This window comes from Apteryx mantelli, chromosome 1 (assembly GCF_036417845.1).
Source record: "Apteryx mantelli isolate bAptMan1 chromosome 1, bAptMan1.hap1, whole genome shotgun sequence".
In the NCBI taxonomy this organism is placed as follows: domain Eukaryota; kingdom Metazoa; phylum Chordata; class Aves; order Apterygiformes; family Apterygidae; genus Apteryx; species Apteryx mantelli.
Genome location: NC_089978.1, coordinates 139,312,657 through 139,550,631, shown reverse-complemented (window position 1 = coordinate 139,550,631; position 237,975 = coordinate 139,312,657). Strand labels below are relative to the sequence as shown.

Genomic DNA, 237,975 nt, shown 5'->3' with positions numbered 1-237,975 from the left:
GAACGCTAACGTCATACGTTTAGATGGGTCAAAACACCCCCCCACACACATGTGCAAATGGCTCTCCTTAGGAGCTCTAGGGGAGTAAAGCAAAATTTCCTCTGCGCTTTTAACCAAAATATAAACTGTACTCCTTTTAGAGAGGAACCAGAGAGATCCTTTTTCCCCCTTTCCCACCCAGCTGTGGATTTAATACATGTACCATGTATATCCTTTCTTCCTTCATTATTCATTAAAGATATCCTCTATTGCTGAATAGTGCTAGGACAATCACAGGCCTTTTATGTGCCTCTGTTTCTTCTGCCATGGGAGCAAAATGTGCATCAAGCACATCAACCACAAAAATCTTTGGGAGAGAAACCAAGTTTTGATTAGTACCAGTCCCACTTACTGCAGTAGGTCTCTGCCGCTGGTTTTCCTCTATCTCACACTAGATCCTTGTTGCACCTGCCTCAGATATTAAGCTTCCTGTGGAGGTAGATTTGGGTCATGCAGGTAATCAGCTGCACAGCAACCCAGCTGAAGCTGCAAATAAGCAACTCCTGGAAAACAGCCTTTAACATACCAGAGAGGACCAGAGAGCAGGAGTAGATACAGAATAAAAAGCAGTGTCTTCCTCTTCCTGTTATTATACCGGGACTGCCTCTTGTTTTCCATTTGCATCCTTGCTCAGACAGCATTTTTGGCTTGTGAAATCTGGCAGGATTTCAGCCTAAGGTTTCATAGCTGCAGACAGGCCTTCTAATCAGATAATTGCAAGGGTCAGGCACCAGCTTATCAGCCTGGGAAGGACACACAGGGACATTCATAGGGCAGAGACACAAGCAGATGTGCGCAACTAGGATTTTTGACCAGCAGCAAAGTAGATGAACAGCATTGAATTAAAGATCTGTCTGACAAACGAGCAGACATTCCTTCTTTCATTACTTCTATCTCAATTAACAAGAAAAGTCTGGCGGATCTATGTGTTTCAAGACAGAAACAGACTATACTAAAGATTTTGGGCTTCAAACTAGAACAATTAGTATTTTTTCCTAAGGAGCTTCACATTATTCAATAGGAGACTGCTTGGTTTTAGGATCAAACTCACAGCAGATGTAATTCAATGTAAGTAGATAAACAGATCTGTATTAAGAGTTTACACCAGTTCAAGAATATGCCCCATACTATGGGGCTGTTCTTCATCTTCCTTGGTTGCAGTTCTGTTTTCAAGCATCTGTGCCAATACAACAGAACAGTGCAGTAAGTCAGACTCATCAATTAACTTTCAGCAGCAGAATCTAGGCTTTGAGGACATAGTTTTTAATTTGTGCATATTGTTTGCAAGTCTTACATGTTTTAAGCTATGCCAGTTTTTGCCTTTCAGCAACTCGTTTAGAACACATCTCACCACTTCAGAAGACCAGAGTTGGATTGGTGAGTGTGTTACAAGATAGATTTACAGGAACATTAAATGGATTTGGGGAAGACTCTTATATAACTTCTTAATTATTAAAAGCATGTAAACTCTCTGCTAACTTTTACAGACTTCCAAGCACCAGTCCTCTTCCACAGGTGAAACACTATCTGCTGTATTAGCATTATTTGTCACAGCTCAACATTATCAATTAACACTTTTGCTAGGTATTTCAGGAAACACACTGATGCTCAGATATGATTTTCTCTATAGGAATGTGTCATGAAAAAAAGACAGAACATCTCCATTTTACTCAGCTGCATATTGCTTACTATCATATTGCATCCTGTGTATATTATTTATTACCTGTGCTAGCTGTATTACCTGTAATAGACCCATCCTTATGGCTTACAGGAGCCAGTAATTTGAACCAGTGAAGGTAGATTTTTGTGCCCACAGAGATCACTGCAGCACCTGGCTCTACATCCCTATACACCCTCAGAATTAATGGACATGCCTTTCTGTCTTAGCATTTAGTTGGTGCGAGATATAATATGGATATTAAATAGCATATTTCCAACAAGTTTTCATCCCCCTCTCCCAGAGATAAGCGTATACAAGCAAAGCTGTAGATTTGATATCAATTAGTGTAGACTAATCGCTTATAAAACATCAAGGAAATAAACATTTCAACATTTGCTCTCCTTGAAGTATTCTCTGGCCCTACTTTGCTACCTGGTAGTTGGCAGGAGCTCTACATGATTGCACCATTGCTCCTGTACAAAGTATGACATGCATTCAGATCTGTGCAGATGTGGACATTTGAGCAAATCAATCAAGCAAAGAATGATTCATTTGTTCAAATGAATGGGATGGTTATGTAATTAAAAAATTACAGGCATTCCATCTCAAAAAATGTATGCATCAGCTACTGTGCCAACACAAACCTGTACAAATTAGCATCCCCCATGCAAGAGAGTTTACACATAGCAATGGGAGCATCCTTTTCTTTATTTCTGGGATCTAATAGCTTTTACACAGTCAAACCAGAAGCTGTGGCCCTCAGATTGTTCCCTGTTTCATAACTGAAGGGAATTTTTAAACGAAGTTTTGAAACAAGTATAAGACACTAGGAGGGTAAGAAGGAATAGTATTTGATACCTGATGAGAGATCCTGTAGAATTCAGGAAATGCCATTCCAAAGGAGGGATGAAGAAGAGTGAGGTGATTTAACTTTTCATATCTGAAGACATTACTTTTTTAACATTTGCTTCCGCATTCAGATATAATGTTCTGCAACGTTTAATGTATTAATCTTCCCTGCATGCATGGAGGGAGAACCTAATCATCACTTTTTCCCTATTGTCAGTGGTAAACAGCAGTGTAGAAAAGTTTCAGTGACCTGTGCAAAGCTGTTTGAGGTGGAGTCAGTAGTCCTCACACCTCTCCCTTTCAAGTAAAATCAGAAACATAACATTAGCGTAAGTTATACGTAAAATTCTTCCTGTAGTACTTCAATTTAGCCAAAGTAAACAAATGAACACCATCTAATTTAATCTCATTCTTTTCAGTCTGCCTATAACTAGTTCGTTAAAAGTGTAATCATCCAATGAAAAATTGTTCAGAGTTTAAACATTTCTTAGCCTTGCTGGGAAAATTTTTAATGCACCTGTCACAAGCTTTGAGCTATGTCAGCCACCTTGCTCCCCACATGAACTCACTAGCATTGATAGTTTAGTTTAGTTAGTACATTTGTGTGACCTCCAGTCACTCTTCTCTGTGATGTAGACACCTGCTCTTCTTGCAGGTCATGATATAGTATCTGATACTAACTCACAAGCTTAATAACTCATTTAGTTCACACAGTAAAAATACTGTACTTCATTCAGTTATGGAGCATATCTGTTCCCTCCTCCCACACTAAAGCATGTGTTGTAGTGTTTAGTGTATAAGCTAAAAAAAGAAAAAAAGATTTGAACTCCAAGGAATTACCCTTCCCTCCAATTATCATTATCAAATAAAAATCCTCCTTCAGAAGATATTAGTCAATGGCAATTTTTCCCAATACATTGCCTAAATCTTAAGATTGAAGGCTAGGCAGGATCCACCAGCTGGTCTGATTATACAGTTGATTACAAGATAATCCCATGAATAGTTCACGCAAGAGTGACTGTGCAGCATCCAGGCAGTCACGTAACTTGAGTAGTTGACATGCAGCCTTATAAAGAGGTTTCCACACTTACCTCCTATCTGGAAGTACTGCACAGCTTTACAGAGATACTCCTTCCCATGGAAACCATCACCAGGACAGCCTAATCCTTGAAGCAATGATTTTCTGGACAGAGCTGGCTCTACTGTAGAGTCCTGGTTTTGCATTTGCTTTCCTTTTTCCCCTTTTCCTTCACAAACTTTATGGGGAGTTAGGAGAAAATATGTCTACGGTTATATTGTTTGCTGAGGCATTGTGAAACACAAAGACAAGATGCTGAGGTTCCAGCAGAGAGTTACCCCAGCCTCTCAGCTCATGGGTGTTTTGCCTTTTTTCTCCCTTCCCCTCTGTGACTGTAATTACTGAAACAGAAGGTCTGGCTAATTAGCTTCAGTTGTGGTTTGCTTAAAGCAGGATCAGTCTGGGATGGAAATAGCTGCTAGTGCTGCTCACAACTTAAGCCAGTGCAGAAGCAGCTTGTGCATGCAATCAGCATAGTCATATCCTATTAGCACTGTCGCAGTATTCAGCCAAACCTCCAGACAACATGGAAGCACATGCACCTGGTAAGTTTATTCTTTGCTTCATTGTTAATTGTTGTCTATGAAGCTGAATAGGTGCAGACAGAGTGGGGAGTGAAAGGACTGCTTAGACAGGACTTTAGTGTTTTCTTTCAGGGCATTTTCACATTTTTCAAATGAACAGCCCTTCCCCCCCCCCCCCCCCCCCAATCCTCAGGGTTGGGAGGAAACACCCCAGAAACAAAACCAAAATCAAACTGTAGGACTGTGGTCCAGGTTGCATGCTAGTAGCTCAAAGAAAAAGCATGCAGCATGAATGTCTTCTGAAGAACAGCTATGGGGCAGCATTGTGATACATGTAGAAAAGATAATTACTAGGTAAATGCTTTGTGCTGGACTTCTGCTGTCTTCCTCTGAATTTTCATTATTGCAATACAATTGTGGGAGAGAGAGGGACAGCAACATCCTTTTTCAAAAGACAGAGCTCTGCTCGGTGTGTAAAGCATTTTGAATTTGAGTCCCCAGAGTACAAGTTTAGAATCATGTTTAGTGCTAATGTTGTGGCACTACTACTTTACCGGTACAGTTGAGAGCTCTGCAGTTCTTTCCAGCTCATCATTTCTGGGGCTTGTAGCTCTGCTGTGAGGTCCAAGCTGTCATGAAGCTCACTGAGTCCTGCTATTTCTGGGATCTTCCATCCAGCCCCCTTCATAACATTAATAGCATAGCAGACTACAGTGTGCAAAAGCCATTGCATGAGGCCTAATTCTGATCTCCATAGCTTTATTCCTTTTTCTACCCCTGGTCCTTTGCTGTTGGAGTTATTCCCAATTTACACTGAATGCAGGAAAATCAGGTTCTTTCTGTAAGCTGTAGATTTAGAGAAGGGTAAAAAAGGAAGATAAGAGGAGCCTGTGAAGTTATACACACAGATATATTATACAGATGTAGAGCCATTAAGTCTTTAGTTAATGTGACCATGCATAATAAGGCTCAGGTTTTTGTTTTGATAGACATGTGGTTCCCATGTCCATCTCCACAGGTCTACTCTGCCTTTTTGGGGGATAGAGGGGGAAATACTGTGTTGCATGCATCTAGGATACACGTGTTCTGTGAAACTATGAACCAGCTTTGCTTGGTGCGCACTTCCTTCCCTATGGTTTCTTAATCAGTTTTGTGTAAGTAGGGTGACAAGTTTCTCTTCAGTTTAGCTGTATGCTACTCTGAAACAAGTCAGTGTTTGTGAGGGGCTGCCTTTCCTCCACACCATGCTGATATCCCTTTATGCATGCACACTGCGTCTATCATAGTCTACTACATAATATAGTCACCCTGTGTTAAGGGGGAGAAGTTTCTGATGCCAAATAATGCCTGGACAAGATGTCAAAGGCAGCAACAGTAACAAAACACAAACCCCTGAACTGTTCACTGCAATAGCCTTAAATTTTTTTCTTTAAATGCATCTGGAAGAAGTTTATTAACTAAGCACTCTGTTAATGTTACATCCCCAAGGCAAGCAGATTGTACAGACATCACTGCATATTTTGTAGTGCAAAACCTAGCTGTAACATAAGCAAAAGTCCTGCGGGAGAAGGATACAAGGCTATGGTAGTTTTATCTGCTATTCATTTATCTGCTCTCTACCTGCTTCAGAGAGGTTTCCCATTTTATGCTCTCCATCTTCCATCAGATTTTACTTCCTTCGTTCCTGACTTTTCATGTTGATAGCCTTCCATCCTTTAGGAGACCCTCTGGCCTGTGCCATGTGCCAGAGGTGAGTGAGCATCCCTGGTAACTCAGGTGCATTCTTCCTGTGCCCATTCTTCCTGTGTCCAGTGTCAGGGGTGAGGGCTCTTGTGTGCGAGGACCCATCAAAGGAGCACAACAAACCAGACTTGTACAGTGGTGGTGTTGACCACTGCCGCCAAACCAGTCAAAGCCAGCCTTGCTCTCACTTGCCTTCCCTTCTCTGATGAGGCACTGCAGTGTTGTTGAAAGTGAGTTTCTGGCAGTAGTTCAGGCATAGGCCTCCTTTCCCCTAGGATGCCTCTATGAGGATTGTTATTAACCCTTGAGGCAGTCACTACCATAAAGACTTCTTAAATATGCATTTGTGCAAAGGTTCATAGGGTTATGGATAAATCACTCTTACTGTGTAGATGATCTGCATGTTAACAGTCTCCTGAAACATAATCTCAATGGGTAGCCTGATGAAGGCAGAAACTCACTTTGTGCCAGAATTACTCTTTGCGTGCAACCCCACCAAACTCAACAGAGCTACAACAGAGTGTGATTTACTCCATTGTGCTTCCAAAACTACCATCAGTGCATTTCAAGAATTACAGGAATTCAAGATAGGCAAATCTGGTTGAATCTTCTGGTGCTCTCACCTATAGCCAGAAGGGAATCTCTTCAGCATAATGCAAAATACAGCAAATCTCAGATTGGAGGTTATGAAGTCTACCACGGAGATGAGGCATTTAGAGGGAGCTTCTGTGAAGTGGAAGTATAGAAGTGGCCTGGAGGATGTACTGGGGCTAAGAAAAGATCAGAGGTGGAGCAGTGCTGTTAAGGTTAAAGTAGGTAGTACAGCCTCACACAGTTCCCTGTCTAGTTTCCACCCTCGTTAGTCTCCCAGCTATATCCCTTGGGCAGGGAGACTTCCTGGGTAACAAAGCTGCGGATGCAGCCAAGGAAGAGACTGGAGAAGGGATAGGATTAAGGATGAGGTAGAGCTAGGAACATTGTCCTTCAGGTTAGCCACTTCCTACCTGTTCCCCCACAGCTGAATTGCCACTAAGAAGCAAGAGATCCAGACTTGCAGCCTACAATTTGACGAGTGCTCCTGCAAAGCTTCTTAAACTGCAGATGGCAAGGGCAAAAATCACCTCTGAGAAGTTCTGTCTAATGCCCTTTCCAGTCTGGGTACATCTCCTTATCTGGACACTGCTCTAACATTCAGTTCCAAATACCACATCCCGACCCTCCAGGACACTCAGCAACGAGAACCTGTTGGGTAAGAATCACTGTCTCAGTTGTGTCCCTTTAGCTTTGACCATACCCTGCATTGTTTCTCCCCTTCCTTCCCAGCCTCCAGAATATGTTCAGAGAAGAAATACTGTTTACAGAGAGAAATCTCTGTTACTGAGATTAGTTGTTACTGGACTGATTTTAGAAGCAGGTAAGCACTAGGGGACCAGACATCTAAATAGTTCTTAAACCAACCCTATGAAAGAAACACCATATTTCTGAAACTTAATGGTAAAATTCTACTTTTTCCTTCTTTTATTAAAATACAAGGAATTTGAAAATGCCACACTAATCCAAATTACCTTTAATGAAACATACTGGACCTTTTCCTTTGTGTAATATTGAATAATAGAATGGATTTACTACATTTTAAAAAAGAAGAGTATTTCTAGATGTTTCCTCTGATGGCCTGTTTCCTGTAAGCTTGATCAAGGCTTAATTAATTAACATGCATTCTATTGTGTCTGAGACTCTTTAATTAAAATACTAAATAATAATACGTATATTGAAGTGGCAAGGGTGGCAGTTTAACAAAAGGAAACTGTAGTGCAATGAAAATATTTGCTTATTTTTACAGGTATGAGTGGCTGTATTGAAACTGGTAGGTCTAGATAAGTTTAAGAACTGAGAAGTCATTAGCTCTGTGGAGCCCCGAAAAACACAGGTATAATCATGTTATATTGTTATAAAAATCCTTTAAAGAAGATGTCTTTAACTCAAGCTACATACAAACAGTAAATTCAACTAAATTCTTTTTCATATCTAATTGAAGGGTGGAAGAAACAAATTTACTAAATAATGCTCCTAAATTGCAGATGTTTTGAATCAGCTTGCAGAGCAGACTGTGTGAGCACAAGCACACTAATTGCTGTGGTGTCTTTCAGAAATGCATCCTATTTCTGATACTTTGCTGGGAAGAGAGGGAGATGAATCAAAGCAAGCTAGTTTCTGTTCCTTGAGCAGCCAAATCATTTAAAATGTGTTCTGCAAGTGGTTGTGCCTATGACAGTCTGACCATCTGGACCGTTCGGACAAGATAACTGGCTGTTATTCAAGACATAATACAGAACTCCTAATTAGGTGGGGTACTTATTGCACATTTCCCAAGCAGTGTGGTTCTTTCAGAGACACTCTCAGTCTTTCCATTTTTGGCAGTATGTGCAGCTTTTTCATTATTGCACTCTAGACAGGGAATTGGAAAATTGGATGGTGAGGTCAGCTGGTGTGCATGTGGCCAACTCTTACCTTTACAAAAAGCCTAAGCAAAGGAGTGCAGAGAGACTGAGTGAGCAAGTAAATGATTCCCATCCTGGCTATGATGTGACATTGGAACTAGTGCTGGTCCAAGAGCTGGTTGCCTTCTCAACGTCTTCTGTGAGTTTTGTTTTGGAGGTACTTTGGTCTTGGAAGCCATTTACAATGTGAAGTAGTTTGACTGGAGAGAAGGGTCACTGGTGATGTTTCTACAATGAGCATAGTTCTGAACACTAGTTTTACAGGTTGAATTCAAGATTCACTCTGTTGCTGTTCTCTGGGGATTTATGCAAATGTACACATACATGTATATGTGTGTGTACATGTATATATGTACACACAAGCTTGTTTCTGTTGACATTAATTCCTCTAGAATATTTACAGAATGAATACACATAGAGGTAGATGTCCTAAAGGCTGACAGGGTAGAATGAGGTCAGGCAGCATCTGAAGTACTGCAGCAACACAGGCAAGGACTGTCACATGCGGAACAGATTCAGAACAAAAATTTTTGGTTCAGTTGATTTGATTTGGCAAGATGAAAAGCTTTTTGGCTGAACAGGCTTCTTCCAACTTTGACATGGAAAATGCATTTCCATCCAAAACCTTATTCTGAAAGGAAATCCCCAGCTGCTTCACCTGCTTACCAGGGTTAACCTAAGGCTCATGATATGGTTCATGAAGGCTGGGAAGTATAATGGAAATGAAATAATTCTATTATAAATGTACTGCAGAATTTTACCTAGGCCCAGCTAAAAGGACTGGGAAGAAAAGTCTTTGACTGTGTAAAGGTTTAGTGAATTATCCTAGGCTTAGCCTGAAAAAACTGGAGAAAGACTGTGTGTAGCCTCTGGGAATAAAACCTTCACTTATTAATTATGTGCCTTGAAATTTCCCTCATGATGTCATTATGTGCTTCATTAAAGTAAACCAAGTGTGGATATCCCTGACTAACCAATCCTACTTTTCTGCTCTCTCAACCTATGACACAGTTTAAGGGCTTCAGGGCTCTAATCAATTTTGGCTAGGAAACGTAAGAATAACCTTAACTTTTATGGTGTACTTCTATTTCCACCCCCCCCCCCCACACACACACACACTTCCTTCTTCAGCATTCTCTTAGGACAAGATTACAAGCAAGTAGATTCAGCCTTTGTAGAAGGGCATAGAAGATTAGCAATACAACTTTTGTTTTGTCTTTGTTTTGGTTTGTCTTTGCTTCCTGAAAAAATGAAGGGGATTCAGAGAGGAAGGGGAAAAGCTGACTTCCCAGCCTTATTTTAGGAATTCCACCCCCCCCCCCCCCCCGGCCAAAGGAGACCAAACCTTGCTATCACCATCTGTAAGGAAGGACCCTTTTAACTTTCTCTTGAATTATCTGGAAAAGCTGATGATCACTGCACAAATTATAGGCTTCCTGCATACAGCTCTCTCCTTCAATATTCGTTTTTTTGAGATGCTATTTGAAATATTTCTGCCACTAGTGTTTCAGCAATGCAGGAAAAATGCTCTTCAGTCACATGAACACTGAGCAAGAGACACAGCTGTTCCTACCTTCCCTCTTCCGTGGTCTTCCTCACCAAGAGGAAGGTGCAGAGGAAACAGCTGGCATTTCCCAGTATGTTCTCCTGGTAGGGAAGGGCAAAGTCGCTTTCTCCTAATATAGTGCAGCAAACCCCCTTGGGCAGCTCTGCAGCTCCTGTCAGGTTGAAAGCGGCTATACTATGCTGTTGAAGCTTCTTGTCCCCTTATAGAAAAGGGGAAGGTGAATGGGGGAAAAGAGCTGCAGCATTACTGGTATTAGCAACAGGGAAGAAGAGATACTATAGATGGACTGCCTCCCTGGATATATGGGAGCTGAAGAATGTTCCAATTATTCTTTCTTCCTGGAAAAGGTAAAAACCCTTACTTACTGGAGAAGCATGCTGGTTTGTCTGTTTAGGAGCAGAAGGGATAACTGTGTGGGCAGATGGGTCTGCTACACCTGGCACATCTGGCCAGCAGAAAAGCCCAATGCTTGAAGGACCACGTCATAGTTTGTGACTCCAACAAGCTTCTCAAATAAACTACCAGTAAAGGTCAAATCAGCTCCCGTGTGCAGTCATGCCACCACTAGAGGGGGAAAGAGCATGAAAAATATTGGTATGTGTTATGCAGGTTTCTGTTCCCACTACTTTTTTATCAACATTCTTTCACTGAGTTATTGCCTTCGTGGGACTGACTTTGTGCATTTCCTACCTGTGACCAAGCACTCTTCTAATATTCTGTTGTTGCTGTACACACCTTTACAACAGAAGTTACCAGTGTTGGTGGTGATGGGCAGAGGGTGGCATGTAACCATCCCCACCCCCCTTATGCTGCATTGTGGTCATGTAATTTGTCGATACAACAGATGGGGAACACATCTAAAATTAAAAGGTTCAGGGCATCCGGAGAAGCAGGGCTGCACATGTACATTCATTTAAGACAGCTAGCTCACGAGCTACACGAGCAATCTACAAAGCATAGACTTTCTAGCTTCTAATCTCCTGACTGAGGTACAGGAGTACAAATGCATTCAAACAGCCAGGGTACTGCTGAATTATGTGCAGTGTTGTATTATGGTTCCCCCTTCCCTAACAGTTCATGCACGAGTAGCTGCTATTCCTCTGCAGCTATATATACCCCTCTCCTTTCACTAGAGGTGCATCATCTGAAGTTGTGAAGTGTCCATTAACTGCAGTATTTCCTATACTCTTGGGAAACTACCTGCACAAATATCTGCTTACTTATCTCTTATTTTCAGACTTTCCTTTAGCCTCCTCACACCCTATTCTGAACAGACAGAAGACAGCAAAATTGGCCAGAGACACTTTATCAGCATATGACAACAAATACCTCACAGTTCCTCAAAACCAACCTTCCTTGCACATTAGCAGAATCAATGGAGCTTTTGAACCATCTGGCTGTATGGAGTCCTACAGCAGCAGTTCTGTAAGTAGGATTTTAATGTTCACTGAGTTACCTCTAATGTCCTTGAGATGAGGAAGAGAAGCCTGGAGAGGGAGAGCAGAGCATGACACGTTCCTCTTGTGCGTTAGGCAAATCACAGCTATATTAGGAAAAAGGACTTCACAAGTAAATTGATGCAACAGCCCTAGCTGTGTAGACTTTCTTGGTCTACACTGAACACTAATTGCTACCCTAGTGGTCTCACTAAGCTTTTACTAATTATTTACTTGAGTCAAAATCCCTCTGAGCAGGAGTAGGGAGTTGCTCCTGGAATAGGAAAAGTAGTGTTGATTGATGTCTGAGTTGGTGACTCCTGTGCAAACACCTTGGTGATCATCTTGGCCAGCATGTGCACAGATGTTGGCATGAGCTAGATTGGAAGATGGAAGCACAGTGTGACTGCAGCCTGCAGAGCAGAGATCTTCTTAGACAAGAGAGCTCCTAGGGTATGTTTGTGGTGATGCATTCTCTATTAGAGGACTAGAACAAAATTGGCATGACATGCAGCTCTTACTTTCCCATTTTCTTATTGCCTAGTGTGCTGGCTATTTGCCTTGGAAACATCAAGAGGTCACAAATGTGGGGCTGAAGATGGTAATTTAAATTACCGACATTGACTTTTACAATGGTTGTTAGAGAAGATGAGACAAATCTTGATAGTCCTTTAATTAACGTTTTACAAATTGCAAGTTAATTTGTGTTCCTGTCTAATAAGGTCTTCTTGTGCCAGAATGTCACATGGTGAGGAAAGCATTGCAAATTATGGGCCAGGACCTCCTCTCATTGAAGTCTGTGGAAATTTTGACTTGTCTTCTGTGCAACAGAAATCAGTCATAATGGGGCCAACATTTTGCAACCTATGGAGGGAGAATAAAAAGCAAGAGTCAACAAGAGAGGGAGCGAGAGAGACACCATTGTATCTGCTCACTCTTTTCCTCTGTGTAGCTCCAGCAACATCTCATGTTGCTATGGTGATCTCTCTGGTGACTGGGATAGGGCAGCTGGCTGTGAACATGTAATAAACAGGAAAAACATCTCAGCACTTTTTAATCTTCTCCAACCTCCTTGTTCCCTCTTCTCTGCATTTTATTTGTGCTTTTCATTTCTGCCCACACTCACCAATAAGGAAGGAGAGGATGCTTAGAGATCATCTTCTCTAGAGTCAGCTAATGCATTGCCCTGTGCCAGCAACCAGGCAATGGTGACATCATTACTTCTGCACTGTATTGTGTGAAACTTGCTGGAAGGGAGACTGCAAATCTGGACCTTGGTGGTTTTTTTCACTGTGGCAGGGATGGATCCAGGAGGTCTTCAGAGACTGCCTGTGAGTATTATGTGAAAATGGCTCAAACTAGGAAATGGGGAATAGCTGTAAAATGCTGTCTCCAAAGTAGTTTTATATTCTGCCAGACTATTATGCTGAGTGTAAGTTTAGATGTGCTTAAAGGAACTGTATATATGCTATAGACAAAGTGTGTGATAACTGTAATGCTCAGAGCAGATTTTTTTGGTGGTAATTTCATGACACGAAGAATAGAGTATGAATATATATATATATATAAAAAAATTTATATATGGATACAGAGATTGAAAGCTACTTTGAGAAGCTGAGACATGAAGTGCAGTGATTAAAAATGAGAATGTGTGAGATGTTGGGGTATATACCAATATGCACATTTATATTTACATGACTTAAAAAGTTCATGTTGTGTTAACAAATGGGAAAACTGCCGTACAGTATGCATGGTTAACTTTGAATTCAGGAATACCAGTGCATGTAATAGAAGGGGATGTAGGGAGAGAAAGAAATCTTTAACTGGTACAGTGCTCTGTCAAGATTTTACTACTACTTATTCTTGTATGGCCACCTATGTGAACCATAAATAGCTCATTATGAGTTAGGTTATGAGTTGACTGCTTTAGCTCAGGATGACCCTATTCATTGGCTTGTATGCAGTTCCACAGTTACTGGAGGGCTGGTATTGCTTTAATGAACAACACTGTAGAGAGTTCTGTGTAGGGAATTAACATTTAGTGTTAAGCTGGAAATGGTGGTTGTTAACAGCTTTGGAAAAGGTATAGCCTCTCTTAGTGAAAGAGATGTTGTCAAATGCCTTAAATTTCGTATCAGTGTTCCATGTAGGTTCTACAGAATTGCTATCCACAATGGGGCGTGATGGTTACTAGAACAGAGGCAGTTTTGTTCCAGAAGAATTTGGATGGTGGAAAAGATGTGACAGAGGTGGTCTAAATGGCAACTGAGTGGAACATTAATGACTAAAATAATTCAGATCATCTATTTCCTTTTACAGTATTATTGGTCAGTCATATAGTCTTTCATAGTATATTAAATTACACATGAACTAGCATTGTTAGCCATCCATTGGTTATATTCTCTCTAATACCTGTTATTTGCCAGATTGTCTTTGTTCAGCCCTACCATTCCTCCCCTTGTAATACTTTGAGGAACTACTTTCCTTTTTCTTCTTTGAGCTCAGATCTTTCTACCATTTCTTGCTGTACATAGTTCTGTGCTTCCCTTCCCTGCCCAGCTTTGCTCCACAACATGTCCTATATTATACCCCAAACTGTAACGTGATGCCTATTTCCTTTCCTCAATCACATCTTAAAATGTTGATGTGTTCTTCTGCATAGTGTGTGTATGCACAGCCCAAAGAGACATTGTGTATGTGTGTGTACCCGCACATCAGATATGTAGATATCCCATGTTTTGCACAGTACATGTTGGAAGCTGTTATTTTTAGTCACAGTCACTTGTTTACAGTTGGAGGAGCTCAGCATGGCTTAATTTGATCTACAATGTACAGATTTATAGATCATACCCCCAGTTATTCAGTCATGTCCCCAGTTAATCTCAAGGTTTTTACTTTGTGCAGCTAGTGCTTTCATGCACTTATGTAAAGTTTTGCCCTTTGCTTCTTTTTGACTTGCTGGATTTCTGCCTGTTAGACTTGCCTGCTTCTCTCACAGATTATAAACAACTACCTGGACAGGACTCAGGAAGGGACTGCAGACAGGACATCCCCAAGTGGCATGCATTTCAGGGACAGCAAGAGAAAGGTGGACTATGTTCTAGCCTACCACTACCGAAAACGTGTTCCTCAGCACCAGCCTGGCTCTGCCTCACAGGAGCCCATGCACAGATCGGCCTCCTTGGCGGTAGTTTCAAATGGAGAGACTGGGAAAAGCCGCCTTGAACAGCAGCAGCAGAGCTGTGGACAGCGTGTGCCGCCAGAGCAGCCAGGGCTACTGGGGGCTCAGGTGGTGGAACTCGGCCCGCTGGATGCCTTGGAGGAAGAAAAACGAGTTCAGAGGGAGGAATACGAACACAATCTGATGGAAGCTGGGCTGGAGATAGAAAAAGATGTTGAGGTAAGAGTGTGGGGGGTGCATGGTCGAGGCTGTCCTGCTGCATAAAGATTGTTTTGGTTCAGGGATGGGCAGTGCTGGAGGAAGAGCTCCTCTGCCAAAGTGCCAAGCTGCCCAGGTGGCTTGTGGGTGCCCCTGAATGAGGCCACCTGCCCAGAGCTGTCTCCTCTCCCTGCCCACAAGACTTCCTTTCTGGAAATGGAAATATCCACCATTGTTTGCTTCAGATAATCTTGCTATGCATTATAGGCCTAATGTGTAGCCCATTTTTATTTGCAGATGTCCTGCCGTTGGTTTCAAAACATCATCTTTGCCATTGTTATTGCATTACATTAGTGTTAACTGAGAAGAAAATCAGGCCTATGTTGTCTCTTAAAAATAAAAATGCATGTAGCTTTCCGACTGGTTCAGCCTCACTTATTCCCTTACCCTTGCTTCTGTGCATGTAGTATATGTAGTTTCTCCTTGAGCCATGTGTTATGGTCATTTTTAGCAGCTACTCCTGAAGATGCCATGTTACTACTGGGTTTGGATTTCAGTGCTGAACATCCCTAGACCAAATGCTGCACCTGCAACCCAGAATTAGGAATCTTCAGCAATATATTATACAAAATATTTCATACATGCTTAAAATATGTAGTGTGGACAAAAAGATGGAGAGGACATGTTTGTACTGGTTGGTTCTTATTGCCCGAGAAATGTTTAGTTGTTATTGCTGTTTAATGTGTTATTGAGCAGAAACTTCACTCTTACTTCAGTTGAAAATGTATTTGGTGGTCTAAAGCTTCTTATTGCTTGCAGTAAATGATGTCTTTCATAAGAAAATTTGTGTTCACTTTTTAATATTCTTAAAATGGAAAAAAAGGCTATCTGAAATTATTCCCTGGTATTCCTGGAAGTTATTAAGACATTTTGTATTTGATCAGAAAACTTCAAAGATTTTTCAGTATGACTTTCAACTTCCTTTTCAGCTATATATAAATTTATATCTAAAAATTTCATTCGTAATTGTCACTTTCTGCAATTCATCCATAAAATGAGCAGCACTTATACTGAAACAGGAGAACCTCCCAGATCTTAACATATTTATCCTTGCTACATGTTTGATGTTGGAAAGTACTATGGTTATATTAGTTGGGAGCTTTGATTTAGTTACTTGCCTGTCACTACACAAAAAAATCTACCAACAATTCGGGGAGCTGAGCATGAGTCTTCCAAATCCCTTGCTGATGCATTGAATACTGCAGTAACCCTTTAGACACCTTCGAAAACCACAGATATCTATATTTCTTGAAGGAAAATCCCTGCTGGGTTCTAGTTCTAGGTGTTCTGTTGTTTTTGACACTGAATTTAAGAAACTTAAGGGCTTCATTTCAGAGGTGCTGAGAACTTACAGCTTGTATTTCTTTCAGTGCAACCAGTCAAGACTTCCAAAATGTGGACCCAGTTGCAGATTGTATCCAAAAATTTGAGTCTAGATGACTTGGCATAGCGCACACATTAAATCACTGGCAGGGATAGAAAGAAATAGAAAGACCTTTTAACTCTTAATTTTCTTTGATCTGTTTGCTGTGTTGCAGGTGGCCATGGGTTATATTTCACTGCATAGCCTGGCTGAGCCATCCTTGCACTGAACTGTTTTTTTAATAACCAAATTGCATGAACCCCGTGGGATCAACTGTTTTTGGAGAGTTGTTTTAGTTCTGAATTTGATCAGAACCTGAAAACTCTAGCAGGATATTTGGATTTGATTATTCAACTTATTACTTATCCAAAGTTCAGTTGGATTCAAATTCTAGTCTGGACTCCTGAGTGATGATGTGTGCTCTTGAATAACGTACAAAGTAATAAATGATGTCACAGAGCTCTGATCAAGAAAAATCTTTTTGTCAGAGTTTTCATTCTGAAGTGAAATGTCTTCCCCCCCCCCCCCAAATGAATTGGAATGTTCTAGGAAAATTATTTGGCAATCAATTCTCTTACAGGATATATTTATTTATTTCAAAAATTACAAAAATGCAATCCCATCTCTTCTCTATATGTGTATGTACATAGACACACACCGTACTTAGTGGCAAAGCCAGGTAAAGAATTTGCAGAGGAATCTGTATAATTTCCTGAGAATCTGAAAGGGACTACGTATTGTCCTTTTTTCTTCCTCGCCCAAGAAATGTTGTTTACATCCTTTTACTTTTTTCTCGGTTTGCTGCGTGTTCTCTTCCCTCCCCCACTTTTGTAACTCCTCTTAAAGCATGCTGAAGCTGCTGTCTGTGTTATCTTACTGTGAATTTCATAGAACAGGCTGATCGGGCAACATGATGCAGGTGAAGAGTATAGTTGACTTAGTGTTGATCAAAATTGTGCATTGAGCAGATATGAGAACATTTCTTTTTTTTTTTTTTTTTTTTAAAGTTCTAGGCATGAATATGTGTCTGTAGAAACATTAAAGGCAGAAGAGTCCTAATGACTGCATGCTGTATGTCTTGTGAATAATACAGAGGATGTTCCAATAGTATGTTTCTGGTGGCTTGTACAGCACGTGCGTATGGGGTTTATTTTTGTTCTCTCTCTCTCTCTCTCTCTCTCTCTCCCTCCCCCACCCCTTGTTTCAGTGCTGGTATAACTAGCACTGAAACTATTTCATATAGCATTATTGGAAGTTGAGACATATTCTGCAGTATAGATCTCCCTATTTGCTGAGGCATGTGTTCTGGGCCAGGTCCTAAGATGAGGCCAATCTGCTGCTCAGAGTGCTAACTGCAAAGATAACTCAAAACAATTTTCCATGCTGCAGTTCCTGTTCACTAGAACTTCCACTCTTGCACCCTTGGGTTAGAACGGAACTTTGCTTCTCCAGCTTATTTTTTGTAAGAACATATAAAGGTAACATAATCAGTTAAGAGCAATGGGACATCCTGGACACAATCTCTTTCCTGGAACAGCATCAGCTTTTGCTTGAAGCAGTAGCAACAGGAAGGGAAATGACATAAAGAAATCTGTGCTAGGTCTGTGGTCTTCAATGTTCATCCTTACACAGTCCTTTCAAGGTAGCCTATAGCAGCTTTACAGCCAAAAACCATCTTCAGTAGGGCTTCTGTGGATCTCATTCTTTTTAACCCAGTTGTTTGGACAAAAAAATAAAAGGGGTCAGGACATTGTCCTTTTTCACTGATATTGTAGGAGTTATGAAGGATGCATTTACTGAGCAATACAGCATGTAGTGACTTCTAATGGCATCTGGTCTTCTTGTGGCTGAAAAGTAGCTTAATCTGTGATCTCAGTTAACCCTAATTTATAAAGACTGTAAGCTTGATTAACCTAAATGAGCTAAGCACAGCATCTTTTGCATTTAGTCTGCTAACCTCACAGGAAACTAGAGTCCCTCCATGGCTGCTTTGGGGGGCTAAAACTCTTCAGATGTCAGGAATTTCACCTCTAGGAACACAGGACAGCATAATGACAATTTTAAAATCTGTATTTTATTTCTACAACTCTTTTTCTACAAACAGGAATTTCCATATGTGTATGTGTGTGTTTGGGGGTGTATGTTTGTCTATGTGTGCATACACACAGTCATGTGAAGATGAATATGTATTTTTGTCTATTTCAAATAACTTTGCTTCTTTTAAGCCCAGCTGTTAATACGGTTGTTAGATGCTGAATAACCGAGGACAAATACTAGTTTCATTTGTATTGTTAACTCATTGGGTAAAAGCATAGAGACAAGTGAATAAAGGAAGATATATAATTTGCATGTGAAGAGGGGAGTATTACTTTTTATGTGAATATGTAGAGAATAGGCAGGACTATGGCACATCTCCATATCCACCCAGTTATTATTTGTCAATTAAGGAATTTTTGACTAGTTCTCAACTTTCTTATAGCTTCCTATCATTCATTATTGCTGTTCTCCAGAGAAACCTTGTTCATTCTCTCTCTCTCTCTCTCTCTCTCTCTCTCTCTCTCTCTCTCATTTATTTCTCTAACTTAAATATTACCTTGGGTGTACAAGGCAGGGTGCACAATGACAGTAATGTACATGAAGTTGTGTTACAACTTCTTCCCCTCTAATGTGACACTGAGTACACGTAACGATGGACAGTAGTAACTAGATGTGATGACTTTCTTACCATCATTCCTGATCTATAGCATTTATTAATGTGTTATAGCAGTTACTGGCACAACCTGCTTTCAATCTTGATGTTCTTTGTGTCATCGGAGACCACAGGTGGCAGATCCAGTTGAAGGAACACTTTGTTTGATTATCCTGTCTTCAAAACATAACATTTGGGTGGTCCGGTTTAGCCTGTGCCCACAAAAGCAATTGAATTTAGGGTTATGTGCAAGTAATTGTTGGTGGAAAGGGTAGCACAGGAGAGGAAACTCTTTATTCAGATATGCTGGCAGCAGCAGAGCAGCAAAGAACTACTGTTTTGCATAGTTTACAATGGATAAAAAGAGTGTATCTGTGACTGGTCTGTTTGATGTTATGAAAGTAGATAAAATAAGCATGGTATTAACTCTTGCGTGTGTCTGTAGAACTAATTAGCTTATATTTTACAGTGTTACATAGATAGGCCCAACCAATATAGGTCTGGTAAACGCTTATGATAATTTGCATAGTGTTAAGCATTGGCAGGCTTTGCTTCCCCTCCTTCAAAAGTAACACGCAGTTGAAACTACAGTCAAATTGTTTTTCCAAGATGTCTGTGCCAGAATCCCTGTTCTTTGGCATGTTTTTGCAAACTGCAAAGGAAGGTCAGCTGGTCACATTTATCTTTGTGAGTTAGCTGGCAAAGCCATGACTGTCATCTCCCAATAAGCTCTATTTAACATCCATTAAAACAGGTCAAATTCTGCATTAGATATGCAGGGAATTGGGTTTGCACAGAATAGGATGAGTCTCAGAAAAGGCTGAGATATGCCTGAAAAATACCCTCAAGTATTCCATCTTGTTTCCTAGGAAGGGCAATAAATGCAGTTATCAGTGCAGGCAGTACTTGAGGTTGGTTCTTCTTTTTCCATTTCTGGGGAAAGTCATCCTTGTGCTTCACCTAATGTGGAGCACTAGTAGTTCACTTAAATTTGAATTTAAAATTGAATATTCCAAGGCATGTTTTTGAAGTTTTGTAAATAGAGAGTAAGTTATACCACAACTTCTAACAAACAGACAAACAAAACCAAACAATCATACAGCTGGATGCTATACAAAGGATTAAATTGCCCTATTCTGTCACGCTAAGGTGCTCCCTCTTTGCAAATGGGAGAAGGCTATATCTTTTGCCTTCTGTCAACTCTGAAGAGCAAGAGTAGCTGAAATAGGGTCCTGGTAAATTATTCACAGCAGAGAGACTTTTTCTTTCTCTGCTACTCCTATCCCTGCTTCTTGCTGAAGACCCATCTGTTAAGCAGTTCAATCACTGTTCTTACTATGGGAGTTGTTTTCTTGGGTCTTGAGAGTGTATGCAGAGTAACGTAGTACTGGAAGCAGACTTGGGTCTTTGGTGCTCTAGGTCTTTGAACTAGGAACTATATTTCACTCTCTGACTCTCTGTTAGTATACTCCCTAATATCACATTTGTGTCAAAGAACTTATTGTAGCCTATTATTATTTTTTAAATGCAATAGCTACAACGATACAACAAACATGTCTTGTTTTGAAGACTGCTCAACTTAAAAATATATTGGTATTCATTAATCATTGGAAACCCAGTTTTTCCCACTGAAAAGTATTAACATTTTCAGGCAAGAGATTAATTCCTTTGCGCAGAATGTTGTTTTCCTTGACATTTTTTTTTTAATAAAATATTTTAACTTTTAAATAAAAGGCTAAGGATATTGTTTAATGGAGTAGTAATTAAGATCCTGAAAAAAACTCTCTCTGTCCCCCCAAATCTATTGATGTGACTTGCAGATGATTCCAAGAAAAGCATTTTGATGCCCTTAGTAAATGTGAGACATCTTGCAGGTACTCAGTATTAATGTTATAGTTGTCTCAATATGTACTCTGATCTAACATGCAGAGGAAAGCTAAACAGTAGCTTACATTAATTTTAAAAGCATAAAGAAATCTAATACAGGTCTAAGACTGTTATCCATGTTAATGAATGCTTCCCAAAGCCAATGAGAGTGTATGCAGAGTAATGTAGTGTTGTAAGCAGACCTGGGTCTTTTGTGCTCTGGGTCTTTGAACTAGGGACTGTAGTTCACTCTCTCTCCCCCTCTCTGTTCACACAGCACTCAAAACAAGGAAATGACAGTGCTGTTTAGGGCCTCTTGGTGTCCCTGCTATATAAATATTTGATGGCTATATATATATATATATATATTTTTCAACTTCTCTAGTTGCAGAAGTATTAATTAGCTAAAACATGTTCTGCCTCTGTATGTTACTTATACGGGACTGAAATGTAATACAGAGCTATTATAAAATTAAATTTGAGCAGGTATGGAAGGGATTTCAGACACAGTGAAATGGGCATGAGGAAAATATTGACAAGGTGATTAACTATTTAAGGGAAAACTACTTCTCCATTTTTAGAGTGGAGATTGGAGTAGCCCCATGGGAGTTGGGTGTGGTTCAGTCAATATTAAAACAGTGATCCATGATAACAGGTGGCTAAGTAGGATGGTTGTGCTGTCAACATTGAGATACTTGTATTCTGAGTCCTGTTTTTAATGACTAGGTATTGACTTGAATAGACTTACTCTATCTGCCTATTTTTCTATGTATTTTAAACATCATCCAGAAATGTAATGCTCATTTGTTAGGTACCTAGATCAAGACAGCTTCCAAAGGTTTTAGAAACAATTGGGGGGTTGTATACAAATGGACTTATACACTATCACTAACACTTCTAGAGCTCTTGTGCCAGCAGTGCTAAATCTTGTCCTTCATCTGCAGGTTGAGGAACAGAGGGATTAATATCTTGAGTTTTAAATGGTGGTAGATTTGGGGTGTGCATTATGGTGGTACCGGATGAGGAGAAATCCTTTTTTACGCTTTCTTATTTTTACAGAATATTAATTCTACCACGCTTGCCAGACTGGCCTCCCAAAATTGCATCCCCTTTTCACTAAGTGTTCTAGTTTGAGTTCTGTCACCTGTGGGGGGAGCTTCTTCCATTCATACAAACTGCTAAATTGATGAGAAGCTCACAGAAATGGCTCTGCTAGGGCATAGTGGGGAGAGAACTTTGCACATACTTGTAGGAGAGGGGAGGAAAGGTAACAAAAACAGCTGCTTGTCTTGTTCACAGATCAATCCTTGCAAATATTTTTAAATGATTAGTGGTCTTGTTTGCAGCACAAATTTTAATCTGCTCTTCTAATCATCTCTGTGGATTTAATTTACAATAGAGGAGGCCCTGAGGGATGCTGAACCACACTGATGATGCTGCAGTAACTAGAGAGCTGCCAGAGGAGGCTTGGAGGCTCAACAAGTGATAATTTCTCTAAGCTGTCTAGACCAGTTCAGCCTGAAGAGTAGTTCCACAAAACTAAAGTAGTAAAATATGGGATAGATCTGGGATTTTGGTCTTCAGATTTGTTGCTTTCTCATCTTTTAAGGGTGTGTTGCTGTTGACTGAGGTGGGGAAGCAGCTTCCACAGGTGCTGGAGGAGGACCACCTCAGTAGTGGTACCTGCTGCCCTATGTATCTCTGCCCCTTCTTTGGTGGGAACAGAAATTCTGACTTTCTGACATGCTTTTGTAGGGGAAGTGGGACTGTCCTTTGCTGTCTTCAGGAAACAGCCTACTTTGTCCATGTCAGCAAACAGCCCTATAGGTATCTCTGAGACCAAGTGAGTTATCACTCCTGCATTTCCTACTGATTGATAACTGCCATAAGATTTGTTAGTGTTTGGAGGCATGGCTTTTTAATCATGATTTCACTGTTTTCACATCTCATGTAAAAGAAATTTAGGGAGGCTTGTCTGGAACTCCTTTGCATAAGTGAGGGAAACTGAGAATTTCACTTGGGAGTGGATACAACCCTGTAGGTAATTGCTCCCTGCTTTTAATATGTTGCATATATGTGTGTGTGTGTGTGTGTGTATATATATATATATATAGAGAGAGAGAGAGAGATATTCTGCACTAATTTAAGTTATTAAAAGGTTTGTTGTTTGTAACAATATGAATAGACAGGCAAGCAGCTTATTTTTTCAGGAAGACAGTCCCTATGGAGGAGGAATTATTCCCTCCCAGATGTGCAAATAGATCTTTTTACGGTATGTACATTTTAAATTATTGTATGATATATGAAAGGGAGACACTTCAGAATGAAAACTGGATTCATTTTAAAGCTGTTAAGAATGGATAGTGGAAGTATCTCTCAAAGAAACAGAAAGTCCCTTTCCTTATCAAAGGGTGAAAAATATACACCCAGTGGCAAGAACTTTTGCTTTGGGTTGGAAAGGAGCACATGGGTTTTTAAGTTTGTTCTGCTAGCTGTGTTGTACTTAATGAACTAGCTTTATTCCCCAGACAGTGTCACATTGTCTAATGATGTTAACACAAACAAGAGTGTTTTGTCAGGCTTAGGTGCAGCTAAAACCAAAGTGATTGCTGTGTAAAGACAGTGGAGAACATTAGAAGAAAAACAATTTTTAGAAATAGGAACATCTGCTTCAACACAAACTGTTTTTTAAATCCTTTCTAGAGCTAAGTTTTAACTAAGTGCTGAACTCCCCCAACTTGAAAGTAGTTTGTGTGGTCTATCACAGACTTGATGGGGGAGGCTGTCATAGAAACAAAGATTAGTTAACTGTCCTTTTTTTTTTTTTTCGTTGCTGTTCATCACAAGTTTTCCTAAAGCATAGGACAGGCAAATTATGCAAAACTGTATCACGTATTTGCTTCTGTTGTCCCAGATTAGCAACTGTTTTTATCTGAACAGAGCAGCTAGGGATGCTCTATTTGGGCAAAAGGATGCTCTACAGTGTCCAGGAATCAGATTGTGCAATTCCTATTAATATTAATGGGAGTTAGGTGACTAAATCCCTATGCACATCATGGGAAACTTACCCTTCAGCAGCGAATTCTCATCTTTATACACATGGCTGATAACTGTGCACACTAGTAACTCTTTTTTAGGTGTATAGGTGTTTGCTTATGGTGATTGGCCAAAGAAAAAATTTAAGTAAGAACTAGGTATTGATTTCTGTGCAGTTATTACAGGTTAACATTAATGTAATTGAGATTTCATCACCTGAAACAAAGTTCTTTAGTTTGAACAGGGATATGGTTTTTCATTTGTTGTTTTTGTGAGGTTGAATGATTTATGAAGATGGTGGGTATGTTTGCTCTAGCTCCATACTCATGCTCTATCATTTAGGAATTAATTTATCAAACACTGCCTGCTTCTCCCTTCTATTCCTAGATGTCTGTAATCATTTTAGAGGATGATTGAACTGACTGAAAGGACTGAGACCTATTTATTTACTTTTAAGGAAATTCTTCATGTAGAACTAGGTGGATGACCTTGGAATTTTATAAGAGGTCTAGTGGTAAAGCAACTGAAGAAAGTGTATTTGAGAGAGAATGAATTACGAGTAGTTAGGGAAAAATGAAAGTGTATAGACTGATATTCCTTCTTATCTTTGGAAACCACAACATTTCTAGGGAGAACATGGAGATACATGAGTCAGAAGCATTCTTCTGACAGTGTTGAGGTGGCCATTACTTTCTGTAGGTTAGTGTCAAGATTGAGTACACTGGAAGAATATCAATGCCTTTCTCTTCTAGAGGAGCACTGTGCGGTTTTCTCAGATATGGCATCTGCTTATGAGCTGCAAGACAACGAGTACTTGGCATTGTCAACATGTTAACCAAACTCAGTTGTGGACTCCCTGGAGTAATTTAGTGATACAAAGAAAATTTAGAATCTCAGAGATACAGAATAAATTTAAGGCCTTGCAAATGCCTAAGCAGAACTCCAAGCTAGCACCTAGTGCTAGTTCTAGCTAATGTTATTCTTTCCTAATTTAAAAAGTGGAACAGGAAATCCCTGACCATCCTGTATGTAGATTTTTCCAAATCACTGAGTTCTAACTCTGCTCACATTGAAATGGACCATCCATAAGATATGAAGGATTACTGTCACAATTCTTTGCAACAAAGTTTCAACTCTCATGTAGGTTATCTTTGTTTTTTCTGGATTTATATGTGTGGGTGTTTTTTTTTCGTTGTTTTCTCTCACGTTTCCTCTCACTGCCCTTCTCATCTCCCCTAGTCTCCACTCACCTGTAAACTGTAATCCTCTGTTGCCTGTCTTGTAAATCACTGGTGTCCCCCCCTCGTCCCCCCCTTGTCCCCCCCTCTTCCCATATTCCAAATGTCTTTTTATGGGCTTTGAATAGTCATTCTTTGCTTGCTTGTTTAGGTACGCTCGCCTGACACAAAACCCTTTCAGGAAATCGAGGCAAAGCAGCATCCTAAAGATCACATACCTATGGAAGGCCATTGGGAGGTTATTGCTTCACTTCATTGTCCACACACCGGATAGTGGGCTGTGGGAAATTTTTATATGCTATTCTTTGATTTATAGGTGTGCTGTCAGGCTTTTGTATGGCAGGTCAATGTATTATGGTCTCCTGTACCTCTGGCAAGCCTATTTGCTTGTCACTGGTGTTTGAGAGTTCACTGGATAGTGTTTACTCTGTATCTGCAGTAGCACTGCTCAGCTTTCACAGGTCAACACATGGTAACTGCTTCATGTCACCAGTGTTTGACCTACTCACCTATCTCTGGCCTCTGTGTATTCATTGCTACATCAGCTTCCCATAGGACTGTTTACCTATCTACCACAGGTCTCTAATCTGTCCAGGACTCTGTTTCTGTCCGTGTATCACAGGATGCATTCATATGCTACATCTGTATCAATCCTGTCTTTTCTTGATATGACTGCATATCTCTATCTGGTCTATGTGAAGTCAATCCTTCATCCTTTCCCGCTATTCATGAAATATGTCCAGTCGCAGGCCTATCTGAAGTCATAGTGTCAGAGAGATCTGCTCATCTATGAAAGTATTTTTTGGGGGACTGCTACATACAGGAGGACTTCATACTTCAAGACTGCTTATGTTTCAAAGACTTCTGTACAATTTTTTGTTTCTCCCTTATTCTCTCCTGCTCTAAAATGATGCTGCTCTTAAGAAATGCTCACCCTTGCCCCCGAGTTGGCAAAGCTCTGTTTTCATTAAACATCAAAGTTTGCTCATTAGAGGACTAATCAAACATTACTTTTAAAGTGATCTGTTGCACAAGGCATTTGAGAGCATCACAGTAACAGTGTAAATCACAGCTTGCACCACAAGGGATTTCAATTTGTTTTTTACCTGTGTTCCACAGCTCATCAGTGACTCTCTTGAAAAGTCTTTATCAGTTTAGGGGTGTTGCATTAGATCTTTACAGACTTGCAAATCTCTTCAAAGAAAACTCAGCACAAAACATGCTTTTAAATGCTCTAAGATCCATTGTAACTTATTGTTAATGTCCACATCCTCCTTTGAATACTCTGTTAGAATTACCAACTCAGTCCCTGGCAGGACAGAAACTCTGCATATCAAAAGGCTTGCTGGATTATGTTTAAAAAAGACAGCTGTTCTTAGGTTTATAAATTAGCTGTAGTTTATGATACAGTGATTGGTAATGCTCCTGATATCAGTATAGCTATTCTGTAATAATGTATTGTGATCCTTGTAATTAATACTCAATTCCCATTATTTCATAAATAATGTAACTGTAATTATAACATAAAACTAATTTTGTTAATGATGCAGAACTCTAAGTACCAAAAAAGACTAACCAGTAGTTCTAAAATGTATTCCTTCAGTTGTATGTGTCTGTGGTAATTACCAAAGAGTAGTTAGCATATAATTACAGAATATTTCAGTATAATTAAAACCACATTAATAAGTGTAGTCAAAGAACTATACACTTAAATTGTAAGCCAAATTGATGAAGTGAGACAGTGGGCATCTTCCCACCATGTGGATCCGTAAAAACAGATGTGAAGATGGAAGATATGCAAGACCAAGGCCATTTCCTTAGTACAAATCAAAGTGCTCTTTCAAGTGGAAACAGGACAGGGTAAACTTACATTCATGTAAGGGGAACAAGAATGAAAAATTGACAACTGTCTGTTAGCAGCATTCTTGTATTAATTCTCTATCTTTGTAGTTCTCTCAGTTTTTACAAATGAAAAACCTCTGAGCAGGTGTACTTTCTGCTGCTTTTGTTCTTCACCCAATGTTTTTCTTTTGCCAGCACATGTCCTTTGTACTTCTTCAGCTTTTCTTCCTGCTCAGAGAATTTGTGTCTTTATTCTGCCACCTGCCTGTAATAGTAATAAGTAAAAATCATAAATTTCCAGTTATTAATAACAAAATAAGTACAAATTAAACCATTTATAAATTATAGTTATTAAATACTGCTTTTCAATCTTTTGTTCAGTTGACAGCAGAAGGTGCCCTACTTATTACTTTTTTCTAACAAACTGAGTTTTGCAACTATATTATGATTAGACATTGATGAATGGCTGTCCACTATGGTGTTTTGGAATGATATTTTTAATGGAAAATACATTTATGACTGATCTAAAGTTTTTAGTCATTCATACCAATGCAATGATTAATTTGTGGGGGTGGGGAAACAAAGACGTAGAAACTTTTCATAATTGCAAGAATCTTCAAGGTACAGCTTCATGGCAGTGTAGGCTGATCTAAGTTAGGGCTTCTGTGGGTCTGGCCCCTTCTTCCCTATCTCTGTTGACGAGGTGCTAGCCCTTGTCTTGCAGATCTGCTGGGAGTCAATCACTCAAAGTGCTGATCCAGTTGAGAACTAATCACTTTCTTAAAAATAAGATTTGGTGGTGAACTGGGTGAACAAATTCATTATCCAGTTATATGAACTCCTGCAGTCAATTGCCTGCCTTAGAGAAGACCAAAGTGTGATCGAGGGATGCTCCTACTCATTCATTCTTACTTATTCTCCATGCTACTATATTGCATACTATATCTCCATGCTAAATATTTGGCAGGGGGAAGGTTTGAACGCAAAGGCAGTTTTCCTGGAGGGGCATAATTCAAGCAGAGGACTCAGTTTTGGGCATGTGTGTACAATGTGTGTGTATATTTAAAAATATATATATTTATTTTTTTAACATGAGGTGACTTTTTAGAGGATACTTTTTAGACTTTCAGAGTTATTAAGCTGTTGTGTATGTGTACTTTTGGTCAAAATGAAGCATTGCAATTACTTGTATTTTCTTTTTTTTTTCTTTTTTTTTCTTTGTAAACCAACTCTATAAATATTTGAAAAGAGTTAACACATGTTGCAGATATTTAGTTAACACTCTTTATTGACATGAAATTTAAGAAAGATTTAAAAACATAATATCCAACCAGTATTAAGAGATCATTTTGTGTATTTGTGAATGTTCCAGCTGAAGCTTGTTTCAGCTGAAACATCTGTTCAATTATCTGTGATAGATGTGTGAAGGTTTTTGGAAAAAGCTCTGCTCAATATTTTTAATAGTTAATGCTAAACTTGAAATCATATTTTCAATGTTTTAACATTATGTGTAAAAGTGTTATACCCAGGTCTGGAATCAATGTGATTACTGCTGTTTACAGTTGTTGGGATATCCAATAGATGAGAACCCAGTGCGTCCTGAATAAGCACAGAACAAAAAGATAGAGGCTGTTGCACTCAAATGATAATCTTGGTTAAAGGAATTGGAACAGGGTAGCCGAAACAAATTGCAGCGGGAGTACAAAGAAACAGTGGTATATACTATCCTCTCAAACTCATGTAAATGAGATCTCAGTCTGACCAAAGAATTTTATGGTTAAAGATATTACAATGCATTTAAACTATCCTTGACAGCAAATACAAGATTCATGTAATATAAATTGCCAGTCAGAATGTGTAGTAATGGAAGGCAAAGGCACAATTTTCTGTACTGTTTCTCATATAAGCCAAAATATGCAGTTAATTTTTTGCTGTCTGTTCATTTCTTATTGGTTGCCAGTTACTACTCAAATCTGCTAAATATTTTTGCTCGCTTGCTTTTTCTTACTGCCACTTTTGCAGTATAACTCAGTCTCTGCTATCAGACTAGTGTCACTATTGCATGCTGTGAACAAAAAACATCTTCTGATGAGTATTAATTAAACAGATTTAGTGATGCCTCCTTAAAATAAATTGCAGTTTTGCTTGAAACACATGTATTTACTGAAGAGTCCCAAAAGGAGTTAAAAAAAAAAAATTCTTCTGGATTTTAATCCTGATGTATCCCTTCTGATAAATTTAGAGTTAACGATACTGCTTGATGCATGATCGCCTCTGAACTGTTCCTATATGTTAACATGTACCATACAGCAATGCCAGGGATCTGAGAACATGGAATGCTGTAGCAGTTTCTCAGATTTTCTCAGGCAGGTAGTCACTGAAGTCCTTAGGAACACACTTCAGCAAGGAACTCCAAACTTGGCATAATAGAGCTTTTACTGGAGGAAGGTTGTTTGTGAATGCTGTTAAGATGCAGACTTAAGTGTGTGGCTCTATCAGAGCTTAAAAAGTGATGGTTAGATTCTGCAGCCCTTAATAACACTAATATGAAGGGAATTCTTTGCTTCAGAAAGCACTTATGAATAGCTACCCTGATGTACAGAGGGAAATGCATATAAGGATGCAGGATGTGACTACAGGTTGTAATACCTGACCTACAGAAAAGATTTGGCTCAAGCATCCTTGGCCTCTGAGCAACATAAAAAGCAGATAGAATTCTCTCCCGCTCATGGCTGTTTTTTGCTACGTATGCTTTGGCTGTTTTGTTCTGAACATATCTGCCAATTATGAAGACACAGCCTAGCAGAGCACGTGGAGTTTTGTTACGTAGCCCCCTTTTCTGACCTTTTAATATTTATCAGAAAATAATAATACTTTCTAGTAATATTCAGTATGGCAGAAACATGCTGAAGCAAAGCTACAAAAAATGTTCAATGTAATGTAATATTAAAAAAAAAAAAAAAAAAAGCTGTCTAGACAGAGGTACCACACCATTTTCTTTGAGTGAGCTGATGTAGAGCAAGCAAAAAGATTTATGAATATGGGAAAATAGGAATACTTCTAATGAGGCATTAAAGGGATTTAAGATGTGGATGAAGGTACTTACTACTATCAGTGAATAGCACCATATTTATTACAAAAATCTCATTCTGATTTCCTGCAAATTTCAAATTCTGTGATACCACCAGGGTTGGAATGAGAAGTCTTACATTTTTGCTTTGCTATTTCATTTCTCTTAAGGCACAAAACTTTGGCATTGTATGAGGGTAATATTCATATTCTTCATTCTATCTGCTAAGTATCTTTTTGCATAGTTGCAAGTTAATGACCCACCTGAACCTTATGTCTCTAGAAGCAATTTGTTCAGCATTCTACATAAATTGTCATAGCTCAACAGCAACCCCAAAATAAAATTTTGTCAAAATACAATTTTATCGAATGCTGTTGTGAAATTTTACTTTACAACTTTATAACATGTCAAGCTTTACCAAACATTATTATGGTAATAACATTGATGACAATTTGTTCTGAGAATAATAACAGCAATTGAAGCTCACGTATCAGTTACAACTGTTTAGCAACTGTTTTATTATTACTATTATTATTTTATTTTTTATTTTTTAGACCTGACAGGTGACTGACCAAACAACCAAAATAGCTGATGGTTAATCCCATTTAAGTTTATTTTATTTTATTTTTGTTACAAAAGAGTAAACTATAAATCCAGAGAGGCTGCCTTGTTTTCAATAGAACAACTTCAGACTTTTGCTGATGGAGATGAGAGCTGAATCTGGCCAGCATGGGTTATGCAATATACAAAGCAATATTGCTAGGATGGATGAATGCAATGTAGTATTATAACTTAAAATGTCATGTTGCGGCTAAGCATGTGTTGTAAGAGGTGTTCTACTGATATCTACTAAGTGATTGTATTTTGGGGCAGTCGAGACTAGCGGTAGAGATGGGAGAGAGACCCAGTGGGATAGGGTGTACTGGGGACTGAGTCTCAAAACTTTTGAAAAACCAGCATGTTCTACAGAGATCACTGGGAAGTGCTGGCTAATTAACATTTCTGAGAAATCTAATACTGTCCATTTACTGGCTGGTTTTAATAGTGTTTGTTATGCCCCCTATGGGGAAAATATTATTTCCAGCCTAGGTACCACATTAGACAGAGAGGAGGGTTTCTTAGAGCTCCAAAAATGGTGTAATACTACTCTTTCCATCCATGAAAGAGGTATTTCTTGGACACTGATTCCCCCAGCCTTTTTGCCAAACTTCTCTCTTAGGCTTAGCTGCAATGATTCAAGGAATTATTTTTCCTTGCTTGATGATTTGTTCAGATTGAGATGCTGCTGCTGCTGCCCTCTAATCATCTGCAGAGCCTGCGAGTGTCCAACAGAACTTATCAGCTTGAGCTTTGCGCTTCATCTGTAACATGCTTGTGCCTCACTGGTTTGGACCTGCTTCTTTAGGATGTCCTAGGATGCAGAGAACTAGTCCCTGAGGCAGAGTGGCTCTATTACACCTGGGATGATTGCTGAGCTGTTGGAAATGCAGTCTTGTCCCTTGCACTGTGTGTGCTTAGGACAAAGAAAAAAAGAGATTACTGTATTTAGTTGTCTCACTTGCTGCAGAAATGCAAGAAATGGCACTATTCTTCTGCAGTCTGTCTTTGCTCTTCCCCACACATTGTTGTAAAACCTAAAATGAATAGCACCAGGACTGTAAGTACAATTTAATAATAATCAAAATGATATTGCTGGTGAAACTCACTGCAATCAGAGACTGCAGTCTGAGATGGAGTGGACTCCTCAAACAATACATGCTTAGAGGAAGTTTAAATTTAAACGTTTTGATCATGGTGAAAAGTCTTGTCTCCCCCCACCGCTGTGATTTTTGACTATGAAAATGTACTAAAGAGAGATATATTGGTGACCTCTTCTAGCATCCACTTTCCCCATCTAACTAATGTTTTCATATCCAGTCCTAGTAGAAAATGGCTCATTATTCTTTGTAACCTTCAAAACAATTTTTGAGCATTGTTGTATGCTGAGTCACCCAAACTGCGATCTTTTGGCCCAAAAGAGAAATGGCTTTCAGAAGCAGGCATGGAGTATGCTCTGCTTCAAATGTGCTCCTATTTACTCCTGTTGACAGCTACAAAAAATAAAACAATTTCCCTCATACTGTGCAAGAAGAGAAGTGTATTTTCTCAAGTAACCAGAGTGTTTGGACACATGCCAAAACAGCACCATTAGCTTTTGGTTGGCTGGTTGGTGAAGACAAAATTATTTTAGGCCCTTAATTCTCAAAAATAAAATATATTAAAAATCTTTTCTTAGTGCTGACTTTAACCTGGATTTTTCTTCCCTTTAATCAGTGCTTGCAATTTCCAAATTAATTTTCATCTTTTCCCCTTGCCAATAAACCTCTGTGAGCCAGACTTGAGTGTGCTCTGTTGTCAGGTCATAACCTTTAATTGTGCCTATCTGAACAGCTCTGTTAATGTAGTGAAGCTGTGCCAAATTGCATCATCTGATAGCCTAACCTGATATTCTCATTAAAACATCAGAGGGAAGGCAATTGTCTCATAATCTGTATTATTTGTTATAATATAACCACCAGGTGATAACAAAACCTGAAGACAGAGAATCTGTAGTGGTCAGATTATAAACTAATGACTGCTCTTGAGTCCCCTTTACTCTCTAGATGCAAGGTGGGGTATGGCAGAAATCAGGTGTGGTGTGAGCACCCGCACGGTCACCATAGCCTGGCATTCAGCAGTAAGGATCCTCTCCACCACTAAGCGAACAAGCTGCTAGCCAATTGTGGGTCAACTTGTCATTCAGGTGCCTCCTCTGATTAAGGTGTGTCAGAGGCCTGTACTCTATCCAAGGATGAGTACAGTGAGTATATTGCTTACTGTGCCTTTTTTGTCTATGCAGTTAATTGAAGGAGAGCTGACAGCAAGAAATAGGAGGTCAGGTGCTGGGAAGAAAGAAGGGCCTAAAACTCCTCCTGTTAGTTTTGTCAGCTATAATGGCCATAAGAATGACCATATTGTTTGAGACTGAGTCCATCTAAAGCAGCATGCTGTATCTAACAGTAGCAACATGAAAATTTTTAGGAAAGAATAAGAACAGGACAGGCATTTATGATACTTTTACTCTAATATTCTCCCAGACTCCAGCTATTTTCAGGTGATTTTCCCTGCTTGATATAGTTTGTCTTTCTAGTAACCTTCAGTGAAGCTCTCTTCCAATTCTTGTCCATTTTTTTTCTTTAACACTTGTAAAATTCTTGCATACACAAAGTTTTTTGTGAAGACAGAGGCATTAGCTACTGCATGAAGATCTGTGTCCTATTGTTGGCTTTGAACCTGCCTCCCATTAACTTCACCTGATGTCCTTTACCATTCCACTGTTTTTCAGTTTGGTATCCTAACCCCTCTTTTCATTAGGTTCATTTTTCCATCTTGTTTTCCTTGAGATTGAATTTGCTGGAACGGGGGCTCAATCTCCATTTCATTAATTCCTCTACTGGTAACATGCCTGTTATCCAGTCTAAAGATTGACTTCCATGCTCTTGCTGCTTCATCTGGAAAACTGGTTAGAGCATAAATCTCTGTGAAGATTAGTGTTTCATTCCCTCAAGAGGAATTACATTCTGCCCTTTTAAATATTAACTCTTTGGCCTCAAGAACTTTGTTGATTTTATTATTAATAATCAAGTTTGATTATGATGTATTTTACAGAAGATTGGCTTATATTGCTAGCTAATTTGGCACTAAATGTAATGAGGCCAGCTGATTATGTGTTTTTCCATTGACCTTGCCAAAATACAAGAGGTGGTAGAGTAGACACACTCCTCCTTCTTTTTCTGGGAAGTCTGATTTGGGTGTTTTTTTTCTTTTTTTCCTTTTGCATTTTATTATTATTTTTTTGATATCCTTCAGTCTCAGAAGATGTATTTAAAGTGTGATTTGCTCTGGTAGCAAGAAATTTGAGTCATTGACATAGGAGAGACTTGCTGATGAAGTTAGTCTAAACAAATAGGGAAGATTTTGCTCTGCTGTTTGAAAGTCGCACTTTTTATACCGTAGTAATGAATCACCATAGATAAATACATAGAAAATAACCAGGAAAATACACTAATTTTAAAATTCAAAATATATATTTAGATGTTTTCAGAAAAAATTTACAAATATGTCATGACTGCCATTCATTTTTGTCTACCTCTATATTGGTTCTGCAGTGAATACTGCAATAATGCTGAGTTCTGTGCCTTTTCTGTATTTGGCAGACTTAACAACCTATTCTACATTTGCGCTTGAGTGCAACAGCTCATTTTCATTCTGTAGCATGTTGTTAAAAGTTCCCATCATGTTCAAGGAAAGCATGCCTGTATTTGTAGGCTTCCTGTATCATCTTCCGTTCAGAGACACTTTCTGTCTATATGTGAGTTGGGAGAATTTGGTTGGAAAGGTAGGCATGCTGTGAAGAAACACTTGCAAAGGATTTGCAAAGTCAACTGTTTCATTCCACAATGCTTTATCTAAGGAATTAAGGTTAGATAGTTTCTTTTAAAGCATTTTGACCAGAGCTTTCATTCCAAGTTGTTCTGTTCTTTGCTTATGTACACTAGCATATTCTTTAACTGTTTATGTTTGGAGGTGGGAGTAAGAAAATAAAATAAACAGGACATTAACACTGTCACTGTTGGCAGAAATGAAGAAAGCGAAAGACAAACTGTCAAAATGTGTAAACTACTGCAGCTTTGCTTAAGATCTGAAATTTAGACTTGAGCATGTCTGCTTAGTGTATTGTTGAGCAGTTAAAAATAAACCAAACTATGTGAACTACATGGAGTTTAGCTTTGCTGTGCCTGAACAGACCTGTGCTCTGCATCTTTAGGCTTGTGCTGCATAAGACTGGCTGTCTTTCAGGAGTGAGACTTCTTACTGGAGCTGTTGGTGTTCACTGTTAATTATTTTTAATACAGTTACAGTAGAATCTGCAGTCATTAATGAGGATTATGGTAGGCACTGTACAGCCATACAGTAAGGATGGTCTGTACCGCAGAGAAGTAATGAAAAGGAAAAGCTAAGGAAAAGGTAAAATGACTACTGTTTTGGAAGGAAAATGGGAGAGATCATGAGATGCATGGTATGGCTATTGGCTGTGAACTTACTGATCTGCTCCACCCTTTATCTGTTTACTATAGTATCTAAGCACCTCATAGTCTCTAGCATATTTATCTTCACAACCCTCTTTTGGCAGAGGGAGGTTCCATTATCTTCATTTAACCAGTGACAGACAGAAAGTAAGTTATTTGCCCATAAACATACAGATAACACGAGCAGGGACTTGCTCTGCATGGACATCTTGGTTCACACCACCCTGACTAGTACCCCACCATTCCTTTCTGTAATGTAACTGACATACATTTAGGTATTCATGCTTTATAAATTGTTTTTGCATCTTGGATGTGAAATGGTAAAATCAGCAAAATGCTAATCCTCGCACAGATTGAGGCCCAATACTTTCAGCACAAAACATAGATGCTTTCACAGTCACAATCTGAATCTGGTCATGCAGTATCATTCCATCATGAGATATCCATGCAGGGGGCCAAAAGCTCATTATTTGGCTCAGCTTTTGTAAAACGTATGTGACCAGAGCCATGTGATAGTAAGAAGTAATTGAGCTTTATTTGCATTATCACACCACATTGTTATTTGCCTAAATTTCAGGGGTGGTATCAGGAGACTAGCTGTTAATTCTGAGCAATTGAATTTGAAGATGTGACAGACCCACCTGGTGACTGAATTAATGGGAAGATGATTACTTTTACTGAGCTATCGGGAACTGACTCCTTCTCTAAAAACTGTCTCGTTGCTTACCTGGTGTAGCTGGTATCGCACATGTCAGCAAAAGATGACTGGCTATACTAACTGAAGCCATTACAAACTTGCTCTCTGGATATGTTTGCTATTTTTCTGTCTATTTAATGATCACAGAAGGATAAAATGCCAAATGCCCAGATAGTTTGCCTTTGTAGGAAGGAAGTTTACATGCTTCAGGTTTTTAGTTTATACCTTTCCACTTCCTATATATATTTAAAAAAAAATCATAAGAAACTTCAGCATTCCCTTGGGCTGGGGGATAATATAAAAATTAGATAGTAGTTAATCATTTCTGTTCAGGTTCTTTCTGCCCATCAGTGTTACTTTCTTCTTCATAATGGCATACACAGCAAAAATTTATTTCTTTGGACAAGTATTTTAAAATAATTATTTACCAAAAGGGTTATATTTTTTTGATATGGTATGAGTAATGAGTTATTTCATCATGAGGAAATCGTGAGAAAGACTTTCCAAAATGCAGCATTCAACAATGAATTTTGTAGGAGCAGAGTTGCTAGCAGCAATATGTTAACGTCATAAAAAAGCCTGAGACTCTACCAGTGTGTAATTATTTTTATACTTTTTGCTGTCTTGACTGTGACTAAAAATATAATGCCTTTAGGAGAGTACGATGCTGTAGATCATATTAGAGGTGTCTACACAAACTGTTGAGAACACATCATCTTCAGGACGACACATGACACGTGTTATCTGAATGAGGTGAAGTAGGAGTTAAGTGGCCTGACAAAATAATGGCACCATGAGAAATCCTTGAGTTAGACATGCAGTACTCCACCTTTTACATGGCATGCTTTTATGGAGCAACAGGACTTCTTCACAAACTCCTGTTTACACAGAGAAGGCTTCATAGTATGTCTCCATGATCTATGAGCTGTCCCTGCAAGAACCAGAGTTGAGAAATTGTGTACTAGACAAAGATTAATAAAGTACGATAGTTGTGCTATAGTAGTTCAAAAATATTCCATGTTATAGTTGTAAAATTGTAACTGCCAAAGTGGGTGAAAAATATGGATCTGCCCCTAACTTTAGAACGTCAGATTTTTCAGTTGAAATCTGACTTCTAGAAACCTAAAATCAGTGGCAAATCTAAATTTTCAGTCAGAGACCTTCTCTGCTTTGTCTAGCTATTATGCTTGTCTAGCCAGGTTTCAGAACATTTAGATTTTAACTAAAGAACTCACTTTTTCAGTTTTCACTAGTCAAAATATAATCGATAAGAATATATACTTTATTTTCATATATATGAGAGCTTTATAGTTCTAATAAATTTTCTGCTACAGCCTTGATGATGATAACTTTATAATAAATCTTAAATTTGCAGTTGATACAGATAATAAGCTATTTTATTGTTAAATCATGAAAGATAGAAAAAGTATCCCTTAAAAAAAAGTCTCCCTTCGTGTGCTGACTGAAAAGCAAAACAGGCCTTCCAGATTTTCTTTCATTTGACTTTAATGCTGAGTTTTTCTATTAAAATGGGAAGGCCCAAAACACCTTTACAAAATAAAAAAGAAGTCAAGCTAAAAATATACCCTGAATGATTCAGAACCAACGTATTGAAAAAACTTCCACTCCTGAAACTTAATTAAGAACTCTGTTGTACAGAATATAGATTTGACAAAAAAGGATCAGGAGAGCAACAAACCTGTTTGTCATCAGCATAACAATACTTAAAGTCATTTGAGTAATATAATCAGGCAGTGCAATGATATAGACATAGAACAATGCAGGGCCAAGAATAAAATCCCATGAGACATCAGCTGTAAGTGAAAAAGGACTTGATTAAGGGCTGCTGTATTAAATAACATCTGAATGATAAGACAAAAATAATATTAGCCAGTGCAACATGTAGCTGTAGTGATGCATCTAGAGGGGAGTCAATGAGCAAGTGATTGGGAGTACTCAAAATAGAAGATTGACAGCATTTTGTAAGAGCAAATATTAAACTGCATTCACAAAAACATGTACCTTGATTATCTCAGCTGATTAACCAAATTACACTGTTTGGTAAATGTCTCCAGTAGATAGTCATAAATCCACACTGTCAATGAGAAAAACAAGTTTTAACTTTTGGTGATGTTTGCAATAGAATAAGCCCTCCGGGAACAAGTGAGTTGAACATATCTTCACTGGTGATCATAATAATAAAGACAAAAAGGTCATGCAAAAGGACAACTGCAACTGCTGCAGATAAAGGCTTGAAAAGTAGAACAAAGAGCCTTTAACAGAGAAGATTAGCGGGCACAGGATTTTATTTTGATAGCTCAGTAGAAGAGTAGGTAGCTGATTTACTCCCTGAGATGACATGAGACTGATTTTTTTTGTTGTTGTATTTTTGTTGCACAGAAGTATTGGTGAGATGCATTTATTGTAAATTTCTTTGATGAATTTTTAAGGTTAGGAAAATACAGGAAGATATGGGAAACATGGTTCTTGTAATCCTTAACTAAATATTCAGCAGTCTGTTGTTCTGCACTTTTTGTTTACCATTGAACAACAATTACCTGTTCCTCTTTTCCTACTTTTATTGACTTTGCATTTGTCTTTATTAAAATGATCTCAGTTTCCTACCATGGAGTGATTTTTAAATGTTAGCTGTGACTCCACAGCATTTGATATTACTTCATGAACAGTACTACTTTCCAACATATTTCTGCTCTAATATACAAAGGTCATATTCTTCATCTGGTCTCCTCTCTTAATTTATCTGACTGATTTTCTTTGCAATCTGTGTAAGTCATATGAGCCTGAGCTGGAAATGAGCAATTAGATCATACTGTCCCTCTTCTTGCCAATGTGGAGTATAGTCCCCCAGATGGACAAATTTGATTTTAGCCAAAATCTAAGAAGAAGCCTCACGATCTTCACTGACTGAAATTTAAACTCTCATCTGTTATTAATACATTTTCAGCAAAAGATTACCAGAACATCTGCTCCTGCCTGGTAAAATTTTACTTCCTTCTCTTAAAGCCAATTTCCCTTGCGTACTGATGAGAGATACATTCAACAACTCATTCTGCTGTTTAAAATAACATTGTTCCACTGCAGAAATGTTAACTGAAAGTAATGTAGTGATCTTTGTGGTTCATGTTGCAGCTATAAGGGAAATAAGAGGAAAATGTTACCATAAGAAAGGGGTATTTCAATCTAACTTTTTAATCAGGAAGCATCGTATAACATTCAACAAAAGTGTGTTTGGTGTTTACAGGAAGTTCTAAGCATGTATACACTTTGGAAAAATTAAATATTGTTTTTAAAATGTTGATATCAATAGGATATGATACAATTTTAGTTGGAAATAGCTTCATATAAATTGTATGCTAAACAGAAAAATATCATTGTGACTTGAGAGAATAGACTTTTCTGAGGTAAAGTCAAAAGTGCTACAATAGTCTTTCAGATTTATACATATATGGACAGATACCTCATATTTTTCTGTTTAAAACTTTCCTTAACTCAAAGCTTTTGACAAAAACAAAACAAAAAACCCCCCAACAACAACAACAACAAAACCTTTTTTGGAGTCAACTTCCCACAGAATTTAAGTTTGAGAATTTGACAGTATGAGTTTCCATGGCTATGACCTATATTCCCATTTTGGTAGACTTGTGCTACTTGGTGATTACAGTGACATTAAGCTGTACGTGCATTAATATGCTTTCTTTAGTCCTCTGCAAATGTTTATATGTGTACCAGGCAATTACTTCCAGGTCAACCACATGAGTTTTGTATTTAAGCCAAATGTGTAACCTGGTTATGCTCCTTATCAAGTTAGGCTCGCTGCCTCAGTTTCTTCTGTTTCACAGCTTTTACGTAGTGAGTGCTCTTCCTCTGTGCTTCTCCTCTACTGTACTCTCATGCCTGTAGCTACTGCTCCTTGACTCTGTAACTGATGGTTTTCAGAAGTTTATGTGCCTCCAGTCCCTCCATCTCATCTGATCCCCGCTCATGTTGCAGGGGGAGGACAGTGGTTCGGACTCCCCAACAGAGAGGTGATGCTTGCCAAAATCTAGGAGCGTATGTGGAGGTTTATTCTCCCCTAAGGGAGGGATCTCTCCTGATCCTTACACACATATGGGTGGGAAAATGCAAAGTGTCAGTATGCCCTAGCACCAAAACCCCAGCATGTGCACTGCTTCACAAAGATCATTGGTCTTAGCAGTCCTTCCCTGGCTCTAGCCCAAGCCTTTGCAGTCTCCTCCTGCCGCTTCCATATCTTTCCCCCAGATCTATCCTCCTGTCCCCTGTCTACTCTCCATCCCAACTTTTTACCCCTTTTGTCACAGTAAACATCCATATGTGTAATTTACTGTTCTTTTTAGATAATTTGAGTTCATTGAGGAAAAAGTCTGTATCAACATGTCTGTATTTCATTTTCCTACTTCTGTCAGGGATTCTGCTTTCAAATCTTAGAAGGCCTGTGTATGGCTCAGGTTTACCTCTGAACAGCTCAGCTCACCTGAGAACTGACTGTGCAGAGGCCATCTTGTGTAGTCTTCTGCCTCTGCACAGTTATTTTTATAAGCATTGGACTCATGTGACTCTTTAGAAGTTAAATCTGAATATCAGGGCCGGTACTGCAACTGCAGACACTTCATGTAGTAAATGCTGGGTCTGATCCCCTTTAAGAAACTACTAATCCAATGAAGTACTAAGAAAATATTTAAGCAGGATAGAAAATGGGTGCCTAAGGGCAAAATCCAGAGCAGAAGAAAAGTTTTCTGTTTGCTGGCCCAAATAGTCACAAAAACCCACCAATAAACTGGGATAACATGCAAAATATCTGAGAGTGGAAGCTGTAGCTCAGGGGTTTCTGGTTCACATGATTCCAAAATCAGCTATAACCTGGTCTTGTGTCCTTATGGTGCGCATATAGCAGCACTGTAGTGCAGGTTGATAAAAGAATTCTAGAGCATTAGAAGAGTCAGCTTTTAAAGAAAAAGTCATTTTTAGTCCCAGTTGTAACAGAAATTTTTTCTTCACTCTCTTTACCTACTACTGTTGCATGATTTAGTTGGAAATGTTATTGCTGAAGTATTCCTATTCAATAATATTGAAATATATATTTCACTGTTTTATATTTCAGAATAAGACCCAAGGATTGAGCTTTGTGCGCATACATGCACCTTGGCATGTACTTAGTCGAGAAGCAGAACTCCTTAAAATAAAAATGCCCACTAAAAAGGTAAGGCTTATTCTTTCACATTACTAATTATTTTAACATGATTTAATTCAGAATTGGATATAAGGTCAGGATTTCAAAAGCGATTTTTGGTGTGAGCTAGGTGCCAAATTCCTGTTAGTCTGCTTTGAATTTTGGCTTTATTTTGCATCTAACAATTTTTCATGAGGCCAAATTATGCTCTGGAATTATTACCTGCCAGTTACATATATTATTAATTGCTAAAAATAAAGCTTGTATTAAATCAATGCTGAAAGACCCTAGCTTTGCACCCATAATGTTGTGCAAATGAAGACAGGTAAATGCCTGATTGAGGTCTGACTATCTAAATATACAGAAATTTGTTGCAGGGATAAGTGACATTGACAGTGCTCTTGGTCTTTCCAGCTCTCCTCCTGTAGCAGATTTTGGATATTTTGATATTTTGTTAAAAAATGGGTATTTTAATATTTTGTTAAAAAGGTGTTCTAATTTTACTGTGTGATATTGGAAGAGTTCTGTGGTTTGTGGTGTGTGGGTACATGTGAGAAATAGATGTCTGTGGACCCTTCATGGTAGATTTTCTATTAGACCGTTGTCTACACATATGGGAGGACATGGTGGTTCAGGTGATCTCTTCCGCTCTCTGATCACAGGACTAGTGCTAATTATATTAAACGGTGTCCATATTGATATCAGTAGAATTTTCCAGTCAAATTAATTTGATTTAACTTAATGACAAAAAGTCTGGAAAAGATCAGACAGATGGATTGTAAAAGAAGAGGAAAACCAAATACCCCAAAAGTTAGGATGACAAAGAATGGCAAAGTTTTACAAGTGTTATGTACTGTAGCTTTTTTTTCTCTCTCTGTCTTCCTTTTTCTTTTTCCCTTTAAATCTGCTGGTTAGCAGAGGGAAGTAGGAAGAGCAATAAGCATAGTTGGCCATCTGGCAGGCCATGGAGGCAGCTGGCTGGCAGATGGGGCTTTATAGAGTGATGACAGAGGTGAGTTTTAAGGAGGGATTTGAAAGCTGAGAAGGTAGTAGCTATTTGGATTTTTGTCAAGGAACTTTCCTCAAAGGTGAGGTGCAGTGTGAGAGAAAGTATGATAGCTATTTTTGCCATAAGGTTTCTCCTTTAAAGTCTAGGGATGCTGAGAGTCTGTTTTCAAGGTATCAGGAGCTTCAGTGAATTTGGACTTGCCCCATTGTCATTAAAATTTTGGCTCACTATCTTCTTTACAGTCCTAGTAGTTTAGAATATGTAGGACTTTCAACAGAATTGCTGGCAAACATTGCAAATTCTGGGGAACGTATCCTAAAACTTGTGATCCTGCAGTGATTTAGCCTGTTAGCTAACAACTCCACTGAAACAAGTGGAGCTGCCTTGGGCTCTTATTAACAGCACTGCTGAAAACTTATTCCATTTCATTGTCATCAGCATTAAAAGACAGACTGATCTTATTTTCTTCCCTATTTTTTTTTCCTCTATTTTCCCTATTGATTGTTTTCATCCATCAAAGGCCTCCACATTGTTCACATCTTGTTGTGGTACCATCTGTCACTGTCAGAGGCTTGACCAAGCCACTCTTACTGTATCGTGTTTGCATTCTACAAAAAATCCTGGTTACTTTTAATCAACCTTTGAAAACAAGTAGGTTTTAGACACCTACTGTACCTCCATCCCTTCTGGCATATAGATGGAGGCATAGGCCCTTTTCTAGAAAAGCACCTGAAATCCTTCACTCCCCTATTTGATCACTTCCCAGCATCTTTCCCTTTGTGTATTTTCAATGCCTGCTCTCGTTCCTACCTCCTTCTTCCCTCAGGGGAATTTTCCCCTCCTTGCCTCTTGCAGATGCACTGAAGTATTTCTACACTATTTCTATACACTATTTTCATGTTGGAATTCTGCCATCATATTGTTCTGTCTGCGTAAGATCTGTCCAGGAGCTGGTAGTCTCTAATGGCCATCCTAGTCACTGATGAACAGTTCAACATCCCCCTCTCTCCTTTGAATGAGAGAAAACACACAATAAATCACAAGGCGCTAAACAGAGAAAGATCATCATCTCAGACAAAGGTAATAGAAAACATATTAATAGTCTAAATTGTCATGCTATTTGTAGTGCCATAGCTAGTGTATTTTTCATCATACAATTTTAAGTCAAAGGCTAGGAGGACCTAGACATTTTGGTATTTTGTTTGCTGTTACTCTGTCATCTGTGGCCAGTGTGCTATGAGCAACCACCACAAGTGAAATTACCCCCCCCCCCCAACAGTAAGCAGCTTCCCAAAATGAAAGGGAATATAATGAAAAGAAAGTCTGTATCACATGTAGCAAAAGCTAGAATTAAGCAAAAAAAGATCTTTAAGAACATGGAAATCCAGTAAGATTTGGATTCAGGTATGCTCCAAATCATAGTAAATCAGAGCACCTTTTTGGGTGGGTTAACTGTGTTCTGCTGCTTTGCACATGTGTGCATAGGCACTCATGTGCAAACACACATTTACAATTCATATTAATCACTGCAATTCCAGCCACATTATACCCAAACCAGTTGTCATTGTCATGTTCAGTGCATATCGTTTCTTGCAGAATGGTTTCCTACTTTGTGATACATATTTATATGGATTATATGTGTTCATAGCCATCATTTACATTAACAGAAGTTAGGGGCCCAGATTGAATTTGGTTTTGCCACTTTGTTTCTTTCTTTTTTCCATGTCCCACCCCTTTCTGGGAAAGGGACCAAAAGTAAGTTTATATTGGAGACAGGCACAAAATCCCTGATGTTGCCCCAAAGGCATTGATTCAAGCTCAGGAAGTCCCTGCTCATCCCTGGCAGCTCCAAAGGTGTACCAAGAAGGGCAGTGCTCTGTGCCTTTCTTATTCGCATACTCCTTCCCTGAACTTAAGTTATAAGCGGCTTTAGGAGACAGCAAATATTGGATATGGGCTAAATAGACCTTTGGCCTGCTTCAGAATAGCCATTCTTATTTAAATGGTATTCTCCCTGGAATTGCCCCCCTACCAACTCTGTCCTATCTTTAGTATCTTGCTCTTCTGCCAAATGGGACAAAAAGAATAGACTTACTATGCTAGATTTCCACCATCCTATTTGTACACTGCGTGTAACGTAAATACCCTTGTGTAAACTAAATCTCCTTTGTACCACAAACACAGTGGAAATAGGCTGGACTGTAGATGAGCTCTGACCCTTTTCATCAGGGCCAGAGATGGTGTGCTGTTCCACTTGACATAAAATTATTTGATAACATCTAAGTATATAAACAAAATTACTTCATTTAACATGTATATATTATACATTATAAATAGCATCCCTTTATTTAAAGTAACAGATTTCTGTGAACGAATCAGATCGGTGCATACTTCATGTTGAATATGATTGGCATATACTGGGCATTTTATTGCCAAAACCCCAAAATACAAGGTTTCTGAATTTCATGGGAATCATTTCATGGGTTTCCGAATTTCATTAATAGGACAAATGTTCAGAAAGGAAATTGTAATTCAGTCAACGATCAGGCAGTTATGAACAACAGTTCTCAGGTTTGTACCCGTAATTTATTCTAGGTGTATAGAAAAAGGCGAAATATGTCTATAGTTCCCTACAACAGGGAAGTCAGATCTCAAATTTCTTGAAAATTCACCCCAGGGGATAAATCATTTTGTATAATGTAGTGGTGATAGGACATTTTTAGGGAGAAAGTTGTTGGCAATTATTGTTGACTACATTATTTTCCAGTTATCTCAGCTGCATAAATGAAATACTACCACTTAAAGCAGACATGACAGGAAAATTATGTTCTTGTCTTAAGATTTGGAATTAAGGACAGTTGGGAAAGGAGTTTCCTGTGAGGAGAAAAATAAAATCCATTTTGAAATTCAGAAGCCTTATATTTTGGGATTTTGTCAATAAAAATTGAAAAATTCAGCCAGGAACCATTAAGAGAAAATTCTGGTTTTGCTCAGAGAGCCAAAAGATTATTTTCAAAGGTGTGTTAAGTATTTTCTCTGATGTTATTTATTATTTATTCAAGAATCCACTGAAACCATAAACAAAGCAATTTCAATGAAAAATATTGGACCATTTCTAAACACAATGAGTTGGTTACAAAAAAATACTTTCAAATGTTCAGTTTTAAAACATCTTTCAAGAAAAATTACACAGTAGAAAAATCCTTTTGAGCAAATTAACTATATGTGTACATTTGCATATGACAAAGAAATTATTTTTAATATAGAAACAGCCAAGTGAGAGTGGGCCACAGTCAAATATATTAGGCATATCCCATATAACTGCTTTAAATAAGAAAAAGAGTACGTAAGATTGTAAGGTGCCCAACTTTAGTTCTTTAAAAAGGTCATATTTTGCTGAAGTTAGGGGACCAGCAGTTTAAAAAAAATCATGATACTTTAAAGTGCTTTGTTTCAATCAGTTAAAATCAAGAATATTTCTTTTATTTTGGGGTAGACTTCAGCTGTTATTTAAGGAATGTTCAAGGTTCATTTAATGATTTGATATTTAATCAGTCTGTAAATAAACTAATGTTTTCTCAGGTTGTCTATCCTTCAGGAAAAAATAAAAATTAAAACTCATTTTCCTCATAATGTTATGCCAAACCTAAATGAAAGAATTATAATTAATAGCATATTCGGACATCTGCCTTGGCAGTGATTTCAGAATTTGGTTTCATCCTTTTCACCATGTTCTATGCTAGCTCAAGCAAAATGAGGCATCAGCTTATAACTTAGCTGTAAATCTTTTTGCTGCTTGCCTGCATGCCAAGTAAATGGGTCTACAGACACACATGTTAGCACCCATATGTCAAATAAGTTAAGTCCTTTGTTAGCTTTCAGGATTTGGTCTCCACTTGTCCATACTAGATGTATGATAGTTTGTACCCTTATGTTCTGTTTTGGAGCAAACCAAGCAGTTCCCTTTAGAAGAAACCTGACAGGTTCAGGGGATAGTTTGATTCAGGAGCTACTGCCTTATAAGAAGAATGGGCAGTACCTGTGCCACATTTGGGTATCTCTACCCCATACAGTTTTCCAGTGCTGTCCTAGCAGGCCTTCTACCTTCAGCTGCTCCAGTGACCTCTCATGCTATGCTCTAGAGCATATAGCACAAACTCTGCACATCATGCTAATAAAAACACCACTCTGGTAACTGTGACATATTATTTCAGGCACTTTGAACTGAAAAAATCCCACAAAAAGTAATGAAAAGTAGTTCTAGCTGCAGAAGCTCCTAAGGGGTCCTAAGGATACCCTGGTATGTAGTCTGCTGTGGGGACAGGGCAAGCCCTAGAGAGTTCCTCTGTGTTGCTTCACGTGTATGCGACCAAACAACCTATTCCCATGGGACATCTCTTTAGGAGTATTGATGTAGTCTAAGAGAACCAGAAGCTCAGCAGCTTGACATTTAAGCAAATACTAGGAATTCAGCAAGTTATGTTTTTTTCTGCAAGTTACGGTTTCCTGTCTTGACCCCATCTAACTTTTCCTTTCCTATAAATGTTTCCTAGTTTGATTGTCGGCTAGCAAATGGTAAGTATCCATCTCTACCACAGTATGCACATGCTGCCGCAGGCACATGCATGCATAGCTATCCATCTATCTCTTCTTTTCCTTTTAAAGATAGACATAGCAATTCATTCTGTGCCTGGGACTTAACCATCAGTGATAGTTTCAACAACGACAACAATAAAATCATCTCAGTCTGAAGTGCATGCTTTGACCCGTGATTTCTTCTCTGCAAAGTCCTGCAGTAATGACTGCTATTACTATTTTAAGAGAAACTCCAAAGTCTATTTTATGCCTATTCCTTGGATTTGTGTATAGTGAATCAGGTAAATACCTTCATATCCCTGGGAAGCTCTTTAGTACTTCACATCAGACCAAATCAGCAAAAGCTAGTTCCTTGCACTGGACAGTGCCATGCAGCCATGGGCCTGGCACCCTCACTTCTAATGGCATGTGTGCCCTAAGGCAAAGCTAGCAATTATTACTTACTAGTTATTTATTCTGTCTGTGCAGCATGATTGCCAGTTGGACCAGCAGGTAAAGGATCTTCCTATTTTGTCTACTCCCTCTTTTCCCGAGTTACAGCTTTTAAAGCCAGAATAATTCTTTCGCTTTCCTTTTACTTCCCTACAGCTCCTAGTTTAGATGAGTTAGTGAGGATATTTCTCATACTAACATTCCTACACTGAGTTTTCTTCTGAAAGTAGCTTCTGAAGGACAAAAGCTTCCCTTTTCTTGCTGAAACCCTTAACAATTCAGGTGCTTGTTGTTACATGGGAATATATAGATTTAAACCCATGTGTATAGAAAATTCTATTTTTTTTTCTTTTTAGTGTACTTTTGGAATTCACATTAATGTATGGCATTTTATTTACTCAGATGTATGAAATCAAAGAAGAAGGAGGAATACTCAAGAAGCTAAATAAAATATGGTGCAAATTGACTGAACCTCTGCAACCCCGGGTGCCACAACAAGACAATACCAAGATGAAAAGCCTGTCCTACCCATTTTCCAGAGAAAAAATATATTTGTGAGTACTTTAAATTGTGAAGAGCAAAGAAGAAAGCTATAACTTGTCATATTACTATTGTCATTTTTTCCCTCCCAGTACGTGAATCAAGGATCATCAGTGCAATCGTGCTGCATCATTGAGGACGCAGCATTTCTGGAAATCCTGAGAAAATATGCAAGCTGGCAAATTATTCCTGGAAAACATTTCCAAGTGATAAAAGGATATGTCTGGGTTAACCTGAATGTATTGTAGCCTGAGTAAATAGATCTAAAGTAAATTCACATTCACTGACACTGAATTCAGTTTCAGTGGATTTACAGAAATATAAGCTTGCACAGAATTTCTGTCAGTGTTTAACTTGCTTCTGTTGGATAAGGCACTTGAAGCAGTGCAACAGATAAAATGTCCATGTTTTTAGTTTGAACTGTAAAATCTTTATCACTAAATGACTGATGGGTAGGACAAAGATATTGCCACCAGTTTTGAGAAAAGAAAGAGCTAGTAGAAATGCAATATTTTTCTTCTTGATGGATTTGTTATAGTAATTAAAACTTGGTTAATAAGGTACAGATAAGGAATTCCTGCCATCTGCCCCTTGACTCAGATTAATACTTCTGGACCCAGTTTGATGTTAAACATTTCTTATTTCTTCATGGTTGGATCCTTGTATTTGTCTGATAAATAAAATTCAGTAATAAATATGATGACCCACCATATCATTTATTGTCCTGTCTGACAATTTTAATTAATACTGAATACAAGTCAAATTGATTGAGGGGAATAACCTAGCAAAGCTGGTTTCACATACAATGGTTTTAAGATTTCGGGGAATGCATAATTCCAGTGGAATGGTTATATGAAAAAGTGTAACATTGACTGGTTAGTCACATGGAAAAGAGTAATGAACATCTGCATTAGGCTAGTTGAAACCTGATAACATTCATAACCACAGAATGTTATAACATTGAGGGTATTTTATAAGGAAAGATTAAAAGATCAGCTTGTGTAAACAATAGACAAGCTCTCCGTACCCAAAAGGCATTTTATACTAGTTAATATTTCTGCATTTTTCAACCCACCATCATTGCAATCCAGGCAGAAGTCTGCATGACTAGGCCTTAAAAGATTTTATTTAGATATCAAGAGGTACTCTATTTTGTGCTGTCCTATTACACCTCTATTTCCTTTAAACTTTTGTTTTTCTTCCTTACTATGGCTTCTAAATGAATTCTAAATCAAATTGTTTTGTTATCTTATTCATTAGTACCACTTCTGAAAAAATAATGGATTGGTTTTTTTTCTTTCAACATTTTTAGGTATAACGTTAAAGACAAAGACACTTTTTTTGACAATGCTACCCGCAGCCGAATAGTAAGTAAACAAAAGTGATATATCAGTGAGGGAAGACTTTTTGTGCTGAATGGGGTTTGCTTCAATAGTGAGTGCCTTTTGCTACTTTGCTAATTTCATCAGTATATGCATTTCTCAGTTCCTGCAAAATATTAAGTAGTCATAAGAACATAAAAAATATAGTCCTAGAGCCAGCCAGTAGTCCATACAGCCCCATGGGAGTAGGAGATACTGTGTAGGGCAACACTACTTAATCCTACCCATTGTTAAAAGTGGCCATTAAGCCCTGCTTCCTATTCTTTAACCAGATTTTAGTCCATAGAAGGACATCCTCTGCAATCCTGTAGAAACTTATTAGCTCAGTAGTCTTTGATAAGAAACCTTGCATTAATACCTGACATCCTGCTAGGTCTCCAGCAAAGTCGTGAGGTAAGATTTCTCTTTACAGATGCTGTGTTGACTCCTCCCCAACATGCTACACTCATCCATGTGCTCACTCGGGTTTCACGGATATAGCTTACTTGCTAATCGCTTCTATGTGCATCTTCATGTTATACCTCCACATGTGAATGTTATGTTCTCTTTAAGGTGTTTCCATGACTAAAATATGGAGTCAGATTCTGTTGCTATTTTCTTCTCATTCTATCTGAAATCCTTATACTTCTTACACTTTATGTAAAACTTACACTAAGTTTTACAAGGATGTGACATAGCAGGACTTAGGCTACAGATGTTAGGGCCAGATAATGAAAAAGTACAAATTGCCATAGCATCATTAGGTTCAGTGGCATTCTGACATTCTTTAATCATTTTTCTTCACTTAAAATTCTTAACTAGAGTGGCCCCAAATCACATATTTATGGATGAGTGAAACATATGATTTAAATATAAGTGTAGATGAACTCTACAGATGCCTCTTATTTTTAAGCTTTATTTTATTGCCAGCATTGAGAGGAAAAGAATGCTAAAGACAATTTGGGTGTTATATCACTGCTCTTCTTTTCCATAGGTACGTGAAATTTTAAAACGCACACCTACAAAGGCCAGAAACAGCATGGGTAAGATGGAGGGAAGATAATTATGTCTATTGTTTCGAAAGGAGTTTTTGAAAAGAATTGTTTAGGTATCTCATTGAGTATTTATTTGTCTAACAGAACACAAAAATATACTGGCACTTTTCCACAAAAATAGATATTGAAACAAATGCATTTTCTGAGGGATAAAATGACTTTCTGATCTACTGTTTACGTAGGACATTGGTAATGGGAGCTTGCTTTTCATTTCTACAGGTGCAGGATTTGGCACATAACTTGCATTTCACAAGTGATTATAAAATTGGATTTGATTGTTATATGACCTGCTTTTGAAAATTTGGATGTCAGCTCCAATACGTTGCACTATTTCATCCAGGAGCAGATTTTCCTTGCCATTTCTACACAATAATACATATTTCCAGGTTATTTTTATCGCTGCAGCTTTAAAAATGATGTCCATGAGCTGCATAGTGAAATCTGTGACTTAAATATGACTGTTCTGTGGAATCCAAAGTCCAAGGTCTATTTCCACTATCAAATTTTGGCAGGGAGTTGATTTTTTTTATGGTTCAGGACAGATACAGGTGTACATATTTTTCTCTCTGTTCTTTTCCTTCTTCCACTGTGATGCCACCACCCATATGTCCCTGGAGTTGAAGAGCTCATAGTACTGCTTTCTGGCACGTTTTCTGAAAGTCCTCTGGTAGCTTGACCACTTCAATTCAGATCACTATGTCCTAGTGTAATGTACTTGCAAAGAGTAAGTAAGTGTGCTGTACAAGCAGTCTCCTGAAGTTTCTTGGTGTAACTTTGTGCAGTGAAGTTGGAGGTGATAGATTTCTTTGGTTCAGCAGCTGAAGTGGAAAAAGATTAGTGTAGGTTACCCTTAAATAGAAATGTTATGTTTTTTCCAATTATATGGAGAAAAAAAAAGAATTACTTTATCATTTTCAACCCAAAATACTTAGCTTGACCTAGAACGAATATTTACATTTTGGTTTATTAGACCATTTTATATATTCTTTTTCCTAATCTAACCTAAATTTCTTAACATGCTGAGGTGAAAAGTAGAAAGAAAAAAAAAGCATCATTGAGAATATGTCAAACAGCCTCCCTTTTTAAAGTATACTGTTCGGTTGCCATCTGTTTTGTTCGCTGTTCATTCTGTGTTGTTCTGTGTTTTGATTTGTTGAAAGACTCTGTCTGGGCAGTAAAGAGGAATGCTGTCTCTTTTGCTGGATTGCTCCACCCTTCATCAAGGGGATGCTCCTGGTGCATGGGGAAATCTTGCTTTCCCTGGGAGCCGTGGTCTCTGTGCAAGTAGGAGTCTCTAGAGCAGAGGCTTCTAGAGACAAGGCAGTGTGAGGCAGAGAAAACAAGAAGCCTAAAGTGCAGCAGGGACAGGAAACTCACTGACGTAAAAGCCAGCCCTCAGAGGTGACACTTTCCCTCGAGATCTAGAGGGACTGTGTTGAATTTGCTGAAACTCTATTCCTCTAAAAGTTGTTGGACTTGAGCACAAGCTTGAAAGAAGTAATCCATCCTATAAGGACACAGTAGGCAGGAAAAGAGCTCTTATTTTAACCTCTTACTCAGAGTTTTCTCCATTCTAATATCTTGTTCTTGTTCTTTGTTCTTGTTCTGTAGAGATCAAAGCACTAGTAGTGATTTTTCAGGGTTTTTTTACTCTAAGATGAAAATACAGGCTGATCAACTTCAAGCTCAGGTCAACTCAGAATCCCACTTGACATGAAGGCATATATTTTATCCCTCCTGTCTTTTCCCTCTTTTTAGTCCATAGCCAAAACATGATTATATGTCATGTTTGACCTAAAGGACTAATTGGCTTGATCCTCCAAGATCCTCTCCCAGAAGTCCTGTGCTTCATATGTCCCTAGGGTTTTCCCTTCTCCCTGGTCTCAAAAGCACACCTCATGAATGGTTTACCAGATATCTTTAAGCATCCTTGCTTTTTTCTATTTTATGATTCTTTTGATTTTTTTTGTTTGTTTTTTGTTCTGTTTTGTTTGGGGGTTTTTTTGCACAGAAGATAGGAAAGTGATGTCAGAGGTTCTTGTAGCAGTCTCCGGTTTTTATAATTGTGCTTCCTGTTCCATAATATAATGAGAGAAAATAACAACACTTCAAACACATTTTCTTATTGAATTTTACAGCTGTGTGAGGCTGAATCTGCTTCTACTTCTATGATACAAAGAAGGCATATTTTCTTCTCTCATACCTCCGAACTTTTGTAAGCTTTCCCAAACATGGAATGCTCTCAGTAAAGGACTTGACATGATCCAAGCATGAAGATTTCCCAATTATATTAATGCAAATAGTGGTCAGAGTATTCCCCCTTGTATGAAGGAAGAAATTTATTGGTAATGCTTGCATAACATCTCTGGCCAGAGGGTTTTCCCAGAGCATTTCAGAGTGATGGTTGTATGATTTGACCATGTGAATTTTTTTTATCATTAAAGACAAACTTTCTAGTTACTTTTTACTGGACATTGAAAACATAGAGGTCTGGAATAGACTCCTAATCTTTGGTTGTTGTCTTATGGAAGAATTTTTTTCACCTGCAGAGAGTGAAGACAGAATGTCTTTGAGTCATAGGTCTTGAGAGCCACAGTGGTCTTGTGTATGTCTGTAAGTGCTGCAGTCGTTAGCTGGGGATTCAACAGCTAAAGCCATCGTAGTATGAGGTCACTGGTAGTGCCATGTTACAGTATCTTCCTGTATCTTCCACCAGACTTCCTGATTGCAGTCTTTAGGACTGAACACTTCTTGTCCTGGTGCACCTAGCTTTTCAGCATAAGCATGGGTGGGAGAGCACAAAGTGATCAATTGACTTCTACAAGCAAAGAAGGGTTGTTTAAACCTGGAAGGATGACCTTACGTATTGATCTGAGGAAGCACAGAAAACCCAGAATTTGGTTCAGTGAAAACTACTCTTCATCTAATATTAGTCAAAGTAAAGGTGATCTTTCTCTACTATATCTTCAATCACAGAATTTTGTGAAAGTGCCTTTTCGATTGCTTGTGTGCTTCAGTGCAACCCATGTTCTGGGATCATTGTCAAGCTGCAGGAGGACATCCCAGATGCTTTCCTCCTCAGTCACATGACTCGTATCTATCAGGATGAGCAAGTGGTCAAAACTATGTTCATTCTGTACTAGTTCACTCAGGAAAAAGCACTATGTAGGAACAAGGCAATATTAAGCCTTTCTGTGAAAACATATTTTCCCTATTCAGTTAAGGTTCACTTCCAGGTTGGTATATACTCACCCTGTCATGATCTTGAATATCTGCAGCAATACAGATCAGCCCCTACTGTAAAGAAATCAAGTGAAATCTGTAATAATCTTTTCTGCTTAGTGGTGGTTAGCTGCTGACAATCTTTTTTTTTTCCCCCCCCCTTTAGGTATTAGCACATTAATGGCAAACAATGTTTATGATGCAGCATACCCACTTCATGATGTATGTATACTCTATTAAAAATTTAGTTATCTGATAATATTACTCAATAGTGTATAGACATTAATGTTTATTGCCTGTGAAATGAAAATGTGTTTGAACATTTTAGATGTGTGATTCTAGTGTGAAAAAAAATACATAAATACATTTCAGATAGTAACCTATAAGTAAAATCAACAAATTGGGAACAACTGAGAAATCTTTTATTCAATTTTATCTGTATTTACATCAGTAGTTAAATTATTTTCATTTTCTAGGGTGAATATGAAGGCCAAAATGATGAAATGAATGAAAGAAAGGTAAAGTACATTGCAAAATTAATTTCATACTAGGTCTGATGTGAAAAATATGAAATAATATGCTAAATGAAATCAGAAAGCATTAGCCAGTGTTCAACTGAGTATATGCTTTTGCAGATACATATCATATTTGTTATGTTACTTGATTTATTTTCCTGTACTTCTGCATATCAAATTTTGTTTCAAGACTTTTTATGAAGTCTGTCAGTAATTCAGTGAATTTAATTTGATATTTACATCTTCAAATGCTTCAGATTTCCCTCCTCATGTATAGAGAAAAGCTTTTTATTATTTATCCATTTCTCTTGTTTTAAGAGGATGTAGAAGGAAGTATTTTTAAAAGCTAAAAACTTTTTATATTTTTCATTTTATAGCTAGAAACTTTTTCTTTACAAATACATTGAAATTAGATTTTTAGAAAATGTATGTAATTTAAGAAAATGCACCACTGAATGTACTATACAATTATGTTTTATTCTAGTAGCTATTCATCTGTTACATCACGTGGTTATAGAAGGGAAATAATCATATAAGTTATTTAACTTTTTTTTCTTCCTGACAGGTTGAAAAAAATAAATCTATTCAGATTGATTTTAATGAATATGTTCACTATTAAAATTGAGCAAAACCACTTAAATTCTGTAATAATCCATTAAGCTCCATTCCATATTGTTCTTTGGTGTTTATTCATTTTTTTCCTTGGTATACAAACAATAGGATAGGAAATGAAGAGGGAAAATTGTAGAGAGAAAAAGGAGGAGGGAGAGAAGGGTAGAATGAAGAAAAAGAGAATGTTTTAAAGCCTAAAGTATTTAATATATTGGAAAATAAATTGCTTATATTCTTGCTTCTTGACTTGTAAGCTATTTCATAAATGTTTTTCATGCTGTGGTATTACACGTTGTTAAGTGCCATCTGTTGCATGAAGGAGAAATAAGAAAATGCCATTCATTTGCCAAAACATTCAGCATAGTTCTCACAAGTGTAATTGCTGCATGTGATGATTATTTTTGCATTTGAAATGAAGACTGAGTTCATAGATCATACAGGCAAATTTGATTTCTCCAATGCTGGGTCAGTAAAAATTTGAGAAACACCATCTCCTTTGTAGTTTTTGTTAAATACTGTTAACGTTCAGGCACTAGATATCTTCATGCTCTGTGTACGATTTAATTTGGTATATGAACCTTGGTAAGCAAAAGAGACAAAGCCAGGAAACAAACTGTACAGAAGCTTGTATATTTAGGTCTATTATTTAATAAACTTTTTGTTTATAAAGAGATTGTCTGCTCTGCACTTGCAGAGTTTTCTCTGGGCAAGCGATTATGGTGCTATGGTCACGGACTCTGAAAGTCAGTTATAGAGTTCACTGACTTCGAAGGCTAGCACAACTTTCAGACAGAAGAAACTTAAATGAACACTAGTCAATGGTGAAAAATTGGATATTGTGGGAAAGGGGGCAAGAGTACTAGTGTCTGGAAAAATATTCACCCTACTAGCTGTATTTTGTGCTACCTTCTTTTTATCCTGCCTATTAGGTTCTGTTATGAAGTGTTAAGTATTAAAAACATAAAAGGTTCTTTCCAGAAATACTCCATTGATTATTCACATATGTCTCTGCTGCCTGGCCATAGAATCTTCAGTAGTATTTCTATGCATAACATCATCTGTTTTCTATCTGAATCTAATAGTCTCAGTGTTTAATTTCCTGAAAAGCTCTGATTGGATTTAAAGGAAAGGGGGACATTTCTGAGATTTTTTTCGCCCTGCCCCTTTTTATTTTCTCCAATTTAGCTTATATGTGTCTTCCATTTCAATTGTCTGTTGTTTAAGTAACTGATGAACTGAGCCTGACTGGGGTACTTATGCCAATAAGGCAGCCCAAATAATGAAGGTTTATGTACCAACTCATAATATAAAAGGTTAATCCTTATTAACCCTCTTCAGGATTTCCTTGGAGGAAATGCCTCGTGAAACAACACATATCTTATGAGAATTAGAAATCTGCATTCAGTGAAACACCCTGTTTCCCTAAGACTATTGATGAGAGTAAAGGAATCTCCCTCCCTCTGCTTAGAGAAAAACTTTTTAAGAAAAGTATAGCACAGCAGCACGGTAGCAACTTGCCATGAGTTGGTCTTTTTTAAGCTTCTAGCCCATTGACAACCTGTAAGTCTTCATTGCTAGCAATGCTAACTATCTGGGAAATACATTGATGTCATATACTACGACACCATCCCTTTGATATTACAAGCAGATTGGAAAGTGTTATTATAAATTTACAGAAAGTACTGCTTTTAATACAATAAACTATATTACAAAACTGTTCTTAGATTTCCTTTCATTTTAATAAAAATCTGGAAAGGAAGCTCATTCCAGGGTAAGCTTAATCTTGTAAAGCTGCCGTGTTGAAACTGAGGTTTAGTACTATTGGGCAATACACATGAATGGAAAACATCCACACCACAAACTCAACTTTGGTGTTATGGCTTCTGTGATCAGAAAAAACAATCTGTGATTCCATAGTTTGATATAATGCCTGTAATAATAATAACCTGTACTGGCTGAAATTTTAGGAAGACCTCTCTTTTCTTTCTGCCCTTTAAAATCAATTCTATAGCCATATTCAAAGCAGATTTTAAGTAGTTCTAATAATTTTAATAGCTTTAAACTTTCTTGTTCTGTATATTTCAGTAAATGTGCTTATTAGCAAGATTATTTATGGAAGTAAAGCAATTTTGATGTAATGCTGTGGGGCAATGACAAAGAGCGATTTTGAATGGGGAACCACAAGTATTCATATGAGCATATGAGGACAGCAGCAGGGGCAATCCTCTTCCTCTCCTCTTGAAGTCAAAGAAAATCAAACACACTCGCATCATTTCTTTCCACAAGTGCAAAGCATTTTGCAAGACTGCGCTCTGTGAGAGCAATATTGTCTGAGCTGAGACTCCACACTCCTCGAATCTTGCTGCTGAATTCTCAATTGCTTCAGAAGTGTAGGATTTACTCCCTAATCTAAGAACAGAAATTATTCTAAATCAGATCTTTAAGTAGTGTACACTGGCATCGCACCATTCAATAAAATGTGTGCAAGCCAATTTCCATATTCTGAGCAGTAATACTTATGTGGGCACATGTTTGCAGGATCCAGGTCTTAACTGCTCCCTTGGTACTTATGTAGGTCTTTCACATAGCATCTGTGGGAGGAGAGATGTTATAAACACTAGAAAAATATGGTTGGAAAACCTGAAAAAAAGGCAAGATAACTCTGACCAGATTTGCAGTTGATGCTGTACATTTCAAGAAGAAAAATGGGTACATAAATTCAGTTATTTCAACAGATAAAATATTTCATAGTTTTTGTGCTTTTAATGCCACAAGATGGTGTAGGAATTCAATACATATCGTGCTGCTAGTTGTCAAAATGGACCAACTGACAGACATGCTGCTGATAATTAATTGCAAAAACTATAAGTACTTTATGTTATTGACATTGTTTCCAGCTCTTGTATATTTATATAACTCCATTGTGCAACAATCTATTATTTATTGACCAAAAAAAAAAAAGAAAACTTAGAGGTTCGGTTTTACAAATAGCCGTAAAGAATTTGCAATCTAGCCTGCAGCTAATCTGATGAATTCCATGTATTACACATTAGGCAAAAACCTGTATCTTTGTATAGTTTTAAGGTTATTGCTTTTAAGTGTCTTTGTACAGTACCTTTGTTTCTGTATTCAAAAAGAAAAAAATGTCAACAACACTTAATTTAAATTCTCTGCAGAATGTGCTCTGTGTACCAAGATTGTCCCTTGGGACACACATAATATTTCACACAGAAACTTTTTCTCAAGACACAATTTCATCACTACTCCAGTTGCACAAGGAATTATTAAGTGCCTCATTTTAAAGGAGCTGGCCAAACCTCTTTTATATTTTATTCTTTCTTGCTGGACCCCCTCCACTTATGTTTTTGAAAATAGATGCACAAGGCTTAACACCTGTTTTTTAAGTAGTGCTATAGATTTATAAAAGTTTATTAGTGATACATAAGTGTGATACATTTTATTTCAATTCTGGGTGTTTATTTATTAATTTTTCATGCACTCTGTACTTCAAGAAGATGGTTTTAAAGAGCCTGTGTTTTCTTAGACTGTGGACAGTAATGCCTCAATGAGGGGTCACAGCATAAAACTGTGAAAGGAATACAAACAATTCAAATAGTTCAATAGAAAATCTTACTTGTTTGCATGGAACTGCCCTGATTTTTATCTTCCTCTGAAGATGAACAGTAATCTAGCTTAGGTTAGGTCCTGCTGAAGTTTCCTCTCAGCTTTCTTTGGTCTTCACTAAATTCTGGAAAGTTGTGTCATTCTTCATTACTGAATGTCGTTTCTAGATCATTAATGATTAGATACACAGTTACAAAATGTACTGATATCGCATTAAACTTTTTGCCAAATTATTAATTTAGTAGGTGATTTCTTTCCAAATGCTGCCTTCTGTTTCAAGACACTGTGATGTCTTTTACACCATAACTACTAGTTTTCTTAACAGCATCCTGTAAAGGACTGTCAAAGGTGTTTCTGTGGGATTTGACACTTCTTTTGTGCTCCATGCTAGCTGTGGCTGAGTTCACAGTCCCACGGTGAACATGCGAACTTGTTCCACAGGCAGGATGAGAGAGAAGGGGCTTTTATGTGGAATCTACTGGGCGTAGTAGCCTTAGGAGCTGAGGATGAGAGCAGACTGGTTTTGCCACACTTGTTACCTCTTAGTATGTTTTAAAAAACAATTTACCTGTTCGACACATAATTTATTTGACGTCTGGAATTACACCCTAGCTAAGTATTGACCAGTGTTTGCAGGTACAACGTGAACCGAAATAAGAGTTTCAAAGAAGAATTCAACTATAAATAGAATCTTTTCTATCATTTTTCCAAAGATCTCCATGAGACTACAGCATCATTTTGTTTTTCTTTTGAGCCCTCCTATTTGACTTCACTGTCTAGTAAATTGGGTAGGGATGATGTAGGAAAAAGGTATATGTGCTGCATCCTTTCATTGCTTGTTTGGCTGGTTTTACATAACTGTTTGAAAAATGTACTTCTAAGGCTATATTTAAGTATGAAGAACTACTTGTTTATTTTAACTAACTCTTACATGTTTGTAAAACAGTTGGGAACAGCGGTTTCAAGTCAATTTTCTGTTTTTTATTTAGTTGCTGTATCGAGAATGGGCAAGATATGGAGTATTTTACAAGTTTCAGCCTATTGACCTCATAAGGTAACATGTACTTGTATAAAACACTTTTGGACTCAGTTATTAGCTGATGCAGATTAGTAAAGATCCTTTCAATTACTTAAACAGATGAAATATGAGATCATGGAAAATAAAATTTCTCACTGCTTTTCTGTAACTCTAATGATAGTTTACTGTAGGAAAGGTTAAACTATTAATAATGTACCTTTATTTTTGTATTGTGCTTATTCCTGGAAAAAATGTCATATTTCAGATTAAAAAAAGCATTAATTCATTTTTAAAAAGAGGATTTCCATGAGTGTGTTTCATTTTATGATCACTGAAATTCTGGTGAATAATCAGGAGCTGGTGTTTTCATGATAGCTTAGTCTGAAAGTACTTGGCAGTTTTGAAACTGATGTGATTTTTTTCCCCTCCTGTTTTTGCAAGTTTTATTCATCTGAACAAGCAGCTTGCACAATGATTTTGATATTTTTTTGAATTTTGATATTTCTGTGACATTTCATAGAAAAGTTGGATTTATATTAAGACAAAACAAAAACATTGCACTTTTTAAAGGAATTTCTGCAATATCTCTACTATAAACAATTTCTCTTGTATACTATAAATACTGAATAATCAACAGGAAATATGTATGAAAACTACTGGCTTGAAACATGCTTTCATAAGATGTCTGCCTAGGAATAAATAAACTGATAGTAACAAACAAAAAACCAACAGCCCCACAAATCTGTTCCTAGATAATTTGTATATGTAAGATGGACTACATTTGTTACTGTATTTATTTTGAATAGTCAAGCTCCTACTAGGCTTTATTATACAACCTGCCATTGAGGGATTACCTGCAAAAGTTGTCCCGTTGAATCGAATGGATACTTTTTTTTTTTTTTTTAAAGGCTGTCTAGAATGGTTAAAGGGATCTTGATGATGTAGCTCAGTGTCAGTAATATGGATAATCAGTAACCTTTCCAAAATATATTATATTTCAAGTTAAAGTTAAAATGCTGCGCATAGTTTTTCAAAGGCTTAATCATTAAACTTTTATTACAAACAGAATCACTGTTTATTGTGAAGGAGATATTTCAAATTGACAAATGAAAGTGAGACCATCAAATCATATTGAAGGTCTGCAAGCCTTTGAGATTTCCCCTTTTTTGGCCTTAGATTTTTTGTTTAGGATTTATATACTTTTTGCCTACCAGTTATTCCAGGCCAGGATACTTTATCAAATAGGTATACTCAGAACAAGATTATAACAGCTGGTACATCCTTAATAAATATTACAAATGTTTAAAAAGTTCAACAGGGGGTGGCCAGAGGAATTCTCAAGTTTTACCAGACCTGACAGTTCTGCTAAATTAAAAATAGAGGTACATCTGCTTACACTCTGTTGTCATTTGTTATCTTGCTGTTCTCTGTCCTCATTGTGATGTTTGACTACATTGATAAAATTTCATAGAAATTCTGTGGTTTAAATTTCTGTGAGAGAAAAAAAGTTCAGACATATGCAACTGATTCTCTGTTCTCAGTGACGATTTTTCTTGCTTTTATATTCCATACTTTGTTGGACCATGAGGTTAACTGTTACCACGAAAATAAATGTGTTTTCTATTTTCTGGGTAAAGTTAGAGCTTTAGAGTATATACACCTAAAGAATTACCACCCTTTTCTTTCTGTGATTGAATTAGGTCTTTGTGCCTCTGTACTGTCGGGGAGGGAGGGATTTGAAGTCCAGTCTCTTAGTGTGGATGCTTATTCCCTTGGCAAGCATCAGCAACACTTCATGGAAATGAAGCAACAATATGTCTTTTCAGGAGTTGGATTGGTAAATTTTGATGGATAATTACTGCTACTGCATGTCTAAAAATTGGACGTTCACCCAGGCTTTTGATAGTTTATTGTGATCTTTCTTTCTTGATTTGGTTAGATTGCTCAACTTTTTTTCTTGATATAGAAGTGATGTGTAACTTAGCAGGTTTTTATCTGGGCGTTGATGGATGGCAGAAGTGGCATTTATTTTGCCTCATTTTCAAAGCCTGTTCTGACCGATCTTTTCAAATCCATTAACATCTCTGTTGAAGCATGTTGCTTAAACAATATTCACACCCCCAAATTAGACTTTTTTTTTTCTTTTTCTTTTTTTAATAAAATTTGCAATAGTGTAGGTCATTTTAACTATTCCCGTTTCACCTTTATTCACTAAGAAGGTGAGTTGAAAGGTATTCTTCAGTCTGAGACGCTTATGCTGGAAAGCTAAATATGGCCCTATAGGGTTATTATAAATCATTCCCTGTGCCTCAGTTCCTTGCTTCTGGCCATACAGTTGTTACTGATTTTCACCTGATTGTACACCAAAGCTAGGAACTGCATGTTTGCTCTGTTCGCCCTTGGCACAGACCGGGAATCTTTGAGGTGCTTTCTGAGATCAGATATCCTGAGGGAGTGCTAACTGCCTAATTGGTCATTGAACAGATTTAATGTAGAATATTTCATGTTTTTAAAAAATGCAGACCCAAAAAGCAGACCACTGAAATATTGGCTCTCATTTCCATTCACTTCTGTGTCTCAATCAGCAAAAGTCTTCTGCTTTGGCTTTGTGCACCTCTTCGGGATGCAGGGAAAAGCTTGTTTGTATGGTAAATTAGGAGATGCAATGGTGAGTGGGGAGGCTTTTACCAAATGAGAACTGAGTAGATGTTACATATTTCTTTTCTGCAGCAAAATTAGTTCAGTTAAAACTTTAAGGAAAGTATAGTGCAGATGAATCAAAGGTTGATTTGTAAAATGTGAATAACACACAGTCTCTGAGTGCACATCCAGACATTAAATAACATTGCTGAAAACAAAGCCTGACTAAGGCAGCTTTTCCCTCTGTCAATTGCATTGAGCTATATGACAAAACAGTCAATGTGAATGTTTAAATTCATATTGCCTTCTGGATTCCAACTTTGTGTTTATCTATGTGTGTGTATATCTATTTTTAACTCAGATGAAGAGGATGATTTGCATTTTTGAGAGGGAAATTATGAATTATTTGCTAACAGATGTCTGAAGCTAAAAGAACTGAAAGAGGTTTATGTCCTGTTTCAGTCATCCTTACACTTGGAAGGAGTGAGTAATATATTAACAAGTAGAGAATGAAAGTGCAGTTCCAAGAGGCATAGAGTTCCAGTGGTCTGCCTATTAAAATACACCTTTTTTCTGGTCCTAAATTAAGTTTTGATTACTAATGGAGAGGAGTTTCTGGAGTGTAGCCTTCTTGTAGGAATGGTCTTATCAACATTAGTTCTTCTTACTCTTTGTGATGCAGTTTAAAAGATGCTGTGATTTTTTTTCTATTTTGATGATGCTCTTCCATTCAATAAAAATGTGTTGAAACCCAATTCTTTACCACCATTTTTAGTCAATGCATTTGTCTGTTTCTTAGGGGCAATATTTGTTTTGAATTTTGAATGTGTACTTCCTAGGCAGGAAGGATACTCCCTAAGAGTTTTAAGAAAGTACCTAGAGAGGAAAAAAGGCTGCTATGAATTTTTAAAATTAATTTTATGGTATGTTAATAAAAATATTAACTATGTAATTATAGAATAAATATGTTGGAATGGTCCTCTAGAGGTCTCTATATCTAACTGCTGCTGAAAGCAGGGCTAGCTTGAAGGCTAGATCAGGTTGCTCAGGGCCTTGTCAATTCAAGTTTTGAAAATCTCTGGGGATGGAGATCCCATGGTCTCTCTGGGCAGCTGCTCCAGTTCTGCACCACTCCCAGGGGGAAGAATTTTCTTCCTTCTGTGCAGTCCAAATTTTCATTGCTGCAGCTTGCAACCACTGTCTCTTGTCTTTTAGCGGTGCACCTCTGATGAGTTATATCAAGTAAAAAAACCATACAGCAAGCAAAAAGAGTGCAATAGAATTTATAAAGAATTATATAACTGTACGAATGTAATATATCACTTGGGAGGTCTGAATGACAGACTAAGTGACTATGCTAAGATTGCTGATATCAGAAGAGGCAGTTACGCTTTGAGATTTGTCTTAATTCCTGGAAAGCTGGCAAGTTATCTTCTTAATGGATATCTTGAAGCACCTGTGGATGGGAATCTGTGCATGAACTGAGGTTCAGGAGAGGGGACCATCATCTTAGAGGTGAGCTCTCCTTTTGTTATCCTGATATTAATTTAAAATTACCTTATCCTAAGTATTCCTAAGTATGTCAAGCAGACCTAGCTTTTTGTTTGTTTGTTTGTTCAATTTGTGGTGAAGCTTACTTTAATATTGGTGCTTCTGAAAGGTCCCAACTCAACAGCTGCTTCCAACATGTCGCATTTTTCATGTTTTCATTCTATTTCCTATGGATATGCCTTCATCAAATTTCTTAATATCTAACAGCCTACATTATCTATAGCATGATTACTTTCAAAGCTCCAAGTATCTGTATACATCCATCTTACTGTAAAACTTAAAAGTGGGAAGACATAAACATTGTAAAGATTAAGATTATGTATACCATAACTCTTTTTGCAGTAGTAAATGGAAAAGTGTATTAGCTAAAATATTATTTATAGAATACAGCATGTAAATCAAAACTTGGGAGCTTCTGGTACTCAAACTGTCTGTCTAATATATTTCTTCCTTCCTATTTTTAGCTGTGTTTTGTTTTGTATGGAAAATTGTTTCAACCTCATGTGTAATGAATTCTGGCACTTCATTGCAGTGTGTCCATTTTGAACTCACTCTTAACAGAAGAGTCATCTTTTCCCTTCTTTTGTTTCATTTCAGTGCTGTTTTCTTAAACCGCAGCAGCCTGTAGCTTTCTCTGCCTGTCTGCTTTGAAAGTAATGGCAGAGTTATGATTTTCTGCCATTTGATTGGCTATGCTCTGGATATTGTTGCATTCACTTTCAGTATTTTTGGGCCTGTGTAGTGCATTGTTCAATATAAGTAGTCAGGCTCCAAAAGCGTTCTTCAGTTTTCCTTTCTTCTTCTTTCATCAATCTTCAGCCCCCCCCCAAAAGGTACGCTTCTTGCCCTACTTAGGGTAGGGTAGTTTTATAGTAGTGTTAAAATAAGAAAAGGGGAGTTCTGCAGAGATGGTGTTCCCCTTGTTTTAGGAACAAGTATGTCTTCCTTAGCAAAAGTTTAATTCAGCTTACTCTCTTATACAGCATTCCTCTTAACTGGGGCCATCTGGCCTGGTCAATACATTAGCAAATCACTGCTACTTTCACCACAGCTGTTTGTAAACATATCTTCATCTCTGCATGTACATGGAGAACATTTGTCTCCACGTGCTGGCTGGAACTTGAAAATAGAGGTCTGTGGTGACCCTTCTAATTCCAGAGGTACAATCAAATGTTGTTCAATAATTGTTTACAATAACCTTGGGGTTATTGATCCTCAAAGTGCAGATTCTTCTACATGTCTTCGTTCCTCTGCTTCCTTGTCACTCCTCTGTTATTACTGGGAACTAACCTAACCAAATGTCAAATCTTTTATTTATTAAGTTAAATGAGTGGGTGTCCTGTACAGTATTGCAATTAGCTTTTCTCTACCGACAATTTGACTCATTTAAGAAAATGCCTTTCAAACAGAGAATGAGCATATTTCAGGCTTACCCACTGATTCTTTTCTTTTGTTATCTCTTCACTGCATGTCAGTTGGGTGCCTTTCAGTTTTGGGGGTTTTCTTTTTCTTTGAGGGAGGAGGGAGCTTGCTTTCTTTTCGTGCTTTAGCTGCAAAAAGTTTTTAGAGTGTTTGGTGTCGTGCTTTCCCCCCTAGTCTGGTGAATTACTCAAGCATTCTTATGGGGATACCCTAATGCATAGGATACTGGCCAGGCTCCCCTTTTGCCAAGTGGGTAATGACAATAAAAAACAATTTTGCTGTGATACATAACTACATGACTATGTTCCCATGAAGAAATCTGGGAACACTATGCAATTCTTCCCTGAGCATCTTTAGCAGGCACATCTTCAACATTTGCAAAGATATTGAGGCTATATGCAAAGAATTCTTTATTAGGGAGAAAAAAGAACACAGCCTTAAGCTTGGGAAAGTGCTGTGATCAAACATATATAGCAATAAGTAGAAAAATGCCCATGAGCCCTACCAATAACTCTGGCAATAGTTCATCTAGCTCCCTTCCAAACCTCTGCTGAGAATGTGCCCAAGGCAATACTCTGAGCACATCTTTTCATTATATCCCTCTTGCACTTTGAATCCAAGCACCTTTTTACGGTTCCAAGGAACTCTGCAATGAAGATTCATTTGCACCATGGAGTATGTTCACCTAAAGCAGCTTAGCAGTTCATCTTTTTTAAAGAATTAGGTAAAGTGGGCAGTGCTATGCAGAGTCCACTCAGGTTTGATAGTGTCCTTTGTGCTGCCTTTTACAGCAGAGTTCTACCTGGAGGGAGCCAGAAACAGGTGAGACCCTGGAGCAGAAGCTTGGCTGTCGAGAAAGGAACACTTTTCTCTGACATTATGATTTTTTTTCTCTTTCTGGAGTTTGTGTAATCTCGTTGCTCCTCATGATTCCAGTTTACTCATGCACAGACTTGCATAAGTAAATGCATGTATCGTGTCATGCCTCCATTAAAGGGACTATATGTTAGAGGAATGAAAGCGCTAGGACAGAGCTTCTCATGTGCAGTTGTAGGAAGTTCTCCCACCACCCCAGTACTTCTTGCTGCAGGGCTCACATGAGTACTCCAGCCTGTGTCCTTTGCAAAACAAAGGATTTCTGCCTGTGGTGCACAAATCACTGAAGAACTTGTAATGAATTATTCTGCTGGGTGCAGGCCTGTGACCGGAGTGGGTTAATTTACTCACAGCTTAGAATCTTCACCAGTCCTGTAGGAAGTGGTTCTCTCTCTGTCTGTTTTGGCAAGAACTTGGTCTTATTTATTGGTGCTTGTATGAGGGAGGAAATTTTAAACCAGTAGGCTTGTATTGTGATGGTGAGGAAAACCAGGTCCCTACTTTCTGATAAACATCATTCCTAGGCTGCAAGACACTGTCTGAGCACTAAGATCCATATTACCATCAAGAATCCTCATTCCTTTGGTGGGATTTTCAAAAACTAGATCCAGCAAGGAACTTGCACATCTACATCAGGACTTAGCAAAGTCGAGGCACTGAAGTCTGAGTAGTTGTTGTCTAGCTTCCTAGTGCAGGCCCCTTGGACTGTACAGTTTTGTAGGCAGCTAGAGCTGTGTTTTATCTGTGTGCACAGCTCTATCTGACTAAGGAGCTTAGTGCCTATATGATGTTTAAACTTCCGATTAATTTTTATTTCTTAATGGGCTTGAGTGATAGGTCCTAGTTCAACAGGTATTTTCGGAGTTCACATTAGCGTACTTTGACGGGAACTGAAAGCCTATTCCTTTAAAATGCAGAAGGAAAAGTCAGAGGTGGGGCACCACATCTGGAAACAAAAGAGCAAGTCCTGTGTGTTCTTTTCAAGAGTATTTGTGGGCATGTAAAGACGTGATAGTTGTGAATTGGGGAGAAGAGGGGAAAGATAGAAACCAGCTGCTGCAGTTGGGTGGCTGCTTCTGTGACAGTATGTGGTCTGGAGTATCAGAGAGTATTAATGAGGAAAGTTGCAGCTTTGTTGACCCTTCTTGTAAAACTGCACTTGACCCCTTACTTCCAATGGGAAGGTCTGGCCAGGGGATGCTGTGTGAGTGGAGGTCCTTTCCTGACTTCTTGAGCCCTGACCAGGGGTTAAGACCAGGCCCTGTCATCTGGTTTAAACGTATGCCTGCGCATGAGGATTTTTTGTAGGAGGCACTTTACTCTCTCTGTAAAAAAGTCACACTAAGTCGGACCATAGCTCTGTCTGATCCAGTACCCCGTCTCCAACAGTGGACAAAAACAAAATGACAAGGGAAGACATTAAACACTGAGAACAGTGTATCACATCTCCAGAAAACACTCTCATAAAAAAGGTTTCTGGCATGTGAACTCCATGAGCTTCCACTATCAGCACAGGCTGCAGAAAAATGAACGTTTTTAATGCAATTTTTGAGCAAGTGACTACTATTGTTGTGCATTAGCGTCTCAATGGAATAGTTGCAATTGAAGTGCTCAAAAATAATGAACTGGAAATTGTTGCATGTATTTAATTATACTTACAGTATGCATTTGAATTTGTTTTGTTTGCAAACCATGTGTTTGTTTGACCCATCCATGTCCTGTTATGTCACAGTCTCAGAAGTATTGAGTTTAAATTTTAATTGGAAAAGGAAGTTTCATAACTCTCTTATTATTTCAAAACTGCAAGAGGCAAGGCTTAAGAACTGCTGTCTCAAGATGTGTAGTAATGCTGTGACTAATAAAGAATTTACTGTACTTCTCTTTTATGGGAAATTATACACCTGTGTATTAGCCACTAGATGGTGTCTTTCTGGCAATAGTAATGCTTATGGTGCCATCTAAAGCAAATACATGAAAAGAACTCAGAAGCTGTAGTGAGGCTTACCTATATGACTTTGAAGACCAAACAAGCTTTCAAGAAATATGAAAAATTCAAAGTAGTAATTTAAAAAAAGGTTAGTTATGAAAAGTCTGTGCCTGAGCTTCTGTGCAACTCTGATAACCTGGGTGTTGTAGAAAATGGTACAAATTGTCTTTTAGGAGTACAGGAGATTAGGAAAGTAATACAATACACAATACCTGTGACCTCACACTTGTTCACGGTAAAAGCTTCAACCAATCTGTCGTTTGCAAGATAGAAGAAAAGCTAGAAAAGAAAGTAAGAACGGGTGTTAAAAAACAGGAGGAAAAAGACTAGATAATGTCCATACCAGTCTGCAGGAAATTCTGATTCAGTGTAACATATTATATAGATTACTGATTATTTGTAAAGTTGATTATGAGAGCAAATGTGATGTGCATAAATGAATTACTTTTTTATTCCATACACAGAGTTTCACTTGGTGGGCTGAAAATATTTCTGTAGCGAAACTCTACTCTCTTCCCTATAGGCAACCTTTATTGACACAGACTAGCAGATATATTGCCAGGCTGCCTGTTATGGATTTTGGATTTGCTAGGTGTGGATAGCTAGTAACTTTTGTTGAATGCTAAAGTATCAACAGATATGCTGAGTGTTCATGTGTTGTCTTCTGCATGAGTTCTCAGAGGTGAATAGGACAAACATTGCATTACTACTCCTGCTAAAAATGCCTCCCTTTTTAGTAAGGGATGCTGCAGTTACTGCCTAGTCTCAGAGACACATGGGGTTTTTGTAAGCAAAGAACCAAAGACAGGCAAACCCAGACATCAACAGAATAATGTAATCTGGCTCTTAATCCTTTCAAACAATGCAGAAAGTTAAGGACTGCTACTACCGCACCTGAAATGCATTGTATGAGTATCATTATTATCTTTGTGTCACTGCAAATCACATTCTCATCATGTCTAGCTCTCCAATAAAAGGTCTCCTTGATCATGGTGAGCTGAACACTTAAATAATGCACAAATCCTGGAATGCTCTGAGGACGCAATGAAGCTTTGTATCCTCTTACACCAGAGGGGGGAACTCAGTTGCAGTGGTTCTGACTAACTGACACGTTGCTTGTTTACATAATCAGTAGGTATTGAGACTTCATTTCTGTCTCAGTCACAACATTTTATGTCTACTTTACTGTGTTGCTATTGTTCTTTGTATTACAGTCAGTAACCAATGTATTTTTTTTTTTTTTTTTTTAGTTTATAATCCATCACTACCAACTATGTCCCCTCAGTTGTATTTTGACAGCTTCAGGCATGGGTGCAATGAGGCTTGGGAATCTTTGAAGCTGAGTGGCTTGTCTTGGTTTTATTTCTTTAGAGGTTAAGGACTGATCTTTTGCTATTTTAAATTTTGCTGTAAACCTTTGTTTTGTTAATTTGTTAAATAAGATTTTAAACAAGAACCTTAAGTAAAGGGACTTCATTATATGACTTTTGTGGCATCCTGCTCAGTTCTACTTTCAGGCTCTGAACTTTTTTCCATATCTTACCAATCTGGTGCTTCCAAAAGTGAATGAGGGGCATTTGCTGACATGGACACAGAGATAAATATTAGAGGTGGCTTTCAGCGTTTGGGACTTGGTTTAGGGCTCTTTCACTGGTTTATCAACTATTTTCACAAACATCCTGATATTCACTCTCTACTGGACAGCCTTGTTTCTGGTTTAGGGACCACCATAGATAGTCTCCTTTCTCCATTTTCTGTTTGCAAAACCAGATGGCCTTTCTAATGGATTTTTTCTTTTCTTCCTCAGACTCAACTGCATTGTAATTTAGCTGAGGTTCTATAGTTGTTTTTTTTTTCCCCACTCCTCTAAAAATTTTAATAAAAAAGGTTTCTTAGTCTCTTGGCTATTGTTCCAAGGGTGGTTGTTTTCTTCCAGAAGCCTTTCCTGGCTTCCATCTTGCTCCGTTTGGTGCGATCCCTATGTATCTGGATTTAGCACTGATACGTTTCTGCCTGGGTCTGTCTGGACAAAAGTATGTGTATATATACTGTCAGGCACATCTCAGGATGTACAGCTGCCTCAGTGTTGCTGCTAAGCAGTAATTCCACCCAGGTGTCCCAGGTGGTTGCAATAAATCTTTGAATCCTGCCCTGAGAAAATTTCCAAGCGGAAAAAAGAAGACAAATCCAGAAGAATCTGCACATATATGATATAGGCATAGGAACATAGAGACACTGTCTGCCCATGCAGGGATGGGGTTAGGAAAGCCAAAGCCCTTCTGGAGCTGAATCTAGTGGGGGCATATAGGGCAACAAGAAAGGCTTCTACAAACACAGCAAAAGGAAGGCTAGTGAAAATGTGGGCCCTGTGCTAAATGGGGCAGGGGTCCTGGTGACAAAGGACCTAGAAGAGGCAGAGATTCTGAATGCCTTCTTTGCCTTAGTCTTTACAGGTAAGACTGGCCTTCAGGAATCCCAGGTCCCTGAGACCAGAGGGAAGTCTGGAGCAAGGAAGACTTACCCTTGGAGGAGGAGGATCAGGTCAGGGAATGCTTAAACAAACTGGATATACACAAGTCCATGGACCCTGATGGCATGCACCCGTGAGTGTTGAGGGAGCTGGTTGATGTTCTGCGAGGCCACTCTTGATCATCTTTGAAAGGTCATGACAATCACGGGAGGTTCCTGAAGACTGGAACAAAACAAATGTCACTTCTGTCTTCAAGAAGGGCAAGGAGGACTTGAGGAACTACAAAACAGTCAGCCCCATCTTGGTCTCTGGGAAGGTGATGGAGCAGCTAATCCTGGAAACCATTTCCAGACGCTTGAAGGACAAGAAGGTTATTGGGAGTAGTCAGCACAGATTTACAAAGGGGAAATCATGCTTAACCAACCTGTTAACTTTCTATGATGAGATGACTGGCTTGGTAGGTGAGGGGAAAGCAGTGGAGGTTGTCTACCTTGACTTCAGCAAGGCTTTTGACACTGTCTCCCATAACATCCTCATAGACAAGCTGATGAAGTATAGGTTAGATAAGTGCACAGTGAGGTGGACTGAAAACTGCCTGAACTGCTGGCCTCAAGGGGTTATGATCTGTGGCACAAAGTCCAGCTGGAGGCCAGTCACTACTGGTGTCCTCCAGGGTCCAATACTGGGTCCAATGGTGTTCAACTTATTCATCAATGCCCTTCATGAAGGGACAGAGTGCACCCTCAGCAAGTTTGCTGCCAAAACTGGAAGGAGTGGCTGATACACCAGAGGGATGTGGTACTACTCAGTAGGACCTCAACAGGCTGGAGAAATGGACAGAGAAGAACATTGTGAAGTTCAGCAAAGGGAAGTGAAAAGTCCTGCACCTGAAGAGGAATAACCCCCTGCACCAGTAAACACTGGGGCACTGACCAGCTGGAAAGTGACTTTGCCGAGAAGGACCTGGGAGTCTTGATGGACAACAAGTTGACCATGAGTCAGCAATGTGCCTTTGTGGCCAAGAAGGCCAATGATCTCCTGTGCTGCATTAGGAAGACCATTGCCAGCAGGTCAAGGGAGGTGATCCTTCCCTTCTACTCAGCCATGGGAAGACCACATCTGGAGTGCTGTGTCCAATTCTGGGCTTCCCAGTACAAGAGAGACATGGATTTCCTGGACCAAGTCCAGCAAAGAGCCACAAAGATGTTTAAAGGTCTGGAGCTTCTTTCATATGAGGAGATGCTGAGAGAGCTGGGACTGCTTAGGCTGGTGTAGAGAGAAGACTCAGGGGAGATCTTGTCAATGTTTATAAATATTTGGTGGGAGGATGTAAAGAAGATGAAGCCAGAGTTTTCTCTGTGGTGCCCAGTGACAGGACAAGAGGCAACAGGCGTGAATAGAAACACAGGCAGTTCCTTTTGAACACACAAAAAAAGCACTTCTTTACTGTGAGGGTGGTTGAGCACTGGAACAGTTGTCCAGAGAGGTTATGGAGTCTCCATCCTCAGAGATATACAAAAACCGACTGGGCATGGTCCTGGGCAACCTGCTGTAGCTGTCCCTACTTTGAGCAGGGGACTTGTACTAGATCATCTCCAAAAGTCCCTTTAACCTCAACTATTATGTGACTCTGTGAGTGAAATGGTGAAGTATGCAGAGATGTTATGACCTGTTCCTGGCTCCATTTTAATGACTGGGAGTATGAATGTTATCAAATTTTCTCTGTACTTCAGCAGTGTTTATCAAACAAGGCTACAGTTTTGAGATGGAAACATAAGTGCTGAGAACTATTATCTTAGTAATAATAAAAGATCTCTTGTGTTCTGAGTTTACAGCATACTAGAAATTAGTTCTATGTATGTAAGGGTAGTCATTGTACTACCTCCAGTTTAATGATAGATTTTTTTATGGTAATAAATCACACTGAAGGTATTCCTTATGTTCTTGACCCTGTACCACAGGTTGCTGTTTGCTCCACTGATCTGACACAGCTGTTCATAAGCCTACACTATGAACTGGCTTGCCAAAGTGGTGGATGTGGTCTTTGGGATTTTTGTTTCTATTTTTTAACTGGCATCTGGTCTCCTTTACACTTGATCAGCACAACTCAGAAGGTAAACTGTGGTTCAGAGAGGGAATGAGTAGGTGAGGTAGAGAAGGGAAGAAAGCTTTTAAACTAGCTCTGATAACAGAAATGTTTTAACATGAAATTATACTTTGTGAGAAGTGTTTGTCCTTTCTCCTAGGGGTAGACGCACTAGAATTTTATCCACAGCCTGTGAGAATAGGGTTATTTTGAAGGCATAAGTGGTACATGTGACTTGTTTGACCATCTGCTTCCCAAATAAGTAGTCGTAAAGCAGTGTGGTTTTGCATAGAAAATATTGACTCATAGAGGGGGGAGAATATGCTGTGGCAAATATGAAACAACAGCTGGCCTAGAATGGGGTATGGGACTTAAACAACAGAAGAGTTTTGAAGAATTTTGAACAGTCTTCCCAGTTAGGTGACTCAGTGTCCATAGTATCTTTTCCCTGACTTTTAAACTTTGTTCCTGAAGCACTCTAGAGTTCTTTCCAGCATGTGTCATGTATCATAGTGCTTTGTTCACATTCCAGGTAGCCCACGCTTGTTTCTATAGAGTTAAAAAACTAAAGTTTTTTTCTGCTCTGTCTTTCCCCCCTAGTTTATTTATAAATTGCACAACTTGGCATGGAAGCACTGTGACCAATGTGCATGCATAGAGTTTAATTAACGGTTATTCTTTTTTGATGTTGGTTTGGCAACCAGACAGACAGAAGAGCATTGCAGATGTCTGGTTCAAATATTATATGGGTGAAGCAAAGGGAAGTCAGTAAACATTTTGACTGCAGCCTTCCCATACTTCTTATTCTAACTCTGCCATGAGAGGGAATACACTTTCTGCAGCTGTTTTTTTTTTTTTCCTTTCTTCCTTTTTCTTTTTATGCCATTTCTGGTTGTTTGCTTGATCTTGGAAAGCTCTGAAAATCTGCAGCTTCTTTTCAGCTTCTGAAGAAGATATGGATGATTTGTGTGTCTCAGGATCATGTGCTTATGGCCCAGTCTTTCCTTAGAGACATGACTCTCAAGAGAGATCAATGCTTGGTAGGTGGCCATTTAACAAGCATTCAAAATATCTTTCAAAGTGAAAGACACAAAATCTCACCGTGGACTGTAACAACACACAGAACACAATGTGTGATTGCTGCTTCTGATGGGAGCAGCACACATTCGTTATCAAAGTCATTTGCCTCTTGCTTTGGATGAGAACTGCTATTCTCAATGCATAGGTGTTTATAAAAGGGACACTTCTGTACTTTAGAATATGGCTAATGTGGAAATAAAGCTCATGCAATGCAGAGGGCATACTCTTTTTCTGGCACTCCTCAATAGGCAGTCCATCAATGTACTTTGGAAAGGATTAATCCTTAGCTTTATCTGGATATATGTGAATTGTATGGGAGTTAGATAGGTAGGGCAAAACTGAGGTCTTGACTCCTCTTTGTCCACACCAACATAATTCTTGAGTAATTCCTTGACTATAATAAAATAAGATTAGTTTTACCCCAGCGTAAATGAGGGAAGATGCCAAATTCTTGGTATTTATATACAAAAATTTATAAACTTTCCTTTTCTCAACATGTCTTACTCTCCCTTTGAAGAAAGTATCTTTTCTCTTCATTCACTACCATCATTCTAATTTTTCAGGTTAGTGCATGAGTATAGAGAGGCTAGTGTTCTGATTTGAGAAAACTTAGCATCCTGCTTTCAGAAAGAAATAGCCTTGAAATGTGCTAGTGTGAAGCTATTGACCTGAGTAGGAGTTAAGTGCCTTCAAACCTTGTAAAACTATGCCTGTGTACCTCTATCATGAGATTCTTAGGGGGGTAGGAAGAGACCAGTCTGATGGTGTTCTTGAGGTCTGAGTTAAAAATCACTAAATCCAGATGTGGCTATGGTAGATGGTAGTAGATGGTACAGTGGACTGGGTCTCTTGTAGTACATTACAGGTGTTTGCACAGGCTTGACTGCCATTCAGAGAAACAGGAGATCAGGTCTCTGCACACGTCAGGAAAGGAAACAGCATGTCTGTGCCCCGTATTTTGCTAGCTTGATAAACTCAGATTTAAATTTATAACCATGCTTTCAAACACTGTCATTGCTTCTCTTTAGATTATTTCAGTTTCTGGCATATAGAGGGACTGGACTTGGGCACAGCAGTCTTAATATTTTTCTTTTTCAAAACAGTTAAGTCACAGAACATTGTGCAGTTCTCTTCTTGGCAAATGCTTTTCCCCACACTGCCAGAACATTGTTGAGCTCTTTTCACTTTCTCTTGGCATGGTTGCAAATAGCAACCATTTGCTTTATAGGTTACGGATCACGTATATCACTGGAAGGTTTAATAATTCTATAGAAAGCCTCATGTGCCATATACTCCTCCTTGCTGCTTGGATCTGAACACTTTCTGTGTTACTTCATGGCTCTTTATCAAAACAATAGACAATTTAGCACAGCTTAGATTGGGGACTATTTTTCGTGCCTGCTTTGGCCTCCTGGGAGCTCTGTATTAGCTATGAATGTTGCCCATCTCTACAAATAAGGCAGGAGTGAGAAGAAGATGGCTCATCAGAATACTCTAATTTCCTTGTTCTTGTTCCATGCTGTTAGGATGTATTCAGTGATGTTTGCTTTGCTGGCAAATGCAAGGTATGTCCCTTCCCAATCAGGAGGAAACCTGAGAGTGAACTGAATCTCCCTGTCACCTGGGCTGCTCCTAAGACATTGTTGCTGTATGCTGACTTATACAGGAGGCTTGAAGCAAAGCTATAGGCCATCAGATTATTTCTATTTTTTAATCAAATACTTCCTCCCTCACTTCATACACAGGACCATATTCAAAGAACAATAAATGTGAAAATAAAGCAAAATTACCTCTGGAATGCATGTGCCAGGTTATAGAATAGTCCCACAGTGTCAGAATTATATTTGCAAAAGAAATATTTTAATTTATCATCTTATAAACTGTATTGTATCAAATTTCCTTATATTCTGTACAAATGCAGTAATCCTTTGTCCCCAGGAACTTACAAACCATGCTATGGTGTGAATGTCTGTAGAGTTACTAAACTGATATATGCTGTTTAAAGACTAGTTACTGCAAATAGTATTCCTACTCTGATTTACGCAAGTTGTTACTGAAATAAGAGCAAATAGCCTACCTAATTAAATTATTGTCATCTGAGTCACTGTGCCAGGGAACCACTTGACTTGTTTGATAGTTCGCACAGTCTGTTGCCCTCAACCACCTTGAAAATGGCAGGTGTAGAAGATGTACTCCTTTCGCAGAAGAATCCTGAGTTTGCCCTCACTTTTATGTTGGTTCTCCTAGCTACAGCCCTGGAATGACAGCAGTGTCATTCCTGAAGTCCTCTCCATCCTTCTGCTTTCTGTTCAATGTCTTCCGTCTCATTCTTTGGCTTGTGAGATGTTTCTCACTGTGTTGCTTTTTATCCAAATTTAATTTCATTTTAATGATTCTTCTTTTTTTGTGTGAGTTATTGAGCTCTCTGAAGCTCTTGGTGTTTTGCAGCATTTATAATCACTCCAACAGCTCTTTGGAATGATCAGTGAATGTCATCTATGTTTACTTTACTTCTTGCACTGTGATCCATGAAGATGTTGGGCTGAGTACTAACACATATTTATCAACATGTACAATGAACTATTCCTCAGAGCAGAAGCTGTTTTTGCAAACTTGCTATACGGACACTGTTAATTTGTCAAAAATTTTTATTCTTTCTGAAAAGCTAGTGCAAAGTATGCCAGTAATCCTTCCTGCTTTAACAGAAATTCATTTTTAGTCTGTAAAGACATTAGAGAGTGTTGTCAGTATGTTCATACAGATCTCATTCATAGATCTCATTTCTATGCCTTTCACTGAATCCAGAAGGACTACAGAGAAACAGAATGATGGCTTATTTAGGTAGTTTCTTAAAGCACTGAATCCTTACGAACGTTTTCTGCTAAAAAAATCGGGCGAACTCCTGTTCCTTTTGATGGAAGTCTGTGAGGGGTATTTCACTACATATGTAAAAGTTGCAGTCTAGTCAGAGCAAATCTTGAGCATGTATCATAAGGTAAGGATGTAGGGCTGTCTTTAACATCTCAGATTAGAAAGTCTCAACCTGTCCTACTCACCCCCTTCATTTGGTGTTACGGACTTCAGGGTTTTCAGCTAGGTCTTTGACACTTACTATTTTTATTTGCAGGGGTTGTTAAGAAGCCGTAAAATATGTTTGAAAATGACATCCCTGATATATGTCTTTTTTTCTTCTTTTTCAGAAAGTATTTTGGAGAAAAAATAGGACTTTATTTTGCATGGCTGGGTTTATATACAGAATTCCTCATTCCATCTTCAATAGTTGGGGTTATTGTATTTCTTTATGGTTGTATAACCATTGAGAATGACATTCCTAGGTAAGCTTCTCTGTGATCAATATTTTGTTACTTGAAAATTATAACACTGTGCTTTTTAGACATAATCCTTAGTGAGAATAATTGCTTCTAAAATGTCTGGAAAACACTGATATAGCATTAACGCCTGTAAGCACCTTGTAAACATTTGGAATACACATTTATTGAGTAGATAAGACATCTGAATGACGTGTGTTTACTTGATTGTTCAGTATTGCAGCTTCTGAAACACTAACATTCAGTAAATCTACTGCATTTTTGCAGAAGTTTTGAGTCAATGAATAAGATTACTTATATGTTCTTTTTTACACCATCGAATTGCTTTTTATGAATGTGCGTATCTCCACACTCATCCAGAAAGACAAACATAGTTCACAGCTCACTGAAATTAATGCAAATTCACTGTCATGTACCTCTTGAATACTTCGTTCATCTGAGTAAAATCAGGCTATTTGCACAAGTAGAATGAACAATATTTAGCAGATTAAGTGTATTTGGTGTCCACAGTATTCACCTTCTTGCCAATTATAAAAAAAGTTAGGTTTTGTGCTGCGTCCCCTCAGGATGTTATACTATTTAACAAAAACTTTCAGTCAATCTGACACACTAATATTAATGTCTACCTCTCAGTGAAAAGGGACACTTTTTCTTTGTACCATCTGGGACTGCCTTCAGGTAGGAACAGGACACTGGGCTAGCAGAATTGCTAGTCACATTCGTTATGGCAGTTCCTGTATTCTCTCAAATAAATTGGCAAATTTTAAAGCAGATCACTCGGCAGTAAGGCATTATTGCTGATAGATAAATGATGAATGACAACACTTCTGAGTTAGTTTGCTTTCTTAGCCTGCTCTGAATGAATCATGATAGTTTGTGCTTGTCTGTGGGAAAGCTTGTGCTAACATTTAAGCTGAAGTGAGATTTATGGCAAAGATGTATCTGCAGCACCCTCTGCTGCCTTTTGAAATAGAAGAGAGCATTACATTAACTATATAATAGCTGGGAACAGCTGTATGCCATTCAAACAATATAATATTAGACATATTCAAACTACAGTTTGAATGGCACTTTTTCATTTGAAGTCATAGAAAAAAAAATCATTTAATAATAGTCAATATAGGAACAACCATAATCACAATATACCACCTATCAATGAAGCAACATTGCAAGTCTATCCTTAGGACACAATCCTGGCAAGTAACACTTGAGCTCTGCACAGGTCAGTTGATCTGGGTGAGACTGTGTAGGTATGAATGTCTTCCCCATACAGCCATTATAACAATACCGAAGGTATACTCAGCAGTATCAAGCAGGGTTTGGCTTGTTCAGGAGATAATGATAGCAATTTTTAAAAATTTTTACAGACTGAGTAAATGCATAGCAAATAAGAATAGGAATTAAAATAACAATTTTGAAGAAATTTTTTAAAAATCCATAAGAAAGTCACTTATCTGCTATGTTTTCTGGAGGACAGCTGAACAAATGCTGTAAACTGAAAGAATGGAAATACAACTTAGCATCTGAATATATGAGTCAGAATTGAAAACCTTTTAGTCTTTACAAGGTTTACTGCTTTTTTCTTTCTTTCTTTCTTTTTCTTTCTTTCTTTCTTTCTTTTTTTTTTTAAATTGGGTTATTACTCTCTACTAGAAAGACAAGGAAGCAGTTAGTTAGAAGAATACCAATATCCTCAATCAGCAGTGGCAGAAAGGCAAACTCAAGATTCTTGAAATCATTGTACACACAGCATTTGAATACCTTTAAACCATATCAGTTTGAGTGCCTAAAATAACTGTTCACATCTGAGGAACTTAGACAAAACCTTATGGCATAAGGTAGTGTAGACAAGAATTTGTGTTAAAGATCTATTTTGGGAAAACACTCACTGATTATACAAATACTCTGAAAAATGAAATGCAGAGTAGAGGCGAATCTCAAAGCAAAAGCTGTGAAATACAACATCCTTGCTAAGAATAACATTCTTGGCTGGTTAAGTCTTGTAACTTCAGTGTATGCATGTCAGTTTATACCAAAACCCCAACATATCCTGCAAATGGTTTTGCTGATTTGTTCTGTCTGTGACACAGCATAACCAACATGCCTGGGTGCCAATTTTTGGCTTTGTAAGGTGTTATGCAGAACATATAGAAAGACAAACGTTCAACATGATAATGGCCAGTCCCGATACACAAAATAGAATGGTGTTTGACATGGATTTTTGTGCCATCATCTTAAAAAATGTGTGTTTTGTCAAGGGCAAACCAGATTTTATCCCACAGAATTTCCTTTACAGCCACTTCAGAATTCTTTTTCATGCATTTAAATCTGATCTGTATCAAATCATGTAACTGAGTGTAGATATGGCAAATTCCAGTTTGATTGTGTTTTAATTATTTTCTTTCAGTGTCGTTAACCTCAATCCTTAGTGATTCACTCTTCTATAACACAGCATAGGGATTAGATTGGTTTGCTATGTGGCATTGGTTTTTTTGTTGGTAAGGTGCCTGTAGGTATTTTAATATTTCAGAACTTGGCAACATGGCCCTTGAAGAGATACATATGTCATGGGATTCAGGTCTCCACAACCACAAGCCACATACATTAAAAAAACAGCTTGTAATAGCTATGAGGTGCTGCTTGATATTACTTCAGTTCACCCACCTTTCCTGTCATAATTCCCTAAGAGCTCATGCACTTGTCATTTACAGCAAAGAAATGTGTGACCAACGTAATGCCTTCACCATGTGCCCTCTGTGTGACAAGTTTTGCGACTACTGGAACCTCAGCTCTGCGTGTGCTACAGCTCGGGCCAGCCACTTGTTTGACAACCCTGCCACTGTCTTCTTCTCCATCTTTATGGCTCTCTGGGGTGAGTATTTCTTTGCATGTTAACCGTGTCACTTGATCTTCGGACTCCTGACAGAGATGAAAGCAGTGATGCACAGCAGTAGAATGTGGTAGCCTTCCATATAATAAAGTGTTATTAGATTGAATGTACTACATATGGGTTTACGAAGTTGCCAAGCCTCAGAGGGTCAGTAAGGGGCTGTCTGTGCTGAGACAGGAAAAAGAAGTGTTACAAGTCTTTCCTTTGTCAGCAGCAAGCTTTGGGATAAATGGAGAGGAGCTGGATTGGTCCGGGAAGAAAAATGTGTCCTTTCTCCCTCTACTGACTTGTTTAATGTCACTTCTAATCTTCATGTTTTCTTTCATTTTCTACAGACAGGGTAAGTCCCTGTAACACCTTCTGCATTTGGGGCAAGAATGTATTTGGGGCTTCATATGGTGCAGGCAGCTGAGAGGGTTTCATTTAAGCACAGAGTGCGCATCCATGTGGAACAACTTAGTCACATACTTTTAACAAAATTTTATGGGATTTCAAGTACAATGGGGTTATTACTGTTTTAATTATAATGTGTTCTAATGTATTTCATGTAGATGAGACTGGTTTTCCTTAAGGGTAAAAATATCATACTTCACTGAGGATCTCAAAACACTTCATAAACACAAATGAATGCATTGTAGTATTATCATATTGTTCCTGGCCTCACCTCTGCCCTGAACACTGTGTACTGTGCTTGCATATCTTACTGCTTGTGTTATGCCCTCACTCACTGCAAATCTGGTTTATTATGAAAGTTAAAGATGTGAATAACCCATGAAAAGAGTCTCTGAAGATTACTACCATAAAAAGAATTTAATTTCCCTATTCATTGTTCACAAAAGGAAATTTTCATTTGTAATGTGAGAATGTGAGATATATTATCACAGTATAGACACCTCCCAGCAGTCAGTGTGTTCTACTCTGTAACTCTATTTAAATTTCACAATTTGTTTTAGAAATGACTGATCGGTAGCTTGATGTTGGGTTTGGATAGCATAGGGTTTGTTAGGAACTTATGCACAGAAGACATTAAGGAAGTAAGCAGCTTTTATTTGCTGGCTCCTGGAAATCATTCAGCAAAAGTTAGAGAATACGTGTTCACTGTGACTGAGGGAAATGGCAAAAGATAATGAATTTGCAGACTCTCACAATGACTTGTTCTCCTGCCTCAGGTTGCTGCCAGCTGTAGAGCAGACTGGCAGATAAGGTGTCACAGCTTACCTGCTGCCATGAAGCATGCCATAGACTGCCTTGAGAGAGTTTCAGTGTATTATTTGGATAGTATGTGTCTGAAATGCCGAGGGTGCTTGCTTAGCACCCTGGTGCAGAATACATAAGTATGGTCTGCCATTGCCAAAGGGGGACAGCACTATGCTAGAAGAAAAAATACTGAAGAGAAAGGTGTTAGTCTTACCACTTTGGGACAGGACAGTGTTATTTGTCACTTATTTCACTGAAATTCTTACCTGCTGCTAAGAGCAGCAATTTTTTGTAAGACCAGCTAGAAGGGCCAAGTTTCAAATGTAACTCTTTAGACTACTTATAGGAAGTCTTTTGTCTCTCACTGATTGTTAAAATCCACTGTTTGGTAATTGATGACAACTGTTTACAATTTTTTTAAGGACAATTCATTTGCACTTGCATAGAAAAATACTATTTTCCTGACAGAGAATCTGTATTGTAAACTTGCATCTGTGCAAGTGACCGTTTCCATGCAGCTTCATCCAAAGCAATTGTAGTTTAGCATCAGCAATACAACGTGGAAAGCAAAATGTTGGCGTATCTCTGCACTAAGATAAATTAGTAGAATCTGTAGGCGAACAGAAGGAACAAAAAGTTCTGTGCACATTGTTTTTTTAAAAAAAAAGACATTTAAGAGTACTAAATTTTTATCTGAGATGTGGTCCATTAAAAAAAAAGTCTCCTACAGATTCGAAAAGTCTGTGCTTGGGACACTGATAACTGAGCTTGTAAGTGCAAGAAAATACACTCACCATATGCAAAGCACAACAAAGTGGAACAGTATCCTATACTAACTCTGCCCAGCTTGAATATTCAGTATTACATTACACCAGATTTTGCTGCCTTACTACGAGCAGACTGTACTGGTTATGCCTACAACTCATTCTGCTGAGTGACAGATATCTTGTCAATCACACACCTAGCTAGCTTGCCTTACAGTCTTTTGAGTAAATGTTACCTGAATACTTTTTTGTAGGGTATAGCACAGTGATGTGGAAACTGGCATGTCTTTTTACTTACAGATGTATACTTAAAAGAGTGAACAGTATGGTAATTTAAGATGGCTTCATTTCATGATGGGGTTGGGTAGAAGAATTCGTTCATCTTGCTTGACTTCTCCCTTTCTATGAAAGGCAGATGACTCACTATGGTTAATGTCTTGAAAGGACTCGTGCTCTTATGATGCGATCTTGATGCCGCATTATGTGTCTTTGTGATCCCAGCAATATCATTTGACAATGACTGTATTCACGAAATGCAAAGTCATGCCTGGTTGTCTGTGCTTCTTGTCACTGATGTTCTGGTATGTTGAATTTCAACTGTCAGATGTGTTTATAAGGATAGTTGAATATAGTGGAGTGAACCTGCTGATTTCACAACAGCTACTTCACTGTAGCACCAGTTATATATCTAGCCAAATAAATTAAAGGGAATTATGATAGATGTTATTGTTTTCTACAGTAGGTTCTTACAGAGCCAAATGTGCAACTGACCTTTTGTAAATAGAAAAAAGTGGAATGATAATAACAACCTATAAAATAGCCAAATGTGTTTGTATTTAGGATGTCTAAAAGCCTTTTAAGTTTCCAAAACATATTAAATGTAGCTTTTATATGTCCTCTCTTCTGTAAGGGAGGAACAGAGATGGCAACTTAGTTGCTGAATACCTGGATTTACTTGCACTGTACTGCCAGTCCTGTGTATAAATGACATTTATTTCTTACATTATGATTCTTTCAGAGCAGTCCTTCACTAAATTTTTCATGTAGCTATGGGAAGATATCTGTGCAGAAAATATTTGCTGTCAGGTGGCTGTGAATAGCTTGTGCCTTGTAAGGGTCAGGTTATTTTACTAGTACTGTATCTTTTCCCAGTGTTATAACTCATACCAAATGTAGATAAAGAAAGCTGGATCTGATTTTGCAGTATTCTGTGTCTTGTAATGTTATCTACAAGATGTTCAAAGTGACATAAATACTGCTGTGATATTACAACCTTTTTACAGTCCTTTTTGTACCAACTGAAAAGGTGAAATGAAGCACAGGAAAATGGAAAATAGTGCCCACAGTTATTTTTCTTTATCTCTATAGTTTTTATTTGTATAGCTTTTTATTGTTGTGTATATATATATAATATTTATATATATACACATATATACTGTGTGTATATATATATATTGTGTGTGTGTGTGTGTATATAGTGTATATATACATGCAGTATAGTTTTCTGAAAAGAGATGTCCACAAGTCAAGAGTAAGAAGTGCTATTTCTAATAGGTGTCCATAAATCAAGAGCAGCTAAGTAAAGGGCTATCTAGAGGAAACAGCAATTATGGGAGGAAGGTCAGGAGACTGTAAATATGAGACAACAGTACAACATCTGTTTCTTCATGTTAATGAAAAAGGAAAAGCGGGAGACTGAACTGCTGGCCTTCTCTGCTTGTCCCCTTAGGACAAAATCACTGTGTCTATGCAGGAGAAAAACATTCAACTCTACTACTATAACATATTTCAGAATAATAGTATTTTTTGCATATTGCTGAGGGTCATAGTTTACATGATAATTGATATAGGTATCAATTGTTTATTTCAGTAGCAAGCTACACCTACCTTCTTCATATGTTTCTGACTGATTAGAAATACCCATTAATTATTTCCCCAACAGACAAATATTTCATTAATTCAAATGTAATGGATGAATATTTAGATCTGCGTTTTCACTATATGCTTTATACTCATGAATTATAGAATGAGTCATGGTATATTGAGAGAAAAGATGTTTTGGGGGTGGATATCAGAAGATCTGGGTTCATTTTCAGTGTCTGAAAAAAGCTTTCCAGTGCCTTTGGGCAATCCATGTTGTCTCTTTCTGCACTTCATTTTAAAAAGACAGTAATTGTTGTTCCCATGATGTGCCTGTGTTCTTTATTTAGAATTGGGTCTGGGGCTGTTTCTTAATATTTATTTATAAAGGACCTAGCATGATGGGATTCATGGGGCTTACGAGTAATACAAGCATTCACAATAGTGCATTGGATTTATATTTTCAAAACTGTTTTATTTTTCTTTAAGCTACCATGTTCCTTGAACAATGGAAGCGTTTGCAAATGAGATTGAGTTACTTCTGGGATCTAACTGGCTTGGAGGAAGAAGAAGTAAGTTTCCTTTCCCTGTGCTAATTCATTGTATAAATGATTGTAAATCTGAAGATAAGCATTGATAATTAGATTTCTCATGAGTGCTCTCCAGTTCAAAGCAATTCATAGCTATGTTTTACTAAATGACTATAACTGATATATTTTTGAGTACCAATATACTCAAGCAGTTTGTCACATATATAGTATTAGGCAGGACTCAACCTTTTTTTTTAATAATTAATTTTGAACAAGATTAGAAGATTAACAGCAGACTCTTCTTTAATGTTCACATACCATTGTATTGCTAGAGTGCAATAGCAGAATGATGTTGAATACTTACCTTCTCATATACATACTGTTTCATTATGTGTAACAGATATGCTCTGTGGAGATGACTGTAACATATCCAGAAAATGTAAACAGTATTTGCCTCCAGGTCTGTGCGGCACCCCTGATGCCATAGTTAAAATATCTTGAACTCCAGGTACTGAGCTGCAGAGCTGTTTCATCAGTGGCTGACAGCTGAGCTTTCTACTTAATTTGTGATTGGGGAACCTTGTCTATTGTTAATAGATAAAGAATGGGATTGAGAATATTTTTTAAGCACCTCACAATCAGCCCATGGGGCTTCAAACTGTACCTGAGTTGACTGAAAAGCAAGAGATGCTTGTTGTTAGCATTTACAGTGTCCCTAGATCTGTTTTTAGTCCATTTCTCAGACATTGCTTCACATGCCATAGCCTATGGTCTATTTTAGCTACAGATTCTCACCAGAGGATTAATTTCTACCTCTGACTAAAAAGAACGCAGACATTAGCCTTAAATATCCCACTAAGAACAGGTAGATTCTGGAGCTTCAATTACCGATCTCCTATCAGTAGATACCAGCATGGCTCCAGAACAGGGACATATTCAGCATTATGATGTTCAAAATGCAGAGAAATTCAGAACTGCAGCAATTAGACTCCCATACTTAATGGTGAGCTGAGTACCTGTGAAGAGTAATTCAGTGTGACTGTTCTCTTCATTGGCTTAATAAAGTGTGGTCAGGTTCCTGGAAGGTGACTTGAGTGTTAGGCCTGCTTTGGTCAGAGAGGATTTGAAGCCATTTCCTCCTGTCCCAGCATGGTTCCTTAAAGACCAGACTGTACACAAGGCTAGAACAGGGCAAATCTCCAACCCAGCTACTTGAGCTCAGCTCAAACAGGATGCTGAGCGCAAATAAGCCAGAAAGGAAGTACCCCGAAGGCATGAACCTCATGCTGTAGCATGATGATGATGCTATTCCACTTATTTGTTCCTTAGATAAGAGTCATTAGATAAAATGTAAAAATAACACCGAGAACAGACAGCAGACCCCAGTATTCCTCTTCCTCCTTCACTCTTCCAAAATGAAATTTTTAGCGCTGTCTCTAGAGCAAGGAAGATCTCCCAAGTATTCCTTCCCTGAGGAGTTAACTTAAGGACAGCCTTACCTATTTTTTTGCACTCCTGTCTGTTAGTGAGCAACTGGATGATACTTATGGTATATCCCAGTATTCTGAGTTTGTAGGTGTGATATATACTGAATGCATCATTGTCCTACACGGAATGGCATACTTCTACCTTAGAGAACAGCAATTTTGTATTGCATACAGTACTGAGAGGTAGGAGAGCAAACTTTGTTCTTGGTGCCACAGTCTACATGACGAACCCCACAGATTTTACTGAATTTTAAGTTCATCACTTGCAGTATAAATTCCTAAGGTTTAACTCAGTATTTTCAAAATGCTGTGAAAGGATCTGTAAGTTTGTGAGGTCTTGTGATGAAGAACTCTGAAATGCTAAAGGTTTGTGGACATGAACTATAGGATCAGCAAGAATCCCATGTTTATGACAAGTGAAAGAGTGCCAGACACATCTCAGCACAAGCTGAAGAGTTAGGAAAATAGAATCATAAAAATAAGGCTGGAAGGGACCTTGAGAAGCCATCCCTGGTGCATGGGAGGATCAGCTCTACTTAAGTCATTGTGAAAAGATGTTTGACTAATTTGTTCTAAAAGAAATTTACCAGTGGAGATTTCACTTCCTCCCTGGGCAATCTATGCTAATACTTATCTATCAGCTAATAAGCTTCTCCTAATGTCTAACTTAAAGCTCCTTGCAAATATTCATTTTTTCTTGTCCTTTCCTTTCTTGTCCTAGATAAGGAGATTACTCCTGTCCTCTTTTCAGCAAAATTCAACATAATATCATATCCCTCTGTCATCCCCTCCTTTCTAGATGAATTGGCCTCTGCTCTTTCAATCCTAAATCATATTTTCTAAATACCTATAAATACCTACCAGCTCTAACTTGAAAAGTAATGGTCAAACTGGATGTACAATTCCAGGTGACATCTTACTAAAGAGAAAAAGCTGTGCAGAGCATCATCTTTTGTCAACTATTGGCACTTCATCAAAAATCCAAAACTTAGATCAGATTTTGCTCACCTTTTATCCATTAAGGTCATAAAGATGATGAAAAATTTATCCATAAGACAGATAGTGGTACTGTGTTTTATCAGTGTGGTAATTGCTTCAGTTGGTGAAGCCTTTACAACTGCTAAAAATGATATTGGAAAAAGGAAAATTGTGTCTGATCAGGTTAGTCCAGAGGGAAGTAGCAATGGCACACACAGGATCACTGAGGAGAGGAAGAAGGAAAGGGACAAAGAGAATTTCAGGAGTTTTAACAGCTTTAAGGCCAGGTGAGGTTAAGTTAGTTATTATTATCAATCTTTTTAGAAAGCAAAGTTATGGAACCAAAACAGGGAGGAAAACAACTGTAAAATCCAAAGAACTGAGAAATGCACTGTGAGGGTTATACTGAAGTGAATGTCTTCAGTGTCATATTTGTGGACTCTTGACTATAAAATTTTCAGTAAAATTACTTTCTTTAAACACACTGGGACAAATCTTTTGCTTCAAAAGAGTCACATGAGAGATTAATTTAGTCCATTTATTTGTAAATATCTTGGCAACTGCAGTCTGAGAAAATAGACTCCCTAAGGCTTGAATGCATATTTGCAGCTGGCAGCTGTACAGACTTAGAGGATTTGCATTGCTTGTACATCCAAAATCTGCAGAAATAATAGGTAACATGGGGTACTAGACTGTAAAATGGATAATTAGCTTGAAAAGAAATTGAACAACTGATAACTAAGGGAGGAGAAAACAGAAAAGCAACAAGAAAAGACTAGAATCATGAAAACAGACAAAACCTTGGAAATATCATGAATAAGCACTCAACATGTTGTTCCACAGATGTGTGTTGATGTAACCCAATCAAACAGGTTGTACATTTGTTTGCTTTTCAGTTTGAGTAATAAAGGATATAGATATCAATAAAGCAAGGGAAATCATGGGAGAATCCACATCCTATTCTTCTATTTGTGAGGGGGCTGGTGAAGAAATATTTAGGGACTCTCATTAACAATGTGGGAAATGGAAACTACTGACCTCTCATGAATCTTCGGAAATATGCCTATAATTAAATTTCTAGGACCCAGTATTTTCCTGCCTTGGGTTTTTGGGGTGGAAGAGATTCTACCTCATTTTACCAACAGTCCTATATAAAACTGGATTGGAAACACAATTTTAAAAGATGAAATCCTAGTATCTGAACCAGAGTTTGGAAGAATAAATGGGCAGACAGCAAAATCCACAACAAAAGAAAAGCTATGAGTAGAGATCTCGTTATAGTTCAAATAGTAAAGCTGTTTCAGTACAAGGAGGAACTTAACATGGCTGTCTATTAGAGCATATCTGGTAAGTTACAATTCCAAGTTAAAATCCTGTGCTTTGAATAATGCTAGCTCTTTGTTTGCAAACATTGATTCCCAAAGTCTCTTTCTTCCTTTTGCTGTTTGATAACTTAAAGAAAAAATTAATGAACCCTTAAGGGAAGACTTAAGATACCCCATGGATTATCACTGAGTTGAGATAAAGTAATAAGGAAGGTAGATTTGGTAAGTTAGAATTGAACAGTGAATAGCAAGCAGACTTGGTGGCCTTAAATATACTTACAGATATACCCCATTTTCCCCTTGTTTTTGGATTATGGTTTAACTTGTTCTTCTCTGCTACAGTTCCCATAATTTTTTGTGATCCGATTCATTTGATGACTTCAGGTTATCTTTCACCTTGCCAATTATAGAGACAGGCTTCTTTTCTGAAGTTCTAACAGTGGCTACTAAAACACACAGTATAAGGCACTTTTGTTTGCTTAAAAGCATGTATAAGAGAACAACAGACTTTAATAAAATAACTGTTTACTCAAAGCATGGGCCTTTTGGGACAAATGGACAATGATAGTAAAGGAGGAATGTGTAGCTACAACATTTTGTGTTGTCTCAAATCTGTTCTTTCACCCTCACTACTTCTCATGTTTCTTGCACCAATGAGATCTGTGTTTTGGATTATTTTCCCCAGGTGTATTATTTCACATTTTTTCCATGCCTATTCTGATTTTCCTGTTGGACCAATGATTCTAAATTTTTTCAATCTCTTTCTATCATTTTACTACCTTTCTCGAGGTCCATCACTCCTCCCAGTGAATTTTCTGTCACCCTCATTGAATTCCTGTTAACACTGATTATTTAATGAGCCTGAGATGGCTCTGGTAGCCCTTATGGGGCTAACTCAGATCTTATGGACAAGTCTCTTCAACATTAGATTTAATAATGTTATGTTTAGGATATTTGAGATGAGATTTTTATTAGAATAGTTGGAGAAGGAACGTTGAAAAAAAGTATGTTATTCCTCAGGCCTTGGGGGAAACTGTTTAGTACCAGCTGTTGCTCCATTAAAAAATTATATGTGAAGGCACACTTTAGACATGTTTTAATTTGTAAACTAGAAGAAACAAGGCAAATGATAACTCCTTTGCTTGCCAAGAAGTCAGTAAAGATATACGATTAGATTTTTTTCATTCTAAGACTGTTGATCCACAGAAATGTTACAATATGCTGGGGTTCCTAACTAGTTCTTTTTCCTCTTTTATTCCCCTTCTGCCAAACATATCAACAAGCTCCCATTTGCTTTCTCTTATTCCTTTTCTATTATACGGATCTCCTGTGCCTTTTCGAGGACTGATTTGTCTAAAATCCTCAAAACTGCTTCCTTCTAGGTAGTCTTGATTCCTCAGGATGATGCTATAGGCAACTTAAAGGCTGGTTCACTGGGGGTGGCATGAGTTCTTTTTCACTGCCATCTCCTGATATTCCCTTGTATAAGAGTAGAAATGCCTGGAGGTGCAAGCAGAATTGGCAGTTGCTTAGGGTGGGACCCTTTGGAGAAGGAGCTGGAATGGGCTCTTCCAGCTCGTGCAGCACAACCCTCCATTGTGGCTGTTGTTGACCAGGGCAAAGTCATGACATGGAGGGTGGGAAACAGTAGCTGGAGGAAAGGGGTGACAGGGAAGAAAGTCTTGCTTTCCAATAGTTCTCTGTCTTGGCCTGCTACATCCTGTATCTTTATCCAGCACTGTCCTCTCCCTCAGGAGCAGGGACCATTTCTAGGACCTTTCTGTCTTCCTTTCCTCCTTCCCAGGGACACAAGAGATCCAGTCTGGTAAGCAGGGTTTGTCAGTGATGTGCTTCTTGCAGAATGGGCTAGTGTTGAAGATAGGTTGGTGTGTGGAAGAAAGAAATAAGATGTGGGCAGGAGATCTTGTACTGCAATGCATGTTCTGATGGAGATGGGTCTGAGGAGGCAGAAAGGGACCTTTTCATCTCTCAGAGCCTCACAAGTCCTGTCCATGTTCCTTGAAGACACAATACGAGGATATTCCTAGCTCCTCCTCATGCAGGGATCCCTGGAGACCATTGGTCTTTCTCAGCCTCATTTTTCTACCCCTCTGTCCTCTTCTGCTGCACCTACCAATATCATTTTTTTCCAGTGAAAAGAGGTCTTGAGTTGGTTCCATCTAAGATAAATGGGCAATGCTGTCTGCTGCCAAGATTAACCTGCTATTTGTGTTAACTAGGAGATTCAAGGTTGGTTCAGGTCGTCACTTCAGGAACCCTAGCACCACACTGTTGTATATTCTTTCGTGTTGAGAAAGGCTTTTTCAAGAAATTAGCTTTTTTCTTTCAATTTAATATGCTTTTTAGGTTTATTCTAATTGTGGTGTATGATTGGAAGCTGACATTTTTTTAATCCAGTTTCCATGTGTTAATCAAATGGAAACGTGTTAAGAAACCCTTCTTTTCATGAGCTAGATTAAAGGAACCTAAAAGTAATTTATTCTTTTCTAAAGTATTTTATTGCTAGAACATTATTTCGTCTATAATTTTTCCCATAGGGAGTCATTGATTTAGGAACATTAATTCAGATTAAAATAAGATTGAAAGAGAAGTAGCTCTTCCTTACACTATTGCTGTTCCAAAATGCCTCTCAATCTGCACAAAGCACTAAAACTAGTGGAAATTATTTCTGAAAGTACTTTTGAACTTGGGAAAGGCTTTTAGAATTTAAGAATAATACTTTCTGATATTGTTTAATGGCAGCCAAAATTGTCAGTTATTTATATGTTTAAAATGAGTGCAGAGTTTAGGAACATAACATTTCTTCAGTCAGAATTGTCTGTTATTCTCTAGTTTTGCTTTAGTTTAGGCTCTTTGTTTTGTTTGTCAGACGTACAATATATAAAGCATAAATATATCTTCCTTTTTCAAGTGCACACAGTTATTTGTGAGTAGGGCAAGGTCATTGCAAACTCATGCCAATAAAAACTCTTTCACACCACACTTATACTGAATATATGATGATGTATTGTGAGATAAGGTTTTTATTGATGACCTCACTTTATTCATTACTGGCCAAGAGTATATAAGTGTGTATGTCTTTTGTTCTAGATTCATTCACGCCTTTCTCGGTCAGAGCTACAGAGATAATTCTAACACTTGGGGAAACATAAGCACTTTATCTACTTCTGGATCTTGTAAACCAGTAAAACATCACTAATTCTTCTAAAATCTCATCTTCCTGCTTTTATCCTACTCTGCTACTTCTGCTGCAAGATTAAGTTTTTTTTTCTAGACAGTATAGAAATTTATAGCCCTTTTTTTGTGTAGGTTTGATTGTGTGAAAAACTTCTGATCTGTAGCTTGTCTATGAAAAATTCTGTATACACCAAATTCTGAATATCTTTGATTTTATGCCTGTTAAAGCATTTTCATATATGAGTGCAGTAAGATAGGCATCTTGAGCTGAGATTTTCAAAGGTATCAAATGTTAGACATCCAAATTCCATTTGATCTTACATAGAAGCTGGGTTACCAGCCTCCTTAGACCTAATAAAAAAATGCATCTGAAATGTAAGTTCAGGCACCTGGAAAATGTGTCCCAGTTTCTAGGTGAAAATCAAGTACCTTCCTTTGACTTCAATGGGATGTGTTTCTCTCTTTTCTACAATTCATAAGATTTTTGCTTAGGTGACTAGCTATGGATTTATTTACTTAAATTAAGCAAATTAAGAACCTACTTTTTAATTATCTGTATGTTATTCTCTGAAATTCTCTGAAGTTACCTCTCAGGGTGAAGCTGCATAAGATGACTCAATAGTTCATTGCTACCAGTAGAAAGAGGTCCCATCCTTACTTTCATATTACCAGTTCTGGTGTCTGAACCATGGCCTGATTTACTGACTAAAGCTGTAGAAAAGTAATTTCAGTGATAAAAATGAATAGTGTTTGTGGTTGAGGAGGCAAGTTAATTGGACATGTTTTCAAAGAAGTCTAATGAGGGCTAGAACCAGGGGAAGAGAAAGAAAGTAATTTTGTGGCATAGGCAGGGGTAGTGAAAAATGTGTGGGTTAGGAAGACCTCCCTGTTTTAGCAACTGTGAGCCATTAAATCAGCTCATCAGTATCATGCAATCATGTATAGGTTGAAGTTACATAGCAATTTGAGCCAATCTAACTCCGCACTACCATAGTGCTGCCCCAGCCAGGTGTTCTTATTCCTCCTCTTAAGCTCATGCTGGTCATCATACAGCTGAGTGGTGAACAGCTCAGACAACTGATCCAGCTGAAAACTAGCCTGGGGAGTAAAATAGGTCAATTTTAAGCTTGGTCATCTTCTTGAAATGTCTTACCATACAGCTGCATGTGCACTGGTGTCGATGCAAGGAAAGGAATAGAAATGTGGGGCTAGCATAAGATGAAACTGAACCTGAGGGTATGGGAGCCCACACTTAGATTGGCTTATGCTGTTGCAAACTATTAAACTCAAGCCTCAAGTATAAAAGCTTTTGACTACAATTTCAAGATTCATGTTTTCTTCAAAAAAATTGTTTCATGAACATTCCTGGCTGTAAATCCAGTTATTGGGCATTTATGGGAAACAATCAGAAGATGCACAGGTATAGCAGAAAAAAACTTAATAAAGACTGAACAAATATTTTTGGGCAAAGATAGATTTTTAGTTCAGATATAGTATCTTTATATTAGATAGGAGCCAAGTTTCTCTTCTGGTTCATGTTCAACTTGAAAAGTTCACAAAGGTTTGGAAATACTTTGGTTGGTCAGAATATACACCTGTTAGAATCCATTAATGCAGGACATTAAGCTTTTTTTAGCATGGGTTTGACGTGTATGCTTTAAAATGTTTTAGAAAGTGTTCCTTAAAACACTTTTAGAAAGTGTTTCTAGCTAGTAGGTCAGGTTACCTCACAGTCAGGGGGTCCAGCTGCATGGAGGCTAGAAGGAGGAGAACTAAAGAGAAATGAAAATTTCAGAAATATCATAAGTGGCCACTGTTGAGAAAATAATGTCTCATAAACAAAAATCCAGTTTGATATTATCTGGAATGAAGTTTCAGGTGTGGCAGAAAACTGGGCTATTTATGAAGCATTCTTATTAAAATGATATGTACCTGATAGAGACTTAGAGGTCTGGAATGGTAGAACTATTTTTACTAGAGATAGATAAGTGAATATAAAGTAAGGGCAAGACAAAGAAATTAATGACATTCGCAGTAGTTCTGTCCATGGGATTGATATTATTTAACATTCAGCCCTGACAGTTGCTTGCACGCTCTGCCCATTCCACCATGGATCTAAAAGCTATGACCTCTGACAAGCTATAACAGGGTGAATCTACAAAATATTTTCTTCATTCATGTATCAGTGACCTTCTCTTTTAACCTCTTCCTTAAATTTTTGGGGGTCACTGGGGTAATGATGTGCAGTATTTAGCCTTGGACCAGTGTCAAATTCAAATCCCAGTGTGAATCTTGATCTTGCTTAAAAGAAAAATTTGTTCTAATTGGAGTGAACTGAAAAATAATGCCTTTTTAATAGGATAAAGTATTGCTTTCTAACCTTGCTACTTCATAAGATATTTAATCTTGAGATCATACTGATATGATTTAGGAAACAGCTATTTTAGATCAATTTTAAAACATTTTGCAGTGTGGCGGATGAATGGCACGGACTCAGGAAGGTTTGCGTCCTGAGACATTTATTTCTGAGCATATTTAAAAAGTTAGCTGCTTCAGTGGTTTCACAGACACACTTTGCTAAGCCAATCATCATGCAGATTATGTCACAGGTAGCCAATCATTACACCGATCACGCACGCAGCGGTCATGCCTTGTACCTTGCTACTTGTTTAGAAAAGCTGTCTTGCCCTTAACCTTGGTTCCCACTGGCTTCTGCTAGTTTATCTGTACTTTCTCAGGATGTATCATTCCCAGCTGCACCAGTGTCCTTGAGTACATTTGTCTGAGGCTCCTGTTGCTTGCTACTTGCAACTTTCCACCAGTTTAACCCTGTCATGACCCTCCACATTGCAGTGTTTATTGTATTGCTCTTTGTAAGAGCTGCAAATCTGTAATAAAACCAAAGTGCTCTCAATCTTAAATATTGACAGCGAAAAATTTCCATAAACATGTTCCCCTAAAGAGTGCGTCTACAGGCAAATGTTCCCGCTGTTATACCTTATCAGAAAGCAGAAGAAAATAGTGACCCAAAGGGAAAAAAATCGATCAACATTTCATGGTATTATATAAGCTCTTTGGAGAAGGTGTTCTATGCTTGTATAGAGGCTAAAACAATAGGGTCCTAGGCCATGACTGTAACTACACAGTACTAGTGTAGGACAGGTGAAGAACAGTGAGGGTAGCAGTGATATACACAGATATTTTAAATACAGAAGGATCCAGGTAATATTTCATGAAGGTCAGAGCAATAAGGTAAGCTAAAAGTTGATGCCACATTTTAATGGGCTATCACCCAGCTTTACAGCTGGGTTTCTTCATTACATTTTTCACAGAATCACAGAAAGGTTGAGGTTGGAAGGGACTTCTGAAGATCATCTAGTCCAACACCCCTGCTCAAGCAGGGTCACCTAAAGCATGTTGCCCAGAACCCTATATAAAATTTTCAGCTTATTTGTTTCAGTGGCAAATTCTCATGTAGTAGAATAAATAATTTTAAGCAAAATTTTCAATACCATGGTTCAAGGGACATCTGGCTTCATTCTTCCAGTTACCAGTGTAGGTCTATTTCTATGGGTTCAATTTGAATTAATGACCAAAAATAAGTGACACTCTATTCTGCTATAGTTGCCTACAGAATGCAATATATCGACATTGCAAAGGCAGCATTTGTTTGTTCGGTTCTTACCTTGAAGGCACTTAAATTTTGAAGCCACATTTCAAAATTTAGCCTTGCAAGTGATTCCTCAAAGCACTACTGCTGTTGTTCAATGGGAGCAAACAAAGGGATAGATGTTGATCTACACGTAGCGCAGCTCCCAGAGGCAGTGAACAGACACAGCAGTTTGCGCAGCAGTGTTTGGGCTCTGACTAGAACTTGAGGATCTTGTTGGAAGTTGTGGGCTTTCTGACGACCCCCGAGGAATTAGAAGGTGATTGCTGTGAACAGGAAAGGGGAAGCTAGGCAAGGACAACTGCAGGAGGCCTTGACTTCTCCTGGGAAAAGCTCCTGGGAAAAGCTCTAGCTAGGAGTGGCTGCTGCTAATGAGCTCTCTTGGTTGCCCCTGACCAGAGGGAGTTGGGGCCTTTGATCCTGGTGGCCCTTGATTAGGGCGGGTCAAGCACCCTCTTAGCCAGTGCTAGAGAGAGGCCTATATAACAGCCAGGCCTAGAGCTCAGCTCCCAGAGGCAGCGAATAGATGCAGCAGTTTGCGCAGCAGTTTGCGCAGAAGGGTGCACGAAAGGAACCTTCGTTTCTGTTCCCTGTGGTGTATGCTTCCTCAAGTATGGTTGTGACACACTGCAGAGCGCTCCCCAGTGACTGTTGGAGTTGCTGTGTCAGAGGCTGGGACCCAGATCGACCCTCTGACAGTAGATGCAGCTCTACAGGTCTCAGGCTGCAGGGAGTGCTTGGGGCCTCTCCGGGAGGCCTGGGCTGGCAGTCAGCTCTCCTGCAGGAGGTGTGCTGCTGTTGACGAGTTGTGTCATCAGGTAAGGGAGTTACAGGAGGAAGTCAGTAGGCTGTGCAACATCTGAGAAGATGAGCAAGAGATGGGTATTCTTGGAGACTATACAGCTTCAGGAATCCCAACCCCCCATGGCAGTGGAGCTGCCGAAGGGCTCTGTGCCGTGTGAAATGGCACGTCATAACACCGTAGAAGAAGGCTGGAAACTGGTCACTGCTCATAGGAGGAGAAAAACTCCTAATCCTCCTGAAGACTTGCAGCTGAAGAACAGGTTTAGTGCCCTCCAGGATGAGGAGGAGCTGGACATGGCTGCAAGAGAGGCTTGCCCAGAGAGGTTGTGGAGTCTCCTTTTCTGGAGATATTCAAAACCTGCCTGGACGTGATCCTGTGCAACGTGCTCTAGGTGACCCTTCTTGAGCAGAGGGGTTGGACTAGATGATCTCCAGAGGTTCCTTCCAACCTCAATCATTCTGTGATTCTGTGATTCTATACAGGTATGGCAAATACGTTTCCATAATATATCTAATGGGTTCTTTGGTTTGTTTTGACTACTTCAGTTTTGTGTTTACTTTAGAATATCTTTGATAGCTGAGTTCCTATGTGCTTGCACAGTGGCTTTTGTCTTTTGATACCCCTAAATTTAATCATGTGGATGACTTATTCAAACTTTTTTAAAAAAATTTTTCGTAAGTAAAGTCTGATTAGACTAGTGTTCTGGACTAAAAAGACTGTGGCCCTCTCCCAGTGATTCCTTCATGCATGCATGTAAGTCATATAAAATGACTTTTACTTGCATGAGCATTCCTTTGCTAGGACAGTCTTGAGGGTGTTCTTGTGTAAATGACAACCTCTTCCTTAGACCTTTTTCCCCCACGGTGTCATAATTCATTATATGAAATAGAGGTATTTAAGGCTTATCCTTGATTTGTAACTATTACACCTCTTGCAGTGGCGGACAGCTGGGCTCGCTGTCCTGTTCATTCCAAGTTTCCATCTTGATTTGGGGTAGCAGCTGTGTCATTTTAGTTCCCATTTGCGGAAACCTTCCTTATAGGTGTTCACTGCTTTGCTGCTCTGCTTGCATTCAGCATGTTAGGGTGAGGCTGTTCAGTGAATTCTCAGTGTTTCTTTGACTTTCCTCAAGATGTAAAAAGAAGCAGTGATTTGGCTTATTTTTTTTGGTGATAACATCTCTGCTCTCTTAATCTGGGATGGTTTCTGAGGTTCTTTTTTCTCTCAGCAACCAGAGGTGTGTTGTGCATGCTTTGTAAAATTCTATGATCACTTTTTTCCTAAACCAAAGAGACATTAAGGAGACATCATTTCTCTTTATATTTTCTTTTCTAACTGGATCATTACCTATGCACCCTTAATTTGGAATGTATAGTGCTGTATGTTTGAGGCCTGGAGCCCGTTCTCAGGCAAAATTCTCACTGACGTCAATATGAGTTTTGTCTGAGTAAAAATTCCAGCATTTGGCTCTTTCTTTTCAGGATGGGAATTACCATTTTCTACTCTGAGCACTCATTTGGCCTCGAAGTACCTTGGCTCACATGGTTTTCAATAAGTGTCTGGCAGCTGTACTGGCATGCTTCCAGCATCATGGGATTCATATTTATCCCTACATGGACATTTGGCCTTCTTCAAGTCATCACAACTATTTCTAGCTTATTGTCTTAACTGTTGAACTCTTCCCATTTTCAGACCAAGAACTTGATTCTGAATCACACTTTTTTTACAGCAGAGAGTGGGATTGTTCCTTTATATCCATGTATATATGATCAGAATCAGAAGCAAGTGTCTCTAAATCTGTATTTTAAAGAATTGTTTCATGTAATATACTTGTAAAAAGAATATATAGACACACACATTCCAGGAGGCACTGTGGACTATTCAATTAAGAATAAGATGACTTGACAAATTCTGCAAAGACAGATCAACTAATTTACCAACCCAGATGTAGGTGTGTGAAATGCAGATCAAAGGACACTGAAATACCTTACTAGCAAAATTAAACATAACTTGACCAAATTTGAACAGAACGGGCACGCAAAACAAAACTAACAATAACAAAAAAAGTCATTTTAATTTACAGTGCCATGTTTTGCTTGGCTTTTGATTTTCTCACCCTGTTTCCTTTCAAGCCAACTTTCGAAGTTGCTCTGGTCTTTTGCAGCTGCCTCTAATGTCCCAGAATGCTTTGCTTAGCAGAAAATGAGGAAAAGGGAAAAAAAAAAAAAGAAAATCAAAAAAAAGAAAAACAAAAAAAGAAAGCCAGCTCATTTTTGCAGGTGCTGCTTATTGTGTGTTTAAATCTCCTCAGTTTCTTCTAGCTTCATCTATCTCATTTCCCTACTTTAGTCATGTTGTCTTTTCACACGTAGCCCTCCTTGCCTGATGCCTTTGTCTTATCTCTCTTTAAGTCTAAAGATGTTTCTTCCATGTGAGCTCTGAACCTTAAGTAAGGAAGTGTGATACAAATTAACACAAACCAACAGACTAGCAAAAACTTATGAAATGTCAAGATACATGCATTATTAACATATGTAAACACTTAATTTTGTATATTTGTCTTTCCCTTCCCCTTCCTGCTGGCCACTATTTTTACTGTTAGTCAACTTTAATAATGTCAAGCATGGATAATCGGTGCCCATTTCTGTGAGGTCCATGTATACCCCTAGCGCTTTGTAAGTAATCACAACAATGACCCTCATGCCAAGAAGTGCTATAATGATTCCTGAACTTTATAACTCATTGTGAAATTGACTTTAATGTGAGGCTTAAGTAATGCAAAGGGACTCTATGATGCATAGACAGTTTCACTTGCAGTCTTCAAATACAGATCTATTGAACATAGAAACATCAATAGTCTTTCTTGCTGTCTTCTAAAATATGTTTTATTGATTCGAATAGTACATGAGATTAAATGAGTAAAACAAGCTGTCATGCAAGCAGTTTCTTTAAATTTATTTACTATAGTGTCATAATGCTAAAGTCTCTGAGGCAGATCTGTACTTGAACTTTAGAGAAAAGAGTTCCTTCAAGCCTTCTGCCACGTTAGCACTGGATTCCCTGGGAGCAGCGGAATGCAAGTGTCTTCTGTGGGACTACCATTAGGGTAGACAAAACTATGACTTGTTTACAGAGTTCAGAAAGATGGGGAAATGTTAATTTAAGTTAATCTAGTTGTTTAAATGACAGTGTGCTCCCATATTTGTTCAACCTATGTCAGTCATATAAAGTGTTTGGAAAATCTCTTGAGAAGAGAACAAGATAAACAATATATTGAAAGTCTCACTGCATCTATGTATTAGTGTATAATAGAGAATGCTCAAGATGGTATCTGGTGCAGTGAAGATATTGCAGATATGTACAGTGTATTTTCTGTTAACTATATCTCCAAGAAGGCTGCTAAAGCTCCATGCAGTCTTGTGAAACCCTGTTCTGTTGCCCATGAGGAGTAATAAATAAAAAAAAGTATTTTTTAAATTCTCTTCATTACCCCAAATGCACGAAAAAGTGTTAGTAAGTAGATTATGTGACTGCTGAAATTTTCTAATTGTAATAAAGATGGATGGCATGATCAGTGATATTGTACTTCTGAAATGCATGTGATTAGGATATTCTAATGCTCAGAAGAAGGGGATAGAGTAATGTAAATTTTTTTAGTCATGATACATGGAATTTCTGAAAAGCTCTGAGCAATGAGCATTTTTGCCATGGCATCTCTAAATTCATTCTGTATATCTTTGGCCTATCCTGCCATAGAAGCCAAAAGTTTGCTTTTAACATTTAGCTGCAATGAGATGGCTTTTGTAGCTAGCTTGTGTGTCATGAGACAAACACAGCAGCTAGGGACTATTCAGATGTGGTTATCTGCAAAGCAATGCTGATATTGCTTTATATACTGCATACACAGAATTAGTCTTTTTGTCAGGGTTAGCAACCTGTGACACATTGTACAAAAGACTACTCAAAGGTCCATGCTGAAATGCACATTGTAGAAATAGGCCTTTTCTGGGAAGCATCAGATCCGAATTCCAGGCTCTGAATGAATTCAGAATCTGTCAGGAATCAAGTGACTAATGGCATTTGTCTTCTTTATGAGGTGCTGTCTTTAAAATCCTAATAAATTTGTGCTGCCACACTTAGTTTGGGTTCTAATTTGGAAAACAAAAATATAATTTGGGAGGCAACCTTTGAAAGGTTATCAACACCTTCAGTATGCAGCCTTCTGAAGAACTCTTTTCACAGCGTTCTTTGTTCCTTTTTACTACTACAAATGCAACAAGGACGGTAGAAAAGTTTGCTGAATTTTCCGTTTAAGTAAATGTTTGATTGCTCTGCAGGTGCCCTGGTTTCAAATCACTGTGGTTTTTATTGTGTTTTATGGTTCACCAACTAATGATGATATGTATCCTGGTGTATTTGTGGTAAATACCACATATTTACACACATAGAAATTGAGTAAGTGATCAGGACTTAATTTTTTTTTCCTTTTTCTTAATCATAATCGTATTTTTTATTTTCCCTTTTTTCAGGAGCATCCCAGACCTGAGTATGAAACCAAACTGCTACAGAAAAAGCTCAAAATTAAAAACACAACAACAGAAAATACAAATGAAGTAAGATGTGACTTCCAGTTTTCATTGAGATTTGATTTGTGTTTTGATACGTTGTGATTATCTTCTTGTCCATCTCTGCTGGAAGGTTTGCAAAAAACACTTTTTGGTGCTGTTTATCTCTTGATCAGTCTTGTAGGTTGCTTTCTAGAGGTCTGGTATTATGCAGCATTGTAGGCTACAGAAAGACTTTGAGGTCTTTGCTAACACTCCAAAGTAAAGCATTTTGCACAGAAATATGGTAGACAGGTGCTTCAGGATCTAATCTGTAGAGTGATGAATGATTAATTAAGGAAAGATTATCAGCACAGGAATTCTTATAGCAGTGATCTAGAATTTCAGTACTTCGTGGCCAATAAAGAAAGCAGCTTTTATTATAGTGATTTCATTTGCATAGATCACATTGGCTGACTGGTATCTCTAGTCACGTTGCAGCTGTACAATTGTGCAGGTGTGACAGCATTTCCATTATAAATGGAAAAAATAAATCAATGTATCATTTTTGGCTTGAATTGTGCTTAGGCTTTCTCTAGCTGTTTGAAACCTAAGTACAAGAACTTTTTCCCAATCCCCTCTTGTAAAATGTTGATTGATGTCTATTTCCTAGGAACTCTCAAGTCCATGTAAATTCTGCCCATTCGACTTGGCTAACCATTGCTTATTGCCTGTATGTCACACGCGGTGGCAAAGCCAAACCATTCCAAAAGCATGTCCGGTTTCCAGTTAGAAGGAGACAATTTATTTTGTTGAGACATTGAGGAGAGTCAGTATCTGAATTGGAGAATAGTCCAGATTTCAGGCTTGACACAACAAGTTTGATCTTACAGCATATGAAAGGACTTAACTCCCCCATTCTCCTGTTGATCACCACCAAGATTGTGAAGTGTTGCCAGTGAATCAGTCATCTCAGTAGGACTGGATGGGCCTGATCCAACGTTCACTGAAGAGAATGAAAAGATTCTCAGTTGCTATAATGGGCTTCAGATCTGCCCTGGGATGAGCATCGACTGACACAGCAGTATGGAGAGGTCTTTCCTTAGGCATGGAGCAGTTTGCTAGGCATGTCAAGTGTAGGATCAAAGACTACAAAATGAATAAAGAAGGTGCTGCTGTTCATCCCTTTCTATTTAAAATAAGTGAAATTTGGAAACAAGTCAGCAATTCATGCTACAAAATATTAGACTTTGTAGTGAGATGATTATTTTGCTTAAATTGGACACAGAGAACTCACAATGTTACAGATTAAAAATGAAGTTTTGGTAAAAGAAAGCAATGAAAAATGCTAAGAGTATAGGGAGAAACTGAGAAGCAATGTAAAGAACCCCAGCACTATACGAAAGAGAAGAACTGATTTCAGCTATCAAGCTGGGAAATATCTTTTTTTCATTTAATGCATACTATTTTACTTTTTGTGCCAATGTGGATGGAAAAATAACACTGAGAAAGAAAAGTTTCCTTAGTGTTACTATGCTACTGGCTGCTATCCAGCTAAGTTCCGTTTGGTTTGGTTTGATTTTGTTTTTGGTCACCCTCAGATTATGTTGAGAGCATCACTGTCTCTCTGCTTGTTTCTGTTGTCATTCAATATAGATCTGATCTTGCAAGATGAAGGAAATGAATCCTTTCATGTTCCATGCAGCAAGAGAGTCTGTAACACCGTTTCAGATTATCACCATCATATGTATCTGAGAATTTATAAGCTCAGTGTTTCATCCCCTCCAATGTGTGCATAATATCTCCTGTTGTCAGCTGGGTGCAGGTACTTACAAGATCTAGTCAAGTAACTTCTAGTATTTTCCAAGCCTCATAAAATGGATACAAGTAGGACCAGATACAACTTTTGTTTAACTGAGGACTTTATTTCTCAGGCCTTAACAAAATGGCTCTTATGCTACATATAGTAGGACATACACAGGTGTCTCCTTAGCATGTAGCTTCTGTTGCTTTTATTATGGCAGCCACCCAACTGGCTTTTTCTGGTGTATGTTTTCAGATGTTTTGATTCTCCAACAGGAGCTTGTAGTTTCAGAATCTCAGGAGAATCAAACATAATGTTTATTAAATTATGATTCTGAGGGGTAGTATTTTTAAGGCAGCAACATGACCTAGGTTATATTTTACCACACATGGTGGTTCAGTGCCAGAAATAGTACTGCTGCCTTATCCCAGAATGCCAGTTGGTCTCATGTGCACTGTTGAATGAGAAGGTACATTATTAAACAGAGTGCTGTACTCGCATATTTTTCTGCATCTGCTAGTCCCAGCAATTTGGTTCAAGCTTTTGAGAATCTTCATGCATACTACTTTCTGCAGTGCTCTTATAGGAGATAAAATCCTACTTTGGCAATTGATGCAGGCACTTCAAACTGCAACCCCCTTGGTTTTTAGTAACAGTGTTTAATTCCGAAGTCACTTTGGAAAAAGAGTTCTTGAGTCATTTAAGTATTTTTTTGGAAATGCTTCCCAGATTAATCTCAGTTTAGTTTTTAAATGTTATTAAAAAATAAATTACTTTGACATTCGTCATCAAAACAGTTATTCATAGGGAGCAAACAGATATTCATAGGGCAGAACCTTCCACTGAGTTGATTAATGTAGATCTCTAATAAATACATTCATCCTGCAACTTACTGATCACCATTTCTCCCAAAACTGAGTTATATTCCAAGTTTGTGAGCAGTTTTAAGTCAGTCAATTTTTTGTTTATTCATTCTATTGCAATCACTTTTTCAATTTTCCTCAAAAAAGGCATTCTTTTCTCACTCCAGCAAACAGCAAGTAAGTCTGGGTTTGGAAGGTGTAGTGTTCAGCAGTTTGTACCTCAATGATATTATAAGGAACGCTTGTATGAGGCCTGCTGAAAAGAGAAAAGCCTGGTTCTTTATTGGAACATGCAGAACTTTTATATTTAGTTTTGGAAGATCCTGAAAAATTAGACATTAACAGTGATGAGTCTGGAATAGATATTCTACCTAATTTTTAGAATTTTAAGCTTTTCTTTTTCCTCCTCAGATGTCTGTGTGTTATACACATTGTAAGGTCATTAGCTCAGCTGCTTTTTCACGGCAGGTTAATATTGAGGTGCAGGTTTCTGTGAGGTCTCTGGCTCAGTACTTCTATCTTGTTGAGTGGACGCCAAGGAACAGGACTTTGTCATATTAATAGCGCAGATTTTCCACTGTCTGGACTTGCATCAAAGTAGAGGTCTCTCTGTAGTTAAAGATTCTGTCCTCTTAATTTCTTTTTTTTGTATGAATATGCAGATGCCTGTGAGGTCTTGGTCTCATCACATCTTGGTCGACAGTCTGATGTCATGGCATAAGTCTCTGTGAAGTTCTTGCCTGAGCATTTTTGGCTAACTAACGTGATTTTAAGGCATATCTTTTGGGTGTCCCTGGTCAACAACTGTAGTTTGCTGTGCTGATATCAAAGGACAGGTTCTGGCACCAGTGGCTAAAATTTCTCCTTTGCTTATCTAATATGAAGTCAGAAGTCTCCAGCTCAGCAGCTGTGGCTTGTTGGGATAGAAATGATGCCAAAGCTAAGGCTGTTCTGAGAATACTCATTTAGAGCTTACTTAAAGGCATACATTTCTATAAAATTACTGGTTGTTTCCAGTATGTTAATTCCTCTGTTCTGGTGAGGATGTGACTGTGATTTTATGGCAAGAAGCTGAGTTTTTATGTCAAAAGTTCTGCGTACAGTGCAATTCTTTCTTGCCTAACAAGGAGTCCCTGTGAAGCCCCCCCCCCAGTTATGTGATAGGGGTTTAGTTTCTGTGCTGGTATTGTGACTGCATAAGAAAATCAACAGTTGCATACCTTCTTGAATGATAACTTGGGGATACCTATTAAGAGGAAACCTTCCTCAACGTACAGTTTTCACTGGCTGCTGTTGAAGTCATTAACTATAATGAATGTAATGAGTGTGGAAGATGGCCAGCACCTGTCAGGGTCAGTAAACATATGAGTCTGCCCAGACAACAAATTCCAAATCAGCTTGATTAATATCGGTGATGAAAAGTATTACAGATCTAATGTATCACTTGCCCAATGGTATTTGTGTTATAGTGTATAGCTTTCATACGAATATTTGTTAGGGTATTTAAGTTACTGTAATGAACAAGGAACAGGATTTCAGTCTGCACCATCCTGCATGGTTCAGGCTGTTTTGATAAATATTTTATTGGTTGTTATGAAAATGGAAAAGAAACTGTGAGGGCTCAGAGCACTTTACAAAAGATTGGTGTGAAGTTACTATTACAATAATACTCTAAGGCTCTACCCTTTCAAAAGGGAATTCATTTAAAACTAAAGGAGTTGAAACACTTACTTGAAATGCCTCAGGTTAAGTAGCATATGCATAAACAGGTAGTCCTTATAAATTGTGACATTCATTAAAAAAAATGACAAGTTCTAAGGAACAGATTTTAGAAGCCTGTAGGTGATCTGGTTTATAATCGATAGGAATGTTTGATTTGTTGTGGACATGTAAATAATGGCTTACAATTTAGAGCTACCTGGTTCTAAATTTGCGAACCTTAAAAGATTTCCTTGTCCTTACAATGGAGATGAATGTTCATGTGTGCATGTGTGAATGCATGTGTTTGACAATACATTCATGCACAGGAGGCATGTAATTGTTTTAATAAAACAATTGGTATTTTATTTTTTATTCTCCTTGTTTAATAAATTACAACATTGAAAGTGTGGGTAGAAATATTTGACTAATAGTGTAAAGTTATCGTATCTGCAGAACATTAAATAAAAAAGGTGTTGGATATTTGTAATCTTGTGAGAAGCTGTTCCTCTCTCTGTGCAATACTAACATTCAGAATGGAAATACACCAAGGTCAGGAAATGAAAATTGGTCTTGTGCCTGAAAACATGCAGATGGGGCTAGATCCAGCTCTCACAGCAGCTGATGGAAAGAAAGCCTTTCAGTCACTTCTGGGAGTGATGGATCAGGCCCTGAATCCTTTTCATTAAGTGTCCAGCTGATCTGGCAAACATGATGCAACATCATAGATTTTTTCTTATCTTTCCTATTTGGCAGGAAACCGAATAGCTCATTCCACATATTTCTCAAGGAAAACTTTCTTTATAGAAAAAAGGGCTTGTCTCTTGGCTTTTGTTCTTACTTGGAGCAAACCCTGGGAATAATAAAGTCTGGCGTTCTCTCTTGCTTTTAATTCATTTCAAATATGAAAGTGGCAGAATAAATTATTTAAATTGTTAATTCAGCTGTTAATTGAAAAAAAAGAAATAAATCTTCCTTTCCAAACCATTTTGTTTCAATTAACAGCTGAATTGAAATAAGCTGCTTTGAAAATGAAGGTCTCTAGCATAAGGACGATACAAGTAAATATAAAGTACAATGGTATGCTACTGATGAAAGCTCTCTCTATATTTTAAAATTTGTCAGCATTGCAAAATATTATTCTTTATCCAGTTTTTCACAAGTGAATCTCCCATCAAGGCCTAAGAAGTGCTTCAGATGTTGGAGGCCTACCCCTTTATTAAGCAAGACCAAGACTAACTAGAGAAAGAAATTATATTAATCTCTTTTTACCTTAGGTGTAACTCTGTAGAGGAAACCAAGAAAATTGCTTAGAAATACTAATTTGAACAATCAGAACTGTAAAAGAAATGTGAATAAACCCAGAATTCCTTAATCACTAATTCTGAGAAGAGTATTTATTAGCATTTATTTATCCTTATTACTAATGTGATAAAATATCAATTTTTAATAAGTATTTCTTACAATGGCTGATGTTTTTCCAGTCTTTCTCTTTCATTACTTTAGTCTTGACAAACAACTTTCTTTTCCAAGCATAAGGGATTGTAAGAGGAATATGTAAGAACTGTTCTTTTTGTCCTTTTCAACTTAATCCTTGCATTTTTGAAAAATAACAAATTTATAGCTTTTGAAATAGCTTTTGAAAATAACAAATGTCGAAAGATTGAAGATGAATAATCATATGACTACCTTTGTGACGATAATCTTAGAAAACACTCTCATTCACTTTATTATACTGATATTTGGTTGAATAATTGGATCAAACCACATACAAAGGGTAAATGTTATAATTCTGATGATTTTAATTCTTATTTTTGCTTTTGGTTACACCAGTTTTATACCAGAATATTTACAAGCAGGATTTGTACCTTCAGCAGACAGTTCACACTTTCAGTGTGCTCTCTTAAATGTGTGGGGAGTTTGACTATATGATGTGTATTCAAAAGTCTTCCCTATTGTTGTCCTGGAATTTGACTATCTTTCTATACAGTGGTGTAAAAAATGCAGCTAAAAATGTCCCACTTGCTACCCCTTCCTCTGAAAATCTTAGCAGAGATTTTTCTCATTTGTAGTCAATAAATAAGCCCAGTGTATAGCCACAATTCTGTACTTCAGTTCTTATAATTATACTGCAGTAGTATAATTCCTTTGAAATCAAAAGCAGCCTTCAGAAGAATGCAGCTCATCCTATGCTCTTGATATGAAGGAAGAAATCCCTTCTTAGAAATGTACAATCCTAGAATAATACAGGTTGGAAAGGATTTGAGGATGTCATCTAGTCCAACCTCCTGCTCAAAGCAGTGTCCAGCTATGAGATGAGACCACATTGCTCAGGGCATTATCCAGTTGGGTCTTGAAAACCTCCAAGGATGGAGACTGCACAACCTCTCTGGGCAGCCTGTTCCATAGCTTGACTGTCCACATGGTGGAAAAGTTTTCGTTTTATCCAGTCTGAACCTCTTTTGTTTCAAATGGTGCCTGTTGTCTTTTCTCCTCCTGCCATGCCCCACTGTGAAGAGGCTGGCTCCATCTTAATAACCTCTGAAAAGAAGCTGAACAAGCCCTGTTCCATCAGCCTCTCCACACAGGGCAGGTGCTCCAGGGCTCGATGCTGGACTGACACAAGTCTAGCAATGTATTGCTTGTACTGGAGGGCCCACAAGTGAACACAATATTCCAAATGCAGTCTAATGAGAGCTGAGAAGAGGGAGGTGATCACTTCCCTCGATCTACTGGCTATGCTCCTTTTAATACAACCTAAGATACTGTTGGTTTTCTTCACTGCCAGGGCACACTGTAGGTCATGTTTAGTTTGCTCTCTACAAAGACCTCTGAGGGTCTTTTCAGCCGACTGCTCCCCAGTCAGTCAGGACTCTACATGCAAGGGATTATTCCTTCCAAAGACAAGGCTTTGCATTTGTCCTTGTTGAATTTCATGAGGTTCCTGTAGACATTCTCCTCCATCCTGTCTAGGTCCCTCTGGACAGCAACCTTGCCCTTGAGTGTATTGACTGATTCCCCCTAGTTTGATGCCATCTGCAAACTTGATGAGCAAGCACTCCATTGTCTCCTCCAGGTCAGTAAGACGTCAGACAGGACAGGTCCCAGTACAGACCCCAGCGTTACTCCAGTTTTTACTGGCCTCCAGGTAGAGTATGACCCATTAATCAATACTTTCTGAGGCAGACCATCAGACCACTATTTGCTAAAGTCAAGGTAAATGACATTGCCTGCTCTCCTCTTGTCCACAAGTCTAGTCATTTTCTCACAGAAAGCAATCAGATAGGTCAGGCATGATTTACCTTTGGTAAATCCATGATGACTCTTTCCAGTCACCTATTTCTTCCCCTTCATTTTATCAGAAAGGTGTTTCAAGATCACATGCTCAATGGTCTTCCTAGAAACCAAACTAAGGCTGACCTGCTAGTAGTTCCCCTGATCATCTTTTTTGTCCTTTCTTGAAGATGGGTGCAACATTTGCTTTTCTCCTGTTGTCAAGGACCTTCCCTGATCCCAATGACCTTCCAGAGATGATAGAGATCAGCCTTGCAATGACATCAGCCTGCTCCTGCCGCATCTTTCCCTTTCCCCTTCCCTCCATCTTCCCCTCCCCTTTCCCTTCCCCTCCCCCTCTCCCTTCCCCTCCCCTTCCCCTCTCCCTCCCCCTTCTCTTCCCCTTCCCCTCCCCTTCCCTTCCCCCTGCCCCTTCCCTTCCCCCTGCCCCTTCCTCTCTCCCTCCCTCCCCCTCTCCTTCCCCTTCTCCTTCTCTCTGAAATTTGTAGGTAAAAGAAGTCATTGCTCATCTTTTCTAAAAAAAAAAAAAAAAAAAAAAATTGTTTGGTCTAGATATCAAAAGTGTATTTCACTAGGAATCCTGGATGTTTTTTTATTCAACTGTGGGAGGCTGGACAATTTGGATCAGAGCCAGGTTTTTAAGAAAAAGATATCTAATCCTCATGGGACTCTTTCTGCAGAAATAAAAATTACTGTTTCTTCCAGAAGAGAACTTTAAACCTAGAAACAAGAGTAGGCAGGGCTGCTGCTTGTTGGCCTTCCTATTTGTGTTACTCACTAAGGTTCTGGCTCAAGGAAACATTCTTTCTAGGGCAGTACCACAGCGTGTGTTTAAACATGTAACTAGGACTGAAGCATACAATTAAAGTTAAGCACATACCTCAGTGTCCCAAACAGGACTACAATTAAATGCTTTCCTGAATTGAGGCCTAAGCTTTTTGCCGACAACATTAAAGAAGATGCAGGTATCTTTCCTATTAAACTGAACAGAGAAATTTATTCCTACAGATTCTGTTTGTCAGTCCTCAAAATTAATGGGAGTTCTGCCTAAGTGAATAATAAAGTATTAGTTCTTATGTCTGCAGTTACTGCAGATGACTTACTATCATATTGTCCCCAGCCAGAGACTATAATAACAGGTTAGAGGGTTATAGCAAAGTCTCACATTAAAAAGTAAATCTCCAGAAGTCTGCTGGATTTTAATTTAATGCAGATACTTGAACATAAGAAAAACTAGAGTATTTTACCTTTGCTGTGTGCTGGTGGCAAACTCTTGTGTCTTGGAGTGTATATTTCATCTTCTGTTTAGCATATTTATAGGGTAAATTTCATGCTATTAATCTCCAAGGTCAAAACGGAAGCCCAGATTTAGGACAAAATTTACATAAATTGACTGTGGAAACAGCAGTCAGTTAAACTAGTTGCCAAGATTTTTTTTTTTTTTTGATGCATACTGCAATCCTGTCTGCATTTTTAAAGAAATAAACTGCATTTGCATTAAATTCCTTTGGGTATCCATCCCCGGAAGATTGAAATTCCACACACTCCAAGTTTAAAGAGCTAAAGAAGTCAGTTTGAACTGCTTAAATTATGCAGCTATTACCATACTTACTTAACTGAAAAACACTGCTCTGTTGATCTGCTGATATTCCTAATTCACTTTACTTAGGGATAAGATGGCATTCTGTTTGAAAGCTCCTTCACACCATGGTATTTCATACAATAGATAAACTTGAATACTTACCTGGTTATTCAAGTCATCTTTTTCTCCTGTTGAGGTCACCTGGGAGCCATATGACCGAATTTAATGAGCAGACTTTTAATTATTAACACACAATGCTAGTTCTACTGCTTCATTATGCATGGATAATGACATAAATAAAAATGGAATGCTACCTTTTTAAAAAGAGGCTTCCAGTGCATCTTCCATTCTTCTGTTAGGGAAGCCACCAAAAGATACTGGAGTGGTATGTTTGTGCCTTCATCTCATCCTTTGTAGGTACACATAACCCAACCATCTGTATGGTTTTCTTCTGTTCTTAATGTTTCATGAAATAAAACAAGATGACCAAAGGAGGATGGCAGGGAGCTTTTACATCTGTCTGATGCCAGAGTGCAAGAACAGTTCTAAAGTTTACTGCTACCTGTGGCCCAATTGCCAACTTTTGCTCAAATTTTATGATTAAAATTGGTCTCATGGTTAAAATTCCCACTTTACTGGCACGGCAGTCTGTGTGGAAAAAGGAAAGCAAACCAAACCAAATCAAACCAAAACAACAACCCCCCCCCCCCCCCTTTTACAACAGTGAAGATCATCCAATTGGGTTTAAAATGGGATGATACTCTCAACACTAGTCTGGAATCTTTTCTAACCCGTAGAGACCAGTTACCATCTTCCCCTTGCAAAATAATTTTCAGTGGCTTAAAGAATCAACTTGGTGAACCAAGCAATGCACCCTGTTTTGCTTCCTTCAGTCCTGATTTTCATATTCTCTGCTTGATTTTCTTATAGAAATTAATTGCCCGGAAGATAGGTCAGACCTCCTTTATTGAAACAACTTAAATACAGTTTTGAAAGTGTTGACAGTGGTTTGCTACACTGCAAATAGATCTTAAAAAATAATGTACTGTAGTGCTTGAAATTATTTAAATTCTCAAAGCGTTTTGTCTTCATAAATGCTGTATCTGAAAAACAGTTTCAGTTCTGTCTTTTTGTGGATGCACTACAAAAAAAGTCCTTTAGTCAGCTGATTTGCAAGCTATTTTTTTCACAGAATTCTGGCCCCACCCAGTGAATTCAGTTCTTGCATCTGTTTCCTACTCTACTGTAACTCCCTCACTGTTTGGTTTCTGCCCTTCCTTCCTTCATACCAATTCCTGTTTTCTGTAGCTCCTGCCATGGCCCTTTCTAATCTTACTTTTCTCTCTCTCTCCAGATTATTGTCTTCCACTCCACCTCCAAATTTCTCCATCACCATTTTGTACCTCATATAGTTTCCTGACCCTGCCTATATTTTCTATCTGTCTATTTGGCCTACGAGAAGAGTGGGAAGTGCTGAGCTCATTTAGTTTGTGGTATACAACTGTTTGAAGAGGAGTTACAAATGACAAATGCTTCTTAGTAAGGGCAGACAACATAGCAAGGTAGAGTGGCCACGCTGGTGGAGCAAGAAAAGGAGAGGAGCGAGAGAACCTTTGCCCTGGGAACAATCACTGATTGTCCAGCCTACCTGTGTGTTCCTTAGAAGGTCTCAGTTAACCGAGTTCTACTGATTTCAGGTGCAACTCTACCGAAGCCAGTGATCTAACATTAGGAACAGATTAAATTCAGTCTCTGTGATTCATATTGCAGCACAGTGGTGAAATTTTAGGCTTGAAAAGTTTCCAAACACATTGTATAAGTGAAGAGCCTTTTTCTACTTGAATTTGTTGTGGGGCCTAAGTATTCTGTGTTACTATTTTTTTGCTTATTGTCCTGGGTGGATCACCAAGAAGATTTTATCAGGGCTTTTGGGACAATGGATTTGTTGTGTACTGTCTTATCAATCATTCCATATAATTACTAATACAGAAAAACTGTGCTTTTATTTACTGTAGATTATTATTTAAAATAGCTATTAAACTTACTTATGCTTGTCTGAAGGATGACTTTCAAATACCATGCAAATGGTCATTTTCTCATGGAAAGAGACTTTGTCTCTCTTGAAAAAACTGACACTGAATAACAAGAAAATTCATGTGATCTCCTTGGCATTATTTAAAGGGAAGATGTTATCAAATCCAGACATAAGGAAAAAAAAATTCTTAATTTTCAGATAAAGCAAATCCTTAAAGGAGCTTCAAAGAACTCTTCTTTCTGTAAACTTTTGACCATAAAGAAATTAGTGGTTTTATTTTCTTTTCACTGGATCCATTGTAAACTTAATGGTATATGCAAAGCAAAATCCACTGTGTTTATGGAAGTATCCTTGCAAGCTAGTGAGTAACAATGCCAGGCATCAAGAAGCATAATTGCAAAACTTTAGATAAAAAACTGCTTCAGATATACTTCTTGAAATGGTTTGCTATTCTGGAAATAAGAGTGACAGCAAATATGCCATATCTGATAAACAAAAACTAGTCTATAAATAATGTTTTTTATTGCAATAAGATAATCTTTGAGAAATGAAAGGAATCAATTAGTGAAGTATGCTGGCGACTTGAACACGGAAGAGGCTTAATATTTCAAAATTTTAAAAATTATTATGCGTTTGCATCCAAATCATGCATGAAAAAAACTGCTAGAAAAGGGCTTTGGTCATTACTAGGCATAATCACCTCAAAAAAAGATATTAGAACTCAGGAGACAGCTCACAAAGATTAAGAAAGTATTTTTTCAACTGTAAGGTTGAAATAAAAAGCGTGAAATTAAAATAAAAGTTGTCAAAATCTATTTTGAATTAGGCCTTAAAAATTAAAGTTAAAACAATTAAAAGAAAGATTGTTAAACATACTCATTAAAAGCACAGAAAATAACTGACACATCTATGTAGTGAAAGTGAGATTCTAATTGCCAAACACAATACTTTGCCTCAAATCTGATGATGATTTTTATATGAGAGACAAAGGCAGGAAAACTAGTTGGAAAAAGGCAATGAGAAACTACAGAGAGCAAAGTCTAAGAACTCAGTGTTCTCAAATTTGGAGGCTCTATAATCTTTATCTCAAAATAGTGAAAGAAGTGGACCACTAAATCACAGATTTAGTAGTGAGGAATTTTAATGAATCTAGGAAAGATCAAATACATGGACTGGAGGATACCAGCTGTTTAGTCTATATTTACATTTGTCCCAGCACATGCTGGGGGCTGAATCAGCTGGAAAGTAACTTTGCAGAAAAGGACCTGGAGGTCCTGGTGAACAAGAAGTTGAACATGGGCCAGCAATGTGCCCTCATTGCAAAGAAGGCCAACAGTATGCTGGGCTGCATTAGGAAGAGTGTTGCCAGCAGGTCGAGGGAGGTGATCCTGTTCCTCTACTCCAGCACTGCTGAGACCCATCTGGAGTGCCAGGTACAGTTCTGGGCTCCCCAGAACAAGGGAGATATGGACATATCAGCACGAGTCCAGCTGGATTAAATGACTGGAGCATCATCTCTCATATAGGGAGGGTTGAGAGAGTTGGGATTGCTTAGCCTGGAGAAGAAAAGGCTCCGGGGGGGCTCTTGTCAGTGTGTATAAATACCAGATGGGAGGGATTAAAGAAGACGGATACAGACTCTTCTCAGTGGTACCCAGTGAGAGGAAAGAGGCAATGGGCACAAACTGAAATACAGGAGATTCCACTGAACATGAGAAAACACTTCTTCACTGTGAGTGTGGTCAAACAATGGAAGATGTTGCCCAGAGAGGTTGTGGAGTCTCCTTCCTTGGAGATATTCAAAGCACTGTTGAACAGTCCTGGACAACCTGTTCTAGCTGACCCTGCTTTGAGCAGAGGGACTGGACCACACAGTCTCCAGAGGTCCCTTCCAACCCCAGCTGTTCTGTTCTTCTGTGATTCTGTGCAATGGAGGAAAGAAATGATGCAAGTTAGACAAGTTGGTTTGACCACAGTAGGCAAATTTTGAAAGAAAACATAATCTGAGCTTTAGAAGGAGTACTTGAGAAATGGAACAAACATGGTTTACTAAAGTCAGATTAATAAATTGTGCCATCTAATCTGATGTCTTTAATAACATAATTAATTTGCTAAAGAAGGGAAATGTAGTGTACTTCAGTAAATAAGGTAGTATGATGCCACAAGGGTAATATCACAGATTTTGTAGATTATAAAGCAATATGTTTCACTGGAACTGACTGGAAAATGTTTATTAGAGTTTTCACTAAAAAAAAGGAAAATCTGAATTGAAAATAATTGATTTGGAGATGCCACTATAGTGCCTTCCAGCCACTGTCATTGGTGCTTCGTGCCTCATTCTTCTCTGCTGTCCCTCCTTTGAGGCTTTTCAACTATACCTTCTTGTCTTTTTTTATGAAGCAAATGTAGAGCATTGAGGGATCCCTTGTCCACTGTGTGCTGTGAGTAAGCAGGGTGACTGCTTACCCAGTCCAAGGGGAGAGAAGAGATTCTCTCTACTGGTACCTGAAGAGAGGGAGTTCTGCACACTCTGTAAACCTTTCTACTCTTGTTCCCAGCATATTGTAAGAGGACCGTTGCATATCATTACAGGGGCAGAGGAGATGATCTTGTTATTTAAAAAAAAAAAATTGCAGGACCATCAGTAAGAGAGATGAAATTAGAGCTCAGGTTCATGCCAGTCTAATCTTGTCCAATTTATTTCTGTGATTTTTTTTTTTGTTTAGTTGTTTGCATTTCAGGTGGTACCATAGGGCTTTTTTTCTGTTTATATTTTTGCCCTGCCTGATCCTAATGGTTCTTTTTTTCCCCTCAATCTACTTTTGCCATACAATGCTGCAGCTAAGTCATTCTGGGTGTACCGCACAGCTGCTTTTTCTTTCCATGCTTTCTTTCCACATGTCCAAGTGCATACCTGTTGATTCATTCAGGTAAAATAGGATTAAAAGTATCAGGCTATGTAGTAGAAAAGGTGTCACACTGACTTTGTTTGTATGAACTTCAACACATATTTCCTCTCCTCCGTATGTTTAAAGGGACTTAAAGGTGAGATAGGGTTTGGAGTAGCTTTCTTGAAGAAAGCTAATATAGAGAACAAAAGGACATGGGAAGCTTTGCAGATGGTCTGTTCACTGCAAAAATGTCTCAAGATCTAAAGCTTTAGCAAAGTAGATAAACCGTGCTCTTGTGAAATAATGTTTCCCAGTGGGTATGACGTAACAAAAGTATTTGTCCCTTAATTATTCCTAGCCCAGGCTTGTTTGGTTATTTACCAAGCATGGCATGGCCAGATTCTCCTTATTTCCCCCACTCTGTTCCTCAGGATTTAGAATCTATTTGTGTAAATAAAAACAAGTTTTTATTGGCTTTCATTTACTCTAGTGACTGGCAGGATTTCTGTTGATGAAAATTTAGGCCCCTTTTCAAATAACACTCTGGTGCCATGCCAGGGAATGTCACAGACTTTTAAGATCATTTTTGCTGTTCAGCTTCTCCTTATGAAATAGAAAATCTAGAGGAGATTCAAAGAGGCAAAACCAAATCAGGAAAATGAAGTCAAGCACAAATCTGACTGGATTTTTTAACAGGTGGTAGAAGAAAGAAAGCAGACAATTGCCATTTTTTGGCTGATTTACAGAATGCCTAGGATTGAATAAATAATCTAGTGGACATTTAAGCTTCATTTAAAAAACTACATTTGGATTTCTTTTAAATAAATGCGCATTTTCATAGATTTGTACTAAGTGGCTTGCATGGGAGCTGGAATGTTACCAGCTTGAGCAATTAAAATGCAGAGTAGAAGCAGGACTAAAAACTAAGGGCAGAAAAGTAAAGGATATGATGAGAGAATTAAAGTAATCAAAGGCTTTTGAGGAAAACAATAGTTATGAAAATTATAAAGAACTTCATTGCTAACAATTTAGCAATCAAAGAGAAGGCCAACAGCAATATTGACTGAACTGTTCAAAAACCACAGTTGTGTAAGTAGCAGCTAAGGAGGGAATAAAACTGCTACAGAAGGCACACGTTTGTGCCTCTAGAGAGCACTGTTGCATTCTCCCACCCCATCTTCTTGTACCAGCTTCTCGTAAGGAACAAAAGAAAACATTTGATAGTGGAGATTGGGCGGTGGGGAGGAGAAGAGGAGATTGTGCATGAAGAAAATTGCGTTATTAACTGATTCTGCCACCATGCCATGATGCATTGTCAAAGCATGATATATATATGCACATATATATATATATATATATATTTTGTCTTGACTAATGGTTCCAAAACCCAGCTTTGTCTAAGAGCTGTTAAGCTGTGTGACTCTGATGTTTTAAACATTGTAATTTTCCCCTCCCCCCCTTTTCTTTTTTGTTTTCGTGGATTTTTCATGTATTCACTAGGAAGAAGTACTTCCTTTCCATCTCGGCTTTAGAGTTTTCACTGGCAAGCACTTCATCCACTCTCACTCCACCCCACCCCACAGATCTCTGTCGTGCAAGCAGTTAAGCATGCATTCAATCCTATGCATGTGCATAAATATTTACTGAACTGGTTTAGAAAGCCCTAGATTCTTGGTCTTGGTTTAGAAAGCACTGAGTAAAAGAGTGTTAAAATTTACTATAAATAGTTTCACTTTCTCCTGGCAGAGAGGCTATGATTATAGACCTGCTGTGAAGGCTGCTTACATGTTGCTGATTGAAATGCAAGAAAAATAATATTTAAATTAAATAAAAAAACTGCCTCACAAAGATATGCTGACCTGAAGCAGTACAGTCAATAGAGCAGATACACATCACATCACTGGTTACAATGATGAAACACTCCCCGGACCTGAGAAGTTCTGTCTATGCAACATGGATTTTGATATCAGTTTGGCTAAGCTGAGTTTACAGTTTTTGCCATTTACTTTACCTTTCTGTGGAGTGAAGATGAACTAACCACTGGAGTTACTAGTTATATGTAGGAATTGCATAAACTGTACCAAGCAAATATAAACCCTAAGCAACAAGAAAAAATCCATCCTGTTCATAGTAAATGTATGTGCTTTTTCTTTAAACATTTCATTTATTTTCATCATAGTATCACACTTAATTTTCATCTTAGCCATTAGTTAGAAGTGGGATTTCTAATGTTTCCTCTAGTTGTTTGGTTTATTTTTAGTTGCTTACAACTGTATAAAACCTTAACTCTTCAGACTAGAACTTTCTGTCATGTATTGCTGCTTTGATTTTGGAATTCCTAACTTCTGAGTGCCCAATTTTTCAACCTTAACATACTTTTTGATGTAGTCCATTGGACAGAAGCTTCAAAATAATGTCCTTATACGGAACCCCTCTGTCTTAAACATGCATATGTTGAGTTTCCTATCCCCAGTTCTTATAAAGAATAAGGGCAACTTCACTCTCTCCTCATGACCATTGCTGCAACATAGGTTGTTACTGGCCTGGGTCTACCATGTGTCTTTGGAATGTGTGCCACAGAACTATTTTCATTTTCTAAGGTTCATAACTGCTGCAAAGCAGAAAGCAGAAATTAGGCTTTTCCAAAATGCAGTTCTAACTTCATCCATTGATGAAAAATGAGGCTATCATTGCAATCCTAGTGCAGGACTATTTGCAATTCCAAACTGTTTCCATAGCATTTTTAACATTTGACCAAAACTTTTGGTCCATAAGTTGTTACCAAATATAAAGTAACATATTGCTTCTCTCTACTCTGTTAGATGCTGGTGTGGTCATTCAAAACAAATAGGAGTCCTAAGGCATTTTGTATAGGCTTAAATTGTTACAGCTGAACTTTAAACTTCCTGGCAAATGTTAACAATGATGTTGACTGCATTTGCCCTTTATTACTCTTTTAAACAAATGTATAATTCACATTCCTTTTTCTCTCTATTTGCTTGAAGCGGCAAAACACTTCATTGAAACATTGCTTTCAAAATCTGGGTGTCACTGGAGGTAACAATTTCATTGTAGCACTTTATCTAATTTAGGGCTAAATTCTGTAACTATTAGTGTGATGTGTAAAGGTTTTCTGATAGGCTTAGAAGCACAAGTTCAACCCTTGCTCTGGAGTCATTCTGAAAGTCCTGCTGCCCCTCTCTTGAGTCAGTTATTATTGATTTTGGGATAATCAGTATAGGGAAGCAAAGGTAGTAGGATGTGGCGTTAAATGCATTCTACTTGAATGCACCACTGCCTACAGGCACTGAAATGCTTTACTTGGGCTGATCTGATGAGTCATTTACATTTGTCTAAATATGTTGTTTTATGGAAGAAACAGTTATGATAGCACAGAAGAATTTCAAGGAAGAAAGGCCTCAGAGGAGTCAAACTGTAAGTGGTACACTGCTGTCCCACCTGATACTCAAGTCATGCCCAAAAGAGTACAAGGCATTTATTAGAACAGCTCCTCACTTTTGTGGTTCCTAGCTGCTCAACAAAGCCTTCAGGACAGTCAGAAACCAGCCTAACTGCTTGCTGTTGGCAAGGAAAGCTACTGTCTTTCATTTGGTACTTAATGGCAAGAGTAAGAAGCGATCTTAGCATACTGTTTCCTGTAGGTAACAGAATGGGAAGTGGGTCAGCCAGCTGCTTTCTGAAGTGTTTGGTGGGGAAAATATAACCACACTGAGGTTAAGGGACTGCTATGAGTCCCTTGGCTGCGTGGCTTTTGTTGAAAGTATAGGAGGTAGAAATTTCAGGCAAGTAAAATAAAAATGAGCCAAGTGGAACCTGCACAATGAACCTTGGCAAGCCTACCCACAAAATCCAGAGAGTCCCAAGTTTACAACAAGCAAGTTTCTCCACATTTCCCATTTTTCTCCTGGAGCTTTGTACAGACACGGTGTTGTTCTGCATGCACTCAAGCTAAATGTGAAACAGCTCTTAGGAGTAGCCCAGTGTAATAATTTAGCAGTATGCTAAATGAAATTCACTAAGGATTATGCTCTATTTCAGCTGAAAAATAACTGGAGTCCATACAGCATGCCAAAACATTTCACTGCCAAGCCAGCTGAGTGTCTTGGCTGCAGCACTTTGAGGAAGAGAAACCTTGGGTCACTACCAGACACACTGTTCTGGTGTGGGTGGAGCCCAGGTACACTGTGGAGGTGGATGCTATCAGCTGAGTTGTAGTGGAGGATGGCACATACCTCATCAAGTCTCAGAGGGTCTACATTTGGGTTGTTCTCAGGGACGGATGCTGCTCACTAATCTGCAAATGTAAGGCTGTCAGAAACACAGGCCGGAGGATAAACTGAATTCGATTCATTTTAATTTTATATATGGCTATGCCATATATATATTTCAAAAGGGCTTAACAGCCAATTGCCCCCACTGAGAACAGTAAAAGCTGTTGAGAGCTGAGTGCTTTTGGAAATCTATCCAGTTGTGCCTTTTGTAAAAAGCACCTCAAAAGTTTTCCTTTGTAAGTACTAAAAGAATGCAGCTCTACTCAAAGATCTGGACCTTCTCAAAGATCTGGACCTGAGGGGGTAACAAGTGGAGGATGACCATTTTGGGGACACTTTGACCGTAAAAACATGCCCACATCATTGAAAGACTTCAGAGCCATTGGGCAGAGATGGTTCAGATATTTTCAGGGATGAACTATCAACTCTCCTAGTCCCATAGGTAAGTGCAATGTCAACAGCTCACACAGACAGCCTTAATGTGTCGTCTTCTCGCCCTATTTCAGGGCTCTGCTATTTCCACTGAGACCATACAGGGAGGGTAAGATATGGGATATGTGAATAGTCATTCAAGATTCTTCAAAGCAGTGCGCCACCACAGTAGCAGGGAAGTGATAATTCACTGAAGAAATCAAATCCATAGACCTTTTGTTTTCTTTTTTCTTGTTTCATTGATTATGGGTTGCAGAATTTTATATACATATATATATATATATATATATATATATATAAAACCATCTACTTGCCTCTAATTATAGAAGGAATGGGCCAAGCAGGCGCTAGCTAACTCTTGTGCTGAATGGCTGTTTTACTTTCCAGGATTAAAAGGGGATTTTTTTAGTATTTTTCAGAAGTTTTCTACTTCCATTTTGGCCTTTTAATGAATCAATAATGAACATTTTATGAAGAGGTGTATCAGAGCAGCCAGAACTTACAGCAAAGCACAAAGATAATAATAAGGATATTATAGGGAAAAAATAACATTAGGGGATGCTCAGCTTCACAGTTGCTTGATGAGACCTCTGATTACTTCCTCACTATTCTGCCTTAACTTGCACTGTCATTTGCACAGAAAGTCTCCAAAATATGATGTTCCATAAGAATGTTCTAAATGGTCCAGTCACTCCAACATCAGACCAGGATATTTTTTGTTTCCTTGAACATCTGTAGTTTGTCAATGTAGTCCAACTGATGGTTATTAAAAATATTTTCAGATCAAGCATTGGAAAGATTAGGGAGGTATGATGCTGTTTTGTTCTATATTACAAAGTGGTTTACATATTGAAAAGGTTGCATAATTCCTGCTTTAGAGGAATACCTCTCAGCTTTCTTTAGATGTAAATATGCATGATGATAAACAGAATACTGTTTAGCTGGATAAGGATAGGAAATTGTACTATGGACCAAATAAAATAGTATCAAGGGACAAATATGAGCTTGGTAAGATTTGTCATTGAAAGTTTCTGGGATTCTTTTTCATTCCTGAAAATGCATAAATTGAGAATATTGAAATAACAGCACAGTAAGACATTTTTCTCTACGAGGACCTGAGGTATCCCTACACAAGGGTTTGTATCATCCATAGCCTCAAGCCAGGCATTACATCTTTGCAGAAGGTAAATGCACAGCCTAAGGATGATGTATGCTTTCAAAAGAAGTATAGATATGGTAAGGAGATACATAATCTGGTCCTGTGGAAAAGGGGAATGATTCTGTCAAAATGCAGAAAAAAGGAATAATGCCATTCCAGACAACCAATGCAGAATGGTTTGTTTGTTGCAACATGACAGAATAACCCCAGGTGCATTCTGGGAAATAACTGGGAGAAGGACTGCAGCAACCATTTACTGACAGTAGTAACACAGTAGCTAATTATGCTAATGATCATCTAAGATTATTCAAGTTGCAGGAAGCTTTTTTTTTTTTTCATAACATACTTCTATTTCTTGGATTCTTGTCATTCTTGTTCACCTGGAGAGCTGCCACTTATTGCTGACCTGGTTATATATTAGTGCCCAACTTCTGGTTCCTCCTTTGGGTCCCTTTGCTTTCCTTAGCAGTTATTTTATAAACAAACATCTCTTACATTGAAATGGATATCCACAACTAAGAATATCTACCTATGTGAATTGTAGGAAATCTTGTAAAGCAAGAAGTTGATAACCTTGCATCAAATAACTCAGTTGTTTTGTCTTAAATTAAATGGTAGCTGAAGGAAAAATAGCTGAGGTTTTCAATTTTTGTAGCACGGTTGAGAAGTGCAGGAAACTTCTTTTCAGAGCTAACTGGTCTGAAGAGATCAGGGACTGAAATGTGGGCAAAACTTCAATTTTCCTAAAATTACATTTGTAAAAACTCTCTGGAATTTGCCTCCCAAGCAGACGAAAGCACTTGTATATGATTTAATAAGATGACTGAGATGAGTTAATGACTATATCACTTGAAAGAGGATATTGAAAATAATTGGAATGCTATAAAGTAGTGGAAAAGAGATTGATCAGCAGAGAAAATTGTACCTTGGGGGACAGAAAGAGCAAGGATAAATAAGAATTGCCAAAAGTCAGGCTGAGCTAAATTTTGCAAATTAAACAAAACCAAAAACAAATAAGAGCAATTTCTAGTTGCACATATAAATAAAAATGAATGAAGAAGTGGGGCACTGTTTAATGGGTCTGGAATTAAAGATAATCTAGTTACGGTATAAAGATTTATCAGGGAATCACAGAATGACATAAGTTAGAAGGGATCTTTGGCAGTCTTCCAGCCCACTACCTTGCTCAAAGCAAGGCCAACTTTACAGCAGATTGCTTAAAGCCTTGTTCAGTCAAGTTCTGAATGTCTCCAAAGATGGAGATTTCACAGCCTTTCTAGGAAATCTGTTCCAATGTTTGACTGACCTCATTTTGAAAAGCTTTCCTCTGATATCTGATTGGGATTTCCCTTTGCCTCTTGTCCTATCACTCTGCACCTCCAAGAAGATTCTGGCTCAGTCCTCCCTATACCTTCCGACTACATAGTTGATGACAGCAATAAGATTTCCACTTTAGTCTTTGCTTCTTAAGATCTAACAAGCCCATTTCTTCCAGCCTCTCCTCGTAGGTATGTGCTGCATTCCCATAACCATCTTGATGGCTTTCTGCTGAAATTGTTCCAGCATATGAACATCTTTCGTATACAGAAGAGCACAAACCAGATATAATTCTTCAGATGTAGTCTCAGGAGTGCTAAATAGAGTGAGAGAATCAGTTCCCTCAACGTGCTGGTTGTTATTTTGCTAATACAGCCCTTGATGTAGTTGGCTTTATTTGCTGCGAGGGTGCACTACTGAATTCTTTTCAAACTGTCACCACTGAGACTACCAGGTTCTCTTTTGCAAAGCTGCTTTCTATCCACTTGGTCCACAAGCTACTGTTGCATCCCATTCAAGTGCAGGATTTTGTGTTTACCTTTGCTGAATTTCATGAGGTTCCTATCAGCCCATTACTCCAGCCTCATTGTGAGATCCTTGTGAATAGCAGCTTAGATCCCCCAGTGTATGAACCACTTACTGCAAATTGGTATCATCTGCAAACTTGCTGAGAGTGCCCTCTGTCCCAACATTCAATATATTAGATAGCAATGACCCCAGTATTGACCCTTGAGGGACACCACTACTGACCCTAACATTTCGAGTCGGCAATCCAACCAATTTGCCGCCCTCCTTTTTGTTCACGTATCCAGTCCATATCTGCCCAGTTTGACTGTAAGGATCCTGGGGGATATATACAGATACTATGAACAAATTGAATTGAAAGCAAACACAGGATGGCTGATAGTGGAGGAAATGGAAATTCTACAGCAGAAGAGGAAACTAAGCGCAAAGAGCTTTATGCATTCAGAAAGAAAGAAGGGACCAGGTAACCTTCACCTCAGAATTAAGAAAGAATAGCATACCAAATCACAAATCCTGTAACTCTGTCAAAACAAGGTGATATTGTACAGTAGTTAGTACCTCTTTCTCCTCCCTCTCTTGTCACACACACCCTGGGGGTGGCAGGAGTTACCCAGGCTACCATAATCTTCTGAGCATATTTTGAGTGATAGTCACAGACGTAGAACAAATTTAAATCAAAGAATGATTAAATATAGAGAGGTAAAAAGAGAAAAGGAACAAAATAATTCATTAATTTACCATAGGTAGATTGTGCCTAACTTACCTGGTATCTTTCACTAAAAACAGGTATCATTTAGAAACAAAGAAAGTTTGAGAAACATCATCTACCTGAACTTGATATGATGCTGCATGGGAAATCACAGTACTGAACAGCTCTACAGAAATAGGGAATTGTAAAGTGTGTGGTGCTATTAAAGGCAGTATTAAAAGGAGGTTACTGGTGGAGTTTCAAATGCAGAATTCCTGATGAAGCTCCTGATGGAAGTTATTTTACATTCACGATGGCAAAGGAAGATGAATCTCTCTAGAAGACTCTCTGAACTATTGAAGAGAATTTTGTGTGGATGACTAGTGCTTAGGAACACACATTTCTGTTGCCTTTCACCTCTATTTTTACAAATATACAAGTAGAGCAAGTGCGCATTGCTACCATTTTCACAGTACTTTTGCCTTTACACAAATCCAGTTGGATATAATCGCAATGGAAAACCTAGTCCCATAAGGGGAAACAGGCTTAAGAGACACGTAAATGGGAGTGTTAAAACATTTAAGTGTACTTTAGCCCATGATAGCCTCCATTTTGAGTCATATCGAACTGGTACTCAAAGGTGCAGAAGTGGTCTGTCTGAAAACATGACAAAATAAAAGAACATGGGTAGGAGAGGTACTTACAAAGAAGAGGGAAGATTATGTAAATATAGAAAATCTCAGATTTCCAACAATGCAGACCTTAACTTTTAAGTAAGTAGTGTTGTTGTTGTTGTTGTTGTTGTTTCCTCCAGGAAGCAGAGCTGTATCATGAACTTGCAAAACCCGGGTAGATCATCCAGATGATTGGATTTAGGTTCTTGGAAACAATTTTCTGTCCTGGGAGATGTATCATAGCCAGGCCCATAGGCCTTGATTCCATAAGACTAGGGATCATGATGGAATTAGGGAGCTGCCTCTTGCAAGGTTCAGCTTAACAGAAGCAGGGATGATGTGCAGTGAAATGTGTCATATGTATCTCAAAGAGTGATATGGTGATAATGTTCACTGTATGGGACTGCAGTTGAAATGATTAAAAGTCTTTGATTTTTAAACAAAGCACTTGCAGCATAAATCAGCAGGAAAAAACAAACAAACCTTGGATCTATAATAATGTAGAATGCTACATAGTTACAAAATATGGTATGCATTTTTACTGTTGGGTAAAACTGGAAAGCTCTTGATTTCGTATAGGAAATCTCAAAACAGGCAGAAATGAATTGAGGAAAGTACTGTACCAGCAAATGAGATGAGGAAGGAAACTTACCCTGATTTTGGAAAATGACAGCACAATATTGCTGTGGATTTGACGTTGCATGGCATTGTTAAAAGATATCAGAAAGTTCTTGGGCCAATTAACATTATCTTTTCATTATTAAATCAGAAATAGCTTGTAGATTAAATTACCCCATTTTCATTTCTAATATCAGTACTTCATACTGACAGACAATACGTACTGTAAGTTTTATATGGTAAGGAAGTAAATGTTTTATAGCAAATGTAAAAAACTCCCACAGAATGAAGAGATAATCCTTAATTGGGTTGTATATCATCAGGATTTTACTAAATTAGATCAAGGGCTTGATTATGCTATTCCTCTCTCCAGAGTCTTTACTGAAGTCAAAGGGAGCACTGCAAAAGGAAAGCTTGCAAGACAGGGTCCTGGCATGACAGAGCTACAAATGGAAAGCTTCATCCTAGAAAACAGACATATACAATCTGTATTTGTCAAGTTATTAAAATTAGATTTTTATAAGGAGCATTCAGGGTCTTAAAAACATCATTATCCATATATTAAGATTAACTAACTTTACCTTACTTAATGGTTCAGTAGAAAGTATTCTGTAGCCAAAGTCTATTGAAGTGAAAGGTATTGTATCATTTCACTTGCCTTTGAATCAGGTTGTTAGAGACAGTGATTGCACAGCTGCCAAAAGTTTTACAGAATCTCATCTAAATTCCATCAAAAATAGTTTACAAAAATAGAACTGTAAAAATTTAAGATTTTCAAAAGGCTTCTGCAAATACTTAATTTTACCACCAGAAGTAATGTCGCAAACTGGGGACTACTCATAGTAGTAACATTAACCGGGTGCAGATGGAATTGGAGCTGAGATCCTTAAGGATTATGTCAAGACTCAAGAGAGCTTTACATAACTCATCGAATCAGTTTAGTTTTGGAAAGGAAAATGGCAAAATCAATAAGCATTTCATTTGGAATGTATTGATTTCAGATTTTCCTTTAAAGATTAGTTAAATAAGCTTTTTACTCAATGACCTTCCTTTACAGGACTGTTTCTGAAAACGAGGAATTTTTCAGTGGAAGGTACATGGGAAGGACTAGTTCTTCTTACTAGTATTTTATATTTATGTGTTCAAATATTTCATGTGAAAAATGTGTTGGCAGTGAATTATCCTGGAGTTAAAGAGCATAATTACCTTCTTCTGTAAGTGGACATTAATGAAGAACTTGGTAAGCATTGTATTCCATTTAGATAGTACAAGTGAACAGTAATAAGAAGCCAAATAATGCCTAATGTCATGAGTCTTGTTTTCCATTTCTGCACTGAAATCTCCTTTAGATGATTCTACTGTTGGAAAGGTTAGGCAGTATTAATGGTTAGGCAAGATAATGTTTGACATTCTGTCAGTGAATGGCTGCATAACTCATGCTTAAAGAGTATGTCAGGGTGCCAGAAATTTGAAGTAATCTGACTTTATACCGTATTCTAAAGATGAATAATTAGTATACATATTTAATATTCAGCAAAGCTGAATATACGGCTTTACAAAATATAAAATTCTTACTAACATACATTTACCCTTTTCTGGAACACCCAATGCATCTTCCTTTTACCTCAGTACAAAATAAATGCTACATCTGTATACTGTCATAGTAAACTGACTTGTTTATTTATGTGCTGCAACAGTTTATTTGGTCTCATTATATCCTCACAGGTTAAAACTGAAACTTCTTCTTCATGTATTAGGTTACATATTTCAGACTCTAGGCAGACTTATGGTGAAGACTACAAGAAGGCTAGGTGATTTTGTTTCTTCTGTAAATAAATGCTTGCTAAAAGTTCACTAACTGTTTGTTGATTCAACCCAAGGAATTTAACTAAATGTTTTTCTAGGAAAGGGTTTTGTGACTGGACTGACAAAAATACCCTTGCCTCTTACCTAAGTTTAATATGCTGGTCAGCTGAGAAGAAAACTACTAATTTTTCAACAAAATTACCATTTTTGTTAACACAGTATTAAGTCAGTATATATTTTTTTCAGATATTCCTGCCAAGATCATGAGACAAATTGGGTAACATGTTATTGTTCAGGTTCAACACATCTATTTTACACCAGGGAATTACCTCATATTGAAAAAGGAGGATTATTTCCTCCTGTTGGCTACATTAAGATCTCTGACTGTTAGAAGGTACACCTATACCTATGCTAAATTGAGCTAAGATTATGCTTGGGAAAATAGTGTTCTATAATATGGATGCTAATAGTATTTTTGAGTTGTATGGTACAAATAAGCACTGTGGCAACAAATAAGAACTGGCTTTGAGTATTTAAATTGGCAAAAACACCAAACTGGTATCACTCCTTAGTCAAATGTTAGTCTGCTGGTTGGTTTTCCCCTCCTCTTGTATTTAAAGAAAATATACATTCCAAATCTGTTTTGCTTCTGCTCTAGGGGACCTGAACAGAGATACCACAAAATTCTGTGAACAGAAATGGATTTCTCCCTCAGTCTGAAGTCTGAAAATTTTTTTTGAAATTACCCCAAAATTAACATTTTCTAACACCTACATAAAAGTATGAAAAAGTATAGCTGATTTTTACCACTAAGTCTATCACTACCCATTATGTCTAATTTTGCCATGCCCTGCAGACTGAGGATAACAAGTTTCTGATAAGCAGTCAGGCGCATGTAGCTTGGAGATGAGGCTTTTATATCCTAGGAGGATTCTTAAATGGCCTGATCTCCATTAAAAAAAAAAAAAAAATTACTATCTTATATGCTGTGCTGGCTTCCATTTTACTTGTTATGAAAACATGGGGGGGGCATAAGTAGTGGTGTTCTTCCAATTATTAATTCATTTGAGACACAGAAGAAAGGCCATGTGTTTTTCTTCTAGGCTGGTCATAACTCAGAATGCCTTTTTGAATGACTAAGGTTTGTTCCTCTTGGTGAGTTTGAAGCTGCACATGAGCTTGTGGTCTCTGATGTTGATCTGCAATAAGGGTTATGGAGTTTCTCTGTGGCTCTGCTGCCAAGATCTGACTAACATGCCTCCCTCTAGTCAGATTTTCCTTGGGCAGTAATAATTGCTTTCTCCGTGTTGTTCTGCAGCCAGTACTGGTTGGTGAAAAGAAGTAGGACGCTTTTTGTTGTGTGGAACAGCGGGGAACCCTGTGGGTCATGACAAGTGATCACTCTGTGCCTAGAGAAAAGTTTTAAGACCAGTTAAATTTTAATGAGCATCTGTTACTTGTGGTGCTGGTTGGAAGAGAAGGGTAAATCCATGGAAAACTGGATGTATTTGGAATTGAAAGGGAGCCCAGCTGTCTAGGATATGACCAATGGATGATGATTTGTAGGAGCTGGTACAGTGCTGTCTGAATACAGAGAGCTACGTAGGAGCTCCCATGTTCCCCACGAGCAGTGAACACAGGAGTTTCACCAGGCAGCATTAATGGGAGAGCCTGCCTTGGCCTCCCTTGGCAAATTTGCACCTGTTGATATGTTTCTGCCTCTTTGGAGAGATGTCCAAACAGAAGTTTCTGGATTTGCTTGTGATTTAAAGTATAGGGATTTGGGGAGACCATTGCCATGGGAATCATAAAACTCGGAGTAAGAAGTGGAGATATATGTACTAATTGTAGCAGATACAAGAACAAGATGAATTTGTCTTATAGTAGAGGTGATGATAGGAAGATTAAAAGGCAAGGTAGAAATGAGCCAAAAAATGACAAATCTGTGATTGGGGCAACTTCGGGTTGTTGTCTTCAGAAACAATAGTGTACTTTCATACAGCTCTAGTTTACTTGTGTTGTGGTGAATTTAACAGCAGGGAAATGAAAAGGAAAATAGGAGGTATTCTACTCATGACCTAATCTGCCTGTTACTTTCCATACTGAAGGAAATTTTGTTTTAATATTGAGGGAAACATTTCATTTTCTCCTCCTTGAGGTCCAGGGATGGTTTCAATGTGAGCTGCGACTCAGGCACCAAGGACTCAAGACTCTTTTACATTGTGTCATGCCTAGTAGTTTAAGCAAACTTGCTGATTTCAGAAGGAATATAGACTAAGGTAAAACCTGCTATGAGAGAGGCAGAGCTCAAATCTAGAAAAAGTATAATGTTGCAGTGAAAGTCATAAAAAAAAGTCTAATGTTAAAGTGCAACTATAGCAATCATTTTGATACCACAAAGCCCTTTCATGCAAAGTATGACTTAGCATAGAAAGAGACACTAATAAGCTTACAGTTTCATTAGCAGGCAAAGAAAAGATAAAAATGATGGTTATTGGTACAACCTTGCATGTCTTGTGAGTAGGAATGGTGATTATTTATTCACATTACCTCCTGCAAACAGCAAGAACAAAGCTAACAGTTTTCTGGGGACCTGTTGTCAGTCTGCTTTTTGCGCTTTTCTTTTTGATTTGGAAACACGTACCAGCTAACTGACCAAACAGGGCTGCCTACAAGGCTAGGTACCCTGTATGCCAGTAGTAGAAGATGCAAGCAAAATCACTTATTATGCTAAGGTATGAAATGCATTACTCAAGAAACCGAGTACAAAAACATTGTTCCATCGTTGGAATGCTTTTGTACTCTGCATGGAAAACTTGGTCTTGATATAAAAAGGTCTTTCTATCATATGTAAACAGCATTGGGATACCTTTAGAAATATATGTGTAGATGTGCTCATGCATGAGTGTTGGGGGGGCAGGGGGAGGCAGCTGTCTTAGGAGAAGGAAGACACACACTTTCCAGTCTGCCCATTTGTGTACAATACCATTCATTATGTGCAATACCCAAATGAATGTGTATAATCTAATGGTTACATTCCATTATTTAACATGAAAAATTACTGTCCTCATTATTATGGCTGAAAACACTTAGGCATGAGAAGCCTGGGATGGGTGTTGTTTTTCTACAGTGTAGCAGTAGATTTAGAGGTTTATAGAGGGTTTTTTGGTGGCATAAAGTACAACCTGAATGAAACTTGCTGTGTATTTCTGGAAGTGAGAGCTATATCCCTTTTCTTGGATATCATGCATTGTTCATGTTAGATTTGCACTAAGGGTCTGGCTAAAGTTGTTAAAAGAAAGGAAACTCAAAAGTTAAGACTAATACTGTTCTTAACTCACAGTGCTATAAACATCACTCCTTTCAGGGAAATTGGGAGTATTTGGCACTTGAATCTAACCTGTGCTTAAAATATCAAAATACTCCTCATATGAATCCCTGTAAAAACGTACACAAAATACTGATAGCGTGGCCAGACACATGACTAATGGGGTTCAAAGGGGGATCAGGCTGCAAGTTGCAGCTCTTTCTGATCCTTTACCTGGAAGAGGAGAAAGTGATTGCCTATGAATTCAGAGTTGGCAGAAGATCCTGGTTTTTAACAACTTGTTTTTGCTTGAGGTTAAGACCATCCCTGCTGTTGTAGCAGACCTATATGTACTGCTCTGGATCCAGATATGGTCTCCAGATTCCTACTTCTGTCAAGTGGAGTTTGTATTCTACACATATTTAAACACATATTTATTTTTCTCCTTTAGCTTTTCATGCCTGTAATCAGCCTCATTCTGCTTGTTCAAACCATGACCAGTTTACCACATAGTTCTCCACTAGACATAAAATACAGTAGTAGTGAAGTTTAGAATTATATGAGGAATATACTATCTTACCTGAAATTCAAGGTTCCTATTGTCATAGACATTATATGTGTGTGTATAAGATAACCACCCCATTTATTACAGCCTGTTGCTGACTGATACAAGCCAAAATTTCTAAACCAGACTTTGACCTCTGTTAAACTAGCATAAATCTGGAGTAATTCACAAGACTTAACTGAAGGTCTTTCTAATTTATATATGTGCAACTGATATCAGAATCTGTCCCACTGTATATATTGAACTATAGGAAAGGAAAGCAAAACAAAGTCATCAGTGAGCACAGAAGACTTTTTTCACATATAATCTTTACACTTTATGCCTTACATTCTACAGTTTTCATGTTCTGGGGGAATGGTTTTCTTTACAAAAAACCCAAAAGCAAATAAAAAACTCAGTTCTGGATTTCCAGACTTTTTTTTGTATGAGAATGAAGACTTAAAATTTTGATCTCTTGTTAGTAAAATATTTTAATATCTTGAATGAAACATTTTTGGTTTCTTAATTAAACTAATGTTATGCATATTAGCTTTTTCATTGATAAAAATCCAGTGGAGTTAAGAGTTTCTGATCCAAAGCTCCCCAAAAGATGTTGGAGATTCACATAGTAAGTTTTAGTAAGACATTTTATATTTAGGTCTCATTAGCAGGCATTTGCCAAATACTATTCATCTACAGCAATTCTCTAATAAATAAGGGTAAGATTGTCATACATAATCCTGCAAAGCTTGAAAAGGATGTCACTTTAATAACTGTCTTCCTAATGCACTATGTTGAGATAGAGGGAAAAGTATATGAGATCAAAATACCTCACTTATAACCAGGCTTTTTGTAATATTTAGGCAAACAAATTCTAGATTTTTAAAAGTTCCCTAAATCAGTTTTCTTAAGAGCATATTTTCTCAGAGAAACACTCAGCTGTGTAGAGTATTTGGTGATTCCTCCAATACAATTCCATCAATTTTGGTACATATGAGCTGTTCTGATAAAAGGGGTCAGCTCAGAAATCTGCACTAGTTTATTTCTTAGTGCATTTTTTTCACCCAAATACTGTGCTTCACTTTGTGTGTCAAGGATGCTTTTCTGGTGTTCTTTCAATAAAAACAAGTATGTTTGGTTACCTCTATCAGGAATAGTGTACTTAGCCAGTAGATCCAGTCCTCTATCTGATTAGGTGATAGCCCCTTGTGTCTTTTTTGCACTGTGACCTGTTTTTAAATATCTTGGTTTTATTGGGTCACATTAATGGAAGTCAAGGAGTATGTACAAGGAGTATATACTTTGATAGATACTAGCATGTCTATATCTAGATTTCTGCAGTATAATGATACAATCTAAATCAATTAATCTCACACACAATGCTATCATTAGCAGGGGCAGTGTTTTGCTTTCACTGACCATAACTTTGTCTCATGAAATCATGCCCTTTAGCTGATTGTAAGAGAGGATATAGTGCTTTATAGGAAATCTTATTGCTGCAGATCTGATACCTACAAAAGAGTCTCTTATTACTGTTTGCTTTATACTGCAAGTGTTTTTTTGTGGCTACACCATTAGATCAGATACTTAGATAGCCATAGGACACCTGGAACTCATGAATAAGTTATGTTATGATGTGATCCTGCTGTTGCAAAATGCTTCTTCGGAGAGAATTTTCTGTGCTGGGTCTCCCCATTTGGGAGGAAAAATAATCAGTCTGCTCCATATTATACAAAATGATAGATTCTCAGAAGTTTGTGTAGCAAGTATCACATCTGAACTGTGGAACAGAGATTCTCAGTACCATTCAGCTGTTGCTTGCAGTCACTGTTATGCTGTGAGATTTTTATTTCAGATAACTGTTCTACCCCTATTCTGGAGAACCCCTATTCCTGGAGAAGTTCTTGTCCTGCTTCTTTCCACAGTTCTTGGGGAAGGACAAGTACTTCTTTCTCTTCATTTAGAACCAAGCAGAATAAAATGGCTTTGAAGAAAAAACAAGTGCCATCTTATATTCTAATTACAGTGTTATGTTTTTAGTTTCAGTAATGCTTTCAAATACTGAAGGAGAAGCACAGACCAACTCTAATGCCATATTCAGTAGCATTCAGCTCCATGTTCAGCACTTAACCAAACCAAGTTTTAACTTTATGATTACTTGGAATAATTGAAATTTCCTCCAAGACCAGATACATTTAAAAACTAAGTGAACAGTACTGAATTGTACATTTTGGAACAAAAACAATACAAAATGCCATAAGACATTTATAATTTTCTTTTGTTATATATTTAAAAATAAAATATAAACCAATTACAGATACTTTACTCGGAGTAGTTGGCTCTTGCTGTAACAAAGATGACAAGGATTTTGACAGCAGCCTTTGGCAAAATGAAACAGAGAAAACAGAGTGCTGTATGGCCCAGACTTTTTCCTTCAGGAAAGGAATATTAACAAGTAATTTGAGTTTCTGGTATGTTACTTATATTTAATAAAGTAGTAAGGGTGAAATTATACAAAACAAATTGATGTGCATTTAGAAGCACAATGTTACCCTCAGGTCCACATGTAGAAAAGTGGCATAAGCCTTTCCCCATTTTCCATAACTCAGGGGAGTATGTAGTGATCTGTATATTGAACTGGAGATCAAAGGATTTGGAGTTCCAGCAATCTGTGAGATAATTTCTGTTGCCCAAGAGTATGAATGCAGAGCAGAAGAAATTAGAGTGAAACTTTCCCTGCTTTTCATCTCTGATTTTAGGAAACAGCTGTAACTCCTCTGTCTGTATTCCCGGAGCACAGGGGACCTCAGTCTCAGTTTCCCTCCAGTTCATCTCTTTGAAGACCATCTGGTTAGATCAGGCTCAATAGTTTGTATAGAATTGGACAATACACCCAAATCAAGTAGCAATATAAAGCATAGTAGCACTGGGTACAGCAGTGAAACACAATTTTTTAATTCAAGACTTTGGGCTGAAGAAAGTCAATTCCATTCTCATGACTTCACTTCTTATAAATGTCATGGCCCATGTTCAAGGCTTGAACATGGAGAGCAGTACATTGAACATTCCAGAACTATGTCACCAGTAGCATTCATAAGACCTATGCACTGTTAAAGCCAATAGGGTGAGATGAGCTACTGTGTTAGCAGCAACACTGTACCCAGAGCATATTCCAATCTCCTGCCCATGAAGGATCATCATCTCTAAAATCTTCCAATAAATTTCCAGGTTTGTCAACTCTTGATGTTTTACCACATACCTCAGGATATCTAATACTTTGTAAAAGCCCTATTTCCTGAAGTCATGTGAATATCTAAGAATTATTCTATTCTGTTAAACTGTTACTTTCTAGATATCACAATAAGGAAAAAAGAAAAAGGAAAAAACTGTAAAGACTTAAAACCCAGAAGAAAAGTTAAAGTAAAAAATGATAAAGTCAAAGTTTTATAGTGTTTTGTAAAATTAACTTGAAATTTTTGAGAGTTTGGATTTTCTAGTACTACATTTGTGTATCTGTCATCAGTCACTCTTGTTTCCTCTGTTTAAGATTTTTCTAAATTTGTGTTTAAACTGTCTCAGAAAAGACCTATCTGTAGTTAATAAGAGCTATGAATGATCATCTCAAAGACAGCTGTCTGGCACTTGCTTATACTTTTTTTATACCAAATACTTGCATATACTTAGGTAACTATATCACAGCCATGTATTTATAAGGCCACACCTCTTATCACTACACCCAGCTAGAGCTTCCCAGGAGAAGTTAAGGCCTCCTGTAGCTGTCCTTGCCTAGCTATCCTTACCTGTCAGCAGCAAGCACCATCTAGTCCCTCAGAGGGCCCCCAGAAAGCCCCCACAATCTCCAACAAGGTTCTCAGAAGTCCAAAGTGGAGCATAGACACTGCTATACAAACTGCTGCCTCTGTTAGCTGGGTTCTAGGTCTGGCCCTTATATAGCCTCTCCCTAGCACTGACTAACAGGGTGCTTGACCAACCCTAATCAAGGGTCAGCTGGAATAAAGGCCCCAGCTCCCTCTGACAAGGGGTAACCAACAGAGCTTGTTAGCAGCAGCTACACCTAGCTAGAGCTTTGTTGGAGAAGAATAAACAGGAGGAATTAGAGATCTGTGTGCAGTCACAGGGGTATGATATCACTGGAATTATGGAGACATGGTGAGATAGCTTGCATGAATGCTGCAACAGATGGATACAGGCTTTTTTAGGAAGGACAGGCCAGGAAGGTGAGGTGGTGGAGTTACTCTTTCTGTGAGAGAGCAACTGGAATGTATTGAGCTGTGCCTAGGGGTGGCTGAAGAGTGAGTCGAGAGCTTATGGGTAAGGATTAAAGGGCAGGCTAGCATAGGGGGCACTGTGGTGGGTGTTTACTACAGGCCACCTGATCAGGAAGAGGAAGTTGATGAGGTCTTCTACAGACAGCTGGAAGTAGCCTCACGATCCCAGGCCCTGGTTCTCATGGGGGACTTCAACCAGCCTGATAGCTGCTGGAGAGACAACACAGCTAGGCACAAAGAGTCCCGGAGGTTCTTCCTGCAGAGCATTGGTGACAACTTCTTGACACAGGTGGTGGAGGAGCCAACAAGGAGAGGTGTGCTGCTGGACCTCGTACTAACAAACAGAGAAGGACTGATGGAAGATGTGAAGGTCGGGGGCAGCCTTGGCTGCAGTGACCATGAGATGGTGGAGTTCAGGATCCTGCGAGGAGGCAGCAGGGCACTAAGTAGGATCACGACCCTGGACTTCAGGAGAGCAAGCTTTGGCCTCTTCAGGGACCTACTTGGAGGAATCCCATGGGTTAAGGCCCTAGAAGGAAGGGGGGTCCAAGAGAGCTGGTTAATATTGAAACATCACCTCCTCCAGGCTCAAGATCAGAGCATCCCTGTGAGTAGGAAGTCAAGCAAAGGGGGGAGGAGACCTGTGTGGATGAGCAAGGAGCTCCTGGCAAAACTCAGCCAGAAGAAGGAAGTAGAGAGAATGTGGAAAGGGGGACAGGCCACTTGGGAGGAATATAGGAACATTGTCAGAGTATGCAGGGATGCGGCGAGGAAGGCTAAGGCCCGTTTGGAATTAAATCTGGCAAGGGATGTCAAGGACAACAAGAAGGGCTTCTTCGCATACATCAGTAGCAAGAGGAAGACTAGGGAAAATGTGGGCCCGCTGCTGAATGGGGTGGGTGCCCTGGTGACAAAGGATGCAGAGACTGCAGAGTTACTGAATGTCTTCTCTACGTCAGTCTTTACTGCTCAGGCCAGCCCTCAGGAACCCCAGACCCTGGAGACACGAGAGAAAGTCTGGAGAAAGGAAGACTTTCCCTTGGTCGAGGAGGATGGGGTTAGAGATCATTTAAGCAAACTTGACACCCACAAATCCATGGGCCCTGCTGGGATGCACCCATGAGTGCTGAGGGAGCTGGCGGATGTTATTGCTAGGCCACTCTCCATCATCTTTGCAAGGTCCTGGAAAACAGGAGAGGTGCCTGAGGACCGGAAGAAAGCCAGCGTCACCCCACCCTTCAAAAAGGGCGAGAAGGAGGACCCGGGAAACTACAGGCCAGTCAGCCTCACCTCCATCCCTGGAAAGGTGATGGAGCAGCTCATCCTGGAGGCCATCTCCAAGCCTGTGGAGGACAAGAAGGTGATCAGGAGTAGTCAGCATGGCTTCACCAAGGGGAAATGATGCTTAACCAATCTGATAGCATTCTATGCTGGAATGACTGCCTGGGTAGATGAGGCGAGAGCAGTGGATGTTGTCTACCTTGACTTCAGGGAGGCTTTTGACACTGTCTCCCAGAACATCCTCATAGACAAGCTCAGGGTGTGGGCTAGATGAGTGGACAGTGAGGTGGCTTGAGAACTGGCTGAATGGCAGAGCTCAGAGGGTTGTGATCAGTGGCGCAGAGTCTAGTTGGAGGCCTGTAGCTAGCGGTATCCGCCAGGGGTCAGTCCTGGGTCCAGTCTTGCTCAACTTCTTCCTCAATGACCTGGATGAAGGCACAGAGTGCACCCTCAGCAAGTTTGCTGATGATACCAAACTGGGAGGAGTGGCCAATACACCAGAGGGCTGTGCTGCCATTCAGAGAGACCTGGACAGGCTGGAGAGTTGGGCGGAGAGGAACCTCCTGAAGTTCAACAAAGGGAAGTGCAGGGTCTGCACCTAGGGAGGAATAACCCCATGCACCAGTACAGGTTGGGGGTTGGCCTGCTGGAAAGCAGCTCTGCGGAGAAGGCCCTGGGAGTGCTGGTGGACACCAAGTTGACCATGAGGCAGCAATGTGCCCTTGTGGCCAAGAAGGCCAATGGTCTCCTGGGGGGGTGCATCAGGAAGAGTGTTGCCAGCAGGTGGAGGGAGGTGATTCTCCCCCTCTACTCAGCCCTGGTGAGGTCACATCTGGAGTACTGCGTCCAGTTCTGGCCTCCCCAGTACAAGAGAGATATGGAGCTACTGGAGCAAGTCCAGCGAAGGGCTACAAGGATGATGCGGGGACTGGAGCATCTCTCCTCTGAGGAAAGGCTGAGAGATCTGGGCCTGTTTAGCCTAGAGAAGAGAAGGCTGAGAGGAGATCTTATTAACGTGTACAAGTATCTGAAGGGAGGGTGTTGAGAGGATGGGACCAGACTCTTTTCAGTGGTGCTGAGCGACAGGACATGAGGCAACGGGCACAAACTGGAACACAGGCAGTTCCATCTGAATATGAGGAAAAACTTCTTGACTATGAGGGTGACAGAGCCCTGGAACAGGTTGCCCCGAGAGGTTGTGGAGTCTCCTTCTCTGGAGATATTCAAAACCCGCCTGGACGTGATCCTGCACAACGTGCTCTAGGTGACCCTCCTTGAGCAGGGGGGTTGGACTAGATGATCTCCAGAGGTCCCTTCCAACCTCAACCATTCTGTGATTCTGTGATTTTGTTAATGTTGCATGTGATTGAATTTTTACTATTTTTCTCCCAAGCTTCTCCATACAAATATGGAGATATACAAATGTACTGTGTTGGTGCAGAGTTCACATTTTTATTCTCCAGAAAAACATTGAATATAGTAATTTTCTTAGAAAAAATGTCTGTATTTGTAAATGCTGGATTGTCACTCAGCATGTTGCCTCCTTACACTCACAGTTTTGGAAGAAAGTCTTAGCAAGTTTTCTTCTCTTCCTCTCACCCCTCTCTGCTTACCAAATGCTCTTTTCAAGGCAAGGAGAAATTGTGAAGCAGTGACACATCTGAACGACATTCCCTAATGTCTGAGTCTCATCACATTTCTATCCAGATATAAACATCAAAGTTAATACATCTCAGTGCTATGTCATCTCCACCTTTGGGAGACCTAGTCAGGGGCAAGACAGTCATTCTCAAAGTTTCCAGGTATGGGAGAACATGGTGCTGTACCAGTGTGATTTGATGTGGGGTTCAGGTGGGAACTACCTTGGATGCAGTCCACAGAGCACACATGAAGCTCACATTTCCTCATCTCTTTTTCAAGTGGCTGTCTTGTCAGAGGCTGTTGAAATGGAGTATGTTGAGCGCAGTGTGTCTGCACTCAGGAAAGCATAGACTATGCAGTTCTGGAAAGCATTTTTTGCTGGGTGAAGAGGGCTGAAGCAGCTTTTTTTGTGTGTGTGTCTTCAGCCCAGCAAGTGTGTACCATGCAGAATCTTACTGTTATCAGTAGCAGTCATTTAGCACTACAAAGCATGATATTCATGATAAGCTTTAACTGTAGTATATTCTCAGAGCATGAAACTCTAGAAATCCCCCAGGACACTTTCCTTATATAGACACCTGTTGATACTGTGTTGGAAGAACATTGAGAGCAGACCTATTCAAAAGAATTGTAGTGTTGAAACCCCTTTGCACCATAAAATGCTGTTTACTGATGCTATTTCTTATGTGAAACATGTTTTGATTTTGATGAAATATCTTAGGTCAACTTTTATAGAATGAGGAGTTTCCAGCTGCTGTTATTAAAGTACTTTTTCTTTCAAAATGAAATTTATATTACGGGATTTAAAAAAATAGAATAAATCAAAAGATTTCAAGTTGTTGACGTAAAACATTTGATCCACTGTAATTAAAAACACTTTTGAAAAGGAACACTTTAGCTTTTCATCCCAATTTGGGACTTACACCCTCTTTTTTAATTTTTTTTTATTTTTCTAAAATCCTACGAAGTTTCCATAGGAGAAAAAACTCATGTTTTGCCATTTTATCTTTCTTGAGTACCTATGATTATTAACTTTTCATTGGCACCTCTTCAGAACAGGTCTTTAATCCCTTTTTAAATTGAAATTGACTCTCTGGTCCATCAACTCCATTCTTCTCATCCTTATGATTTCACCTAGGTTACAGGAAAAGAAAGGCAATAGTTTTGATACCATCACCGTCAGCAGCATTAATGATATGGTTATGGTAGGACTCGCAGAGGTCCCTAGATTAAGATTCATCATAACAGATACTTTAGAAACAAAAGAAACATTTGATATAAATTTGTATGAAATTGCCATCCTATTCACTGAGAGATTTAGTATAAGAGGAACGCTTAACAAAGCAGATGAACAACATGGAAATGTGAGGAGAAGCAGTGAGAAAGAAAACAGCAGTAGAATGTCTGTGTGTCTTAGTGGAATGAGTGGTGCCTGTGATCAACAGAATGAACCAAACAGTGCCACATAAGAGTGATTTATAGCCATCGTGACAAAAGTACATACTAAGAAGGGACTTGCAAGATAAGGACAGGACTTAGTAAACTGAGGTGTGGTGTTTTTCCAAATATAATGGGGAAAAGTAAGACAGAATCTAATAGTGAAGGATTACTGGATGAAAGAGAGAACAAGGGCAGAACTGTTGGCAAAGAAAGGCAGAAGTCGATGTTATACAAGGAAGCAGGATTTGACAAGGAAGTGAGGGGTATGCTGGAGGTTAAGGTGAGGTCACATAGTATATATGGGGAAATGGGACCAAATTAAGAAAGCTAAGTGATGAGGTAGACAAGTCACCAGTTGGTTTTCTAGGAGGCATCATTGCATAGATGCCTGTTCCTCATTCTAGAGAAGTCTTCAAGTGGGAGAGCAGGGCAGAGGATATATCCACAGTTGCTTTGTCTCTCTAAATAATAAGGCAGAAAAAGAAAAAAATGTGTACTCCAGAACTTCCATGATAAAGGTGTCATATGGTTTCTGGGCTATTTCTAGGCTAACACCAATCCACAGGGCTAGGAATTATGTCAGAGCTTCTTTTGTAAGTGCTGGGAAACAACCCACCCACTCATTGTCCCCAAGGGACATTCTGAATTCAAAGACTGGCAATCTATACTGAATAGTATCTCTGAATAACTTTTTTTGCATAAAGAATAGCCACCTGGAATCCCTGGAGGTACTTACAATAGGATAATTCAGCAAAAGAGAAAGGGGTGGATGTGGGAGGTGTAATTGCTCTAAAGAGCATCTAGCTTAGGTTCCATGTTTTGCAGTAGTAGTAGGAAAGTGGGAGTTGAAATACTTTGATGGGCCCCTGGAGGCCCCAAAGTGGAATGTTCCCTTGGAAGTTTGAGTTCACTGAGTTTGCTTGTCTCCTTTTGAACCTTTTGGGGCTATATCACTTCCAGACGCCTGTAAAACAGATTTCAGGGTTTGGTTGACCAATCACATGCATGCCATGTCTGGCAAGATTAGCATAGTGCTAGCTTTCACCTTCTTTAAAATACAGAACTGATAGTTCATTTACTTGAGCAAACAAGCAAACTGTTTTCTCGTTGGTTGTTTCTCCTGCTGCCTGATGAAGCTCATCTGTGGCAAAATAAATGTTAGACATAAATCCCAACAGAAGAAAACACATCTTTTCTTAATAACCCTGCACATTTAGTTAAATTACTTAAAAGGTTCCAGATGCTTAATCTGTTGCTAATTTGTTCATTCATAGTTGTATTTAAATGAAGTTGCTTTAAGTCTGAAGGAATGACTCCATCTTTGTGTTCCCATGAATACATGTTCTTAGACATTCATTTTAAGAAAATGTAGCATGTTTTCTAAACCAGCAAATATCTTTCAGATCCTTCCTTAAACTAAAAGGATCAAATGTTCTTATACTTGAAATTCTGCAATTTTTATATTTTTATTTTATCTGATCTGTTATAATTCAGTAGGTACAGTTAGGCATTTATGCAGACACATCAGAATGCATTGATGCATTTAAGCAATAGGTGATGCAATTACTAAGCTGCCATCCATTTGCAGTTGATGGATTTTGCACAGCTATAATGAGCTATGTACATAGTATTTGGAGCTATGTACATGGAGCTATGTATACAGCTTTACATGAGCTGTGTAAAGTGGTATGGCCCAATTTCACAAAAAAAAGGAAAGCAAGAGGGCAAGTAATAAGCAAAGGCAACCAAACAGACTCTGAGAAAGAGGCACTTATGTAATACATATCTCCTCAGGCCCTCAAGGAACAGACATTTCCTTTATTCCCTCAATCAGCGTCAGGTAAGTGTTTTGTGAGAGTGCTGATTTGGATGGACCCTAGCATGTTGGGCTGATATTACTAGTTTAGGACATCTGGCTAGTCATGTTTGTGTTTAGGACATTGAGTTCTGAGGCCTCTGAACAGTATGTCATGAGACTTTGTAGACTTAGCACTCCTGTTTTTTGGCCTGATATCAAATAACAGGCTCCCTTGAGATTGCTGATTCAGAACCTGGACTTATCTGAAGGCATGTTTGCTTATCTGTAGGGTCTACACGTCAGCCCTTCTTGCTTTCTCCGTCAGTGTCAAGGACACAAGTTTATATGATGGTTGGCTCAGGAAGTCATACTTGTGAGATGGAGGCCAAGGGACAGGCCACTGCTGGGTTTGCTACTTAAATCATGTGAAGGTAGAAGAATTCCCTGGGAAGATCTAGAGTTAGCAGCTCTGTTGGGCTGCCCTGTCATGGACAAGTGAAAACAGCCTTGTGAGGCAAAGAGACTCAAGCAGTTTCTCTAGTTCTTCTGTTTCATGCCGAGGCACTGGCTGCTGTGAAGTCACTGGTTTGATATATCTAAATTTCCTGACAATAGTCTGGATAAAGTTTTCTGTGAGGTAAGCATTACGTAATACCCACTTTAATTTAACAAGGAGCAGGTCTTCAGCAACCAGTGTTCCCTTGAAATGGTCCTGAGATTGTTGTATTTGCTCACATGAGATGAGATGTGTGTTTGGACAGATGATAAAAGAATTACTCATTTCTGAGTGATAGTACCTCAACCCACTTCCTCTCAGTAACCGCTGGTAACTACTCCAGTTTTTAATCTCTCTTACTGGTAATTTGAAGAAAGTATAGGAAATTTAGCAGCATTTGGTATTTTTCTTATTCACATCTCTTATTCTCTCTTCTTATTTTCTTATTTATTATTCTGAACAAGAAAAACTTAAAGTTAGAAAAAGCTTAGTTTAATTAAGTTGATTAGTTTAATTGAGTCTAAGACCACAGAAGTCATAGACATCACAGAAAAAAATGAAAGAACTAAAGTTAGAAGGAAACTCAAGGAGCCATCTAGTCTCGTTGCTCTGTTCCAAATCAGGAACAACTATACCCGATATCATCCTTGCCAGACATTTTTCTAACCTATTTTTAAAAGACTTCAGTGGTGGAGATTCCATAGTCTCCTTATGAAAACTGTTCCAGTTCCACCTAGACCTGTTTAAAGGACTGAAGAATTTACTGTTTCACAGAATCACAGAATGGTTGAGGTTGGAAGGGACCTCTGGAGATCATCTAGTCCAACCCCCCTGCTCAAGGAGGGTCACCTAGAGCACGTTGCACAGGATCACGTCCAGGTGGGTTTTGAATATCTCCAGAGAAGGAGACTCCACAACCTCTCTGGGCAACCTGTTCCAGTGCTCTGTCACCCTCACAGTGAAAAAGTTTTTCCTCATATTCAGATGGAACTTCCTGTGTTCCAGTTTGTGCCTGTTGCCTTGCGTCCTGTTGCTGGGCACCACTGAGAAGAGTCTGGTCCCAGAAAAGAGTCTGTTCCTCATTTGAAAATTTTGAAAATTTGAAGTATTTTCTGGATGTTCAATCTAAGTCTTCCCTGCAGTAGTTTAAGCTCCCATTTACTTCTTACCTCTATCAGCTATAGACATGAAGACTGCTCATTTATTTCCTTTACATAGGTATCTTTTAAAATACTTTTTTAAAATTTTTGATATAATCTGATCTCCTCTATAATCCAAGTTATAGAATTTCATTAGAGAGTCCTGCAACAATTCTGTAACAACTGACTGAACTAAAACAGATAGAAAACATGTAGAGAAGCATATGGACTTGATTCAAAACTACAAATAATGGAGAATTCCCCAATCCTACTAGATTACAAAGATCTTCTAATGAATTTTCTCTTTCACTTGTCTGTGCAAGTGTACCACTGAACACTGCATATTCTGTCAAAGGTAAAAGGCCCTTTGCCTTTTGAAAGAGGCCAGGTCCATAGAATGAAAAACTGATGAGAGATCTCTGCACAAGTTCTCTCTCTCCCCCTCTACTGCCTTTCCTTCCATTGACTCATGGTTGAATGGGAAGTTCAGAGACTGTCCATACTACGCAATGAGACAATTTGGAGACGCTGTTTATTTTATTAAATTTGCCTCTCAAGCTAGTTATGGTACAGTTCTAACCTGAATTCAGATGAGGGTTACTTTGACTACCAAATAACTCCTCTATAAATATTCGTGTTTTATCATTGGGTTTCTCTTCTCATTACTAGCATCCATTTCCCATTACTGCCATTACAGTCTAGTTGTAATAAACGTTTAGCAACGTTGAAAGGATATAGTGTTAGTAACCCCTGATATGCAGAAGAGGGAATAAATTTGGGCTGACAATTGCAAGTTTTATAAAAAGAAGTTACCCCAACTATTATTGTAAAAGTAATTGTAATGCAAATGTGTTGTTATTTACAGCTTTGAAGTTGAATCATGGCACTGTAAAGTGTTATCTGTGTTACAGCTACAGAATTGACGGTCATCTCTTTACAAATGCAGTGCCATTCATTGTATAAAATTTGGAGCATTTTGTAGCAGAATTGACAGCTGAACTATGAGCCTGACCAATCTTCAGACTCTAAAATAGCCACAGTTTTAGCATGGTTCCAAAGGCATTGTTAAAATCTCTCCTACAAATGATGGATTGTTTAATCTAAGATTGAGGTGGAACCTTGTTATAGTTCAATCATCTAATCCAGGTTAAGTTCAGGATGCAGAGATGTAAAGATTTTTCATAGCTCTCTGCTTTTAAACTGCATATCATCACTTGATTACAAGAATGGTCTAATATGTAAATTAAGCCAAAGTGTTCTATTACCATTTCTTAATTAAAGAATCCCTTCAAAGGAATTTCTATTTAAATCTTGCATTCTGAAATACTCAAATTTTAAACATAAGCTAAGAAAATTTAATACTGTATCAAGCTAATTTTTTCACTTTTGCTAAGAAAATGAAAGGTTTCCATGCATAATTTAAAATTTTAATTTTAGTTGCTGAAAATATTCACCATATTTACTATTTCTACCCAGCTGCAAACTGCTTAAATGGCTGAAAAATGTGAACTGGTGTATTGTAAATCTCCAGAACACAGGACAGGCATGTCATGAAATAAAGAAAATCTTAGATCAGCTTTGAAAGTGGAAAGCAATTGCAAACTGGTATATTAAACAAAATGAAGGCCTTAGTGGTAAATGTGTTTAAAAAATATGATTAAAAATAAAATCCTCAAATTGTTTCAGATTAATTTCAACAGAATAGTTCTTTATAATTATTCTTAGAGGATATATTTTAACATCATCAATATAGATATTATAGAAATTATCAAGAAGAAACAAAGCAAAGATTTAATCATCTAGGTAGTAGATTGAGTTGCTGTAGTTCTTATTATTTAACAACAAAATATGTTGGAATTTGGAAAAAAGAGGCTTTTTACAGCTAATTACATCAAGAAAAAATAATGTAAAAATTTTAAAAAAGATGTTACAGTCATGTAGGCTGAAATTATAAAGAAGCATGTTATCCATAACAGAGAAAAATGATAGAGAAGTCTCATTTTATGATGGTTATAACTGAATAAGCTTTAAATGCTAAATAGCATGAAAAGAGACAACTGAGTAAAAACTGGCCAAAAGCAACCTGAATTCTTTGTCTACATTTTTTCATACAGTTGTTTTTGTGCCACAAAGCATTTGCTATGATCATTCATTATTCTGAAAAGGCATTTGAACTGGAGTTGTCAGATCTTCATTAGGGAGGGGTCAATCAATCAGAATTGTTTTCTCTGAGAACGAAGATTATTGATGTTGATGTGAGTGCTTCATACGTGTACTGTTTAGATGCTCCCAGGCGTGTAAATTAATTGCAAGTCTTTGAATGTCACAGGCTAAATCCTGAGACATTGATGAATTCCTCAGAAAGCAAAGTATGAAACACATAACTGCTGTGTGTGTGCTTATGTGGTGATAATATGAAGCTTCCACATTTCTGTGGATGCCCATCAGAAGTCTGGTTGCCCAAATCACAGGTTGGTCAGTCCAAGTTCCGTCCAAAGACAAACCACCAATGCAGGTGGCCTGAGCCATACCTGTCACCTTCATTTCAGCCACAGACCTTATGTTAGTCAGAGCAATGGGATGTGTAGTAGAAACCTGTATAACAGATTTTTGTCAACAGAGCCTTCCCAACAAAACCCTGCAATTTTCCCTTTGACCAAGTGTACCTTGAAAGTCTTCCAGAAGTCCAGTGCAAAGCTGGTGCAGCAAATGAGAGGATCAGCCCACATATTTCTGGGAACTGTGAGGAAATGCTACATTGATGACTTCACACTGAAAGCTTTTTTCAGAAGAAACTTTTTTTTTCCTTAAATTTTCTTGAAATTTGATTATAACATGGGACTTAAATGCAAGATTCCATATCACTGTAAACCCTTTGAGGTCACTGGGATATAGTTGGAACAGTGTTGGGGGACAGGAAGAGATGTAGATAAACATTGCCTACATGGGAATGCTACATTCTTACACACTGAAGTAGATCTCTGAGTCACCTGCACAGGCCAGTGCAGGGGATAATAATGCCCCAGGATGCAAAAGACATATCAGCAGTCTAAAACTACAGGGGGATCATGGCAACAAAACACTATATGAGAGGCCTGAAAAGATCTCTTCCTCCCTTGTGGCCTTGCCTCTACTTGTCGGGTGTCTATTTCCTCTAAGTGTTCCTGTGCCTCTTCACAAAGCTTAATTATGTGGTCGAGTTTGTGAGTAATCGCTGTAAGATGATCTTGTTCAATTTCTGTGACAACACCAGAAATTCAGAAAATCTGCAGCTTGGTATGAGAAGCTTGAGCATGTCTCAGACGGGAAATGAAACATCCCAAATGATCCTATCAGAATGACAACTCTTTCCAGAAATCCTCTCAGCAGCTTCATATGCAATCAGTTTAGGAGTCCTTGTTCTAGTTCTAGAAATAGCACAGGTAGGGTCAGCTCAGGTCTGTCTTCTCCCAGTGGTTTTGATCTACTCATACTATTCTGGCTCTCTGCCACATGTAAACAACTGCTATAGACTCAGCCCAGTTCCTTGCTGTGTAAGTGCCAGATATTTTTTAACCGAAGACATTAGAGGTCTGATGTTTTGGATGCCGCTCACTTAATTCAATCCTCTGTGGAATTCAAGTATGTTGAATTTACTCCCATGCAGAAGGTACATTATTTAAACCATTGGTGTGTTCACTACCTGTGAGGATGATACAAGTATGAATTACCACCATTTCTATTCTCTCCAGGTTCATTTTCAGACTGTAACTCATTGCTCTCCAAGAGTTGGATACCACTTTTTCTCTGTTGAGCATTATTGCTGTTTCTAATTATTTTCCTGGTTATATTGGCCTTCATTTGTCCTACGTGAATCTCATTCTATTTCATGCTTGTGTTTCTGACTTCTTTACAGCCCAGTATTTAATTCTCTGTCCTCTTCACAGTTCACAACATCTCCTAATTTAGTATCATCTGCCATTTCAATTGGCATGCCTTTCAGAGTAATTACTATGTTAATTATAAGAGAAACTATGTAGTGATCTCTGACTAGATACTACACCGCAGTTTCGTGCATACATTGCTACTGCTTCCAACTCTTGCATTTTTCTGGTATGGGACTACAGAAATTTCTTCTGTTGATAAGCCCTACTCTGTTTTTGTTAATGATAAGAAAGGCTCAGATTAACATTTTCAAAAGAGTTAAGTCTTAAACAATATTTTCCTCCTTTTCCAATTTTGTACATCTTGCTTGACATTAAATGAGGCTGGGTGTTTCAGGACACCTCTTTCTTTAGATGTACATTTTGGTGCCAACTACAAACAGAACTATTTCTTTAAAAAAACCATGCAAATGAACTGGGATGCTCATGGGAAGTAGCTCCCTATAGAACTTTTCATGCTTTTGGTACGGTTTTAGCACATCTGTATCACTTGAAAAATATTACCTAATTCAGACTAGTGCATGATAGTTTTTATTTTTATGTTTGGAAATCAGAAGGGATTTGGGATAAAAGTGCCAGGATCCTTTGCTCTACATCTTATATTTAGATTTGGCATATTTCCTAACAACCAGGTAGGAAGGTGTTAGTGGCTTAGTGGAAAGCAGATAAGATGTGCCTGTCAGTCAGCATAGGCCTGATATATCTTTATGCCCTTGTCTTAAAAAAAACAATCCAAGTGGCCAGACATTGTGATTTGGCAGTTTCAAACTCCAGTTTTGGGAACACTAGGAAGCACTGTGACTCATAAGTAACTGCCAATTTTTAATGTTAGAAGTATAACTTACAGAACTCTTTTTATAAAGGCATTTACATTTTGAAAAAATAAAAGTAGGTACAAACACTGATGGTTCTGATTCCCTGAAGTCAGAGCCAAAAGGCTGTGTGTTGGCAAAGGTTTGCCTTGACAGACTGTGTTTTGCAGCCAAGTATCAATTTGCATAGCGTATTCAAATGTTAGGATATTAACTTCATTAACAGTTTACTTTTTTTAACCAAGTGCCCGGGTGTCAGGGGAAAAATCTAGTATAGACACATGCACTTTCAATTCTTTGCCTGCTTCTGAACATTTCGTTACCAACTTTAAAATGTTACTGAAGTTCACACCACATCTTCGCTCTCTCTGATCTTGGTGCAATCATTCACAGTTTGTGTAAACTAAACCCAAAATTGCAATCAAAGCAAAATGATAATGTTTTGTGTGCCTTTTCTTCTCCCTTTGTGCAGGCGTAAATGATTTCACAAGGTGTAAGACAATGGAGAATCTGTTTTTAAGTGTGCAGTACTGAAGACTTGGGATAAGATTCTGTTTCATTGAGGTCATGGGGAGTTTTGCCATTGATTCCACAGGAGTTTCACCCTGGATTCTTCATAGTCAGGACACTGGCCCAGAGTTGGGCCAGACAAAGTTCAAGGAAATACAGAAAGAACACTGTCACACCCCTTGCTTCAGAGTCTAGCATAAAATACATCTTATCCAGAACTGAAATCATGTACTTAGTTAAATTTTTAAATTGAGTTCCCTTCACATTAACGGGACTAATACGTGCAGTTTAGAGAAGTAACAAGACTATTAAATATTGCTAAGAGACTCCCACATAAAGAATTGTAACTTGATCTTTGCAAATTGCAAATTTGCCAACTGGCTTAGTTCCATTGGACTGAAGCTGATTATATTAAAGTGTACAGTGGTGGTTGAATGAGGGATTTACAGACAAATTTAAGGTAAACTGTTATCTGTCCAAGGCAAATAGACTTGAAGTGATGAGAGATAAAGTAATTTTGTCCCTTTTGAGATCTTAGAGAGAAGCACTGCAAATAGCTGGGCATCTGAATGTGTAATTGATACCTTATCAAGGGACATAAACAGAAAAGATAATCCCATATTTAAAATAACTTCCAGAAAGAAACTATTTCAAAATCCCTGTCAGTATTAAAAAGGTAACAAATTTTCTGGATTAATCAAAGGTTAGTTTTATAATGAAAAATTACTCTGGCTAAATTATTTTAAAACATGCTGCATTTATTACTTCAATAATTTCTCCATCAAATGTTCACAGCTTACAGGAGAAGGCATAAAACCAGATTGAATGTTAGGGTAAAGGCACTCTGGCTGTCAGAGTACAAAGTGGTTGCAGTGAAACAAGTTAACTCCAGAGCAATGTAACATAGTGAGTATTGCTGATAAATGATTTTTTTCTAAAGCCACTCTTTGAAGCTCACCACATTTTCTTTTTGTTTAATGCACCATATAGGTGCAATTCTAGTCAATTTTAAAGTGTATTAAATTTATCTAATCATGTGCTTTAAGTTAGGCATATCTGGCTCAGAATCTGTTTACTTTACATATGACTCTGTCCATGACTATAGTTACGTAAAGCATATTTTAAAACTATGTGTGACATTTCCTTATATTTGAGAGTGTTTAGGAGTTATGCTAAAAAAAATTGACCAGCTAAGAAGATATCACCTCATGCCACAGTTTGTGACATTCCACTACCATCTTTCCTAGTATGATAATCCTGTGTACCACAGTCTGTGGTTGCTTTGGAAACCCCATCAGTTGTCTAAGTACCTTTGTACATCTGTCCCTTTGCCTTCTCGGGACCAACTCATTATGATTTATTAATCACCTTCAAAGAGGATTGATAAGTAATGAATATTTATGTCTACAGATGTAACCCTATTGTTTGTGTAAATTATACTGGTTTTCTGGTAATGTTTTGAATGACTTCAAGTTTACATAAATAATTCATATTTGTAAAGCCATATGCTAAACTGTCATTGTAAAAAAAAGAAGTGCTGCCAGTTTTCAGCCGAATCATATGTAAATATCAAGAAGTTGATTTTAAACATGATGTAAAGACTGAACATCTTAATGCCATTTACATGGTGATGATCACAATATACTACACAGCACTAGATGCATTAATATGTGTATCAAAGACAAAGTAAGATTTAAATATAGCAGAGTAACAAACTTTTGTTATTTCAAAATAAAGTGAAATAAATTAACCAAGTTTAGCTTTATAAATGTACATTACATTGACAGCAGGCATTCAGCATTTTCTCATTATTCATCAGTGAATGAAGCAGCTTGAAATACTTCAATAAAACTACTGTAAAGAGTGGTTTTTTTTATCTTTGAAATTAAGGCAGGGTTTTCAGAAAAAAAATATTGAGACTGATACAGACTAGAAAGCGTTTGGATTAGCTGATCCTTTCCTCCATTCTGCCAGGACTTCTCCAGGGCTGACAGAAGAGACTGGCATATTCTTTTACTCCAGGCTTCCCTGAGCCCCTTGATTAGAAGTATGCCCAACCCTTAACACAGCAACCATCACGTAATATGTCTGGTCTTATGGAAAGGATGTGCACATAGGTATCTTGAGGCACAGGACCTTTTGCTACTCATGCATCCTTTTGTAAGAATTGTTATGGGAAAGGGTGTGTGAGTGGCCCATGTCAGGGCAGATCTGTAGTTTGTGACAGATTTATTTCAAATAACATCATGGGGGAAGAAAGGCGTATGTGCGACTGACTGATTCCATACCAAGTAGTATAATCCAACAGAAAAGCCAAGAGCTGACTTGATCACCACCTGGAAGAATTTGGGGCCAAAACCAAAAATCGGCCAGTAGAGGCTTTGAACAGAAAAAGTTGTGGGTAGATGCCCCACAAGACTGGAAGATGCAGATAGGCAAGTTCAGCCTGGAAATAAGATGCACATTTTCAACAACAAGGATAATTAGCATTTGGAATGAACTAAAAAGGCTTGTGACTGTTCATCACAGAAATGTTCAAGTCATGATTAGAGGATTCTCTAACAAATACATTAGTTCAACGACATTATTAGACTTATAATAAAAATTACCTCAAGGAAGTTCTATGGCCTACGTTATAGAAGAGACCAAGACTGGATGATTAACAAAGCCTTGTTTAGCCTTAAGTCGTGTTAATTTTCATGATCCTCGTACTGAGTCTTGCATGCAGTTCTCATAGCTACTATTCCTCTTTGCTACCATGAATATTTTAGAATGAGTCCATTAAACACCACTGAAAGCTATTGGAGTGTTTGTACCACTCTGCATGTTTCAAAGCAATCAAAAAGCTTTTAATTAAAAGTTTTGCAGTCCTTCAGCAGGCTCCAAAAAAATCTTGGCATTGTCCATGAGCAAGCCTGGGACAAGCCTGGAGACTGCTCACAAAACAGTCATCCTTATTGCTAAAATGCCCTTACTGCTTTTTAGGTGAGAAGAATAGAAAATATTGTTCTCTCTCTTTTAAAGTGTCTCAAAACAACAGGTCTTCCTGCTTTTGTGGGAGTATGAAGGTAGAGCTTTTAGTGCCAGATTTAGGCTGGGATGGATACAGACATTAGCAGAAGGTCAGAGTGGCAGTAGTTTCATCTGTCTACTCAGAAGTTTGAGGGCCATTGGTCCCAAATACAGGCTGGAACAGCCCTGTGAACTTGTCCAAACAGTTTCTTGCTTGTAATTGCCACTGTGAACAACTGCAAGAACGTGGAAATCCCGGTATGTCTTGACTGTGCCTCCTTTTGTGTCACCACCTGCATCTACCCCTGTCTTGGAAAACTGCCTGTGCCACAGAATTTTTTTGGTTCTTAGCTTCCTTTACCCACCAAGCCCTGGAGTATCACTTGCTCCTTGTCCTCATCTTATTTTATGCCTAGAGTAAAATTCTAGGGATCCTTCATTTCAGAAGAAGCTCATCTCATTCCTTGTCTTGAACCTCACATATGCAATATCTTGGGTGTTTATCAAATATAGAGCTGTATTTGATACTAGAACTCTTTTCTTGATGCTTGTTTTGACCCCACATTTTTTACACAATCTAAAGATTTTGTTTCTACTAAGAAAAGCATGGATATAAAAATGTCATTTTCTTGTTTGATGCTTTCTGGGTATATTTAGAGATGAATTTGTGGATTTTGGCATTGGAAATAAAAATTTACTGCTTTTTGCTGATGTTAGCTGTCCGAGAGCTTAGGGAGCCAAGAGAGAAGGATTCTATTCTTCCCTGTGCATCTTTTACTGAGTTCCAGTCAATTATTGCAGCTCTGTGCACGTCCAGTAAAGTCATTGGGGTTGCCCAGGCGTAAACATCTGAAGAGCTTGAACTGTAGAACTGTAGGTACAAAGAAGGATGCAGAAGGAGGAAAATATATTGCTTTGCTCCCTGAGTGCAGGTTGAGCTGGCATGGCTGATTGTGAGAAACACCTACTTTGAGGAAGTGTTCTCTTGTAGGAAAATATAAATAAATAACTGAAATATTTGTGATCTGAGCTAACTGGCTGTGGTTTAATTGAGAGAAACATAGAACTGTTTTCAGAAAGTCACTTGGTGCTGTCCAAATGCAGTATATTTCCAGGCTTCCATGGCTCAGAGGCCCACCTTAGGATATAGAGCTGCAGATGTTGGATCTTTGCCAAGTTAGGTAACTCATAAGGAAATAAACCATCCAGTAAAATCTAGATGGTGCTTAAAAAATTTTCCTTTCTGATTTTTTTTTTTTTTGCATTCTGTTTTGCTTTTTTTTCCCTGTTGGTAAAAAATTGTATTCCTGCAAGAAATATATTCATCACTACATTAAAACAGGAACACATCACTATGTAGAGTACAGCAGCTACCTGCCCTTTTTTTGTCTAAGATGATTGCAAATACAGCATTATATTTAAAGCATTTGAAAAAATGTTTTAAAATAGATCTATTGGTTCAGTTTATTCATCACAGAAATATAATTTCTATTGAGTGTTTTTTTGTCTGAGTATAGATATTCCCTGCAATAACATTTCCCTTGGGGAATATTCTGCAGTGTAATATATCTGACACTGAGATTGTTCTTCAGATGATCCGTTTCATCTTGTTGCTTCAATAAATATATACACCTCTTGGACTGCTCCAGATAGGTTCTTTGCCTGTTTGGCTGAGTTTTCATCAATCATCGGTAAAGGATGCCTGTCCCACTTCTCTGTGCCCCTACCTGCAGTCCAGGCAATGTTCTGTAATTCACATGTTATAGATTAGAATGGGATATGTGCCATAACCTGTAAGAAATCTATGAATAAATTCCATGAATTCAGAATGAAGTACTCTTACTAGTTGTAGCATTCAAGCATAACATTTTGCTCGCAGAAAAGGTGTTCATGATACCTCACAGTACAGGCTTTTAGCTGCTAGATGGCACTGTTGCCAGAGAGCAGAATCAGGTGCAATATAAAATACCAAGCAAATTCACAGATTTGGGTCTCTTAGCAAGTGCTATAAGAGAAAATAGCATTCTGTTGCCTACTGTATTAATTTGAATTTTAGGATTTGGTATTGCAATTTGTGGCATGCATGCTAAGGAGCTGAGTAATATTTTCATAAAGCTTTTTCTTGCTTCTTATAAATTCAGTCATGGTGTCCGTATCTCCCTTTGGTTAAATGCTAGAGAGAAGGCCAAACTCTTAGCAAAGCCACATAAAATTAAAGGAAGCACATACATGAAGGAGGAAGTTGACTACCTGGTATGCCAACCTTCTCTTCCTTCCTTCATCCATGTGCTAAATTTTCCCCTGTACACACTCTGCTATTCTTGATTTTCCCCATTTGTATCCTACATTGCCAGAAGACTGTCAAAATACTGTCAGGGTTATCAAAGTTAGAGGAGCATTGACTGGTGGTTAAACTGACTGTAAGATGTGGCTGCTTAAAGACTATACTTTCTCAGATATACTGGGAGAGCAAGTATAGAGAGGTGTGGACAATACCATTGAATGCCATGGTATGAAGACACTTTGAGCAGTACACTTTGTATGGGAGAGTGAAGAGAAGTGGAGAAGTCTTGATATTGCATTCAGATAGCATCAGGTTTCTGGGTTTCACCCAAAAAAATTGGGTTGTTGTAGGCTAACTGTGCACAAAACTGTGGAGCTCAAGTTGATGAACAGGAGTACAAACTAGATTTTGAATACATGAAATAAAGGAGTAAATACTCCCTTCTGAACTTTTAAACATAGAAAGGAAATGATATTCAATGATACTGGATTCCAGAGAAAAAGAAAATTTCTATTATGACAGACATATTGTCTAAGCAACAGAGCTCCCACCACTTTCTTTGCAAGAGGCTTTAATAGTTTAGTACATCTCACTATCAAGATATATCTTACTATTGTTCATGTTCTTCTCTGATTTTATTCCCTCAATACCAGTTATTCTTTCTTGTACTGTTATAGAAAAACTGCATGTTGCTAGTTTTCACATCTTTCCAATGTTTATTGATTTATCAAATCCTTAATACTTTCACAAGGGATCTGGCCCTGTCATTTTTAATCTTTCCTCCATAAACCAGTATATATCAAATATCAGCTTGTATCTCTTTCATTTCTATGAACTCTGTTCAGTCTGACATTGCCTTATTCTTTGTTCGGTAGCAAATAGTGTTTTCCATATGGCACTGCACAAAAGCCGGAAAGAACAGGCTATTTTCTCCCTGTTCATGAAGGTGGTATTTTTGGGAGGCAGTCCATATTTAATTTAGTAATAAATGGAAATTTTAAGAATCAGTTATGTTTCTAAATCTTTATTTCAGGAATTTATTTTATTGAACTCACCAGGTGCAAAGTGCTTTTGGAAAGCAATAATTTATGTAAAACAAGTATTCAGGTGCTAAACCTAGGGCTTCCAAAAATGACTTGTGGTGCTAGTTGCCTCTTAGTTCTTAATGTGTGTGTTGAGATTTCAGAGGGCATGCTCAATATACTCTAATAATCAGGGTCCTTAAACTTTCCCAAAATTGGGACCCTTGAATAGATTAATCCTAATTTCTCTTATTGCCTGAAAATGTTGGCTTTAGCACCTAGATTAGACACTGCTTTTTAAAGCCTTAGCTTCTGTGTCTCATCTCTACATGTCAATCATTTCTCAGTTTCCTTAGCTTTCTCCTTCTTTCCTTTACCTACTCAGGGTACAAAAAACCCACCCAACAAACTAATAATAGGACAAATAACATGGACTGGATATTTTGTACAGTTTTCTACATATTGCATTTCTTGATCTTAATGGACAACTGTTTCTAAAGGAATTCCTTGATTTTTCACTTTTGTTAAGTTGTAAGATTGAAATCAGTTTTTAAGATTTTGATAGGAGTGTACCAACATGACACATTTTTCTTGACTTTTAAAGTCAGTAGATCATGTCAGAATCCTGGCTTTCATTTCAAAATATGGTAAGTATCTTATACCTCCAGAGAAAGAATATATATTGTGAAAGAAGACAAAAGAGGAAAACCTTGGTCTTATTTTATTTGAATCACTTTTTTTTTTTTTTTTTGCCACTCCCATGATTTGCAGAGCTTGGTTCATGGTATTTGAATGTCTGAGCTTGATATTATAATTTCATATTTTTAAAAATTTCTTATGCTTGAGAAATTTTTGAAGTGGTTTTCTTGGTCATTTTTGGCTTTTCCTGGCTTTCTTGTACAAGTCACATTTTCTCCTTGCACCTCACTATGGTTATAAAAGATTTTCTTATTCCCTTTAACCTCTTTGGCTAGTATTCTGCTGTTTTGTCTCTTTAGTATTTTTCCCGTAGTGGAATTGTTAGACACGGTGTCCTTCATGCCTTTTCAAAGTGTACTAACTTAGACCTTTTTTGTGTCCTGTATAGTTGCTGAGTGGTAAATGCCAAAATGAAATGAAATGCATCTGTGCTTTTACAGAAATGCTTTTTAAAGCAGCCTTCCAGCTGAAAGGTTGACTCAATATATTTATGGACTCTATATATTGGGCCAAATTATTCATGCTCCTGCTTGGGTTTGCTATGATCCTGTCCTGCCAGCATTCTCCCAAAGGAGACATGCTTAATTTTCCTGTTTGAACAGCTGAGCTGAGAAGAGGGGATGCTGAGTAATAATACTTCCCACAGTGTTTAAGGCACCACCAAATGGTATTGGTTGCGTAGGCAGGATCATGCCTTTGGCCTAGTTCCACATCCCAGCAAACTCCATGAGAAAATCTATGACATTGCCTCTGTGCAATTGGAGTATATCCTGTATTCCCATTGCTGTTTTGGGAGAGCTTTTTACAAAAGGAAAATACTCCTGGATTTGTTTATCTGAGGACAGTTGTGCCTTAGAAATGGTTTATTTGAGACTTTGACCTGAATTCTATTCTGATTTAAATTCAAAGAAATTCAGAATAACTCTGGGTTTACTCCAACGTAAGTGAAATACTGGTTGATGGGATAGCAACAGTGGTTCACAAAAATGCAAACAGCAGCTGGCTCTGGGTCCTCAGTTAATTTAATTGCACAGTTTTAGTTTAACTTGAACAAAATAATGACCTCCTTATTATTTTAAGAACCCTATTTTGAGAGGAGAGAATCATATTTCTTATATAAATCCATTTTCAAAAACCTTTTTTAGAGGTATGCCTTGCTAGAGATGGAGCCAAGTTTTTGGGGAGAGTAGAAGTATACTATATTTCACTGATCAGTAAGTACTCACAGTAGCTTTAAATTATGTAATGGGGAAGAGGATAGCTTTTGTACCTGCAGGGAAAACAGGCAGGTGGGTGGATACCACACAGAGGTGTAATTTCTCTGCCTTTGTAATTTCTGTGTTCTCTACACCTTGGTGTAGAGAACCAGGAAGAGGATTAGGGTATTATAGCAAGAATGATCTTAATGGCTATATCTGAGTAAAGGTTACCATACTGAGGTAACCTTTAGATAAAAAATCTGGATCCAATAGTAAAAGAAATTATTTTAATGATTTCTATTCTTCTGAAGTTTTGCAAGAATCACTTTAAAATAAATGGTTGAATCTTGCTTTTCACTAGAAGTAGATTAAAGTGAATTTAAAGGCTTTCTGCTGATATTATGAAATTTAGTGAGAGCTGGATACAATTTTTGAAATATGAAAATCATAGTTATGTATGAAATTTTCTGATTTTGCAGCAATTTTCTATATTGTTTCATTTCCTCTCTTCCCGTATTTATAGAGCCTGTTTTAAAATATCAGTGTTCTAAATTTTGTAATCTTCAAAATTAAAGCAGGAGTTGGGAAACTGATGATGTTTTTCAATAACAGATTTTATGAATGCTAATACTTGCTATTGCACAGTTCTGTAATGTCTGTTTTTTAATCTTTGTGTTTTGTTAAAGGATGAAGAGGAGAAGCTGACATGGAGAGACCGTATGCCTGGATATCTAGCAAACTTTTCACTGATTTTATTTATGGTAATGTAATTTGTATTTTTCTGATTTATCAGGTGTGAGAAATTTTGTGATGAGCATCCTGAAAGGAATCATAAATGAATGCTTTCAAGGATGATAATGATCTGAAGAGAGCTAGGGTTATAACCAACAGTCCATGAGATATACACGTCCTACCAGGAAGGTTGATCCAGCTCACAATCTACTCCCAGCCTTGTCTTTTAAAATACCTAAGTGGTTGTATATCTAATTTACTGGAATTTGCATATACTGCAACTGATTTCCTATGAAAATTGCATTTATTATCTGACATTCAAAACCATTTTATGTTCTTATTCAAGTCAAATTCATGTTTGCATTTTTATGAATATATGTGTGTGTATATATATATATGTATACTATATTAAATATATTTAAGTATATATTAAGTATGTCGTTCATATTTATATGTATGCATTTACAAAATTTTGAATGAGTGCTAGCTTCCAGAGGCCATAGAAATCCTTTGCTTTTTAGGCAGATCTTCTGACTGGTGTCAGTTGGGACTTTGCTTAAAGCAGCTCGGCACAAATAACTGAAAGTTATCTGCATTTTAATATGTCAAACCTTGATTTTTGTGTATGTTTTCACTAGTTCAGATTAGAATCAATGGACGACCAGCACTCTTTTTTTTTTTTTTTTAATGTTTGGCCAATGAAGAGAAATCCTAGCTAGAAGAAGAAGAAGAAGAACAAGAAGCCCCATGAAAATTCAAAAGTAAATAAATAAGCTAGGAGAGAGTTACACTCTCAGAACAAATTCAGATGTTGTTAACAGACAAACTACAATACTTCTCAGTATGACTAAGCATACAGTTCTGATTTAACTTTAACAGGTCATCCTTTTGCAGATAAAATGCCTGCACATGCTCTTGACTTTAACCACATGTTTAAATCTCCCCTAAGCATGAGCTTAAAGCACTTTCCTGGGTCATAGCCTGTGTATTCCACCCCCAGCTTACTGTAACATCTCAAAGACATTTATAAAGGTAAAACACAGAGCTCTGATTCTTCAACTCCTGCTGATGGCTAGCGGCACTCTGCTGACTTACACCATTTGGAAAGTTGGCCAAAATGATTTTTCTAGAATATCTGGAGCATTAACAAGGCATAAGCACCTACAGGAGAGAGCTTACAAACCATACAAGAAGTTCAAGTCAGCTTTTGCTGAGAGCCAGCGTCTCTCCCACGTGGAGTTTACAATCTGCTCTTTACTGTATGTGGCCTGTCTTTTTTTCTGCTAAATTAGTTAAACAGTGATTGGAAACACCAGGCTAAATTTTTCTATCAGCTTGTGCAGCAGAATTACACTGGCGAAAGAAAATTTGCTTCATCAACCTCCTTTATTGCTATAATTCACAGAGACTATTTTTTTTAGCTGTGAGCAGCACATAGATACAGGCGATGAAAGCCTCAAGTTTATGTGTGTGTGTGCACACATACAACACACACACATATACACACACACATGAATATGCTGCAATTTCTAGTGCTGCAGAAGTGATGGTTGAATTCTTAACGCTACCTTTTCCAGGCCCACACTGTCTGGCAGCACAAACCCACAGGAATTTTCCCTAAAAATGTCTACATTGTTATAGAATGATGATGTCATGTGCTTTTCCTCCCTCCCCTAACTTTACATGGCATACTTTCCCTGATAAATCTTGTGGTTGCTGATAGTTTTCTTATTGTAAATCTTTTTGTCTTTATTTTTCATTTCATTAACTCTGAATCCCCTTGTAGTTTCTACACATGCTTTATATTTTACACCAACAAATAATTCCAACCATTATTATACACACTTATAGATGCTTTAAAATCTGTTCACAACTCTCCTGATGTACACAAAACCGCCTTTGACTGCAGAGTAGGCACAAGATGCAACCTTGATTTAAGCAATCCCTTTTTAAGAGAATTTAGAACAGCAGTTCACAAATCACCAGTAAGGCAAATGGTAGCAGGAGCCCTAGGGTCTCTTCCTGGCCATATACAAGTTTTGCTTGTTTATCACTATTAATTACATATATCACAGTTCAGAACCTCCACATTTAGAAAGTACACGTTATGGCAAAGATTTCTGAGTTAATGCTGAAAACACTGGTAGTTGCCGCAAGAGAGCAGGATGGCATGGGGCAGTGGCATCACCAGAACCTTCCTTTGTTCTCCTTGTGTTTGGCTCAGTCAGAAGAAGGAAGAAAACCAGTATGTCATGGCACAAGAGTTCAGTCTGTTCCTTCTTTTGGACCATATTGCCATATACTTACTCACATGGCATAATATTTGACTCTCAAATAGTCCCACCGAGGAGCCAAAGAAGTATTTGGACATTTAAAAATTATCCAACTTAGATGAAGGTATCAGTCTAGCCCACAGAGTTTTATAGCTTCCTTCTGCAATCTAGTATGCTTTCCTGTTTGTCCTCATTCATGCCAGGCTCAGTAGGTGACCTTTTTTGCAGCCAATTTCCACCTCTGTTTCTAAGCAATTTAGTCAATGTCAGAGTAGTTTAAGTATTCAGTGAAGAAACGGTCTACCATAAGATTTAAAACTGGCTAGATGAAAAGCTGACAATGACAACAAAAAACAGAACAGGTACCTGAATGAAAGGTGGCTGATATGGAATTTGGGCAAGAGGTATAATTTCTGAATAGGAGCAATGCTGTGAAGGTAGAGGACTGTACCTCCCAGTTACCATCTGAGGAGTGAGTACTGTGCTGTCAGTTGTTATCAGTCCTATAAGCCCTCCTCAGCTCTTTCATTTTGCTGGATGCACAGATAAGGAAGACTCCTGAAGGAGTGTTTTTCCAGCTGTGCCTAAGCAGATGCTTAAAAAACAGGTAGGCGACTGAGGAGTTTCTGAAGCCTTTGTGCTTTGGCAAAAACAATGTTTTTGTTCCTTAAACAAGTGAAACTTTTATTTTTTATATAACTTAGAGGGATCAGTGTTGTAACTTAATATATCTTGCTATGGAACTGCATGAATTGACAAGGCCTCAACGTGCCAGCCTCTGATAATATCTCCTCTCCCAGTACTCTCTCCTCATTGATATGAATCCCCATAGTACTTGATCAGATTTAATATCTTAATATTCATCTTCCATGACCCGAGACTTCCGCTTCCTATTTAGCAATGACCGTTCTTGACAACTCTGTTTTTTCTGAACTGTAAAGCTGTCTTTTCTAGGTGGAAGTTTGCAGTGGAGACAGGTGTTTTTGGAGGCCCAGAGGTCTCATCACCTCCAGAATGATGCATAAAAGCTTGCTTTGCTGGCTTTGCTTTACTGGCACCATAGCAAAAGCTTCAAAGAAAACCACAGGTGAAAGAGACAGAAAAAGACTATTTGAAAGGTTATTAAGAAGAACGAATCTGTGAACCAAAATAAGATCTGAGGCTCTTTTATTCTTATTTTGGTGGACTCTAGAGATGAAAGGAGAATTAGATCACTGCCAAGTTGTTGCTATTTTGTTTTCTTTCATTATTAGGGAGATTACCCTATACTGTAGTGATCAGTACTTGCAAAGGTCAGTCAGATAAAAGTTAGATAAAAGTTCTGAACTTGGTGTTCCTGCACTACTTATGTCACTGCAAGAGCTGGGCAGATAGTTGATTTTTTGTGTGCTTGTTTGGTAGGAAAAATAAAAAGAGAAAACAGGCAAAAAGATTAGCTTATGTCAATCAAACTGTTTTCTCAACACAATGAAAACAACAGAAAGGAAGGAAACCATATTTATGCCATTTGTAAATGTTTCAATTCAGTGTTGCATGTTTAGACTTTTAACTTTTTTCTTTAGACCAACATTTGAATGAAACAAAAACTCATCATTCAGATACATTTCATTTTAAATGAATGAAACATTTCTTTTAAAAAATCAAAATAAGATGTTGTATTAGATTTTACATTTTGCAACAATTTTCTCACAAAAAGTGCTTGTGAACTTGATCTGATTTCTCCAGTAGTTTCTCCAAATCATTATTTTTAGTATGTTTACTATTTCTCTGTCAAAAAAAAAAAGTGCCCAGCTTTCATCTTCAACCTTTAATATAGCTCTGATTCTTGTTCTGGTTCTTTCACAATAGTGCTGTTTCATAAGATGATCTACCCCTGTATGCAAGGATCCAGCAAACCATTGCTATGTCATTAAAATGAAGTGGTAAATTTCCTTAGACCTGTGTTGTGAATTTGGGCCCTTAGGCCCACTGAAATAATTATAATTGTCTAATCCTTTACATTTGGATAGTCTCTTTCACCTGAGGATCTCAAGATGTTTTACCTAAAATAATGAATGTACATTAGAATTCTTGCCAAAGGCAAAAATGAAAGAGAAACATATATCTGCTCTCTGTTTTCTGCTATTGCTATGAAATTTTGCTTTTTTATTCCTCTTTTATTGTTTTTGGTTTTTTTTTTTTTTTTTTGAAACCAGAATAACACAGCCCTGTGAAATTCAGATTCCTCTTGTGAGAACTTAACCTTCAGTAGCATGGCTGGCTTCCCTCATCTCATGGGTCAGAGCCAGCCCCTGAAGTACCCCAGGATACCAACTGATTTCTGGACAGAACTATAAATACTGTTTTAGGTCAGACTTAAAGGGGAAAAATGGTTTTTAATTTGTGGCACTAGTTGAGCAAACACAGGTGCCCCTTCGGTAGTACACAGCACACAGGTGAGTTGTTCCAGCCAGTGAAGCCTATTTACGTGACTGTATGTACCTGTAGGCCCTTTGGTCCAAGCTGTCAGAACCTATTGCCAGATAAAAGTCCTTGCTTAATATCGTCTTTGAACCCAAACTATCTTAGTTCCATAAATACTGCATGGTTAATGTGTGGAGCTTTTAATTACGGAGGAATTGCACTTCTTTGGGAATTATTATGCCAGTTCAGGACTTTGCAACTATTTTCTTCATTATTTCCCTTGTTAAAGAGCTTTAAATTGTCACATTTTAATTTGGTTATCCCCTTGTTATTGTGTTGCTCTAAGAAATAACCACACAACACCAATTCATGGAACAAACCCAACATACACGTCAATGCTTCTGTTTAAATGCTAGTCTCATGCTTGAACTAATCAATCTATACATTTCTTTGCAGATTATGCTGACATTTTCAGCAGTGTTTGGTGTGATCGTGTACCGAATTACTACAGCAGCAGCTTTGTCATTCAGCACAAATGAGACAACCAGGTCAAATGTTCGAGTGACTGTGACTGCAACTGCTGTCATCATTAACCTGGTTGTGATACTTATCCTTGATGAAATTTATGGAGCTGTTGCCAAATGGCTAACAGAAATTGGTAAAGTTATCTGACCATATTCCTCATTAGTACCTTGCATGTATTGACATGAGAGTATGCAAGGAGGTTCTGGTAGGAGTATTTCCCACTGAAGACTGCCAGTGAAAAAATTCAGGCCTATGGGGTGAGATGCTCAGACATGCCTCTGTAAACAAGGGGTCTAAGCCACAACATGCAGTTTGCCACTAATAGGAATAATTAGCTGAGCCATAATGCCATGTTAATGCAGCTGTGCTATTGCCAGGATTTCAGCTAGTATTTTGCATTGCACTGGCTCGGTGCCAAAATTGCCAGTTGAGAATTTTATACCTGCTATGTATTTTGATACACAATTATGCCTCTAGGGCCCTGGTTCACTGAAAGTCAGTGAGTTGTTGTAAAGATGTTGCTGGTTCTGGTAAAGCTTCACTTGTGGATCCTTCTCATGCTAAAACAGTTATTTCTCTGGTGTGATTTTTACCAGGTGCCTATCCCTCAATTTTTTTTTTTTCTTCTATTATAGTGTTTTGTCTGGGCTGGGCTTTTTGATAATAACAGCTATTTCAGTTAAGGGTGTGATTTAAAAAAATTTTTTTTTTATTGTAATAAGCCTGGCAATATACTTAACAAGTCTTTTTAAGGCAAGTCAGTCCTTCTACCACTATGTCACTTAGGGTTTTGCATTGTTATATCAGTTAGACCAAAGCTGTTCACAGATAGGGTCCTAACATGAGGTTCTTATAGCTGTCATTAATCATTTCTTCCAACATGTTTATACATCACCTCTAATTCTATATGTTTCAAAGGCTAGGAGCATGAAGACAGTTATTCAAAACACTGAAAGTCGTCAGCAACCACAGAAGTCTTTAACGGTAGTAAGTGCTTTGCCTGTCTGTGAGTCAATTTTTGAGTGTCTAATATGGGCATCCAAATTAGAAGCTTTTTAAAAATTTAGAGTGATTCATTCACTTAAACCTTAGATTCCTTCTCTGTAAAACTACAGTAATGCGAAGCTAGTTGGACCTAGCTGACTACAGATTAAAACCTTAGGAACTCTAAGACCTGTGCTTCTTATTCTCACTTCCTGAAAACACTTTGAAAGCCACAAGTGAAACCATCTATTTTAGTCCTATTTTTTAAAGAGCAACATAAACTACAGATTTATCTAGTTGTTACAATAGAGGCCCAGTCCTGATTTTTTGAAGTACAATCCTGTGATTTTAGATTAAATTCCAAAAGTTTTTGAAAGAAACAAAGGCAAAGCAATGCATTTTCACAGAATGCCACCATATGGGCTTTGTTTGTTTGTTTGTTTGTTTCTGTTTTGCATCAGGCTTTAGGCAGAATGCAGCAGGGTTGCATAAATGCACTCTGCTCCAATGGCATAAGCAAGCTGAATGCTTACTGACATTCAAGCCAAAATTGTACTCAGTTTTTCAGCTTTCATGCAACCGACAACCTGCCAGCTGTGTGTGACCTGAGCAATGCTGTCCACTGCACCCGCCCAGATAAGAAACGGCACAACTCTTACGTAGAAGGAGTAGAGAGAGATGAAGGTGAGGCTTGTCCTCTCTGGCAGAGTATAACCAAGGGCTGAGAAGTGCCATTCACTGTCATTGCCTCAATGGGAGAAGCCCAGAAGGAAAATCTCATCCTTGAAAAGGTGCACCACTCTCAACTGTGAAAGAAGCAAGAATTTCTTTCTCACTTGCAGGCTATTCTTCCCCTGTCACTTTGCATTTAATTTCAATCCTGCCATCTCTATTTAGGCATCATTCTTAATTAACCATGAGGTGTTTTATTTAAGAAAGACCTAGCTTGAATAATCTCTAGTGCTACAAATTACACAAGTTACAAAGTTCATTCATGTAGCTTTCTCCAGTGCTAGGCTGAGATACAAACTGTAATTACAATGTTTAAAAAAATTACAATTTATTCATGCTGATAAATGCTCCTTACCTTGTGAACTTTCATTTTGCTGAGCAGAGCAAAATGGGCTCAATTCTCTTTTCACACTGCAGTTTATAGACAAGCTGAGGAACATGCTTATTGGGTGGTAGAAACAACTTTAGGGAGCATAGGTTCCCATTACAACCCCAAAATTGAAGCTTTATTCAGGTAGAAAATTAAGTAAGTCTGTAAGCATAAGAATAATACCACTGATATCAATGCCATCCACTTCAATACCTGCCAAGCCAGTGCTTTGGGGAAAGGAGTAATACTTTAGCTGTAATTAATATGGAGAACTCGCACAGGATGCCCTAAGGACTCCATGCATGTGGGCCCAGCACAAGCATTCATGCAACATCAACATGGGCCACTGACCTTCCCATACTTGCAGATATGACCAGCAGAAGTGCAAATTATATCCTAGTGTTCCGAGGCTAGGTGTCAAACTTGATTTACCACTCATTTGCTCACTTGTAACTTCATGCAGGTCAAGGAAAAACAAGTGAAACAGAGAAGAAATCAAAATTATCTGGGCTTTTGTCTTGCAAAAGCAACAATTGCTTGGTGAACTAAGGCCCACATCACAAATTTATCAACTTGTTCTATACCTGCAAAGGTTCAACACTGCTGCACAAATTACCATATATTTGATTTTTTTTGTTGTTGTTTGTTTCGAAAGCTTTCTCCCTTACTAATGTATCTATTCTGGCTGGACACATTGCTTCTATAGCAGACCCCACTAACAAGAGAACAAATCCTGTGCATGCCTCTATTGCTGTGGTATAGTAAATCTGAGTGTGGGGAGGGAAGAGGTGAGTGAGTCTGTGGAACCATACATGGTGTGCAAATTTCCATCCAGGGACTGAGCTCATCTTTGTGGAAATTCTCTATAAGACAAAGGCTGCGATATTTCTCTCTTGACTTCAAAGCTATACTGCTTTTATTGGATATTCTTGTTGCCCTGTGCTGTTGCCCTGAGGATCTCTCCAGCATGCAGGCTCATCTTCAAATTGTTCAATTCCTTATGAAGATTTATTTAAACTTTTTTGTACATACAGATGAGTGATGACTTAGAGCAGAACTTCAGGGGCTCAGCAGATTGTGTTAACCTTTAATGAAAATGTGTTTGCAAGTGTCACAAATAATGCTGTGCAGTGGGGACATATGAGAGTTTTTGCAAAAATGCACAAGTTCAGCCAAATTGTAATAATGTTCTTAAAACTAATTCTCTGGATTTACCTTTTTATGTCATACTTTCATTCTGCAACAGAAGCTCAGTCAAGAGCTTATCACAGTAAAATTAACTGCTGTCATAATAGTCAAAGCTCATGATGGGCAGTACAAGAATTTAACCCAGACAAAATCCTTAAAAATGGAACTTTTCAAATCATTCTGTCAAATTGGAAAGTTTCTATCTTATACTTAGGAGATCTGTTCCTAGAAAATTTCCATGGAAATGAAACAATCCTGGGAGGCTGCCTGTTCGGAGTAATGATATGCTGAAAATGTTCAAGAAACATTTTTAGAAGTTGCTTAAAGAAGATTAAAAGTATAGAACATGTAGAGTGATTGGAGAAGCATTAGAGAAAATGTGCATTTATTTTGGGTTATGATTAGCAGGTCACTTAATGCCTTATTCAGAAAGGTACTTGAGCTTGAGTTTAACATCAAATACATAAACAAACCCATTATAGAAAAAAAGGCTTGAGCACACTAAGTTAAGCAGGCTTTTTAGTTTTTTTTTTCTCTGAATGAAAGTCTTTGTGCTTCAGTTTCTCCACTCATGAACTGAGAATTACTTTGTTATTGCAGTTGTATAAAGGCTAACTTATGCACATCTGCGTATGCTTATGTACATTAAGACCCTCTATACTAGTTTAGCTTTATGCAAATGAATATCAAGAGCTAATTAATTTTTTCTTCAAACTCCAGATAGCTAACAGAACTGTGTAAATGTAGACATAACAATACTTAGTATATATATTAAAATATATATTTAAAAGTACTATATATTTGATGACATAGTAGATGTCAGAGTACATGACAGAGGAGGTCTGTTCCAAGATTTCAAGACGTGGCCTGAAGCAGAGGAGGGTGATGTGATCTGCCCAGATCTCTCAGCAGGGCAGTGATAGAGCCAGGAAAAGAACTGAGGTGTTGTCAGGTCCAGGCCATGTGTCAGGGTTTGTTTTTATTTTGCGACCAAGCTATTGGATAGACAGCCAACAGCCATTTGGGATAAATTGTCAGAGACCTATCTGAGAACCAGGTTCATTATACTGTCTTTATTATTGTTTCTACCAAAGAATTTTTTAATTTCTATCTGGAAATTTGGAAAGACTCTCTGGAAATCAGAAGTCAGAAACTGAAGGAACTAGTGGCCATTGGTGCAAAGTGAAAGTACAAAGGAAAAAAGAGTATTAGCTTGAAGTTTACAGTTTAGTTTAGTGCAGTTTAGTTTAGTTAGTTGGGTTTATCAGGGATGTTTACATAATTACTAATTGATTTCTGTGATTTTCATTTTTTTTTAAATTTTTCTTCCAGAGGTTCCGAAAACAGAGAAAACCTTTGAGGAGAGACTGATTTTGAAGGCATTCTTACTAAAGTTTGTGAATTCTTATGCACCAATTTTTTATGTTGCCTTTTTTAAAGGAAGGTAGGTTAAATGTCCTTTATCTATACATATACATATGCATATACACACACATGTATATATTTAAATATACACATGGTATACATTTTTTATATATGTATTAGTGGATCCATGTTTAAAAATGGGCAGAAAGGGCTACTTAAGTAAAGTTTGGGATTGGCCATCCTTGCCAGATATGAAAAAACACCATTAGCAGAGTTGTCTAGAGCTTGCTTTGGAAAGGTAGGGCCTGATGTGGAGCCCTATACATTTTCTCTCCTAAGTAGAGCACAGACTTGAAATGAAACTGTTTTTTTAATAAGTATAAACCATACCTCAGAAAATTATTCCCTTTCAGTTAAAAAAGGAAGTTTCATTTATTAGTGAATGATACTGCTTATTGGTCTAAGCTTTCCACATTTTAGTAAATTTTTCTTGAAGCATCATTTGACAAAGAAAGATTTTCCTGTTTCTTTTGAAATTATGGAACTGTTTTCCTTATTATTTTCTCCATGTTTTGCATTATTTGCCCATATCAAGTTAAATTAAGAAATCGTTATAGTTAACTGGAAGCTGCATGTTTTGGCAAATGAGCTGATTGACCAAAAAGCTAATTCAGCTGTTCTGCTAAATAAGTATGATTTCCTGTCGCTTCAGGATCATTGTCTTTTGGGACTCAGTTATCTGCAGTATTGCACATGCTTTTGAATGGAGAGCTTAAAAGTGATTGTTTGCTGAAACTTTTGCAAAAATGTTTAAAAACATTGTCTGGATTGTTTCATACCAATTTGCTTTTCCTTTTAGGGGCTATAAAGTTTGCTGATCTCTATTCTTCTCTAATCCTAGTCAGCATCACTGATTGAAGAATTAGTGACACATTTTACCAGAAGTTGTAAATATTAGAAGACATTAAATGAAAAATATGTTTTCTCTCATTTTTAACACTCTCTTATTGTTGTGTGGTTATAAACCTCTTAAGTAAAGTCAATTTCACTGTTCCTCTCAGTTTAGTCAGAAGAGCCTTGATTGTTTGTACATATGTAAAAAAATGTCTTCAGGGCATTTCTCAGATACAAGAGGATCTGATTTAGGATATGTGTTCCCATTTTTGTGATCTGTAATCAAGGGACAGAGGTGTTTGGGGTTTTTTTGAAACATATTATTAAAAATATATCTTTAAGATGTAGTAGGAAAGCACAAGTACAGCCTTGCTATACTTGGAAATCATTTTGTATAATTAAAGTTGACTAGTTTTTTTCTTTCAAATCTATTTTGAAGTAGATGATAGTTCTGAAATATTTTAGCTAATATGAACGAACATGAATATGAATGAATATGTTGTTAAAGTTAACATTTTTTTCTTTTTTTTTAATTATTTCATATATTGTTATTGCTTTCAGATTTGTTGGCCGCCCTGGTCGTTATGTATATGTGTTTGATGGTTATCGAATGGAAGAGGCAAGTACACATGAAATTCAAACAAGCAAAAATTAAAAAAAACTTTAATAAAAAGAGACATGTGCAGTGTGTTTCAGTGGAATATAGACAACAAGGGAAAAACAGACAATAAGTTAAAAATAAGTTTACCAAGATGTTAAATTTTCAACATAAATAGTCAAAAATAGTCAAACCCAAATTCTCTCTCTGAGGTACCTATATGTTCTCTCTCTCTGTAATTCTGAGCACTTCACAGTGAAGCACAGCACTTCATATGTGAAGCTTCACAATTTCTATATTTTACAAATGGGCACTAAGGCACAAACAGATTAAATGATTTAACCAAGGCCCTTGGGAAGCCTATGAGAAAACTGAGGCTTGAATCTGGGTTCTTATTCTGTACTATGGATCACTAGAAGACTCGCAGTTGTAACAGCCTAAAAAGTTGTAGCCATTTTGTGCTAAACCTGCAAATAATTTTTTTCAAAATTCCTTTTAACTGATGTGGGTATTCCCTTGAAAATCAATAGACTTACTCAAGGGCTTGCAATAAAGCATATGCATAAGTCTTTGCAAGATCGAAGATTTTCTCCTCCCTTGGGAGACATCAGGTTGGAAGAGAATTGGGGATACTGCATTATGTTTATTACATTGATTATATAGTAAATACTTTAAAAGGAAATATAGTAGCTCCAGGACACAATAAGTAATTTCAGAGCTCTGCATATTTTTCATAATGTGGTTTTATTAGTGGAGATGAAATACCTTGTTAAGGAAAGAATTGAAATGATCAATGAGTTCTGTGTTCCTGCATGAATCAGTAGCAGGGTCTGCAAGCTCACATAGATAGATCTTCCAGGTGGGTACTTTTAAACATATTAAGTGTTACCTTGCTCCCTTCACACTGTGCATTTTTGTTTAATTACAGTGTGCTCCAGGAGGCTGTTTGATGGAACTCTGCATTCAGCTGAGCATCATTATGCTTGGAAAACAGCTGATTCAAAACAATCTCTTTGAAATTGGAATCCCGTATGTATCTCAGCCTTCTCCATTACCATGCGCTTATTCCTATGACACTATAAATTAAAGGCTTGATCCTTATTCCACTGGATGGGACTTTTGCCACTAACTTCAGTGGGTTCTAATTAAATGTGATGATAAATCACATTTTTGGTTGTGATGAAATGATCTGGCTGTATTTTATGTTGAATGATTGGCTATATCTGCAGTAAATGGCTTAAAGAAAATGATTGAATATATTAAATAATTGATCTAAATTAATTTTAGAAACATGATAAAACAGGAAAGGTATGATGGATCTCTTGAGAAGTTTTAGAGAAGCTTTCAGGGCAGTAGCATGGAATATTAATCGGTATAAAGCAGAAGAGAGGTGGGTGGGAGAAAAGCAATAGCTCATAAAAGGTGTTAAAATGGATTACTTGATCTATGACTATTTTCTGGTTTTACAGATGAAGTCCGCACATTCCTAATATGCCTGTATGTCAGTATGTCACTATATGATGCAGGAGCTGGGTTCAGCAGCTGTCTTTGCCACAGGATACTCAGTGCACAGTGTCCTCTGCTCCAAATGCAGCAGGAAATCTCTCTTGGTCCATTTCCAGTGGCAAGGGTTTTTTCAGGCAAGAGACTCCACTGAGAATGCCCTGTTGCTGCCTCTTGGGAGGTTTGCCCTTGTTTCTGTTAACTGAATCATCCTTGTTGATGGCAACGTTCTGTGAAATGTTGCCTTGGATGAAGGGTCTGGCTTAGATGCAAGCCTTGACTCCACTGAGTTTAGTCAGAGTCTTTCCACTGGTGTACGTAGCTTTTGGATCACATCCCTATGGAAGGCCTCAGAGATGCTATCTAGAAACCAAGATGAATGATGAAATATTTAAAGACTGGGCCCTTTTCCTCTTTTGCCCTGGCATTTTTATTTTATTTATTTATTTTTTAGTAATTTCTATGGAAAGAAAAAAAAACCTTCCTGAACAAATGAAATATGGATTAGGGATGGTTTCATTATTGTTGTGTCAGAGTTCACTAGGGAGGTCTGTTTTCTGTCTACATCTTATTGAGTTTTAGTTTATTTTGAAAAAAGGGTGGTAAATCATTCCCAAAGTACCTGATACGTTGAAGGCTTAGAGCTTTCTCAGTGCAAACCCTCTTCCAAAAACATACTGCTACTGGGCTTGTTTAATGGGAATTTTATGATGCTGAAATACTATTTTTATTATCTTTGATTCAGGAAAGCAGAGGTTGATCCAGTCAAAACAGAAAACTAATGTTAAATTATTTCTCGGTGCCCTGACTACAACTCTTGATGCAAGAATGTGACAATCTCATCCCATTTTCCTCTTTCATTCCTGCTCCCCCCACACTTCTGCAGCAACCTATGGCAACCTCATTTTTTTTTAACTGAATAACTGTTTAAAAACAAACTTACTTTCATCCTCTCTGGAGAAACACCTCCTCGCAGTCACAATGCTATCTTGTCATCCTGAAATAAACAAATCTGGTTTTCCTTTGCTCATCCCATTCTTACCTAAACCAAGTACATATCTGTGGGGCTCAGCCCGTCTCACCAGACCTGTTTAGACCAGGGGAAGAACTGAGCTATACTGAATGCTCAGGCTAATTAAATCAGAATTAGCCTTGTATTTCTGCATTAACCACTCTACTGGTTTGGACTACATCCTTAGTGGTGCTTTATTACACCCCATCTGCCCGGCATACACACAGACAGACACGCTTTGAGTCTTGATCTGTCAGACTTTCATAGAACTGTCCATAGGGCTGCTGGATGCAAATAAATCCAGAGAAATTAGCACTACAAACATGCACAGTCACTGTGTTGCACAAGTAGTGATTGTGGCATGTCAATGTTACACACTTAATCTACTACACTTGGACTTTCCACTGTTAGCAGATGTAGCAGATGTGTATATGAACATATCCTCATGCTCTCTGACCGCTGGTCTTTTTTGCCTGGCCTCCTGCCTTGGTAATCTCTTATTATCAGCTCAGCTCCTCTGTTAGATCATGTTTTTTCTACTGCAGAGCTTTTTATTTTCCTTCACAGAGTATCATCAGGGCCTTGCTACATTTTCCAGGGTCTACTTTTGCAGAAGCAATGCACTGTAAGCTGCAATCCTTCTGTGGCAGAAAGATAGACTGGTCTTTTCTATCTTGTTTTGGCAGCCCTATTTTTTTTCCGTTGCTTTGTGCCTATTTGGGAAGGAATGAGAGTCAGAGTGAATAACATTAATTCTTCAACTGGCTGCCAATATTTTCATTGAAGGCAGAGTACACATGCTGCAATCAAGCTTACCCATATGAAGAGTCAGAATGGACTATCACAAATGATCATTTGTTCTTTAGAATCTGGAACTGTCCTCTAGACGTCTGTAACATGCAAGAATCTCTCTGCTAAGTTATAAGGTAACCCAAACCAGAAGGGTTCTCTTCCCTATTGAAACCTGGGAGTTTCTAGAGTTATTTCCAGAAAAGCTTTTGATTTCATTCATAATAAAACCAAAAGCATTTTAATCGCAGAAGAGCCTTACTCCCAGTTATTGCCTCTTTTACTGGTAAAATACAATAAAGCAGGTGATACCCTGTGTTCATATGCAACAGCCATTCATTAGGTCTCTAGCTCCCCAAATGCTGCCACAGTTGGGAACCATCATTTGGTTTCTTCATGCTAGCTTATCCACAGCCAGTGCTGGCTAGAGAGCTCTGATGTTAAACTTCAGATGGCAGCTCTGCATTGCACAGTCACTAGGACACACCTAGCCTTTTCCCAGTACATATCTGGAGAAATTGCTCCATAGCTATGACAGATGTGACTTTCTGGTGTTATAAACCTTTCTGTGATTTCTTTTTCCATCTCTGCGTCCAAGAATATCAGAACAGCTAGGTGAATGCAATGACATTGGAATTATTAAAAGCTAAGCCTTCTTGAATGGAAATGTGCGTTCTGGGGGGCTGGAATTTGCAAGTTTAACAGATGTAAATATGCCACATTTCACTCAGATGTGTCACATACCATAATTCTTTTACTGTTTCCATAGAAATTGACCCTAAAATGCTGCAGGGTTTGAGAGGCTTGCTCTACAATTGTTTTAATACTCCTCTATTCCTATTCTCTGTTCCTAAACTTACTGCAAAAAGTCCATGTGGTTATTTTATTGCTCTCTGTCTCTGACCTTGGTGAAAAAGCCTTTCAGTTGAAGTCCCGGCCCTATTGAAGTCAATGAAAAACTTCCACTGACTTTAGTGGGGCCATGATTTCAACCTTTTTATTCAACATCGGTTTCCATCACTTATTTCAAAATGCACTTAACTATGTTGGGTCGGAATACCAAGAGCCAATAAAATCCATTTGAAGACACCCTTTCATACCTGCTATCTTTTCTGTTGCATTTCACCTCATATAAAATTTTGCTAATTAAAGCTCTTTTTTTTTTCTGGGTTTTTTTTTTTTTGGTCTGTTTGCAAAGTCAGTAAATACCAAACACAACTAAAGTTCCTACAGAATTCAGAAGGAGGTCTGAGTGTGCGAAGGAAACATGACTAGACCATAAATTTGTGGCACAGGGTGAGATTAAAGTGATTCTTTCTCCCCCTTGCCTTCTTCTGCTACCCGCTTCCCTATGCACATGGAAAGCTGTTCCCTTGTGGGAACAGACTGCAGGAATATGGCTGTAGGAAATCCAGAATGTTCAGTGCTCCTTCTGCCAAGCAGCAAAAAAAAAGTCCAGGCAAGGTCACAAGAGTTTGAGTCGCTGCACTCCCTTCCTCTTCTCCAGATATATGGTGCTCCAGCTACATAATCTAATAGCACTTTCTGTCTAGATTTCTCCCTGTACCATTTTCTAGCATGCTGCAAAGGAAAAAGCATCAACTAGTAAGGATAGACTTAAAAACCTCTTGGCATAAATAATCATTCATCTCTGGAGGTTGGATTCTGGAGGTTTTGTTTCTATTTTTCTCATCTTTCTTGCACTGAAGTTCAAGCAGAATATCCATTTGCATCTCTGTTCTAGCAAGTATTGCCTTACAATACTTCAAATTCACTCCTTGGTGACAGTCACAGGTGATCTGCCTTTGCAGGGACTAAGGGCATTTGTTAACTGTGAGAGTCTTGAGAAATTGGTGAACTGATCTCAGTCCCAATCTTTCTGGCAAGCTCTGATGGAGCAACATTATAGGGACTGCACAGGCACTGAAGACACAAAGACTTGTGCTGACAAAATAATTTTTCTGCTTCTGTCCTATTTCAACCTGTCTCCAGCTATTTGCTCTCTCTGATCTCTTTACATTCTGTTCTGTCTTACGTCACAAATTTCCCCTTTTTTCCTAAGTCACCTCTATGACCTCCCCTACTTCCCTCAAATTCTGATCCTACCCTTTACTATAAATAGAAAACTACAGAATCACTTCTTTGTTTTTTAAAATAAAGCTTCATATAAGCATATACGTTATGCCCAACCATGATCAACCATGACCACTGGGTTGCAATTTGTCTCTCCTTGTCCTCATCTGTTTTTTCTGCAAAGCTTGTGAGCTTTTCAGGCTTGGAACTTTTTTCTGCAGTGATTTTCTACTCTTAGGATGATTACCTTGAGTCATGCAATGCTTATCTGTTATTTTCAAAATTACAGACAGCGTAATTAAACCATGTCCCCATCTCCTATCTAATACAACAGTTTGATGCCAACCCCTTGTGAGCAGCTGCAGCACCACTTTTAACTGCACGAGAGAATCCTAACAAAACCTCTGTTTTTCATTTTCTTTCTCCCTGATCCTCCGTGCAGTCTTCTTTCATGCTATTCATTCTCCTCAAGATCTTTTCTTGCTTTTTAACATTCACTAGCAAAAGGACCAGAAATAATTGTCCAGATTTAGGTGGCTACTAGAGGTATCATGAAACTTCCCTGCTTGTGTCTCTTCAGCACAAAGGTTCCCAGAAACTCATTTCAAATGGGCAAATTTACCTCTTTCTGCCTGGTGAGGCTGCCTGGCATGCAGAAATCAGAAGATAAAACTGCTCTTGATTCTTGATTGCTTTCAGCTTTGTTTAAAAATATTGATCTGAGTAATTACAAAACAGGTTTCACACATGCACATTTGAAGATCTTACTCAGTTTTAATAACACAATCATACGTGCAGCTATAGAATTCTGCAAAACTCATTTTCATTGCTCCACTGCTGTATAGCTAGAGAATAACCCTGAGAGTATCTATCCAGTGCAACTCCCTATTCTCTGTTCCATTAATTTTCTGACACACTTCTGTTTGGTCTGAAACCTCACATGCTTGGATATGACACAAAGGTACATTTCTGTGGAAAATTTGAAAAGAATTAGTTTGGCGCTCTTTCAATTTGCTGATCCTTTAAAAAATTGCATAAAATAAAAATTAAAAACTGTTCAAAGCTTAACTCAAAATAGTTCAATGTTGTGCTCCTCATGACTGGCATATAGATAGATCATAATGAAAAATTAAAAATTATTCTCAGTAACTGAGCCCTGGATTTAGTGCATTCTCAGATAAACATAAAACACAACTATTGTTTTAGTTACAGAATTCTCATGGGAGTTATGGATATGTGTTAAACTCCATCACATGACTCCGTGGTGCTATAACTAGAAGATTAGATCACACATGCACAGACTTCACTTCTCAGCACACCCAAACTTTATCTCAGCTGCTGCACAGTGACAGTGAGATGCACTTCAGTCTCATCTGCCCATGGTAATGTGAGGGACATTTATAGCTCATATCATTTTATTGGAACAGAAATTAACACTGTCTTGAACTCATTGTTCACTTTCCTCTGAGAGACCCTCACATTAGGAAATTAATTGGGATATGCTGGAAGGGCATAATGGGGATTCTTTGATTGGAAGAAAGCCAAAGCTGGAAGAAAGCCAATGTCACCCCAGTCTTCAAAAAGGGCAAGAAGGAGGACCCAGGGAACTACAGGCCAGTCAGCCTCACCTCCATCCCTGGAAAGGTGATGGAGCAGCTCATCCTGGAAGCCATCTCCAAGCATGTGGAGGAAAAGAAGGTGATCAGGAGTAGTCAGCATGGCTTCACCAAGGGGAAATCATGCCTAACCAATCTGATAGCCTTCTATGATGGAATGACTGCCTGGGTAGATGAGGGGAGAGCAGTGGATGTTGTCTACCTTGACTTCAGCAAGGCTTTTGACGCTGTCTCCCATAGCATCCTCATAGACAAGCTCAGGAAGTGTGGGTTAGATGAGTGGACAGTGAGGTGGATTGAGAACTGGCTGAATGGCAGAGCTCAGAGGGTTGTGATCAGTGGCGCAGAGTCTAGTTGGAGGCCTGTAGCTAGCGGTGTCCCCCAGGGGTCAGTACTGGGTCCAGTCTTGTTCAACTTCTTCCTCAATGACCTGGATGAAGGCACAGAGTGCACCCTCAGCAAGTTTGCTGACGATACAAAACTGGGAGGAGTGGCTGATACGCCAGAGGGCTGTGCTGCCATTCAGAGAGACTTGGACAGGCTGGAGAGGTGGGCAGAGAGGAACCTCATGAAGTTCAACAAAGGCAAGTGCAGGGTCCTGCACCTGGGGAGGAATAACCCCATGCACCAGTACAGGCTGGGGGTTGGCCTGCTGGAAAGCAGCTCTGCGGAGAAGGCCCTGGGAGTGCTGGTGGACACCAAGTTGACCATGAGGCAGCAATGTGCCCTTGTGGCCAAGAAGGCCAATGGTCTCCTGGGGGGGTGCATCAGGAAGAGTGTTGCCAGCAGGTGGAGGGAGATGATTCTCCCCCTCTACTCAGCCCTGGTGAGGCCACATCTAGAGTACTGCGTCCAGTTCTGGCCTCCCCAGTACAAGAGGGATGTGGCACTACTGGAGCAAGTCCAGCGAAGGGCTACAAAGATGATTAGGGGACTGGAGCATCTCTCCTCTGAGGAAAGGCTGAGAGAGCTTGGCCTGTTTAGCCTGGAGAAGAGAAGGCTGAGAGGAGATCTTATCAACATGTACAAGTATCTGAAGGGAGGGTGTCGAGAGGATGAGACCAGACTCTTTTCAGTGGTGCCGAGTGACAGGACGCGAGGCAATGGGCACAAACTGAAACACAGACACTTCCATCTGAACATGAGGAAAAACTTTTTCACTGTGAGGGTGACAGAGCACTGGAACAGGTTGCCCCGAGAGGTGGTGGAGTCTCCTTCTCTGGAGATATTCAAAACGCGCCTGGATGCAATCCTGTGCAACGTGCTCTAGGTGACCCTGCTTGAGCAGGGGGGTTGGACTAGATGATCTCCAGAGGTCCCTTCCAACCTCAGCGATTCTGTGATTCTGTGATTCTGTGATTCTGTTTTAAATCTTGTCCCCAGCCTCCTATCCTCTGAATACTACATCACCTCTGTCAGAGGCAAGTTCCCTTGATTGCCATAAAAGCAGAGAGGGAAAAAAAGAGGAAATTTTGGTATCTTGAAATGGCTGAGTTTGCATAAAGTAGAAGGTAAATGTCTTTGGAAGGATACATTTAGTTCTTTCTCGTAGAGTATTTTAACACCCCCACCCCCTCCCATTTATTAAAATTATGTAAACTGAGTGTTCTGGGTACTCAAAGTATTTGGTTAGTCCCAATATATCTGGGTATTGCCAAAGTACTGAGGCTGTTATAATCATACTTGTGAGCTATGTCCTCAGCTGCACCTGGAACAAAAGTCAGAGTACATCTGTTGATCTTTGCGGCTTTGTATTCCTGGGCCTGACACAATTTAGGTCTGTCTTGAGAATGTCTGCTGATCTCCATTTCCTCAGCCCAAATATCCAATTTACCCCTGTACTGGTGATGAAATTGAAGGGACCCCCAATAACACCAGACTTTGTAGAAGTTCTGAAGTCAGTGTGGTCATTTCCAGGCTGCTATCAAGCTTTGGTCTATGTGATGACCTAGTGTTCCTGCATAACTCAGGGTATTTTCATGAACAAAGTAATAAACCTAGCCAGCAAAGTCTTTAGTGTAAGTGTTTGCCAGCCAGCCTTGCCCTGCTACTTAAATTAGGGTGTGAGAAAATGGTTTTGCTAACTGGAGGTACAAATGAAAACCCCGACCATCTGCCTATGTGCTCCTGTCTCCAGGCCACACACTTCTAGTTCAAAGGATTTATTGCAAGCTGTGGGAGAAAGTTTTGTGGGGGAATCCTGCTTATACCATTGGCAACACTTCACTGGAATTAATCTGGATTTTTACTCATACTGCACATATGTGAAGAGCTATAAAATTATGCTATGCATATCTGTGAAAGATAAACTTCATCTGCAAAGTGAGGAAATACAAGTATAAATCTTCATGTTTGATTCAGCTTCCTTAATTTTGGAGAAATATCTTACTCTTACATTTTTTCAACGGGAATTTCTCAGTGCGTAAAATAGCACAAAGTTATCATGCTTGTACAATTAAAATGTCATCTGTGGAGGGCACTGGGAATTCTTTACTCTTCTTTTATATATGGATTCATTTTACACTGAGATTATGCTACTTATGAAGTTCATGTATATGGCTATGTCATGAAATTTGTATCCCCATCTCAATGGGACAGTGATTGATACTACTGTTCCTACTGAGACTGCTTGCACAAATAATTGTTCATCCATGTGAGTAATTTATAGTCTAGCCAAAATGACAGTTGTTGTTGTAAAACACGATCAAAATGAGACTGTCAGATATAAGCTCTTCTGATCTTTGGAGGCTGGGAAAGTTAGCTGATCTGTGTTTACTCAAGAACTGGTAGGAAAGTGTTTTGCTTTTCTGCTTCAGGGGTGGACATCTCACCAGTGTATCTGGTCTTGCAAGATGTATCCTCTTCAGATAGCAGAAATATTTCTTGATCACAAATCAGGAATTTCCAAATCTCACCATTACAATGGCTCGGTTCTAGTTCAATGTTTCGGCGTTTAAGCACACTAAGGCATACTGAATACAAGTTTAGAACCTCTAAACTCTTGCAAAAAATCCCTAAAGGTAGATTACACAGTTGTGAAAGTAGATAAGGCATCTAATCCCTGGTGAAGTAAGTTTTCTAGGATTTACATAGATTGCATGTTTTGGCTTATATATGGTCAGTAAACTCTCAGGAAAAAAGACAACTTCAGAAATACAGTGAAATCTTTCAAGTTTGATGTTAATAGCTCTATAATTATGTAGTTTCCAGTAATTTAGGAATAAATTTTCAGAAAAGTCCTAACTAGTTCCAGTTCTTTCCCACTGAGTTCCAGTATCAGCTATTCAGTGGAGTCATGAAGAGGTTGTTATCATATATATCACAAGTAACACTTTTCTATGAGCACTTTTCTATGTTACTGAATCTGAAGTGACTAAAATAGAATTTCTGTTTGTGCACGAAAGGAATGACACATCATTATGAGACCAAAATTGACTGACCTTGCTAAAACTCTGTTATGAATCTCATTCTCTCTGTCCATTTGACCTCTGCTTGGATGTTAGGCAGATACAAGGCAATTGACTTCCTTCAAGCTGAAAGGCCATTAGTAAAATTAAGACATTGTTTACATTTGATAGGTATATGTTTAGTTGTAGCATTGTTTTGGGTGAAGAAAATACAGCTTCTTCTTTAAAGTTCCGTATGCAACTTTTTTTGGCCTATTTAAATACACTCGAGTATATGTTCCTGTGCCCAAAGAACACTGGAACCTGAGAAACTGTATGTATTTTCTGTTGATCACAAGGCTGATTTTAAGTTATGATATTCATTTTTAAAGTCATAAATGGATTTGGACCTATCAGCATCTAAGAGAGACTTCTTTTCTACCAGTGCTGCAGATCTATCAGCAAATGAGCTCATTTCCTCTTCTTTTGTAAAACAGACATTTTTACTAAGTTCATAAGTTCACCAGGTTTAGGAATCAATGCATTCCTACTCAGAAATAAGTTCCATCCTTTTGACCTTAAAGATATGTTATACGGAAGTTCCCAAGTTTTAATATGAAAGAGAAGTGCATCTGTGCTAGGTATGTGGTATGAAGGTTTCACATTATCTTCTGTTATTTTGTTTGTTTCTTTCTTTCTTGAGGGAGAGATGCACAGTCTGATGTTTTTGAGATTATTAATAATATTTGCCCAAGGCATCTAAGTCTTGAGAAGATGTCTGTTCAATATCTATCTCAAGATAAATAATTATTAAAGAATAATGGGCTCAACTCCATTGCAGCAGTGTTATGCCATCGTAACTCACCTTGTGACACAGTAACATGGGAACTATTTCATCCAGCAGCCTGTCATCTGGCAATAAGCAGCACCATAACTTCAGAGGATGGTGCAAAATAAGCCTGTGGGGCACCAAATTAATGTGATACACATTTTGTATTGCAGAGCAAAAAGTTGGGCCGAATCCTGTAAAGAAAAAAAAAAATTGTTTCAGTCTGGCTCTTTGTTCCTCAGGAAGTTAAAGAAGCTCTTCAGGAAGCTGAAGGATGAAAGAACTGAGACAAAGGAAATCAACACCAACCAGTCGAAGGACCCTCAGCAATGGGATCTTGACTACAGCTTGGAACCTTTCACTGGGCTGACTCCAGAATACATGGAAATGAGTAAGATTTCTGAATTCCTTCTCCTTTCTTCAACAACCATACTTTTCCACAGGACCAAAGTAGCATATATGTCATAAGTTAGCACAACAGAAGGAAAAAAACACTGTTGTAGCTTTGTAAAAATCGCATGTAAGAAAGGTGAGGTATGAGACTCTACCACATTACCAGTGTAGCAGCAGTGATGAGACCTAGTAGCTGTGGATATTTGTATTGTGAGAGTTGAGGGTCCGCAGCTGAGAACAGTGCATAGAATTCACAGAATCACAGAATCACAGAGGTTGGAAGGGACCTCTGGAGATCATCTACTCCAGCCCCTTGCTCAAAGCAGGTCAACTACAGCAGGTTGCTCAAGACCTTGTCCAGTCAGGTTTTGAATATCTCCAAGGACAGATACTCTACAACCTCTCTAGGCAATCTGTTCCAGTGTTGACCACCCTTACAGTAAAAAAGGTTCTTCTTATGTTTCAATAGATCGTCCTGTATTTCAGTTTGTTTCCATTGCCTTTTGTCCTTTCATGGGATACCCCTGAGCAGAGTCTGGCTCCGTCTTCTTTAATTCCACATCCCTCCACCCTCAGGTATTTTTACACATTAATAAGATCTCCCCTGAGCCTTCTCTTCTTCAGGATCAGCAATCCCAGCTCCCTCAGCCTCTCCTCATTTGTCAGATGTTCCAGTCTCTTAATCATCTTAGTGGCTCTATGCTGGACTCCCTCCAGTGTGTTCCACCCCCACTCACCCCCGGTATGTCATTCCAGTATGTCCAGTATGTTCTTTCTTGTACTGGGTATCCCAGAACTGGACACAGTACTGCTGATGTGGTCTCACCAGTGCTGAGTAGATGGGAAGGATCACCTCCCTCGACTTGCTAGCAATGCTCTTCCTGGCAACAGCCCAGGAGGCTGTTGGCCTTCTTTGCTGCAAGGGTACATTGCTGGCTCATGGTCAACTTGTTGTCCACCAGAAGCTCCAAGTCCTTGTTTGCAAAGCTGTTCTCCAGCTGTTTGGCTCCAGCCTGTACTGGGGCCAACCACTGGTACATAGGGTTATTTCTTCCCAGGTGCAGGACTGGGCTTTCCCCTTGTTGAACTTCATGAGGTTCCTCTCTGCCCATTTCTCCAGTCTGTCAAGGTCTTTCTGCATGGCAGCATAACCTTCTGGGGTAACTCCTCCCAAGTTTATTAAAATTGTTCATTAATGCTTCAAATATAGTAAAAATACATAGATCCCCAAACATACATATGTATTTTCTTATGGAAACATTGCTCTTTATAATAGAAAACTGTAGGAATATCTTTTCAGATTAGTCAGTTCATGACTGACCATTTACTGGAGATTGAATCATGTACACAGTGTTCCCAGCCATGCTTACATTAAAATCTACAGTGATATACAATGACAGAACTTTCAGCCCAAAAGAACTTCTAGAACAGCTAAGAAAGAGAGCAGACTGGAGAATTGTTACTCCCATTTTACTCATGGAGAGCTGAGGCACAGAGAAATTGAGTTGGCCACACTTCTTAAGGAAGCCTACGGCACACTTGGGAATTATTTCTTAGTCTCCCACTTTTCAGACCAGTTCATTAACCAGCACATTCTCTAGCTTCTTAAACACCATATGCATACTTGCATGCATCAGCCTGTTGGAGTGACTGATGTCACTAGTGGTTTGTACTTGCCAGATATTTGGTCATCTTTCAAACCACTATAAAGTGGGAGCAACTCTATTAAAGTCAGCAGTGTTCTAATTATGTAAAGCAGGTGCCCACCATGTGTATATCATCCATGTTTATGTATGCACTTGTGTTTTCACAATTACACAAATTGCTGATAAACTATGGCAGGGATCAGTACTCTTTCAAGGTTGGTGTACTAGTCTACAGTTTGCTTTTCCACATTAGAAATTAAGCATGTTGGTGAAAACCCAGAAGGTTCTACTGTTTCTTAAGTGGCAAGATGCCACCAGTCACACTATTGGAAAATACACAGTCAGTGAGACAGCAGTTCCTGGTTTCTACTCAGCGGGATCCAGGAGCTGGGATCTGCTGCTTCTCAGAAATGCCTCTCTCATAATGCAATGTCTGTAAGAGAGGAAATATATGCTTTCTTTGTTAGGGGTGTGGATTGCTGATATCTGACTTGGCAAAACATTTGATTATTATTTAATGACTCTGATTTAGGATCTGAGACCAGTATGGCCACAGTAACTGAGTTGAGATATAGCATTAGAGAGTTTTCTGCTTCCTGGAAGTCAAGGATTCAATTCCTATGGCTTTTATTTGAAAGAAACTTTAAAGTATTGAGTTTGTTCAATGAAAATATCATTCATGATTTGGTTTGGTTTTAACATGGTTAGTACTATGCCAATGTCCTCGATAGTTACAACTGGGAAGAGATGGTCCCTTTGGCATCTTGATTGCACTTTGCTCAAGAAAAAATATAACTTCATTGTCCAAAGATGCAGTGATACTTACAAAATGATGTTTGAAATTCTGAGTACAGTATCTGGCCTGTGCAAAGGGATGCAGAAAGGAATACCAACTACCAGACATTTTTGTCTAATTCTGCTTTGCAAGGAATCCTCTGTCCTTCCTCCATCCACTTTTCGTTAAGACTGTTTGATTCCATTTGTCATCATGCATTTCCACGCATTCACTGCTCCAGTAGGAGCAGTTCAAACACTGGGATAAAGAACTACACTAGAGAAGAGTTTGTCAGAGAATAAATACCAAGAATCTGATAGCGAATTACACAGTGAAATATATAAATGCCTTCTTTCTCATTCTGAATTGTATTTGGTATAAACTCTAAGGAGTATCTCTATGATTCAACAGAACCCAGGAGGACAGAGGTGCAAATAGTTGCCAAATAACTCAGTGATGCAGTCCTGGGATAACATCCAACTTCAGCAGTCCTCAGGGAAACAAACTTGAGAGGAAGCAGCACACAGGCATGTTAGGGAGTAAATAAGAGGCCAGACTCTTCACACACAGATGCAAAACAAAATTGCTGTGTACCCCTCAGCCCTGTGGCTGTCTCATGAGTAGACCCTGGAGAGGCAAGGGGAGGAGAGAGAGGGAAAGGTATGGGTGGGGGAGGAGGAAGGAAAGAAATAATCTAGGCAAACCCAAGCTTTAGGGCATAAAAGTATTCAGGAGAGAACCACAGCTTGTCAATGGGCATGTTATCTAAAACCAGACATCTGTTAAATATTGTACATGACAACTCCTGTTTTAACAAGCCACTATTCCCAAAACATCTGAAAGAGAATGCATTTTACAACAGAAAAAGTCGATACCATGTATGGTTTTGTATACATATACACACACACACTCATATATATATGTAAATATATATACATGTATGTATAGGCATATATGTAACTATATATATATATAATTAATTTAATAGTTAAGATTTGGGGGTCTCTTTCTATAGATATATTTATGGATCAGATCTTTAGCCTCTGTAATGGCATTTAATTGATGTAAAGAAGCCCTCACCTGCCATCATCTCAAGGTGCACTAAGAATTGTTTCAACTCACCTTAGGATCTGGCTCTGTGGTGCAGCCTCTATTACCTTATCCCCCTCTGCACATGCCCATACTTTGTTGAAAAAATCTCCTTTAGCATTGAAATTTTCTATGCATTATCTCAGCCCAAGATGATTTTTCCTCCTGGAAAGTTGAGCAAACTCCTTTGCAATTTTTGAGTTAAACAATGGTAAAAAAATATAGACATTTCCCCTTGTAAACATTTTCACATGTTTTTATGCTCAGACATAACTCAGAAATGTCTGCACTTTAACATCCAAAGTTTCCTAGTTACCAAGTACTCTCTAAGGACAAGGACCTTTAGTTATTGGTAATAAACAAACAGAAAAAACACACTGTTTATAAATATTTAATTTCTTGCCCTTGCACATCTGTGGCAGTCAATATTATTCATTCTGGGAGCTACAGCACGCGATCGGTTGCAGCACGAATAGCTAATTACAGCACAAAGCCACTAGCAGTGTAAGGAGGAACGAGACTTCCTCAAGTGTTGTGGGGGAGTAGCCTGGGGTGGAAGTCCACCACAGGGTAGGAGACTGCAGCATGCACTCTGTGATATCCATGAAGTGTGTCTGACTGATGCAGAAATGGAATGGAGCTTTGAGTGGGTTATGAATTAGAACATAACCCGCTCTCCAAAGCCAGTGAATGTTGGTGATTTCCCCTAATTATAGCTGTACCTAAAGCAAAGCTTCAAGGTGCGGGAGAAAGCTCCTTCCACTCTCCATCCTCTGTGGCAAACTCCTATGGAAGCTGCTGTGATGCTGTCACCATGATTAGAGATGTCCGTATAGGAAATCACACTTGATTCATTGATGAGGACACCATGCAAAGGTCTGCTCTGTTGGAATAACTTGCATTATCAGGGTCTGAGTTACTGATGTTAAAAATCATTGGACACTAAGCCTGTCTTTTAGATTAGTCCCTTTTTTCCTAGATGATAAACAATGCGGAGGGCCTCATTCTGCAACCATTCAGAGATAATTAGATAGAAACCCTGCAAATGAATGGTTGAATTACTAATCCAAATGTTTGTTTACAACGAGAGAATCAGTTTTTCAAGTGAAAAGAATGGCTCACTGAGCCTTCTAGCATGCCAGCCCCACAGCAAGCTATGCCCTGTCCGTGAGACTCAAGACAAATGTGCAGCGAATGAAACCCAAGCTGCACCTCCCCAGTCTGCTCACTGCTGAGTCCACAGCACTATATTGAGCTGTCAGACTGGCTGCGGAGTGACTTAGACCACCCACGCGGGTAGGAAACACTACATGCCACGCAGCCCTGAACCTGTCAGATGAGATTGCTCTGAAGTGCAGCAAGCTGAAATGGAGAGGCAGGAAGAAGTTATGTAGCTTATTTACCTGTTTCTCTAAAATTGATTTGAGGGAGAGGGAAAGGAAACAGAGCAGCAAGTGCAGAGGAAGTGCTTTAATTTTCTGAATTGCTTAAAATGACAGTATGACCGGGATTTAAGAAGAGGTAGATATTAAAGGAGAGGAAGAGAGAAATCTGGCTGTTATTTTAGAACCAAATTCTGAGGTTTTACTTTGATTTCACACAGACTTTACTCAGGCAAGTTCCCATTGTGGCTATTTGCTCAACTAGGAAGGAAGAAGCTGAATAAGAGATTGAATGAGATTTGGCCTACTGCAGCCTTTGGGTTCCCCCACCCAGATGATGATGGGATTTCATGAAGAGACAATGGTGGCCAGATAACTCCTCTGTGAATATCCAGCCATATCTGTTCATGAATGTCTACTACATTCAGGTTTGCATGGCCAGAGTGATCCTACTTTTAAAGATGGGTGAGATCTTGAAGACTACAGAAGAAGCCTCTTTCAAAGCAGTGACTTTGGAATTGAAGTCTCCCACTTGCTAGGCTATACCCCAATCACCAGGAAGTCCTGATTTTTTGTACCCAGTAGAGTTTCTTCTACTTATTTCCATCAAAAGGCTTGGCATCTGCCCTCTCTGAAGGAGACCTGAAGTGTAACCTACTCCTCATGCCCCAAAACATGTATTCTTATTGCATCCCCTGATGAAGCAGACTAGCCCTCGTGAGGCACTACTTGCCAGTGTTTGGAGCGATCTGGGGGTGTGCTTTGCAGTATATGTCAAAAGGAAAGGAGTTTTTGATGATAACTCTCCCCCTTCCATTTTGGAATGGCCATTTCAAAGCTACTGGGATTTCCTTTTATTCTGATTTATTATATTAGGAAGCCTAAAGCCTTGCAGAGACCTTTTTTTTTTTCTCTCTCTCCTTGTTTAAATCTGGGTAAATGAATAGAAGAAGTGAGAGCAAATGTATTTTCCTCTCTTGTTAAATGTGGTTCTGCCCTTGTTCAATGGAGTTTGTTCTGCAAAGTGGTAGTCACTGTACTACATCTCAGCAAAGCCACTACAACCATTAAATCAAGGGGTAGTGAGATGGTTAATGGGAGCACTGAGCTGGTGCCTCTGATTATGATGAATCTATTAATTGTAAGCATGAAGAATGAACAACATGAAAGAGGGAAATGTTGGCAAAAGAAGAGCAATCTGAGCTTCTTACACTCATTCAGGCTACAGCCATCTTTGTCTTATAGCTCGTCTGAGCTAGAATGCCCCAGGAGCGTCAGCTTTCACATCATGCATTTTAAAAGGCCACATACAGTACTAACTGGGAGTATTCAGGATTTAAATATAAATAAGGTTCCGTTAGACTAGGATGTTTAACATCACCTTAAATTAAACCAGTCACTTAGTGATACTGTTCCTTGGGATCCCCAGTTCTAGGTGTCCTCTAGCCAGCACCTACTAGACCACGCCTTCCCCTACCATTTTAGGAGTGATATCCAACCCAAAGGGAAAAAAAATGTGTCTTTGTAGACAGCTTGCTCATCATTTGCACTAGATGTTGGGGAAAATGATGCTTTACACTGGCCTACTCACTACACATGCCTCCTTCCCATTCACAAATCTGTGAACTTCCTGAGAGCTCTCTCTGCCCCAGGAAGACATACCCAGAGAAATTTGGTCATTTGTCATTTTGCTTTTCTAGAAAGTAAAGGGGGTATTTTAAAGCATTGAGCTAACAACTTATGCCACTAAGATGCTTCCTGGACCTCAAAGTCTACAACTCAGACAGACTTCCATTTACTTCAGAGGCGTTTTACAGATCCAACAGTGTGACAGGAAGGGGCTAGCATTTCGCTATGATAAACTCCAAATTTCCCTTTGGGGAAATCTTTTGTGGGTCAGTTCTTCAATGAGGTGAACTCAGTCAGAAATTTGCACTGAGCTTATTTCTTGACCAGACCTTCTCAGTCAAGAGCACGTCTTCACATAGTTTTGATTTGCATCAGTGAAATTTCTGACCATGGTTTGTTTTGATATTATTAACTGATATATATTTGTATTTCTTAGCAGAAAACTGAAAGCAGACACTCTTAAAGTTTCTGAATAATCTAAAAATTTTTCCCAATGAATCTTTAAACATAAGTTTTCATTATTAACAAAAGTGTCAAATTTGTCATCAGTACTTCCTGTTTCTAAAACTGTGCAAAGCCTTTTGACCCAGTCCAATATACTAGATGATATACATTCACAAAGTATGTAGCATGTATAGCAATTTCCTCATCCAGCTGGTAGCAAGTTTGCAACATCTGCAACTAGCCTGCAGTGATATGAGTTGGCAAGAAGTTGACATTTAGAGGAGCAATAAATATTGATAATGAAGCAAACTTTAAAAAATCCGCTCCAAAACCAACTGAATGGTGTCCATGCATGTGTAAGGTTTATAGCACTACTGACTTTTCAGCAAAAACTGACATCAGCAATGATTTTTCAGATTCTTATTTCATGCAGTCTTCCTTTATTCAGTCTAAACCACCTGAGAGTCCAAGGCTCATGTGGCAATTAATGGGAAACATTTTCTTTTTTTTTAAAGAGAAATGATAATAAAGGGTTTCATCATCTGACTTCCCTTAAAAATCAATGGCAAAACTCCCTTTTGTGTTTTAAGGAGAAAACAATCAGGTCCAATGTCTGTAGCTACTGACTACCATAAGGATTAGTCTTAGAGGTTTGGAAGAATTTCCCCTAAAGCAGGAAAAATCATCAAAAAGGCAATGTGTAAGGCAGCAAAAGAAAAAAGGAATCACTGAAGAGAAACCTGCATTTTTCTATAATCTCTATAATGAGGCTAGATTTCAAAATACCAACTCAGCCTGTTGTGTGTGGGCTTGTTGCATACATTTATTACTAAAGAGTAGTAAATTACACCTCTTCCTTAGCTTCTTGGCCAGGCTTGGATGTATATTGCAAAGTTTCTCCTTAGGACTTGGAATGTCACTTAGCACAGGAATGATTATCCTCCCATCATTTACTTGCAGTAATGCATTAGCCTATGAGAAGGGAGGTGGAAGAGGATGGATGTCCAGAGGTCCAACTCCTTACACAGATCTCTGTAGTCTTCTGCCTCAAAGCACTGGAGAATAATCACCAGAGGCAGGCAGGGCTCCTTATGTGGACACGTAGGGTTATATGTGAATCCTAGAAGAGCATGGACCGCTCTTGTGGAATAGGTGTGAATGTGAAAAGGTTTTCCAGGGGTGCAGTCAAGTCCTCCAGCCAAAAATGGGATGTCTCAGCACCAGCTGTACCTAACAGAACAGTCTTTGTGAGTGTCCTGAAAAAGCAGTGTAAATGTTTGCACTGTGAGTGAACAGGCCTGTGCAGAACCGCAGGATGCTGTGACTAGGTTGCCTGTGCAGCCTGAACTGCACATCAGTGAATTTTGCTCTTTTTTAATGCATGCAGGCTTTTGAGCTTTGTAGATCTATTTGTTTTTATGAATATCGACCAAACTAAACAGGCGCATTTAAATTGCTGAGGCTGTTCACACAATGCTTGTTTTGAATGATTATTTGCAAGTTTACTACTCAAGACATGTGACTGACCATTTAAATCATGGCATGATTAATTTTGTGTGGAGGGTTTGCCTGCTTTTCGGATCATTGACACTTGCTTAAAAAGGAGGCTGGAACATTGAAGAGATTTCAAGATGGCCACACAAACACTTCTGGCACAGAGTTTTCTGTGAAGACATATTTACACAATTATCCAAAAGACTTTTACATACCTTCAACATTCTTTTGTGAACTTGAAAAAAATAATTGAAGTGAATGTTCCCAGGATATGAGTAAAAGGGGCTGCAAACACCATCAAAGCAAATGCTTATGTGGTTTTTACTCAAAGGATTGCAAATACCTTTTCTTTCTTTTCTTTTCTTTTCTTTTCTTTTCTTTTCTTTTCTTTTCTTTTCTTTTCTTTTCTTTTCTCCTTTCCTTTCCTTTCCTTTCCTTTCCTTTCCTTTCCTTTCCTTTCCTTTCCTTTCCTTTCTTTTTTCTTTTTCTTTTTCTTTTTCTTTTTCTTTTTCTTTTTCAACAGAATCCTCCCAACTCTGTCCCTGCTAAATTCACTTAAAACCAAATAAGGCATGTTTTGGAGCCATGTATTTTTCTAAGCATCTCACAGTTCTTTGGGACACTGTTCTAACATCTGTTTTTATTTCCTTGTTAATTCCTTTTCCTGACTCTGAACATAAAATGTTCAGAAAAGCCTAATTTCAAGGATAAAATATTCCTATGCTTTGAAAAAGCTCCATCTTAATATATGTTAGGATATACTCTTTATCCCAAAGCAGAGCAATGAGCATGAAAATCAAAAGGCCACTTATAATACAAGATAATACTTTATCGTGCAAATATATTGTCACTTGGAAGAGAAAAGCAGTAATGTCAATAAGAGGGCTTGCAATCTGTGCACACAAAATAAGATGTGTGCAAGAGAAGGTCCTGGAGAAAGTTGGTTTATCAGTTAGTTGTGGGTTGTGACAACAGTGCCTAAGGAAATGATTTTAAAGTAAAGTTAAACAATGGTGCTATGAAAAGACCTTCTTTTCATGAAAAGTGCAAAAAATTTCTCCCATAATGAAGAGAGAACTTATACAGAGATTTTCTGAAAAAGAAGCCTCAATAAATAGTGCCTCATACACACAAATCTTTTTTCTTTATTGCTATTATTAAATTCAGAAGTGTAAATCCCAGTTAAATTTATTAGTGGGACTTTATTGTGGTTACTGCCTTTGCATTTGTGCAACATACTTTTTGGTTTGTTTCTTCTTCTGCTACTTTTTGTTTCTTTAGGGTGTGCGGGGGGAATAAACTCCTTTCACTTCTCTCATGTATTACCTTAAACTAATGTGGAGTTTTTACAGGGAAATGATCCTGTCTCATAAGTAGCATTCACTACTGATGCCACTTGATTTCCATGGAAGACAAAGCCTTTCAGGCAACTTGGTAATTTCTCAGCCCCTTGAAGCAAAAACACGTCAGCCCTTTCCATGTTCTGATACACACAAATAAGACCCCCCTAGATAAGCTCGATTCTAAGTACTCTAAAAAAGTCATTGAAAGCAATGGGAGTTAAGGATACTTCATGTCCCCCTTCCATCCCCAAACTGAAGAATCTCAGTTGGAGTGGCTTGATTTTCTATTGTAGTACTCTAAATCTCTTTAGAGCACGGAGGGATTTTAGAAACAGTCATGTGCCAGTATCGTGCTTTGTTGGGTGACACAGGATCCTTAGCTACTTGCAGCGTAATGTGTTTGCCTGAAGACAGATCATCCTATGCCCTAGGAAAGAGGCATAATTCACTCAGAACACTTTGTGGTCTTTTTGTTTATTTTATTGTGCTGTGGGTTAAGAGCTGAACCCTGTGGTACTAGTAGTCTGGTACTGGAAAGAATCACAGAATCACAGAATGGTTGAGGTTGGAAGGGACCTCTGGAGACCATCTAATCCAGCCCTCCTGCTCAAGAAGGGTCACCTAGAGCACGTTGTACAGGATTGCGTCCAGGTGAGTTTTGAATATCTCCAGAGAAGGAGACTCCACAACCTCTCTGGGCAACCTGTTCCAGTGCTCTGTCACCCTCACGATCAAGAAGTTTTTCCTCATATTCAGATGGAAGTTCCTGTGTTTCAGTTTGTTCCTGTTGCTTCATGTCCTGTCGCTGGGCACCATGGAAAAGAGTCTGGCCAAATCCTCTTGACACCCTCCCTTAAGATATTTGTATATACTGATAAGATCCCTCCTCAGCCTTCTCTTCTCCAGGCTAAACATTGCCAGATCTCTCAGCCTTTCCTCAGAGGAGAGATGCTCCAGTCCCCTCATTATCTTTGTAGCCCTCTGCTGGGCTTGCTCCAGTAGCTCCGTATCTCTCTTGTACTGGGGAGCCCAGAACTGGACACAGTACTCCACATGAGGCCTCAGCAGGGTTGAGTAGAGGGGGAAGATCACCTCCCTCCACCTGCTGGCAACACTCTTCCTGATGCACCCCCCCAGGAGACCATTGGCCTTCCTGGCCACAAGGGCACATTGCTGCCTCATGGTCAACTTGGTGTCCACCAGCACTCCCAGGTCCTTCTCTGCAGAGCTGCTTTCCAGCAGGCCAACCCCCAGCCTGTACTGGTGCATGGGGTTATTCCTCCCTAGGTGCAGGACACTGCACATGCTTTTGTTGAACTTCATGAGGTTCCTCTCTGCCCACCTCTCCAGCCTGTCCAGGTCTCTCTGAATGGCAGCACAGCCCTCTGGTGTATTGGCCACTCCTCCCAGTTTTGTGTCATCAGCAAACTTGCTGAGGGTGCACTCTGTGCCTTCATCCAGGTCATTGAGGAAGAAGTTGAGCAAGACTGGACCCAGTACTGACCCCTGGCGGACACCGCTAGCTACAGGCCTCCAACTGGACTCTGCGCCGCTGATCACAACCCTCTGAGCTCTGCCATTCAGCCAGTTCTCAAGCCACCTCACTGTCCACTCATCTAACCCACACTTCCTGAGCTTGTCTATGAGGATGTTATGGGAGACAGTGTTGAAAGCCTTGCTGAAGTCTAGGTAGACAAGAAGATGATACAAAAGCTGCCATCCACTTCAAGGGGAGAGAGTCTTTCCTGCCCCCCAAGGAAAAAAATAGTCTTATTAATTGCATATCTATTCCAGCAAGCACAGAGGACTCAGGAGGTCTATGTGTTATTGGGCCGCCACTTATTCCTTTGGACTAGTGCTTTCTTTCTCCCCATCTGCTTTACCCAAATTGCAAACCCAGAAGAAGAGTGACAATAATATTCCCCTTTGCTAGGACTTTAAACAGAAGACTTCTAACTTAGAAGGAGGATGTCACTGGCATAAGAAGAGGCGAACATGTATTTGTCACCATAGGCTCATGCCTCCATAATGCAAGATATTTAGTGTGTACCTCCTCTTGACAGATTGTCCTAGAGTCTTTGAAAGGGTGCTGGGAAGAAACAGTGGCACCTTGTAGATTTCCCCCTTTTTCTTGTTTGTGTAACACTTTATTTGCAGGTAAAGAAAGGTAAACCTTTCTCTCTTTCACTGCTTTGTAATATTTATTACTGGGACCAAATTGTACCGTGGAGTTTTGTGGGTTTTGACGGTCACAAAGCTCACCAATGATTTACTGTTAGCTGGATTTGCCAGCTCCTTTCAAAAGGTACTCAAGGACAATGCATCTTTCTCTTCCAGTTATCCAGTTTGGCTTTGTCACACTCTTCGTTGCCTCCTTCCCGCTGGCACCACTCTTTGCTCTTCTGAACAACATCATAGAAGTTCGGCTTGATGCAAAGAAGTTTGTTACTGAGCTCAGGAGGCCAGACACAGTAAGAGCAAAAGATATAGGTAGGTAATGAAAAATCATTACAATGATGAGAACACCAAGAATTCAATAAGGAAGAAAAAACATGGTAGTAAAACCCTTAATGAGGCTCTGTTTTTCACTTACAGGAATTTGGTATAACATTCTGAGTGGTATTGGAAAGCTTTCAGTTATCATTAATGTAAGTATTTGGTTACACCAGCTTTTAGACATGATCTTAAGAGGTTATTTTGTCCCTCCAACCTAATTTAAAAGTGATGTCTAATTTCCTCAATTGCTATAAAATACAATAAAATCTAAATTATCCAGTTCATTCTTGTGGAAGTGTAAAACACCACCTGAATTACAAAGGAGATGACCGTTCACTCACCTCATTCTCTGTATCGTTGTGTTATGTATGACAGGAATGCTAATTCATATAAAACAACTAATGAATGGGACATAAGCAGGCAACAATCCAGCTAATTGCTAAAGATCTGCTTCTCATTCATATATATGCCTCTTTCTGTCACTCTGCTAGTATAGCTGTTGGTGTGAATGAAAATGATGTAAATATAACATCCAAGAGTGGGTTCTCAGAGCAGAAAGGCCTTGACTGAATGGAAAAGCATTAACATTTGTTCTGCTATATACTATTCACTTATAACAAATATGGTTATATCCCTAAACATATTTTCTCCTGCAAAGTGAGTTTTTCTGTAACAGAGTACCTTCTTTTGACTTAGCTTACACACTTCCCAAACTACAAAATCTTAACTGAGAAAGATACTCTTCAATCCAACAAGAATGATTACATATAAACATAATGTGTCTGGTATACAGATACATTATGTCTATTGGTCTACATGTATGTCTTAAGTAAAATTTTCCTATGTATGCTTTAAGATAAAAACAACTCGTGTCCTAGAAGTTAATCATAATAGCACTTAGTATTTTTAACTCGTTGATATCAAAGCATTTTAGAGAGGTAGATGATTGTCACTACTGAGGGGGAAACTTGTGCAGAGGAGATATGCAATTTATTTAGTACGATCACATCCAACATAACGGCACTCTATAGCAGTATCTAAGCTCTCATTACAACTGGGAGAACTGTAATGCCTCCTAAGAAGCAGAGTTATTTGGTGTGGGTGTGGGTGAAGCAGTATTCAGATATAGCTTGGCTGTTTCTTGGACGTAAGTTAGGAAATTTGTGCAGTGCTGCACAGAGCCATAATGTTGGTATCAGGCATAGATTTCAGGCCTTACAGCACTGATCTGTGCAAGATGAGCAAAACTGTGGTTTTATCTGAATGCACTTTGCAGGTTTGTATTCAGATTTTACATTTTGCCCTGATTGTTTGCTGTATCAAACAAACTCTGTTCATCCGCATTTCCGGGGGATTCCATTAAAATGTCAGTTAGCTAATTCTTGTTGACAGAAATGTAAATATATGCACACCTGATTTGAAAAAATGACTGAATGCCCAATTCTGCTTCTCTACTCAAGCCGAACAGTATTGTGTCAGAAGAACTATTTGGCAAAATACAGCACTAAATGAATTCTTATTGACATGATCTAGATACTTCTGTGTCTCTTCACAATTGTACCGGTTTTATTCCAGCATGAGCTCCATTGATGTCAGATGCATAAGTCCTGGTGCAGAGAGGTGAATGGAGGATGAATACTTTGCACTCTGCTGGTCTGACTGAGTTAGCACTGTGTAATTACACCAAATTATATCACAAAGCTAGCATGCCTGTTATTTAACCTATTTTTTAAAAAAACTAGTGAAAAACCTCCTAATGGTTCCAGAGAGGGAAGCAGTTGGAAAAATAGACATACTTTAATTGCTTTTCTTACTCTGTGCTCTCAGAAATGATCCACCTGCCTAACTACAAGCTCCCCTGGAGAGAGAGCAGGTTATTTATAAAACTATATATTATATTTATATATATATATAAAATATTATATATATATATATATATAAAACAAAACTATATATTCTGTATCCAGCCATTTAACCCTCACTTCATCACTTTTTCTAAACTTACTTGAACATGAAAATTAGCACCTGAATTAAGTTAATATGAAAAACATTAAGCATAGATTCACAGCATTGTTTTTTTTGCCTCCCAGGCTTTTGTGATTTCTGTCACATCTGATTTCATTCCACGCCTTATGTATCAATACGCATACAGTCAAAATGGAACCATGCATGGCTTCATCAATCACACACTCTCATACTTCAATGTCAGTCATCTCAAGGTTGGAACACAGCCAGAAAACTCCCCATTTGCACAGGATGTTTTATTCTGCAGGTAAAGTAGTTCTAATGGCATTTTGCATAGGTGAAGTAAATTCTTTGGGTCTTTTGTTAAGCAAAAATTTTCCAAATGGGAACTAATAGTATTTGTGCCTTTAAAAATGTAGTTTTAAGAGTACAGCTTTTAGAATGTACTTACTGTCTTAGAATGTTCTTAGAAGGGTTTTTTTTCAGTGCCTTAAAAGACAAAATAAACAATTTAAACAAAGACTTAAATAGAAATCTTTTCTGTCCTGAAAGACAAAACTTTCAAGAACAATGGGAGCAGAATCCAGTTTTAAAAATGGACTCCCAGTAGTTAGAACTTGGCTTTCTTTCTCTTTACTAAATTCAGTGTTTACTTAATGAGATCGAGTTTTCAATATAGGCTGCCCATCTTTAAAACTTGCACCCTTCCCCTCTACAAGTCCCATATTTCAGCTTCATCTTTTCAGTCAGGGGGATGCAAGGCTGAACTTCCTTTAAAATATATCCAGAAAATCTAGCCCACTGCTCCTCAGGAAAAGCAAAAAATCCCAGGGAGTAGATACCTATGGGATAGTTCCAGTTGGCATGAGAAATCACTAACATGGATCCAGGGTTCTGAATGTACCCTTGCTTTTTCATAAAAATATGTGCAATTGAAAGAGCCCAAGGCTGCACACAGCTGAACCCCTCTGGTCAGGGCTGTACCCAAGAGCCTGCCTCACCTTCCTTTTGGAAGCTTGAAAATCACACTGGACCTAGCCTCTGCATCAGCAAGAGAGAGATGGTCACATAATTTGGTCTTCCATTTTCTTTGGAAGGCAAGACTTTATTTATGTGTTTTCTACTAAACAAAGGTCCTTAATTTGCCTTCTTTATTTTGAAGTATAATGTGTTTGTATATGTCCACTGTTTTTCTGGATACCTGCCATGGTTTTTGCAATTTGTGCTCCTGATAGTGACCATCTAAACCTACCATGTCTCTATATCTAGTTTAACCTCAGTCTTTCCCAGTCTACATTCTCAAACTCAGGTCTTGGGGCTTCTGCTTTCATTGTGCAATATCACTCTTAGATCAGTTTTGGCTAAGGGGCCAAGATTTGGTGAGGTGCTGGAAATCTGTCACTATATCCTCTCAGTATCAGAGTCAAAGACCACAAAATCAGTTGCCAAGCAAAGCAGAATGATGATACAAATCTTACAGGTGACAGTCTCATACCTCTTTGCATCAGGTTGTTCTTGCAATAGTGGTTTATTGAATACTGAGATACTGGCAGAAAATATTGTTAGTTATTGTAGATTTCATGTAACATTTTCTAGTTAGAGCTCCAGAATTTTTTCCTCCTTTCCTCCCATCCACCTAAATACATTGTCCTTCATAAATCAGTATTGAATAAGCAAGTAAATTTCTTCATTATTAATTCCAGTGATCCCTATATTTCCACAAAACTGCCATTCAATGTTTCTTAAAAAAACTGTATTTACAGAGTATATACAGATGTAATATAGCTAAGGCAGCTGGGGATTTTTGTATGGTTACCACTCAGTTATGCCTTTTCCTCTTTTCTACAAATCTGTAACAGCAGCTTTCGGCATGACAAGGAAAGCTAGTAACTAAAGCTGGTTAGAATATACACTTATGTCGCACCAAAATCTTTGAGGAGCAAATTGTCTTCATGCTAAAGTTGGAGAGGGAAAATATTTCAAATGAATCGAACATTTTGATTTAAAAAAAATCAACCCCCCCCACATAATTTAATTCATTTTAAATATACGGTACTGATTTTGCTCTTTTAAAAATAAATTAATTTAGAAATAAGCAGACACTTAAAAGCAGCAAGAGAAATTCACTGTGGAATTAGGCTTCTAATTTAGGTGTTATAAATTGCCCTTCAGAGCAGTCCATCTCTCTTCACTGATTATTTAAGGGATTACACTCTAGTTAGTTTCTTGAAGTAGCCAGACACCTTCCTTTGTTTCTAAATAACTGCATGTTTCTAAATGTAGAGTATATACCTATTTTCCACAGAATCTTTTTTTTTTCCCATTCTGGGTATCTTAGGAAATAACCAGTTTTATTGAAATGGCAATACTTCAAACATTTTCAATCAAGCCTACAAATAAAAACCCAGCTTAAAGAAAATGTTCAATATAATGATATAATAATTTCCCCCAAAGAGTCTTAAAGTTGGCACTATTCAGTTTAGTCTGTGCACAGTTATGTCCTGCTCCTGCGTAAGAAAACTTTAACCATACCTATGATTCCCCAGATTTGAGCAGGTGGTATTTATCACACCTAGTTTTAACCCATCAAATTGATGAATCTCAGATCCTTCTGCAGGCACTGGAAGCAGAGTAAATGTGGAGAGAAACCTGGCCCTCAAGTTCAGACACTTAGCTTCAAATTGCCTTTGGGATGTGCCTACGTTCTTACCTCAGCTACAGGGGAGGCCTAGACGAATGATGGAGCAGATCCCTAACTTTTAAGCGGTTAAAGAGAGAGAAAATCACTCAGGTGAAATAGTGCTGCACAGCACTCAGATTAGCATGGATTCAACAGAGCCAAAATACAGGGAGAAGGTAATAATCCACCATAAATTTAAAAGTGGTCCCTGCCTGAGAATATCAGGTCTGTGCTACTGAGGAAAAAAAAGATTGCAAATAAGAAACATATTAAATGTTTGACCATGTACTACTCTGAATGAGAAACAACCATGAGAGCAATTCTCTTCCCTTATCAGGAAATGATTATGAGAAGATGTCAGCAAGCACATTCACTGTTTCGGATTAACACCCGTTTTATTTAAATCCTACCAAAGTCACTGCTTTGGCCAGAACTATCACTGTGATAAAACATGGGGTATCTAGCTCATCTCCCAAGTGGCAGGCAACAAACAGTGTCCCTCAAGCTGGAAAAAATATCTGCTTTTCTGTTTCTGGCAAATATGTTGGGAACAAGCTGACCTTTCCTATTCTTAGATTTCTGTGACCTCTGGAGATAAATGTGGTTACAATAAGTCTGAATTTTACTGTTTACGGGCATTGCCAGAGATTAAGGTATCTTGAAAATAACCATAAAAAGCCAGAAACAACTCTCCCACTGAATATTCAGAGTGCATTCTTTAAATATTTTGAGCAGCATTTTCTACAATGCTGTGAACTCTTTGACACTGCTTCCAAATAAACACTGCTGTACTGCCAGTCTGGTGCACAGCATTAGTTGTGATGATTTTTTTAGAGCAAAATGTAGCTGTGTAGCTGAAGGCAAATTAAAAGCAAACCTTGCTAAATTGTGTGACATTTTTATTGGTTTAGTACTTTTAATCTTTATAATCTGATATGGTAATGGAGTGCATGAAAGCATGCTGATCACATTGAAAAGAAAAAGGCAGCAGATATGCAGTCATTAAAGGGACTTTTCCCTTAACGTAACTCTGTTTCCATATTCAGCAAATTTATAGAGTGTCTTGAATGAATTAATTTTCTTAATGCCCTGGGATCCTTGTCATCTGCACCCAATGATCAGTCGTGGATTCTTTTCTTTCCCCCAGCAATTCTTATATTCCCCTGTTTGGTAAACCCATCTATACAGCATTACTGAAGCACAACTTCATAGTGATTCAGTCATATTTTCCCCAATTTCTTGTGAAAGACCAACTTAAAAAAAGAAATTAAATAGATCAGCTCATTTAGGCTTATTCATGATTCCACCTACTCACACATTTTTATTTTTCTACTAGCATTTCTTTTTGCACACCTGACATAGTTCTTAAATATAATTACATATTTATCTTAACTCTTTGACTGTAGATCAGTTTTCTCTGACCAGTCCTCTCCATCCATCCTCATTTAACTTCCCCAACAATTTTCTGTTTTCAGTGTGCATTTTTGGTTTTCCCCTCAGAAGTTTTCTGTGCTCTGTTCTTAAACCACATCGACTACATCACATTCTTGTCTCTTTTCAGTGGAATTGGAAATGCTTCCTATGTTTGCAACACAATAGACTTTGGAGTACCAGCTGTTTGCTCTTCCTAGCTTATCTGCTGAAGCAAATATTTTAAGAACCAAGAATTGGAGGGCTGTGGAATTGAGGAGATAGGTGGGATTGTTTTTTTTTTAAGAAAGTACCTGTAGAGTGTAGTGGCTAGAAAAGCCTTGGATTATTGCACTTTAAGGTCCCATGTGCTATGGCATAATTAAAAAGGGAGGTGGAAAGGAGGCCTAGCCACCTTGTCTGTAGCTCTGACAATATTACCCTTCATCATAAATCACCTGCTGGTGTTCTGTTGAAAGTATGTTCAGGCATCATAAGCAGTGTGATTTCCCACTGAGCCAGGTGAAATTTCCATGGGGTCTAATGTCCTGCAACACTTGCATAGTTTGTGAAGCTCGGAGTACATTAAAGGAAAATCCCACCACAGTTGGTGACTCTTCCAGGTGAACCTAGGCTGAGTTTCAAGGTTGGAATTGATTTATCATGCTAGACACAATCCTCAGCAAGCTCAGTAGTTTTCCCTGATTTTGATGTTCAGGTGGAGTGAATTTGATGGAACTGGTTCTGGCCCTGGCTGCAATCCTTATATGCAGATTTGAGTAATATGTGGGAGTCCGTATTGTACAGAGAGGTACTGGTGGAGAAATCTCAAAGTGCAGGCACAGCATAGGCTCAAATAGGAACCTGTGTAAGATAGGAAGGAGAGCTCAGCTGCTGTGTGCGCATTGTTGAACACAACAAAAATATGGTCTGTATCACAGCCCAGGTAGTTCTTTCATTAAGTTAGAACAGACCTGATTTAAAGTTATTTTCTCCTCCTCGTCCTCCTCTCCCCGCCATCATGGGGCTGTATCCTGTGTACTTTGTCTCCAAAAGGTGCAGCGTGGAATTTCATCCAGTGTTTCAGGCTGAATTTCCTATGACTTTGGGGTTTTTGTAAATGCATAATTCAAAGTGCAAGCCCACGTGGACAGAAGCTGGAGGTAATTTTGGTAAGAGCACCTGCAAATTGAAACTGACAGGTTTTATATATGAACCTCTTCCATTATTCCCCAATGGAGGCTTTTCTGCAGTCTAAAGAATCTTACTGTCAGGAAGGGTTTCATGGTATTCAAACCAGATTTTCCCTTTCTTAATTTCATCCCATTACTCCTAGTCAAACACTGTGAACAGCATTAAATGATTCTTTTCAGTCCTAAAGGCACAATTTGTGTATGATTATCATGTCCAACTGTGGCTGTTACTTAACCAGAGTGGAGAAATACATATGCTCTTCTTTAATCTCTTCTGGTGAGTCAGTTTCCTCAGACCATTGACTCCCTTGCTGAACTGCCTTCAATTTATGGATATCTTTTTTTTTTTCTCTGAAATACCCACAGCTGAATGCAGTATTCCAGGTGTGGTTCTACCTGAGATGCTCAGAGAAGGGCTAATACCTCCCATTTTGCCTTTTTTTTATACATACACAAGTCATATTATGCTGCTGTCATCTTTCAAGCTTCTACGAACTTGCTGGGCACCATAAGCTCCAGCCACTTTTCACTGCATTTTCTTTCAAACTTTATTCTTTCAAGATCCTTCAGTTGTTTTATTTTAATTATCCATTTCCCCAGATTATTCTTGTTGTGTTTCCTGTCTGTATTTCTTACTGCTCTCTGTATTTCCTGCTGTTTGCAAACCTTTCTAATTTAGGAGCATCTGTGACTTTTATTATCCTGCTGTTTACTTCCAAATGATTGACGATAATACTAAAAGCATCAGTCTTTGCACCAAACCACTAAGACTCTGTTTTATCCTGTCTAAGGCTTAGTATAGGAAGTGTGTTTCCCCTGGCTCCCTCTATTGTTTATGGAGAGAGACAGGAACCTCCAGAGTGTGATTCAGACCTTATGTGGGCTTAATTACTCCCTAAATAAATCTCAGTTTAGGTGGGATGAGTGCAAGGTTATCTCATTTGGATTGAAAATGCCTTAGACTATCTTTATACTTTAATTTCAATACTTTATTCTGTGTACACTGAGATCAATTTAACACTAACAAAAAAGAGATTATTCATAAATCCAGAAAAGTCTGGAAATTTCCAACATTAGAACAACATTCTGATTTTGGTTACAACTGTGAAAAACTGAGTAAACTTACTAAATTGATTGGAAATAGCCCAGATCTAAGTCTGGAGTTGTATTTCATAATATGGGATGAAGTACAAACATCTGGAGGATTGATTCCTTAGATTCGGCTACTGGAGAGCCATGTTAATCAAAGCAATTAGTGCAGGAAGAGATTGCTAACTGAGCTGTCTTCATTGACAGGTTTAAAGATTACAGAGAACCACCTTGGTCCCAAAACCAGTATGAGTTTTCTAAACAATACTGGGCGGTCTTATCTGCTCGCTTGGCTTTTGTTATTCTATTTCAGGTAAGTCTGTTGAGCTATTGCAATTTCAGTCACAGAAATGACATAATAAATTAATTGAAATGCATGTGTCAAAGGAATTCATGTCCAATAGGACTTTTCTGTTTGCAAACACCCAACTTGATGAGCTTGTACCCAGTCTACTGGGCCTTCTGCAGTGTCAGTAGGCGGCAGCACAGATTCTTCCTCTGGAGCACTGTGGCACACTTCCCAAGCACAGATTTTATTTTTCCTTCATGAAATGGAAGCTCCACAGCCTGCCTTAACCCCGGCACTAACACTGATCCCCAAAACATTCCAGGCCCTTGAACATTTCAGTTAAGTGGACTCTGTCAGCATTTATACCCTCAGAGGTGTCAAATGTAAAAGACACATAACTGTTACGTAGACTTGTGAAACACTGCTCTTTACCTAAAGCAAGAAATAAACAGTAACAGGTAATAAATACTCCAAGATCTTTCACTGTCTACATTCTACAATCCCTTCCCCTTGAATATGGAGAATTCACTGGTGAGGGCTTTGCTCTGATAGCATCTTCTGAATGAGAGAAACCTGCTCTCCTCCCTGATCTTGGTTACCTCCACAGTTAAAATGGGCCCACTCCTAATGTCAAAATCTGCCTGTCTTTTCTCCTCACCTGCTGAATATTACTAAGATGTCTGGTTTGTATTGGCCTCTTCCACTTCTTCCTTCTGTCTGCTGTAACTTTCCACTAATGCCTGCAAAATATTTGAAGACAACTGGATATGCTGGGCTTCAAAGAACATACCTGTTGTTCTGCCGGAGTATATTACCTGGTTAATGAGCTCTATTGTCTTGGACAGGGATGGAGGGTTTCTGCTCGTAGCCTTGTCAGCAAAAGTTCTCACACATTTTGAGCCATTACACAACACAGCAATCTTCAGAATAGTCTCTTCATAATACAAATTTAAATGCATGGTTTATCTATAGATTTCATAAACAGGCAAAACTCTGCCCACTGTTCTTCCTGCTTCTGTGTTATATGCCCATCACCTGTAGTAGCCATGATATTTGAGGTTCAGGATTCTGGCTTGCACACTGCAGTAGTGTACACAAATCCTACTGCCAGCAGACAGAAGGATTTGAGGTCAGAATGGCCATGAAAGTTGTCTGCTGTTTGCTCAGGCCACATTGGAAACACAGGGGTATGACTGTGTTGGGGGATGCTTTTTCTGATATTGCCCATATAATAATGGATTTTGAACTCAGTCTCAACCAATTTGATGCTGAGTACTAAGCACCTTTGAAAGACTGTAAAGAACAAGGCTGTTTTAGCCACTTAGGCAATGATGCATGTGATGAATCCAAGCCCATTCCTGTTTCAGACCTAACTGAAGCACATGTTTAATTCAGTCACCATGCTGAGATGGGGTTAAGTGCAAGTGTAAGTGGTTTCTCAAGTAAGGCCTTACTCAGCTGCTTAACATTAGGCATCTTCAGCAAAACGTGTTTGATACATGCCTCCTTGTTCCATAGCGAATGTTTGTTTTTGTTCTAGTCTGAGTATTTTGGATTCCTCCATTCTTGTTCCCTTCTCTTGTTCTGTTTGCAGAATTTGGTGATGTTCCTCAGTGTTCTGGTTGACTGGATGATTCCTGACATCCCCAAGGACATCAGTGAACAAATCAAAAAGGAGAAAAGCGTGCTTGTTGACTTCTTCCTGAAGGAAGAGCATGAAAAGCTGAAGCTGATTGAAAGCTTTATCACACGTGACAAGCATGGACACCAAAGTGGGACCAAAGGCCAAAGGATCCGAGCTGCCAGCTTCTGCCAGTTTAGTCGAAGTCTGAAAGGCAGCCTTGCCTCCTTTAGCTCACAGCACACAGAAGTGTGACTCCTTAGGGAAAGATAATATGCTATGCTTATGTCTGCAATATCTATTTACAAGTGATGTGATTCTGAAACTGGAACAAGGACAGTCAAGGAACAGACAGGGAGCAAAAAGGAGAGGGTCTTTTGCTTCCTTAGGAACTCCATATGCAAGTTTCTCCATAACATTTGATATGCTGTCTGGGATGCAGCCTTCTCAGAGTTTGTCATTGCAAGACATTTTGTGGCCATGATTGGTCCTTGTGGTGATGCATGTGAGTTGGGTAGGCACATAGGTATTCTCCTCACTCTTGCAATTTAAGTGGTAGGGCCAGCCACGGTCCCTATTCCTGCAGACACCCTGTGGGAAATGAGGAAGAGAAGGGACACTACTGCCCCAACATCCATCTTTTGGCAGGTCTGACTGACATCCATGAAGTGTGCCCGAAGCATGATCTCATGGCTTGAAGCTGCAGTCTTATAGCTTATAAACATGTAGGATCTCAAGGAGTCCTTGTGCCTTCCTTATGTACGCTGCCATTTGGTGCTGTTGCTGTAGAGGGTGCAGGGCTGTTGTTAAGGGCACGGAACTGTGGGAATGGAAGGAACTGAAAACCACTGAGCACTTTCATCTATAGATATATTGTCTTTTGCTTAGCCAGGAGCCTGAATGTGTGTGCTAATGATCAGAAAGGCCACAAAATATACATCAAAATGAAATAAAGACGATAGAACTAGTAAAGCTCATCATTATTCATTGTCCTGAACAAAACAAAAACAAAACAAAAACAAAACAAAAACAAAAAAAACCCCTGTGTGTTTGATTCTCCTCTCACTTAGACTGGGAATTCAGCCAGCGTCAAGAAGAATCACTGCACTAAACCAACACCAGTGCGAAACTGGTAAGTGAGAATGGAATCAAGCCCTGTAAATCTTGTGACAACATCTTCATGTACATTGCATGTAAAATAACAAAAGTGCTGTTGTGCATTTACTGTAAAATATTTTGCAGAACTATATTTCATTGAAAAAGATTCACTACTTATGCTTTTATCTATATGCATCTAATGAATAACTTTATTCAGTCACAAAGGCAATAAAACTTTCTTTAAAAATCTGTTTCTTTTGTTGGAGATTCTGACTCTAACCCAATTTGAAATTCAGAGTTCAAGTAAAAGAACGTTTTTTGATTTTATCAGTTCTTAACAATGCATTCAAAACCATCAAAAACACATATTAAAAAAAGTGCTTCAGTTACAGGTGTTTTATCTAATATGATTGTTCTTTAAAATAATTATGTTATTTTATATAGTCCTGAAGCTTAAGAATTTCATTGTTGTCTTAGATGAAAAGTTCTTCTTCTAGGAGAACTCACAGTAATTTAATGAGAGGTATAAATATAATTGGTCTTTTTTTATTTAATGCCTAAACTAAGGAAAATGAATATGGAAGAACCATCTCAGGATGGGTTGAAATGAATAGTTTCATTTTTAATTTTTCGTTTAGGTTTATTTATCCCTTTTATATAATAGATGAATTCTGAAATGAAAAATCAACTTTAAATAAAATTGAAAATGTTTAACTTTGTTGAAATGAAAGTCTGACCTCTCTGTCAAAACTTATTTGCTGCATTTTACATGAATTCAGAGAGAGTTCTGGTCCCCCTCTGAAAAAACATTTTTTGATGAATAACAATTTGCTGCAGAGATTGCCCAACTGTCAGTTCAATTTTGTACACTCAAGACTACAAATATAGTTTGTAAGTGTGCAAAAATACACGATTGAAATATTCTTCCTTTCCTTATATGCAGTATCAAAAATGTGCTATTTGAAAAACTGACATAGAGTATTGATTATAAACTACTGACTACGTGTATATTTGGTGTCTTTAATTGTTTGAGTTTGGCAGGAAAATCATTAGAAAGTGTTCTTATTATGTACAATTTAAGTTTTGTAGTATAAAAACTTCACAGTTACATGAACAGTAACCTTCTGAGGCACAAAATTCAGGTTTTTGAGTCTTGGAGACGTTCAGAGGATGGGATTCCTATTACCTAAATATAGCTATTTAAAATCAGGTTCCCTCTGCATTCATTAGGGCAAAAAAGTCACCTGCAGACAGCTCCTCATCCCATCCTAACCTTGCTGTCTGAGACAGGTGTTTAGAATCACCTTTGGGGACATCTGTCTCCTTCCCTGAACTGTAGAGGGAGCCCAGATGACTGTCTTAGACTGTGAACCTTGGCTTTAGATTGCAGAAGTCCAGGAATTGGAATGTAACCACCACAGTCAGAATGTTAAAAATGTTTACACGGCTAAAAAAATGACTGACTGCCAAATTCCCAACTGATTATGTTTGTTTTGTTTTAATTTTGCTATTTGCTTTAATATCTTTTTAAGAATTTGGCTCCCTACTGGAAATCCATACCAGAGCTGAGACATAAACTTTGCTTTCCCCAGTCTAGGGTTAACATTTGAACCAAGACAGTATATCTCCTCTAAAATAAATTATCTCATTTTATTTTCAAAAGACCAACAACCTCTGTCAGGGATTCCAAGGCCTAATATATTAAGGCAGTTGATATTAATGACAACTGTTCCCTCATTTATACTAGATGTTGCTCTGCTGGGGGATTTGGGAGTTTGGAGCTGTCTGCCCTTGTGATTTACGTCTACAGTTGATTGAAATGTAATTAATTTTCTTCACAGTAAAATGCCTCTGATGGGGAGAAAAGTTGTTGCTCCAAACAGCAGAAATATCAGTTCTGCCAGACCTTTTGACTACCATAAGGCTCACATTCTTTTCCCAGACATGTGGGAGTGCATAAAGAAATGGGTTTAGGAAGAGATTTACAGGTTGCGTGGCACCCTCTCTTCCAATTATTTGCTGGATTAAGCGTATTCAGATGATCTGCATCTCTCAGAAATTTTACAAATAGTTACTGGATTAGTGAGCTCCTAGACTGTACCTAGAGCTGTGTGAGGAAACTATAAGCAAGAGAACGTCCCAATATTACAATGAACAACTTCTACCAATTTAAAAATCTTGCCTTAAAAACCACATTCTCAAAGCTTTTGTGTTTCCTGAAGTTTAATAGTTGAATAATGATTTTCATTATGACTTCACTTTTCACACAGCTTACTGAAATACATTCTTTTGGGGCTGCAGTTTGGAACCCCGAATTTGCTAAAGGCAACAAGTTGGAGCACACATTCATCATCTGGTATTGAGTTAGTTTAAGCACAAATAAAGGCTGAGGCTTTCTAAGGGTGGCTGGTGAAAGTAGATACTCTAAATTTCAAGGCCCTAGAATAAATACCATTTCATAGATGACCAGTTTGGGGGAACAAGGGAGAGTATTCTCTTGAAATCCAAGCTTGATTGGGACCCCAGAGTGGCACCCAGAATGACTACTTTTTACCAGGGCCTGCTGTTCAAAGCATGGAGTAGGGTTTGGTGGGGCGCCTGCTGTCCTGTTGCATTGCCCTAACCTTACTTACCTTACAAGATAATAAGGGGGACAGGGAAGGCTTGTAAAGAGCCCTGGTGACCAGTGGCTAGTGTGCAATAAGTCCGTCACAGAAAATACAAGGCCCGCGGAGCATGTGGATCCCGCATGCATTGTAAGTCAAGTATAACTACGCCCATGATCTAGTGCCCCTGTTCTCAGTTTAGGCTCTTCCTCCATACTGCTAAGATGAGAACCATTTTTGTAAACCCCTCCACCTAGGAAATACCCTCTTTTTTTTTTTAAAGTGCGAGACATTCAAAAGTATTCAGAAAAATGCTATCCAAAGTTGAGTGTATTGGGCTGCTGTTACACAGAATTACCATAACAAGCAACTGAAATGCTTGCTATGGGCTAAAATGATAATGCATTTCTAGATTTCCTAGCAATAGGAACTAGAGAAGCAGGCAGAAGTACACTGATGCTCTGAAAGTTCTCCTGAGATTTATATATCTCACCCAAACAAGGCTGGGAAAGGTGCACAGCAGCAATCACAGCTGGCATCCTGACTGGATCTACCATGATATCGCAAACAGGACAGACAGCTCAATTATCTTTATCTGTGATATGGTTTCTATTTTTCTCTTAAACTTGAGAGTTTCATTCATTGAGAATCCCACAGGTTTGGTACTTAACTTAGGTGCAGTCCCTGAGGACTGCATACACTGTTCTATTTCTATGGTAACCTCTGGCTTCTCCTGACACTGCTTCTCATCAGCTCCTGTAATTGTAGATCACTGATTGGGGCTTCATTCATTTCCAGTTTCTAACTTATCTCTTTCTCACAAAGCGGGACATTATCTGATCCCTTTTTATCAGCAGATACTTGTAAATCTACCCACAAAGTGCCCCCTTACCATAACTCCTGCCTCAGAAGCAGAGAATGACTATTTCAGGAGACGCACACAGAAAGCTCTCTCTAGGGAAGAAGAGAGCAGGGATGCAAGTAGAAACACAAAGCGGTAATAAAACCTGTGAGATATTGTGATTCTCTGCTTTAGGAATTAAAATGAACTAAAATCTCTGCAAAAGAGAGGAAAACAATAAGCAGAGAAATGAATCAAAATTTAAGATGCTAGGACAGTGACACCTGAGTTTTACAGTACAAAAGGTCCGGGTGAATAAAATTTTGCACAGATGTTCCTGAACATTTAGTTCAGAATTGTGTAGCCCTTCTAACTGATCCGACTCTAAAGTAAATAAACCCCCAATTAAAACAAAACAAACAAAAAACCCAATTCCCTTTCTGAGTGAGGAGCTAAGACCACACAGAGTACTACAAACAGTCACAAAACACTGAATCTACAATTTAGGCTTCATGTTTAGTGACATCAATAGGAATGTACATATTGCTCCTTTAATCAGAACAGTGAGAATAGGAAGCAACAAAATTGAAGAATGAACTGAGGTTTATGTACAGCCTTAACACAGACGTAATTGGAATTGACCTTGCAATTATTAGGCAATGTAGTGGGAGCCTGCCACCCAGTCCATCTGTGGAAGAAGCTTATGGCTAGCTGAAAGACGATGTTGCTCCTTTTACCACAATTTCTTTTTTGGACTATTGGTGCAGGGTAGTTTAAGGCAGCCTTCAGAAATTATTCGGGAAAATAAATTGACAGAGATTGAAGGGGCCTTTACACCTTGCTCCTGAATCATTCTATGCATTTAGCCACCATTCAGTTAGAGAATCTACCCAGTCCCCTCAGCTAGATGGAATCCCTTTCACAATAGTGTTCTGTGGTTTTAAAGAGGGCTTTCAAGAAGTGAATGAAGCAGCAGGAATGTTAGCTCTTTCTGTCATGCACTCTTCATGGAGATTTTTTTAATCATCGCCACTAGCAGAGTTACAGTTGCCTTTTTGTGATGGGTATCATCAGCTTTTCATTCTTCAGCATTCTCAGTATGTAGAAAATGTTGCTATCTAGATCTCTTATGCAATTTGACCTTGTATGACACTCAGAACTAAAGAAATGTAGTCCAAGAAGAAAAGAGTAGCCTATGTGGAGTATGCCTGTTAAATTATTGCTTGGAAGTATCCAACTCAACATGCACAATATTTACCACTGTTAGCAATAAACTCTTCTGACGATAATAATATAACATCCGTTGCTGTTATGCAGTCTCACCCTTAATCAGGCACAGATGGTCTTCTTACTCCTGGTCTTGTCCAATTCTTTTTCTTTTGTGAAGAAAATACTAACCAGTTTTGTTCGTGACCTACTCCTGTAGGCAGCTTCCTCTATGCCATGTATTGTTTAAGACATTTCACCTGTCCAAAGTGTACAAGGTTTTCAGATATGCCAGTAGGAAGGCAAAGATGGAGAAAAGCAGTACATCTGATGTGTGAAGCTTGACCACCTTTATTACATTTAGAGGTATGGAGATGGGAAAAGGGCATATACACGAATTCCCAGTTCTTATCTAGTAACGGACATTGATACATAGCTCACGTGAAAGGCCCTTAGACAATGGAGGCTGAGGTATATTCTTAGCAGAAAAATGAGTATAGATGCTGTGTGCCCTATGTGCTACCGAAGGTTTTGCTTTAGTTATTTTCTAAATGTGTTTCAACCATTCTTAAATCCCTCAGTACCACCAAAGTTCTGAATATTTCCTATGATTCCCATCCTTAAACCACAATCTGCAAAACTACTAGGTAATTAATTATTAATTGATTATTAAATTATTAATGACTGCACTAATTAACAGGCTGCTTTGCTGCCTTTTTCATGCTACCAATGGAATTGTTAAAATTAATCAGATTCTTTAACAGCTCCTGAGACAACCCGATAATGCACTTTATTCATACTTAATCATCTAATGATAACTTTTTATTTATGTGTATTTTCAGGCTGCATGTCAGCCCAGTCCTGCAACTTTACTCGTTCTTAAGAAAGTCACTTAACAATGGCTCTTCTACTCACATGTATTGCATTTTCTAAGCTATTTTCACTGATTATCTAGTTCTACAGATACAGTTTTAATGAGCAAAGTGACTACTATCCTGGGATTATATTATTTCTGTCTCTAATGTGGCCACATGAAACAAGACCCCCTGATTCAAAGCTCACTAGAATCCATGGAAGTCTTTCTTCTGGCTTCAGTACACCTTTGATCAGGGAGTAAACTGCTAGGTGTTACTTCTATACAACTCTGAGTGCAAGTTTCAACCAAATGTAGCAAAGATAAGTACAAAAAATTGGCAGAAATGCACAAATGTGTACCCACAGCAAACTCTTCTGTTGCTATGGTCTTCAGTCAGTTCTACTATAGAAATGCTACAAAAATGTGAAGAGTCAGCAGATCAGATTTTGACTCTGCATTTTTCTGAGATAGGATTGGTCTTCTAAATTGACTAACAATTTTGTTTACGTCCATATTGATGTCTTGTTTGTGATGATTTTAATAAACTTCGTTTTCAGAACAGTTATCACTTTCTGTGCTTTCAAGTGTCATAAGGCAGGCACAATTATGTTCCGTTTTTGAAAACTGTGATCCCTGAATTTATATATATGAGGAATTAAAAGAAGAATCATTTTATCAATACTATTGTGACAAAAGAGGAGGTAGTGCATGATGCTTTTATAAATAGCATAATATAGGCAAGAATCTAAGAATACTGATTTGTAATCTAGTTAAATGTACATAAATAATGTATCTTACATAACTTTTAGTGATGAGTGCCTGTTATTACATGTTATAGTGTTTGAATACAGTAGGTTCAGGGAGAGGATAAACTGGGAAGCAATATGATCCACTGCCTTGGAAAAACTATTGCAGCCCTATAGCTAAACTGCTATAAACATTTTATAGAACATTTATATAAACATTTTCAGGAAAGACAGTGTTCTAAGAATATATGTTGTACCTTTAAAACTAGAAGGAAGCTGGGCAAGGGAACAGGACCGGGTGAGCAGAGATTCTTGAGGGAAGCAAGGAGAATGACCCCATGACTTGGTGACACTAATACTGCTCTTATTCAAATAAAGATCTTTGCATGGTGTTGGTATACAAACACTTCGTAATTCACCATCATCAGATTCCAGTCTATAATCTCATCTTTTGCTGGAGATCTGACTATCGCAACAGGATCAGGGGAGAAGAGTTGCTAGTGTTAGTGCTTCTAAATTATTACATAAAATGTCTTGGTCCACTCTGTATAAATTGCTATTCTTCCATTGACTGAACTACTAATGCCAAAGTTAGATGTGCCATCAGAACGATACTGATACTTTGCAAGTTTTAACAGCTTCACTTGAAATACATAGATAGGAAAACAAACTGTTCTCTGACTAAAGGGAAATCACAGGGGGAAATCACAACCTTATCTGAGTCTGACCTATGAGGTAAAGTCTGTTTTTTGAGGGACTCCTGACTACTCTGCTGAATTTTATACACAAAGGGCAGCAGAAAATCAGGACAAAAATTATGGAGGCTTTAATTACACAAATATAGAAAGAACTTGCAGCATTTTCTACCCAAGACTTCATCAGAAAGCCAGACCTATCCTACCAAGCTCACTCTTTAACAATATTATTTTCCAGAAATGTTTCCAGTAGACACTCCTTTAAAGAAGGGACAGACAAAAGTGGCAATGAAGTTACCTTGAATCTTAGATGTATGGTGTAAACTTTCCTCTTCTATCTAGTGTTTTAGCTTCTCTTACCTGTTTTGGAACTTTATTTTAAAAGAAGTTATATATGACTAGTAGAATCTGAATTCAGAACTATAGGGAATTTCTCTCTCTGCATTTATTTCATAATATGTATGTATCTTTTCAATTCTATAGCAATTTATGTTTTCACAGTGCAATTCAACTGTTAGCTAACTAACCCCCCCAAAGCATCCTTCTGTTAAGATTGGGAGAATAATTCTATTCTACTATATCTATTTTTTTTTAGAAACAACAACATATTTTCATAAGAATTTGGAAACATTGAAGGTCAGTAAGAATGTGAACCTGTGAACCTCGAGGAGTGTTCATAATGCCAGGGCTCTGATTAAAAGCCTGAAAAAAGGAGGAGATTTAGTTTACAAAATATGCAATTCATAATAAAACTAAAATAAATCAACTGTAAAGACTGGATTAAGAAGCAAATACATACATATATGTATATATATGTGTGTGTGTGTATAATCCAAAAATAAATAAATATACCCATTATATCATTTTTTCATTCAAATGCTATGTAGAATTGGTTCCAGTAGATGGAGCAAGAAAGCAGAAGGAAAATTATGCCACATACCAAGGGTGCTCAGAGGAGGTGGACATGTTCATGACATAGGACATAAAATGCACACACATTCTTAAAGCACACCTCAAACCATTAGCAAAAAAAGTACTTCAAAAATTGCCCATGGACTCAAGTTCAGTCAGAAATACTTTTTGCATAACTGATACCAACAGGAGTTTTTCCTTGGAATTGGCTTAGCAGATGAAGAAAACAAATCACTTGAGATTTTCTCCAAAGCCAAGAAAATAAATTAATTATAACTGGTTTATTATTCTCTTGGCTTTAGTGGAGCTTAGGACAGCTTAATCCTTCAACAAAAGCTAATTCTGAGAAGTGTTAAATGAGACAAGCTTTCCTTATCCATATGATCTGAAGTCTTTTATTTTTTACTGCCTCTTTCTTCTGAATCTAATTTTATGCATTGGATAGAGACCTTGTTACCTTGTTTACAAACTAGTCATACTAACATCATGTGCTACAGGAAACATGGCCAGAGGCTTAGCCAAGCACAAGCCAGATGAGTTGCAAGTCCTGCGAGACACCACAGCACCTTGGGAACCAAAATAACACAAGCTTTATACTTTGGATAAAATATTTATTCTTTTTTCATGAAGTTAACATCTTCTGGAAAAAAAAAAATCTTGTTTTGGTGAAAGTGAATGAAAACAAACAAACAAACACCCAAATCAGTGAAAATTTCCAGCAAGGCCTATTTATCACAGAAGCCTGAGGCACACAGCCAGCAACATCCGTGAGGCCTGTGTCCTGTCATCGGCCCAGGAAGTCTGTGACACTGAGCTAAGCTTAAGCAAAAGGGAACATCTGCGAGTGCAGCTCCTTTCCCCTGCTAGCAGTGAAGAGGAGAGTCTCCTTTCTCTTCTAGGCTCAGGGGATTGCAGCCCCTCTTCTTCTTGCTTCTTCACTAACTCCTAAAATTAACTTTGTCCTATGTGATCATCCCTAAGTCCTACTTGATCAGCCATACTACCAAGTACTTCCCATGTGATTTCCACGGAAGTCTTTTGACAACAGTGGCTAGTTTCACTTCACTTTCCAGCTTCACATCTCTTTCATTTCCTGAGTTTCTCCCTTTCTCTTTGCCAAAACTGAGCTGAGCAATTTCTCTTGAAAACTACATAAAAAATTGTGGTTAGTTTATTTTTAAAATAATTTGGAGAAAAGCCAAGACAAAAAATTACAAAGATGCTAATTTTCTTTAAATGTGTCTATATTTAGAAGTGGAAAAGCAGTGCTAGCGCTTGACTGCAAGGCTGCCTCTAAGCCCCAGTAGAGCAGACTGTGCCTGGCAATCCACACAGAGCATGCAAGCTGCTGAAGTGTGGCTTCTGTGCCACCTACAAGCTAGCTGTGATTGCAAGGTATTCAGCTCTAATTTGTGACTGTATGAACATGTTATTGCATCTCTCAGACAGTCAGACTCTTATCAGCTCTGGCATAGAAAGGTATGTGCCTGCTGCAATGGTGCTTCCTGCTGCAGGCACACCTAGCAGATTTGGATTGATTCTCTTTTTCTCTTCTCTCTGATAAAAAAATGGGGACTATTCCACCAATTTCTTCTCCCTCATCAAGTTCAAAAGACCCTGGAAAGAAAGCAGAGACTCCCTCGGCCTCCTTTGAAATGTCCCTTTACCCAGGGGTGTCTCCAACATGTCTCCACTCACAAAGGTGGGTCTCCAACACATCTTCCAGGTGCGCAAAAGAGACCTGAGAGATCTGCTCTTCCTTCCTGCTTTTTCACAGGAGGGTATACCAAAAAGGCAGTCTAAAGAATGTGGAAAGCTGATACAGAAAGTAACTACATGTCTTTCTTCTGCTCTCTTTCCCTCAGTAAAAGTGGAAGACATTTGAGTGACAGAGAGTCAGTGTATCAAGTAGGAAGCGAGTCAGGCAGACAGAAGACTGTGCTTACATAGGTCATCTTCAACAGTTTGCAGCTCTTGACTGCCGCCAGAAGGAAAAACAAATGCAGAGACAGTCCCAAGTTGTGCAGGACCTTTTCATTACCTTTCAGTCAGGACTGGGAAAGCAAAACAATGAGCACTAGACTTGTGTGAAGAACAGACAGATAGATACCTGACTCTTAACCATTGATTAGCCTATATCTGTAGAAGTGTGAAGACTGTATGTCTGGTCATGTACATTTTCCATTCCAGTTTGTTGGTTAGTTACTCACGTCAGTCATTCGGGCACCATTATCTTGTGATTGTACGACACCTCCCAGCAAAACACTGATGGCACATCTTGAAGAAACACAAAGGGAAAGCTACAGAATAAAGATTCTGCTCTGAATAAGTCTCCAAATAATTTTTTATTAATACCAACTTGAAAAAGGAAAAAAAAAATGCAATGTGGCCAGTTTGTGACAGGAAAGGGTGGGTTTTGTTAAATAAATAATTCCCTATGAATTAGTCACCAGGTCTAATTAAGAGATACAAAGGGGAAAGGGAATCAGAAGAGCAAGTTTAAAGGAATTTCTAGCTAAAACATAAGATAAAAGTCGTATTTGAGAAAATCAAAATAAACTGTGTATGAATATTTTTCTTGGGATGAGCCAAGGGAAATATTTTCCTTTGGTTTGGTCCATACAATATATAACAGATGAGACCAGTCTGGTTGCTCTTTTGAATGAATTACACAGTTAGTGACTAAAAGAAGATACAAGTGATGCTAATGCAATGTCTGAACATCATATGAGCAATAATACTTGGAAATCCTTACATTTGGGACCTGCCTTATCTTTTTTTGTTGCTGGTGCAACTCCTTTGACTCCAAAGGGCTCACAGCTGATTTCACTTGTTTGGGAGTGGAAAAGGCTCTTCGATTCTGCACAAGAATGTTAGAGTCTTCAGTTGTCCTGACAAGACTGTGTTTGCTGGTGCATTTTTCTCTTCCTTTTAAACAGAGATGCAATTATCATCTCTAATCTGATCCCAAGGAAATCTATTAGTCACAGTCTTGCTCCTCAAACCATCCAGGCAGCCCAGCAGATTTTCTGTCCTTATGATATTGCTAACAAGATTTGCCTAAAGCCTAATGGATTTCATTCCAACAGCTAGTAAGTGGCTTAAAACATGGGTATGCTGAAGGCAACTCCTGTTTTCTTAACACATCATCATGGATATGAATACCAGATGCCCCTTTTTAATGACCACCTGTTCTCCTCTCTCAGACACTGGCATAAATCAGCTGCATAAACACAGTAGAGGTGAGAGGAGACTGACTCAAAAATCTGATAAGAAAATCCAGATCCCATTCTCTGCATCATTGTTGAGACGCACTCCCCGTCTGTTTCTGCTCCATTTCTGTGTAAACTCAGGGTAACTTCAATTAACTTTGAACAACTATTCCAGGTCCATAAATGAGATAAAACTAAACCCAAAGTGAACATGAGACCTAAATGTGTAAAATACCTGCAAGACACATAGTGAATTATATAAAATGCAGAACAGACTATATTCCAGCATTGTGCTAGGAAAAATCTGACACGCATTTCTATTAAAACATAAGTTTTACTTCACAGCAAATCTTTACTGTTATTGGATTTCCTAACACTACTGTTCAGGAAAGGTATATTTTAGTCTATCTGTGTGTGTATCCATGGTTTCTGTGATTCCCAGACATAAAGCTACATGAAGCTGGGATTACGGTCGTGAGCAACATAATAATAAAAGGCATTATGAAAATGTCATAATGATCAAAAAAGCTTTATATTGTAAGTCCAGAAAATTAAAACGAATGTTGTTAAAAATAAAAGAAATCTAATAATGCTAATGAAAAAAAGAGTTAAAACATCTTCAAAACCTTAGCTCTGCTGGAGGAAAAGTATGTAGAAGAAATATTGCATTTTAAGACAATTTCTCTTAATGTGAACACTGAAATGACAATCATATGACTATTGCATAAACCTATAACTGCAATAACTTGCATATTCTCAGAAAAAGTCATTCTGTACTTAAAAATAAGAGTGGGAACAGACCTGCTGTTGTTGAATTCAAGTATCCAGCTATGACAGCGATGGAATGTATTTTAACAACCTATGTCTACAGATAGAAGAAGGATTTGGTTCTTGTGATTGAAGCCTAAATAAAAAATTAAAATTCTTAGAAATGTAGGGCCACAAAAGATCCTTGAGTCCAGTCCTTCTGGGCTGCGACAGAAACAAAGCTATCCTGCATTACTAGTATGAATAAAGCACAAAAGGGCACAGAAAGATTTTGCTCTTCTTCTTTGTACATCTGCATAGTGTTTTCTCCAGGCTCCTGATGTTGATGCATTAGAGCAAAAGAGCTGGAGAATATCCACTTCACCAGCAGAAACGGGCCTGACAGCAGAGTTATGTGGCACTCTGGGGACAGCACTGCTTATGGAAAGGGCTCTTGCCTGGAGAAGCTTAACTTCTACATACAAGAAGGAAGACCAATATCTGATTTTTAACATTGGCTCTGCTGTAAGCTTGGCAGTATTGTCCCATCTTAGACTCTGTAAACAGAGGTTTTGAGAGCAATTGATGATGTTATTTCTCCTTCCTCTCTGCCTTTGCTCTATTTCTCAAGCTACCTTTTCTGTACAGATATACTAAGTATACATTAATACTCTTTGATATTCTTGACAGAAAGTACTGTATAGCTCATCTTTTTAGCCTGGGGCAACTGAAAGAAGTCTACTGTTGTAAATGCTATTATGAAAATTTACACCAGAAAAGTATCTTGTCTTTACTCCAGATCCTTTAGTTTGATTTGTTTTGTGTTTTTTTTTCCCCCTCCATTTCTCTCTTATCTCCAAAAATAAATACAAATTATAGGAGAGAATTGTAAAATATGAATTGTCTCCTTTTCTGCCTTTGGAGTTTCCCTGACTGAAATCTTATGTATTGCACAAGCAATGATTCACAAATATTGCTGAGCATTATACTGAGGGAGTGAAACATTATTTAGTCCTTCAGCTGGCTCAGGATCTGCTTTCGAAGTCTGCATAACTTGCTGCAAAAATCTGGACCAACTCTCCATGTGCCACGGGTGGTATCACTCAAATGAATCTACACTCATCTCCATGTGCCAAAATCTTAAGCCCTTTAATCATAGCTAAATGCATGGCAAGTGCATTACATTGCATCATAACTAGCCATGGACAAATGCCTGATTGTGGCATGTGTAAAAGAACTGGGCAAGTTATTTATTTATTTACTATATAACACTGTCATCGTATGCTTTTGAACATTTTTATGCTCCATTTACATTTCCTATCCCTGTCCTCTTTTATGAATGTTTCTCCTAGGATATTAAATAAATAGATAATAGAAATAGGTTAAGCTTTCATGCTGATGATATGGTACTCTTTGGTACTCTTTTCTGCACCTGCAAAATGTTCTGGGAACATTGTTTTCAGCCATATATGATCCTATTGAAATTAAATGCTAGAAGTCTGTGTTTCTGGTCGCTGGAAGATGCCAGGTAGCTCACCTTCCTCCTATTCTATTTTGAAAGAGTCTCTGTTTTGGCCACATGTCCATCCTATAGAATTATGGTAGAGCTACATCCCCAGCTGCGAGTAGACCAACGCCATCATATATTACTAAGGATGTTTAGCACTGGTTATCCTAGCTTTCATCTCTTCATCTTTAAAACACTGCCATCTGTTGTTTCCAGTCAGTTCAGTCTTCTGTTTATGCAAAACTTTGTCCCAGGCCATATGGAAAAAAAAAAATCTATTTTCAATTCACCATCATATTTTCTTAAAATACACTAGAGCATTGAGAAAAAAATAGGCATCACTTACTCATAAATGTTTGTGAAGGGGATGATAATTTATTATGAATTATATTTTCAAGATTTTGACCATGTGGTCATGCAATATATTCAGATACCACAAAAGCTGGCCAGTTTTGTAATATTAAAACATGTTTTAAACATTTGAATGCTGTTATTGACATACAGATTTCATTGGTACTAGAATACTGATCCAGTCATTTCCATAGGAAATTTTTCTAGCTAGGCTACTTTCAACTATTTTCTTTTGTAGTCTTAAATTTTTCATGTCTTGCTACAGGATACATGTGACTTCTTACAGAAAGTTTGAATCCAATTCCATAAGCTATTGGTTAAGCCATGCAAAACCCTGAGACACTATATGAACTTTGTGGTGTTATGAATATGTTAAAATGTTTTGTCTTGCAAAAGCAAGAATGGAGGATCACATTGCCTATGCCTACAAGAGCAATTAATACAGACCACAGAAGCAGATTAGTAAGAGAAAAAGTGAGTGCTGAGACCCATGTGTCCACATTGCACACATTTGAAAGGTGGTTTATTCAGACGAGTTGCAGTCTGGTTCTGTGGGCTGAATGCCTATAAGTGATTGGAGCTCTTTAGGTGTAGTATCTGGATGCATCTGGATGCATCTTCCAGTTGAGTTTCACCTAAAAGGAATCCAGTACATGTGCTTGGAGATCACTCTGTAACGTGAACCAAAGAGCAGTAAGTAGGGACAATGCAGACTTTCACTTCAAAAGTGATCTGATCTAAATCATCAAATGTAGACTCAGGGTGTGAAACAGAGCTGAAATGAAAGGGGTAAAACAGCCAGTAGTGGTATTTATCTATGAACAAATTTCAGTGAGATCAGTTCCCCTTTCTCTTCCGGAATCTTTATTTATGATACAAATAATTTTCAATGTTAAAAGTGAAGGAGATACCATGCTTGAGCAGAAATAGATTTCTTCAGAACTAAAAAAAAAAGGTGCTATTCTTAGTAATGGGCTATGCATTTCATTCCCCCAGTTCAAAGGAATATTTAAAACGAAAAGTTGAGTTTCCATTCAAAGCCATCCTCTTTGATGCAGTATCAAGGCCTGTCCTTCCATCCTTCAAACAACTGCAAGATTTTCTCCTCCTGAGTTACAGCCTTGCCCTCCCAGCCACCCACAACCACCAGCCTCCCACAGATACATGCAGATTATGAGCTGTGTAAAGTGACCCAAGTTGAAACTAAGGAGGAAAACAGGTGCCAGGTGGTTAGAATATGTGACAGTCACAGGTAAAATAAGTACAGAACTACAGTGATAAAGAACTGTATAAAAATGGGGAACAGATGCATCAGGACTCAGGCAAAACACCCAGATAGAATATGCCTTTGGTGGTCCACATGTATAAAAGAAAAAGGCATTTGGCTCCTAGTTTACTAAGGTGCTTCATAGCAGTAGGAAGGAAAGCCACTTCTACAAAGTTTGAGCCAAATTATTAGAAAGACTGAATGTGGGATGATACAGAACCGGCTGGACCTTTTAAGCTGTTCTAAGTTTACCAGCTATCAGTGAGCACTGCAGGCAGCCAGCAGGGAGGAAAAGAAAAGAAAGGTCAGTGCAACAATTCTGGGAAGAGCTGTAGAATATCCCCAATATTGCTGACCTGAAGGAATCCACATTCCTTTTTTCCTCAGCCTGTTCTGCCTATGCAGCTTTGAAGATATTGAGGACGAAGACTGACTCTACTCACCGTGGTGATTGGGTCAAGAGTTCTCAAATGAAATCTTTTTTCTTTTTCTTTTTCTTTTGTTAGAAAAGTATGACACCTGGAAACTGAAACCTTCCTGGGAAATGTTTCTGTTTTGATGAAATGGAACAAGGTCAGGAATGGAAGTGAGGAGAAGTGGGACTGGAGCAGGCTGTCCACTCTAGAGGAGCTAACAGCTCACAGCTTAGCTCCCTCTTCTGAGATGAGACCCTGTTCACAACTCTGCTACGACTCTTCACAGGAGACAGTCTCTTTCATGCAAAGTGTGCTTAGTTAGCTATACCGCCTAGCAGGAACAAGAAGCCCTTAACATGTCAGGAGGACATCCATACAGAGAATAGCAAAGCAAACTTCTGAATAGGGGTTTCCTCATGCTGTAACTGAGCAAGTCAAGTCAGTATGTTATTCAAAACTGCTTGGTAGGATGTATGCAATTAACTTTCTTTTGAAAGAAAAAGTTGTATGGTTTCACTGTAGTGAATAAACTGTTGCAGTACGAAAACACTCTTGAAATGGAAAAACGCCATCATCAACTCTCTGTACAGAAACTCCAGGTCTTACTATAACATAAACAGCTGATAGTAACTCCTGAAAAATCAGAATATATATGCTTCATCTACAGCCAGTTTCTATTCTGTAATAAAATGTGTTAAACTCTGTAGCCAAGATCAAAATCTAGCTGCAAACTAAGTATGCAGATAATATTAATGTTATATTTAATTAATCAGGAAATTAATAAGTTTGAATTGAATACTGATTCCTTGGTGATAGCTCATTACACGCTTCTTCTCAGCTTGAAACTGTGCCAAATCTGTTTTTTGTCAATTACTTGTAGTGCTTCATACAGTTTTCATTCACTTGAAAGCGATTATATCCAATGGACTTCTATAAAGGAAATTTTGTGAGTGCTGCACAAAATGTGCTTAGATGTAAGGCATGCAGAACTTTTTTTTTTAAATTTTATTTTTAAAATGATCAAACTGATCCCCCTACCTGGTAGATAATTAGAATGAGCTTACATTTGGGATTTTCCAACATCTTTACCACTCTACACCTTTCTATAAAGCTTGTCTCTACAGAACATTGTACTTTCTATCTGCTTACTTTAGCTATCATGAGCTCATTCAGCCTACTCCAAAACTACTTGTACCTTAAGTCTTTAGTATTTATATCTTAGTGTAAGGAAAGTGGGGATTCCTGACTGAATGGACTCCACATATCCATTCTTCGGAATGATTTTTTATTTGTTCACTGGCAGCGGTGATCTTGGCCCAGGAGCACATTGTGATCACAACTGAAACAGAGTCCCTACCACGAGTTTACAACCCAGAAGCAATGGGGAATAAGAAAAAAAAAGGGGGTTGCACTGGAAACTGTAGGTAAAACCACATGGTGCACTGCCTTGCAGAGGTACCCAAGCCAACTCCAAATGAAATCACTTAGTGGGAGCAACAGAGCATGTCAGCTCAGTGCTCTAATATCATGTTTATTAATGAACAGTGGTGCAAATCAGAGAGCTCATTAGACGGTAAGAGGCTGAGGCAGAGGTACGAACTTTCTTAGGGAAAAAAAATCCTCTAATGTTACCCATGTTTTGCATTAGCGTCACAAACAATGTGCTTCTTTAATATAATATTTTTTCCCTAGCTACAGAGACTAGAAAGAAATCATGGCATAACAGGATCAGTTTATGATCTGTCCTCACTCTTTTCCTTACATTCAGTCATTTGAAAAGTGTGATATAGTGGAGGGGATGCTTTGTGATTTTTGTATGGACTTTTCTTCCGTAGGGGACAATTTCTCTCCAAAATAATTGCAGAGACTCTCCAAAATGATTGTACAGCCCCAAACTGGTTACTGTCCTGAACTAGTGCATCTGATGACAGACAAATTTTCTCAGTTCCCCTTATATGCCAGAGAATGTTTCAGTTAATACCCTTCCTAGACACCTCATTTGGCTTCTTGAAGGTGCTCCTGCTGCTCTTGAGTATCAGTGTCATTGTTGACATTGATATTCCAGTTGCTTCTAAAGCATGAGTAAGTGGTTTGGGGTTTGCAGGCAGGAAAGCTGTAAACACAGCACTCATCCAATCTTCAGCTCGGGAAAGCCTTGGGAAAGAGATTCAATAGGCTTTAAACTGGGTCCACCGTCAGGTAGGGCTGGCATCAGGCAACATTTCTGATTTTGAAAATACATGCCTGGAGGCTAGGAAACACAGTGAGGTTTATGTTACTTTCAGTCCTTTGGCAATTTAGTTTATTTATTATTTGCCAGCCTGTTGGTACAGATAATTCATGTGCACACATGCAGGACAACTGAAAGAGCTGCATTCCCCCTAGGTCCTGTTCCTATCAAATATATAAATTATGAATTTTCCCTTTGTCCTTCCCTTCACACCCCTCTATTTTCTTTTGTGTTCTTTCATGACACAACTTTATTGACTGTCACCATTTTTTTCTGCCTTGGCCCATCCCTCTTGATGTCATTAGTTTTCCATTGTCTACCTGACATAAATAAATAAAGCATCTCTTCAAAATAAACCTTTCTCCAGGGCTTCTGTTTTGCCCAGTGGGTTATGACTGAGACATTGGCACTGGGAGCACAAGTTCGCACTTCAGTTGCTATGAGAAGTGAGAGCAGTCACTTGAGACTCAATTCAGTTGCCCACATACAATCACGTACTGCTCCCTGGAGATGCCCTGGGCTATTGAACACTTCTGCATGGGGCTGTCTGATGTTACACAAGACCTATGGGACACCTGTGCCTTTCCATAAGGATAGCTGGGGGTGAGATGGGCTATGTTCTGAGACATGGGGAGACATATACATAAGGCAACTGAACTGAGTCCTGCATCTCTCCTTTTGCTCCACTTTTTCTGTCTGCGAAGTGCTGTAAATATCACTCATATTTTTCGGGATGAGCCAGCCTGGTGATTCTTGGCCATTTTGCACAAAGCTGAATTTTACTACCTTACAGTATGGCTGCTTCTGCCATAGGAAAATATGGAGGTGAAGAGGTGGGGGAGTTGGGAGGAAGCAAAAAACAGAAGAGCCCAGAAAACTGTTTTTTCCAGGCCTGAAGCCCCTGGGAATTTCTGTGTGGGGCTGATTCTCCCACATCAGTTACTGCTGTCCTATACATCTCATTACTTTCTTGGCAACTGTAACAGCCACCAGTCTGGCTTTCCAGGGCTCCAGCACAGGCAGAGAAGGAGGGAGCGCAACAGCCACTTTGCAGTCTCAGCAATCTGTTGGCTTCTGCTTGGGGGTCAGTCCTGCTCACAGCTACAAAATAATGAATATTTATAAGCACCTTCTGGGCTCAGAAGGTCTTCGGGTGTAGAAAGTGATGCCACATTAAGGCTGCTGCTGTTCCACTGCTTCAATTCAGAAAATGAAGCAGGAATTGAAAAGGCTGTTCAAGTACATTACCTCAGACAACAGCCACCCTGGCAGGAGAGCAGTTATTTGAGAAGCTTGTGGGTACATGCATGCCCATGGGATTTCAGTCATTGTAGTTCAGCATGACAGTGAGCTCAGTGGTGCACAGGCGTGGATGAAGAAATGACACTGGCCACAGCAAAACCAGGAAAAGAATAACAGGAAAAAAGCTTATAGACACATACTCCATAAACAGGGGGAAACTCAAAGGTTAAAGATCCTATGAGAATGTTTTCTCGTTAAGGAACTCAAACACTGTGCAAGACTGGTGACCAGAGAGGATCAAACTTTATTTTCTTTTTTTGTCATTTCTAAGTCAGACTTCTCAAATTATTTAGGAACCCAGAGATGCAGGACTATGCCTTCTGTGGCACTGGATCTTAGACAATTTGGTATTATTAGTTAATTCTACCTGTGTCTTTAGGCATCAAAATATTTTTACAAACCTGCTGGCCATTATCATAAGGCATTACTGTGGTCACAAAGTGACTGAACAAAAATGACATGTATTTACTCAACAGATCTCCTAACCCAGGGGGCAAATGTTGGGTTTTAGCAGAACAAACTACTAGACTTTCAGTTTCTTTGTGGTTGTGGGAGTGCAGTTTGGGGAATGGAAATGTTGAGATTTGGGACTGAGAATCTGAGAATCTGAGAATCTGGCAATGTGGATCGGGGAACTCTACGACTGGGGCTGGGGCTGGGGCTGGGCCTGGCCTGCTGCCCATCTTGTGGCATTTCTCAAAGCCTCCTTTCAACTGTTTGAGGAATATAAGCATCAATCCCATTCTGCTACCAGCAATATAAGAATAATTATGAACATGTCTTAGACATCATTGCTGCTAGTTTTGTCCTGGAAACACCTAGGAGCCTCACTGTTAGTAAAGCCCCCTTGGACAAAGTACCATACGTGCTACACTAATTTAGAAGCTCCTTTTTTCCTGCACAACAGTGTATTACGAGTGGAACTCGTTGCTGCAGGATGTTGCTTAGACAAAAGACAATAATCCAATGTTGGAGGAAGGGAGAGAAACATCACATTAAACTGAACGAGGCTTGCTCTGATGGGTACATCCTTGATAGAATTTTTAACTTAGCTATAGGTCAAAATATTGCCATTCTTGAAGACAATTTGAATATTGCTATATCAAAGATTGGAAAAGTCAGTGTGAAGGGGAAAAAATGCAGGCATATCAGTTTCTTCTTTGTCCCAGTATAGGACTCTTCCAAATATTTCTAATTCCAAAATTCTAAGTTTTACCCCTGAAAATACAAAATGCAGTAGGGAAAAATACAAGGGCTTTATGGTAATACCCACCTCCCCTTTAATCTGCCAACTCAACATTCTTGTTAAATATGTTTTACCTGAAAAATATGAATTTGTGCTGAGACTGATATATTATCTGGAAATCAAATCCACAAGCAGGGCTGGCAGTTAGGAAGAACATCTTTTTTACTGTAAATGCCATGTGTGTGTGAAAGAGAGAAAGACTGACTATGACTTAGATCCAGGTATTAAGCTCAGAATCCTGGAAAACAATTTAGCAGAGTGAACTATTCCTGTCAAACCTTTTTCTAAACAGCTGTGTCCTATGGCAAGGATAAAATATGAAGAAGCTGAGGGGGTGCATTTAGGTATGCTCACTTCCCAATGATATCCCCAATGAGGCAGAATCTTGCCTGCACCAGCATCAGCCCCAAGTTAGCAAGAGCCATGAGCAGCCCAGTTAAGCACGCCTTTGCTGAATAACCTCATGGCCTTATCCTCATAACCCCTCGTCATTCCTCTACCCTGGCCTGTGCTTTATCTCCTTGCCCCTTTGTTCTAGCTGTAATTAATGTGTCAGCATCTCAAGGCACTGACCACATCCCCTTATCTCTGAGGAGCCTTTTGTGGCCTTAACATAGCTGAATGGAAGAAAACGACCTCTTTCATATCATTGTTCTCGATAATTTTGGTGATTGTCCCTTTCTGATCTAGTGTACATTTAATCATGTAATAGATAGACTCCCATCTGGTTTGCATATCCTGAATAAGCTGCTGAAATGGGAGAGTTTTCTACTCAGCTGCATTCCATGCAAGGGTTTCACAAACTTTTGTAGACTGATTAAAGTGGATACACACACCCTCCCTATCCATTATGGAGGAATCCAGTGGAATTTGCCTTGGATGAAACTAATAAGCTGCAACACTTACTCCATTCTACTGAAGAAAAATAGATCACAGCAGCGAGGTGTGGGAGGTGAAGGTTTTATTCCTGGTTTGGTCACTGATCTCCTGCATGACCTTGAGGAAGTGATTTCACCTCACCAGCTCTCGTTCTATACTTTTTGTGTCCTGGCTATTTAGATTTGAAGTGTTTTTCAGAGGAAGGATTGCTTCTGTGTGCTTATGAAATGTTTCACCAGCCCTCATTCCGGTTCAGATCTACAAGAACAGCAAAGCTATGAGGCAGAGCCTGTCAGTTGCCATAAGTGGACAAGGTACTTTGACAAAAGTTATGCCAGTTTCACAGTTTCTGCACAAGAAGTTCAGCTGTCGATTCAACCCTGATAATAAGACCTTCCATTTAAAACAAACAAACAAAAAAACTTTCTGTTTTGTAATCAACGTTTCTTGAGATGATATTTGCTTTTTGCAACTGTAGCAGTGAAATAAATGCATTGACCATTGCTACAAAAAGTCTAAGTAAAGATTGGTAAACCTTAATTATTCAGACATTTCTGTTACACACAGCAGCAATAATTGGAACAGAGGAAGTTAGAGGTCTCAGAAAGCTATATTATTTTACCAGGTTTCTCAGTACAGTAACTTTAGGTAGGTTACTTAGTGAATCTCCTTATGGGGAGATTGTAGTTTAAATCCTTTTTGTGCAATGGTCTGAAATAAATCTCTTCATAGTAAAAAGGTCTCAATGCACACTAGACATTGGAGGACATTTTGATAGTGACTGGAGAATCAGCTACATGCTCTATATCTCAAGGTAGCCCCTGGGGCCTCAGGGAAGAACTAGTAGCCCAACCAGTTTAAACAGATTTGGCGATACCATTGCCTAGAAGCCAAACAGCCAGAAAACATCTGTATTTTCAACTGAGCATCTAAGGCTAGTTGCCTGCCTTTCCAGAAACAGACCCTAATCCTATTTATGACCCCGTGACTGGCAGGCATTTGCATTCCAGACAAAGTACAGAAGAGTTCTCAATTACAGGAAATATGTAGAAAGTTGCAGCAGGTTATTTGCTCATTAGACTTCCCCCTCAGTGACTGTGGGAGTGCATGGTATGTTGGTAAACCCTCCTGCTGCCGATCATTTGTCTGTCATAATGTGATCAGCCATTCATTCGTAATGAAAAGCTAATGTCTCGAGAGAATTCAAAGGCTGGAGTTCAGCTTGACTTCTTATAAAGATAAAAGGGGCAGACCTAATTCTGAACGGATGTCATTCGTGTTTCCATGGGGCTGTTCCTGCTTTTATCTTTTTTAAAAACCAGTCCAAAGTTGCAGCCCTTTTTAGTGTATAAGAATTTCTTAGTGTCACTGAATTGCCCAGTAGAAGGTAGCAGGAGTTTCTCCTCTCACTTGTTTCTTCTTTTTGGGGCAAATTGGCTTTCAAGGAATCAGTCAATGAAGCCTACCAATCTCCATTGCCAGTAGTCGCATAGCAATGCCATTTCTAACATGGTGCTATTCAATAATACAGCATCTTATTCCATTTCACAGATGGGAAAACTGAGATATGGGGACAAAACATGACTCGGTCAAGGTCACCCATCTTGTTACTTCTGTATTAGAACTTCAGTGTCCCAGGTCCCAGCCTGGTTCTCTCATTATTGCTGCTCCTTTTCCACTGTTCCACAAGAACAACCTTTACCAGCAGGATGCAGAGAAGTATTCATTCAGAGGGTATACATTCAAAGGTAGGTTAAATCAAAGGTCATTACAATTGATGCTGTGACCCTCCATGAGCATACACACTTTTTAATGTGCTTTCGGTCCAAGCAGACTGACATGTCTCAAAGCAAGATTGGTGTTGCTATTTTTGTGCAGGCAAGTAAGCTGAGGAGACCGGATCCTGCAGTGTCATCCTCCAGTTCCATCCAATGTGTTTAGAATGATGGAGAAGTTATCACATCTTTCACTAAGGAGAATATACAGAGTAGCTCATGTTCAGCCTGAAGAACCAGTATAAATCTACCTGAACTCAGGATAACACACATGGATGAATGCAGTACAAAGGAGGAAAACAGTTATTTTGGCAGGGCTTTACCGTGAGGCTCCTGACACCTTCAATGGAGAAAGAGCTGCACCTGCCAATCATCCAAGTTAACGCTAAAAAGAAGACATACCAATGACCCATTTTAGACACAAAAGAGTGAGAGCGGCACGGCAGAAATGATCTGTGAGTGTAAGCATAAATAATAACAGTGTCCCTCTCCTTCCTCCCCCTCCCTCCCAAAACCCACTGCTCTGAAAGACTCTGGGCACCTTGACAAAATTTAACTCAAACAATCTTTTTCAAACTGGGCAGTGTGTCCTTAAGTAAACCTAAAGACACTGCAGAGTTAGGCAAGAGAGGAAATCACAAATCCTGACGTCCCCTCCACATGCAAACACACAGAGATAAAAAGGCAAGAAACAAAATCATCTTGCATTGTGCCTCGAAGGGGTTTGCCACAGCTGGACTTCTGCATATGGGGAAGAGAGCTTCCCATCATCATAGGCCACCATAGATGAAATTGTTGCTTTACTGGCTAATTCAAGAGGTTTTACTCTTAGCAAATATCCTTTTGTTAATGCAATTAACTTTTAAATAAAAGTCTCCAAATGACTTGGTTTTTGTTCTTGAGCATAGTAAATTGAATGAATAATGCAATTCCATGATCCCTGCAGTATTCAGCAAATTTGGCTGGCATTCACAGAAAAGACTGAGCTTCACAGACTCGAGGAAATCTGAGATTAAAAAGCAGATCAAGTGCAGGAGAAGAACAGGAGTTCAGATGCACCATTTTTCTGGGGGTATAGGAAATTGCTATGGTATGTTTAGCACTTGAGGTATTTACCCAGAGCATAGAACATAAAAAAATGGGTAAAATCCCTGCTTAAGGAGACGTTTCCCACCTATATCCCTCAGGATGGCACACAAAACACCCTAATACTCTGGGCTACAATCAGGCAAAAAGGCTGCGACTCTGCTCTCTGTTGACAACATTCTGTTTTGTATAAATAAGTCTTCCACCCAATATTTATTTATACAGAATTGAGAAGAGAAACAACACTCTCCCTCCACTGCTCCTCTTCCCCTCCATTGCTCTGTAGTCTGATGGATGTGAACCTTCCTGTGAAATGTTTTGGAGTGGGAAGAGGAGTACTGAACCCTTGGTTTTCACGTCTTGGTTAAAAACTCTACTTTATGAGTTACTGGATGAAAACAGAAGCAGGTACATGTCTTCTGTGGTGGTTTTGTGGCTCTAGTGAATCCCTGCCTTTTCTTCTTGCAAATGCTTCACATGAAATGTTTCTTGTTGGGTCAAATGGAATGAGTTACATTCTTCATGTACTTCAGGTACCTCTTCATGGACTTCGTGTCTTTTCACAGAAGACAGAGGAGAAGGTTAATTCCAAGTGCAAAGGAAGCATCAAATATCAGGGTAATTCAGTAAGATAACCAAATGGAGAACAATCAGTGTTCACAAGAGATTTCCAGAGCCTGCGATGCAGGTATTTAGATAATACCTGTTTTTAGAAAAAGTAAAACAGTGGGATTCTGGAGGCTGTGGTTCTGCAGCTGGATCTGCTGGTAAACTGGTGTCTTCAGACAAGTCACTTCATGCTATAGATCAGAAAAAAGACCCCTCTAAACCAGTAGCCAATACTGAGGCCAGTGGAAGCTTTGGGAGAGGAATAAGAAACACAGATATTTCCCCTGCTTCCGGACATCATGAGCTAGAAGAGATATCTAAGTCACTGTGCTAAATATCTGTCAAAAGGGTCAGCCTCCTTATCTGAACCCATTTGTTTTTGCCTCAGCGAAACCCTGTATCAATGATTCCTGCAACTTAATATACTGGTGTGTTTAAAAAGTTCTGTTTCCTTTCCTAGCACCTTGAGCTTTTGTCATTTAATATAACAGGCTTTTGGGTTTGTAGAATGCCTTGTACCTTGGATGCTGATTTGGATTCTGAAGCCTAAGAATAATTGTTGATTACTTTATAGCATAGACAATGAGCTTGTCAACTCTTGTTTTGTATGGCTCAAGAGATGAGAGCAATTGTTTTTCAAAGGTATTTGAACTACCACCAAATAGTCATGACAGTGAAATGAAGAAAATTTCAAGCACTTCTGTGCAAGTGATTATTCTTTCAAAAGTCTGCTTCAGGAGTAACATTCTTTACTAAAACCACAAGATCTGGTTTCTTTACACAGACTGAGGTATATTTCATCTTGCAGGAAGTATCAATGTTCTCACTGTCTGTGTATACATAGGTATGGTCAGAGGAACAGCCAGGAGCATGGTGTACTCTCAAGTGAGCCCTGTGTCCACATGGATGCCCTGTCTGCTGACAGCCTGTCAGGGTGTGCCTGTGATGAAACACGATAACTTAATCATGAGTATCGACACCCCAGGAAGCCACATCAGACACATCTGGGACATGGCATTTCATGTGTTTCAGAGATGGCCTCTAACGGTGTTTTTAGGTTTGCTAACTACTGACAGATAATCAGATCTTGGTAAACTAGAGGTGCTCTTCGTAATATTGTAGAGAGATACACATTAAAACTCTTCATGGAGCACAACTGCTTCTCAATGGTGAGTTCAAGCAGTTCAATCTGGCCTTAAACCTAAGTAAGATTAAATAACTTCCTGTCTCTTGAACCAAACATAGCAGTGTTGCAGATAGCTATATATAGGTAGTGGAAAAAAAACATTGCCTATAACTAACATTGTTTACAAAATACTCTAAATAGGGCTATTTTCCATGTCCAAATATGGCCTGTTTAATTGAGTAGGAAAGCCAAAAGCCCTGCAGAACTTCTCTTATCGTCTCTGAACCTCGGCCACCAGAACAGAGGAAGTGGTATGGCAATACTTTGTACTCTTTCTTGGCTTGAGGCTTGATTGAAACCTTACTAAGTCACAGGGAGTCTTTCCATTGACTTCTCTGTTATCTGGAACTGGCCCCATGATCTAAGATGTGCATACTCAATTGTTTCTTTTCAGGCCTATAGATTTGCTTTGACTTTCAAGGGGCAGAATATACAGGATATTAAGCAGGTCGTTTACTGAAAGCCTTGACAGAATTTCTTCTCCTTGACAGTGCAGCACATATAGGTGCTTTTGACCTCTGTTATTTCTGGAACAGTTTTGGCAGTTCTATGCACAGTGAGAAAGAGTTGAACAGTGTTTCTCTGTGCTGAATAAATAAATCTGACCACAATGATGTTACAGGGGAGTCATTCCCATTAAACTGTAGTATCTACCAAAGCAGCATCATGGTTTGGAAACAGAGGTATCCAAAAACAGTACTTATATATGATTATTGTCATGATTGTTTTATAAGTCCCTTGAGGGAGGGGGGGGGAATCAAACTGAAGTGGTGAAAGTTAGAATATGCAAAGTGGGAACACATCTTCTACTCTGATAAATGTGCACATGCTGAGAAGACAGAAACATGTGGTCTTCTGAGGTGTGATGAGGGAGTAGTCCTTACATCTTGAGCTAGCTCCCTGTGCTGTCTGAGGCAACAGGGATACCACTGCCGCTTGCCCATGAAATGCTAGGCATACCTAAATTGAAGTAAATCAAAATAAAACATTCCAGGTGAATTTGTAGCCCCTTCGCAATAAATAACACAGTTACCATGGATTTCTTTCTCTAAAGAGAGCATAAATCATTTTGTCTCCTTTTGAAAACTTTTCTCCTCATAAAAATCGGCAGTGCTAGGACAAAGGAGAAGAAAGAAAACAGATTCAAAATATTAGCTTAAAAAGGAGAATTAATTTCATAGTTCTCCATTTCAGAGAAAGTTATAATACATGTGATAAAAAATGGACTATTTGTTGCCTATCTGTTATTTGTTACTTCTTCTACTTGTTACGGAACTGTATGATTCCTCACAATTAAAAAAAAAAGTGTTTCTTTTTTATACTTCAAAATACAAAGTGTTCTTGCAGCAGTTCCATTTCAAGTAGAAAATGAGGGCTCCAGTCATGCAAAATCTCCAGACATCATTTTAACCCTGCAAATAGTGTCACCATGTACTGTTTTCGTACTTTGTGAGGTTAAGTACACGTGTAAGTCTTTGCATAAGTGGGGCCTGAGGCTCTTGGTTCAGATGACTCTTCCTTTTTTTCTGCTTGTGCTCTTTAAATTATACTTCATCATGCAATTAAATAGAACACATGATGCTGATCCATTTAGGCTTTAGTCCACTTAGGCCATTATAAAGACATTCCAGCATTATTATTTTTTTATTTCAGATGCCTTTCGTCATTTAGATAAAACATATAAAAATAAAAGGTTTGAGTGACTCTTAAATTGGGACTTTTTGTCAACTTTCAAAAGATACTAAGACCTGGCAGCAGGGAGGCTAGTTCTCAGCTGGCAAACACTATGCAGGCTTTAACTAGACTTGAATTTTCCTAATGGCTAGTATTGCTGGTAGCTGGCAAACAAGAATAGAAACAGCCATGTACAAGTTGCATTCCAGTCATTAATTTCCTCTCATGAGCCAGTGTGTCCCCTGAGACTTTCCCTTTCTATCAAATCATTGCCCTGTAAGGAATGGATTTAAAATGAGACTATCTGTGAACTTTGAAGCATGTCCTTGATGAAAAGCACTTTCTTGTGGAATGCTAGAGACTCATTTTTCTTGTCCCTCTGCCTCTTCCCTCCTCCCATCAAACTTCAGATACAGAAAAGAAGTTGGGAAACTCTCTACCGAACAGCCTCTAGTTTTCCACTCAGTGCTTTCTTCCAGGGATGCAGACAGAAGAAAAAATGTGCAGTGGTAGAACTACATTCTGCTTTTGTATATGTATATGTGGGGATTTGGGATCAGCCCTTCAGACCTATGAGCAGAATTTTGCATTTGGTCTCCAAATCCTGGCCAAGCTCTTACTAAACCACTTGGCCCCTGTAAGGACCTAATCCATGACCTCCTGCCATACAGCAGGCAGCCTGAAGTTTCTTCTCCAGAAAGCTTTCAATTACTAAGTTTGTTAGAACAAATGGCTAAATTGGGATGGATGCTGCCTTATCTAACTGATTTCATTTGGAATGGCTTCATGCTTCACAGTGCTTTACAGATGCTTTTTTAGAGAGCTTAAGCAAAAGACAGCTACCAGAGGATAAGCTGTTTCTGAAGATATTTGGCTCTTGCAGCTGATTTATTTGCCAAAGAAAACTCTGTGTTCCAGTTCTGTGAGAAACACTGGAAACATTTATCCTGCTGTTGCCTGCTCTGCTCTGCTTTCCGAAGCAAGTGCCTATTGTCTTTACTAGACAGGAAATCACTTCTATAGTTTCTCTCTTTCTTTCTCCATCAGGGCTGTTTCTTTTGCTTCCTGACTTTTCCTTTTGCAAATATAACCAGTTTTGGCTGCCAACAACTTTATCTCCCTCCTTGTCATGTTGCATTTCAGCCAGGAGTCTTCACAGAAACTTTTTTACCTTTGGAAATGATGGTAGTGAGTAGACAAATTAATGTAATTTAAAATAACTGCCAGACAATTGCCTGCTAAATAGCACTTCCAGTTTTGCGTGGAACACTGCTTGACACCTCCCAACTGTAGAAAGTTACACACCAGCTATCAGTATATACATGCAATATAAGCTTCTTATATAGGATATGATAGCATTTGATACAGCAGAAGAATATAGTTCCCCAAAGCTTCCTTGGAATGCTGAAATAGATAAATTTTTAAGCTCCAATACAGCAAAAACATATATACTTACTTAGCCAAATTCTTACATCTACATATATTCAGAGCAGCACAAATCCAGCCTTTAAACAACTAAACCAAACTTTACAGCCAGCTATAAAGTGATTTGTTGTATCAAAAAATAACCGCACTGTGGAAGAATCTTATTCTGTCTTCATGTCTAGGAACACACACATTCTGAATTGCTTCATGTTAAAGCAATGAAAAAAATTTTTTTCTAATTTTTCCCTCCCCAGCTAATAAATCTTTTGGTACCTAACTTTTTTGGGAATATGTCTCTGGAAAGGGCAGTCTGGCTCAGAAAGGAAAAGGCTTAGAAATCTGAAGTTCCTTAATCCTGTTTATATGCTACTTCACCCAGAGACATTTAAAATAAGTATTGAAACATTTCCTGTCTAATTTTCTTATCCCTGTATGGTAAAATTTTCCACCCTATATTAATGCCTTAGGAGGAACCTTTGTTTTGACGGCAGGGTATAAAGAAGTCCCTTTAAGTGATTGCTTTGATTTCTATTGTTAAGAAGTTATGAGATGATAAATCTAAACCTGTTAATTGATTACAGAATACTTTAAGTCTTACTCCATTGGTAATATTTGTATTGCATAATATTAAAGGCAAAATTCAGGTTTCAGTGTCCCTCAGCACACCTCTGATAGCTTCAGAGCTGTCCCTGGGTGGAGCGTTTAGCCCCCAGGCCCATTCTAATCTTGCCCCAGTGCTCTTTGATTTCACGGTTGCTACTCCTAAGTGAAACGAGTGTAAGAAAAAGCAGACTCAAGTCCAGATATTCATCAGGAATCCAGTTTTAAGTTACATCTGGCAACATTTCATTACATGTTAATAACATGTAATCAATCATGCTAATGGCACACTGTAAAAAAGCTACAACCCACAAGGCTACACAAAATGCAAAGTGGAAACTATTGGGATTTGCTCAGCACAGGGGACAGGAGTTTGGTATCACCTGCATTAGGATGACTCTGAAATGATAAAAGCTCATGGTATAAATAATAGCAGAATGAGCCTCACACAATTACAGGACATTTCAATTAGTAGGAAAGAATCATCTTGCTTGCTTGAAGCATATTGTAGCAAATGAAACTTGCAAAGGAATTCCTCTGATGCTAAGAAGTTTGCGAAGGTCATAGCTTCTTATGTCTGGAGGCAATCAAAGATGAATGGTTTATGGATTCTGTGGAAGTCAGGGTTATTGCACATACAGGATTTTATTTGGTGGTATGAGTTTAATGAAGTTTTACAAAGTAAAATAAATATCTCCAATATACTTTAATATTGATTTCATATTTGTAGGAACCTGAGCAGTGTACAGAGTAAACTCAATAATCAGGAAGAAAATGACAGCATTGGGGAAACTGCTAAGATCAGATTTTAGTCACAGGGAAAAATGTGCAAAAAATCAAGGCTGCAGTTCTGTCAATATTTAAGTACCTGTATTATTTAATAAAGGCACATAAAATCCATCAGCAACCCAATGGCTGCACCTATGTGTCTGTGCAGACCGGCCACTTCAGAGCAAGCCTGAGTACAAATTTGCTGGCTATTCACATCATATAACTGCAAAAATAGCCTACTGACTGTCCCAAAGTCACAACACCAGCTGGTATTCCTGAAAGGAAACCTCAGATGTCCTTGTAGTTCATGATGTCTGCTGTTCAGGGTGTCCTCACAATGCAAAATGGGCTGGGCACACTCTACAGGTTTCAGCTTTCACAGGTACCCTTGCTGTGCCAGGTACACTTGAATTAAGCTTCAGCTTTGTTGACTTCAGCATTTGTAAGTCTTCTTCCCACTTAGGTCATTGTAAGAGCAAGTGTTAACACTTAAAATGCTTTTCATCCATGAAAGTCAGTGAATGCTGCAGGTTGGGAGACTGTTGTAATTTCTTTTATAAAGAGTAGAAAATTGAAGCAGAGAATGGGTATGCGTAAAATCACTTTACCAACAGCAAGCCTGTGAAGAGACCTGTGCCATATCAGTGGAGAGTTTCTGGTCTCCCTTCAAAGATATTTAAACCCTACGGAGTGCATTTCTGTGATCCGTTTATAGGGGAGAAGTAGAGGGGAGATATAAATCAGTAGCAGAGGTTGCTTTCACTTACTTTGACCAGTTCAAAGAAGTCTTGTATTGCTTTGATTAGATTAGGGCCTATTACAGATATTACACTGAGTAAATTAGAAACATTAGAGCGAATAAATGAGCAATAGCTGTATCTAATGTTTTTTGCAACACTCTGAGAGTTTTTTAGGCACTTCTTAATTACGATTTTTTTTTTTTCCTGGAGAATTAGAATATATTTTAACACCTTTTTGATCTCTCTAGTGAGATCAAAGTATCTCACCAGAGGGAGAAGTTACTGTGATCATACCACATTCCTGTTGTTATATAGCTGCAATAAGCACCATGTTAGAGCATCATCTTCCTGGGTAACTTTCTGCATTTCAGCAGATACAGTCCTGCAGACTTTTATACACATGCCTAATTATTTGTACAGGAATACACACATGGAAGTCAATAGAAATACTCATATGCTTAGAGTTAAGGACATGCTTAAATATTTCCAGGACTGGGGCCTGCCTTCTCCCAGTAGAGAATTATGCTCCTACACAGGCTTTTCCCCTGGTGTGCTTGTATAAATCTGTCCCTTTAAGTTTTACAGAGCCAAACTGCTCCAGTCTTACCATAGCCATTTTCCACACTGCTGACTGCTTGGTGCCTGTTCTGTCTCCTAACTGGTTAGTACCTGTTACACTTTTCCAAAGCTGTCTCCTCCTTATGCCTGCATCTCACACGTGATTAAACAAGGTTCATCCAGTGGTAAGTCTGACTTTTCTTTTGTGTTTGATAGTGGTGAAAATGCTGTAACACATCATTTACTAGTATTAAAAGAATGTCCATACCCTTGAAAAATTGCCTCTATTCTTTAGCCAGTAGTGAAGAGCAGGGTCTGTTCCAGTGTGTAGCACTTTGCCAGATTACATTGATTAGACAGTCTTCCTTAGCCTCTTTCCCTTGCAATTGTAAGTAATATTTTTGTTTCTCTCTCCAAGGCAGCCCAGTGCTGCACTGTCATTGGTAAATACTTAAAACAGGTGCAAGACAGGTGTCCTGTTTGTTGCATAAGTACATTTCACTGACTTCTAGCTGCTTTGCAGTATTCTTGGATTTAAAACAAAAAGCAGAGGTAGCAGCTGAAGGTGATAAGAGACAGAGTAGCTAAAAGATATGCTATGTCTCCAACAGATGTCAATGGGTGCAGTTCTCAGATCTGTATCATGCATTATTTGATGCACTAAATAAGATCAATAGATGCTTCTAGCCTTGATATGTATCAAATTGTGTGAAATTAAAATCTGGATGCCACTGAATGCCTTTGAACTTGTTCTTGAAGAGTAGTAGAGAATGCTAGTGGAATAATAATGATACTGGAATAGTAATAATTCTGGAATAATAATGCAGGCATAATAAATTAGAATAATATTTGAAAAGACAAGTATCTAAATTTGGAAGCCTGAGTTCCATCATAAATTATAACTTTTAATAAATTGAACTGAAGGACTTGTATGTGTGATGAGGAAGGAATGGGTCTGTGCTGGCTTCTCATATGAATGCTCTAGCCTGCAGGAAATTCATAAGTAAACTCAGCAACCTGCCCTTCTCTTCCTGCATGCCAGCACCTTCTGCCCGTGGAGTATGTGAGTAGCAGCTAGTAGGTTGTAAAGCAGTCAGCAGTTGCACTGCAGGATGATGGTCTTATTATGCCTCATGACTCTTCCAAGCTTCGCAGGTGAATCGGGAAGAGCCGATAAGATTGTAAGATGAAAAGCTGTGCAAGTTCTCATTATTTTCCATTTGTCAGGTACTGCAGCTTGAAAGAAAAATCAAACAGCAGTTGGAGCTGTGATGGTGGGGAACAGTGAACTGGCAGAAAGAAAAGTGCAGAGAGGCAGGTGATATCAGTGACTGTGTCTTGTGCTGTTACAAAGTGTGGTGGTTGAGAGGAGAATGTAGGGAAGTGCAAAAAGTGTTGTCAGCTCCTGAGTTTGCAAGGTTACTGCATCTTATGACTTGTGGTTCTCCTGTGGTTCTTCAGGTGTCATCAGTTCTCATACTCAAGCAGAGGTGCCACTAACGTATGAATAATTAACTTCTTGCAACAGCTGTCACAGCATCTTGCCTGTATCACATCAATGTACTCATGATCCAAAGTACATATGTGAGTTCTGTTTAATTATTTGAATCATAGCATACTTCCTGCTTATGTTCTACATTTGATGGGCCACTACAATCACAGCAGTCTTAAACTATAGGGTCAGATGTTCTCATAACAGTGGAACTGGTCAGGTGGACATGGGGGCAGAGCTGGAGTGTTCATTCATACACGTTCAACTGTCCTGCTGATTTTGTTAGTTACTTCAATTGCCATCAGCGATGGAGGCTGCTTTCTTATCATCATGCCTTTGGCACAGGTGCTGTAGGAAGTTTTTTTCCATGGACTTGTAGTCCAAATCTTGCCTTTGTGGGCAAGAGAGAGCTTTATCTGATACAGAAGAGACGTCTGTTTCCAAGTCCATGCAAATGTGTTTTGATGTGCTGTCTTTCTACTCCTTGGCTTGTGTTATGGGAACAACATCAATATAGCGGGAAATCCTTTTAAAACGTCTAATATTTCACTGTTGCTTTGAAGATTGCTGTGCTTGCCTGCAGAACCAAGCTGTGTTGCCATCTCAGTGGAATGTGACTGTGCCTTTCTCTGCATGAAGCGGTCCTGGCTTACGGCCTCTCAGAGCCTATTTTTGATAAAGCAGACGGTGTCTTTCCATTCAGTCACCTTTCATTCACCACTGAAGGAAACTTTGTTCTGCCTTGCGGTACAGCTGTTATTTTACAGCTCTGTGTTCACAGATTAAGGAATCAGTTATATTTGTAACTTGCAAAATGTCTTTGCCATTAGCACTTCTCAGTTTGATCTGCGTGGGTGGCCTTTAGCTTCTTGGCCTCCACTATTCCTTAACCTTAGTCAATCTGCTTGCTAGTTTGTCCAGTCTCCTGCCCAGCCCAGAAATGGTTGAATGTGTTGTATCCAATTCATCATCTCTGTTGCAAACTGCCCATTTTTATTTGAAGACAGTCATTTTGTTCCTCCTGTCAGGTGTTTGAAGAGGTCATCTATTCCTTTCTCTCTCTCTCTCTCTCTCTTTCTCGCACTGTTTGAAGCTGTTTTCCCTGGGATTTCCATCTCCTCCATACACTACCTCATGATCATTTTCATTTCTTGTCAGTGTTGACAGCTTTAACTTTGTTTTTAGAGCTCATGCTTGTGCTGAAAACACCTGGGAGCTCTTCTTCATGGAATGCGTTCAGTCAAAATGCTGGGCTGACGTTTCTCAGTCCTTGCCACTTTCCTTGACCTGGCCAGGATTTGTGGAGGCTTTTGAAAGAGCAGAGTACAGCAGATCTGTAAAAAATACCATAGCCAGCACATGGGCAGCCTCTAGCATCAAAGGCAGAAGGGAATTAATACATATATAAATTCATAAATATACATGAGAAAAAAATTATATCTTTTATTAAGAAAAAAAAGTTCATTATTTAAGGACCACATTCATATTTTCTGAGCACTTCACAGTGGCAGCACCAAAAATCTCCCCAAATAAGCCTAATCTCCTTTCTCCTCAGACATAGTTTTTACTTCTATTCTGTCAGTGCAAGCTGAGCTGTAAAGCAAGCAAAGTTATTTGCAAATCAGGTTGTGATCCTGATGGAAAAGGAATATATCCTCATTTTGTCCCTCTATTTAACTGTCTGTAATGTAAATCCATCACTCCCTAAGACAGGGATGCCCAGCCTGCAACATACAAGCTGTTCCCAGCTGGCCAAATATTTCATCTCACAATCTCTTTTTGGCCACCTTTCCTTAGAGTTCCTCACATGTGGGTGATAGACTAATTAATTAATCTGGAGAACCACAGCATGTTGCCTCACTTTTTGCCCAGGACTTTGCTACTTCTCTCCCACTGTGTGTGTCCTTTGGCAAAATGCAGATAGTCCCCTTCTGTGATGACTGTAGTTTTGGCTATATTAGAGAAATCCATGTGCATGTTAGGGAGTGTGTCTGGGTGTATATACTGTATGAGATGGAGTTTTGTATTTTGTTCTTGCAACAGATAAAGTAGATATATCGTTATCGTTACATAAGTAGATATATCGTTAGCTTTTGATCATGGTCATATCCCACATAATGGAAATACTGCTATTTTAGGTCACAACATGGATGCATGCCCACTTGCATAATAGGAAGGGTCATAAGATCCATCCTGTTAAAACCTCTGCAAGAGACTGAGTGGCACATTCTACCTACAAGGTTGGGTATTTTGGCTATAAATTAGAAAATGAAATAATGAACAAGTAAATGTGGTTTGAATTAATATCTTGGTGCTGATATAATAAAGCCTTTTAGCTTCAAGATGTTTGGGTTTCACTCAGGCAGTGGCATTGCTGGAACAAAGTGTTGTTTTCACTGAGAACCTTGACAGATTTTTTTCTCACAGTCTTTTTTTTTTTTACTTTTACTAGTTTTCAGTGGGACAATAAAAGCAACAGTAATCTGGTTTACCTTAAGTAGCTCCCTACAGTTTAACTCCCATTTAGAAGTGGGTGTTTTTTTAGAAAATAAGTAGATTCTTGTGTCTAATGTAGTAACTTGTTCATTCACTAGATATCACATAATATTGTAGACTTCACTGTATCAGTTGTGACAGTTGCCCAGCCCCTCCAAGACAGCCAGAACATGGATACTTCTATTAAGAACCAGAAATTAGCTGAGGAAGGGAGAGAAATGTGAAAGCAAGTGTTCATGGCATTTTAACAGCAGTTTGTCAGCTTCAGTGACAGCTATTAGTCCTTTTCTTTTAGCACCTCTGAATCTCCACGTTGAAAGATGTTCACCTATCCTGATAGTAAGGATGACATTATGCATTTAAAGTCAAAATGCAAGCAGGAGCCATACAGGAAGATGCAGGAAAGAAATATCCTAAATGCTTTCATTATCATCACACAAAGTTTAAACATCCGGAGCACTGGCCAGATCACACAGTTGGTCACAGAGGGTGAACACGAGTTCATCCATTTCTCCCAGTATCTAGTTTCCTCTGTCAA

At 38.5% G+C, this 237,975-nt stretch overlaps 1 protein-coding gene across 1 annotated transcript; it reads left to right on the top strand.

Annotated features, from left to right (window-relative positions):
- The first annotated feature begins 14,455 nt into the window (after nt 1–14,455).
- Nucleotides 14,456–202,626, top strand: ANO2 (anoctamin 2). Its single transcript, XM_067289841.1, has 23 exons — nt 14,456–14,794; nt 40,883–40,981; nt 47,391–47,542; nt 48,841–48,895; nt 49,884–49,932; nt 53,333–53,388; nt 53,643–53,684; nt 58,907–58,971; nt 76,248–76,382; nt 79,088–79,248; nt 83,577–83,659; nt 99,610–99,693; nt 155,397–155,459; nt 160,563–160,764; nt 165,238–165,349; nt 166,726–166,783; nt 167,691–167,791; nt 178,213–178,361; nt 190,503–190,655; nt 190,761–190,813; nt 192,752–192,933; nt 199,206–199,311; nt 200,882–202,626. The coding sequence occupies exons 1-23, from the start codon at nt 14,456–14,458 to the stop codon at nt 201,161–201,163; spliced, it is 2,781 nt and encodes a 926-aa protein (XP_067145942.1). The 3' UTR covers nt 201,164–202,626.
- The last annotated feature ends 35,349 nt before the right edge of the window (nt 202,627–237,975 follow it).

Bases quoted from the DNA above. Each gene is read 5' to 3' on its own strand.
- ANO2 (XM_067289841.1), top strand. From the start codon at position 14,456: ATGCATTTCAGGGACAGCAAGAGAAAGGTGGACTATGTTCTAGCCTAC. The intron at 40,982-47,390 runs GTAAGGCTTATT...TTATTTACTCAG, and splicing joins TAAAAATGCCCACTAAAAAG to ATGTATGAAATCAAAGAAGA. The intron at 47,543-48,840 runs GTGAGTACTTTA...CAACATTTTTAG, and splicing joins TCCAGAGAAAAAATATATTT to GTATAACGTTAAAGACAAAG.